Source organism: Anopheles ziemanni, chromosome 3, assembly GCF_943734765.1.
Source record: "Anopheles ziemanni chromosome 3, idAnoZiCoDA_A2_x.2, whole genome shotgun sequence".
Classification (NCBI taxonomy): domain Eukaryota; kingdom Metazoa; phylum Arthropoda; class Insecta; order Diptera; family Culicidae; genus Anopheles; species Anopheles ziemanni.
The window spans coordinates 26,753,425-27,005,487 of NC_080706.1; the positions used below are offsets into that span (position 1 = coordinate 26,753,425).

The window sequence follows — 252,063 nt, forward strand, 5'->3', positions numbered from 1 at the left end:
ACGTGAGAGTTTCGTTTCCGGAGTTTTTTCGGTAGTCATTTTTCATCCCTCGCTCCGTGCTTCGAATGCGATTGAATTGCAGTCACTCAGCGGGAGATGCGTTCGGGGACCGAATACCCCTCTAGGAAAATTACTGCCCAGCTTCTACCCAGCTCCTATGTTCCTTCCAAACGCAAGCATAACTTCTGATTGCACATGGTTATGAAGGCAAACACCATTTTCCGGCGAGCGATGTAAAAACACCCATGCTGATCCTTTTACTCCAGAGTGTCCGAAAGAAATGCAACGCAAACAGTGCATTTTTGTTGGGTATGGCAGGGAAGGGAGGGTAAAAGAGGGTACTGGGATAAATCCTTTCCTTTCACCGATGAGGGTTGAAGTTTTCGGAGGATAAATGTTTGCAAATGGAGATCCCATCGTGCCAAACCAAGAGTGGTTACGAACCGAATGCCAAGCAATGGATAATTTTTCTAACGAAACCCGTTCTAGAAGAACTATCGCTTGAGACCAGGGTTGTAATTAAACGTTTATGTTTGTAAACATTTGTTATTGACCTGGTAAGCATAATGTTAAAATATATATGCTCATGAAGGAATAGTTATTACTTTCTTATGGAAGCTTGATGAATCACAAGCTTTTTAAGGGTTGAAGTAGAAGATGAATTTACTATTCAATGTTCGAATTTAATATTCGCAAAGCATTTGGATCTTGGATTGAAAAAGTTTCAATCGATTCATATTACCATCGAAAGTAGATTGTTGATATTTGTATAACAAATCTTTTATTGCATCTACGATGAAAAAATATATACATTGTAGGTGAAGAACTTTGACAAATGGAATGACGAAATCTGTTAAATTGTACAAAGTGTAAAAAAAGTTATTTAATGCTTCTATTTTACAAATGGTAGGGAGACTCGGAATAATTCCACAATTTTACACTAGTTTTACCAACCTTATTGAAACTATTAAAATCGCAAATATGTTAGGACAATGTTGAAGCTGTTAAAGTAATGTACTTACTACAGTGTAAAACAGTGTAAAAATTGTTCCATTTACTACAGTGTAAAAATTGTGTAAAAATGATCAAACTCATCTATTTCCATTTAAAATGGATGACTTACTCGGTCCATTTGGTCACTCGTTTACTGATCTAAGTATTTTTCTATCCGCAATTAGATGCGCCACAGTGATTGCATTACACACTTGTTTATTAGTTCATGTCAAACGCACGAGAAAACAATGGAACAATCGTGACATCTCATTTTCACACTTCGTTACGATTTTTCTGCTCACAAAAAAAGAAACTCAACCCAAGTCATTCCATGCGGTTCTTGCCATGTTTTCCCTTCAGTTCCATCGAGCGGAAGCGAAAAAAGAGCCAGAGGCAAAAAAGGCAACCCTACTGAAAGATTAGGCAACGCAGCGTTGCGCTCCTTTGGGGAGAATAATTTACGAGCGTTGTTTGTCCCGGGTTCGCTTTCTCATAATACGACGCCGAGCAGCATTCTGCAGCGCGCAGACCAGCAAGCCCGAACAACAATGGACAATGGAAACCTACAAGGATTTAATGAAAACCGAACACCGTACCCACCGTCGGCCCTCGGTGGCCAAGGAAATTCTTGTTCAGTTTTTTTCCCCCACCATTTTTCCACGTTGCTTTTCATCGGTGGGGGGGGGCTTTTGTTTTTCCGCTCTACCCCGGGTGGTATCGGTGGAGATTTGTACCTTCCCGTTGTAAATCTAATTCTTACAAAACAAAACAATCATTCCCCCCACTCCCCACCGCACTCCTTCTCCCTCATCAGCCGGGCACACAAAGGCAATCCTTTTTCATCACCTTTGCCGCGGTGAATCTGGCTTGGCTCGGGTTTTTAGTGCACCCCATCGGCATGGGTCGTTTGTTTGTTGTTGATGCCTTACTGATCCCCACCCAACACTTGGCCGGCCCTAGCAGCCCGTGTGGTAACTTCGCTCGTACACACGTTACGCACGTGCTAGGGGACGTAAAATTAAGCTTCGAGTTGGGCCAGGGACACCGAAGCAGGTGGGAAGTGAGCAAAAAAAAAAGGGATAAAGGACCATGCTGGCGCATTTCCTTCCCCACTCGGTGTGTTTTTTTTTGTGGCGCGCAGGGGTTGGAAATTTTAATTCACAACCGTACTGAATAATTTATCGACTGTGAAAATTTATTAACACGCCTCCAAAAAGGCAGGCACCACGTGCTATGTGGGACGAGGCGGTTAGGCAGGGAACGTGGCACAATGTTTGCACGTTGCTGGGTGTCAGAATTCGGTTTTTCACCCTCTTAACACCCTTTGGAGCGGACCGCCCACGCATTACACCCGTGATAGCTACCTTTTTTCGGGAATGACCAGTGCTTTCGGGTAGTCCCTCGTGGAACCTGCCTTCGAAACGGGATGAGTGAGCGATGGCCAACGGGCGGGGCAGGGGGAAAAAATACGATACGGCACCGGTCGAAGAAGAACCGTGGCCTTAGGTATCACATTCGGTTCCCACGCATGGCCAGTATGGATAGTGATTTGATTTTCACCAACGACCGAAGTGACGGGATTGTGAGAGATTTTCTGAAGGGGCAAAAAAGAAATTAATTTTGACACTGCTCAAAAGGGCGGCCGGTCCAGTTGAAAATACATTTCCCTGGAATGGAAGATTCGGGTGGAAAATTAATTCTGTTGTCAGATGTTTGGATGTAATTGAATTCCCGGAAGGCTCTCGAACGGTATTTGACTGGCAGTAGGCTGTGTTTCAATGTGATTGTTTAACAATTATTTTGGGACTTCCTTCGAAATTGTGTTATGAGGATTCATGTTACACTTTGGAATTAATGTATTTTAAATTAACTCATTTTAGACAATTTACACTAGACGGGTGTGTTTATTCATATGTTCTAATTAATGTATTTTCCCATGTCGGGTGATACCAAGTGCACTGTTTTACAACCGGTTTTTAAGATTCTGTTAAATGGATACGCAAGAAACACTCAATTACAACGGGATAATAGACTGAACAACAAATTCAAAATAGTCAGAGCTGTAAAACGATTCCTTAAACTCGACACTCAGGCCGTTGCAGACAGCTTGGATACGGAAAATTAAACAAAACTCAATTTGCTTGAGAGGGAGATGTACGTAAATAAAATACGTAAGGATGTTCTAATCCACCCGACGATACGTGAGACACTTTTTGTGGTTGCTGTAGAGATCCCTTAGTGAGAATTAAGAGCGATCACAACAAAGTCATAAAGGAGGCTGTAAACAACGTCGCTTGGAAACGTGTTTAGCAAATCTATTAGAAGAAAAACGAACTACCTTTGAGGTGAAGGAAACCCGCAGAAAAGACTGGAGAGCTGGAGATATACTTTGAAATGAAAACCACAAACCCATACTCACGTACATTGAAAACATTCCAAACACACATGTGCCTCAATTCGAGCCTGAATGGCAATGAAAGGCGAGTTTTATTTTGCAGTTCTAAAGGCGAAACGGGAACGATTCCACCCTGGATACCTTTTACAATCTTGCGAAAGGATATTGAGTTTTTTTTTGGGAAGGAAAACCTGGAAAATGAACTGCTGTAAGATAAAAGATTTACAACCGCCCGGTTGGGTACTCGTTTGGCCAGACCCAAGCACAGTTTTAGTGCGGCAGAAACAACAAAGGATTACAAACGTCGGAATGAATCGGAGCCGGACGGAAATCGCCCGACTATCGGGCGGAAAATCATTCGATTTATCGCCAAATTTACGCCAAACGCGTGATAAGCGCGATGGTTTATGCGTGTTCGGTTTGGAATGCGGAAAAATGCGGCCTCAGCTGGCGAATGGTTAATGGCCGCCGAGGGACCTAAAGATGCATGTATGTGGCTTCAGTACATTTGCTTTTCTGTTATTTGTTTGCGGTCGCTGTCCGTGCCGAGACATTAAAAGCCGATGTGGAGCTGTTTCGAACGATGTGTCAATTTGGGTGAAAAGATTCGCGATAAAAATCCCAAAACCGGGGGCTGTTAACGACCTTCCCGAGTCGGATGGTGTGCGGGACAAAAGTGTGACAGTTCCACTGAAGAAAAACCAACATTGCAGGGTAGAAAAGTTAATCGGTAAGGTGTTTGATTTTTTTTAAATTTTTCCCAAAATCCTTGTTCCATATTCAAACTGTGGTGAGGAAACTGTGGTTGAATTGATCATAAAAAGGAGAAAATACAATTGAATGATTTAACCCCGAACATTGGTGTGAGTTTTCCACAATACGGAAATTAATTTAAACCTTACGTCTGCTTTTCCTCTTTCATTCCGAACCTGGCCGCCCACGTGTCCGACCTATCCTAGCTCGAAGAGAAGGTAAAAAACAGGACTTTTAAATCACTTCACTCAATCGACTTCGTTAGCAAATAATGAACGTTCATTATAAATGATCAAACGTCAGTTCACACCACGCGAACGGGCGGCGGGTGAGGCGAGTGATGTTGGAACCATTTAGATGGATTAATCTGATCGATGTAAATGCGTCCATCGGAACTACGGGCCGCTTCCGGGCTCCGACAGGTGTCGCTTTTTCTACCACCCGGGGGTCATCGATCTCGGCCGTCGGTTCTCGATCCCTTCGGGTGGAGATTTGTGGATAGTAAATGATTGCCGCCCGATCCGGTGAATGGAGGGCGAGTGAATGAGGAACCAGGGCAGAAAGAAAAAAAACCCCAAACCTTCTTCCGTATCATTCGACTTGCGAAGTCCTCTAGAAGTGAGGGAGAGCCGCGTTCCGTTGCCCGGAACCTGCTCGTGAATCGAACCCCATCCTGGCGCGAGGTTCGTTTGCGCCAATGAAGCGTCCCATTAATTTTGCATTCAGTCCAATTTGCAATAACTGTCGAAAGGCGTTCCTCGTGCGGACGGGGAAGACTCACCCGGCGAATGGGGAAGTGCATTTTTGCATTTTCGCGTCGGGTCTTTGCGCTTCGGCGGGTTGTCAGTTGTCGAATTCGGGTCCATTTTGTATTACTCTTTTTCCCTTTTCCGGTTCGGTATTTCGTTTCCACCGCATGTAACCACTTTCCGGCGGAGTACGTTTGGCGGCCGTTGAAAGCACTTCCCTTCCATTTTGTGGCATAGTCACGGAATGAAAAATGTGACTTTCATCTCGCAGCTGATGCGCCGAGCGTTCGTTTCAGTTCCGGTTCGTGGGGGAAAGCGATCCGTTCGGTCCTCTTTTTGTGTCTTTCCCAATCCGCAGGAAGCGCACGTCGATAGTGCATCCATCTGTAACGGGTTAGTTTTTGACGAGTACTTCAACATTACAAGGGGAAAATGCGGCGAAAGGAACGGGGGAATAAGCTTTTTTAAGTTTCCGCTCGAATTCGGGAAGCCACAGGAGGAAGCTGATTAAATGGAAAATGTGAAAATTGAGGATAAAAGAGCTTCGACGTTACAACCAACCCCGTTCCGGATTGACAATTAATTGGTTAGTCTGTTTCCGCAAATTGCAGCTCATTAGGCAATTGGAAGGACATGGTGAAAAGCCGCGCATCAAGTCAATTAATGTCCATAAACCATCCGGATTTCGTTTACATTAGGTATTCAAAACCTTTGGAGAGTAGACAAAAGAACATTTTTAATGAAAAGAAATTTGTTAAATGTATCATTTTTAATTTTTTGTAGTGTTCTAACTAAGTTTGGTTGACTTTCTTTCAACAGCCTGTGAAATAGTTGCAATAATTTCGGAAATCACCCGCTTGTCGTGGTTTTCAACGAACCACATTAACGATAGGAACGATTTTAAGTTAAATAATCCCTGCTTTTTTCATTTATTTCAAAACGACTCTTCCACCTTAAACCTAGTTGGCGCTGGGAACGGAGTCTTACGTGGTGGCTGGGCTCCTGGGTACCTATCCCACCTGCCACCTATTTAACAACTAGTTCCAACTTACGTACACAATCCTTCCTCCACTTGCGGGGCTCTCTTTGCTAGCTGTTTCTCTTTCTTCCGTACTCCAATTTGCTATTCATCATTAAATCTATTGTACAAACGAAAACGAATCGAGCCCGAGAACGGGCTCGCCTTGCTGTACATTCTTGCTCCGATCGCATCAAAACAACCCCCAACGCGTACTAGACTAATTCATGCTAGGCAAAACAAACCACTTCCATTCTGTCCATCAACCGTTACACGCCCTTCCGTTTGGAAACTCTACACAAGACTCGAGCGGGAAAACCGTTTCCAATTCGCTAGAAAAAAAAACCTGCCCATTCAGCCGACTTTTGTTCGTTCACTTCCCATCCCCTTTTGGCTCGTTTACTTCGCTACTTTCATTTGATGCACTCGCTGCACCAGTTATTGTATTGTTAGTTGTTGCTGCATCTTTACACTGTTTCAGCTAAAGGTTAAAGTGTTTTCTTTTTTTTCTCGTTTTGTAACATATCTGCAACTAGAAGTAATTACAATATTTTACACCAATCTCACGCCCACTCCCCGTTGTACCGTTTCTTGAGACTTTCTCAACAACAACTCTCTTTCGCTAAAAAACACTCGTCCTAGTTTTTTTTTCTTCTCTCCCTTCATTCGGTGATTGTTACATTCTCTTTGCTTCGTTTCTGCTATTCCTCTCCACCCTAATGTACTTTCACGCCACCTTTCCTACCGTTATCTAATTTGAATTTGCGAATATCTTTAACTACTTACATGCCGTACTCCCTAATGTTTACCTGCGTCTCGGAAATCTCCAACCGGAGAGCAAAAGGGGACGATAGTTTACCCACTCCAACCGGACAACGTTCGGTTTTTGGGACATTTTTAAACTTCCACTCCGAGGAGCGTCCGTCTTACATTAACGTTATCCATGCGTTTAGTCAGTTTTAGAGTAGAAGATGATGATTCATGAGTTTACTTATGTTTGATTTGGTTTGGTTGTTCGTTATATGTTTCTCGGGTTCACTTTAGGAGTCACGTTAAGGGGGATTTGTTTTTTAGTTTCTTTTCATGTTTTTTTAAAGTTCGACGATTACAGACGGAAATAATATTAGCTATGAACATATGCCCATATATAGGTCCCGGAACATTCGGGCGTGAATTCGTTAATGCGTTCGGTGTGACTTTTGTTTTGTTTTGTTTTGTTTTTTTTTATTTTTGGCGGATACATGTTTAAAGTTTTAATGTTTGTCGTTTTCCATTACTTTAGTAGAAGGGGAAAGTTATTACTAGGTTGGTAAAAATTTGTTGCTTCTATTTTACTCGTTCATTGTCTTCTTTCGTCTTACACTTCAGCTTGCATATTTACAACTTTACGGAAGGAGTTCGGGAATAACGATTTATGTGTGAAAGCTGCTGACCGCAGTCACCAACTTGACCAAGTCGTTGGTTTTTTGTTAGTTTTAGGAAACAATTAGGGGAAAACAAGTTTTTCTTAAAAACATTCTAAAAAAACAATTCTGACTCTGCAATTTTTGATTTGATTCTGAATCTGAAATTGTGTAACCATTTTCACTTTTTTATTCTAACATAGATGTTTTGGTTCGATAAATTAAACTTAATTTTAATGACCTTATCTCATTAGTATCGGAACTGTTTAAGTAACGAAAAAGTATCTTTAAAACTGGCAGCCTTACACAATTCAACCGAGACACAACGAAAGATTTTCTACACAAAATGCTTGTCTAGGAAAGTTTGAGAAAATCCAGTGAATATGCAAGTATCGGCGCCGTCGTTGACGGGCTCAGCAAAACGGATTCTGGTGGTGGATTCCTCGCAGCAGCTCCGAACCGGTCCCGTTCCTAGAGGGCAGTCGTTTGGTGAAGCTGGCGGGCTTCCTATCAGAAGCGTGTCGCGTGGTTCAGCAACCGACCCTCGCCGATCGTCGGCAGGCCTCCGCCTCCGCTACCACCACCACCTGAGGACAGATCCTGCGTCGGTACGCCGCCTCCCGGGCCACTTCCGGCTGGATTGTGCACCATTTCCGGAACCGTCTGCAGTAAACTTGGCTGAATGGGGTGCAGGGTGGGGGTTTATTGTTGTAATGTTAGTTCAGTTGTTAGTGGTAAAAACGGTATGGAAATTGGAAACGACGAAATGTTTATGTTTATTGTGGCGGGGCAATGGAAATGTCGTCGAAGGAATGTGGTTGATGCAGCCGCTTGGGAGTTCCAGTAGCCTTTGGCTTTGGTGGCGGTATAGGGGGTGGAGGTGGTGGGGTGGGAGGAGGAGGAGGAGGGATTGTTAAAAACTTTATGAAAGCAAAAGTGCAAAATGATGCCAAAAGAAAGATTGAACGAAAGAAAGTTATAAGAAAGTTATCAACCATAGTGGAAAAGTAATGTAATAAATCATTAAATCTAAAGAGTTTACAGTACAAACTCTGCTTTACAATTCGTATAGAAGCATCCAGCTATGTTAGTATTTAACTTATGCTTAAACTTTTTTGTCTTCTCACACACATACAACCTTCTTGTGAACTATCGTTGAAATAAAAAAAACCGATGAGATAAAACGTTGAGAAACGAAATATCCACTTCAAAGCTGCCCATCAAAGAACAGAACAAAAACGTCCCTAATAGCGTTATTCTTTGGAGCAAATGGTTTTTCCTTCCAGCGGCAAGAAAAAAAAGCCGCAATTAGGAATCGAAGAAAGGAAAGGCAAACGGAAAACGTCGCGCGTGACGAAGCCGATCCGGGGCCACATTGTCGCCGAAGCGATCGATCGAAACAAGGGGGGGGGAGGAAAGATGCATGGAAAATCCCATTAGCCCAAGGACTCTTCCATCATCGACCGACAGCTTAAATAAAAAGCAAACAAAACGCTCCCAGACACATAAATCATTCGCTCGGGGGAATCGGCCCCGGCGGCGCCCATCCGATCCCGCACCCTGATGATGCGTCCGAGATATTCGATTTACTTCTGCTTTGTGGTATCACTTAACTCCCCCGTGCTGTCCGTGTCCCCGGAGAGCGCTTTCCCACATTTTCCCCCCCCCACGCCCATACTCCGACCGGTCCGTGTTACAGCGATCCGCTTGCCGGTCGGTCGGACTCGTGGGGGGAGGGAACGCCTTTCAGCGGGTGAATGTGTGTTGGTGTGTGAATGGATGTGAGGCTTCTCTGTTTTATCGCAGCATCCGGTTCCATTTCGTCCGCTGGCGAGGGCTTTTCTCCCGAGGGATTGCTCTCGACCTACGAAAGGATGCTCGCCAGGCGATGGATGCCGAGTTTTCCGACCAATCGAACCGGAGTCGAAGGTGAAATGGAAAGCCAATGCCGGCCGATCAATCAATTTAAAGCAACAGTCGCCAACAAGGGGTGGCCGGCCTTCCTGTCTCACTCTATCGCATGCAACGGTCGCCCAGCACCCACCCAACTCATCCGGTCCTTGCGGTCGAGGGAAATGGGGATTGAAAATTTCCTACCATTATCATTTTCGGTAAACAATCACGATGGGACCCCGCCCCCCCGCCCCGCCGATGTCGGGCTCCGTCGGATAAATGAGTCGGGAAGCACCCATTAGGGGAATGAGAGATAACAGCACGCCCCAGATTGTCTTTGCTCGACGGGCCGAGCGACCGAATTCCGGCCAGGAATCCACACACACATTCCAGACCGGGGAATGTGTTTCGCATGCCAGGCGGCTGTTATCGATGCACCCGATTCGGTACGGCTTTTTGGTTCATTAATGTTTGACTTCCGTTCCGTTGGATTGGTCGAGTTTTGTGGCGTCGGCAAGGAATGCGACAAATGTCTTTGTTGATCGCTCTAAAATTTGCGTTTGTAACATCAATCGTTTCCAGGCTTGCTTAAAAGAATCTACCAGGAAAACCCAATCAAGAAGATGTAAAATAATGAGGAATGCAATTTTTAGGAGAAATATTTGAAGAGCGCTTAACAAGGTATGCATTTCTTCAGAAAAGTTCAAGGTAGATGAGTCGCAATTTCTCCATGATAAACATTGGTTTAAACACATGAAGATTATCGACACAAAACACAAGTTAAAATCATTTTCAGATTAAAAACAAAATAAGAATCTTCAATGAAAAGATACACATAAAGCTTGACATTCAGATTTTAGTTGAAATTTTCAACATAGTTTTCAAATTTGACAACAATTGATTTGAAAAAAACAATGTTTTATTTGGTTGCGTTCAAAACACTTTCCACTAAAAGAAGGGTTTTTGTTTGAACGAAACTAAGAAAGAGTAGTATTCTATGATCATTTCATTTTAATAGTCATTAGAACTTGTCTTGTCTGACGCTAGACTTTATAAGTTGCAAAATAATTTTAAATCAAACATAGTTTGGTTTTCGTTGTTTTTGAATACGCATATTAACTAATGTTAAATGTTAAGAGGAACATAAACTCAAAGTGAAAGAATGTTACACAAATAGCTACATACAAACATAGATAATAAACAATCAGGTCCGGAGGCTAGGATTAGGGGTGGGTGGCGGTCGACCACAACTGCTTTCCAACGATTTTTACAACCTGATTGGTGAAACATCGAGCCCTAATCCTTGGAAGGTGGAATCCATTTCGGGCTTACGGTGGGGTTGGGTTTGACTTACCGCTTCGTTGGAAAGGTGCGACTGGGTGCTGACCGGGAGCGAACCCCCGAAGAGCGGTGGCGGTGGATACCGTTCGGTGAGGGACGGCTGGCCGGACTCCGATGTCCTTTGAAGTGGCGCCTGCACGGACTGGTGCTGCTGCTGCTGGAGGAGGTGGGCGGTGCTGACCGGGAGGCCCATGCCGGCGTGGGAAATCGGAATCGATTGGCGTGGTGCGTTCGTGTAGACCAGGTTGGTCGAGTGCATCGAGGGATGGTGAGCGAGATCGATCTGGCGCGTTGTTCGGTGGTGGATTCCACGGATTCCCGGCACACACGCATGGAATTGGAAAATGGTTGGAAAAAATAACATCACGGTGAGAGAATGAAAATCGAAAGTCCCCGGGGTTGCGTGCCGTCCGCTGAATCGGTTCATTTCATCTCATGAAAAAATCATACCGGTACCCTTGCTTTGCACATTCAGCTGACGCAACAAATTGCCCGACATGAAATTGTGCCCGTGACCCAAACATTGAAGCACCGGTCATAAATATTCTAACCGATAGCGCTCGGTACGCGCAATACGAGGAAATACGGTGGCAGAAAATGCAGTGGTTGCATTATTTTCCATTAGCACACAACCGGCATCCGTAGTTTGTCGAACTTCGTTTGCATTGAAACCCGATCGGGAGTCGCCTAATCCGTGCCGGCTAGTAACAACGGCTTTGAACATTTCCCCGACATTTTCCCAACAAAGGGTTTTAGCTCCAACGAACGAATCAAATCCACGGGGTGTCGATCGCACCGGGGTTGCAGTCGAGTTTGGGTATTAGATTTATCATTCGGTGCATGTTGTAAATGATTTACAGTCCAGGGATTAGAAGGTATTTGGGGAAAGCGACATGAAACGTTGCTTTGATGTTGATGTTGATCATGTTTCACGAAACGAATTTTCCGTTAGGTAAAGCTGCCATGTGCATAACGGCGTGGGGTTTTTGTGGTTGATAATGGAACGCATATACTTTGTATTTCTTTTCACAAACATTTTCCGGTTCCGCCATTCTGGTTCTAATGCCTGAGTAAGGGTACCTAGCAAACACACCTGATGCGTTATCCTTTTTTCCTCTGGCGTGGGCCATCCATAAGTCCATCAACAACTGACCGTAGGTTTTATCGGACGCTTCATTCGCCATACTCATTACCCATCGTCAACTCAACGACTTTCCTTCATTGTGATAAATATCACAATCGATGGTATAATATTTGCGCACTGCATCGTAGACGGCCGGATGCGCCCTCCGAAGTCCGAAATTTAGACACCGAAGAAACTTTGCCACCATTAATTTGCTTTCATTTGCATCCGGTCCGGGCACAGGATGGTGGAGCTTGGTGGGTTGGGAACATTTTTCGTGTGCCGTGAGTTCGTGCGAATTGTGATGCCACTGGAGACGGAACGTGTATCCACAGCGTAACCAAACCGGGCGAGGGATTGATGATGAAATTTTAAATATTTCATTAAAACTTTTCCGACCCGCGCGCCGAGTGGACGAAATTCTCCGGCACGCACGAGAGGTGGTTCTTTGTGACCCACGTACCCACGGGCGGGGTGGTGGTGGTGGGTTGGATTCTCGTCGGTCCGGTATGTCGGATGTCACCTGGTCCGGAGGTCGGCCAAAGGCTGGCCCTGCGGTCTAAAGTGTGCCGGTCCCAAAGGTCAATCGGTTGTGGCTTGTGTTGACATACCGGAAGTCAGGCGGGGCCAGGGGGCCGGGGGTGGAAGGAAGGGTGTGCCCAAGCTTAGCATAACAAAGTGCCAACCTCTGGGCAACGACGCGCGGTACAAAATTATAGTGTGCTCGGTGCATTGAATTTATGCTCGCTAGCATCCGGGACCACGCAGCGGGACACCGGACGCGCACACACACACACACATACACACACGCGCACACTCGTTGGGATGGTATGCGAAACATGGTGACTATTTTCTGGTCTCGAGCCAGTCCTTTGGGATGGGTATCGCTTCCCCAGACGGGAAGGGAGGGAGAGTATTCCACCCGGGGGGAGGAACCGGATTCACCGGAGAGTTTCGCGTGTCCCTTCCGGGCCCACGGTGGGACGAGCGCGACGCAAGGGACACCAGTTGTTGGCTGAAAGTTATGATTTGAATTCACTCGCCATTCTTCCGGTCATCGTTTTGCGCTCGTACAAAACCGGGGGGAGGGTGGGAGCATCCCTCCGGGGTACACTGGGAGTGGAGCTTCCGGTAGGGGCGCTCATAGGGAAGATGGGTGTACCGTGGGAAGTTTCTTGTACGACGCGATCGACAGAAGCGAACCGATGACGCTGTTTCCGGGCCACTCTTCCAGCATTGTTTATTCGCTAATGAGAAATTTGTCCAATCAGTTGTGAAATGATTCGATACGATGGGTTCGCGGAGCGTTGCCACAGCGATGGTCTGTTCCTTTTCCTTTTACCAATGTCTCTTCCTTACTTTGTCGAGCGTCGAGTGTTTGAAGTAATGAAATGTATTGACGAATGGGAGAACGTCTCATACCTAACATTACATCGATAACATGTCAAGTGTTTTCTGCAATACGGGCAAGCTGCTACGGTTTCTTCCTAGTGACATGGCTTCGAAAGGTTGTAACGGTTCAATTATTTTCAAACTGAATACCCTTGAAACACAATTGTGCAAATGCATCTGGTGACGTTGTATGAATAAATTGCAGTATCGGAATGCTTTTGTGTGTCAGAGAAATGAATTTGAACAGAATAAACATTTATTCACTAGAAACCAGCATTAATTGCCACCGTTTGTGGAAAGATGAAAGGTAAATCAAGGAATTCAATGACAATTCCGTACAGGGGAAATTTAAAAACTTGTTCCCCGCTGATCGTGCCACTATGTCACCTCATTGTTCTTAGCCCGTTGCATCTTGGTTTGATGCTACAAGATTTAGAGCAGTGGTTGGCAAATTCAGCCCGCCAACTGATTTTATCCGGCCCGTAAGAAAATTAGAAAATGTAAAAACTCATCTCAAGTTTCATCGAATTTGTTTGTTGTCACGATGCCAGTTTTGTTTTTTCTCAAAAATGAAAATGTCAATTTTTGAACGAGGTGTTAAATACCAAGTGAATTCCTCCTATACTTTTTGATAGACATTTTCTATCGTAATAGCGTGGTTAAATTTCCTAGTTTCATGAGTCTAGTCCAAAATCCGGAGGCAAAAACTCATTTACTTTGCATCCAAAATAGCTTCTCGCAGCTAAGTTTATCAACATCAACATTTATTTGTTAAAACCGATCATAATTCATCGAAACAAAAGACACTTCTTTTCGTTGAATTTTTATCGTTTTCAACAAATACATTTTGTTTACAAAAGTGTAATGATGTAAATGTTTATATTTTATCTTACACCACTTTTTAATGTAACTGTACTTTTTAAAAAGTTTATACTTTGTTGAAAAAGGTTAACTATTACTCTTGAAACATTAAATCATCATTATAGGTACCCGTGCAATAACGACATGGATTATTATTACTGAAGCAACTTCAAGGGGATGAAATTAAAAATCACGTATACAAAGAATGTTGTTCGATTGCATTGCAATGACGTCTAGGGCATTCCTCTACGTGTTCATGTTCAATACACAGTTTGTTTTTATTATAGAACAATATTGTGATGAGTAGTTAACTTATTATAGTAAGTCAAAGTGGACAATATTCGTTCTGATCAAAAGGGCTTTCCATTTTCCATTTTCCACACAAACGGTCCGCAGTGTGTGTCGCCCATATTTGTGTGCATTTGATCTATTTGCAACCTATTTAATTCGTTCAAGCCAATTAATCCTTGCCCCAAATTGCGAACGAAACGGTTCCCATGAAATTGGTAAGTAATTCCAAAACACTCTCATTTATTTCGTCCACGTTCACTCACCTGCGCGTAAATTGTCGGCTCGGACCGTTTGATATCGGACTGCCGAGGTCGGCCGAGCGTCGCACTGACGTACATCTGTGGCTGGCCCGGATTAAGCTTCGGCATCCCGCCGCCGCCCATCGAAAGGTCGGCGTAGGTGAGATCGTGCTGGAAAAAAGGGGGATGAAACCGCAATCAGCATCAAACAAAAACCAACCGGTAAGCGGACGCTTCGGTGCCGGATTTCGGTGGTCGAGCGATTACCTTGTGCCCATCGGCTCCGTAGCCGCCGATGATGGGCGTCGGTATGATGGTACCGTGCACCGGAATGTAGCTCTGGCCGTCGGACGTCGCGACGGGGTAGACGTTCTGCTGCATGCAGTTCTGCTGCTGTTGCTGCTGCTGCTGGGCATCGCGGGGAAGGGCGTAGAAGGCGCGCGTGTCGTAGGTGGCCGCCGCACTCGGTGGTAGCATGCCACCGCTCTGCTGCTCGGCCATCGCCGCCGTCGCGTACAGCCGCGGATGGGCGGCGTTGTTCAGCCACTCGAACGCCTTCTCGTCTGCTTCCGGCAGGTGCGGGAGTTTCGCTGCGGAATGAGGTAGACTGAAACTTACGACGCGGGTGCGTGGGGCTGGCACTTACCTTGCGGGATGATGTCGGGGTTCTTCTCGATGCTGTCGATGCTGCCGTTGCACTGCTCGCGCGCAAGATCGGCGTCCGGGATGGACTGGCTGATGCCGGACGCGTCGTTCGTCGACATGTTGCTGCCGCAGTCACGATCGCGACCGGCGGAACCACGCAGCCGAGTCACGCACACGATGATCGACGCGATCGAGATGATGGCGGCCACCACGCCCAGGAGCGTACCGATGAAGGGCTTGATCTGTAGGAGGGCTGGCGAGTAGACGAGGGATAGATCTGAAAGAAGTAAGGGATGCATTGCACTCGTGGTCGGTTTGGTTTCATCACACTCGGTCGCGATACTAACCAGTCTGTTTTTCCGGATTCTTCAACGTGAAAGCCTGAAGGTACGTAGGATCGCTGGAGCCCTTGGAGTTCTTGGCAGTGAGTATTATATTGTACCCGACGCCCGGTTCGAGACCTTTCAGTTCAAACGATGGCGATCTGGAAAGGACAATTTTCCCATTATTATTTTTGTTTTCTATTTATCATCGATGTTTGTTTTTGATTATAGAGATTCGTAGATCATCGATGTGACCAACTCGTTTTTGAAGTTTTAGCCAAATCTATATTTTGAGGCATACAATCCGAGAAAGTTCACAAAATGTTATTATTAAAAGTTACTATGCTTTTCATAAGACTTGTTTGTTTTACTCTGAAATTTATTTTGTTTTATCCAGCTAAGACTGTATATGATATGAAAATTTTATTATGAAAGAAGAATATAAAGTTTCATACCTCAAAGTATTATTTTAGCAACGTTAAAGGAAGCAACGGTTGCAGCAATTAAGTCTAACACATACGGTGATTTTGAATACTCGTTTGAATGTTGAATGCCAGTTTAAATAAAATTATTACATTGGAATTGACAAGCTTGTACAAAATCATTGTATTCAATTGAATTATTTCACTTCAACCCTTATTCCTTATGTGTTCAACCAATTTTCCATGTGCAAGGGAATGCAACAAAGAGGAAATAAAATCCCTCCGACACTTCATCGTTTCCAACTTCAGTATATATTTCAAACCACCCCCGATCGATCAAATTGTGCAGCTCAATCGAATTGATTCCATTCAAACGCGGACCCGATTCCAACCGTCACAAAGTCATTCCGCTTCGCGAACCGGGCGTGATGGCGATGAACCCTTGGCCGGGTTGGTGGGTGGGCGGGCGGGAAAATTCACTTAATGAAGCGACGCGCGCAAATGTCGCGCTTCAGCTGCAGTGCCGATAATTACCACCTTTTCGATGCGGACCGGCCGGCACCGGGGGTTGCGTCCATTGTTCCGAGTAATTGCACCGGAAGCGCGATTTTACGGGTCGCGTCAACTTTCCGCACGTAGAGTGAACCGATGGGGAAGGGATGTGTAGTGGCGGGAGAAGAAGGAAGTGGAGGAAAAGGATTGTGGGGGTGAAAATGTAAACTGAAATCAATACGCGGCAGCTTCGGTCCCGTCGGTGTGGGACAACTTTATCGCATTGAGTCGAGCGCGATTTATCTTTCCACCGTTCGGTGATGCCTTTTTTATTCGCCTCTTCATGCGCAGTTTCCCGTGTTCCGTTTTTACGCCGGAGCCTGCCAGAGGTGCTGACCCTAATTAGTCAAGTGAGTGAAAATGCGTGCACTCCGTGCCCGACGCGGTGGAAAAACGAAACACACCGAAGAAAACGCGACCAGTTTGCTAAGAACCCGGAAATGGCCAAGTTCTATGTTAATTAGCTTCCGTGCACTTTCTTGGCTCGACTTTCGCCTCGCTCGGTCACCCTGCTCGGACCCCCGTGCCTGGGAACCCAGCTCGGGGAAGAAATATTTACATCTCTCGCTCACTTTGGCCTTTTGCGTTATTTATTCGCCCACGGAACTCCCACTAAATCAATCGCCGGAAGGTGACGGAAGAAGCCGGCCCAAGAATCGTTTCGTCCGGTTGCCGTCGTTGGTTTTCACTTTACATTCGCTCCGTGGTGGAAAATGTTTAACTTTTTAATTAACTCCTTGTGCCGTAAAGCTCCCTTTGCTAGCCGGAAGCCATTTAAGGGTGGCTAAGTTTTGGGAAATGCTAACGAAATTTAAAGTGAAAAATTCACGCCCCACTGGCCACCGGTGTTACGCACGCTCGGCTAGGCCAGCGGACGGACCGAAAACTCCGGCATACCAACGACACCCGGGTTGGTTGTAGCATTCGAGTGATTAAAAGGAAGGCATTCGGTTCGCTTGGGTGTTGAATGCTTTTGAAACGCAGTTTGTTTGGGTGAAGTGAAGACAATAAAAGGTATTACCGGCGCAACTTTCCAACAACTTGAGAGTGCGTCAAAATAGTTTCCCGTTCCGCCAGCCGTGAGGGGGTGACGCAACGGTTTGGTTGCTTTCAAAAATGCATTAAATAGTTGCAGAAGAAAATACTTCTTCATTATTAGTGCAGAACCTGCTGAAAAGATTGTCTGCATAAAAATTAGCTCAAAAATAAAAACACATAAATACAGCAGTTAAATCAAACGGATGAAATTCGATAGCTGATTCAGCAACGTTTCAGAAAAATTGGCCCCCTGTACCGACTTAATGGTTTATAATTATGATAAATGGATTAAAAAATTGCCCCTTTTGCTTTAATACATCACCAACCCCGGTCACGAGTGGCCGGGCTTATCGCGCTAGCAATGCTAATCCGAAATCGATGCTAATAAATTTTAATTGCCCCAGGCCCTGGGCAACGGCGCACACTGGAAGCTGCCGTCGGGTCTGCTTCATGTTCGCCGAGCGCGAGCCAGCTTCCCAGTGGTTTCAATTAATTTTAATTGGTTCACTCCAAAACGGGCCGACACACAATAGGACTGACGCTCGCGATCTTGCCCCCCTTCGTGGCCGATTCAATGGCGTTCCGTCGCAATCGCTGTGTGGTTTGGCATCTTTCATCATTCCGGGGCTAATGATGGCCCGAACGGGCTGGCTGCAGTTGGCTGCTGTGGCGAGCGAAAAACGAGGAGCGGCACTTGGCGTTCGTGCGCCGTTTAATGGCCACCGCCATGAGGTACTGGGCGCCTCCATTTGCGTTTTCCAACCCCCGAATGAAACGTGCCCGGCTCGAGCGGTGGGGATTTCTCGAGTTACTACCGAACGGTGGTGACTTTGCTACTCACTTTGATTTAATCGAAGCCATTAGCTGCCGGTTTCCGATCACGTACAGCTCGACCAGGAAGTCCTGCGGCAGCCCGCCGTCGAAGCCCTCCAGGCACTCAATCTGCAGCATGTCAAACGTCTGGTTGAGAATCGTGCAGTTCGACAGCGGATCCGGTTTGCCTACATTCCGGGGAAAGAGAGAGAGAGAAAACGAGAGACGGAAATTGGTGGGGGAAGAAAATTGAAATTAATAATGGTGTCCTCGCGATGGTACGCTAACGAGCCAGTGAACGATGAAAGCGAGAGAGCTGCAAATTGGCAGTAGAGAGGAAAAGGCTAATCTTACGGAACCGTCTTGCACTCCTTCGTTGGGAGTATCGTTATTCGAAAGTAATCGCAATATCGTGAGAGTAGAATGTATCATTCCTTGTGACAAAGAAAACACTTAACGATAATTAACATGGAGTGTACGGAAAATCTTCGCAAGTTTCCTTTTGAGTGAATCGGTTTCTAACGCAAGTCATATTTATGTTTGAAACATTTTCACCTTCACCGTGACGCATCGGTGTGGGGACCTTACCTGCCGGTATGAGATTGAACAAACATGGCTCCGTTTGCGCCCCGATCTCGTTCCGTCCCCAGCACAGCAGCGTCCCGTAGTCCTGTAATGGAAAATGGAAAGCAGAAACATCATAATGTGTGTGTGTGTGCGTGTTCTGTGTGAGTGCTGACCCAGATGAAGCATCCCAGATACCCAAATCAACGCCGCATTCGGTTTCGTTTGTTGTTTTCTTCTTATTTGCAAAAATTCTATTACGAAACTAAACGGAACCGACCCGAAACCGGAGCTCCGTGGGTTGGGGAAATCGTTTTCCCTGCAGGATCAAAAAGTTCTACCCCACCACCGTTCGCTTCAATCATCGAGGCCCCGAACGAAATCGAACGCCAACGCCCGGGATGATCCCGGGGCTGCCGAGACGCACGAACGTAATAATGGGGCAGTCGGTGAAAATTGGAAGTCCCCACCCTCTCCCCCCCTACCCCCTCCCCCCTGCTCAAGGGTGATCCGTCCGGCATCGTGCTTTCACAACCGCAGGCGATGGAAATAGGAGATCAACGAAGGATGATGAAAAATGAAGGGCTTTGACGTGATTGACAGAAAGCAGGCCGCCGGTATCTTCGACGGAATCGGAAACCGACCGCCCCACCCGGGCGAGAAAGTGATCGAGGGTGGGAGGGAAATCAGGGCCAGGCATCATTTGCAGTTGCTCGCAGTTGATGAAGACGTATGACCGAAATTGTCATTCGGGCTGATAAATTATCTTCCGGCGTTGTGTTTCACCGAGTGCGTGCCGAAAGTGTTGTGCGAAAATGGGACGGGCGGGGAAAAAAAAATTCAACCCTGACCACTGTTGGAATTTGTTTTATTGACTTTTGTGATTGAAAGTTTCGGTTACGGCTGTTGAAGGCTGGTGTTTTGAAGGGTGCCCGCTTAGGTCTAGGTCAAAGTTGATTGAATACTCAACGTGATGGGATTTTTTCAATTGAAAATTGTTCACCCCACGAAATGTTCGACAACTTTTGAGGGTATATTGAAGAAATAATCTGCTCGTTGAAAATTGGAAAAGTGCATTTTAAGTTCGAAACTGAATGATGAAAATTAAAAAAAAAATAATAATACACAAGACTCGACATGTCGGAAAAAGAAGTGCGACAGCAACTGTACTTAATAAAGCTATTTTTAATAAATAAAAGGGTTTAAACAAAACTCAAAACAAAGAAAAGCGAACTTCTAACAAGTACTGTTAAGAGTTTTGAAGAAAAAAAAAACATATCTCAAGGAAGGGTTAGAAAGAAAGCTAACAACTGTTGAAGGTTGCAAATCGATTAAAAGAAATCAACACGACCACACATTCCTCTAAAATCCGTGGTAGTAAACTTTCCAGGGATAACAAAAATATACCCTCCCTACTGGGAACTCGAAAAGGGACTTTCGCAATCTTTTCGCATCTTTTACGAGTTACTTCTTTACCCGTCCATCCCCGGGCGAGTTGGGTAAATTTTAATGAATAAATTATGAACATTTGTGCGCCGGGTGTTTCCAGCGTTCACTCAACCGTGGCAATTTTACTAGAAAAAAAGTTTAACTGTCGCGTACCCTTGAATAATTTCTAGCCGGAAGAGAAGAGAATGTATTGCGTGTGGTGTGTAGGAATCTTCAAAGGAAAAAGGATTCGTTAGAGCGGCTAGATCATGTCCGGATTTGAAGCGTTCCAAATGTTTCCGTTCTCAGCGCAGGATAGGAAAAAGGGTAAATGATGACATAGGCACAATGCCAGACGATGAAACTCTCATAAATCTTAAATAAAACAAAAAAATAGAATAGAATAGATCTAAGAAAAAGCCGAAACTCGCTCAATGTTTACCAACACCCCGCCATAATTACAGCGGACTTCATCTTTTCGGCTGTCGCTGGCGCACTTTTCCCTCCTCAATCACGGTCCCTTATCTAGTGTCGGACAAAATTACACCCCCGTAAAGCAAGTGATAACGTAGGAGAAGAGTAAAAAATAAACAGCAAAAGGCGCTGTAATCCAGCGAGGAGGTTTCTCCGTTTCCAATGATCCTTCGGTGGCGTAAATCTTACCCCGACGGAAAATTACCAACCGACCGTGACGCTGGGCTGACGAACCTAAAACCGGGCAGCGCTTCCCAGAAGGATCTTTTCTTTCGGATCAAAACAACAAGAAAAAAAAACCGAAGGAATTGGTGATGACACCGTAACACCATCGGCGCCGCCAATCTTCCATTCCTGTGGTAATCACTTCCCCCCAAAGGTTGGAAAACAAAGAAAAAGCCGGAAAAGGGAGAGAACAGAAAAGTATATTGGACCCGGTTTTGTCCATCTTGGGCTCGAGCTCTCGACAACGAGTTCTAATCCTTCGAGCGAACGCGCCGGTTCGGATCAAGAAAAGGGCAAGGAAAATTGTAAATGGACAAAACGGTCTAAACATTCCGCAGGATTTCGGTTATCAGCGATAACCGGACTATCGGCCGAACGACCTCCTTGGGACCGTAGGAGTGGGGACAAAATGAAATGAAGAGAAAAAAAAGCTAGAGAACGTCCATTCTACCTCGTGAATTTTACCAGACACAAAGGCGAAAAACAGTGGAAAATGTTCCTTTCGGTAAAAACCCCATTGTGATCGGGCGGATAAAGGTCGAACGACCAACCAAGCAAAGGGAAAACAGGGGAAGGAAAGTGGCCCGAGGTGTAAACAAGAAATTATGATAATTGAAAGCATAATAGGTGTCGGTGTTGTTTCCTCCCTGTAGTGGCACGCTTTTATGATTATTTCTCGAGTCTGGGTTCCGGTCGGTGCGTTTACGCGGCCCAAAAGGGATGCTACGCTCGGGCCTAGTTTCTTAGAGTTCCCCTTTTCGGCGAAAGGTTGGCAACGTTTTTCCGAAAGGAGCAGGCTTGTTGACTTGTTGGCTTTTGTCGAGCCGTGGGAACTAGTGATGAGAACTTCGCAGTGGATTCGCGAATCCAGTTCGATTTCATCTTTATAAAACCACATGCGAATCTGAATGAATACTGGATTCAACGGGAACGTGCAGGCTAAAGTCGTATTGTTCGACAAGTTCCCTTTTGATTCACTATCCGCCAGCATTTGCTCGATATATCGCTCGTGATTTGTATTCAACAATGTTGGTTGGAAGCATTCATTGGTACCATAATCGATAGGAGCAACCCGGAATCAACCGGAGGCGCTTGGATTCAATCGGATTCAACCCGGATTCTATCGGATTCAAGCGAATTCAATCGGATTCAACCGGATTCAACCTGGACTCAACCGGATTCAACCCGGACTTAACCCGGAGACAACCGGATTCAACCCGGATTCAATCGGATTCAACCCGGATTCAACCGGATTCAACCGTATTCAAACAGATTCAACCCGGATGCAACCGGATTCGAGGGGATTCCACCCGGAACTAGAAATCTCAGACTTGGCAACAAAGGAAATAATGGCCGAAAAATCGGTGGTAAACTATCAAAACTAGGTGTATTAGTTCGATCCGTTCAAATTCAAGATAACAAAAAAATAGATGGTTTAATCGAAGGCGATGCTATAATGGATTTAAGAAGTGAAATAAGATAATGGCAAGAAAACTCGTAGCTCGTTTAAAACGTAGAATCTTACAAAATGAATTGTTATGATGACTAGCATGAATATACCCTTACTCTTAACGTTGCAATCAACTGTGCTATTTGCCTGACCTGGTGCAGAGCCATTTTGCCCATCACTAGTGGGAACCAACGCGTTGGCTCGCATAGCACACTGCCGGAAAAGTGGATTGTCGTGCCTTGAAGTAGTTTTCCGTAGGCTCGAGGTAGAGGAAATGTTGTTTGTTCTTAAGAATACCAACACGAGAGCCTTGTTTGCCTTTTATACCACCACCAGACTTCATTAGGCATAACAAGGGGAACAATATCGTAGAGTAATGGTGGTTCTAGCTTTAGCCACCAATTTTCCACTTCCATTGCACGTCGGAGAGCAAAAAACTCCACCGAAATAAGTTCACGATGATAATGAACGCAATCGAGATATCCTTTAATTATGAAACTTTCAACTTTTTGATTTCCACCGTTTGCTTACAAAAGTAAAGACTTTTAGTTTTGATTGTTCAGTAAAATAAAACCCGGCTGAAAGTAACTCTATGCAAAGTGAAAACTGGCCATCACTTACCTTCTCCGTCACCGGTTTGAAGTGTGCCACACTCTTCGTCCGATCGCTGAGCACCTCCGACGCCGGGATGTCCAGGCTCTCCGACACGGATGTGTTGTACTTCCAGGTGAACGTCACGTTCGTCGGGTTGGCCTCCAGCTCGCACACGATTTTCGCCAGCTCGTTCCGGCCCACGTTGTACGTCGTCACGAGCCCCGGTCGACAAACGGGAGCAACTGCGGGTTGGAGCAACGCAAAAAAGTAGCGAAAATTGTTAAGAAACTGTAAACGGTGGTGAAGGTGCAAAACGGAAAACTTTCATCCGAATTTTCCAGGGCTGGAGGGAGGCCCGAGTCAATAAAAGACGAGGAAATGCTTGTGCATAAATTGCGCATTCGAAAACCTGCGCCCGGCGATGAGGCGAGGAAACGGTGGATTATTATCAGCTCAAGTAAATTTCACCGTCCACGCAAACACTCTCACCCCCGGTTCCCAATCCCTGCGATCGTTCGGTGCGATAGTGTACGAGTGGCAAGCATTCATCCCCATTCCTCCCATTTGCGTGATTGGGTTTATTTAGATTCCGGAGTAAAGGGCGACGGTGGTCACGGCCGACCCTATTTTGCATTGTAAATACGATAATGCGGCGATAATGCGCCTCATCGAGGGCGATTTTCCAGCACTTTCCACACACCCCCCGGCAGAAGCCCGGCGCCAGTTAGATTTCCATTTCATGATTCCGATCAGCAAAAAGTGTTTGGTGCGATCTTAAAGTGAGCCGCCGGTTTTCCTTTTACATTCAAGTATGTTTCACTTTTCCGTCCTGGAAAAAAGCACCTGGTCGAGCCGATAAGCGGAAAGCGATCTAAAAACCTTATCGTGAAACCGTCCCGACACTGGACGAAACCCAGCGGCTCGGCTTCCAGCAGCTTCCGGCGGGAGGAGGAGGAGATTAAATTTAGAAACACGTCGATACCGTCGAGTTGAGCGTCGATATTATTGAATTACCGGAAGCGTGATGGGAAAGCGATACGCGCGTTTCGGGGGCGTGCCCGGCCGCCGGTGGGAAGATTAGTGGGAAGTGTCTGCCGAAGTTAAAGTGGCACGAACGCGGGAGAAGAAAGCGTGGAGATCGGAAATAAAGACGGCTTGGGGAACCGGGTTTTCCGGGCTGGACGAGATTTTCAATTACCGCTTCGGTGCCCCGTAGTGGTGGAGGAGTTTCCATCCTCCCCCTGGGAACGGGAGTGGGTCTTAAAGCGTGGACCATTCGGTTCCGGTAGGAATGTGGCTTTTTAATTGAAAAGTAATATTCTCCACTCCACGCTGGTCGGGCCGGAAAAGGGACGCTTTCGTTTTCCGGTTGGGGCAACAATTAGGCAAGTTTTGCGAGAGCCGAATAAGCTAAACGGATAAACGGTGCGCCAAAACAAGAGTAAAGAAACAAAAAAAAACACGGCACAGCATTGAAAAATATCCGGAAAAGCTCTCTCACCGGGCACGTTGCGCCTGTTAGTGACGTTCTAATCGAAAACGGTTCGGGTTTAATGTAGGAATGATGTCGATCTTAATGATCTTATTAGATGGGTTTATAAACATTTCACCATTTCCGTGGTTCGTTTCTCGCCCCCCTGCCGCGATCTAATGAACATTAAGGAACATTTAATATACTTTTGATTGGGGGTTTTGTACCACCCACCCTCCCCTGGAGGGAATGGGAAAAGTCGACCGGAATAGAAAGCGCCTCCTCGGGCGAACTTTGTTTTCATTAAATTATCTCCTCCCTTATCTCGCTCGACAGTGAGTGTAATGGTTTTCCAAACCCAAAGCCTATCGATTGCATAAATTAGTACTGGTTAAGAATACAAATTTTCCCGTGCACAAACAACTCGTAAGCGTGTCTTTTTCTGGAGCAAGATAAGATATGGTTGATTTTTGCTGGCAACCGGTTTATAATCGATAGCCATCACAAGTTTGTTTTCTTAACGCATTAGCTTTTCTTGTCACTTGTTTTGGTATACTTTTAAACCCGCCAAGGCGTGAACATTTCATCACTTTGGTGAGAAAAATGTCCCTTCGGTCCGCAAGCTGCAGAAACAATTTGCAGATGGTATCCTTTTTCCCGGGGTTCGCCCCGTGATGCCTGAATCTGCTCACGTTTTGCCACTTCTTTTGTTTCCCCTTTTGCACACACAACACAGACGCACACACCGAAACGGACCAGATGGTGAGAGGGTCGCTTGTAGCAGGTGCAACGAGGCTGCCAAGAAATGTATCACAATATTACGCATTTTCACAGCTGCCCATGGAAAGCGTTTCCCGAGTTTTCCTCGTTCCCCGGAAGACGGATGGCATGCGACCGGATCGTCACCTCACGTCCTCACGCACTCGCCACGAGCGCCGGAGTGTGTCAAAAAACAAACGACGAGCACAGCATTCCCATCACTCTTCCCACCCCCCCGGCCGGAGCTCAGGCTCTGGGAGGATGTCAATTCATATCTGTTACTGTAATGGAGCAAAGTTTCGGTTTGTCGTAAAGCGCAAGCGGGAGTGATGTTGGAGAGTTCATGATGGTGGAAGTCAGGGAGCCTGGCACCCTTATTTGTTCGCGCGTGCTCCGCTGGTTTGTGTTAATTCAATCAAACACCGGAAGCCCTGGAACGGCTGCCGCTCTTCCTTCGACCCGATGGAAGCCACGGGGAAGCCGTGTACCGATCACATGCCCCGGTGGAAGGTGGGAATGGGCGTCAGCGTGGCGTTTCGAGCCTCCAGGAGCTAAAGGATATTGGTTCGACTTCCGTGGTAACGCTTCTGGCACCGGAACCGGGAACCTGGCATCGGGTCGCAATCGATCCATCCGCCAACCGTGTCATCACCACGGCTGCTGCCGCCTCGAGCTGGGCGATAAAATTGATTGTTTTCCTCCGCATCCTTAGCAATCATTATACTCCCCGTTTGTGTCATCACGTCGTCGCCAGCTCGTCGTCGTCGTCGTCGTCGTCTTTGCCGTCAGGATCGGGGTTCGGAAAGGCTACACTTTTTCCTCTATCCTTCCCGAGCGTGCGCCTTTCGTGAGATATCGGCGTGAGACACACTCGGCAAGCCAGATAAGCCCGCCAGCCAGCCCGCCGTTCTGCCGGCAACGCCTTTTCGGGTGGAGCGGAACAACGGGCATCATATGGTTTGTCGGTAGACAATGACTATCCCCGGGAGTCAATAGTAGTAATCCGGCAGTCCTTGAACAGTTTTGGCTACGGTGCGGGGAAAAACTATATCGTTTGTCAGGGCGGGTGCAGCATATGGCGGGCATTCGTTCATTTTCTCCTGCCGGGGGTTTGGGGAGTGTTACAAAATTGTTTTCTCTACCATCTACGGTTTTCTTTCCGCTACCCCTTTTGACCTACCCCCCTCTGCGAGGGAAACAAAGAAAACTTTGAATGTGTGAAGAGGAAGGGAAAAACGGTAGGATAAAAGATCCAGCTTTCGACGCTGCCACGACAGATATGCGTATTATTGTAAGTGGAGAGGAAAGAAAACCACTTCCAAATAATGTTTCGTGATTTTTATGTACAAAGGAATAAAGAGAAACTTCCCTTCTTGGAGTGGGGATGAGTGGCGATCCGAAGCCAAGCAAAGCGGAAGAGGCTTCAGTATTCCATAAATAGATTTCAATAAAAATACACTTTTTATGCCGCCCGCCTCTTCGAGCGTCGTGGAGTGTAATGAAAAATAATCAAAATAGAAACGAAACCGGTTGAAGTGAAGATTGCAACCTGATCACAAACCCGAGGGAGGCTTGGATGGGAAAAATCTTTCCCCCTTCCAATTCTCGAAACCGATGTTTGAGGTTTTGAAGCGAAACAAAACAAGCTTCGCCGAGGGGGTTTTCATTTTCCCCGGGGGAAGCAGTGTCATTGATTTGTCCGCACACTTTGCTTTTCAAGTTGCAGATACGATGGGGAGGCCGCAATGCGGTTTGTTTTAGGCTGAGAGTTTGCTTAAGTGTTGCGGAGAAATGTGGAAAAATGTCTTAAAGATTGTAGTAATTTTGGTTGTATGCTACCGTCTTGCGGTTCCGTTTACAGATGAGTGTTGTTGAAAACGCTTCTCAAATGCTTCTTTTGCGTTATCGTATTTGAAATCGAAACTGATTCTTTACAGTCCCAAGAGGAACGACAGTTAACACAATTTGCTGACAATGCTAAGCGTTGCAAAATTAAAAACACACCAACCGCAAACGATTCGAATCACATTTGGTTTTCTTTACGCATCCCGATGCTGAAACCTCGCAAAAAGATCGTGTGCAACGGAAGCCAGAGCTTCAGGATGTCGGCATGGGGGGGGGGCTGCTTTTTGTGGCTTTATTTCACAGGAAATAACTTTTCGCCCCGATTCTCACCATCCATCGTCGGAAAAGGTTCGCAAACGGTGGCTGTTCGGGATGAAGACGAACGTCTCGAGAGTGGCGCCCACCGGAACCAAACGCCGAACGGAAGTTGATGCCGTCAAAATTAAAATTCCACCTCTCACATTCGGCCCTTCGGGGCCGGGCCGGAAGGAGTTCTCGGCACCTTGCCGTAGGCCAATGGCCGTGATGTCGTTCATCCAAGCCGCCAGTTTGAAGGAGAGAAGCAGTTTTCTTGTTCGCAGAAGTCAACCGACAACCGGTGGTAAACGCGCGCACCGATGTGACAACGGCCGAACAGAGACATCGGGCAAAACGACACGCGCAGAACCCGTGCGGGAAAAAGAGAACGTCTAATAGACGATCCTTTTTAACACCACAAATCTAATTAAGAAACTCAGTGAAGCTTTCAGCGCGCTTTTTCGTACCAACGTTCCCTAAGGCGGGCCCCCGCTTAGGCCAGCAACATAAAAGAGAACCCTCGAAGCCGTGGTCCGTGGGTGGGGGCTTGGGGGGGGGGGGGGGGGAAAGGTTTACCGTTCGAAGGACGGGCGTTTTGACCAAAAGGTCGCACCCGATGGGCACCGGCAGGGAGTGTAAATTGTGTCCTTGCGATGGCCGGGACGGGACGGGACGGAACGGGGGCCCGACACGTGTAGCAAATGAAATTTCTCGACAACCGTTGCCCGACGACGCGCTGCCAGTCGGATGGAAAATTGTGAAACGTAATAAACAACGACGAATTGTGGCGACCCGATGCCGCAAGATCAAATCAGAAAGGAAACAGCGATACTTAGCGGGCGGTCAAAGGTAGAGGAGCCGCTCGAAGGATGGAACATCGAGAGAAGAAAATGTTACAGATATAGAGACGACATTTTTCACGTTTATCTTTCATGTACGCTTATACTTGAAGCATTACAGAATATGAAATTAAAAAAACGGGAAGCATTCAGTCGAACAAATTTTTTTTTCTTCAAACATTCGACGATGTAATACTTCACGGACAGCAACTGCGTAATACTTTTTTTTAGATTATTTTAGTTGGAAAATAAACGGACTAACGTTTTTCTTTCTTGTCGACTGAGGTAGAAACCGTTTCATCGAAATTGTTTGAGACTGTGAAGATAAAATTGTTGTAATTGGTGGTTTTCCAATATTCTTTTCAGTTACTTATTTTTAATGCTACCTTTATAGGTATAAAACACCTTAACACGTTGAATGCCAAGGGTTTTTAGCACACTTTCCTAGTACAATCTTTTTTAATAAAATTTGTTTAGATAAACAAATACAAACCGGTGGTTTTTCGAAAGCCCGTTTTAGAAATAATGACAGCTGGCTATCGAAAATTATAGCCATGGAAGTCAACGTGTTAATGCAAAAAGGAAGAAAGTTAATAAAATATTAAACAATATTATTTATTTAAAAAAAAAACACCTCGGCCGTATTGCTATTAAACAATATTAAAACTGCAATGATCTGTGAAATATATGGAAAAGTATGTTGAAACTTTTACGAATTGGCTGATTCTTTTAAAAATCTAAAAAGTCGTTGCAGAGTACACTAACATTGTTTTTTTCCTCCATCTTTTCGATCACAAAACGGGCCACACTACGCTTAACGACAAGGTTTATGTACGGATTTAGTCAGTATAGAGAAAATAAAAATCACATGCCATTCCAGCGAGTTCATTCCTTTTCCCCCCCCCCCCCCCGTAATGCGAGGCAGTCCCCGTAATGCAGGAAGATCGAAACAGTTGCCACAACAGGCAGAAACACGGTGGAAAGCGAGTCAGCCTTTTCTCCCGGCAGCCCTGCGGAATTTTTCATCGCTGCGGCACCGCAAAAACGACATACGCATAATCAGCATAATCGGCATGTGCGAGCGAAGGCGAACCCCATCGCCATCATACTTACACTTTATGTCCAGATGGACGGGATTGCTCTCGCCGTCGCCCTCCCGGTTGCTACCCACGCACGTGTACAGGCCGGCCCGGCTGCGGCTAACGTTCTGCAGCACCAGGCTCTGGTTGGAGACGGTGACGCCTTCGGAAGGATTGTTGACCAGCTCCTTGCCCTGAAAGCAAACCGAAATAAAGAAAAACAAACCCAGTGAGAAAGAATGAGATTGAATGGAGGAAGGGGAAGGAAGAAAGGACATCTCTAGAAGGATGGGAGCCTCGAAATTGTGGACAACTTTCGTCGAATCTTTTGGCAACGGTCAAGTGTACCGGCAAACTCTAACGCGCTCGAAGAAAGGGCACCAAACGATGGCGGTAATGTCTCTTCCGGTCACCGAGCATTCCCGGTCCCGAGGTCATCACACCGGAAGAAAGGCGAGGCGAGGAGAAAGCAAAAAGAAAATAAAATAAGGTACAACGGCAGAAGCCACTAGCGACGCCCCGGGTCCGGTGCTTGGAATAATTATGACGCCCTTTTTCTGCCAAAGCGTTTAATTTGGTACACACTTAATCTACATCTTGGAGGCTTTATTTCTTCCTCGCTCGCCGCGCGGCTTCCGCCTGCCCCACCGGCCGACCCTGGGGTCGGAACTGATCGTTGCTCATCAACGAACCGGAAGCTGGATCCAACAATCGCCATTTCCTTCATTCACTCGCCTGCCAGTAGTGTGTTTGTCGTCCTCGGGCACAATTTGGCCTTTGATCCACCATTGCGGATAACGCAGTGCGCCCATACATTGTTTCCAGCATCAGGCCTAACACACTGGTGGCGGGGAAAAAGTGTGGTTGATTGAGGTAACCGCCGAATAGGGGGGGGGTGCTAGGGCGTAGAACACATCTCGACCTCCAAAGATAGCCTTCTAAATTAATAACATCCAGCGTGGCAATAAAAGAAGATAATTAGTGTTACGCATCACTTTAGGCGGTCATCCGTTTCACTCGACTACTCCCCCCAGAAGTGTCCCGCACCGCTTTCACGCTCCTTTCACCCCGTTTCGTGTTGTTTGTTTTGCATGTCAACCCCGGCGCATCTGAAGGACACTACCGAACCGCCACCCCCGGTCTAGGGCGCCTCCATTTGCCATCGGAGGCATTAGTGCTCCGAACCATTACCGGTGGAGTGTTCCCTCCCTTGCACACACACACATACACACACACAGCGACCCGTTTTGTTCTGCTCGAAAGCTGCAGTCAAATGGTAATCACCACCATCACGGACACCACCGGAAGTTGGCGGTCCCGCAACCTCTCGGCGCTGGGAGGGAAATTCGTAATAAAATAAACGACATCAGATAATGACGTCGAATGTGGTTGGAAAAAGACGGTCAACCCCAAGGGGCGGGGGAGGGAAATGTTCGCTATACAGCGCTGGCCAGCAGCAGCAGCAGCATCAAGTGACGACCGGATGCTGACCCTTTCGTGATGCTGGCATTTCCTATGAGTTTTGGTGTATTTTTTTTTTTAGTTTTTCGTTTCCGTTGTTCCATTTTGCGCGGACGGAGAATATTAAGAAAAAACACGGAGAGATACTTTACGAGGGGGCAAACCCCGGGGCTTGGGGTAGGAAGTAAACGAGCGAGTTGCTTCATCATAAAACATAAGGATTAATTTATTTTTATATGTGCCACGAGCGAGGGACATTTTGTCCGGGTGCATGAGTGTTTGTGTGCCACCATAGCCAGCATTCCAGTACCCTTATGGTGGGAGGTTTTATCCGTTCGGTTTTTTTCCCAGCATAATCCCTGCCTAGAAGGTGGAACTAGGGACGGCTAAGATGGCCAGCAACCATTGTGGATAATCTAACAGCGCTACGACCACGAAGCAGAAAAAAAAAGATGAGTACTCAAAAGGGTCAAACAATAACGTAACAGCATGAATATAAACGGGATCGGTTTACTGTAGGGTGGGCGGATGTGGTTCCATGCCACGGTGGTGGTGGTGGACACTTACGTAATGACGCCAGATCACTTTGTACACCCACGGGTTGGATTTGATGTTGCACTCGAAGTACACGTCCACTCCTTCCGGGATGGAGGACGTGTAGTTGTAGTTCGTGCCGTACTCGAGCGTCACCACGGGAACGTCTGGAACGGAATAGAAACATTTCGAAGCAGAAAAAAAAGAGCCGTAGTTAGTTTCGAATGCCGAACGAGCACACACGGGACGCTGGACGAGGTGGTCGTGGGGGGAAGCTGAGATAGTAAAAAAAATTAATTAGCAAACAAATAATACGCGAACACCATTTTAAAATGGGCAAACGAGGGTTTGCCGACCTGGACCAGACCATCCGGAGGGTCATAGTGTAGGGTGAGGAGCAAAAGGCAAATTGGAGATGGGATTTTTAAGGAGGATGAGTAGCGGTCTCTAATGGACTTGTGTAAGACCGAAGATTAAGGGTTGCTTTGGAGTAAACAAGCGGTTAAGAGGATGTTTATGGTTTATTAAATGCTTAAGTTATTCTTTCTTCCGGTAAATGTGGCCCGAGAGTGGACGGTGGGATCTAAAAGGGTTTACTATTTATGATTTCGGAGTGAAAAAAGGAGGTATAGTATTGTTAATGGTTTGAAAAAAAGGGTAAATTTCGGTTGCTTGTGGATCGCACCACAAATTAAGTAATCTTTATTGTACCAATTACATCTAATAATAGAGTTGTAGTTCATATTCTGATCACCCTTATCTTTCCATTTCTTTGTTAAGACTTGACAGCTGTCAAGTATCATCTGTCACTCGGAAAACATGATCTACTATGAATCTCCACACATAGTATACACTGCAAGCATTTACTTTCCGTACGATATGAAGAAAAGAGAAATATTTGTTGGTATAAAGACTTGAAAAGAGTTTGGATTTGATTAAAAAACTCTAGCCATACTTCGTTTAGAAGACCTGCTGTTTAACTAGAGTTTAAAAATAAAACAACAACGTTAACGTCAACAGCATCATCAAAAACAATCTAAATTTAGTTGCTGAACTTCCGAGCATCTATCAAAGGCTTCCGGGCCGTACATCGGGTCCTGGGAAAAACTTTAAATGTGCAACCCCATACGCAAAAACCCGGCCCCGTACACGGATTCCGGATATCGTAACGATCGGAACCTTCATTACCCAACCCTACAAGGGCCCTGACGCTGTCCACGAAAGTTGCTCGAACGCACGCACCGGCCAGGGTTCGGTGGGCTAATGTCCTGCTTTTGACACACGTGTCTGAAGTTGGGAACAACTTTTCGGTCCAATTTCCACCGACCCTTGCCCGCAACGATCGGTCTTCCGTCGACGGCCTTTAAGTTGTGCGCTGGATCGAAGCGGAAGCTATCGGTCTATTTTGGGTTCGCCAAAGGCGACAAAATTTCATCAACGTGTCCGTCTATCGTGTCCCCCCGTTCCAGGAAGTTTCGAGTATGGTTGGGTTTTCCTAGACCCCAGTCGAGCGGGTGTTTGGCTGCAGCTGTGCAGATCGCAACGATGCAGAAAGATCAAAGAACTTCTAGGTAGTTAATAACTTGCTCCAAATGGCCGAGCGTGGCCAAGTGCGAGTTGCGTTTCGCAAAATCGCCGGAAAGCTGAAGCCATCCCAACCGACGAGCTCATGAACATTCATAACGCGGACTTTGGCAAATACTTTCCCCTTTACACGGACAAAAACCTCTTCTCCCGGGACGCTGCGAAAGGAAAAACGGTAGACTTTTAATTAATATAAAACTCATCCTGTGCCGATCTACGTCGAAACGCACGCAGCAGGAGAGCATGAACTTCCCGCGAAGAAAACCGATGGAGTTGCGCATCCGTCGAAACTAGCAGTTCGATTAAAGGACAGCAGCCTTTTGCGTCATGTCGCTAGCTTTTGAACCCTTGAAACTGGAGCGTCCGACGCTTATGCTGCCAGTCAAAACCGCCCTCGAGAGAGCAGAGCGTCGCCGGGGCAAACATTACTATCTCGCGGAGGGGAGAGGTGTGCGGCGAAAGGAAAAGTCAGCGGCGCAATGAATAAATCATGAGAAAATGCCGCTAATGTGCGTCCTGCTGGTCGTCAAAAACGGAACCACCCGTCGCGGCGTGCTCGAGAACCCGGTTCAAAGGGCGCCCGGGATATTCGATTCGGTTATAAAACCATAAACTTGAATCATAAGCTTCCTCGCCGCTCCCCCACCGACGCACCGCGCGGGGTGGGTATAAGTAATTTGCCGCAGGAAAACCCCCATGCCTAAGAACGTCTCGAGCGTGTAGCATGACGAGAAGTCGAACGGGAACTGGTTGGACAATGGATCGAGTTCGGTCGTAATGAGTTTCGGGAAGGATACCGATGCCGCCGCTTCTGGCGCTGACGTTCTCCGTCTAAACAGCGGACCTTTTATAGCTTTTAAAATTTCCCACGCTCCCTTTTGGGGAAGCCGCTATGGGAGGAAACGTTTTCTCTCCGTGTAATCTTATCAGTTTTGGCTGGTAATTAAGACCATAGGACATGGGCGGCGGGTGAAGCACGAAGAGATCATGAATATTAATTTGTAAACGGTCTTCTATGCTTGCTTCTGTTACGCAACCCAGCTTGTGTAAGATACCAGAACATACTATTCTAGAACATACCATGGTTTTTGTTTTACAAACCGTTTGAACGTTACCCCTATTGAAAAGAAAAGGCCATCCATATTGCAAAAGTAATAGCAGCTGCATTCAAACAAACACCAACATATTTTCCAACCTTTTTTCTCCCTGACATAAGAGAGTTCTCCAGCATTCCCGAGCAAACCCCGCTTCAAGCGACGAACTAAAACGTTGGTGTCACTGCCTGGAACGAATTAGTGCCACCCATCAGCGGCAGCGCCGGATCACCCGAAGCAGGAGCAATTGTCGAGAAAAACCTCAAGCTGATGAAAGCGCCCGGGCTTGGAAAATCCTCACTCAAACATCAAGCATCCGGGTTACATTCACCCACAGCAGGCGTTGGCCAGTTTTCGCTGGAATCGGTTCGCCGTAATGACAGCCAGGCGCTCACAGCGATGACAGACATGACAGTAACACCACAGTCCCCTCGTGTGTTTCCCAAGCCCCCCCCCCCCACCTCCACCGGCTTTTGCACACTGGGAAAATGTCCAATCTGTCTCCGGCGCTTGCCCTTCCCAGCGGCCTCTCTTCTCTGGCATTTACTTCGTACGCTTCCTTTTCTTTCCGGGCAAAAGTGCGGACAGTCCGTCCGTCACTGTGGGACCATTTTGAGTTGGGTTGGGTCGAGAAAAAATAAAAATGAAATAGCAACAACCAGCGGAAACAATCGACCAACAAATGGTTTTAAATTTGATTAAGGTCCCGTTTTTATCCGTACCCTTCGGATGAGTGCGCCGCCGGTTTTGCGAATAAAGAAAAGGTCGGGAGGATTGAGGAAAAAAAAGAACAGATGCACAATGGGCTAGAGGTCACGATAATCCCCTGTGAACCGGGCGCATGGCACTTGGTTGAAGGAATATCCCTGCAAAACCGGGCGTTCCACCACCATTTGACCGAGCTGTTCCAAGGATAACGTCCCCGAGAGTGATCGTCCCGGGGAGAAGATCATTTTGCGCCAGACCAGCCAGACCGCAACAGTGATGCCTCGAGGTAGGAGATATGTGCGTAGACGGGAGAAGGGAAGGGTGACAGCACTCGAGGAGTTCATTTTCCCACCACCGACCGATATGAAGCCGCGGACGGACGTAATGAATTTTTAATTATCTCCCTCCACGCTCACGGAGTGCTCGAGCGCAGAATTAACGCATCAAAATGCCGAATGCTCCACATCGACCGATGATGAAAGGGTGGGATGCTCCCGCTAGGAGGATATCGAGCGCATACTGGCGGGTGTCAAGGATGTGCCGTTTCTTCTGCAGCTTTGGTTTTGGCGACGAGAAGCGAGAAAAACGAGCAACCTCGGTAAAGGATTTGTCGGACGGGGCGCTTCCCAACGGGTTCACCGTAGGATTCACCCTGACGTTGAAGGATGCACCAACACGAAAGGACGGTCCCTGAGTGAGCGCCGTCAGTGGCAGTACTTACGGTAGATGTCAAGCTTCCAGCCGTCCTCCTTGCCCGCATCCGGGATGACGGCCATCTCCGCCCGGCAGGACAAGTATTTGCCCTTATCGTCGATGGTGGGCCGAAAGCTTAGTATCGATACGGTGATGTTCCCGTCCGGGTCGGTCTGGAATGGAGGGAGGGATGGAGGAAAGATTAGAATCACGTATGCATTTTGTAATAAGTGTGTCAAGTGAGTATGCTGACGTTAGATCCTTATGTTGTTAGCAATTTTTACTTATCGCTGAGTATTCAATTTCTTGGATGTTGTATGACTATGGTAATGATAATTCATTGTATAAGATACACGAAATATGCTAGTAAATTTAACATTTTATAGTTTAAAAAATCCCATCTTTATTAGAGAATTTGAATTTGGGAACGGAACAAGACCAAACAGGAAATACATAGTTTTACAGACATTTGTTACCATTCAAGAAGGAGCAGATTTTTCCTGTCAAACAAATATTAAGCATGATGCTTCGAATCACCTAAAACATATTTTTTTCGTGTATTTAATACGCGTATGAAAAATATCGTGCGCTAAAAAATTATATGTCATTATGGTTGAACAAACGGTATATCGTTTGTTAAAAACTTGCAAATCGATTCTAGAGCCGGTCGTCCAATATTTCCACCATAAATGCCACAGCATTACCATTTCAATGATCGGTTGATCAACGGATTTCGTTTCGCTGCTAATTTAGGTGGTCCGGACATAAATTGTCCACCTGCCAGTGCCGTCCTCTGGCCCTGCCCGCTGTCATCGGCAACCGGGCGAGCCAGGATTTTAAACCATTTCCCCCCACTGAAGCACACCTCCACTTCCCTCCACCCTTTACTCCCTTGTGGCGTAGAATGTGGACGCAGGAATGGGCGAAGCAAAAATCGGGACATGCTTTCGTCGGGAATGGTCCATGTTTTGCCATGTTTACGGTGCACCGGATTTTCCAACACCCTTTTTCTTTTCCAGCGTCGCTTCCCGTGCGCGTGAGGCGATTTTCCCGCATCCGGAACGGGTCATGCGGTATGTTGGTGTGGGAGGGGGGATGGGGAGGGAGGACATTTTTCCCCCGGCATTCGCCACAAATTATTGCACATTCCACAGTTGCACGAGCGAAACTCGTTAGAACAAACGATGGCGAACAAAGCGGGTCACCCCTAACGAACGCCCCGGCTTCGGAGGGCGCTGCTGCTGCGAACGAAATTTTCCAACCACCGGCGCGCAACTATCACAATCATTCGCTCGCTTTCCGTCCTCCTTCCTGTCCCTCTCCCTCGCACTGCCCTACCGAAGGCTCCGACGTGCCGTGCGTTCCCGTAGAAGGAGTGTCACAATGTAATAAATTTGGTATTATTATTGTTATTATTGGGACGAAATTTGCATACAAATTGCAATTTTCTATCAACACCAACCGAGTGAAACTCCGGTTGCCTCCGTCGCCGTCGGTCGTTGCCTTTGCGGGCGCGGGATTTTTCCACCACTTTTCGTCCGTCTTTGTTTTTCACTTTCGTGTGCAGTTTCGCAGAAACCACACTGATTTCCATACCCGGCCGTTTTTCCTCGACCACCAACCCTAGAGCGCGTCCCAAACGCCCCGCTGCGAGGAATGCAAAATCAACTCCCGGGCGATCCCGGGATCTGCTGTGCGCCTCGAGGAAGTTACGACGTGAAAATAGGTTGCACGCCCCGGCCACGGAAGTCGGGAATCTCTTACCCTCCGCAGGCGACGCTATCACGGCCATCCGTGTGCATGCTCATTTCTTACGTAAACGTAGCGGTGGGAGGGGTTCTCACATGTCGTTCCCTTCTGTGCACCCGAGTCGAGTGAATCTGTGACATTTGTGCCGTTGACATAGTTCCACCACCACCAATCCGTTGCCCGCTTGGCCGACAAACGTTCCTGGGAAGGATGGCTGATGCCGGGCGGCAATAAGCAAGGACAGGAGAGTATTTCTTTTGCAGAAAGTAAGGAACCTTGGGCGTGGAAAAATGGTTCTTTGTGCAGTCGCTTGAAGGACGTGAAGAAATATTTGGTTTTCATCTGTAATCGTTTGATATATTAAACGACAAAAAAGAACGAATAAAGGATCATAAAATGACTGATTTTGAATAAAAGAAGCAGCTAGAAGACGGATTCAATCTTTCAATAAAATGAAATAAAATATGACACTTCAGCCGAAAGTGACAGTCATTGAAATATTTCTGTGTGTATTTCATTAAAACATTGCAATGATCCAACCCGGGATGGTTAAGCATCGAAATATTGCAATGGCTGTCATTTTTGGTAGAAGTGTCAAATTATATTTCATTGCATTGAAAGATTGCATCCGTCGTCTAGCAGCTTAAGGCATTTGTTTTGCTTTATATTTTACTAAAAAACATTTACTTTAAAATGTGGGTAGAGGTAGCATTTGAAAATCTATGAAATAAGAAATCTCTTAGTTGAAGGATAATAAAAAACTCATATTTGAAAGGAGGCAACTAATAAGTTCAAGGAAAAATTGTAAAGTTTAAGCGTTGTTTCGTTTAATCTTTGCAAATTTACATCTTGTGTTGCATTAGTAAGTTATTTTATATAGTTTAACTTTGACTGGTATTTAAAGTTAAACAGTAATGACAAAAGTGTGTTAATCTTTTCATGATACTTTGTATGCAGATTTGCCACTAACATGTTCAAAACAAACAAGAAGAGATTTTCAAACAGTGAGTTTTATTTTACAATATTTATTACCAACATCAAATCGTCGACACCACGATCAACTCCACGCTCCATCGCTTGGCCGCCAGCTTGATTAAGTTCACCTCCACACAACAAAACAGCAATGAAAAATGAAACCATTCTAACCGCAAACCATCATCCGGTGTTAGTGAAGGTGTTCATGTGCGCACCCAACATCCCACCGAAACGGGTGTTGCACCCAGCTGCGGAAAAACTAAATTGAAAATTGATCATTATTTCAACCGCAGCCGGCACTTGGTGGCACGCGCGCCGGGAGGATTGAGTGCCCGGGGCGTCGTGATCTCCATTGCCTGACAAGGGTCGAGTGGACGTATTGGCGAGAAGAGTATATTTAAAAAAGAAAAACACATCCACCCAGGTGTTAGAAAGGTTGGGAATGGAGCAGACCGGCAGATTGCATGGGAGCTGGAGCGGGCGAAAAAATAACAAACTCAGTCGGAGGGATCCGAAAGACCGAATTTTTCATCTTATTTTCCCGGTGTTGGTTCATACTTCGCTGTGGAAGTTTCGTTCGATCGGTTACTAACTGAAAATTACACTCGAATCATCAAACAACGTGGAGGAGGAGAAGAAATTTCGTGCCATATCTGTCTTCCATAACAGCGTGTTTTTCCGCGAATAATTTGTAAAAGCAATACTCTCCTCCAAATAAATCCAATTTCGTCCCTATCACATTTCATTTTCAAATTATATCTTCATATTTAACGAAACAATCGAAGCGGAATGAATGTTCACGCCCGAGAACCTTTTTCATCGCGTTCAACACCGTTCCTTTTCGATGCCTTTTATACCTGCGTCCAGTGAACCTTCGTCACGCGGTGACCTTACAGAACATTTTTGCGGACAAATTAATACACATCGCTAACGAGGCAAGCTCGATGGTAGAAGTTGATGTTATTAATACATCCAGACAAAGACAATTAAACGACAGTAAGCCCTGATTCTGTTTAAATTGTTTGGGTTGCTTTTTTAATTCAGTTCACAACGAGATGAATCGGAAACATTACGAGTTACTTATAGTTTTCTACTGAAAAAGCCCCTGACAACAGATGAGCATAAATTTCCTACACTCAATAGGTTTGATTTTATTCAACTAGTTAGTCGTAAGCTAAATAACTTTCGTCGGAATTTATGAAGCCGATTGAGGTTGATAATATTTCAAATCCGAACGCCCTACATGTTTCTAGCCTCCTGCGGTTAGCGTAACGTTGGTAGAATCTACACTAAAAAAAAGTACGTAACCCGATCAGACCGTCACGCCAACGGACGTGGTGGGCGACATACCAACACACTAGACAATAACGATTCTGTAGCGAACGTCACGAGCAAATGCACAGTGCGACAATAAACTACCCTTGTATCCTTAATCACAGCGTAGCATGTTTAATGATGTTGTTGGTCGGTTCGCGTATTTTAACCGCAGAAAAGTGAGGCTAGGTGCACTCGGGGAGGTACACGGAGGACAACTAATGGGACAAAATCATGCGACGATGTAATGCAATCGCAATAAACCAATCCGAAGCAGCACGCGACCGGGACGGCAACAACTGTTGACCGGTGGTTTTCCGCAACGCGTTCCGGCATGTCCCGTGCTCAACCTTTCGCCACATCAAAGTCAAAATCGTCTACCAGCCCCCGTTTTTCCCTCCAACGTGGCTTTCGTTCCGGTGAACGTCCGGGAAAAGGCGGCATCCAGATCGCGGATCGATTGACTTTTTGCTACATGGCGTATTGTACAACTGCGAGCTGATTGGAAATTTGTTGTTCGGCTTTCCGGAATTGTGTGCAAGACCGAACCAAAAAACCACAGTATTCGGTGAAGTTGAGTAAGCGGGAGAAATCAATCAGTCGTGTGTTGGCTCGCGGCGATATTTTGAAACATTTAATGACCATCGAATCGTAGACTCGGGTTCAATGTCGACCGGAGAATAAGTGAGCGCACGGGCTGAAAGTTTGTTACAGTTTGTATAAATCTACCAGCCATCCAAAGCACACTTTACAAATCGGATGTTTATGGTTGGAGAACAGTGGTTTTCCGAAAGCGAAGTTAGATATTTCCAATAGCACGTACGCAAACAAATTATTCAACAATTCAACGTGTTGTTTTTTGTGTGTTTTGTTTTGAAAAATGTTTACCTTCAGCTGGCAGTCGGTTTTTCCGCTCAACATACCGGAGCTTGGAGGGGCCCGGAGTTTGCATCCGGTTGCCCCCCGCCCCGGAAGCGGCGTGAGTTATGAAACTTTAGCACATTTCGAACAAATAATTGCTTAGCTCTACAAGCCGGGGAATGGTAGCAACGTTCTTCCGGCACAGAAAACCCCGCTGGCGATCGGTGCGGGCGGAAATGGCGACTGCCGAATGTGCTAAAATAGCGTCACCTCGCTCGAAAACTCAACCGTAGAATTCCGGGAAAGGCCGGGCGTGGGCTAAACTTTCCCCCACCGGAGAGAACCCGCTGGTTCAGGTTCAGTTGCACCATTTTCTGTTAATGAGATGTTTATTCCCGGTACGATAACTACTGCCGGGTCTTCCCCCTCCCTTCCCCGGACAGTTTTCCCTGGACGCCACCCAGCCGGTTTTGGGATTCGGATTTCGATAACGTAACCCATTACGACACTTACCGTCTCGTGATGGCCGCGCATTTGCGTGCTACCCTTCCACCAGGTGATGGTCGGGGCCGGCCGGGAACCGAGCACCTCGCACTGCAGATCGTACGTGTGGTTGGCCGACAGGGGTCGGTTTTTGCCCTGCAACCGCACCGCCAGGGGTCGCACTGTGGAGAAAGAGATGATAGCGATAAAAGATTAAACACGATAATGAAACCAAACTGCTTGTTGGGAAAAGGAGAAAAAACAAAAACAATCATCCCCGTTGAAAGCATGTGTCTGTGTGTTTGTGTGTGGAGTGAAAATTATTTCATTTAAATATTGAAACCCCTACAATGGGCAGCAGCAATTAACGGCGGCCATATTGCATTCCTGCGACCCCCTGCGACCCCCTGCGACATCGTTGGAAATGGGGGGGGGGGGGGGGGGGGGGGCAAGAATAAAGTCAAGTGCAGCCAGCATGCGGTAGGTAACTCCGGTTGCGGTGTTCGTGTTTTCTCGTGAACTCGTGAGCCCGAGCATATTAATCCAATCTGCCCAACAAGGAAGCCCCCGAGATTTGCCCCTAATGAAAATGTTCTGTTCCGCTACCTTTCCGAGTGGCACTTCAAACGGCCGCAAAACGAGCGAAAGCCGAACGCCCGAGTGCCGCACAGCGTGCACAGTTCCCAAAGCAGTTTAGATTAATCCGCCCAGCAAAAGCCCTGGGAGGGAGTCCGGGCTGTGTTTGGCGTTTGGCACCGGAAACTCCAAAGCCGGCCTCTGCAGTGCGCACAAAATTCCGACGCTCGACTTTAAGTCAACCGACCGGTGGGTTAAAAGCATATTGCAGCGCCAAGGGTTGGCGGAAAATTGCACAGCGGGGGAGGCAAGCGCACCGCCACCAGTTCGTGCTGGTTCAGTCCTGTTTTGCGGGCTGGGACTGAGAAGATGAGCCGTCCTGCGTCGTAAGACTCTTGATTTGGGGTTAAGGAATTTTCCCCAAGGGGACGCGGTGCTACGCTGATGGAAAAGATAGAGAGAGAAAGAGACAGAGTGTCGCCACTGTCGGGGGAATTATTGTATCATCAGCATCATCATCATTACCGGCGGCAATGTTCCGTGTCGTGAGCATCGGATCGCTATCGGATATTAAGTGGAATCTCATGTGGATCATTTGCGGATAGACGAGCTCCCACACGCGTGCCGGTTGGGTTGCCGGTTTAACGGTTATCGAAATGCGACACGTCCGATAAGCACCGGCTTTATATAATTCGAATCAATTTCAATAAGTTTGCGAAAAGCCAAATGATAAGACAACGGGTTTCCTTACCGTCGTGCGCAGTACAAATTGATTACCGGCGCTTGCAAAAAAGTCGTTCCAATCAATCGTTTGTGTAATTCACGGAAATGGCACGACGCGGAAATTGTTTGCCACGTTTTCGGTCATTCTTTCCCCGCAGTTGATCTCAAGTGAAAAGTATTACGCGTTGTTTATAATGCATCAAACTTTTTTCCGAATGAAGTAACCCTCAACCAATGGAACTTTATATTTAATTTTTATACCGCGTATTTTTATACCAATCTACAAAAAGAACTACGAAAAATGCATATGAAAACCTAACTGTGTCCAGGTTTTTAATTAATTTTAATCGCCATTCGAGTGCATGGAAGCGTGCAGAAAGTTGCTGACATTTATCGCCGTCACTCCACACACACACGGTTGTATCCATTTGTGTTCCCCCACCTGCCCCTCGCCCGTCGAATACCCGGTGTGTACGAAAAAGCGACACGAACATAATAGAGCCAATTCGACGATGAAATGCGCTTTCAGTAGAAACCGAGGGTGGCTGCAGTTCCACACACACACACACACAGCGCTGTGGGAGGAAAACTGGAGGATCGAAAAATAACATAAAAGAAAGCAGAGTGAGTAAAAAAAACACGCTCGAGATGGAAGTTGGCAATCGAATTATGGGCCCGGTTGGTGGGATGGACGATGGATGGATACAAAAAAAAAAATAAGCTACACGAACAAACCGTTGTAGCGCCATTTGCTTTGAGTGGAAAGTGGTACCCACTTCGGAAGGTTTTAGGAGTTTTTTTTCTCCTTCTTGTTCTTTTTCCCCATTGCACACTAATGCACGAACAACAGGGCCACCACACTGCCATTGACTCCTGGTGTGCTGGCGTGCTGTCACATACACACACACACATTCACAAAAGAAAGACAAATTCCTATAGGAGCGACGAAATGGACGGTTGCAATGGTCCATCAAATACGGTGGGATGTCCTTTTTCTTTGACGAAACAAAACTTTCCCTACGTCATGAATTCATTCCGCTTCCGTTGGGGGAGGGTAAGCATGGGACGGGATCCACCCCTAGGAACGACATTATTTTCCCTCCTCCCGGGCTGAGGACGATGATGACAAACGCGCAAAGGATGGCAAAAAGGCTCTCCCTTAGGTGGGTGGGAGGTGGAGGAAATGGACCGGGCCGGGTGGATGATGATGAAAGAAAACTTTGATGCTCCTGAAAAATTTATTTAATAAAAGCGTAAAATCTCAGCGGGAAGTTCGCTTTCAGAGTCAATTAAATTATCAATTTTCCATCGTACCGCATCGAGTTTGCGGGCCGGAATGATCGCTGGTGGTGGTCGTGGGAGAGGGGGAGGGGGGGAGGTGGTTGGCGCTGGAAATGTGCTGACGCAGAGCGAACAGAGCGACTCGCTGTGTTGACGCTGGAGTGGAGGGAGGGGGTGGTGGTGCTTCGTCATCATTCACCCGCCACCCCGGGATAATGGAAAATCGGCACGGCGGCGGCGGCTAACGTAATCCGTAAGTTTTCCCGGCCGCCCTGCCAATCGTAGACGGCGCCAAATGATGGGACATAAAAAGCACATCGAACGGTTTCGGTGCTTGATCGGGCGGCGACTGCGGTGGTGCCGCCAGGGCGGGCGTGTGTGTGTGTGTGCTTGGGTGTGACGCAACGATGACGAAGGCGGGCATCGTCGGGAAAGCGATATCACTTTTAATGCTATTAGCTGGCGGAGTGCGCGTGGAATGTTTCGATTTTCAAAAGCAAAGTTTTTGCTCGCCATCCCCTCTCCCCACCTCACCAAACCCTTCGCATGGAGGATTTTAGTGGAATTTCGTTGGTTTGCCTCTAGACTCTATTCTCCATTAGCGTCTTGTGGTTTTCGTTGAATGCGCTCGCAACTATAAGGTCCATCACCTCGGATGAATGGACGCATTGCGTTTCGAAATATCGTAGTTTATTTTAATGGATTGCTTTTTGTGTAACGTAACGCGGTCATTCTGCAACTACATGTAAATTGCTTCCGTCTTTTCATTTTACATTTTACTTTTTACATTCATTATTTCAAATTGTCTGCCATTAGGATTAAACAATGCTCATACACTAATAAAAACAAAATAAAACATAAACCTACAGGGCATGAACTGCTTGTTAAAGTTTAAATCCTTATGAATACAAAATATTCGCAGCGTCGCCTTTTGATCGAACCTTTTTTTCGAACATCAAAATAAAAAGTAAACCGATCCAATATCCCCCCACCCCCCAAGAACGACGTGAAAAGTCTTCCAAGCAGCCAATCATTGCCACCATAATAATCATCATCGAGCCGTCCGGTCACAGATTGACTACCTGTGGCGCCGTTTCGACGTCTTATTAATCAACACCTGGCGGTGGAGAAAATCCACTTGCCTCCACTCTGTTTACCTCGTGCCATTTCCAATGAGGTGGAAAAGCTGTTTAATTCGCTTCGGTTGCTGCCAACGTTGGGGGACGAGCCCCTTGAGCACCATAAGGATCGGAAGCGAGCGATCCAAAACAGATGCGAACCGTTTCAGGGTAGTTCTGTACCTGCTCCGATAAGCAGCACTCTAGCGAATACTGTTTTTCTTACGGCCAACGATTGTGGTTGCGGAAGTGGAGGAGGATTTCCACAGCACAGAGGGACTTTGTTCTTTTAATCACGATTATAAAGCCTGTGAATCAGCACTGACGCTGGATTTCTTTTGCAAGACGAAAGAGAATAGAATGATTTGTTATGAACGATGTTTCATTTCAAGTCACTACAACACTATGATTCCATTGATACTTTTAAAGCTAGACTTCTTGCAAATCCGCAAATTAAATTGTTGCGCCTAATGATAATTTAATTGACAAGACACAATAAATAAATAAAATGAATAGAAAAAGAAAAACCAAAACATACGGGACTTAAACTTAAAGTTAATAGTCCTTCGAAATAAATAATAAATTGAACAAAATCAGATTTTTACTACGTAGAAAAACTCGTAGAATAAATTTTCCTATTTTAAACAATGGCATAAAATAAAATTACTATTGGCTTTAGGCAAGCGTCAGAGCTTTACCGCGTCAGGTTTTGACAGACGAAAATGTATGGGATTTGACAGCTGCAAGCTGTTGTTTGATATTTTTGCACGGTAAAATAAAAGCCGTTGGCTTTCATCTACAAAAAATAATAAAACTGATCTTAAAAATTACGCAAACATTGGCGGATCTGACGTCCAATAAAATATCGTACGGCAAAGTACTTACACCAGCCTTAACGATACAGGGATCAAGTTTCACTTTAGGAGTATTCATTAAATATTTCACGACAATTTTTGTTTATCGCATTGTTTGAAATGCATAATGAAAATGTAACAATAATCAATCATTCGCACTGAAACTAATAAAATCAAATCATACCAAAATGTTGTGAACTCTTCTATTACAGCAGCACAATATTTTGCAAGATTCCGGTGGGAAAAACAATTCCCGTCCCTTAGCGACCGCTGATGCAGTAGATCTAAACTGTTGTACAGGTTGTTTTCTGCCCTTCTACATGTTCGCACTTGTTTATTGCGAGGAAAATGGGGAAAAACATTGTCCTCACATGGAAAGGTTGCGGCATTGCACGGCGTTGGTAATCAAATAAAAATAGGTTCCAATTTGACTCCCGGCGAAAATGATGGTTGTATGCAGGAATGTTGATCAAAAAATCACCACAGCCCGGTTCGAGCTAACCACTGCAATTTTTCACAACCTACGGGCGTACGGAATGTGCACCGGTGAACCACGGGATGATTCGATTTGCTTCGGGGGGGAACGCTGTTGCTGGGACAAACGAATCGAGGAGGGAACGGTCAAGAGTGAAGACACGAAGAAGTAAAACATAATGGCGGCATAGCGACAAAATAACAAACCGCCCAACCCGGTGAACAGGCGAGGGTTTGGAGGATGGAAATACATGTTTTGCTCGGTTTTCGCTAACGAAGAAATGACAAATTTTTCCCAGCTGGACGCAAAACAGAGCAACGAGCTGTAATTGAATTCCATCCCCTCACGCGGAACATGCCGCAAGCCACCGGAATGGTAACGTCATCATCAATTTCTGTATTGGTTCATACGAATATGCATATGGATGACTCCAGGTCTTGGGTTTGTATGTGCCGCATGTACAGTAACCAACGGTAGAATGAAATTTAACCTCCATTGCAAACCATCACCTTGTCTGTATGCAATGGGATTGTTAAAAAAGGAAAAAAACAAAAACAAAAACGAACCACAAGCAAAGAGTAAAAAGAGCGAAAAAATCCTACCATAATCTAAGTGGATTTCGTGTTGCAAGTGGTTGAGCGCATGGGGCAAGGAAAACTACTGCATCATCTTTGCAATCAGGGACAACCGGCAGCCCTCAAGCTTACTATCCCTACCAAAGTACAACAGGTTTTGGGGGGAAAAAAAACCCGAGAGACTAGATAGTCCATCACTAGGCAAGCTACATGAGAAAGAGAGTGGAAGAGGTTAAAAAAAAACCCAAACCAACATGGGAAAAACACACACAGAAATCGAACCTAATGCCCTGGCTCTCCCAGTAAGAGCTGGACCGAAATCGAATTGGAGATGAATTTTTAAGCGAAAGTCCATTAGTCGTATTTCGCAAGCCACCGGAAGCAAGTTTCGGGGGGAAGGAAATAAATAAGAAAGGAATCGTTCGTTCTGTTTTTACGTCCTTGCCGACCACTAGAGACTACTTGCCCTTGTTCGCTTAGGAAGGAAAGCAGCTTTAGCTTCGCTTAGGGTTTGCTTTTTGCTCGAAAAAACAACCATTAGAATTCCGTTTTGGGTTGATACGAATGGACCGAACCTTTCTGCAAGCGACCATTCGAAACGATGCTCCGGATTGTGAGCACAAAAAGGATAAATATTCGAAAAGTAAAACTTCAAGCTTACTGAATTCGTAGCTGGCCGCCACGCTAAATGGGGACATCAATTAGTGACGAACGATTTCACGATGATTAAGCTGCTAGTTTTTCGAGCAGCTACTCTGCGCCTTTGTTTCGAGCTGTCAGGTTTTTCTGGGCTACCCTGCTAAAACTAGCTTTTCTCTGCGTTTCCTATTCTTTCAAATACATTTTTTTTCTTGCTCTCGATCCTTTTCATTCGCCCTGTTGATTGAAACGCTGTTCCGTAGTTAATACTCTCTTTTGTATCCAGTGACCTAGAGTAATTTGACAGATTAGATGAGTTTTTGTACTTTAGATTCTTTTGTTCAATGATTATTATGCACGGAACGTTGTGAAAATCCACATGAGAGTGTAAGTAAATAAAAAATAAATTTGTGATTGCACAAGAAAATATGGAATGAACGAAAAATAAAGCAACACATTCTGCAATGGCTCATGTGATTAATTCGACAGCACAAATGTAGATAATCGATTTGAGGTTCCTAAATAAACCCCCAGAGTGTCAGCAAATACACCAGATACAAAACCGGTCATCCAGCGGCAAAGGTTAAATGGAGAAGGAAATTTCGTGTGTTTCGAGTCGAAAACCAATGATAAATTACCTTCCCGAATCCTATGTGATTCATTGAGGAAGCTGCCGACCATAGTTCAATCGTGCGCTGTCGGAAGCGGCAATGATCGGGAACACTCCCTTTTCCTGTTGCTCGCTCGAGACGCGCGCGCCATTGTCCTCGGTGCGGCTCGGCCATCAAGGAGCGTGTTCCGTTCCGGGTTGGCTCTCACAAAGGATTCCATTGCAGCCGGACACTGGCAGACAACGGCGAACAGATTCTCCATCCGCTGCCCGGTTGTACTGGCAACGTATCCTTACACGGGACCTTTGGCCGTCGTACGTCTAGCTGAATCTTTTTCCGATTGTCATCGGATTTCCCCCCTAGCGAGAGCCGACAGAGTACAAAAAGTGGCAGGCAGTGTAAGAACGCGATAGTGCTCTAACTGTCGTCCCAGCGGGCTCGTAGCCAGCCAGTTTTCTCTTCGATTCGAGCTTCGATTGTTGGCAAACGGGTGATAAATCACCTGTGGTTCACCTGCTGCTTCTGAACGGGGTTCGTGTTCGGATGGAAAGCTGGCGGGAAAGTTCGGTACAAGGAGGAACAGCAAGGAGCGGGGGGGATAAACTACAATGCAAAGGCGGATTTCCGGGTGACGAAAAAGTGAACCCGGAGCGGTCCGATACCAATCAATGCTCTTTGGAGTTTTCGGGGTGGTTTGTGTGAAACATTTTTACACAACCACAATGGGTTAGCCATTCATTATTCGCCATACGGCGCCAAGTGATTGATTGAGATGCATCTTCGTACGGGGGATGTTTTGTTTAAAGTTTTAGAACGTGTGTCTGGCGCTACTTACGGTTCATGTCGAGCGTTACTGAAGCCGAAATGGGATTCGTTACGTTGTTGTTCGCGGCCTGGCAGGTGAACACCGACTTGAGATGCTTTCGCTCCAGCCGATGGAGGACGAGCGTGTTTTTGACCCGCTTGTCCGACAACACCACCGACGTGTTGTTGATCACCTTGTTCTCGTACCACCATTGCACCTTCGGCAGAGGGCGACCTGAAATGTTAAAGTAGTTTGTTTGAATATATGTTCAAAAAAATGATTTAGCTTATAGCTTTTAATTTATTTTTAGTAAAAATTTAACTTATTTATCAACAACGCCCTTTTGTTTGGTTAAATTATCAAATTGTTTGTTCTTCTCGTTTGAAAATGAACAACGTTGTTTATTTTGAAACCATCCGACTCTTGGGATATAAGAGACAGAAAACTATTACGACCATGTAGAAAGACAATCAATTAAAATTCATCTGAACCAGTCAATTAATTGGAAGCAGATCTTTTGTTTAACCTGTTCACCGATGCAGAAATCTCATTAAAATTCTCCTTCAGTGCAAATGCAATTACCCAACATAAACCATCGTTCATGCGTACCTCCGGAATAGATAAACCTCCGAAGAAAGTAAATCTCCTCAAATCGAACACAAACATCAAAGGTATTATATTTTTCTTGAGAATTATCACTTACCTCCAGTCGAGATGCATGTTATGTTTATCGTGGCTCCCTCGTTGTACGGTCCCAGGATGTAGTGACGGATGTGCGACCCTTTCTCGTCCACAATCAACAGCTTCTCTGGAGGCACTGCAAGTGGAGAGGGAATGCGCGATGGGGGGGAAACATTAATGAGCATTTATGGCGACAAAACTACATTTCCGACACGTTGACCAAACCCCGCTGGCGCTGTTGATCCTGTCCCTCCTGTCCGAACAACTATCCGAAACCCTGGAAAAGATCCCGGTCTGCCCGGTTTGGTACCGAGAAACGGTTCCCATCCTTTTCAAACGCTGCAGTCCATTAAACGAGCCGGGCCGACATCAATTACCTTCGCACCGTGGGGAAATAGTGCGAAAGGAAAACTAAACTTTTCCCATCCCCCTCCCGACGGTCACGTTCCGGTCCGACTGTTTTCCCTTCCGGGTGGAGAAGCATTCCCGGATTCGGAAGCCAGTTGCACCATGCAACCGATGGCATTCGGTTCACGCTGTTGCACGAACGTTGCCTCACCAAGCTTTTCTTGTTTGTTGTCTCCATTTTTTTTTCTGGACGACCGATCAAGAATTGGGACGCATCTTCCCGCGGGAAGAAGTTCGTTGGCCGGGCACGGCGCCGTTGACATTTGGCTGCAATAAATTTACACCAATGCCGGCATGGGCCGAGCGAGCAAACTTCTACTGTAAGCGAATCCCTTCGAGAAAACTCCTTCCGACGGGGAAAGAAGCTGGCAAATGGACACCGTTACCGGAATGGAAGAGTTATTTAATGTAAAACTGACCGGGAAGAGCTGGAAAACTTTAGTGGTGGTTGTGGTGGTGAGAAATATTCGTTCCTTCCGAAGGAAACTGCAAATGGACTTTGATGTTGGAGAATCTTTTGTGGTTAACGAACTACTGGGGAGGGAAGGAAACAAAGACGTAACGCTAGTGTTTTTTTTGCTACAATTAAGAAAATCTAGAGCTACTCTCTTAGGAAATCTCTTTAATGCTAAAGAGATATTTTTGTGTCATAAGGCTTGAAGCTTCTATTTATTTGTATAATTAATCCAAGTTCCATTAGATATAAGTTACCCAGATTTATTCAAATATCCTAACATTAACTCCACCACCGCAATGCATACGATCTAATGTCGTCACCATGCGATGCTAGACCGACGGATAAACTGCATACTTTCCTCCTAGTTTCGCTCGGTTTCTCCCCCAACGAACCGCAGGACTGGTGCTGTGGTTGGCAGCAGCTAAAAATCTACCGCTACAAAAGGCAAACCCTAAACGGCTGTTTCGGGTTTTCGGGTGCTGTCACTTCGGAATGTTATACTGCAGATATAAATTATGCCCGGACGCTCTAGCCTCCGCTTCCCGACCGCTTGCATTATAGTGGGTGTTTTGTCTTGCTTATCATTTGAATGCCACATACCATGGAGACGCAGCCGTAAAAGCAATTGGGGATGCCAAAAAAAAGTAAAAAATAAATAAACGATCAAGGATGTAGAGCGTTTATGTTTACTTAAGCGTGTTCTATTTTGTTACTATTACGAAACATATTAAGAATACCAAATGCAATAATATAGCTGTTCGAAGATAAACTTTTCATATTAAAAATTGGCTTTGTACATACAAGATTTTGCTAAAATTTACTAGACATCGCCAAAAAGAGTGGAATAAATGAAAGAGCCCAAACGGTATCAACGTACAGACATGATGAGAGTTTTCACGTTCGTCCCTGACGGTGTAGTTTTACCAATTCGTGACGCCACTCTTCAACTGCACGCACACAGTTGTGCATCATATCTGGGCAGCATATTAACGATGCTATTATGGAAACTTCAGTGCGTTTTATATCGAACGAACACACAGCAAAACGGGACTAAAATATCTTATCAATATTCCGATGGGAAACTTTCACCTTAAACCTCGCCTCGCCTTCAACGACCTTTGCTTGCTTAAAACCGCAAAAGAAATCCGGCGCATTTGTGCGTTCCGATGCGATGCACACGGAAGGAGGGGGCCTATCCGACAACGGGTGGAAGAAAATTTGCGTAACGAATTGCGAACATATAATTGAATAGATTGAATATACAATCGGGTTGACGTCGGCATCGGGAGGAAGGCCTAAGGGGGAAACTATTTCACATTCCCGATCACGATTTTTCTCTAAATAGACTGATAAACTAACGAGCTAATGCACTAAGCGCCCGATTTGCAAATGTTTAATGCTTCTGTTGCAGATTGGCAACGGATCGGGGTGCAGCTCGTTTGCGGCACACAGACGTATTGGTTTGGGAGATGCATTTTCTACCGTACTCCGTTGGAGTGCATTTCAATCGGTGGCCGGCGGGGGAGAGGACGTAGTGGAGCCGCTTACCAGAGATTATTCAAACTCCGCATCCGGGTTTTTGGTCTACGAAAATGGCAAGCACTTTCGGGTGGTCTGGAGCCTGGAACATCAACCCGAGCGCACGGCACCCGGATGGGCTTTGCCGCAGAATTGAAACTGTTGCAATTTTAAATAAGCATTCTCATCACTATCGGGCCCCCGCTCGTCGTGCCCAGGTTTAGCAGATGAGAGAGTGTAGCAGTGCAGTGCAAGTGCCAGCAAAACTTCGGCAACCGATCCGGTTCTGTTGACTTAATTGAATGTACCATTCGGTGGCGAAGCTTCCGAAATCGGCACTATTTCAAGAGCGCATCGGGTCGAGATGAGGACGGGCCTCGCAGAGGTACCGAACGACCCCAAAAGAGTGGCAAAGCAGCACTCGGAGTTGCTCCGGAGGACTGCTGAAGCATCTTGGTGATACTTCTAATAGTGCCTTTTTTATTCCTCACCTCACGACACCCTCACCTCAACCAGGATTTTCGTTTCGGTTGCGAAGGCAAAAAGTGATACTCAACTCCGCAAGCGAACATCTTCAACCTTCAACCACGGAAGGGAGCGATTGAAATCGGTGTGTAAGAAACAAGCAAACCCAAATAATAGGAGAGGGAGGATGAAAAAGATCAACGCTGAACGGGGAGCTTGCGGGGAGCTAGGGAAACCCTACTTGGGGAAAAACTTTCCAGCGCACCGCTCAAAATATGGCCCACTTTCGGGTCGGTTCGTCTTTTTGTGCGCCCGCCCGCACAACCAGTGCTTGATTTATGTTCGCATCTCATCGGCGTACGGCATATGTTTTTCGTCCACGCTCCTTTGCTGCGTCGCATTTGCATTGCGTTGCACACTGCTCGGTGTCACTTCTGTCTATGAGTGCGCCTGCAGATGGCAGCACTGCAAAAGGCAGCGTCGGTTTTTCCTACGATCTTGCTGCAGACTTTTTTCTTCGGCTCTTGGTTCGTCCATCTCCAGCCGGGTGGTTTGTGTGGGATTTCCCACACAGCTGCTAGAGAGTTTGTCAGTCGACATAGAGAACCGAGCAGTTCCTTCAACCGATGGAAAGAAGGGCTGAAGTATTCGCATGTTGAAGGATCTGCTGGAGCTTAGTAATATTTCAATGTCCGTAAAACTTATTTTACGCCATGGATCAAGTGACTTGGGAAAGGGATTCAGTGCGCTTGAGCATCCATTATGGAAGTTACAATTTTCTGACAAATCGACGGTTCAAGTTCTTATGACCTGGTAATGTTGAGCGAAGCATGTATGACGCTTTTAAAGGCTATGGAGATCGAAAGTGAAGGTAGGAATTGCGAATTTCTCCCCAATTCGTCATTCGTGCTCGTATATTATGTTATATGGTAAAGCAATCTACATCACTTACCTATGACGGTCAGCTGGACCCGCGTGTTTCGCGTCGGGCTCTTGTGGAAGTCCACCCGACACCGGTAGATCCCGCTGTCGGTCGGTTTTGTCTGCTGAATCTCCAGCATGGCCGGAGTTCGGCTCGGGTAGAAGTTGGCCCGTCCGTCGAAGGACGAGTTTGAGCTACGATGCGATCCTTCCCGTACGTCTCGAGCATCGAACCTGCGAAAGCAAATGAGGAAGTAAGGATTTAAAAAGTATGCAAATAGAGTGTGTCGGCTTAAAGTGTAATCTAAATCCATAACTAATTTGAGAAAAGATAATTTACGGTAGTACATTTATAGTAATGGACATTGGTATTGAAAAGTCAGAAGCTAGTCCTCCCCGACACAGTCATTATAAAGTTCGGTGCTTTTCATTGATGGAAAATGAACAATCATGTTGAAAGTACCGAGCGAACCGACAAATCATGTTTTTGCGGACATAATGTCCTCCGCCCCCGGGGCACCTTGATTGTGGCAACCGCAGCCTCCAGCTGAGACGCCTAAGCGTAGGCGCCCTAGCGCTACACCATGTGTACACATTTCCGAATGCTACTTCAGTGAATTACTTTCTCATTAAAACTTAATCAAAAACACAAATTGAAAATAATGAAAATCAAGCTGATGGCGTCTCGTGTGCGGTCCGGGTCTGGCGTTTCGCCAAAGCCGTTGCTGCCGAATTTTCCGGGAAGCACGCGGGCAGAGTGTCGGTGTTCATTTTCAAAACGACTGTGTTTGACTTCCTGTTAACGCCTCCTTCCAAACGCCAGCCGGTGCCGATTTGTGGTCGCACGATAAACTCCCTCCGAGCGACCCCACAACAAGCCCTAGGTGGCAGGGTGGGCGGGGAAAATAATCTCACGAGAAAACAACTTTGCCCCGACGCACTTGGCTCACTTTCATCTTTTCATCGCACGGATGGCTTCAGGCATTGAGGTAGGAAAATTATGACACTGATTACCTTTCCGACATACGTTCATTTATCAACGGGAGCAGCAGCGGCGAAGCAAGAAAAAAATGTGATCACTCATGAATGTGGCAGCATAATGATGCATGTCTTGTGCAATTTAAAATGTGATGAGAATTGAAATCATTGAAATACATAAATCAACAGCATAAATAATTCTCCACTTGCCTATAAACTCAGCATGCGAACAGAGTTAACCTCCTCCAGGGAATGTTTCTCGCGAATCGTTCAGCCCATCAAATATTCAATCATAAATCACCACGAAGCATGTTGATTTCCTATTCTTTTTAACATAACCTGCTGCGTATTTTTAATTGAGCAGAGTCATTTCAAATCGAGCAGAGCTCGGAGACCAAAGCTCATAGTGTGTATTGTCCTAATAAATACAACTTCTATCATTAATATTTAGTATAATAGAATACTCCATTTTCTAGATGCAGGATTCCTTGGAGTAAACATGGTTCATTTATTCTAATCTTGCTCATGTTATAAAATACACGACAAGCTTAACAACAGCACCACAAATTATTTCTCCAAAGGCAAGCCAACCTGAAGCGAAGGGAGAAACGTTGAATGTAACATAACGCTCCAATTATTCTACTGTGCATATCAAGATTCGGGAAAAAACTCATTCATAATACATCCCGCAGCAAACCTGTCATTGAAAAGTAAAAAAAAAAACAGACAAAAATGAATTCAAACTCATTCCTTTTACGGGGAATTATACGTTAGGCTATCGTCGTTCGCCGCATCCGAATTTAAGTAAACGGGTAAAGCCGCTTTTTCTTTGTCCCTCGGGAGACGTTGTCTCTACTGCGGATCTACTTGCTTTTGGCAAATAAAAAAAACGACATGGTGCGGCTGAAGCAATACCAAATTGTCTCATGGGAGCCAAGGTTCACGGAACAGCTGGACATTCTTATAGAAGATTTAAACCGCTGCAAAAGATAGCAACGCCATGATAAATTCGCTTTTATGACATCGTATCCGTTGGCGTTTTTGTGAATCCTCAAAAACCGATCATGTGAGGTTTTCGCTCGCGAATTGTTTTGAATTCAGAATTTGGAAAAATTTAAGTCGTGTTAAAATAAGTGGATATATTTTACCACTGCTATCCAAAAGTTAAATATAATAAAACTAGTCGTCAAAGGAGATTAAAAGTTCTAAGTTTTTTTGCAATAAAAACTAAATATGAGTATAAAACTATTCAATAGAGTGGGTAGTATATACAGTAAAATGCTATTGCACCAATCATAAAGCTTGTGCAGGTATTAGTATTTGCTCCCAAAGTTCATCCGTGTATGGAAAAGACCCACGGATAAATCAGGGTAAAACAGAATTGGAAAAAAATAATCGCAAATCCCCACTAGAGCACATGGTTGCCCTTATCAGCTCCTTCGCTACGGTAGGAGTGGCACATTCATATTTTTCCCATGGGATTCGGCCTACATTGGCTCATTTTATTTTTCTCCCTTGTTGTTGCTCGTCGAGAACACTCTGCCCCACCCGTACCCTTGTCTAGCGTGTCTTTTGTACCCCATTTTTATCCCTGTGGAGGCACACATACACGATTACTATTATGCGGCAGCTTCCGATGGCATGCATGGACAAACTGATATGATTCTATTTTCCCCACGCGCGTCTCCACTGGCGCCATTCCAAACTTCACCCCATCGTGGTGTTGTTTGTACCTTTTTGCCTGGGAAATCTTTTAAATGCTCCACCAAAGGACAGTAATGTACACCGCTCTCATCCCGGAAGCGACAAGCGACTCCTTTTTGTTCCTGAACCTAACGTACCGGGAAGGAACCGAAGGAAGCAAATAAAAAATTATCGTTATTTATTTATTATTTTTGCTTCATGGCAATGCGGCAGAAGCTTCCTCAGAAGCTCGAGCCTGAAACCCGTTGCTGTCGGTGATGCTTTGGCGATTTCACATGAGGAATGTACCCGGTGTATGCCAGCTTCAGCTCGATCGAACAAAATCGGCAACCAAGTTCCAACGACAATGTAGAACAAGAACAAGGTTTTTTTTTTGGGAAATGCAGCAAAAAAACCTCTTCGATCAGCAGCAACGAAAAAACAAACAGCCTCCACTCACATTGGATTTTTTCCTGGCCCCACACCATACGATTTGTGGGAAAATGCCTGGAAAACAATTCAGATTCCAAGGCTGGTATCCTTCGTCTTCGTGATGGTTAGATAATACTCGACGTGAAAAAAATGATGGAAATTGAACCAAAGTTCTCATGTACATGTCAGATCCAACCGGGTGGACTGCGTTATTGTGTTCAATTCTTCCTACAGAATTAATTAATTTCTTAGTTTGATGAGTTAAACAAGCGGTGGTAGAAATATTTGATACAAAGACAAAAAGACGTCCATGTCCGTGAAACACGATTCTTCCATTCTTACATCAAACACTAAGCCGCCTAAACGGACTAAGTTTAAGAGAGGCAAAAGGCAAGCAAATAAATCTTTTCAAAATGTAGTCAATCGATTTTTCCAGGTTGGCACGTGGACGCTTGAAAGTCTTCACACTGCATCAAATTGGAGAGTGTCTTAACTAAATGCATTTCATCTTGTTATCAGCATACCCAAACCATTCAACCGTATCTTGATAAGTATCCATGATTGCATTTTTTCTTTCTATTTAAGTATTACAATTATTTTCTCACGTGCACGATGGAGACGCCTGGTCGCTCACAATTTTTATTTTTATTGGAAAACATTTTGTTGTTACTGGAAAGCAAGAGGAACCGAACCAACGATTTCGGTTTTCATGGAATCAGTTTACTTTTGCTTTTATACAAACATTACAGTCAATAATTTTTTCACATTATAAATTGATCGAATGATTTTCTTAGATTTTGATTTACTTTATAGGAAAATCTGTTAGCATTAAGGTAAATAAATAAATGTAAGTCAAACTTCTCTTCAATTGTACTGCATGTTTGCAAAATAGAAGGCTAGAAAAGCTTTGCACAACCATTTAAAATAATTTTGGTTGGAACCTAATGTACATAGCGATACCGACAATAAAAACTACTAGCAACGCCTGAACACACACAATAGCAGTCCAAAGCAATCAAACTAATTGTTAGGTTTTTGTTCTGCACGCCCAAAACAATCAGTATGGTTTCGCAAACAGTTCGTGACAAGAACAGGATTTGTCATAGCACCACTCGCTTTGGGGGGATCGAAAAAATTACCAACGACAAAAAAACTCTTCTGCCAGCTTAATTAAGGCACTACCAGGGTTGGTGGTCTACGGGGACGCAGCACCACAGCATCCAGCGTTTCACTGCAACCGATGATTTGAAGTGCCGATCGAAAGAGAAACGATAAGACAGACGGTATCGAGAAACTCTTGGGGAAATAAAAACTGACTGAAACAAGGTGTAAAGTGGTAACACTTTAACTTACGTGTAGAATGGGATGGTCTGGTCGCCCTTGTACCAGATCACCAGGATCGCGCGGTCGCCGCTAATTGGCGATGTGATGTTGCACTCCAGCTGCCCGACCGTACCCTGGACGGCTTCAGAGAGATGCAGTGGTGCTGTAAAGAAGGTTGGAAAGGAAACAACGAGCGTAATTAGAAGAGAAGCTACAATAGGAAGCATGTGAAGGGGTAAGGTGTGAAGATAAAACCGTCGTAAAGGACGACGGGGTACATGGTGAGGCGTTCCGGTTAGAAAATAAAAGAACGCCTGCAAAACAATGACAGGCAAATGGATGAACGAAATGAAATTTAATTTATAGTGCCTTCCTGCACCGGGCATCATTCGTCACCTTCTTTTCCCTTTTTTCATCCAGCCCATTAATGCTAATTGAAGTAGTTCGCAGCTTCGCAATGGTGTAGCAATGTAAACTGGCAGCTAGTTTGCATCTTCAATGTTTACTCTCGTGAATATTACGTGAGCTACAGTGAAAATGGTTCATACAAAAAGCATCCTTAGAGTTACGAAAAATGTAACAGCGTGGACATCGATGCTAGGAAAAAAATATGGAACGTAAGAGAAAGGCCACTTAGATGGATTCTGAATCGATCGATTCGATTGGATCTTGAAATATCGACAACGAGTGAAGCGTCACGTATAGTAGCTGCTATTCTTCAGATGATAATGCATTCTGCATGTATTAGGTGCCATTTTTCTGATGTCACTCTGATTAATGGGAAAAGCACTTACGAATGGAAAAATAATCTTAAATGGCTGTCCGTTACATTGTCGACTCTAAACGAAGGAAGCATTCAGTATTTAAATTTCATAAAGCTTAGAGAAAATAATTCTCAAATACAAATAAAGCCTTTCAACTACTCTTGATTGTGTTACATTTAGCAACAGAACAATTCCATCCGGAGAAAGCAGAAAGCCGTTCCCTTTCTGTGAACGATGGGTAGCCGTTCCCGAACTGTGAGGTACTTTTCATCAAAACACGAGGAAATGGAAATGCATTTGTTATGTGTAAACCGCCCGAACCAATGAGCAGCACCTTGTGTTGTTTTTCTTTTTTCCGCTTCTGCCCTAAGGATGCCAGGCGATACGCTACCCATTAAGGGTACGCCATTAAGTCATTTATTCATTGCTCCATCAACCGTTCCTGGCACCTAAAATGGACCACACTGGTACACATTCACACATACACACACGAACCTACTTTCCACTATAGTTACACCCGAACCATCGGTGGCACGTTCACTCTATTGCGGACTGCAAATGAATAACTAATTGGAAACACTTCGGATCGGCTTTCTTGAACGGCATTGTTTCGAAGTGCTGAATGCCACAGGGGTTCGGGAAAGGGTTTGCCGCTGAAAAGCGATGAATGGGATGGATCTCTGGAACTGTGCATGGGAAATTGTAAAATGGGATCTTTTGTTTTCGGGATTGCGAGCGTGTTCCGTGTGGTCTACAATTGGTTTAGCGCAAGGAAGACGCAAATAATTTATCTTTAAAGCCAAGATTTTCTTGAGGCGTGCAGGATGTTGCTAGTGTTTGTAGAATTTCATGATTGAGTTAGTCAAGGTGCTTTCAGATAAATTGTCGGTTTAAGCGAACCAAGAACCGGACAGAGAGATGTAATTTCGGAATTGATTGCATCATGGCAAAGGCATTTCAAAACAGCACATTCTCTAAAATTAATGCATTGGAGATATTCATTTGAATACGAGTTTAATAATAAAATGGAAAATACTTTAAATTAATTAACATAAACAATATTACAATGGGCGTATTGACTAGTTGTATCCTTCCTCTCCTCCTTTCTACTCAATCTCTGCATTTGGAAAGATTTATCAAATCAAGAACCATTTCCATTTCTCAATTGAACAGTGCATCAAAACCATTTACGCGATTTGTTACCATCCTGGTGTTGATGAAAGGGCACATCACTGAAACGCCAGCGACTGTCAGCGCCAGTTTTCGATGATTAATTATCAAAGGCAGCAAAAATCGGCAGCATTTCACTCGGCTGATCACTATCAATATAATATCCGGTTAGCGAATCGTAAGTAAGGGTGTCAATAGCAGGTCCATTTGTGCCGGGAGACGAACCCTTTGCTACCTCTCTTTGCCAGAGCCAGAGCAGCGCCAAAATCACGGCTGAAATCGTGCTCTCACATGCACACATTTATAAACACAGTCTCACCGAGCGTCCCATGGTGTGACAAATTATAAATCACTTCCGAAACTGGCTGTTGAATTTTCGATAGTGAAATACTGTCGACACTCGATTTATTGCCATCCCTCTCACTCTCTCTCTCTCTCTCTCTACCTATCTCTCGGTTTCACATCACCCAGTGGTACCGATATGCTTGACTCGGAAAACGGCAACGGATGCAAATTTTGCCTAACTCGCGCCCTTGTGAAATTGAATTTGAAATATTCGCGCGAAAATGCTGTTTGACAAGTAAAGTGTTAAACATTTGCCATCCGTGGGCGGTGGGAAAGGTTCTCGGGGTGGGAGTTTGCTAAATTTCCCGTGTGGTGCACCCCCGCCCCATTCCGGCGCCTTTCCGTCAGCAGCAGCATCATTCATCATTTCCACTTATGTTTGATTGAAAATTTATGATACACAACCTCCCGTGCTCGCTCGGGTCGGCTTTCCACCGGCGCAACAAACAAAAGCCAGGTCCGCCCGCACGGATCGACGATGTTCGTGATGGTTGGTGTTAGATGTTGTACACATGCAAACACACAAACACACACACACCCACACGCACTCGCAGCATCCCGTGGGAAACATCTCCATGACAGATGTCACATATATATATTGCGTATCGCGTTGCGATTTCTGCGGACACAAAATCGACCAGCGCAAGTTGTTCGTGAGGGCATGGTTTGCCTTTGATGCTACGCTAGCGGTGTGTTTGATTTTTTCATTCCGTTTGCCTAGCAGCACCTCACGACTTTATGACTTTTTTCGAACCCATCAAATTCACATCGACAAGGCGCCACAATGTGGCCTTCTAATGATGGTTCAGCAAAGATTTTACTTCGTTCAAGACCTCGTTCCTAGATGGTCCGACCCCTCGCCAAGGGTAACCGAACACACCGGTCCACGGTTTGAAGACTCATGACATTTTGTGGACAATTTTTAGATCGATGTACAGTCGAGCGACCTGTTCTCAGATCTCAACACTCATGTAGGACGATTTCCAAGAAGACGGTAGCTATTACTTTCCCGTGCCAAAATATTCACGAACTTTACATCGAAATGTGGTCAACATGAATGTTAAAATCAACTGTCAAAGTTCTCACACTGGCAAACGGAGGCGAGGGAACCCCGCGCCCCGCAGGGTTCACGATTGGAAACTGGAAAGCCATCATAAAAGAGCCCATCGTTTCCTTTTCGGTTATGATGAGAAGAAGCAGTTTGAGTTTTCGAGAGATTTTCTTCTTTTCGTCACCACAGCCGACCCCCGGTTCGCCTCGGTTGTATTATTTATGACCTTCCGAGCGGTCTGACGCAACTCGTAATCGTCTCGTAGGAACATTGTGTTTTCGGATGCTTTTTTGTATATGTTTCTTACTTGTGTATTTCTGTATGCGTGTGTCTTTGATGATTGCGTAACGCTTTCAGCACGGTTTCGGTTCTCCGTACCGGCAATGCGATTATAAGATCCTCCAGTGAACGGTTCCGTTTTTCATGTGTTTTCTTGTTTTCGCTTCCTTTCCACTTTTTGGGCACTCATCACCCATCAAAACCGGGCGCATTTGTGTCGGAACAGCACCAGCAGCAGCCGGAGAACAATGTCCTCCAACCTCACGGACGGGCGGACGGACGGAGCCGGGCCGGACGAACGGCCATTAAGTGTCATTTTGTTGTTTTGATCTTGCCGGAATGCTTTGACCGGCAATAAAATGGCCGACGCGCGGTGATAAAATGAAGCCTCACCGCGCGGTTGGGCGGGATCGGGTGAGGCGGCGGGTGGACATAAAAATCGTACAATTGCTAAGTTTATTGGAAAAATTGAGCCCCTTTAGCAAGAAACACCACGGCGAGCGCGGTGTATTCGGTGTTAAACGGACTGCGAACAAGCTGCCCAATGAGGTTCGAGACCGGCGGCAGAGGAGGGGACTCAGGGGACGGTAGGAGACGGATCGTAAAGAATTTATTTCCCTCCAACGATCGCTGGTGTGCCCGGTGGGCTGGCTCACGGCGCCACACCATTAGCAGCCCACACCGAAGCCACCTCTTTCGGGCGGCGAGAAAAACGGCGGCTGCAGCAAAAAACAACAATCTCCCTCCCGATGGAGGCGCCCGGTGGCCGGTACGGTGGCCGAACCAGATGGCACCGCAAAGCATCAGGTAGAGAGCTGGTGCTAGGTGTGAATTGGTGAAACCTGTTTCGCACGACATTCAAACGGTGCCGCTTCGTCGCGGTGCTTCAGCTCGCAGTTTAGTGGACAATTTAAAGACCATTTTTACGTACATTCCGAGCGAATCCAGAAGCTTTTGACTTTTCGAACGACCTTATTTATTTTCCTCTTTTTTTTTATAAGAGCACAATCAACCACGGGAGTGATCCAAACTGACCGGAAGGCAGCGTTTTCTGGCATCGGTCAAGATTTATTTTCGAATGCTTTGAAATTCGACCTCGATTCTGGACTTGCTTGGCGTTGCTTTTTAAGTCTCGTGGGATATGATTGATTTTCGCATTAAAGGATACATTTTATTTCCTTCCACATCGGTTCCCGCGATCCCGCTCGGACCGGCACGGTTCGCAGCTAAGCTGTGCTTAATAGACATCGTAAAAAAGAATCCAATTTTTATGGCGATTCAGATAATGTATATCTTTCCTGCTCCAGCCTCCCAACGGCAGTTGAAAGTTATGATCAATTAATCACTGGATAGCCGATATTAATTGGACATAAATAATAATTTAGAGCATTTGAAACATCATTCAATCACATCACGCTGAGAAAAACTTATCAAGAATGAAAAAAAACGATTTTCTAGTAATTTGAATCGAGTATGACACATTCTAATTTTGCCGAAGAACTTGAAATTTGTAAGTTTAAACCTCTGCACAATACACTGTCAGTTAAAAAAATATATTCCTTCTCATAGTCGACTTTAATGAGGTTCTTAAGTTAACAAAATTGTTCAGCCCGATCATTACAGAAAAAATCCTAAAGAAGAGAAGTGGATATCTCACCATGGCTTCGACAGGAAAAAAACAACATTCAACAAGCATCAATAGTAGCACTTGCACACGAATGAGTTGCTTCCTCAAAAGCACGCACGTAGGTACCGGGACCTCAATCCTTGTACCGGGTGGACCAAGTAAATTGAACGTTGAGTCGATTTGACAACGCAAAATAATGGGTTCATCTCCGGCAGGGAACAAGATAGCTTCGATTCGCGTTAGCGAAAACCACAAGAGTTCTGCTGTGTTTCTTCCGAGCCAACAATCCGTTGCCCACGAGTTGACAAAGCGGGAAGCGGGTTTGGTCGGGAAGAACACTGAATAGCGCTTACGAAAACCGCAAACCGGAAGCTGGTGGAAGCTGGGGAAGTGGGTAGCAAATGTTTCAACCGTTTCTTGGGAGGAGCATACGGGCACCCCTTCTTCTTTGTGTCAGTATTCCTATCGTTCGGTTGGAAAACCCTTTGGATCCCAATGTTCGATGGCAATCCTGCCGGGGCGATGTATTATGCGGGTGCGACGTTAGATCGTGACCACGACGATCAGAATTCACCCGCGGGAGGATACAAACATTCCGAAAGAATCTGCCTCGTAAGGGTGATCGAGGAGCAGGGACGGAGGCACGCTTGTGGGAGGCGAACAAACACGGTGTTCTTGTATGGCCCGATAAGAGGCGAGCATGTTTTCGAGCAACATTGTCAAGCTGTGTGAGCAGCGAACGCTCCCAACCACGTCCCGGGAACCAGGTGCATTATCACACGGACACACACAAAGACACACACTCACAATCGCACTGGGGTTCAAAGCGGTGCTTTGGGTAACATTTCCAAGGATGCACAGAGACTCGCACACCAGCACCAGGGCTAAGTAGTGAGCAAACAATGGCTCAACTGCTTCGTATCCTCCTTTATCCTGCCGAGCGATTGCCCGATGATTCGCTGCTTATCGTTCAACCGGTTGCGGCGTCAAGAAGAACGATTGAACGAACAAGCTAGAAGCCGGCAAGGAAGCTGCAACAAGGTTCCTTTGTCCTTGCCAAGGACACACCTTCCACGCGACTTACACTCCATTGCCAAACGATAATGCTCGCAGCCTAAATGTAACATGAGTGGACCTCGTCGGCAGGAAACCGAGCTGGAAGCACATATGAAGGTGCTCCGAGGTCGACCGAGACTCCTGCACCATCGGCAGCGATCGGTTTCGGATCAATAACAATGTCAAACAGATTACGTCAGCGTGCTCCAAATTGATCCACTTCCTTCGATCCATCATAGCTCAGCGTGGCCTTTCGGCGACGACGACAGGCTCGACCCCACTTCAATCGTACATGGTTCCCAGAACGGAGTTTACATCACACCCAACGGCACACGATTGGCCGGGGACAGCATTTGAATTCGTGAGGGTATGCGGCTGCCTTTGAAGTGCTACACATTTACATTGAGGCCCTTTAGGCTTCGAGGTTCTCGACGTGGACAGAGGGTGGATCATGTTTTGCAGTAAAATATTCATTTCACTAAACGCGCTGACATCCTATCCCCTCAACTTTGCTTAAACATTATCTTCAGCCAGCGTGTAAAAGCGCTGATGAATAATGCAAAGGCATGTTGGAAGACGGTGCCAGGGTAAATTCTTTGTTTCAATCGACATATTACTTCTATCAGTCAAGGAGGTCAATATTGGGAAAGGATTCTTCACTTCACTTAACCAAGAGTTTTTTTAAATCATTCAAATGCCTATACCTTACACATAGTTAAGGAAATTGGAGAAATCTTCCTACTCTAAGACTCCCCAGATGTGTCAAGGTTGTTCCACGTGATTGCACCCGTAAACGATGGTTCATAATTAAAGTCTATGGCCCGGTTTAATAGTTCCCCACTAGGTAAGCCCCACGCCCCCAATCCGGCGCGCATCCGGAGAATAAACGTAAAACCCCCCGTATGCCGATAAAACAAAATGTCACACAAAACACACAAAAATCCCTTGTAATGTTCGGGCGCCGCTAAAATTGGATTAAATTGTTGTTCGATTTTCCCGAACCGAGGCTTTTCCACCCAAATCCACCGGCGGCAGGCAGAAAAAGCCCATGTTATTACCATGCGAGCCCAATTCCGACCCGTCGACTTAACCTCAATAATGAAAAGGGAACCGCCGTGGTTGGGCTCGGTCTGGCTTCGCCCCCTTAGCAGTCGCCATCGGGAGACTTTCGAGCCACTTTGGACCACGCTTTGGGTGCTTGTTGGGTGGGTGGCTAAGCCGCTCAGGTCGTATGTTTCTGGGCCGAGTAAAGTGGCAGGAAATGTTAAATGTCATGTAAAGCAATAAAATTCAATTTGACACCCATAAAAAGGGAGAGCGAGAGCGAGGGGCGCTGTGGACTAGAATCGCACCCTAGAGCGTGAACGTCGGTTTCGGGGTGAAGAAGTTTTGCTTTTTTGGGGTGCCTCGTGACTAGAACGTATGCGTTCACGTCCGAAAGACTCCATTTTATTGTGCCAACGGAATGGGGACAGGATTTTGAACGGCTTCGAATCGGCTTCAGTAGCTAGAAGGGTTTTGTGGCCAATAAAGGTTGTTTTTTTTTTTATGCTGCTGGTAAGCTGCAGCGATGGTAGAAGATTTATTCCAATAGCATCCTCTTTTACTATCCTCTGAGCCGTGCTCGATTCTAGATAACGGGAACAACATACTTACCAGGGAAGATCACAACTTATAATAAAAATTAAAATAATCCTGCTCATGTAATAAACACTTTCCAACACTGCAGCTATTCTGATCCGACCTTCCGTTAAAGTGTACATTACAATAAAACACGGAATCTTGAAATGATTCTTCTCTTCTACTAATCATCACTATACATAAAATTCAGGTTATTTCATTCAAAGAATTGAATAAAGAAAAAAAAAGAAAAAGAATTGATATAAAAAAAACTTTATACTGATTTGACGGTTTTACATATTTTACTCAAATGGTACATCGTGTAATTGATAAAAGTATTTACCGTCTCTCGCGCAGCAAGAGCAAAAATCATCACCACTAATGGCTTCATGCAGGTACAGAAAAGTGCACCATAAAACCTTTCGTCTTTCAGCAATCCATAAAAATTAGTGCAACCGTTCAGATATAAAGTGCCGCATTCATGTGAGCGTGCGAAATTTTTGCGTTATAAAAAATACCACATTCTAAAATGGGAACAAGCGAAACGGAGAGACAAAACCACTGAACAAGCTGGCCATTTGTTCGAGTTATCCAGATTGCTTCCGATTCGCAGATACCATCACTAAAAATGCTGCAAATATTTTTCGAATAGCCCCAAATAGAGGATTCCTGCGCGGGCTGCAATTTTGTTTTCGATGGAAAAATCCGAAAAGGGTAACCCAACCCGCATCATAAAAACAACTCAGCACTTACAACACTGCAAACTGCGTTGTACCCGCATTTTTTTTCCAATGGCCATAGAATCATACATCAACATCCTTCCGTTTTTGTCCCTTCCGCGAATATCAGATTGGTCGAACAAAGTGACATCCGTGACCTATTTGATTGCTCTAACTGGGAAAAAAATATTGCCACTTAACTGCGAAAGATTCTTTATTTTCTGAAATTTGCGAATTGATTTCGCTTTAATTTAAAAACATATTATGTTTGTGTTTTATGTAAATTTTGATGAATACTGGCAATCGTCAGAAAGACTGCAAGGAATTACCGAAAAAATCATAATGCAAGAGCTGCATCATACTGTACATGTGCGACTCAAGAAGTTAAATTTGATATGAAAATTTTAATGAGAAAATAAATTGCTCAAAAAAAATTAATAAAATAAAATTTTATAGAAAATAAATTTTTATTAAAATGAACTGATGAGAAAAGTCATATATCATTTTTATATTTGGTTTTTAAAACCTATTCCAAACAAAAATTTATAATAGGGTTAAGTAACGATAACCAAGTGAGATATTAGTACATTATCTAATTTTAAAAACTTATTTAATAAGTATTGGCAATGATTTTAGAACCAAAAAACATTATTCTCTATCATCTGGTATATGTTAATGACCAATTGTGTACTAGTGGAAGAATATTATTTTTTTCTACATTAACTGTTATGTACTTGCGAAACCAAAACAGACGTTTTTGAACAGGAAGCATACAGGCAATAATCATCCAGCGGCAGTTCAAGTCTCACTTAATGCCCTCACACACCTTTAGAGTAAAACAGTCAGGAACAAAAAATTCATTCAACACCTTTCATGCCAAAACGACGTGCTGGTGTGAATGGAGTAAATGTCTCCATTTGATTGTTTTTAACAGCTTCCGGGCTAGCGTTCCTCTCGGTGTAACGTGGGAAACGACGGAAGTTTGCCACCCAACTAACACCAGTAGCTCCAACAACGTGCGTAGTTATGTACAGTGTATGTGTGTGTATGTGTTCTAATCATGCCGGTTTCGGCCATATCGTTGCATATGATGCTGTTACAATAAGCGTTTTTCGTTCCTAACACACACGGCGAGGGAAACAAACCCACTCACAAAAGAAGAACCATTTTCACGCATCGTGTATCGTTTGATGTGGAACAGCACCTTCGCAATATGCCATTTTACAATGCCGAACGTTTCATGAACCTCCGTAAAAAACGATTGCATAACACATATGAACTCGTTGGACTGGGTAAAGAACGCCATCATGAATCCAACAACGGTTCTCAAGCAAGCACACTTATTTTGGCTTGAAAACACAACAACCCCGTGCGGGGAAAAGGAATTCGATCGTTCCTTTTTTTAACCTACACGGTTATATTGCAGCCCCATAAGCTATGGTTGTAAGAATGTATAGGCTACCGAGCCATACTCTCCCTTGAGAGTCATTGTAAATTATGAGCTCACGAGTAATGTTTATTCAATTTTCCCACGAGAATATGTCCGCAGAGACGACGTGTCTGTGAATAAGCTTGAAAGGTTTACTTTTTAAGTCCACCGTCCACTTGGTTGCCTTGTGTAGTCTTGCAAATGTTTTTACAACTTTCTTTTCATTTTTTTGAATAGTTGTCTGCTCGATTTTAACACGAACTTAGATTGTTCCAATAGTTATTTTTCTTTTCATTCTTTCAATTAAAATCAAATAATTTTAAAATTCGTCAGTCCATTGCTAAACTGAGTTTTTAAATTCAAGCTGCTAGTTATAAATTAAGGCACCAACATTAACCACCGCGATGGCCATTTCGTCGAAAGCCTCCCTTTTCACCCACGTTTTCTCGATTGCGAAAATGTTTCAGCTTCCTGTCAACGGATCCTCTTTTTCTGCCAGATTAACAAGCGAGGAAAAAATCATTCGAAAGGATTTTATTCAAATCAAAGAAACCCCAACGAAAGCCAACCTTCTCGAAAGGACATCGTCGTCATCAGGCTCGTCAACGTCGTGAGCTGAACAGAGAGAGAAACCACGTGAACCGTTGTATCCAGCGGAAGCTGTATCTGTTTTATTTTTCACTTCCTGCTGTTCCTATACACAGCAGCTTTCACTAACGAAGGAAGCTCCTCCCTACGCCCACGTGGCCGGAGGCTTGAAGCCCAATTCTAGTGAAACGTGGCTTTCCTCCTGCTTTTCACTTTTTTGTTCTGTTTAGTTTTCAACGCACAAAGCACTACTTTTTCCCCTGCCCGGTGGTGTCCAAATGGCTGACAGTCGGTCATTTTCACTTCCCTTCCAGTTTTCCCCACCACGACCCTCGGATGGGTTGTGATGTGTTGGAAAGCTAACACGCGGCTTCTGGAGAAGGAACCCGGGTTTTTTTGCCTCGCTCTATTTTCCCACTGAATGAAATAATAAACCATTGTGAAGATATGGTTTGGTTGGTGGCTTGAAAAAATATTCCGCACACAAGGGCTCGAGAGAAGGGAGAAAAAAAGCGTAACTCGCGCTAACTTTTCCTTCATTCGAGGACGACACTGGGCAGCAGAAAAGAACCCATGCGCAGCGGTGGAAATTCAAGCGTCAACGGTTGAAGTGCGCCATTTTTCATTCCCCTCGGCGAATGCTCATTCAGCCGCGGAGTCTCTTTTGGCTTTGCCAAAGTCCCTTACGGTTCTTCCTTACTTTTTTTAAATCTCCCCGGTGCTGTGTGTCTGTTTAATTTCCCCCGCCCCCCGTTACGCTCCTTAAAGCTCGGGCCAGGCGTTGTCGACACTGCAAGCGACCCACAAACCCGCAACGGTTCGTGGTCAGCATTGTAGCTGTTGTCTTGGCAGTCGCTGAACTATTACTCATTTCGGTGGTTTCTGTGAATAGCACTATTCTGCTTTGTTTCACTCGCAGACATCAGAATTTTCAGTCTGTTGAAGTGCGGCTGAAGCTTTCTTGCTCCATTTTCCATTCACTTTTTTATGGAAACTGCTTCTAGTTTGGCAGTTTCGTTTTCCTCCGTTCATTAGCAATCACGTAGCAAGTCTAAAGCTTTGCCACGATATCGCATCGGACCAAATCTGATATTTTATAAAGAGGAGGGTATTTTTTGTCCAAGCTTCGTTGTCAAGGAAACGTCGGCAAGGCAAATCAGACACTTTTGTATGCAGTTCCAATCCTACTTAAACCACATTTTTAAGCTCGAAATATACGCTCCATGACAACGAAAAGAAACATTTCTCTATCTGTTTCATTGAAAAACTAATACAGAGTATCAGAGCTGCCACTTTTCAAGGAACATAACTCCGAGACGCAAATGTAGTTTAACTTATAAGTTCTTTCTTCCAAGTAAGGTACGTTAACATTGTTCGCGAATCTGCAAAAGTCAAACGATCTTTGTCATAACAGCTCTAGGCAAAGGCATTTTTAAAAATTCAGTAAGGCCGACAAAGTTCTCTTCAAATGTCAGCGGGAAGTCATCAAATGCAAAGAAGAGAAAAATGACCGAAAGAAAATCACTAAAATTCCAAAATCACTCAACTAAACTAGGCCATTAGTGGCGGTATGCGGCGAAACCGTCGGATGTGGCTAGGCTCTCCAGTTTGCTCGCTAGTTTTCCTGCACGCGTCGAGATTTCCATCTCGCAAAACGGAAGGCTCCGGATGTTGTACGGACGCGACAAGAGGTCTGTTATTGGCTGATGCCCTTCGACAAACGGTTCAAGTAACGCCGTCAAATTTTGCAAATGTTCCTTTCGCTATAGTGTCGAGCGGTAGCAGCGAGGCAAACCGGATGGGTCCCTAGGGGGAGGATGGGAGAGTGAGGTGGATGGAGGGGAAAAGTTTCTATGAATTTCTTACCCACGGAGTGGTGGCCCGTACAGGCCGCCGATGGCGACGGATATCGGATGTTTGGACTGCTCGGAAGCGCATGGCGGGAAAACTCCGAGCTGAGCTTGGGCTCGCAAGTCAAAGTTCGACGTACAAGCGTGAAGATGATAAATTGATAACCTTCCGACGCTTGCCAGCCTGCCACCAAGTGTTTTTCGTCTTTTTCTCTTCTCCAGCGCTCGACGAATGGGCTAACTTTCCGATGGCGTTCAGGCACTCCAAGCGCGGGATAAATGCAAACGTCATCAGATGTATTAAAAAGAAAAAAATATCAACATCCTCAAGAAAACATAGTTATGAAGAGTAAGATAAGGACTCTTCGAAGGGTAAACGCCTCATTTTTCGGCGCCGAGCTCACTTTAAGATAAACATATCCAAACGTTTTTCTTTGGACCACTGAGAGCCTGAGACGGACCATTCTCCAGAGTAAACATTTTTACAAAACTGGTAAAAAAGTTAAACTTTTATAATTTCCGCACAACTTTTTCAGGCGTTAAAACCTTTGAATGAAACACAAACTCGAAAAAAAAGAAAGAGATAAACCTACGGCGATGTTATGAAATAACTGTTTCCATATTCCAGCAACTGTCCTCCGGGCTTGTATCAAATTGGATATGCGTTCGCTCGATCGATTGATCGAACGAGCAAAACATGCTCAACTGTAGGAGTGCGAACAGGCTGCGCCCTTCCTGAAAGGGTAAAGAAATAACAACATGGCAGTCCGTGTGTTCCTGTTTTCTTCCATCCGGACTTCCGTCGCCAGTTCTGGCATCATTATGAGCGTTGCTCTGATTCTGTGTCACTTCAGCCGGGCTTCGTATCAGGTTTTTGGGGTTTCGCATCAAGCACTTATTGAAAAATGCCATTCAACTTGGCTCAAGCCGTAGCATTCCTCTGTGTCGCATTACTGCCTGGTGGATGCTGTTCAGCCGTATCCGGTCTGGGAATGTGCATTTTATGTTTCGCAGCAGGAGATTTTCTGCCTGGTTTTTTCTACATTTCTACCATGCTTTAAACTGGTCCCCACTTTGCTGAAAACCTGTGAGAGATATCAGAGATCTAGACATATGAGGATCCTTTCGGATTCATTTCGGTTTTCACTTATAAAACGAAACAAAACGAAAACCTATATTCTTAGTAAATACCGATTGCGCAAAGAAGCGTTGAGGATACGATTATTGGCCTGAGTTGGCCAGCTAAGAGATAAAATTGTCTAACTTATTGTGTGTTACATTTCATTCAATATAATCCACAAAGACAAAATTACTTCCATGGCAACGGAAAAATGCAGTTGAAAGTTTTCTTCCGTCCCGTTCCCAACCCCACCGATCCTCATCCAACATTTTTTAATCACTTTCGCACACCCTTCGCCTAACGCAACGCAGCAAATCTATCGACGAACGATGAATAGACAAAAGACTTTTCTACGGTTTCCGTCTCCGGAAGCGATTCCGGGCTTTCATTGGGACAAATGCAATTAAACTCGACCATTGGTCGATTTGAAGCCATTCTTCTTGCTCTCTACGCTATCTTCCCTTGCCATCACACTCTCGAGATGGCTGCATGCATTTCGTCACAGAGCTCCCTTCAGTTTTTACTCGTCCGTGCGTTTTCCACAATCGTGCAGAGGGGAGGAATTTTTCCGACAAATGCAGCATTTTTCCGAACCCTTGGCACAGTACAGAAAGTGCTCCGTTGGTTAGTGGTCTACTACCTTCCACTTGTATCCCTACCAATCGAAACCGTTGTTCGCCCAGAAACTTTTCCAAATTCGCATGAATGATTTATTGGTTTTCCATCACGCTGTGCGCACTTGTGAAGGGGCGATATTTTCGATGAGTTTTTTAGATTGCCTTCCATCTATAAAGTTGTTACCAACAGTGTAGACGAGGAGAATTTGGGACAATTTTTTTGGGACAGAGTTGAAAGTTCAAAAATAGTTTTATGTTTAAACTTATTCTTCAGTTTTGTAATCCACTGAGAAATAGACAATTCCACATTCCACCAATACCACTCTTAAACTAAGCTTTTATCAGAATTCATTTCTCAAACGCAACCACAACGGGAATGCAGGGAGTGTGCACCGGTCAGGAGAATGTCATTAGAATATTACTTCCAGCCCATGGGCAGACATCGCTTTCCGAGAAAAGGGAAAGATACTCCAGCGGTCAACGGTCGTTTTCCTTTCGCACGGAGATGAGACATGAAAATCAAGTAGCACCTCGAATGTCGACGGTGTTTCCGTTGGACACTGGAAAGTGCGGTGATGGTGAGCGATAAAGCCTGCCAGACCGGCGGCTCTAGAGCTCCCGTGCGGGGGATGTGTCGTTCGTGTCAACATTGCAATCGACAACGCGCATAATCCTGCATGTGTAGAACCGCAAAGTGCACCTGATGCCGGCGAGTGTGTGTCCATCAACCCGGGAAAACGTTCACCTATGCAATGGAAAGCTTGCTACTGGAAACAGGTAGTAGCAAAAGAGTAGCATAATTGCTACCAGCAAGGCATTTGCATAAGGATATTTATAAGGATTTCAAAGTACACGACAATAAATGACTCAATTAGACGGTAACAAACATCACTCGTAAATAAAAATTAAAAATGCTCCCTAAATTGCTCCAATTGTGTACACGAGTGTAGAATATCGGAAGAATTGGCAAAGTCGAGTCGGAAGTAAAGTTCACCCCCTTCAAACTAGTCATATCGGAACGGCAACTCCCAGACTCCCATCGCTGGGACCGTTTGGTCGGTGATCAATTTATCAATTATTGAAATTTGTCATATAATTGTGCTTGTCGATTGGCACCGGCTCGGGACTGGCGTCATTGGGTTCAACGGCTCGAACGGGGATCTGCCTCTTCGCCGAACCATCGGCTCGGCAGCACAATGACCGTAAGCACAGACCGGGTCCGGAGCTGGTGGGTTAAAAATGTGTTCAACACACATAAACCCGAGTCTTACCGGTCCCCGGGGCGACCCCCAACGCCCGACGAGGCTCTAGCTTCCAATTAGGGCAAGACAGACGGGAGGCACACGGCCATGGATGGAATCGGTTTGGCTGTGGTTTGTTTTCGAACAAGCCAGGATTAACAGTCTCAGGGCGTGTGTTTTACCGGATCCGGATCCGAACGATTACGCCTGCTTTGCAGCGTGAGCAGACGTCACCCTCCCCCACCCTGTATATCGCTCTCACAATTGAGCGACATTCCCTGCGGAGTTCGATGGAAAAGGTCGACATGGGCCGACACGGTGACGATTACTCGAACGGATCGGCAGCCGCTTTCGCCAGGGGCAGGGGCGGTGGCGGCGGCGGTTCGGTACCGGCGGGAAATTCGAGGAAACTCAGCTCAACTGTCACCAACATCGACGGCCAGGGCCGGGGCAGATTAACTCCATCGGCAAACCATTCGCCCGGCCGCTTACGGAGGAGAAGACTTTTGATCGACGGTCCGCAAAGTGCCCAGCCGGTTTTCTCAGAAGCGCCAGGAAAAACGCCGGCCTGGTAGAAGATACCGCCGCCCCATCCTTTCATAATGCCACTTCAAAACGCCATCCCATCGGCCGCTCGGAATGCTAACGGGATATTATGGTTTGTGGAACTTGTGGGATTACCGGTCTTGCATGGAATGGAGTATCTTTTGCTTCTCTTGATGCTGCATTGAGTTTGCAGGACGGCCTGGGAGACGCTCTTGAAATCACACAAGCTATCGCTCTCGGTTAGTGCCCGGTGAAGATTAGTTCGAGATTATACAGTTAATTTGCAGGATAGATTGAATTAAAGAGTGGCACACACACGTCTGCTCCATTCCGAACCCGGAGCGCTGATACACGGTTAGGTTTCAATAATTGATGTTTTAATTATACCAACGTCCAACATTAGCCCGTGTCATGCATTAAATAAAGCATATCTGTAGAAACTAAGCATGAAACATAATCAGGCTTTGAATTCTGTCAGACCTTTTCCTGCCCTCTAAATATGTTTAAGCTACCTATTGCAGTTTATAAACTAATGAACCATTTTATGGCTGGCTGTGAAAATGGATGCTTTTTTTACTAAAGTCAGGTAAACATGAGAACATTTTCTTTCACAACAGAAGAAAACATTGTGTACCTTTTAAATGGTCATCGAATAACAAAACTAAATAGACCAGGTTATTTTTATTTGTAGAGAGTAAATTGGATACTTACAATACGACTGTTTCTTTTCAAAGTGAAGTCTTTACAATGCAAACAAATGTGTGGAAAAAAAGATTAACTCTTAGTATCGGTTCGTTACGGTCTCCTTCTCTCTCTAAGTCCTAGAAACCATTGGTTTTTAAATAGTATTTTGTTTTTTGAAACTCCTTTGAACACCCTTTCGTGGAAATGGGTTTTCTTTGAAAACTCGAGCAAACACTTAAGTCCACCCAAAATGAACGTCGTCTTCGCCGTAAATCGGTTCCCCCCCCGTTCAGTCATTACCTCGGAGCACTTTCGCAGTTCGTTCCGGTGCCGGTGCCAAAGTGTGACACCAAACTCGACTCCGTCCTTTGGAAATTACCATCCTTTATTGGAGCTGTGCTTTCGCTAGCGAAGGCTACAAATCCGATTTACCCACACCACGACGAGCGTTAAACGTCGTACAATTTCAATGAAGTGCCACTTCAAACGCACGTTCACTCCCGAATCCATCGAGAGGTTGTAAAAAGAAAACATTAGTCGGGAAGCGTGCACCAGTTGTGTTCTGTTTGCCACTTCTTAACCTATTTAGGGATCTCGCCGAACGGTAGGAAACGTAGAAAAATAGCCCACCTATTTCGTTGAAAACAAGCTTCCTATTTTCTTTCCCAGTGACGGTATAATTTTTGCTAAATAAACCCGCCTGTCAACAACGCTTCAATAAAGCTTTTCCTTTTCCTCTTCGGAGTCGCTGTTTTCAAAAATATCGTTCCATATTGAAAATACCCATGCTCTAGAAAACACGACGAACGGTTTGAAAAGGGTACAGGACTCCCGAAGCGATACGAAAATTTCTTCCCAGAAATCAACCTTAATCGGCAAATGCTGCTTTCGAAAGCCAACAACGCCCGAGGGGTCCGGGGGGCGGGGAGGTTTGGCAGGCTGCGGCGATTAAATGCTGCAGAAAGGATTTAAAATTTACCACTTTTCATCGGCAGTCAGCTCCAGGCCCGGCGAGCCTTAAACTGTGCAACTTAAACCGGCCATCCCATCTTCTCGGGGCTGTTTATGTTGTTGATTTTCAGGTGCCGTTTTTTTTTCTCCGGCCGTGAATGTTTTTCCCCAAACCCAAATCCGTCGCACGTACGCTTTCTACTTTCAGTGGGTGTGTATGTTTGTGTGTGCTTTGGCGCCGTCTCCAGCAGATGGTTACGTGGTTGCTTTCATTTCCTTCCAATTTGCCGGCAGTTATTTTCATTGGCATGCATCATCTTTCCCTTTTCGAGTCTTTCCGCAGCCTTCCCCGGCCTCGGTGTCCTTTCGGTTTTGAAAATCTAACTAAACGTGACCCACGCCGACGGCATCCCTGCTCCGGCAAAGGGCTGCCTGCAGAGACAACAAAAATACCCGAGCGCTTAAGTCGGCCAGATAAAACAGTGGCAGGAAAAGTCAAAGCCCAAGTCACTCCCGTCCCGTCCGAATGTCTTCACACGCGCCTCCTTCGCTCACCTGGACCGTCGTCGAAATGGATCCGAGGGGTTTGCTAGCGGAAAACTCCCGGCCGTCCCGGGTCGATGCCGGGTCCGAATGTGGCACCGGACTGGTTATGCCTTTCGGTGTCCTACTTCTCGAAACCCTTTGGCTCGGCTCCCGCGTGCTGACCTTTCCTCCTTTCCTGCCCACGAGAATGGCCGAGTGAAACGCAAAAATAACACCAGAAATGCAAATAAACAAAGTTTATGTTTGTTTTACGCGACGGCGCACCCGACACCCAAATGCCGGATCTCACTCGACGGATGGCTGACGTCTGTTTGGTTCACCGTGTTACGGATTTTTGAGTCTGCCTCTTGTGCAAAAACCGGTCGGACAGGATCGTCGTGGCAGCAGCTGGAGCTCCGTATGCAACACGTTCGGTGTAGGACAAACCGCCGACCCAGTCGGCTGAGCCCTTTCCTGCCCGCTGCAGGTGGAAAGTCGGGCACACAAAGGGACGACGAAAAACTAGAAACTGTTTCCGAAATTTTCCCCGACGGCGCGCATTGTTTTTGTTGGACGCCGGCAGCCGCCGGCGAACGCGATGGGAAAATCGCCCGGCTCTCGGTGAATGAAATTAAAAGCGCCAGCATGGGAACACTCTAATGCAGCAGCGAAAGGATGCGACACGGAGAAAACGGTGGCGTTCGGGGTGCAAATATCTGAATTATTTCTCATCTGTTTTTCCCCTTGTTTGTGTTGCACACCGAGTGTACCCGAGCAGTTGTGGAAAGACCGTCGGTGAAATAAATTAATGCAAAGTTTTCCACTAGCACATTCTAGCAGAATGGTTTCCGTTTTCTGCGATGGTTCTACTACTTGTCTTACTGTATAGTAAAATGTGAATTTTATATGTGTTTGTTTCATCTTAAATGAGTTAGTAATGTATGCGTTTTTAGCTGTGATTATTGAAAATAAATTATGATCTAACACCAAAATAAACAATCTATACAACATTAAGACACGAAAAAATGGGTGACAAGTGTATCTGTCAAGAGCTTGAACCCAGTATCTATTTGCGTACATAGCGGTTGAAGCTGGAACTAGTGGGTGTACGTTGCCAAACTATGCGTCGATGTCCAATTGTTCAAACAAACGAGGTCGACTAGTTGCACCTAGGACGAACGTGAATGTAGATCCACTACCTCGCAACGTGGACGAGCTCGGGCAAACAGATTGCTGTGCAAATAAACGTGGCCGAGCTAAACAAACTAATCACCAGATCAGCTCCACCGATTGGCTTTATGGGGAAGTATACGATGTGGAAATAGTACCCGAATTGATTCAACGTCAGTGAAAAAACCCCATTGGAGAAGGAGTTCGCATCCTATGTTTAAAAATACCAATATAAAATTGTAGCAAAGCAATAAGTCAACACAAGATGAAAATAATTCCGTAATCACCTTTTTCACCAACATGTATATACGTTCATATGTATATACGTTGCATATACAAATTAACTTTTTGCGAATTCCTAGCATTTCACGCAGCGGTTAGGCCGCAAACTACTTTTCAAAAACCTTGTGTCTACTAAACTGTTTACTTTCAAGTGACTATCCTCGCACGTTCCATTGTTAAGTTTGGCGAAGTTTTGCTTTTTTTAAAGCATGCTTGCAGTAACATGCCTTTTTTGCATTTCTTTCCACAGTTAACATTCACATATTCAAAGTACGTGTATAAATGAATTGATAAGCTAATAGTCGTATTTTGCTGTCAATGCATAAAAACGCAGAACAGTTAGCCATAATAAGTGACTTTGAAGATCTGGTACTTTTCTTGGTAAACTCACGCAATTTGCCACATCCTGTTGTCACAACGCTAGTGGAATGTTGAGCTTCACAGGTCAAAAAAACACAACCGATAGGATGGCACCAGTAATGGCAATCATAGTGAATTTCAATGTGGTTAAAATAATAGCATACTACTTCCAAAGAAAATAAGATAATAAATAGGATTATAGTTCTAAATAAAAAAAAACTTATTTCGGGACATTTACTTCAAACAATATTCACTTTTATTAATACAAACATAAATTCTTGTAACCGATCGAAAATTAGCACAACGTAATAAAATTAAGGCTTAAGCTACATTCTAGCCTTTAGTGCAGTTTTGCTTCGGTACACACGGTCCATTCGGAGCCATCTGGACGTATCCTAACATGCAATAACAACCCTTAATGCAGTTCTTTCCACAGTTACGGTTGATGTAGAAACAGTAGACGGAGTAGCATGGCTCACAGCAGGCAGCCACTTGAAACTTGAGCGGATCACATTTGGCTATCGATGTATTAGGAAGTAGAAGAGCAAACCATTAGTTTGCGCAATTTGCTTACGAAACTAAACCACTTACGCAAAACACCACACCCCTGCGTGATAACGCCAGATTGGGCCTCGCAGTATGGCAACACCACCAACATCAGAGCCGAAATCACCAACAGTGGAAGCTGCATCTTCAAGGATGTGTTTCAGAAACTAGATGGTTCTTTGCTGCAACTGAACTGTACCAAGTGTAGCGAAAAACAACGAGTTTTATAACCGGCATTGCGTTACCTGCGTTTGGTTCGGCAACTGCTTCGCACCAGTACAATTTTCAAAAATATTTACCTTTTACAAACAAAGTCTAGACGGTTTTAGTTTGTGCTTTATCAACGACACAACAACGTAAGGTGGAACATGTGATCCACTTGAACAAATTACAATACATGTTTGGCCTCGATGAGGTTCCTTATTCCACCGACTTGACTGCCTAAACAATGTTCGTACAACGCACATTCGCGGGATGTGGTATCAAAAAAAGAACAGATAGAAAAACAGTCGCTTGGAGGAGGTTTTGTGCTTCAACTGAAGCAGGAGTTTGGATATGATCGGAATGTGTGATTACAATCACATACTTTGTTTTAAATAAATGTTTAATTCAAGGTCAAGTTATTTGCGGTGATTGTACATCGTCATAAGAATGTTGGAGAATTATTGCGTAACGATTGAAGAACATTATCGACCGTTTTTTACACAAAGCCCGAAATACGTCTGCTGACAATACTTTGAACAAATGAAGTGATTTTGATTCTTCATGGTTGGCATACTCATCTAGCCATATTGGCCACATCCATTTGTAACAACGCCTGTGACGGGTTAACCTTTAAAGGTCAAAAATACACTTCCATTAGTAATGACCATAATGAGTTTCAATATGGTTAAAATAATATCCTACTCTAGGATTGCAATTTATCTGCAACAAGACAGTAGCTTTGTGCTTCTGAGCAATGTCCATGTTAACCTTTTCTTCTTATTATTCTTCTTTTCGGTTTTCTTCTTCTTGATACGTGTCTTTGGTCATGCCTGTCCGATTAAGGGATTACTAGACTTTTTCCCATTGTGTGCGTGGATAGTCAGTCCTCTTCATACAGGCGAAGGTTTGGAAGCCGGTTAAATTATCATGCAAAACACTGTAGTTGGCAAAGTAGTAGCAAGGTTTAGTTTAGAACACAAAAAAGAGAGATATAGTTCTAAAAAGGAACAACAGGAACCCGTGTTTGGGCAGCTGAGCCTAGGAGATCGACGCTGTTGATAAGCGAGTTAAAAGCTTATCAATCAGTTAAGAGCAGACATTGGAGAATAAAAGACTGGTTTTTTAACTCCTTGCCAGTTAGATATGTTAAAATTCGGTTATTTTATTTCACTCCTGGCTCCCTCTTGACTAGCTTCAACAACTTCGGTTCAGTAAAAAGCAGTCAAGGAAAATGACAAATATGGATACATGTTTTGAATCATAACATTATACCTACTTTCCCAAGGTAACAAGATAGTAAAAACGATTATGGTTCTAAATAAAAAATTTATTAGTTTTGAATACTTCAAACAATATTCACTTTTATTAATAGAAATATGAATTCCTATAACCAATTGAAAATTAGCATTACTAATTAAAATTTACACTTAAGCTACATTCTATCCTTTACGACAGTTTAACTTCGGTACACACGGTGCATTCGGAGCCATCTGGACGTATCCTAACTTGCAATAACAACCCTTAATGCAGTTCTTTCCACAGTTACGGTTGATATAGTAACAGTAGACGGAGTAGCATGGCTCACAGCAGGCAGCCACTTGGTTCCTGAGCGGATCACAATAGGCTATGAACGTATTAAGCAGTAGAAGAGCAAACAATTATTTAGAGCGATTTGCTAACTAAATTAAACCAAACCAAACCACTTACGCAAAACACCACAACCCTGCGTGACAATGTCGAATTGTGCCTCGCTGCATGGCAACACCACCAACATCAGAGCCGAAATCACCAACAGTGGAAGCTGCATCTTGAAGGATGTGTTTCAGAAACTAGATGGTTCTTTGCTGCAACTGAACTGTACCAAGTGTAGCGAAAATAACGAGTTTTATAACCGGCATTGCGTTACCTGCGTTTGGTTCGGCAACTGCTTCGCACCAGTACAATTTTCAAAAATATTTAACTTTTACAAACAAAGTCTAGACAGTATCAGTTTGTGCTTGATAAGCAAGGTGGAACATGTGATCCACTTGAACAAATTGCAATACATGTTTGGCATCGGTGAGGTTCCTCATTCCACCGACTTGACTGCCTAAACAATTGTGTAGGAAATTCCACTGTTCGTACGACGCACATTCGCTGGATGTGCTATCAGAAAAAAAAAACAGATCCAAAATCTGTCGCTTGGAGGAGGTTTTGTGCTTCAACCAGTTTGGATGTGATCAGAATGTGTGATGATTTTTTTTAAATAAATGTTAGTATCAAGTTCAAGTTATTTGCATATGTTTGAATATCAAAGAAACAGTATAATCAGTGATTGTTCATCGTCATAAGATGGTTGGAAAATTATTGCGCATCGATTGAAAAACGTCACCGACCGTTTTTGGCTCAAAGCTCGACTTACGTCTGCCGGCAATACTTTGATCGAATGAAGTGATTTTGATTTTTCATCACGTATCAACGCCGGTTCTCGGGTGTCACATCATTACTCTTCCGGTTGGTATAAGCTTTTGGTGGTACAAAAAAAAAAACCTGAAGGAAGGGGAGCGGCAAAGCCGACGAGTCAGGCATAAATATGTTGCTGCGAGCGTACGAACGGCAAGTGGGTTCATTTTATTGAAAGCTCTCCGATTGCCATCCCCATCATCGGTGAAGCTGTTGGCCGCCTTCGAGGAAACAAATGATCCGATGTGACACAAGAACACCGTACCGAGGCACACAATTTTCACGACAAAATGTGGAAATCCTGGTACAGGCACACACATACGCTTGTGGGCGCATGAGTGAGTGAGCGTCGGAGCAATGAGATTTTCGGGAAAATGAAAAAATAACCTCGATGGTGGCGACACTCGACTAAGCCATGCTGATAAATTGTGCGACCGTAATCCGCTTTCCATTTTGATTATCTACACGGCTGTTCTGATTGTTGAGCTACGAAGACGCGCACCATTGCCTCTCGGTGGTGGTGAATTTATTTGCTCGAAAATCAAAAAACCCATAGTTGTTGGGAAACAAACGTTATGAACTGCGTCACGTATCAAGGAAGTAGATTGATTTTCAAGCTAATTTTCACAACTTCTTTCACTTTCATCAGCTTTCAGCATAATCCTTCTCGAAGAGAGTGGTTTGCTATTCACACTTATCAATTTTCACGTAAAAGACACGAAAGTCTCGGAAAGAAGAAAGTGCTGACGTTAACAGAGTGGCCTGGAAAATGATACACAAAGCCCCTTTTCGACTACATAAACTTGTGAATGCAAAACCCGTTCCGAACGGAAAAAAGAGGTAAAAAACGAGGAGTGATAAACTGCGGAGACTAGAAAAGATCACTTTCATAGCGCGCGAAAGCATATAAAGAGGGAAAACAATCATATCAATGCCAAAGGCGACACAAAAAAAGGTTTCTTCTCAAATGCTTCTTCAAGCGGCCCAAGAAGCCAGCCTATTCCAGTCAAGGACGCGTGGTGGAAATCGTACACAAACCATGCACCCTCCATCTCCCTCCCATTCCTTGCCGCACCACCTCTGTCACATCTACAAAAGGAAGATCACTTATGCATCATCTTGAGCGCTGTCAGTCCGGGGAACGGGTTGGTGGCACGAGTATGTTCCTTTACTCCGCCGTTCAACGGAAAAAAGGTATCCCCATGAGTGAGCATGGCGACTAAACGGCACAACAAAAGAGACAATAGTAAAAGCAGCAGCAGCAACAATAACGGCGATGGCAATTCAGCCCAGACGTCCGTATGAATAGGAAAAGCCGCCACTGCAGATAATGGTTCCAGGGAGATGGCGCAATGGGCCCGGCCACGGAAATGCCACGGGTTTTCCTCGGGCCGGAACCCACCACGAACGCCGGGTGACATTTGCTTGCCCACTCCGGCACGCACTTTGGTGAAAAAATAATTCCCGTAATGAATAACAAATACCCGAATGGAATGAGTTCCATCGCCATGCAGATGGTGGAGGCATTCCGCTGAAAGGATCCGTCTTTCTTCTTTTGATCAGTATCTTCACACTTGTGTGATGAAATGTGGGCTGGAGCTCACCACGACAACCCACTTATGTTTCCCCTCCCGCAAACCGGAAAGACATAATCTGCCAGCAATTAAAAGCAATTGCTAGAAGGACACATCGTACCGTCGCTATTCAAAGTTCCATCACGTTGCAGATGAACACAAAAGAAAAAATATATAATAAGAACTATACTCTATATGTGTGGGTCGAATGTTGCAAGTGGCTTGTGGGTTGGATATGTTTGACGCACACGGTATCCAATGTTCGTCTAGCAAGGAGACAGACAGGAGCGGGACTGAAAGACGCCAGTCGGGAAAGGTTTTGCCGAGGATAAAAGGATACTTATGGCCTAGGACGATCTCTGTTTTGTTTTTTCTTTCACGAAACACACGAAGGACGTACTCAGCGAGTAAAAACGCAACCCCAAGAAGAAAAGCCGCTTAACACCGCGTCGCAGGATGTGAGGTTATTTTACCGACCTCCGAAGGACAGAAAGAAACGTTTAAACCTTCTTTTTATTGCTTCCCCTTTTTGACACTAAACACATGGTAGCACTAGGTACCACTGCAAATGTCTGTAATGATGATAAGGAAAATAATAACGCTTATGCTTTAGTAACCTACATTATGTTACAACGCGTATAATGTTAAACACAGTATGCAACAGAAAATTTTCCAACTAGATTTAGTGAATCAGAAAACATGTTTAGAAACCAAACACCATTGGGAAAAGATTGAAATAAGCCCATCAAATTAAATTGCAAAAAATATGTGACCTTCAAATTTGTATGCGCTTGCATGGAACACCACTGTTCCGTTCCGGGAAAACGACTGCCACGTACCGAAACTGCCACGGTGTCGCCCAACCGAAAACGGCACCCAAAAGGAATTAGGCAACCCATGCACCCGAACACACGCACCCATCTTCGGTGGTATGTTTTCTCAGCTTGCGTGACAGTCCGATTACGTTCCGTGCCGCCCACGCGGAGGGAAACCCTTAGACCCGGCACGGTCCAGGCAAAGCAAGCAGCAAGAAAGGATTCACGTCTCCATCGCACGGTCAAATGACATCGTCTTAGCGACGAGACGGTAGTCGAAATATGGCATTCGCCTGCCATACACGCCCGGTCGGATGCGATTAGGAAAGAAAAGCCAAAACCGACGTTCCGGTGCGTCCGAAATTACGCTCGACACATATGGACTCCGACCGGTCCCATTTTTCGGTCAACAGATGGTACGAACAGTGGGGAACCGGTTTGCGTGGGATGTTGTATTTAGCACTACTTGGGTGCGTTTACATTGGCAACAAGATTCCACAAGAAAGAATGAACTAGTTTCCACGGTACAGAAAAAGAAATAGTTTGCAGCAACAACGAAGGTCAACGTCGACAATTACAACTTGAGTAAGAAATCTTATAGATAACAAACATTTTTTTAGGAATTCCTTCAGGGGAAAATCTAACAGCTTATTCCTTTTGTTGTTCTCTAATTTTACAAACAACTTTTGTAACAACGTCACTCTACAATTATAAATATAAAACATTATAAATTATATATTTTTATGACGATGCGAATCGAAGAAAAATAATTAACGGATTTCGTAGATTAATCCTTTTTTGACAACTTTACAAAGTTGCCAACTCAAAGAAGACAACTTTGCTTAATTATAAACATTTAACAGCAAAATGATTAAAAGTCCTTATCCTTAAAACTGATTCATTCATTACATTCATTAAAACTCTTAATTTCAAAGACCCGAACCATTTATGTTACGGTGACATGCTGGATAAAAATGATCAGTTCCCTGTAGTCGTTCTATCACTTTGCGTCATGTTTATCTTATTCCCATTCCAATAACATATTTCAGTTTGTGTTTCACTAATTGTTACCTGGATAAAGTTTAAATGCGTCCTTTTTCTGCGCTTGCCACATTTTGTAACTGTTTGTTGATCGACTGACAACGTTCGTGCCATTAAAGGCCCCGCTTATGCAAAGCAGCACGGAACCGTCGTGCCATAAGCATCCATAATACATTCAATCAATCCACATTATCAGGCGCACATTATGACAATAACGTGCGATAAGCTATCGTAAAGCATCCCTCGATGGCCGATATAAAATGGCACCTGAGGTGAGCCTTTAAAGCTGACCCTCAACAGATGGGTGCGGGACAGCATGCCACAACCCATTATTAGCTGTTCCTGCGGGAACTGCCTGTTCCCCTGGTTTACCGGGGCCAGCCAGGAATGATAAAAATAATAATAATGCAACGTCAGCCACATTGCCACCCGGCACCAAATCTCGGCACCTCTCGATATTAATATTCCCGTGGGTCTGCGGTGTGACGCTGCTTTACGACACGCGCCGGGATGTCCGCTGTCACGGTTGGTTTTGCTGCTTTTTCACCGTTTTATCCAACGGTTGTGCGAGCATATCGATCGGGCGCCGTATAACATAATCCCGCCAACGGGCGTCAAACAATCTGCTAACGATCGGCGGCAACCTGCCCGGCTCGGTGTCCATAAAATCTTATCACCTTTTCGGCCTCTTCCCTCTCCCTTCCCCCACGAGACCGCCTTCTGGGCCGCGTGAATGCAGAAATCAAATCGTACCCGGACCGATAACATGTTACGAGCACATCAGAACACACACACACATACTCATGTAGAGCGGGGGGAATAAAAGTATCCTTTGGCAAATGGTCGATCCAGTCGGGCTTTGGATCAGCACTCCGGCCGCAAAGCTTTCACACGTTATCAAACCACCAAGCTGGTACGTGTGAGTGGAAGTCCGTGTGATCCTTGAGCGCGTTTCGACCGGATGTGTTCGGATTCGCATAAAAATCCTAATAAACCTTCACCCGACCCCGCGCACATTGTGTGCGATGAAATGCGCTCGTCAAATTTAACATTCATCCCTCGTGGAAATCCCGGGAAGGTAGCTTCAATTTTCCTTGCTGGGCAAAAAAAAAAGGCTCTGGAAGGGCCGTCCTCGGAAGGGTTACATCATTTACCGCCACTTACCCCGATACCCTCCCCCGTATCTAGTCAGATCACTCCTCAACAGAAGAGTAACCATCAAAATCGAATGGACACCAGCAGCGTTTGATGGGTTTTTTTTGGGGGTGGCCATCCTGCTTGGCGTTGGCTGGTGGAGTCGGGATGAGAAGGACATGTCGCGCAAGTGTCACTTCATGATTGTGACAAATACACATACACGCGCCCGGGTTGTCCGGAAAAAGCAGGCGTCGATTGGTGAACATGTGTTTTATTGTGAAAACTGCTACGCTTGCTCGATGCCGGGTGTCGAACTGGACTGGGAGGGTTTATCGATTTGTCCGGCAGGCACCCCTCACACGCTCCCCTTGCCTTGCGCCAAAGGGAAAATCCTAGGGAACTCGCAACTGGAGAGCTGCCGTGGGGTTTTCTGTAGCGGCGAAACGCGGGCGAGAACGTTTTCACACAGATTTCCCCGATGAACCATTCCGTTCCGTTTTGTTCCCGGTGTCGCTTCCCGCTCATCGATGGGTTTTGCTCCCCAATCAACGGATGCTGGCAGGCAGTTCCGGCCTGGCCCGTGTATAAGCATCTGCTGCCCGAGGCGGCTGCGTAGTAATCTAATGATTTATTCACTCCACTCGCAAAACATTCCACCTAAGGGCTCGGTTTCCTACTCGAAATCCAACCCAACGGTGCCGCCAGCCATTTCTCCCTCACCTCCGCGGCTAGATTGTTTCACGTATTTTCCTCTTCCGTTCCGTAAATTCTACATTATTATTTGCCCGCATACTTTTTCTCCCTTTTTTATTTTTAGCAGAGGCCTTCTACGGATTTCGCTGCGGCTTTCAATATTTTAGTTGCGTTCCTAAGCCAATCGTCGATGCCGTATCACTGAGGCACCGGTTCTTCGGTACACCTCACCCCTCTCTTTCGATAACACTTTCCACCGGCGAAGTGTCGCCGTACGAAACAGCCAGCCAGTGTGTACGCAGCTGTGCGCGAAAACATTCACGTACGCCAGCAAAATCCGCGTGTCATGTTCCAAGCCATCCGCCATCGAACATCGACAACACCCCACGCCTCGAAGAAGCGGTGGAAGATGAGCGTTGGCGGTTGGGTGAGCGGGTTGAGGGGAAGATACAACCTTCCCAGCTCGGTAGCTCGGTCATCATTTTCACGTCGCACTGATTCGTGTGTAGAATATTAAAATTTATGTTTATAGCATACGTATGAACTAGTGGCGGCGCTAAAACGAACCCCCGCACGTACGCGGCGAGGAAACGAGCGTGTTAGTGTGTGTGTGTAGGATGGTGAAGGGTGGAGGCAGTGTGTCCCGAGAGTTCCCCCACAACACCATGTGCAAGCCACCGACGGGGAGAAAGTACGTGAAACCGGAACAACGACAGCTGGAAACGTACTAACTATTCGATTGACTGCAAACCGATTGCCGCCGAGGGAAACATTTTCTAAACCTTTCCCAGGCAACTCGGAGGGGGGGAGAGGTCGATGGGGGAAACTGGTGCAAAATTTGTCGCAATTTTGTCGGAAATAAAGATGATACACAGAGGGACCGTTGTTTCCCGCCGTACCAGCCAGCGAACCGGCGCCAGGTCGGTTGTGGAAACAGTTGATGGAAACGAGAAAATAACAGTCCTGAATCAAACACATACCAGCGAACGTTGCAGTTTGCAGTCGTTTCAACGGAAAACAACGATCTGCCTATTTCACGAAAAAGCCTCCGTTCGTGTGCATTGTTGTACGAAGTGTCAAGCGTTGGTCGTTGGTTTAAATTTCCATTGATTTGTCATTCCGCGCTGGCCGTATGCGTTTGTCAACTGTACGCGTCATAACGAGGAAACCAATTTTACTTACCCCCACAGGTTATTACGCAGAGTTATTATTTTGTACTTTAACAGTCAATAGTTTGCAAATCACATTTACGAAAAGCTAACGAATTGTGTTAGTGTTCATTACCTCACATAGCTTAAGTTTAAACCCTATTCCGTGAAAACAAGATCTCGTTTAACATGAAATGTAGACATAAAGAACACCCCTATGGGTTTATTTCAAATTATTACGCTTCTTTCTGAAGGTAAATTTGATACCGATGGACATAATTTTCAATCCTAATCTTCAAGGGTCATTTAATCGTTGGGCAAGTTTTACTTAGTCAATCTTTAGTTTTACATAAAACTATATTACACCCATTCAATGATAACATTAAACAGTACGCTAGATTTTTATACACGCAACCCCATTGCATTAAGTTCGGAACTTACTGTTAATGAATGTAATATTTTTCGAAGATAACTCCTTGATCACATTTAATTGAGATTTTCACTAGCATTGGTCCAGTGACCATTTGTTAATGAACAGATTATTATATTATAGAAATAAATTACCATTTTTGCAAGAGTTTACACTATAGTCAAGAGTATCTTGCGCCATTCTTGTCTGATATAAGCACCTGAACCGTTTAAAACTGCGTCTTTGAAATAAAATCGTCCGGCTAGGATTATCTGAACATATTCTAAAGATTTTCATAGGTGAATATCACAATTTAATAGAAATAAACCAATTTCCTTCAATAAAAACAGTAATCTTTTCATTATAAAATGGTCACTGCATCAAACATGAAAACTAATACAGAACTTCTTTGGCCAACAGTAAGTTAAGAATTTAAAGAAATTGGGGTGCGCTTATAAGAATTTCGCGCACTGTATGAAAGAAAATAAAACTCATTTACTCAAAGCTTTTAGCTTTAAAGCTTTTGCCAGCAGATTCAAAAACATTTGGACTTAAAATAAACACGTGCAGAAAGTGGTCAACAGAATTAAACCAACAAGATGGCAAATGTTGACTCCAGAGGAATATTAAATAGAAATGATGTCTGGACTCTGTTTCCCTTAAAAGAAAAAACAAGTTCAGTTCTTCTGCAAAAACATGCAACTTTTGCATTTATGATAACACTCTATGACAGCGTTGCAAATACACCCTTGTGATGATTCATATTTCATCCACACGAGAAAAATCCACTTAACTACAATCAGCAGTTCGATCAATCAATTTTATTAAACCTCGCTGCCCGGTGCCATGTGGCTAGCTAACCCCACCGAAGGTTGATTGATTTAATCAGCAATCAACAGGGATATATAAAACCCTTTCCCGAACCCCCCCCCCCCCCCCCCCCGCCCCCTCCACGAGCCGGTCGTGCAGCGCAACAGCTCGTCTGACCTATCCACTCAGCAAAAATAATCACACACAACGAAGTAGCTAAATTGTATACATGTTCGGCGAGCGGCAAAACAAAAAAGCATAATTCCCTTCCCCCCGGCCCTCCGATGGTGCGGGGCAGGCTTCGACTTCATATCGGCGCCAACAAAGGTACGCACCGCAGCATGCGACGGCCCGTGACGAGCAGGACCACGTAAATGATAACCATATGGCGTAAATTGAAAATGATAATCATGACCATCATAACCATCATCATCGCCGGGCCCATCAGGTTCGGGCTCTTACGGAACAAAATGAATGCCATCCGACCGTTTTGGCTAGCGGTTGCGGCCCCAGCGGGCCAGTATGTTGCCAGCATCTAGCTAGTTTCTTTTCTCTTCAGCCGCCGATAATGCCTCGCCCGACAGGTAGGCGCAGGCGAAACCTTATGCACCGCGGACCACACACCGAACAACGTACGCAACCGTCACATACACGTCCATTATGGGCGGTACGTGCCGGCGTAAAAGTGAACAGACACGCAAAGATACTCCAGCGCCGAGGACAAGTAAGTGCCGCGGAAGAAAGCGGCAAGAAACCGAAGAGGTCCTCGATCGCACGAAATTGTTTTCTCAACCGTGACCACGGAGATAGGAGGCAGCCTTTGTAGGTACCGAAGCTTCGGTGGTCCGGTGGTCCATTTTCTTTGTGTACCCTGGCGGGTTCTATCCCTTTGGTTTTGCGTTTATGTCGCCGTACCGGAGTTGCAGTTGTCATCGTCGTCGCCCACGAACTTGGCCCGCTTGGCATGCGGCTCACGTGCCACCGATCTAATGTGGTCAAATTTTTGAATATATTTCGCCGGAAGTGCTCCCTTTCTTTCGCCCTCTTTCTTTCTCGTTTTCATGTGTCCCTCACGTGTGCTCGTGCCTGGAAAAACGCTGGCGGTCACCGATGTATCATTATTGTGCACTCAGCAGAATCCCAGGGCCCAACCAGTGAATGGAATGGGACGAACGAGACGGAAGTCTTAGCGTACAAGTCGTGTAGGCAAGCAAGGAATAAATATATCCTTGCGACACTCTCTACCGAAGTCAGCAGCATTTTTCCTCCAAGCCCCCGAAAGGGCTTGGGCTCGTAAAAAAGAATTGTACGTTGTGCCATATTTTCGTGTATCGTTCTTTCCTCGAGCACTCCGACAGCCCTTTGATAGTGTTTTTATACGTGCCCTCAGCCATTGGGTGTCGTCCAGGGCCGATGGGCGGGATATTGTCGATGGCAATTGGATGCTCATGAAGACGGCCCCCATCTGGTCGGACTAAAGAATAACTGTCACACACACATAGAACCCATAGAGGGAGAAAAAGACGATACGGGAACCCAAACGATTTGTGCGATGAGAATCCAATCTTTCGAACACGAACGAACACAGGAGCGGAGGGCGGGGGGAAACACTCCTTCAGGAACGGATTACAACGGCCAAGTGGTACGTATAAAAATAAGTACAGACAAAATTTCGATTGGTTTTCGGTGCATAAAATAAGATTTCGGGGCCGCGTCCTCCCCGCGCCCGGGGTGCGACAACATTATTCCCCTTTTACGACCGCCCATTCAGTTGAGCGAGCTATCGGGAAAAAAAAGGTGTCTGCACTTGTGGTCACTTTTACGACCCGCTGCGGGTTTGGTTGCGCTTATCTCGCGTTTATCCCTGAGACAAGCAGTACTGGCCACTACGACACACCTCTCGGGGCATGATGGTGACGGTGAATTTTTATTCGCTCCAATCATAAAAACCGTGTCTTGCGTCGACGGTTAATGTTTTTTATATTTTTGTTTTCTTTTTGCAGCCACCGAGCGACTTACTGCCGAATGAAGTGTCCTAATTGCCATTTCAAAGACTTGAAAATTCTTACAAGGGGCCTCACTTGCACGGAAAACAGCGAAAAAGAAACCCAAAATATCCGAGCACAGACGAACACCCAAGCTGAAGGAAAACGCGAACGAGAAAACAAACATGCTGCCAAAGGGAGCATAAAAGTGCACCATCATTTTACTGCAGTTTAATGATGAAATGATAAAAAAAGGGAAGGGAGAACAAAATCACAAGCCAAAACGGACCTCACTTCGGACGAACGAAGCACCCATACCAGATGGTTGTGTCAAGCTTTGGAGCATTTAATAAAACAATGAACTCGGGCACTTTTTTAACGATCCGGTCCGGTGACGGTGAACTCCGGGCCGAAATCCGACAGGGTGGCATGGCCGACTTCATTATGAGTTTTTAAGTAAGTTTTTATGGGCGTCCGCTGTCTGAGAGTCTAAATCGTTTGCCTATTTCACCGGTTTCAATAAATTGGTAGGAAGTTTCATCGTTCACTTACGGAAGTTCACCACTTTAAAATATGTTCCATCTCTACGTTGGTTCCAAGTGGAAAATTAAAAGCAACATATCAACGGCAGACGATCCTGCTCGAAATTGATTTAAAAATCATCAGCAGGCAATCGTATTTATAATGAAACATCCAGTCTCCCCCTTTCGGCCTCCGTTACGTACCTGAAACGAAAGCAAGAAAGAAGCAATAAAATATGCATTAGTCGTCTGCCTCGACGGTCGGTCGCTTGCATCTAACAATATTGAGATTTAAAATTTATTAAATTAAAGTTCGATTGGAATCGATCCGCGCAGTAGCTCTTGCCATCTTCTTTCGGTCGGACCTTACCGAGCCGGGAACATGCAATGAAACCACGCCAGCATCGGAAGAGACAACCGTTATTATCATCGTCTCTTCGGGCGCCCCGGGTCCACCCAGGGGTCTGCAATCGATAGGGCAAACACGGCCGGGCCTTGGCTCGGGCTCGGGGAGTCATACGATATGGCTGTTTTACCGGTGAAGCGTGAATCGAAATTGATTGTTTCCGGCGAATGTCCTAGTTCTTTTTCCCAGTTGCTCGCCGTATCCTTCTCGTTCGAGGATTGTCTGACAGATTCTCGTGTTTTTTTCTCTCTTTTTTCCCTTTTGCTTTGGTTTGGATGCTACACCGCCATTCACCGCAGGCCACAGCTCTCCCCCCGTCTCCATTTTCGGGCGCTTGATTTGAATGTCGCCCGAGAACGAGCTCCAGGCCCGTTACCATCGGAAACCGGGATATTGTAGAACGTCTGGATTGAGCCAAAATCAACTATCCTCTTCTTGCTCCTCGGACGTCCTGTTCATGTTCAACCCCCTCCCCTCCCCTCCCCTTCAAACACCTGCTGGAACAGGATTCATTCTTCCTTTGATCGTGTTCTCGGTCGACCTCTCGAACCCAATCGAAACCGTATCTATGAGATGCGAACGAAGAAACACGAGCACCGACACGTTCTGCGGTTTCCCGTCATCCACCTCGCGTCACCCACCCACCAACGGTCTTTGCTTTCGGTCTCGGTTCTACCGGTCGTGGAACCTTAAATCCTTCCGAAACAGAAACCAAACGAACGGTACCTGGAAAAGGCCAGCCGGCGACTCTCGTTATCTGACAATCGAAATCGCAACCGGAACTCGGAAAGAAGTCCTGCTTTGCGACAATGCAAAGGAACAGCTGCGCCTGTACCCGTGCGCCGGTGCATGCTCCCTTACCGGGGGGGGGTACTTCTTGGGAGGAATAATAAATTAAACTACCTTGAACTTGCCGTGGCCCGGGGTTCGGGGATGGATACCGTGGAAGGGGGCGGGCGTTCGGAATACGGCACAGACATTTCGAAAACCGGTTTTCCCCCATCCGACCCAAGGTGCAAATCTGCACCGGACCAAAACTACACGGGCACACCTTTCCGTACCGGAAACGTGTCCCCGGCCCATTGCCCTGCACGGCCGGTACGGTCTCCGTAAGCAGAGCAAAAGACGATGTAGGGCAACTGCCGGGCAGCCGAACCAGCTGGTAAGGAAACAGCCCGGTCCCACCGGGAGCGGAGGGGACATCAAGGCCGGAAAGCGGTAGGGATCGCACTAAGATCGATTCCAAAACCCAGCGAAGCGACAATCGTTACGGCCAGAAATTGATGGCCGATAGTGGCAGCCAAGGCTCCGGGTACGATTCCGGGTCGAAAAACTAACCCGTGCCGGAACGAGAGAACCATTCCAAAACCTCCCGTTCCGGCCACGGCAGTGAAATCGTTCCAAAAAGTCCGATAAACCACACCGATGGGCGGAGGGAAGGAAACCCGGTGCTAGTTTTCCCAGCGGAAATTTACGAACGATTTATTGTGCCCGTTATATTTTCCCCAGTTGACTGTGTCCGTGCCATCTTTCGGTCGCCATCTCTGCTTTGAAGGGGCGGAGGGCGGATGGAATGGGGAGTTATGCACGGGAAACGGTACCGGCGGGCTGTGTTATGTTTTTCCTGCGGTTCCCTCCGGCAGTCCGCTCGGCCGCTGGAGAGCAAATATATGTTTCGCTATTTTCCCGGCCACGCGGTTCGACGAGGGAACCCGGGAAATCAATGGTGAGATTTTTTTTTTTATGCCACTCCTTGTTTCCTTTTTTTCCGTTGCCTTCTTTTATTTTATTCCTCTCGAATGCGGAGCAAGCATAATGTGATACGAGGCCAGCGCCAAACGACCGCCGGGCCGGCCATGGGCCCGGGAGTTGAAAGTAAGGCCGGCAATGCCGTGTATAAATACATTTACGTATCCTATTTCACTATGACGTCATTATGTTAAATGGCTCATAGAAATTGCTCCGATTTCGGAAGCCCGGATGAAATGTGGCCTTTCGAGGAGCGGAAAAACGGGAAAAATAAATTTTGGAAAAAAAGAAATAGATACTAAAAGAGCATGCTTCAGAATTCATCCCACTTGGCACAGTTTAAGGAGAAATGATGCTCTAAAGAAAACATAAAAAAGAGTAAAAACTATTTTAAATAAACGAGTCCAATTGCAAAGCGGGTTCGTTATAATTCATGCTACAAAACAAATATATACAATTCAACCAAAAACCGGTTTGTTCCGTTTCCACAGAGAACATCTTGCATTGCGTAACACCAGCGAATTTCTTTTAAAAGATAACTTGTTCAATGACGGAACAGCACACAAATTCTGCGCTTGTTAAAAATACAGGGAGTCGAAAAAAACTTGATCTAAAAGAGTGAAACATCAATGAAATGATCTCTGAAAGGCTTCGACTTAGCTTTTTGATCGACAAGCAAATAAAAAATATGACAACATTAACCTTTTCATGACAATTGACTTGACAGCGGGAAAACATGTCGGCACAACATCGCTCCCGGGCCGTCGATGAAAAATCGTGGGCGTGAAATCGATTTTCCCTTCCACCCTTCGTATGATGACGAATTGCACGGAAGCACAAGTAACATGGCGTATGTGTGTGTTTTTTGTTGTTTTCTTCGTTCTTTTACCCCTCAAATCTCTACCAAACGGGCAGCCGGAATTCTCGTTCATTCCACGATAATAGAAAGGGGAGAGAGAAAAAAAAAACACTGCATCCATTCACTTTCGCTAAATGGGTTCGGTTTCCGTGTCGAATGCTGCACAGTTCATTCCATCGCGTTCAAGGCGTGCCACGGATTTCTTTTCAGAGCCTTCGGTTTGTTATTCCACGGTCTCCCTTCATCTGATGGGTCACTTAATTTGAGCCTATCAGCGGGGGAAAGACCGAGTTGCGAGACAAGGGAAACGCACCGGAGACACACCACGCAACAAGAAAAACGACAAACGCTCGAACGTTACATCGATGGCATAGGATAGGATCCCCCTGCGAAAAAGGAAACCAAACATGAACAACAAAAATCGGAACGGGGGAAAAAACACTCGCCCGAGCCTGTGCGGAGTGATGGACGTTTCCGCATGCTTCAACCAATCACTCACTCACTCGCCGGGATCGCAAACACAACGAACCGGTTAGCAAAGACAAAGGGCGAGCGAGCGAGCGAGGGGACGGCGGTTGTTCTGTACAGCAAAGGGGGAGGAAAAAATAAGGCCAAGATGATTCTGACAGTGATTGAGGAGCGTTGCTGCATGGGCCGATGTCGACGATGGACATATTTTCGTGTTCGGGCGTACATCGTTGGAAAGAAAAAACATTGCGTTATGTACGTTGTCAGAAAAGTCCTGATTCGTTGGCCAAATTGTTTCAAAACATTATTTTACGAAACAAAATTCTTCCATGACGCCATGTTTTTTAATGGTGGTGTGTTTCTAAAATCCATCCATGTACAAATGAATCGAGCATTAAATGTATTTGGTTTGAGCTGTGTTTCCCATTTTAATTGAGAGTAGTAAAATGCGAATAAATTATGTAAATCCACTACTCAGTTCGTGTTTACAAATCCTTCCTCGTTGACAAATTATTCTACACACGTGTGTGCATCCAATAAATAAAGGATTTTTCTAACTCGCCCCTTTTTTGTCCAGCGACGCGTTTCGAATTTTCCCGCATTTCAAGCACGCCACTTCGATGGCACCCAACGTCAAGTGCTGACCGGTGCAGCCTGGAGGACGAATTTCGTTGCTACGTTCGCTTTGTGCATCATCAGCCCGACGATCACTCGTTCGACGATGTTCAAACGGACGATGGTCCTGCATTCTGATGCTCAAACCCTCCACTGTTATCCGGTCACCCGGAAAGCGAGGTCTCGGCGTAACACTTGACCGACGGCGGTGTCGATTGCCGGCAGCGGCAGAATTTTCCTGCCAGATCAGCAACCGCTCCCCCTCTTTACCCGGCGGCCCATTTGGAGGATCCTAAGAACGTGTCGAAGTGCCGTCTGGAGTGAGCTCGAGCGCTCCGAACGGCCCGGAGTGAGAAGCGGGAAGACAAACAAGCGGCACCGAAGATGGCTTCTGCCGTGTCAGCGGAAGCTACTGATGGTGTAGGAAATTATGTAATGATTCATTGCTCCGATGACAGAGCCACAGCTCAAGCACGCACACACACACACGGACGGGTGGACGTTTCGGGGCGGCTTTCGACGAATCTCGACGCTCGATGGACCGCATGCGAATCATCGAATTACATTTATGAACCTACATGCACATCGCGTCGTTACGATTCATGTAGTCGCATATGTTACGCAATATCACTCCGGGCAAGAACAAAGTTTTATTTCGCCTAACGACGCACTCGGTAAAGTTTATTAAACATCGTAGGAGAGGCTTTGTGATGTAAATGGAATTTCGCCGCGCGCATTTCTAAAGTGGAGGCAATTTAACCTCACTACACTTTAACTTTTCCACTACTTAGCCTACGTTAATCAAAGTAGGTATTATTGTATCGATCGCTTCTGCTTATTCAATATCGCATATTGCAGGCAAACGGATTTCATCGGGCAGAAAAGAAGTCGAACCTTCACATGCAACAATCAATTTGTGCTTTGCGAACTGCAACAAAGTGTACCGATTAGTGGTAAACATGCACGGTGTCTTAAGCAAACACCAACTCGGGCTGATGGCCACACTATCGATTCGTGTCCCTCCCACCCGCTCCCCCTACACACCCGCTCCCCCTACTCACCCGCTAAAGCGATTGAATTGTTTTGTGATTTGCCCGGTTGTTCGATTGCCCCAATTTAATTCCGCTCGAGTTCCACAAATTGCAACGAGCCGGCTCCCTTCGCTTAAAATCGCACTTGAGTGCCTTCATTCGGTTCGCTTCATTAGCCACTCAAGCCGCGTAATCGGCAGTAAGCCCCAGGAAGCAAGAAGCCAAATATTGACCCACGGCCTTCACAGCCGCCCACCCTCCTAAATAGTATTCTTCCTCCCCATGCCGCGCGGTTGAAGCTGCACTTGAGCGGCACTAAGGGAGCCGAACCGGATTCCTTGTTTCACAGGGGCAAACAAAAACATACACATTCACACGCAACATACGAGCGCGCATTAGCTATCGCATCGCATCGTTCCACACCGTGGGAAGGGGGGCATATGTTGTGGCCACTTGTTTTCGATACCCGTCAGAGCTAATTTCACCCGTGTTTCGCCTGGAAGCTCACTCTACCTAGAACTCGAAATTAATTAACGTATCAATATCACCACCGGATGCCGTAGCATATTGGTGGTTGGCGGCATTTGAGTGAAATATTTAACTGTAACTGTGTTCGCGTTGTCAAGCACATTACTACTTAGATTTATTTATGTGAACATATTTTATTCATTATTTGAAAAATATTGGTTTCCAATACTTAATTATTCAATACTGATTTTGGTTACATCAGAAAACGAGCCCTTATTTACGAGGCACCATGCGCCTCCATCCATGTAGTAACTTGAATAATCGCCATTCAATCACGACCCCAGAAACACACTTAAAGCTTTAATTAACTACATTTTGTTAAATTGAAATTAAATTGAACATTCCCTATTAGATGCACATTCAAATGTCAACCGTGTCATCTTCAATCACTGGAAAAATCGACTCCGTCCGGTCGCTTCTCGAACCTCGTGGCATGAGATGCGAGAGTCGCACATCGAAACAGCACACGTTAAACATGGCAACATTGTAGCGCAACGCATAACACTCCAATGAAGCGCTCTTCGGTCGGAAAACGTTCGCTTGCGGAGTTTCACAACCGATCGGATCGCTTTTGCAGCTTGCAGTCGGTTAATCCGCAACACAAATACAATGTCCAAACGACACAGCTGGGTGCCAATGCGAGCTCCGGTGGCACACGTTCATGTAAGCGAATGGTGATTGATGCGAATGGTGCAGTGAGGTGGTTTATGTGTGTTCTGGCGGAACTAAACATTGTTCGTGACCTTTCAATAGCGTCGAATGTTCGACTTGAATTGATGCAAAGCGGAAGGTTGCAACTTTAATTTAATTCTTCGTGATGTCAATCACAAAAACCTAAAAAATGGTTTATGGTAAGGTATAAGGAAAATTAGAGAATTATTCAAATAAGTTTGAATCATTTACTCAATCTCCTTTTGTAAGAAATATACTTTGAGAATAGTAAATAAATTCAATTAATACCTATGTGAAAGAAAACGAGCACTCAACACATTTTATTTGGAAAAGTAATTCATGGAGTCAAAGTTTTTATAAATATTATATTTAGTTCCATCTGGTAAACTCTAAATAACAAGCATTTTTCGAGCATTATTGAGGCAAGTTTGAAGCAAATAAGTGTGTGGATTTATAGAACCTAAGAATGAAAAAGAATAAAACAGATAACGGGTTTATAAAACCTTGGGCGTTTACAACCTCTGAATAACTTTTCAAGTTCTAAAAATCCGTCATTTTGTTTCACTCCCTTTTACCAAGCTTCGGACTCAATGATTGGCGTTTGCATAATTGAAATGTTTCGGTACATAAAATACAAACTTACATATTTCAAAGGAACTGAAACAATTTCTACTCTGCAACCTGATTTGAATTCTTTTTAAATCAATGTTCAACACATCACGAAACCTTGATTTACTCCGAAAAATGTTTTCGTAGAACCTTGTTTTAGTACTTTTATTTCACCTAACTGATATTGACAGCGTAGGTTAAGCTTTTTCTTTGGAATCGCAATATCCAATCACTTATGACAGGCTTTTAACTCCGCATCACGCATACGAAAAATCAATACCCTCAGCAAACTGTGTGCTTGCATTATCTTTGCGCGTAAACAAATGAAAACTGAAATCACATACAGAAGCCTCTCTCGGGTAGGATTTGTTTGACTGCCTTTTGTTTGTTGCTTTCTTCCCTTTTAGCCATTTTTTCTCCACGTATAGAGAAGGGGTTTTTTTTGTATCCACTACATGTGTATCCCATCGAGTGTTTTTGTGCGTAGTGGCGGCCGTCTTGTGATTCCGGTGCTGCGACAGCGTGCCGCCAGTTTTCCGCCTGAATGCAAAAATGTCTCGACAGCGGCGAGATGGCGTCGCTGCCGGTGGAATATTCCTTAACCCGGCCACCCTTTAGTCTACTTATTTTCTTTCTTTCGTTCTCTCTACCTCCATCGGTCCCGTGAGGACAAGGCTTTGGCTGTCGTCAGCGTGACTTAGTACATGCACGCCGAAATATTATATTCGACAGCCGGCAGACTCCGTCATATTCCTGCAGCATCTTCTCGCGACTGTTTTGCTCCTCTTCAACGGCTTTTGGTCGCAAGGATTTCTTTTTACTTTTACACCCAAGCTTCAAGCATCACATGTGATGCTCCAATTTATCCAGCTTTCCTCGCACGGTTGGGAAATCTCGCATCCCCCCGATATGTGCTATTGGATGTCCCGTTTTTGTGTTGTAGAGCTTCCCGGGGACAACAACAAGAAGCACCAGCAGCTCACGGTGGAATTTCATCGACTTGCCGTTCGAGAATTGTTTCGAAGCATCGGTAGAGTAAGTCCTGACATACCTTCTCCTTCCATTTCCCTTCTTCACCCCAACCCCTGTTCGATCCGTCAGAACCTGGGAAGGAGCCGAAACTCACACGCTTGCTCAACCCCGGGCTGCCAACACCTCGTTCCACCGAACGACCTTTCTTGCTCGTGCTGCTTCCATGCTGTCATAAAGCGACATTGTTATTGAACGATACCATCATGATCATGGTTCCATACTCTTTAGAATGGCTGCTCATCGTCCCATTCACCCCGTCTGGTGTTTCCTCCCCTTGCTATCATTCTTTTCTCCCATCCTCCTAGCCAACGTCGGTCGAGGGATGGAGCACTCCGACGGTTGCTCTGAAAACGCTCCCAGCACCGACAGTTTCGACAGTGTATTTATTCGACCGGATCTATGCTTTACGGTATTTGGATTTGAATTTCCAATATTTCCCCTCCTCCTTAGTAAGTGGTTTCCCATCCGATGACGACGCCGGGCACACGCGTCGGTTCGGTGGTGGGAATTTGTCCGTCGAGGCTGAAGCTTTTCGGAACCCGGCGAAATCAATGGCAATCGCACTCCACACTCGAGTACCAGGCACTCCACCGCTCAAGGCCATCCTGTCTAAATGCTGGCTGCTGTCAAGAGGGATACATAAAGAATCACTCTGCTCGCAGGACCTGGCTCGCAATGGATGCTATTTAAAGAATGCCTCCTCCGTACGCCATCCCCAAAGCGCTTCGGTGGAAGCGTTTTCACCAGCGTTGGTAATAATGCTGGTGAATTTTCCCATCCACGTCATGCTGGTGCCTGGATGTGTACAAATGTTGAGAGTCTCTACATTTTATCGTTACCGGAGTTCTTTTTCAGAACATGAAATATGAATCTGTGAGAATCTTATTTTTCGTATTCTCGAGCGGACTCAAAGAACTTGAGTTCTAAAAAAAAAAGTTTTTAGAACAACTGGTTTGGATAACAAGAAACCGATTTATTGCTCGTTATTACTACCAATTAGGTTCAAATAATACATTTCTAAAGTCGTATGAAATGATTTTTATTGATTTGTAGCTTTTAACTACCACAAAATGAACAATGCTTAACGCTGTTTTTTTAAATCATTCATTTAATGATACAAGCATAACATGCGATCAATTAAGAGTTTCATTCCATAACTAAACCTTCCATTCAGTGGCGTATATTATGCCGTACTCACAACGCACCGCGGAGCGTTCGAAAAGCCAGCTCAAGTGTGCGAATCAATTTCATTACACTTTCCACCGAAACCAACCTTCACAAGGTCGACCGCCCAAAGTTTTTTCGCGCTTCAACCAATTGAGCAAAATTTTATTTTTATTTTGCCCAGCAGCTTCAACGAAGTGCGCTTGGCAGCAAAATCCACGAGATCGGGTTCGCCAGCAGCGCATTGTTGGAAACAGTTTACGCTCCACTCGGTTTCCACGTTAATTAATTCCACTTGTTTCTGGTTGCCATCACCACAGAAACCAACCGGCTTCCCCCCTCATCATCAGTCGAATCCGACCGGGTGGTGTGTACCTGAGTGGAATATTTTCACCAAATGGGTTTATGGAAGGAATGCAAATTGAATAACCGAAACGAAACCGGGGGAAAAAACAACACGGCGCAACTCCGAAATACACATCCAAACTTACACGTGATCGTTTTCAGCATCGAGTCGGGAAAAAATATGAAATCGATAAAGGTCCTATCTAGCGATTTTCCACCCGGGGATGAAGATGGATTCAATTTACTTCTCACTACTGTTTTAATTACTGTCTATAGTAAATATTCTCTTAACTTGTAGGAACCAAAAATATATCCTCTAAATTATTTTCCAATTCATCATTTAATGGTAACAGATGTACAGAATTTTCTATCACAAAACGGAACAGTCAAAAGTTTGCCAGCTTACACAACTTCCCAACAGCTTCCCGTCACTTGAGTCCATCACGACGTGCCGGCAACAGCTGCACCAATCATGTGCAAGAAGCAAGCAGCAAGAAAATAAGCATAAATACGTTATGAGCACATCGAGATTAAAGTGCATCGAAGCCGTTCAGCGGGCTCAGAGTCAAGAAGCGAACGATGAAAAGTCCTACTCCCGCGGGCTTAGCTCCGCCGTTTCGAAGGCTCTACCCGGCACGAGCTGCAAACGGAACGTAGCCCCGGCACGTCTCCGCCGGCAAAACTTCACTGCTGCCACAGGCCCAATGGTAAATAAAAGCGAACGCAAGCCATCGATGTCGTAAATCCGGATATCACAACCACTCCGCCGCCGATGTCTTCCGATGGCGGCTGGCACGGCGGAAATCGATTCTCGGTCCATCGTCGCACGTCCTACGGGGTATTGGGCGCCAGCACCTTGCCCATCCGCCCAGTCACAACAAAGTGGCCGATGCTCGACGTTAAGCTGATCAGCGAGTGGAGCATGTTGGAAATTTTATTTCCGACTTTACCAGCGCACGGACAGGATTTACGGAGGTCCTTTGCCAGGTTTCCCGCTGCGAGCGCCCGGAACGCTGGACGAATTTCACCGAACGAAGCCGGTGTGTTGAATTATCGAATCGCAAAGCACGCCGGCGAATGTAAGAAAGGCGGTAAGCAAAGGACAGCAACAAAAAAGAACTGCTCCTTCAACAAATGGCATGATCGTATAAGACCGTATGACATTCGCCGTAAGTTCTTAAGTTTGCCGAAGGTAATGGTTGTCATAAGAAACGGTATGCAAGAGCAAGTTTCTTTTTTCCCCTTTGCTTCCTGCTTTCTACATGCACCCTGACGCGTGCACTTCTTGCTTCTCCATCTCTTTCCACCTACAGCAGATTATCGAACGACGGGATCCGAACCTCGGAACGTTGAAAGCTTATCGTATACGATGCGGAAAAAAAACTTATACATTGCAGCTTCCGCCCACCCGAGCCACCCGCTACCCGAACGCTAGTAACCGATGGCTAATATGGTTCCGATGCCGTTTTTAGAATTGAATTTAATTTCAATTTATTGCCTAACTTTGTTGGAAAATGAGGACGAATGCAGTGCGCACTGGAAAACTTATAGTAATGCCTTTCGTTGCATCAGCGTGCAGTATTGCACGTGCTTTGTAGTTTAATCTTTCAACATTTGCTTCAACTTTCACGATTAGTTTTATTTTTAGTTTGGTACATTAAAAGCATATCGAGATTAGCCACCATATTATTTAATCTAGTAAATATTTCCAATCGTGCTAAACCTCAAGCTTCATTAACCTAGTAATAAACGTAACTTGACGAAATTAAATCGAATTAATTTATTATTTTTTTAGTGATAACACTAACCCTACATGTTTTTCGAATAATCATCTATTCTTCTCGCGAGAAATATCAAAAGACGAATGTATATTTTAATATTTATTGAAATGGATTTAACGTTTCCTGGATTAGTGAATAAAACATCGTCATAAAAAAAGGACTGTTTGTCGTTTTGCTCTGCTACGCGTTTCGTTTACGATATAGAAAGTCGTGAAAATTAAATGGGGTCAAATGATACAATCGAACCATAAAAAACAAACCAAATTATTCCCTTTTGTTTCCTGCTTCTAGTGAGAGTGCGATCGATTCAAAATCATAAACATTGTTTGCCTCCCTTTGTTTACGATGGTTGACTTTTCCGGTTTCCTTCACTACGCTTTTTATCGCACGTCGCCGACGGTTTCGACGAACGTTTTGGTTCGTCCCTTTACCAACCCACCGAACATTAAAACGCCTCAATGATTTGTGGCGATGCGTTTCCAACGCTGCGACGCTAAGCTGTACGCAACTGCAATCATTAAATTGGGACGCGGTTTATGAATTCTTTGTCCTCCTTTTTTTGTTTTGATTCCTCGGTTTTCCGTTGCCCTTATGAATATACATTTCAAATCAGCAGCCACCGTTCTTCTTTTTGCAACAAAAACGCTCATGAAGCATCCCATGCTAAACAGTACCGAAAGCACGGGAAGTCTGACAAGCTTTACCAAATGTATTACGTACTGCTTGGTTCAAGTAAAAATATAATAAAACGCACTGGAAAAAAACCGACTAATACGACATCATTACGCTGTGGTTGCAATTAATTTTTTATGAGCTACGTTTATTTGACTTTCCATGACCCTGGCCCGAGCCGTTCGACTCCCGGGGCGCTTGTACTCCCCGGGGGACGCCCAAGATGGGCGGGAACGGGTGGGATATTATTCTTCCCGCGTAATGTTGAATTGATTGCAGCGCAATGAAATGAAAATTTAGGACGAATCTGAACGGAAACGAGACGCCCAAACCCCTGGCCAGAGGCTGGCAGTGAATAGAAAGAGACATTTATTTCGGCACATGAGTGTGCGCTGGTAAATGGAATGGAAAATTGAGCTCAGCAAAAGCAAAAATTGCTTCGGAAATGTTTGTATTCAAAACGCAAGCAGCAAAGCAGTCGATTGGAGATAGAAGAGTCACTTAATACGCAGAAAGAGTACAAATATGACAAAGAAATGGTAAGCACGATGAATTTCTTTCTTGCGCTCGGTGTTCCCTTGCGATACAGCGTTCTAACGATCATGAACATTACCATGGAAGCAAGCGGCATTAGAGGAAAAAAGAAACACCTTGAATGGTATTAGGCTATGATATGATGTATAATAATGAGGGATGATTTAAGTAAGGTAGAGTTAGTTTGTGTTAGTGATTTTACACCTTTAAGAAGAATCGACAAATGCAAATAAAGCCAAAATTCGATTCACAATCTAGATGGAGAAAACCATATTGATAAACCTCCTTCATAGTGAAATAAATTTTTTACATTTTCAACCATTTTTAAAGGGATTTTAAACTATTGCATCTTTCACTTAACAGCAACTATCAAACACTCATTTTACTCATGTGAAGCCCAACTTAACTAAACGCGAAATAAACAAACAATTTTAGTTGCGCAAGTAAAATTTCACTTAATATGACATTTGTTTGAAAACTTGCTCAACTGACAGCTTTAACAGAAGTCAACAGTATAAAACCATTTAAAATGATTGTTAAACGAAATAAACAGCGTTGTTTTATGTCATTTAAAATCACTGGCATGAAATAATATATCTCATTTACAATTCTGCATAGTTTGTTCATCGGCTCATCATTGTCAGTGGACAGTTAGCGTTAATTTGTTGTGAGTCGTGTAAACGTGTGATGAGTTCGGAAATTTTCGGTCAATTAAAATGAAAACGAATGAAAGTTTCCAACGAATGAACACGAAGATCAAGTTTTAGAATAATGTGACTATTCTTTTCAGTTGATAATATTATTATTTTTGCAATGTTAACCTAGTATCATTTAGCAATGCCACATAAAATTTCCGGCAGACCAGCAACTTCTTTATGTAATGGATTTCCCTTCAATGATGAGTTCGGCTAATAATTCAGTTCAAGATCACTCAATCGCACCTGAAGTGGTAACAAACGCTACCTTCCCGACTCTCAGATCTACACCAGCAAGAAAAATGTTAACTTGGTACGAAACAATTGCCTGGGGCAATTCTGTTCTCAGTCCCTTTCTTTTTCTTTACTTTGCAATGGTCTTTGTCTACGGCGGTGGCCGACTTTGCAATGTGTATTTACAAAGCCGAAGAACATGTTGAAAGAAGTGACGTAGAAAGCCCATCCCCATCGAGCAGCTTCACTTCTACAAGAAGGAAGCAAACGAAACCAAACTCGGCTTGGGCTCGGAAACGAAAACAACCCGTAGCTGATCGACTGCGGAAGCGCTTCGTCAGGCACTTCAACCTCTTGTCAGGCGTGTACACGGCTCAACCTGCCTTAAGCTGAAGAGTCCGATATCCTTCCCGAAAGCTATTCAAACACCACCAGGCATGGGAGCCGTCTCCGGCGACGGCAGAACGTGATGTTTATGGTGATGAGTCACTTAGTGGCGGTTTCGTCATCTCCCCCCCCCCCTCCCTCCTTCCACCACACTGTCATTGTGTTTACCTTGGCAGAGGAATCGCATCGTCTTCGCAGGTCAAGGTAAGACAGTACACCCTTGCGTGACGGCAAAAAGTTGAAAGGAAGCTAAAGCGAAAGAATCTTCATCCAAAAGCCTTCTTCATCTTCCGAGCGCCCGAAGTCGTGGGGACGTGAAAGATACTGTAAACAAGGGCGAACATCGTTGGCACCCTTCGGCACGAGTGCCGTAGCAGCGAAACGGTTCAACACTCGGTAACGCTCGGTGTCTTTCTCGGTGTGCCGCGTCATGACAGGCTGTCCTCTGGCGAAGGGCAACTGGTTCGCCCTGATTCTGATCACATGTTGACACCTGCCTGTCACGTGACGGAGCAATTTGCACGCCGGTACTACCGGTAACGATTGTCTTCTCCGGGTCTCCACTCAGGAGGGCCGAACCAGCGACGGCTTCTCGGCACGAAGCATCCCCCGGGAAGGTGGAGACGTTTAATTACCGCAACACTCCTCACGCGGCACCGGGCGCCTCCATTATGAACCACCAGGCGTCTCCATTAGACACCATTACTGGCGCCCAACGTTCCGTCCCTCATTTTTGCAGGGGCGCATTGCCGATCCGTAGCAAAACACATTTCCTAATGAGCATTGGTGGTGAAAATTAGGGGCCCCCAACACCGAGGGACGTTTTATGGCCTCACATTTTTTTTCCCGTTCCTTTTTATTTCATTCATTTCTCCTTGACCCCAATCGGTTGCGGCCATCCGTTGCTTGCAACCGCCAAAGAAGAAATCAAGATTCCCGTTCACTCTGGCTCTGGCTATTTCTTACCATAAATGAACACTTTATCACACCACAATGCCTTCCCACGCCCCACGCAATCGATTGCCCCCCGAAGGCAGATCCAGCGCAGAATTTCGCCACAAAGTCCGGAGGACAAGTTGACTGACTGCCTTTTGTGTTTTGCCTTTCTGACCCGCCACGCATCTGGCGCCATGGGGATGAGTGAAAAATAGAAGCAGAGAAAATCCTGCCGGGCAGCAAAGTTCTAATTTGCGAACGCCCGAAGTAAACGTCAGACGAAACGGCGGTCAGATGAACGACCCCGTTGGGTTAATTACAGTCCGAACCCAGTGCGTCCCAGGAGGAAGGGCGGGGGGAGAAGCAAGTAACAAGAGGAGCTACCACCACCATTGCCACCTTCACAACGGATGGTGCCAACAATGTTGCCCATTAGCCGAGCATTGCCGTCCTTCGGTTGGGGTCGACGGTTTATTTCATTTTATTTCATTTTTTCCCCGTTATGCCGCTTTGGCGAACGTCAATCAGCATCCATTTGACACACACACAAACACATACAGACGCAAACGTATATTAACAAAGAGTTAGTTCAACTTTTTCCACCACCAAAACAAGACACTACAGGAATGATGCTTGCCCTTGGTAGCACAAGTTTTTCACTCCCAACCAAACCCATCCTAAAGGGTGTGTGCCAGTGTGTATGTGTCAAAAATCAATGTAATCAACGGATGCTGGAACTTTTTACTGCCTCGTCACAAAACTCAATAATCAAAAGTTTCATCATAAACCGACCGGACGGGTGGTTTATTTTTCGGTAGTTTGTGTGTCGAAAAAAAACCAAAACGCTTTGACAACCGTCCAATTTTCCGACCTTAACACGAGTGATTAAACTATTCGAAATCAACTTGAATAAAGAATGCTAACATTCATCTCCCTTTGGACCTTTCCTTTTTTTCCGACCCAAACACAACAAGACCGGGCATGCGAAGTTTTTCTCGTTAAAGGCATTCCTTCACGCACCCGAATGCACTCGAGCGCTTGATTGTGTGCGATGTAACTCGTCGCCGCCCCCCCAAATGCTTGCCAGTTGTTCAGCATGATGGTACGAAGGAATTTGTTCCGGTGTCCTTCGGTTCGGCTCGTGCGGTCAGCGGTTGTTGTGCCTGTGTGCGATCTCCCATCGGGAAAGGATGTCTACAAACGGCATGTACTTAGAGGTTTCACTTGCCGTCCAACCGACGGCGAAACCCAACTCCCGACTGAGTGAAATGTTGTTCGAAACCGTACACATGCAACCGGTTGCACTCTGTGTGTGCAGTCGAGCTCGGGGTAAGTTTCTCTTCACCACCAATGTCCAGCAAGCTGCAGAACTCAACCGTGCCGGCCTCCGTTTGTTGGTCGGAAAAATCGCCCCAAGTTGTTTCCGAATCATAATACACACACACACAACCGCCGTGCACCGCAAACAGAACCGCAACCTTCCCCGAGCGACAGTGGTGGGTTTCATACGGGCCCGAGTTACTCGGAGCTGGTTTAGAGTTTCGAATTTCTCTCGACACTTCCTCACGGTTCCAGCAGTGCTAAACAGCACAAACCCGATAGTCCGAGCCGCAAGTGCTTCTCATTATCACGAGTAAATATACAAGCGGCAGCCCTAGCGGTTGAGGGTATTCCGGGGAAAAGCATAGATTTCTTTTTTACTCTTCCCACTTTCACAACGGTAATGAGCCGTTGTGGCCGCAACTGCACTTACGCCGAAACCTTCACCTTACATCCCAACCCATCACACCGAGCGTGTCCGCTCGGAAGGAAAGTATGTTTTCCTTCCAGGATGCAGACGATGTGGTGCATCACATGCAGTCGTTGCGCAAGAAAAGTTTACAAATGATTGCGGGCTGGAACAGGACGTATGAAACATCGTAAAAGTTTTATTTACCGAACGGAATTATTCCCCCCAGGGGCTATGTTTACTGGTTCTCTTTCAATGTTGATAGATTGCTCCATGGAGGAAGAACTTACCTAAAAAGAAAGAAAAAACGACAATTTGTTTAATATTTCCCTTTGAGTGGTTTCCTATGAGTGCAGGTAAGAATAGTGTTTTCTCTTTGATCACTTTTCCAAGAAGTAAATAACATTCAAAATTTGAAGAAAACGTTTTCCTTTCAAACAATAATCATAATAATTGTTTAACGATAAACATATTTCCCTTGGCACAAGACTAGGTCAATTGCTTACAATACAGTAGATTTTTTAAGGCAATAATCTAGCGTTCAAAAGAAATGTACTCATAAGAAATATAACAATAATTGTGTGAATAGTTAAATATGCAATCCAACGATAATGAATATTAAAGACTTTTCTCCAATAGCTTAGGTTCTGCAGAATTTGTTAAAAATTGAAGCCAATCCTTACAATTATTTAATACTAAAATTACACACAAAAAGTATCAATTCTATGATTTCACGTTTCTAGATGTTGTTAGCTCTTTTACGTGTATGTGCATCTCTACAATAAAACTATTGCATCAACAGTACAGGTTCAAGGTTGTATAAGATCGAAACCAATCAGTAAAAACTTTTCTAATGTTTTAAAGCTCAATCAAACTTTCTATATAATTTAGAAAACCCCATTTTACGTATCATGTATACTTTTATAATTTCTATCATCAAGGTGTTGTTTGGAAAACAATACAATAGAAGATAAAAAAAATATTTTCTAACCTTACACTAAAAATTAAAAGTGTAACAAAAACTTGGGACTGTTTTTCAAACCACTGAAAACACTTTCAAATCAAACTCTGCACCGCTCAATCTTCTGCTCGTGCAACGATTGAAACTTATGATCTGGAAGCAAGTGGATTGAAAATTATTATCAATAATTTATTTGCTAACAGAAAACCATCCCGATCCGACTAGCTTTTAAGCTGCCCGTCGTGCATCCTCTCAAAACAACTGCTAACCGGAGATGCAAGCCAGCCAACGTTAGAATTATCCGATGATAAATGTGCTTCAACCCCACCATTCGCCAGTCGCCATATGCTGCCATAAATCTGGATACTTTACAGCGCGTTTGACAGATACAACGGGGGGGTTTGCGAGAAGGCAACAAAAACCATGAAGCGAAGGAAAAATCACAGATCATCGTCATCAACCCACTTTAGCGTGGAAAAATTGGAACCGGTCCAACGGCGGAAAAGCATCGACAAAAACCCCGAGAGTGAGCGAAGACTTCGCCACCGGCATACCCAACCCATTTTCACCTTAATAAACCAGATGAAAAATCTTGCTCCCGATATGGAGAGGTCTGGCGGACGCCACTTCAGGGGTTTGATGATTTTTTTTATTTTCAAACTATGTGCGAGTGTGTATGCCACTCACTGTTTCCGTTCTTTGTTAAGGCAAAGTATCAACTTAAGTTCGCGTTTTCCGCTGTAACCGGGTAGTTTTCCCCCGCTACACTCGCTGAAAGCTCTTAGTGCAAATGACTTCTTCGGTTACGCGGAGCGCGTCATTTTTTTCTCTTATAACCCGTTTTTCCACCCGTGGCAAAAGAAAGGAAGGCGCGGGGCAGAGGGAGGGGAAAAATTGAAAATCTCATCCCCACGGAAATGGTCACCATTTAGCCCGTACGATCACCAGCGTGCGAAGGGTTTTCGGAATCCGGTTTCTTCCGGTTTTTCATTCCATTAGCGCAACCACGCGCCAAACCACATCCATTTCACTTTACGCGAAAATTGGTTGCGGAGAACAGGAAAAGTCCTTTTTCCCCTCGTAGTTGTTTTTCTTCTTTACCCTCGCAAGACCTCCCGTACACTTTCCATGCTACCGCTCGGTCCAACAGTGTCGCCTTTACCGGGGACCGGATGGATATTATCCTTCACTCGCTCGCACCCTTCTTCCCCCTCGCTCCTACCAGCTTTTGTCGTCTAAAAATTTCCATACCTATTTTTATCCATCTTCTCTGCCAGACTCATCAACCACGGACGCGACCGGATACAAATGCGCCAAACGGAAGACGCTTTTCTCGGGCGAGATATGAATGGATAGAATGAAGCAAAAGATGGCACAAAAACGCAAACTTCTCCAAAGAAAATGGGTAAATTCTCCCCCCCCCCCCCCCCCCCCCCTCCCCTTTCGGGCGGGTGGTGGCGATTGGTCGGCGGCACCATCATCATCTCATCTTGGCCGTCCGTTTCATAAACTTTGAAATCCCCCGCCCAGAGACGTTACCGTTCGGAATGCGCTCTCTCCAGCGGGACATCATAAAATTTACTTCTGGATTACAACCCTGTTTGCCCCATCCCGCGGAACGGACGAGGGTGAGTTTTTCCTCAATGAGCTACCACATCGGCGCCACTTTTCACCATCATCATAATGCTTTCCGTACTTCAGCCGGCCGCGCGAAGGGGCAAAGCAAAAGCTTTTGGAGGTTAAGATTTATCATAAAATATTTATAACTCCCGCTCGCGTCTTGCTCCCTTGCAAGAAGTCCTGCAGGATGGTTTCGCACCGAAAGCTAGCCCACGGGCACTTTCGCTGATGCATTGGCGGATCGCTGTTACGGTTTGCGAGCGCCAGAGTGGATCTTACAGAACGTAACAGAAATTCACTTAGCCCGATGTTTTCCCCCGTCGTGTTCACTGTTTTCTTCAAACAAACAGAAATAAAGGGTTCGCTCGCAAGGAATGATAGAAGCTCTCTCCGAAACTTTTCTCATCCTCCGCAGCGAGAACTCCCCATCTCGATGAAACAAAAATCCCATCAAAATGGTGGACATTCCCAACTCATTTATACAAAGGAAAAACAGGCCGATCCGGAAAAAAGGTGAAGCGTACACTTTGGACGCCATTGGTCCTGAAAGACGCGATGGCTGAAAACAAACGAGTAAACACACCAGCACCCACCATCTGCAGTAACTTAAGCCATCAATAATTAAAGAATGCTGAAAGTGAGCGCCCCCCCATCTCGATGGGGCCACTCCTACGCCGCACGCAGCTAGTAAATTTTAAAGTTCATGGACATTTTCCCTCCTCCTTCCACTGTTTGTTTTTTTCTTTTCTTTTCAGTTTGCCCTTCGTACGGTAAAAGGCAAATGGCCGTGTTGCAATTTGTGCGAGTGATCATAATTTAACACCAGCCCGATTCGGCGACCGGGGAAAAATCCACGTCCACACCGAAAGCCTTTCCGCGACTGTCTACCCGCATCCGTTCGCAACGCAAACGGGAGGGAAATGTGAACCGTATGGAACAAAAAAAACATTCCACCCGCGAAACCCCTTAAGAGAGGCAACAACAACAGCAACAAGCAAGCACACATAAAGAGTTTTAAATTCAACCATAATTCCGGAACGTAGCGAGGCAGAGTGAAAGCAAAAAAAGGAATGTGGCCGCTTTTTTTTTGTTTTTTGCCCAAACCTTGTCATGTAGGAAATGAAAAATTTTCCCCCGCGTCTGGGCGTGCAAATGTTTCGGCATAAAACGGGGAAAATTATGAAACCTGCCGCTACCGGCCCCCCCAATGGCAGAGGCCATTCATTGCCGGTTTTAATTCAAAGAGGGCTCGATCGAACGAACCTGAGCGCAAAAAAGGTTGGTGGAAATTTGAGCAAGGATTGCGGGGAAAAAACAAAAAAAAGTCAACCAAGGACATTCCAACTGGCCAGCAATTTTCAGCTACATTTTGGAAAAGGATATTTATATTTTTTATTCCACTCCAACAAATAATGCCTTCTCTACGAAGAGCGAAAAACAGGTTCAAGTATGAGTTGCCCAAGAAAAAGAACGACATTTGAGGGTAATTATTTTCAAACTATTTAGGACTATAATTGCATTTAAGGCACGACCAAAATCACAATGTGAATGAAGTGATGAGATTCATTTCCACAAAATATATACTTTTTTCCTATTTCCAACAATTTAATCATCATCCGTTTAAATGTGCTTACAAAGTGCTGCGAAATAGCAATTATCCAGTGCGACATCCTTTGATAAAAGTAACAGTTAAGTACGTTACTTTACAGCGTCATAATCTGTTTAAAGTTTCTATCATCCGTCTTCCAAGCGGATCCCTTCTCGCAAATGAAAGCCATCGTAGTAACGAATTGGCGGTACGGAACATCGTCAAACGGAAAATGGTGACACAAATCCACCGTCCTCGGTGCTCGAGACCGAGCGAGACACCCACGCCGTTAGCTATATTCACGGCCAGGCGAGCCACCGTACTTCGCCACCGATCTTTCGCTCCCCGGGATCGTGTGTCAAAATATGGCACAAACGTGTGACAGTTTTATAGTTCCACCAGGAGCACCCATTTACGGCGGTGTTGAGATCTTCTCCGCCACGATGATGGACACCGTTATCTGCTCCAGGGTATCGTCCTAGTTCTCAGTCACAGCGTGTCTGTGTGTGTGTGTTTTTTTCTTCCCACATCCACGTACCATCCATGTCCGATTTATCGTCGAGTCAAAACGATGATGCTCTTGGCAGTTAGTTGCTTTTTTTAACGCTTCTTCCTCGTTTCCCCCACGGGACATCAAGCAGACACTCGCACATGGAATCGAAATGTTCTGCTAGCTGCACAAATTGCCATCTACGTGAGATATAAATCAAAACACCATGTTTTTTTTTATTCCAAAACTGCCACACCGTGTTCATTATTATGAACCTGAAGAGTAAAGTTTCGAGCCAACCAACGCGTGCTGAAAAGGACACTCCCGTTTCAAGTAAATTCTGTTAAGTTGAGAAAAGAAAGAAAAGAGCCAACAGCCAGAACGCTGCATCGTTTATACCACATTCTGGGCCGAAAAATACCAGCGCAACAGCGTCTGTCAACTTGAATGCATTCAATTCCAGTGCATTCAGCAGATGAACGTTCGATGGGAGGGGGGGGGGGGGGGGAGGTGTAGGAATTGTAAGAAATCACCAACCATGCGATTCGACCGGATCTACCATACAGCTCGCAAGGCAGGAAGATGATAAAATCGAGCAAATACCGAAAAGAACTGGTAGCAAAAAAAAATACACGGTACAAAGAATAATATGGAACCTGCCACGAAAGATCCTTAACGAGCGTCACGAGCGCTGCATCTTGGCGTAATTCCTTCGAGTATTTTCCCTCCGACCCTCGGGGGATCGTAGCAGCTGAGCAATGCATTGTCTCCGGGAGTGGGGAATTTTCCGCCAATGAAACGGTCCCGAGAGGAACGTCGGTCCTCTCGAAGAAACTTTCACCCTGCCCGGGAGGAGGAAGTATTTTCTGGCTTTAAGCTCGTCCTGTGCTCGAGTGTGGAATTTACTGTTTTATTTTCGCCTCCACACTCGGTTGAAGGTTTCTCCTTATTGACCTTACCGTTACGCACGGAGGCACGTGACGAAGCGTGCAGGGTGGTTTAAAGAGAAAATAATTATTACAGCAAGCACGGAAGGCTTGGGTACTGAGGGGAAGTCACGAAAGTCGATAGAAAATGGAAAAATTATTTGTCACCGTCGGCGTCCTTGTGCGAAGCGATGGTTTATTTTTGCTTTCGCAAGTTCCACGTTACGTTCGCCGTACGAAAATCGTTTTACTTTTCTTAAAAGAAGCACCCAAAGGCACCCGCCAAGGGGACTTTTTCGAAATACCGGAAACTTTGACTTTTTTCTTCGCTCGCTACTCATGGTATGAAGATGTTGGGAGATGAGTTATTTTCTTTGCAGTTTCACCGTAAAGTGAAAAGAAGAGAGAAAACTTTTCTCTTCCCTGCTTGCCACGGTGGACCTGCTTCTTTCGTTTTTTTTGTCCTCCCTTGCACCCTTCATCGCTCGCGGTGGATATGTAATTTACATCAACTTTCGAACTAACGTCACATATTTTCACCGTCATCGGTAACGATAAAACATAATTGAATGCCCTATACCGGTGCTCCCAAACGAAGCAACGCGCTACTTCTTTCGCTATTTTTCATCCCACGGTTCATTTTTTTCCTGGTCTTTCTCACGATCCCTGTTTTGATAACTCGATTACCCGTTCCAGCTACTACAGCTCTCTATCGGGGAAAACTTCTCTATAACTTGTTCCCAACAGTGTTCCTTCACGCCAAGTCATAATTCGACGAAACGAGCACTTGCGGCGCTAACGAACAGCACCTTTCACACGAAAGACAGTGAATCGCTACGTCATGCAAAATAGCATACATGGGAGCATACTTCCTTTTTTTTTTGGTAACCCGTCCCGTAATGGAACAAAAATTAAACTTTTCTCATAAAAACCGAATTCGATGGGGCAAGCTTACCAAAGCGAAAGCGGAGTAATGCAATTTCGGTGCAGGTCTTAACTCTTTCAGCAATTTGTTTCAATCGTAACGCCGTAAATTAAGCAGTTAGTAGAGTGTGTGGAAGAAATGGAAAATTACCGAGCGATAACTGAGACTATCCAATTAGGTTTCGAATGTAACACGTTTCTATTCCATTTGTGTAAAATCAAAAGTCCTCAACAGCAGCGTTTTTTTCTATCTAGGAGGGATAAGAAATGAGACCATGTATAATATTTCTAGGTACATGCTTCTCAACCTACATCAAACGTTACCTATGCTGGTGAATCATAAAATAAAATGACCGTATGCCTGATGCCATTGTTTCCAAGAAATGAGACTAGCACGAAACAAAACTCCGCCGAAACAGTTCTGTGAACTCATTAGAACTTGGCTTTATTAAATTGAACTTCCTTCCAAAGAGCAGCGCCCGGCCAGGGGAGGACTTGCAAAGTAAACCTCCTTGTGGCGCCTTCCGCCTAAACCCAGATGAGCGTGTCGCCATGGCCCATGACCGAAGTTTTCTGATTTTTAGCTTCGGGCCCGATGCGGAGTGGACTTACGCCGTTTTGACTTTTCTTTTCCACTCCACAGCGGAAGCTTTAAAAACATTGGAAACAGTTAGGGACGCGGGGACGGGGAAATCGGGGGCGCCAACGGGGCCAACGAGACCAACGTTAAAATGGAGGACAAGCAAGTATCAAGCTCGTGCAAGAAATACATCGCCCGAGATGCAAACGCGCTTCACCGTTGGGCTGGAAAATGTTTGCTGAAGCAAAATATTTGCTGTAAACAAAGCCGGCAGAAAGTAACGAAGCTGAAATCAAGGCGAACCACACGGGCGGTAGGGGGCCGAGTGGGGGGGGGAGGGGGAAGAATGCCATTGCAAGGCACCATTTTGTTGCGTTTGCGATCTACCGAACCACATCGTCCTACTCAGTAGCTGCGAGCACGTTGGACGAGGGCGGAGGCTTGTGGGAGACACAGGACGACGGTGGATTCCGAAAAATCCCTTCCGGCACAAATCTGAAGCTCCACGCCGATATCCCCTCTCCACCACCTCCCCGGTGAACTTCCGCGGGCGTAAACAAGATTTGCAAAATCCACCATCGGGCCAATCTGTGGTCTCCAAAGTCTCGGGAGGGCACCACTGGCAGCAGTTCACCTCCCCACGGGCCAACCGCGAGCTCCCCGGTGTAAGCGGATCTCCGTGCCGCACACTCATATTAATTTCCACGAATTATGAAACCGTGTAAACACGACGCACTTGTGCACCACATCGACCGGGCGCTTCGTTTCCCCGGAGCCAGCACAGCGGAGCCCAATTTAAAGTTGAAACATGAGCAGACCCTTCGAGACATCTTCCTGCGCGGCGCCTCGTATAAAGCGCGTAAGCGCATGGGGCTAAACACTGAACAAAACATACCCAATACACCGGACATCCACCTATTTAACGCACATTCCGTTTTCACCGCAGTTTCCGACGCGATCATTGATATGGTGAAAAGTTCACCGGATGGCTTTTCCGCTGCCGAAAGAAAGCAGCTGACATTTTGCGTCGCTTCGCCTTTTCGGGCGCGCCTTACTACACTCATCCAGCGGGAAATCCATGCTGGAAGATGAAACATAAACCAAACGAATAAGAAAGCACGACAACGACGACGACGACGACGACGCCGACAACCGCGAACACGGACGGTCCACTGGCTGCGTGCCACAAAGATAACGTACTCGCTGACAAAGTTTGTTTATTTTTATTGAACTACTTAGCGGCAACTTCTTGCGACGGTTATGGGAGATTCGGAAAAAGTTTGTCCCTGTCGTTTGTGCTGAGTGCGCGGCGTAGGAAAGCGTTTGCAGCGTGGGCGGACCATGCGGTGCATGTAACGGAATGACGTACCTCGGGATGAAGAAACCGATGGATCTCGCGAGGTGAATAAAAATGATCGTTTTTTTGCGAGACAACTTTTTCTGATTTAGCTGCTTCGTAGCAGTTTTATTTAAATGTGTTTAAACTTTGAAAATAAAACATGTAAGCAGTTAGAAATGAATGGTAATCGATGTAATGTATTAACTAGTTCATGTACAAGACTAGTTTGAATGGTTTTTGTTTCTCAACAATAACCAGCAATTTATCAAAACCCAAATTGGAACATATCAAAAGTTACTCATACGCAAAAACAACTGCTTTTGAGTATTTTACGACGTTTTAAAGCGATAAGCTACTGCAACAAACCAATCATTATCAAGGGCTTAAGCCGTTAGGAAAAACATAAAACAACTTTCGCTTCAGTTCTTCTGCTGCGTTGGTAAAAGGCAGATAGGAAAAAAAAGCCTGCTCTGAAAAAGTGGTCTTGCAACACACCAAAGTAGTTTGCGAAACTTTTAAGGCCACACTTTTTCTCCTACACTTTCAACTGTTACACTTTTACGCAACCCTTCCCAGCTCGTAGAGCACAATCAAAGTGTTGCCCCTTTTTCGGCTGCCTTTCCCTTAGCAACTCCTTAATCATGTGCTGTACAGAAGTTTACAGAAAAACCAACACTTCAAGGTCATAAAAAATCCATCATTGGAGAGTATCGCTGTGTTCTGTGTCATGAAAATAAATTTCAGGAACAGGCAACAAAGAAAAAACCAAACCCTCCAGCACACTGTATAACGACCACAGGGCGTCCTTTCGGTAGGGATAAAACAGCTTCTGCCCACCCTCAACAACTCCCAGAAGGATGCGGAAGGATTTCGGTCAGTGGCGTGGAAAAACTGGATAGACCGGAAAACTTGAAAAGGTTACCATTTGGCTACAAGTAAAGGTTGCTTTTATTATTATTTTTTTCTTGCCCCAACTTTCTTTCCTATTTGCTTCACGTTTCCAGATGCTTGCAATCCAAAAACATTTCTCCATTTTTTTTATATTTCAAATTAAAATGAACAGAATGGAAAAGATGCGTACTTCGGAAAAAAATAAAAGACAAGTACATCATTATAAACGAGCGAACACATTTAAGCAATGATTTAATAATCTTACAACAATTACAAAGAAGAAAATTTGAGTTATTTAAGATTGACTTAGTTTTCAAACATTTGTAGAATGGTTGCAATTATTGAAGGAAATATTGCACAAACTTAAGTTCACTTAATCCGTGCCAAATTGTATGTCAAACTTTAAATCAACCGCGCCAACCAAACCATCTGCGGTCTCCAATAACAACGCGTTGCAAAATATTTTCTTTTCAAGCTGGAATGATGTCGAAAAAGTTTGTAACACTTGTTTGTATTGCACTATGCGATCCAATTCAAACGGTCCTACCCACAACTATAATGGTTGCCTCATAAGGAACCCCAAGTCAAGGGGAACAAGAGAAAAAGGAAGTGCTGGAAACTTCGCTTCAATACCAACGCCCAGTCGATCGGCCCGTTATAATCATCCGGGCAGGAGTAAAAGGTGAATAAAGTTGTCCCATCTAAAGTACACCCGATCTGTATTGAGTTGCCGGTGAGTAACGAACTTCGCTGTCGGCAACGTGAATCGAGAAACGGCAAGGAGCGCAATATTCCTTTTGGGATTTGCCACTTTTCGTTTAAACCCGTGCGATCCGCAGCCTGTCGGCAGCTTTTCCATCCACCAGCACACCGGGCAGGGTCTTATCGAACACTCGAGGCAAGGACACTTTGGAACCGTTGTTCTTAATCTTGTATCGCATCTTTATCCTCGTCACGGCGGCAGTAGAGACACAACTTTGGACGGTGGTTATCCTCCGCCCATTCGGTATTCCTTGTTTTTATCTACTTCGGCCCTTCCGGAACTGCTGACCACCGGCAAATCCAACCACGTCCATTGCTCCGGTACTGCCACCACACACAACGGTGCCCAAATTGAGCTGCCCGCAATGAGAACAATAAATGTGAGCAAGAAACTTTCAGCCTGGGGAGGAGCTCGTCCCCGAAAAGAAAAGGTACAATAAAAATAAAAATAAACTTTCCCCGACTTCCTGTAGCATTCAGTGCTGCTTTCCACCTGGCATAATGAAGGACGAAAGAAAGTCAGACCGAGGTCCGAGGGCTCAACGCTGTCAACTTCCTTTCACCAACAACAAAGCATAAAACGTCGTAACATTTTTTGTTTTTCAAATGTGTTTGCTTGGGAAAAGTCCAGGATACTTCTTTTGTATCATCAGAGTTTTATTTTGAGGCCTTATCAATCGCGCTCATTATTCTTTTTTCCTTTGGTTAACTAGCTATTAATGCATACCAAAATAAATGAGTCAGGGTTTTACGTTACTACCCATGTCAACTATATTCCACAAAAAAAAAAACAGTCCACGACCCTTCCACGAACCAGCGGTAACTCATCTGTTATGCAAAGTTTAAATTGTTTTCAAACAACACCACCCACAAATCTGTTTCGTGTCACAACCTTCCCCAACACACACATTTGTTTGTTCCATCCACAGAGCGATACCCCAATGCCTGCAGCGAACCGTACCATGTTTTTCGTCCCGAAAAACTCAACACCATACGGTGACCCACGCGAAACGCAGTCAATTTGCGGTGAACAACGAACTGATCGCTACACGAACCTCACAGCGTGTCCATATGGCGTGTCCGGCACCGAACTTCCCGAGGCCGAGGCGGACCGACTCCCCCAAAAACCGCCATCATGTCCGAGTGGTCAGCTGCCCGCACGTGGTGTGCTGGGGGAAAGGTTTGCATTTTCCGCCAGGCAATGGTCGGTGGTCGACCGATTACGAGTGTTTGCGAGGAGGATAATTTAATTTTCTAATTAACTAACGGAGTGTTTGATCTGCGTGGCGCAGTCCATTTGCTGGGACGCTTTGGCTTAATTAAATAGTTTTATTTATCTGTCAAAAGTTGTGTTGCACACAAACACACACGTGCACGACCCGGCCAACCATTCACTTGTTTTGACCACCGCAGTTGTGTTTCGTGAGGAAGAGTGGTTGAAAATGGCCATCCTTAAAGCACCAGCTGCTGTGGCAAAGGTCACCGAAAGGAAAACTGCCACTACATATTTCCACGGGCCAATCCTCGCTCCAGAATAAACCGATTGAATGGACGCGCGTCGTGATCAACTATCGGAAACTTTCCTTTGGAAATCCTACGCCAGTGTGTGAGCCCTTGCTCGGGCTGCCTTGTGGTTACTTTTCCCGTCGTACGCAAACGCAAACGAACTTAATTACGTGTCATTCCGGAAAGCTCAGCTTCACCACCGAGCGGATGGCGGACAACAGCAGGTTCAACCGTTGCCCACGCCGGTCCTGGACTGCCCGGAACTGACTTGTACTGACCACGAAAAAGCCCCACATGTTCCAGCGTACACCCAACCGCGAGCCGAAACGGACCTTGATATATTTTGGCAGGTTGAAAAACTAACCGAACTCGACTGGATGACGGATGCGTTGAGGAATTTTGTTAGCTCGACCGACGTCACCAGCAGCGTACGGCACGTCGCTCGGTGTAGCCGTTGTCGAAAGGGAAAACGTGCTTTTCCTGGGCGCAAAGGTCCCGCTACAACAGGTGCTCGGTATCGGCTTACGGACGTAGCACCACAACTGGTGACTTTCGGACATTGTGTCACGCATCGGAAAACAAGCCTGTTGGAAATACCGAATCAAACTATAACACCCAAACATATTTCCCTCAAAGAACCTACCTCACGTTGCAGGCACGTGACGTCGGGTTTTGAACCCCTTTTTACTACTGAATTTTCAGACACCTTTTGATGTTTGTATACAATGTTACAAGCTGTTTGAAAATAGTTGCTCACGACCGGGATTGATTGACGATCGACCTTTTAGGAACAATTAAATGATGTTGAAAGCCAAAAGAAAAGTTAAGCTACATCAAACAACCTTACGGACCTGTACCGGGTATTAAATATCAAAACATACCGTAAAAGAACCACCTCGCTCAAATTTTCTTCTTAGAAAAGATACGTTAAAATAAATTGCAACGTCTGTTTGCTTTGAAATGAAAACAGCTCATTGGGAGGATGGTTCCGGGAATTTCATCGGAACACAAAAACGCGCTTGTTACGAAAAACGATACTCTGTCGATTCGCAACCTCAGCGCTTTGAGCGTTTCTAATGATCGGGGGTTTTCAAAAACCCGATTCGCATGAAACGAAAATAATGCTTTTGGATCCGAAGTTCTTCTTTTAGCATTACAAATAGTAATGATATAAAATATTTTCTGTAGGAGCTTCACAACCATTTTACTGAACCAGTGTTTGTTAATCCATTTCGTGAAATAAGGAAATCAACAGAACAGTGACCTTTACAGATCGTATGTTGTAATAAGAGAGCATTAATAAATTTAGAATCGGTTTTATTCTACAGTAAAACATTGATTGTTTACGGTGAAATATACTCAAAAGCTATTGCTACGGAGTTTTCCTGGTAAAAAGGGTACGATCGTATCGACTTATCGCTTTCCTTTCGGCGAAAATGATGGGCTTGTGATGTCCAACCTTCATTGCAAATTATTTTTGATTAGTTTGCTCGATTCGGGAGCAATGGACATTTCTTCCCACTGCCCTAAGCCTCCAGCATGATTCGGTTCTGTTTATTTCGAATTGTTTTGTTTCTTTTTCTTTCGAGATTTTAACGAAGAAAAATTGCAATCAAGGCATCGATTGGTAATGAGTTTTTTTAGCTTTGCTTTCCGACTGGAAAAAGGTCCAGAGAGGAGTATGAGGAAAACTATCCAGCTGGCTTCACGCACAACACTTTCCTTGCACGTGCGCCTGCAGGAATCGGTATCGTGGCGAAACCACTGCACGTACATCTCAGCTCATTTATTTTGCGTCCCTGTGGTGGCAGCAGAAACACACACACATACACATGCAATATATGGAAACTGAAGGATCCAGCCTTTCTCCCTTTGCATCCTCCGTAAAAGGACTTCCTCCCTCCCAAGCGATATGCGATTCGCCAAGCTTAGCCTCAATAATACGCCAATCTGTGGAAAAATGTGCCAATGCAGATGAATATTAGCATAAAGCGCTTCTACTTCTGCTGCTGGCGCGTTCGGTGGTGGTGGTTCTGCGAATGGCGGAGTGTGTGCATGTTAAAATGTACCAGCTCCTTCCTTCCTTTCCCGTCTGCCAGCGAGAATGATTCCGACCAGAAGGAGGAACCAAAAAAAAGAAGTCGAAACACGTTTGGTATAACTCGACATGCACGAGCAGCATGTCTAGAGTTTGCTATCGGCAAGCAAGAAACTGATCAAACAGTTTCAACACAACTTGGAGCACTCGATTTCCATCCTTCCTTCGTCTGCTTTGTTGATTTGCCCGGATTGCAGCCGAAGGGCATGAGATTCGAAGCGTTTGGTTTGCAGCTTTCAAACAAAGTTATTTTAAATCAAAGGCTAATAGTTGGTTTGTTTAAATATTCAATTTGCTTTTAATTTCAAATCAATAACCGAGCTTACAGTTTTAATTTACGAACAAATAAACCTAACACAATGAAGAAAAATCGAAGAAAATAAGGCGTAAGAAACTGGTTTTTAACCTATTTTCTCTGTTTAAATATTGAAACTTAAACCAACTCAATAAAATTTATGGTGAATATCGAAATATTTCAGACCAAATAAACGAGCTTTACTAAATAAACGCCCGGCGCAATCGACATTTTCCACATTTCCAGTCGACGTTTCCCAAGTCAACTGTAAGCGTGGCTCGTCCAACCAAGCGATGCAGAACTCGATAAAGGCACCGCCAAAGCCAAAAGTTCAACTCGCCCTCGTTCTCTCCTTCCAGCCGGTCTTGAAGGCAAAAAGGTGGATGCCGTCCGCCGTGATACAAATCCGCTTGGATTAACAATCATCCCCGATGGAAACAACAACAGCACCGTAGCACCAAGAAAAGAGCAGCCCGATTGCAAGCCAATGAAAATTCCTAATCCCCGTGACCTCGTGACACTTCCCACCTTCCCACCAACGTTAGCACGCCGTCGATGGAAAATCCCCACCCAACACCTCGCCGGGCGTCGTCGTCGTCGTCGTCGCGGCAGACGGCAAACCGTGACGCGTAAAACGTGTCAATGGTTCAGCGTTCACCACCTAACACCTCGTCCCCAGCCCGCGGGTGTACGATTTCCACCGAAGCGCCGGATTTCCCTCCCATCCCACGGATGGAAAGTTTAACAATCGTCATAATCATTTCACTTGTCGGATAACCTCCGGCTCGGTGCGGCACGATCTCGCCTGACGCTCCTTACGGGATCGATCCCGAGGAGGCTGGGCTTTTCCGACGTGGAAAAGGGCAATCCGGGAGAGCACACAATTTACCATAATCCTTCGTGCACGAGGCGCCCGTTGGTGGGGCGGTCATTATTGGCAACCTATGAAAAGCGAACTCCACACATTGTATGCACGTAGGTTGCCCTTGCCGAAAATTATCCGATCCCTTTTTCCACCTGCCCCCTGCCCCGCGGTGGTCTCATTTGTTCCGCTGTCAAAATGTTCCCAACTCGACACACACACACACACAACCTCAAGCACATACTCATCTCCATCATAATGAAATCAGCTTGGAAAAGTCAACGGAAAACTTCTCGCTGGTAATACGGCGCAACCCTTCCCTTCCCCGTGGCGCGCCTCTTTTTATGACCTTTGCCCCGATTTGGTTTGTCCTTTCCCCGCAGCACACATGTTAAATAGCTCAACGTCACACACATACACACTCACACTCGTCACGATCCACAAGGACGATCGGGTTCTGCGGCAGACAACGGTACAAAAAGTTTAAAGGTTAGTTAAGCCGCTCTCAAACACTGTTTGATGAGTCTGCGAACCAGTTGGGGTTGAGTCGATTTTCCACCGAACCCTTGCGACCGGCTCTTTGTGCAAAAAACGTAAACCCCATAGGTTGCGGTTGGCGGGATGAGCATAAAAAAAACACACACACAAACACACCCCGTTAAAATTCTCAACCGGTACACTTTTTCCATTCTCGTTGGGTTCATTATTGGCTGTGGAAACACGGGACGGCATCGAAACGGCGCGTATCGGTGGTGTGTGTGTGTGTGTGTGTCGGAGGACATTTCACGGGCAGATTTTTCCTTGCGCTTCCTTATACCTTAATCCCCTTTACGTAAGGTGCTTTTTTATGGTTATATTTTATTTCGACATGCTCGCCCGGTGAAAAGTTTACCGCAGGGAGAAACATCCCCGAACGCAGCGGGCAGGAAGGGGGAACATGTGTGGCAACGATAAGAAAATGCCACAGCGTCGAGTGGGGCTTTGTTCGATTAAGCCTAATGGTTGGGGAGCAAATTTCTACAATCACGGTTGACAGACAATTATTCCAATGGTTGCGTACATCTTTCTGGGGGTAAGAGTATTCGGAAAAATGTAGTGAAAAAATATACCATGAAATGCAATCCCAAATTTTCCGTAGTTATTATGATACATGCAACATAAACCAGGTAACTAGTACCGCAATAAATGAATAATTAAAACGACTCTTCAAGTTAACTTTTCAACTTGATGATAAAACTACCTTATGTTAAACACGAATTTGCTTTACGGGATAACTTTTAATTCCTAGTACGCGTTTCATTTGCTAAAACTGATAAAAACCGTGAAAAAAGCAAAGGTTAATCGCAGGACTTTAATCGAAAAACCCTTTACTACCGTCCATAAATGTAACCGACAAATGCTTTGTTAATTGTTCTACGAATAGACACTACCTAATAATTACTGGTTTATGAATATTATCCATCGTTCAAAGGTGTAAATAAATTATAAACGCCGTTCAAACGAGATAATAGGGTCCACTTACCAGTTTAAAAAAATACAAACTTTTCCACTACAATATCAATTCTACTAAAAATTACATCATCGAACAAGATTCCCTTTTATCTATGATGCAAGTGTTTAAGAATGAGAAAACCGTGTGAATCCAGTACACTGTTTTGCTCCTAACTAAATATTCTATAAGGGACAACATAAATATTACCACGAATATGCTTTATGAGGTAAATTTTAGTCCCTAGTTAGAGTTCCATTTGTAAAAACCGACAAAGTAATATCATAAAGTACAGAACAGTTAAAACGATTAAGCCAACCAGTATGCACAAAGAATTCCGACATTATACTGAACCAGCTTGTTAGCGGTAAAACTGGAAAATTTAACAAGCACTTAACCCATTCCGTAAACGTTAAGATTAACGTAGAGCTACTGTAAGCGTGTCCTTCCTAGCTCAAAATATATTCGTTAACGAACCTAAATCAACCGAAAAAAAAAACAATCCGTCCATTTTTTCTTTTCACACTGCGTACCATGGTACAAAACATACACAGCCGAGACCTTGGAGCGAAACTCAAAGTTCACCGAACAGTCGTCGACCTTCATCCGACGTGCTGGCGAAAAGTAAGCAAAACGAGAGTTCAGTCCTTCAACTGGAACAGGAAAAAAGGCAAACGCAACCAAACTAAGTAAAAAGTACACCCATGCAAACCCCGAAGAGTTTGGGAAAATATTCAAATTTGTTCGTGCCATTTGTCAGACGGCTTGCTTCGGAACGCCCTCACTATTGGAGTTGCTCGTTCGGCACGGCGTCCGAGGAGGCGAAGAACTCATCAAAAAGTAGCACATCCCTATCCAACCCTGGCTAGGCTTGGGCCGGAACAAGATGAAAAAAGAACAAACGGAAACCATCAAGGACGCTGGGGCAAAGTTTTCCCGCTTCACTGTACCGCACAAGGTCCGGGCGCAGGGAGAAGAATGGCAACCGAAAAAATAGGCCCGTAACTAATCCAGTACAGCAAGCAATCATTATTATTTTATACAAAATTTCATTGTTTTTGAAAAACGGCCGGGGCGGGTCGAAACTTTTCTCGTTTAGCGCCCTCACGCCCTACAACTAGCAAATTTCATTCGTCTAACACCTCCCCGAAATTAGGTCCGACACTCCTGGCTACCGTGCTCTCCGCAGGGGTCGAGGAAGAAGCGGAGAAAAGCGTTGGATAAACCACTCATTTTAACATTTTTCATCGAGCACCCGACCCGGGGCGTTGATGATGGTCCGAAAGCAAGAATTTACGGTTTGATTGATGCCCAGACATCCTTCCGGGATGTTTGTGTGTCCCGGAAGAAAACCCCACGCTAGGCAGCCCGCCCGAACCGGGTCTCTCACAAGGACGCCTTCAGAACGGGAGCCCACCATCAGCCAAGCTGAATCTTTTTCCCTCTTCCCAGCTGAGCACGCAAGCCGGGTTCTTCTCGCTGGAAAATCCATCAATCAACACGGTCCGGTGCGCAAAGCATTATGAAATTTTAAAGGTGTATTTATCGACCGCAACATAGTGCACACTCCTGTGGCACCGGTCTATGCTATGCGAAACCGAATTAGGCTTGTTTTGGTGCTCGCCTACCGAGGAAAATTAGACCGGGAGAAGTAGGTCGTCGGACGGCCCGGGTACGTCTTATCGAATTATTTATTCAGACGGACGCTTCTGCAGGCAGGCGAGAAATAAACTCGATGCGAGCACGTTCGGACGGGCAGATTTGGAAAGCAAGCAAGCAGACTATTTGATGAAACATTCAAGCTTCGATTGGACGGTATCGTGAATTCAGCTTAATTTTTGAAAAGGATATCTATCACAAGAAATATAAGCTCAAAAGTTAATTTTTTCGAACTACCGCTTCATAGTTGAAATATGAATTTAATTATGAAATTAAATCATAAATTACCGATTATATTTTATCAAAACGGAAAGGTAATCTAAACAAACTGGACATATTTCTATGTCCGACTTTTACTTAAATAAATTTAACGTCGTACCATCCCATAGTACATGAAAAGTTTTATCTCCAACTGCACGCTAGAAGTAAAATTTGGAAAGTTGGTCTAATCTCAAATGGTACACATTTAATCTGACCAAGTTACCAAACGATTCAGCAGTCTCTCGAACAAAGTCACGCTGGGAAACGCAGCTGGATGACATAAGCCGACGTTTCACGCACACACTCCGCTTTAGTCGGACCATATCTTTCCGGACGGATAGAGATTTTACCAATTCCGGAGCATGCGGTTGCAACAAAGATTCCAGATATTACCTCACACCTTCATAAGCCATACAGTGATGCAGCTGGCGGGGGGTGGGCAAACTCTCAGCTGCTCGTTACCATCGTTATTACAACTCATTATAGGATGTAGTAGAGGCACAGTAGAAAGAGAAAGTTTCACTCATGAAAAGGCCAGAAAGAAGTGGAAGAAGTGCATCCATTGGAAATGCCGTAGAACCAGCCGAGGAACAGCCTCATGAAACGTATAATTTCTACTTCAACAAGAATCCCAGACCAATCTCTCAATTCCCGGACGCCACCGTATCCTGAGTGGACCATAGGAAACCCGTTTTCCAATTCTCCCACGCCTATCGTGCCGGTTCTGTCCATAAGCCTTGGCACACGCCTTCCACATCGAAGTTGGAGGTTCTGCTAGCCAAAAAGTCCCTCCAGGATGTTTCCCCCCGGGGACTACAGGATGTTTAAGTAGAGGAATAAAAATATTCCAGCGCTTCCAGGCGCCTTCATAACTTCCTAACCCTCGGGAAGCCCGGGGAAGGCCAGAACCAGAATGAACTGCGCAAAATGGGACGCTCCGACATGGTGGCCATTCACCTCCACTTCCCGATCCCATAAAGTGTAGCCCAAAATCCAATTGTTTTAATCAGCAGCATACAATCATCGAGTGCTCCATCGTCGCTCCTTCCTCCCTTCAGATCCTGCTGGGAAAGCTTCCAAGGGACCCTCGGGCAACTAGAGACCAACTTTCCATTGTTAACCGGGCTTCCGGGGCTCGTTTATTGTGTGCCCGGCAGGGCACTGGAACGGACCGACGTGATTCCGGGAATCTGCCCTCCATAGAAACTCGTCCTGGCATCCGAAAGAAGAAGAAAAACAACTGGGAAACTTTGTTCGTGTGAATGTAATGCGTGCATAACCGGTCCTGGGATAAGGGATGCGCTTTTTCCCGCTCCAGAAACCTTCGGTACGAAGCCTGGCCTTGTCCGTGTCGAGGTTCCACAAGAGCTCAGCAGCGAGTGTTCAAGAATTAGGCCGAACGAATACTTTTAATCCCGTAGGCCGATTCTCTGCGTGCTGCCAGAGCTCACCAGCGTAATCTAAGGTGATGCGTACGGTCGAGAACGGTTTTTTGCTGGTTTTTACCGTGACGTGATTGCATGTAGGCTTTTGCTGGTCGGTAGAGAAACGTAGTTCCAGTACCAAGTTTTTGAGGCAGCAAAAAAAAATCTAAAATCGCTTCCCAAACCGGGAATCAAGTCCTCCACATACCCTCAAAAGGGCGTAGGACGTGTGCGGAGGTACAAAACTTGTCCAAAACAAACCCGATATGCCGTGAGCGGAAAACGATTGCTCCATTACACTGCGCTGGCTGCCAAAAGCCATCGAGAATCACACATCGCAGGCAAATCGTTTCAATTGCACAACGCAATCCCGCCCACTGGGGGGCTGGGAAAACACCGGCCCGCCGTTGGTTCAGCATCACAATATTTTATGGCTTTCGTACATCCATGTTTTGTGGCTCCGACTCCGGCCGGCCGACCAAAGTACGCGCCAGTTCCGGTCGATTGCGAATCAGGCCCGGAAGTTACCCGGGCGAAGCATCACGGGGGTAATGTTTTGAACTAGGCCAAACTCGGATCGCAGCCCGGCGTCGGTTTCGTTCGGAGCGGAAATTTACATTCCCAGTTTGCCCCCAGTCCACGGCGACACACTGCCGCTCGTTGGCAGGCCGACCGTAACCGTACGCACACCACAGGCCGCGTGCCAGCGTGTGTCCTGGGAGTGTTCCGAAATGAGTTGACCTTTCATTTCGGTGGGCGCTTGTTACGAGCCAGTACTCCAAAAATTGAAATAACTCTCCGGTCCCTCCCCGACCGCACCGATGCTTGCGGGTGCAAAGCACATCCCAACGATGTCGCCAGAATCGTTTGTTCCCACAGTTTGTTTACGTGCCCGACTTCCCATCGTTGGCGCAACTTCCTGACCACGGTGGCACGTACGGGCGGGAGTACGCCGATGCCCGAGGGTGCGGGGCTGTCGGGTCTTATGAACCCAAAATTCCTCACCCAAAAAAACCCATGCGGGGACCATGTTCGCCGGGCGCATGTCGTAGGGTTTTTTGGGGCACTTTGCATTATTACATTACGTACGCAAACGACCCGTGCGGGTCAGTTATGCCGGTCTGCCGGTTTGCGTGTATGAGATTCCCTCTCCCACCCCCCAGGTCTGCGGGAATTCCGCAGTATAAGTGTGCGTGTGTGTGTATGCGTGTGTGTGTATGCGTGTGTGGATGATGAATAAAACAAGCTTATAAATTTTCTACACACACATACACACCCCACTGGTGGAGAGCATCCTTTCGGTTCGTTTTCTTCCCCCGTTCCGCCGCGCTGCGTACGTCCTGATTCATTGTAATATAAGTCACATAAATCAGACGGATCACAGGCATCACTGCGCCACATTATACAACAAATTTAATGCTCTCAACGCGTGCTTGGGGCAAAGGGTCTGAGTGAGAGCTTTCCTAAGGGGGTGAATAAGATTATCTGCGGCATTCACGCCGCAAGATGAGGAACCACGTTACCAGCGAGTGAATTCGACAAAACCATACGGCCATCAAACTAATCCAATAATCCTAACGAATTGGCATCATTTTTAGCAAACGAAAGTCCCACCAAAAGATTACTGGAAATGAGCTTACTGTTTTCGTATTCGCTGTCCTTGGCGGTCGCTGCCTTATCAGCTGTCGACGAGGTGAATCCGATCAAAGCGAACAGCGCCACCAGGAGCACCGGATGCCGTTTTCCAGCGCCCCATCCGGAACGACCGGTGCCCGCCCGCCGGCCACATTGTTTGACGCACATAATTACTATCTTTGGGATACACTTTTTTTTCTCGGTAAGCGATTTTCTTCTTCTTTTTTTTCGGTACACTTTTTCAGCCTTCTATTCACCGTCGCTGCACACTACGACACGCACCTTTGCGGCCACGCCATGGCGGGGTTTGAGAGAAACCTTTCGCTTTCGAGATTTAATCCAGCCGTGGATAGGAAAAAACCATCTGAGCACACTATTCACCACCATCGGGCACACACGCACAATCACTTCCACACTCGCCCAAAGCCACCGTACCCCGATGTTCCGGTTTCACTTCGAACGCGCATTTACACATCGCACACTGGTAGGCTGAGGGAAAACCTGGCGAAAATTTTCGACACGCCGACACTTGACTGCGACCTCGGCTGTGTATGGCGGAAGACAAACGAACGAGACTGGTGTGAAGTTGGTCACCGGTTGCTTTGCAGAATCATTTCAGCAAATTTGTGACGACAGCCGACGCGCGCCTGCTGCGTTCCTGCGACTCACAAATCTAACCCAAAGTTACGTGACGTGTAAATAACACCACCTGGCCTGGTGGTATTATTTACGATTTCGGTTGGAAGAAACTTCCTCTCCGCTTTGCCGGAGTTTTCTTGGGGGCTTATTCGGCCCAAAAGGGAAGATTTGTCGACGGGGGCGAGGCTACCGGAGTAACCTGCCGCTGCCGCTAATCAGTGTGGTGTGCGAAGGGAAAACTTTTCCAACCACCGTACCACGTGACCCGATCGATTGTTCAATGTTTGATGCGATTGCGGGTTTCGTTCGATTCGATTTGGTACGCAAAATTCCTCATCCTGATTTCGGCTTTCGTTCGATTTGATTTAGTACGAAAATTCTTCATGCTGAAAAAACAATGTTTCGGACAAATTCGGACCTAGCACCATCCCCTAAGGAAAGGTGGCAAGGTGGCGCAAAAGCTTCCCTGGCCAGTGACGGCGGGTGAGGGGCGAGCGTGGAAATTAATTAATTTATCAACCACTTCACCCACGCACGATTCAGCGACCGATAACGCTTGTCGAGACGTCACGTTTCGGTTCGCCTGTTTCCAATCGATCCGAGAAACAGCTACGCGCCAGACCTTCGCAGTTCATAATGGTCGTGTAGCTACCCGATGGGAAGGGAAAAAGCGTCCGACAAAGTTCGGAGCGAATCAGAAAATCGAAAACCATTGAAGCACATGTCGAGGAAGCGGCGACGCTGTGTCCGGTCCGGAACTGGTTGGAGATTGCTATCGAAAACCTCAGCCCCCGTCGTCGGGAAGATCATCGAGACAAGGGAAAACATTGGAAAGACACAGACATCGAAGAAACGATCCATAGTTTGGCGGTAGTGACAATTTCCACACAACTGGTTCCTCATCTGCCACAGTGTTCGCTGCTGGCCACGTGACGTGAGATCGATTGGTGTGTTGTTCGGAAGTCCTTTCTTCGACCGGTGATCTATCCACTGTCGAGGGGGAGGGTATTTCCGGCCGACCACTCGGAACCGGTTTGGGGCAATTTCACGCACAATCAATAAATCCAACTCAACTGTCACGTATGTGCGGAGATCTACGTGCGCTCGATTCACATCGATGTTTTTCTTTCCCAATTCATCTTCTCACATGAAGCGAGAACCAGGGAGAGATACACCGGGGGGTTTGTGGGGCACACCGAAATCACACTCTTACTAGTCGGAATATGTCTTGGCACACGGATGTGTCAAATCCCCTGAATAGAACTGCTAGTAACACGAAGTAACAGAAATCCATCGGTCGAGTAAGGCGAGGAAGGAGAAGACAGCTGGCAGCAACTGGCAGGACACACAAAGTAGCTCAACACGGCCTTCGATGTGATTGGATTGGTGGTAGAGGATAAGGCAATGGTCCATAACCACGACACTGAGGGGAAGTGAAGGCAAATAACTGTCGTACAGGCGGCACTACAAACCAATCGGATTGTGTCCGTGCGTGAGCTGCGCTTGATTGTTTGCGAACCTTGGCTTGTTTGGCTTTGGCGTTCTCGTCGTAACGCTACTTTACACCTTACTTCCTGCCACCATATCTCACCAGTAACCATCTGGTTGAGTTTTTTGGCAGGAAAATGAAGGCAGGAATCTATCTGCTCACCGGAACAATGCCCGCAACACGCACCGTAACACCTTGCGCGAAGGGACGCGCCCACGAAACCCGAAACCCGCAGTAAACGCTATACACACGTACGGGCCACACGCACGCACGCACGCACGTACGCACGCAAGTTAACACTTTCCGTTGGCGTCGTCGAACCGTTCGGTTTTGCAGCCAAACTCTCACTGCACGGCTTGGCGAAACGGATCAACGGCGAACCGCGAGCGAACGTGCCATCATTGTCATAATCATCTGCACGAACCAGCCAAACTAGCCGAAGCGCGTGAAGATGGACCACACCACACCAGCGCAGCATCAGCAGCAGCCGAAACCTGTGTCCTCGTGAAAACACGACGATGACAAACGCAGCGCCTCTCAGCTCACGGCTGCGTAGGGATATTCGGTGAGCCTTGAGACGATTCTCTCGCCAAGATGAGAAAGGGAAATCACACGGCGTACCACAACGTCGCACGTGGTGAAAGGGGGAAAGTAATGGGTTTCCTTCAAGTGGGCCAGTTTAGGTATTCAGAGAATCAACTCTGCGCTCCCTTCCATTCGGTGTTGCTCGACGCACCACCCTCCTTTCTCGGATTACTGGCAACATACACAATTGTAAAAGGATTTTCTCATCCTCTGGACTCTGGTGGGAAAAATCCTTATTTCTCACCAATCATTTCCGCTGCTTCTCTCTTTGTTTTTCTCTTCGGCATAATCCTCTCCACGAAGAGAAACATCCCAAGTTAGTAAACAGATGATAACAACGATTGGCAATGCCAGCGGGAAAGCACTTTCTCGCAGCATCCTGCGAGATGAGAAATGAGAAAAACGATTGGTGATTCGTACTCACGCCTGTTAGCTTCCAGTGAGCCTACCGATAGGGGAAAGTGGCGTTTTTCCTCACCTTAAAGAGATCCAGATGAGAACCAATCATGTTTGTAGCATGTTCTGTGCAACAGTAGTATTTGGAACGGTGCTACAACATTTTAACGATACACTGTAGGTGTGTTTTTTTCTTCGTTAAATCAAATTAACAGGTAAAGCCACGTGGTTTGTACGGCGACAGCCAACGGTCAATTTTACATTGTAAAGGTATATTTTCCGCATCCCAAATGTATAGTGCATTGTATCAATTGTACACTATGAGGTTTAAGCCACACAGATAGGAGACAACCAAACACCGTCGATACCACATCGTCTTCAGATAGCCCACGGTTTTCGTTATACCTAGAAGAACCCAATTCTGCATGAGTTGGTGTAAAAAAAATTAAAACATCTTCATCCTAACTCTTCATATCGTCAATGCCATCGCCATCGGAATTCTTATAAGAGTGTGGGTAGATCTGATAAAAATGTCCACGCTTCACACCAATCGAACTTTTGACCTTTTCAGAAATCATGCGAAGAGCCTGGAAACCAAAGGCTATCAGCAAAACTGCACTCAACGTTATCACTTACATCTTGCTGTGAAAAATGTTAAGCACCGTTTCGAAGAAGCTGCTCTTTTATAGTGTTCCCAGGCTTCCCAACAAACGTGCTTTCAACTTTGCTATATGAAATGTATTAATTTATACAAATCAAACAGCTAGTATAGCGCGGCAGGTTTCTAACTTAGTAATAATAACATACGACGGCATCCCACAGATTCTTTATCGTTGGAAAAACAACTCGCTACAGACCAAAATTCCTGCTCCCTCGTAATCTTCAAAGAAAGTACAGTTAACTGTTTCAACAATTTAAACTTTATTAGGAAACCAATCAATTGCAATTTGACCACATACCATTGTATCGGTTGAGGTTCACACGAGGGACAAACAATCATTTGCATACCAAATGTAGCAAAACATTTGGTTGGCCTGGAGTTGATTTTCGAAACTCCCTATCATCGAACGCTTGCTAACGATGCTCGGGGTACGATGAGCCACCTGCATTCCAATTGTTGGATCGAAAATACACCCACCTGATCAAACATCCCCCAGTTGATCGATTGTTTGTCGGGGCTTTCGTGTTAAACTCCATCCATTTTGGCCCTTGGCGGTCCACTCTCCGCCAAAATGGTGGACGCTTGGAGAGTTGTACGAAAACAAACCAATTTTGATTGCGGTGGAGTACAGTTGCTTCCAACGAAATTAGGAGTAGATGGCAAAGATTAATCGCATCAGATGAGATTATTCAATTGAACCGTTTACACTTCGCTTTCAAGTTCCGATTGTTGTACTATGTGACCATCTCGGTATATTTACGTTACTCAAATGAACATAACATATTTTCTACTGATATGGAGTAATCTTTAATCAATGAGAAAGTAATTGCTCTAATTCAATTACCAATCTTCAAATTTCGGACCTGTATCTAATATACGCAATCCGTAGATTGAATTACAGGAAACATGCGTGGCTAAGAGAGAAACTTGTTCAATTCTGATAAATAGAAGTAATTATTTCTAAGAATTGTCATTAGAAAAGACATTCTGAATATGGATACCTAAAAAATGTAGACCAAAAAGAAAAGAAAGAAGAAAAGAAAGTATATAATTATAATTTATTAAAAAAGATTCTATATTTAATTTCGTCAAGGTGGATTTGTTTAACAAATATATCAGGTTCTATTTTGTCAATTGAAAATGTTAAACCATTTTAGTGTAAATCTTACCGCACTTGTCTATTTATTTTGTTATTAATACAAATGCTTCCTCCTGATTTTACTAGCGGTTTTTAACGCTCATAAGTAAATAACCCGAACAATAAATCGGTAAACTTTTTGCAACCAAACGATGCCATGGCCACACGACCCAATATGCATTTAATACCAGCCGCCAGCCAAAGTGGAAGTAACACGAAGCGGAAGGTGAAATTTAACACCCGTAAATAAACGTCCCTGGCCAAACGAGCCGGATGCGTGGGGCATATTTATTGTATCTGCACCTCAACCCGTCTGAAGCAACCATTCGGGATCGGGTCAATGGTGCGGTCTTCCGGTGGCCCTTTCGACTGTCCCATTGACCGCGTGTCAGTCGAGTATTACGTACGGAGTTTTGCCCACTCAGCGGTTGATTAATTAGGCTAGTAAATGAAATTTGTTCGCATCATTTCGCACTCCCGTCGTCATCGTTTAACTTGCTTCGTGCAAGGTCTGCAAAATGAGCAACAGAGTTGTGTTGATAGAATGTTTCGTTTATGCTCGGGGGGCAGTATTGGTTCAGGTCTTTTTTTAAATTTCCGTGTATGTTAAAGCTTAAAACATTGTTTAAAGAAATAAACCCATCCCATGCCCATGTCAACTGAATCCCGTCGCGGGGACCTATCATTTTATTTAACACATCCGTTCCAATCAACGAATGTAATGCGAGCTCAATCGGAAATGAACTACGACGATGAAGCAACCGTTTGTGGAACGAGAAAAAAACACCACCAGCACATTATTACACTCCTGTTGGCGAAGAGACCAATCATGGCAGGGTACGGTATCGGGCAAAATACTCAATGGTGCCCTGTTGGAAACCTGATCGTTATCTGGAAACGCTTGAAGAAGCGCATTCTCCGCCAGTAAACTCGCCATAAACTGTTGTCGTTGTAGCTCGAATAAATCGATGCATGTTGCCATGATGCCATGGACGTATCGCTAGTGACACATAATTAATGAGTGTGGTCCGTGTTATGCCAACGGATGCTTTACGATATGAACAAATAAGTTTTCCCACGGAACGTAATGTGCCAGCCGTTCGTTAGGCTCATCCATTCGGGGTATTTTATTTCCTCTTACAACGTACAAAAAGCAATGGGACAGCCATATGCATTTCATATCATGTGCGTTCACAGGTGAGATCTTAATCCCTCACTCAATTATTTGTTTACACAAAAGCACAGAAACTCTACCAGTGCATAAAGTCGGTTTCATGCTGAACAATTATTAACGGTAGTTAATGCAGCTCTTCGTTAATTACACACAGTTTATAAATCCATGATGATCGTTTCTGCAACTTCAAAATTAACCACTATCAGACGTGTTGGTTACGTGCACAGTCGATTGCATACCTGTCAGGCGTATGTCGTGAAATTCTTCCTAGCAATGCATCCTGCAAACTAATGCTTCGTTACGGAGGTCTAGTTCGTCTCACGTTAACAAGCCGGCCTCCCTTCCAATGTTTTCACTAATGACACGGTGATTGATTCGCATTAGCCGTGGGCGGTGATTAGTCTAATAGACTAAGCGTTATCGTTATCACACGGTGCTGACATAATCGAAACATCGGCCTAATCCCGCTAGACCCAGGAGGTCATAGAGGTGGCACATTAACATCGATTTAAATTGCATGTTTCATTTTTCTCGTTATCAACATCAACATCGAAGACGCTATGGCTAGTTAATACGTGAAGCCTAAATAACGCACACACAAAATTCTCTTTGAGAAAGAAAGTACAGCTTTATTAAATTAGTTCAAAATTAAATCCATGATTTTTTTGCTTCGCATGCGGCGGGGGAATAAAACGTAAATTCCAAATACGTTAAGCCTATGATTAGTCGCAAACAAATCGTATCGTTATCCAAGGTCGTAGAATATGTATTGCGGTGCTCACTGTGCCAGGACCGTCCGTTTCACTCCAACCGGATTCTCTTCGAAGACGGTAGTTTTACGACCGTCCGCACCGTTGACGTTCCGAAACGCGGCAAACGGCATGTTCGGCGGGGTCCAGCCCGACGCCGGTAGGCTTTCACCCTGCGTCACGTAAAGTGTTTGTCGGTTGAGCTGAGCCACGTCGAGCTTTGCGCCGTCGGTCAGCAGCTTACCGTTGGCACCGGCGAGCACGTTGAATCGTACATCCTTCAGTCCGAAAAGGGATTCCACTTCCTGACGAAGCTGGGCGTACGTGAGCGCCTGCCCAGTTCGGCTTCCGGCGAGCAGAAGAGACGCCTTGTGCGACGAAACACCTTGCCCTTGGTAGCGCGGTACTAGGCGCTCGTCGAGATGGAGATTCACCCACGGTGCAGCCGGAACCTCGCGATCCTGTGGTGAGCAGATGGTGATCGTCAGCGTCGATCCCTTAAGCTCTTGCGATTCTTCGATCAGCACCGGTTTGGTGGCCGCTTCCGGTCCGTAGGTGGCAAACGGTGACTTCACCGTGCTCACGATGTACGATTGATGACTTTCGGCCACACTGCGCACCTCTCCATCACCACCGGCGACGGTGTAGTAGATCAGCACCGGATCAGTCGGGATGAGCTTGGCCTTCTTCTTCAGCTTCTGAATGCGGTTGATGATTTCACGGGCCGTTCCCTCACGCATCAGCTCTTCGTTCGGGGTCATATCGAGCAGCACCAGCACGTCGTTATCGCTATGCGCCTCGAACGATGCATTCTCACCGCTAAACTGATAGATCAAACGTATCTCCTCCAGCTCCACCCGATGGCCGGCGATAGTAAAATGGCCTTGGGCGAGCTGGCGCGAAATCTCTTCATCCGACAGCTGCTTGATGGCCGTCAGGACTTGCTTGAAGTCGTTCTTTAGCCGTACGCCGAGCGTCTTGTGGTCGGCTTCGGCACGCATCTTTACCCCATACCGTTGCCTCTCGGAGCTCAGCGTAATACGGCGCACGTTAAGCTCACCCAAAATGAAGCCCTCTAGCGAGCGAATGTCGGCCAGGTACTCCTCACTCTGGTGCACGACGATAACCTCCGTCAGTGGGTACTTGATCGGCATGGTACGTCGATCGCGCATCACACGACCGAGCTCAACGACGGCCTGCATACGCGCGACAGCCCTCTCAATGGAAATGTTTATATACTTCCCATTGGACGATGGCATCATCTGGTAGTGGACGCTTCCGTCCATCGGTTCCTTTGATAGTAATCGCAAACGCTGATACATAAACTCAGTCAAGTAGGGCGTGAATGGCGCCATCATCTTGACCATAGCCAGCAACACATCGTAGAGCGTGTCAAGTGCATGATAACAATCTTCCACGCCATATTCGCCCTTGATACGCTTCCGGTTCATGCGCACGTACCAGTTGGTAAGCTGGTCGATGAATTTCGTCAACCTCGGCACCACCGTATACAGCCGATACGCCTTCATCTCCTCCGTGACGAACTTCAGCAGCGACTCCTTGAACGAAATGATCCACACGTCCATCACGTTGGTAGAACGCCTTTCCGCATGGCGCACCGGATCGTACCGATAAACGATACCTTCTTCCTTCGCAAAACGATCGACGTTTTGGAACAGGAACCGGAACGCGTTGAACCACGGTAGAAAGACGTCCTTGATGATGTCACGCACACCTTCCTCCTTGAAGCGAAGATTTTCCGCCCGCACAACCGGGGAATTGATCAGGTACAGGCGGAGCGCATCCGCACCGTACTTATTAACCACCTCCATCGGGTCGGGGTAATTCTTCTTGCGTTTGGACATCTTTTGCCCGTCGGCGGCCAGCACCAGCCCAGTCACGTTGAGGTTCTTGAAGGGAGCCTTGTTGAAGAGTGCCGTCGAGATAACGAGCAGTGTGTAGAACCAGCCACGCGTTTGATCAATGCCCTCCGCAATGAAGTCGGCCGGGAAATTGTTCATAAACTCGGCAGGATTCTCGAACGGATAGTGACTCTGGGCGAAAGGCATCGAGCCGGACTCGAACCAGCAGTCAAACACTTCGGTGACACGGCGAAGCGGGGGATTTCCTGGCACGGCCGACGGGATTTCGATGTGATCGATGCTCTCCCGATGGAGATCGGTTACTCGAACTCCCGAGTAACGCTCCAGCTCATCGATGCTACCGATGCAGACGATTTCCTTACCGTCCGGTGAGATCCACAGCGGAATCGGCGTACCCCAGTAGCGATTACGACTGATCGCCCAATCACGCGCATCCCGCAGCCAATTACCGAAGCGCTTTTCCTTCACATACTCCGGCACCCAATACGTTTGTGAGCTGCAGTTCAACAGCTGCTGGTTCATGTGTTCCACGCGCACAAACCACGACGGTACGGCCTTGTAGATCAGCGGCGTGTCCGATCGCCAGCAGAACGGATAGTTGTGCTTAACTTGCGAGGCTAGCACCAACCGACCGCGCTCCTTCAGCAGCTTAATGATGGCCTTATCGGCGTCCTTAACGTACTGGCCGCAGAAGTCCGTGACCGGATCGACAAACTTTCCACTCGCATCAACCGGACAGACGATCTCCTGATCGCGCTTGATTACACCGTTCGCCAGGCAGACGCGGTAATCGTCCTCACCGAAGTACGGTGCCTGGTGGACCACTCCCGTACCGGATTCCTCCGTTACGTACGTATCAGTGAGCACGCGGAACGCCACACTATCGTATTTACGGAAATAATCAAACAGTGGCTCATAGCGAGCCCCCGCCAACTTGGCACCCGGGAAACGATCAAGGATTTCGTAGTTTTCCGGTCCCTTCAGCAGCGCCTCAACACGGCACTCCATTAGGATGTAAACTTTGCTCGTTTTCGTTTCACGCACACGCACGTACACCAGTTCCGGGTGTACACAGCAGGCCAGATTCGACGGCAACGTCCACGGAGTTGTCGTCCAGCCAACCAAAGCCGCCCCATCCTTATCGCCCACCAGTGGGAATGATACGAACACGGCCGGGTCGGTCACTTCCTTGTAGTTCTGGCCCGACTCAAAGTTGGACAATGCGGTCGTACAGGCGGTCGAGTATGGCATCACCTTAACGCCCTGATAAACGAAACCCTTCGAGTACAGCTGCTTAAACACCCACCAGATGGACTCCATGTACCACGGGTAGAGCGTTTTGTAGTCGTTCTTGAAGTCGATCCAGCGGCCCATCCGACCCACAATCTGCTCCCACTCGTTCGCGTACCGCATCACGATCTTGCGACACTCGTTGTTGTACGCCTTGATGCCCATCTTGGCCACGTCGTCCGGTCCGCGGATGTTCAGCGTTTTGTCGATCTCGTACTCCACCGGCAACCCGTGACAATCCCACCCGAAGCGACGTTCCACGTGGTAACCCTGCTGGTGCGCGTACCGCGTCACAATATCCTTCACCGTACCGGCCAAGATGTGTCCGTAGTGTGGCAAACCGGTCGCAAACGGTGGTCCATCATAAAAGGTGTATCTGTTGTGGTTAGAAACACGGTTACCAACAATGGCCTCCACTGTACTCTGACATCACACCTGTTCGTGATTGCGTAAAATACCTTACCTCGGTTTTCCCTTCGATTGCTTCAGGCATGTTTCGAACACCTTTTCCGTCTGCCAGTAGGCGAGCACTTTTTCCTCTTCCGCCGGAAAATTGATGGCCTCCGGCAGCCTCGTCATCTCGTCAGTGGTTATGTTGTTCATACCGCCGGCCATGCGTTACCCGCAACTGCACAAATAACAATAATCGGCAGTTCGCTTCGCTGGCGTGGAAATGCAATGAACCTTAGCTGCACAAAAATGCACCTTCAGCGTTTTCTGCCAACACACCGCGCTCCGATTTCGTCAGATTTTTACGTCGTGTGGTGCAGTTGCACGCGCGGAAGAACCTGGTGAGGTTTTGACGTCGGCAAATGTGTACTGACATTCCGGTACGAGTCTGCTTTTGACAGTTCACTTCTTTTCGTTTTGCTTTTGCGCAGAGAGAGGTACTGCTTGAAACAAAGAGAGATCATTTAATTTCCAAATGTTCCATATCAAAACCGTTCATTCATTCATCATTTTCTTCTGTTTCTGCTGTTTATCGCAAAATTTATTCATACAGTATTCGCGATATGATGTTGAAAAACATGAGCTGTCAAAATAATCTTTGTGCGAGCAACCTGATTGCTATAGGCACTTTGGCACCGTCTGTCAATGCCCGGTGAACCCCTGGTCACAGCTTTGCGCAACCGCATGCGGTTGCGTTTTTTCCCATGGGAGAGATAGGAGCTGTCATGGGCTGTCACCGCAGACGCAAGACCTTGCGGTTGCTGTACTAAAAAATCAAACGAGTTTGATTCTTGCCGCAGACTCTTGCGTTTTTATATGTCAACAGTAAATTTTGTTCCTAGTAGACTTTAATGAGATTGTATGCTCATATAAGTGGTATATTCAAACATTAAAGTATTATTTTTGGCAAAAAGCTGTGCTCGTTTGACAGATCAAAAACGCAACCGCATGCGGTTGCGGAAAGCTGTGACCACAGGTTGAGCATTTCTATCCGCTCGTGTGTTTGCAAACACGTTTTTTTAAAACGCTTGCTGCAATATGCGTCAGCGCTCAGGAATGTTTTTGCTTGTTGCCAAGTGTTCGTCGTAAACTGTGAAATTGCATCACTTGCATTATGCATTGTTGCGCTTCCAGTTTCATTGATGGGTAAGCGTTATCTACATTCAACGCGCAATTTACTACAATCGTGGTCAAATGTAGGACAAAGCCGCTTCATTCAATTGCGATGAAAAAAGTTGGAGGGTTGTTATTTGACCGCCATGGTACAAAATAAAATAAAAACGTGAATATGATTAGATAATGCTTCAAAAATTGTAATTTTAAATTTAAAAACGCTATTTTACTATCCGACAAATTCGGATGAAATTATTTGTATCTTGTTAAACTTTTGAGACAAATTCCAATTCACCATCCATACATCTGATCAGCTGTATGGTCTTTAAAGGCACTTAATAAGTGTAAACGATTTTTCAACGGCAAAGAGACCCTCGGGAAAAGAATATGAAACAAAAATCTTCACCATCCGTCGTAAGACATTTGGTAAAGTTTCCTTTGCGGCGCCAAATCAACGAACCACGTGCGCTGCTAGCTGCAACCCTACGCGACTGTATCGAGTTCCGCGAAAAAGTGAAACAATAAACCCTCATCGCTATCATGACACGCTACAAAAACGAAAACACAAGTTACATATCATCCACATTGCTCACCCCCTGTGCGACCGCCCTTCCCCGTCAGCCTTTCTTGGTACGGCGTGATTAATACTGATTACAGCCGACAAACTTCTCCCCATGAGCTCCCTCCCTTGCGAACTATTAAAACTAATTTGCTCCAATGTGGAAACATGAATATTGCCCTAGTGCCCCAAACATAATCCTCCTCGGCTTCTGGGTGCTGAAATCGGAAGTACCAACATTTCTTCGCCCGTAGGCTAATGATGGAATCCTGATCAAATTTCAACTCTGGCGGGATAATATGTACTCACGAATCCTCACACCAGCGACACGGCTGACTGGTGAGGGGAGAAACACTTTTCATCTGCCGAAGAATGGTAAGTTTTGCAACCCACCAACCCTGGCCGCCTTTATCCGCTCGATGATTAATTCGCGCAAGCAAAACCGAAACCATTAAAGAAAATGTGTTCCCGAGACCGCTAAAGAAACCACCGAAACACCGCACGCGAGAGGAAATTACTTCCCGGGCCCCCATCCTGTGACGCGTTGGGCCGGATATCCTTCCACTGGAAGCATCTGTATCCGGCGCTCTTGCGAGGCATCGGAAGCTGGAGTACGTCGGTGACGATGGTGTCACGTGGAAAGAAATAATTCCTTGCTCCAATCATCACCAAACGGCTCCTCAAACAAGCGCGCTAATAGGTCCGACATTCAATGAGCTAACGTCGGTGGGCTTTTATGGCGAGAAATTATTATGCCACCACCCACGAGGAGTTGGCGCGGGGAAAAACGTAACCGTAGGAACGAACCGAATTCCGTAGCAAATTCCGTTCCCTCTGAAATCAAAGTAAGCTTAAAGGACACCGGATGGGTAACAAAGCTTTTAATTTATTCCACTAGTTTTCCCCACAATCGTTCCGGGACCACTTTCCCGTTTCGATTAACTTGCGCCACACGGAGCGTAAATGTTTTCAATAGGATTTGCGTGTCGTTAAACAAACCCAGAACCGACGGCCCCACCTCCTCGGTGGCTTCTCCCTTTATCGGGTTTCGCCGCGAAACCGGGCGTACACAATCGCACGTTCCCGGCTTAACAACAATTTTCGTAAAATGATTAATTAGCTCCCGGGCGAGCTCCTTCCCTTTGGTTGGCCTTTTTGCAGGCAACGACCTCAAACTTCGGGTGGTGCCGCCACAGTGACATTGGTTCGCGGCAAAACTATCGCCGGGTGAGGGGAAAATTTATGAGCCATACAGATTACCGGCCACCATATGGAAGCGGGTACGTAGGGTGGTACCATGCAGATGTCTTAACTTTCACCTCTTTCCCAAAAGTCAGATTGACACACAAACACGTGCGCCCAGGTATACGAGTTGCGAAGGAGTAAATCGGCTTGAAAATGGAAAATGGCTTCCATGGTATTCGGGACGTTTGCAATCGGCCGCTTCGGAGCTCCGATGCCATTATTGTTTGTATACTAGGAATTACGCAATAAAATCATCAAAAGTCACCGCATTCATCGGGCTTAGCGTTCATAACTTATTCCGATTAGTAATCCAATTTAATTATACAAATTTGTTCTGCATTCAGCCGGCTCCATTGTTGGCGACCTATGTATGTAAATGAAGAAAGATGCTTTGAATGCCGCATAAATCATATTGGTGCTGTCGTTTGAAGAAACCTATCTATTATCAAATACCAAATGCTATCTTAAACAGACCACCATACCGTGGAACTGTTATTTAAAGAATAAAAATTATGAAACTGATAAAAATATTCCATTTTATGCTTCCTGCCAAATCATTCCATAAAAAATTCCCTAATTTGGGATAGAAGCAACTGCGGTGCTATAAAAGCAAACGCCAAACCTTCATTGATTGCCCACTTAACGATCGTAGTTTACTGCACCGCAGGGCTAACAAATGCGCAAAAGTACATCCAATCAAAAGCTTTTGAAACTCTGTCGTACGTAAAAATGAAACGGGGATCGCTCTATCTCTCTCTTGGCCAATGAATATCCACGCGCTGAAAAACTCCAGCACACAGTCTCCAAACGGGTAATTTCGATCCATTTACAGCGACTGGGTATGAGCCTGGTTCCAATTAAACTCTCAAAAACGTTGCCCACTTGTCTGAGCAGGCCCTGTTTTTTTTACATTACGACCCTTTTTCGATGCAGTATTGTTCATTTGCATAGCAGGCACCAAACATGACAGGCTCAGACAGAGCATAACGCGAGCAGCGCGCACTCCAAAACGCATCTTCAACGCGATGGCTCCGAAGCCCTTCATCAATCAAGTACCGTCAACGATTAGCGTTCGCGAAAATCCATGCCGCAATGGAAATGGCGAGAGAAGTAAAACATAAAACAGAAACGCACATCATCCGCCATCGAATGGCGGTGCATCGGAACTGGAAATGGCGTTCTTTTTTTTTGCGCCATTAAAGGTTGCTGTGGTTTCCCCGAAGTGAATTGGGTGGATTTGGGAAAATCGCTCACATACAATCATTTGGAGTTGCGGATTGGAAAATTACGATTAAAATAAATATGAATGACACTTCGAGTTTAAAGGAGAAAAACGTATAACACGAGGACATAAAAGAATCCTGATTACAGTTTGTGCTGATAGGCGCAATTAACTGTTCGGATGGATTTTTCTGTGCGTTTTTCTCCACCATACTTACCCACATCACAAACCATTTAATGATCAATGCATTCTAATGAAGGACTTGACGTGAGGTACATTCGGTATACAGTTGGTTGCCACGCAAGAATTACCAACGAATACCATTTTCGACCGTACGGTAACCCTTGAAATGGGAGGAGGGCAGCGCTGGAAAATCCGTGATAGCAAAATCGAAATTCATTTTGCTCGTACGTTAAAAGCTCGTTTGTTCATTGACTATTTTTTGGTCCCGAACAGGAACCAAACGCAATAATCTTGTCGAGCATTAAATTGAATTCGAACAAATGAAACCTTCTGTAGAAACATTCGAAGATGCATCAGGAATGCATAATGCGCACGCAAAAAGGGTATGTTGAGAGGAAAACAAAGGGGGTGGCGTGCAATGCAAGTCCTGTGTACTTGTAAGTAGCAAGCTGATAGAACCATGGATTTGAAAGCATCACGAATCATATAATTGCTGATGATCCAGCTACTTTTATGCTACGTAACTGATATAAAATCAAATGAAAACGCTCTTTTAAATTTAAAAAGACAAGTCAAACTTACCCAAAGAGAATATTTTGAAATGTGAATGATCGGTTATCGATTATACCGAACTATTTATCACAGATTAAATTTATTTTTATATCAGTAAATCATCCCATTTCGTCAATGTGTTATATATTCTACAGCATACAGCAAATAAATAATTTCAACTAAAATAGACTGAAACGAACCCAAAAGAGATGTTTTCAGTACACGGAAAGCGTTTTGCGGGATACCAATTCCAAAGCCACTTTACCAGGCAGGTGCAATGTCATTGAGCCAATGCTTCCGCAGAAGATGCAAACTACACATCCCAGAAGAGCTTCACAAAAACACCCATACACACTTGCTAAACGTCCCGGGCACGGAAGGATACACACGCGATCGTGTTGTGAAATGATTTCCGGCGGGACGAGCCATACGATCCTGTACGCTCGGCACTTCCGGATTCGCTCGGAAACACCCAAGCAGCCGACCGTGCCATGGTATTGTTTTTCTTCCCCGAGCGTCCTTCGTACCGGGCGCGTGTGTAAGGTGTTTGTAACGTGTTTCCATTTCCACACCGCAGCCACTCCGTCACCGGAGCGAAATGTGTCGTGTGGGCGAAGGGTTTTGGGGTCGAAACACCAGACGTGGGGGGAAGGTTCCCGCGTGGCAAAAAGTGGGAACCGAAGTTTATGCATTTCCTTGCAAAAGTTTCCCGACTGACTGTCATCGTGGAGGCACGTCGTTGTAAACAAACGCAAAAGCTGCACCGTGCACCGACCGCAAAAAGCGAATCGAAACCCGGTGCCCGCCAGAGCGGGATGCAAGACGACCCCAGTACGGCCCGGGCACACCTTCAGCATCTTCGCCCGGAAAACAACTAAACGCACATATTTGCATATCCGGTCGCAAAACAATGCGCGAGGCCAAGCGCTCTCACCAGCCCCTTTCGGAGTTTCGGTGCAAGCCGGAGGCACGGCTGGCGGAGCGGCCAAAGATTGCCACTATTTATCTGAAGGATCTGCGGAAAGTGGCTAAAAACCAGTGGCGCGTTCTCATAAACACACACACACAAACACTTTTACATACGAGGACTTGAAACTTTTGAACCGCACTTTCCTTCCGCACGGGGCAAACGAACGCTCGACGAAGCCCGATGCATAATGCAACACCGAACACGATGCACCGAAATGCAGCAGAATGTGTCGGCAGGAAGTGCAAAGTTTACAGAACTGCTACAGATAACGTTTAATTTGACAGTGAAGCGGTGCTGCGAAGGAGCGACTGGCTTCCATTTCTGCACCGCGAATTGTGGCGTTATCTCTTCTTTTGGCCCCAGCAAACCATCAGTTGGGAAAGCTTCTTTTCGTGGTCTAGTTTTGAACTTAGGTATCCGACGGTATGCACAGTAATAATCATTTGAAAAAATATCAGTCCATTATCATATTTTTATGGGATTTGGTTTTTGAAAGAAAAGCCATCTTTTTTATGCATTGCGTTCTACTTTACTTTTTGTGAAATGTTGTATTTGCTTATCAAAAATGTAGAAAATATCAAAATTACGAAAGGTAAGGTTATCTTGATACATTTATGTATGTCAAGGATAAACATTTCATTAAGAGAAAGCTATCATATAAAAATATATTGTTAAATCGTCGATGCCTCGTTCCTCTAGCTTTACATTGCACTTGCCAACACAAACAAACCAGAAACACACCCTTATCAATAATGTATCTAATCTGCCTCACATGGGCGGACAAGCTCCCACAATAAAGGCAACAGAAAAAAAAACCTCCACCATCGTCTGGCATTCAATTACTTCGCTCGAAAAACCGAAGTCTCCAAAACAATTTCCAGACTCAACCGCTAATTTGGCAACTATTTTTAACAGCAATCATACTTCGTCCGGCAGGACGACAGCGCTCAGCCAGCAGCGATAACAATTTCCTTCCTAATCATGCCGGTTACCGCTTTCTAGCCGGTCTACCGCAAACATAAAAAACACATTCACACACACACACACACTGCTAAATCCAAGCCCATGGCAGGACATTTGCCAGCCCGACGACCCGGGACATGAATAATTCAGACACGGCGCAAGCAGCAGCGTAAACAGGCCGAACTGAGGCAGCCAAAAACATAGTTTGTCTAAGTTTCTTCCGTGCCGGGACGCAGTCAAGATAACAAGGCTGCCATCTCAATTTTGAAGCTTTCGCCGGGGTTTTTTTTTTGATAGTTTTTGTTTGTCTGTTTGTTACTCTAGATTTCCTCTGTTTTTTTCCGACCAAGCCTGTCCCAAGCTCGACGCCACGCGGTCCCAATTCCATGCGCATTGGTATGCATTGTAAATGTCACCAATTTATTCCACAACGAAGGAGTTTAATTTTAAATGGCCACCCGATTCGTCCTTGGCGTATCCAATTTTCCCACTGTGAGGCAATTCATATTTCATATCGCTGATAAATCGCATCGCTCGCGAAGAGGGTTTCGGAAAAGAAGCTTTACCCAATCGTTCTTCGCGAGCATACAATGCCACGGTCACGAAGTCACGGGATCGGAAATCGATACAGAGGATGATGATGATCATTTATCCTTCGTACATTCTTTTCCGTTAGGCAAAGCCGAACGAGCTGCTGGGGTAAATTCGGTGGAAAATTGGCTACGGCACACGCCCAATGTAAAGGGGTATAAAAGCGCGATTGCATCAACCGACGAACACGAAAGGACACGGACTGGCTAACTCCGGCGTAGCAGCTCGGGAAAAACAACCCACGAGAAGCCTTCATTTTGTTCGTGCTGCACAAGCTGCATACATTCATCGGATGGGGACGGGAGGGAAAAAGAATGGCAATGACTAGAAGCGCAATATTTTTCGTTCCGGAGGATCGGCTCGGTTTGGGGCATCATCCTTCAAACGACATGGATACGTGCGGATATGCACTCCTCGTATCTCACTTTGGTCTATTATATGCTTCAAAGGACGAGACCCTTTCAGATGGGCTTGTAGACCTGCTTCAGTTTGGATTACTTAGTTCTTCTCTTACAGTGCTTTTTGTACACAGAACAGAAAAGGGCGAAACCATTTTACAGCTTCCGAATGCATTGGAATGGTATGCGATGGAATAGTTTCATTTCTGGTGGCCGAGTAACGATGGAGCACCGTGTTGGTAAATACTATCACATACTTCAGTTCAGTTCAGTTCTCGCGTGCGCTGCACTACACTTTCAAGCGTGTAATCATAAATTATGAATGATAAACGATAAAAACGGATGCCAGAGAGTAAATAAAACAACCAAGATAAGGTGCGCCGGGGAAAGGGTTATGCTTGATGATCTATGAAGAGTTTTTCGCCTAGGTTGTGCTATTTCGAAATGTATATAAATAGAAGCAGTAATTTTTATTTTGTGTTGCCTAAAGAACACAGCGTTATATGAGGTCCACAGTTCATGGAAAGTCTCTGGATAATGCTATCATGTGAAATAAATTTCAACACAACTTCATCGAGGCGTTTCCAAACACACAGACAGCCTCTCATCTCATTAAACAATTGTATTTCAGACAGATACTTATAAAAGGCCCCCTTCAAGCAGCTCTGTACTATTTAGCTGCTTAATTTTTCCGCTTATTGATTAGGACAATATTGACAACGTTTCGCCGGTGAACGTTTTGAACTGCTGCCTGCCGTCGCACAAAGGCGCATCAAGAAATTCAAGCACCGTGCAAACATTTTCATTCGTCAACATTTACCGACCCTTGCTCGGGCCTCCAACGGGCTGGAGTGCTGGGAAAACCAAATAAAATGGAAAACAGTGCGAACAGTCTGGTCGGTACGCTGGCGGATACGTATGTGGAAATTTAATTTTAGAAACCAGTCGAGCCGAACGTTGTAGTAATAGAGGAAACGGAGGGAAATAATGTTAAGGACGACTTTTTCACGACGACATGGCACTTAAACATTTGATGAAAACAAATCCAACAAATGCGTTGCCACGCACTGGAAAGGCCTCTTCGGGTTCTAACGAGCGTTCCATTCCACCGCTCGAAGGAGCGTGTCTATGTTGTTGGATGGTCCACAATGATAAAATAAAAAGCGTACGTCAAGAGTTCATACGTCTGTGTGTGTATGCTCACACAAGGATACTTGACGCTTCGGAAAAGTCACACGAAAAAGCAGCAAGCTAAAAAGTAATTTAGAAACTCGACCGAAAATTTGTTTGACTTTGCTAGTGTACGGGTACGGGCATGTGTATCTCTCATGCTTCAATTTGTTTGTTAACTACTACGCTGCTATAGCTTTATTCCCACTCCATCACCAGCGAACTCCCCAGCCCTTTCGCCGCGGAGATAAATTCCCGGGAACTTCATCATCCATCGTTCACGATAAAAGTGAAATAAAACCGACCACTCCACTACGGCTCCGGACCGTCAACAATAGGTATGGCATCTTCTGTACATTTTTGAACTTTTATTTTCTTTCCAATGCTGTTTCCGGTGTCGGTTTACAATCCAACCTTCCTCTTTGATGCCGTTCGAGAGCGAACGTCGTGTACTTTTCCAGATCAGGCCCTACCTTGCGATGGGTTTCCTGGTACCCACTCCCCAAAATGTCTCTGCAGTGTATTCGTGAACAAGCATGTTTGTGTGTGCAGCTAAGAAACTGTTGGAATGCCACTGCCCTGCCCGATTGTCAACAACATTGTACCAGGACAACGGGCCCCGGATAACTTGCTCCGCACCGTCCATGGCACCGGGTACGAATATGAGGAGGGCATAACTTTTGCCCGTACAAAACAATTTCGAGCAAAACATATTTGATTATTTGCACAATAATGAATAAACAATGAGAATACAATACTGTCGACATTGGTCCTCCTGTTGTTCCGACGGGGGAAGAACTGGGAGGGTGGGGTCGGTTTCCTGCCACGACGATTCGGGAAACCGTTTCGTTGTCGTTTAATGGCGTTCCTGGGACCCAACCACGGAACCGCTATCGTCTACCTTGATCCTAGAAATGGCAAAGAATCAAGGAACGAGAAATGAGCACACAATACGCCTCAGAACTAAAAAACCCAAAACCGCGAACCGGGTGAAGCGATTTCGGAACCGGTTCAGGGTGGAGAGTTGGCATTGGATTTTTCTCCGAGACGGAGAAGACTCTCCGGAAAACCGTTTTCACCCGAGGCAGGAAAGGGGTTAAGAAAGGGATGAAAGTTTATTCTTGATGGTGGTTTACTATTTTCTTATTTACGAGATAAATAAACAGCCTCTGATGACATGATTGCTCAAGCGTACAAAGATTAAGAGTTTCTTTTTATTAAGAATTATAAAACAAAAATACCACTATTCTAATAAAAGATTAATACAGTTCCTAAATTACTCCTGATAAAATAATACATATGTTACCTTCATTTCTTCATATAACTTCATTTTGAAATAAAAATAATTTGCGAGCGATTCACGTCAAATTCTGTGTTGTCTAAACGTTTGCAAAAACATATCGTAACACTTTTTTTAAAGATTTGTTAACATGTTCCTTGGAATCTCCCAATTAATCCACACGGCCAAAGTTCTTCTCGGAATTTGTAAGCTTTGCACCACAAACCAACTTTACCGTTAACCTCGTGCCAAAGAAGTTTAATCCTTACCGGGATAAAATTTCACGAATCCTTACCAGCCTTAAAAAGACGTTTTCTTCGAGTCACGCTAACAAGCGAAGCTTGTACGTGAACTCTTCAGTCTTCGGGGTGTACAATTTCGACATCAATCAGTTGTCAACATGTTCTCCGGAATTCTTCGTTCCCGTTCGGCTGGATTCATGTTCCAGCATGGTTGTCGCGACACAAAATCACATTTGTGATAAACCGCTGATACCATCATTATACCCGAGAAAACAGAAGCAGGTACGAGTAATTTAAAAGGTGAAGGTTCGAGATGGGACACCCCTCATGCAATTCATCTAGCATTAAAATTCTAGGGCTCTCGCAGGACACAAAAACCTGTTCCGAGAATCTTGTACACATCAATCATCGTTACTTTTGGAAGGTGTTGATGCGTTTGATTCGTTATCATTCACACTCTAGGTCTCAACTAGTAAACATTAGTTGAAAAAACTCCCAATTAACATCCATGGTTTAAAGTTCCCAGGCAGAAATAATAAACAAAAACGTAACCACATTTTTTAAGCGATTCACCACGTGCGATACGAAAGTGAGAGCACTTTTGCAACAGCATGTAATAAATAATTTGCAACCAAAACAAGAACCTGTATGCAAAACAAAGAACATGTTATGCTCTCGATTGCTTTCCCTCCCCTGCAATGCATCCGAGGGGTTTGAAAAGCCAACTTTTCATCCCCACATTCGTTTCCAGCACCATGGCAGCAGGCTCGAGTTAATGAGCTTTCGCTGCTTCATCCGAACAAATGGGGTAAGCAACTTTACTTCGCGTCGGCCACAAATTCCCCCTTTTAGAGGTAGGAAAATGTTTGATGGATTTCCACCTACACCAGCAGGCACAGCGCAGCAAATGAAGCAGTGTAAACAACTCCCGCTTTACACATTCACACCCGTTGGGGGTTGTGGGGCGTTCTGGATTAACGGGGAATTTGTGGCTTCCGAATGCCTTTCCCACCAGGCGGAAGTTTCCACATGTTCGTGAAAGCGCCCGTCGCCCGTCCGGAAGCCATGCACCGGGAAGGATAACGACGATGCCGGCGAAGATGCAACGAGCTCATTAGGGCTAACTGATAAAGCGCCTAATGGTTGGCTTGGGAGTGAGTTGTTGATGCTAAAAGCCTTCTCTGGAGGTGGAAATCGGTTTGCAAAGTTCTAAAAAAATTATAAGCTCCATTTGTTAGAAGAACCGATAAGAGAATTTGATATTGAAAGCGGTGAAATTCCATAATCGATCGTTGCTGCACAACAGTGATGGATCGGAAAGATGATAATGCAAGCATTTTTAGCACACGAACCACTCATTTGAGCAAATATTTTTGCCAATGGAATGTACCGCATTGCATAAAACCATATCTTTACAGAAGCACCTAACGATAATTTCATCTCCAAACCAAATCCCGAGTTTTCTTTAAACAACGCCCTCTCGCCAGTTCTAGGCTGATAACGCGGGGAAGACACATTTTAACGAATCGTGAAAAGTGTTCTGCATGAAGAAACGGTACACGCGAGCGTGCTCAAATTCGCAACCGACGTCATCGGAAAATTTACCATTTCAATTAGTAATATTCCACTGCCACGAAAGCCAACATACAGACCCGGGGTACCGAACCGTCGGAATCAGTTCTTTGCACCGATGAACGATGTTCGCCGGAGGTGCCGTATCCAGACGCGAGGCATACCCATACCCAAACGTCGAAATGCTCGTCTCAGGATGGAGCAACTTATTTCCATTCATTGTTAAAATCAACAATGGCGAATTACCGAAAATTGGCGGAACGCGCTGGATTCGCTATGCTCGAAAAACGGTTTGCATATGCGCCCGGATGGTACATCCGCGGCGTTACGTCTCGAAGGATCAGGCCGAAGGAAGCACTCGGAGTGCGCGGATTGTAGCACAAACTTTGCTAAAAGACAAGGTAATTTCCCGGCTACGTACGGGAAGATTCACTCGGCGTGGGAACGAGTGTGAGCTCGATCTATATTGGGAGATATTTTTATTCCCCAACCCATCCGCACGTCGAACGAAAATTGGCGCTTGTCTTGATGACTGTATGTGTCGGGGTTCTGTATCCACCCACCACTATCCCACCGTCCCACTGTCTGCCAGCTTACCCTCGAGGGGAAGGAATGCATGTAACGTTGCTTCGGTATTGTTGAAATCGCTCCCGCCTCTATCGGGGCGTGAGATCGCGAAACACTTGCGAAACTTTTCCCTTAAAACGTGCTACCGAGTACGCGATGTTTCAATCGCAACAAACACAATCGTTGTGGGAACATTTCAAGCTGGGTGTTTTTTTGCTCCACCCATCCCGCATCCAGGTCCTGGGGGGAGTGTTACCACGGTTTTCCCGGTGGAAATGTTGCACCGATTACAGCTCTCAAATGGCAACATATCGCCATTAGCAGACAGCACTCTGATTATCGCTGCCTGGAAGCGCGATCGGGAATGGCACCAGCCACCGTGTCAGGGTGTTTGGCGATTTCGTATTTGCGATAGTCGGGCAGGATCATCGAGATGCCCGGGATTGGCCCCAGTCCCTTTGTTTGAACGGAGTCAAGCAACCGACCTAAGGTTGCCATTCCAAAAAAGGACTCAGGGAAGTAGCTCGCGGCGAGGGCAACACTCAACTCACACGATATTACACGATGCCAGTCGTTATCTAGCACATCCCAAGCACAGCTCAGAATCACACACACATACACGGGCCGACAAGGGCACTTTATCGGCCTCGCTAGCGGGAAACTTTTCCAATTGAATCCGGGAATAGCTGGAAACTTTTGCAACGGGCGCATAAACTTTGGTACGGCGCTCGAAAGGATTCACTTCCACTGGCTGGATTCTCCCGCGCGCTAGTTTTCATCCGTTCGAGATCCTGCCGCACCGTGAGGGGTCGATGAGAAGCAAGGCTTCGTGGCTCCGGTCGAGCACTTAATCATCCCTCGTCGAACCGCAGACCGTTTGGGGTGTTGGGATTGACGGTTTCGAGAGCTTCGTGGACCAGAACTAACGATTATCAATCTGCAAAAGCCTAATCTGTGTAGTTTTTACTTAACGTGAATGAGAAAACCACCACGAAACAGTTTTTGGAAACCTACTGCATCAAACGCACGCACCCATATGCTTCACAAGAGCATATTAAGGCGGTTTTATGATTCCAACAGACCCCTCAGGTATTTAAAAGCCTGTGGTGAACACTTTTAATTTTAATATTTTCCTTTAAGAATGATGTAAGTCAATTTCTAATCATGTGGTTTGTTTTTTTTTTAAGAACACTCTTATGTACAAAACAAAATCCACATGACATGTGCTTTAAATTTGAATAATAAAGTAAAATAATAAATTTCACCAATCAACCTACAATACTCAATATATTACAAGTATTTCTATAAAGATTGTATTCTTACATTTTAGTCACACAAAAGACAAGCATGAATGATTCGATTAATAGAAAGAAGAAGTGAAACGAAATGATAACTTAAAGATACAACAGTGGTTTTAAAAAATTTAAAACTTTGGGTGAAACTCTACATGAGACAAATTAAAGTAATTTTAGAATTTAAACACATTTTATATAATTAATACCATCTATCTAATGACACAAAGCAGTTTTAATTAAAACACATAGCAAAGTCAACAGAATATCGAAAAAAAAATAAAAAAAATGTTATAGTTTTGGAACTTTTTAACATATGTAATGTAAATATTTGAAATTAACTGCAGCAAATTTGTTGATTACAAATCAATAAATATTCAAATCCAAAGTGATCAATATTTTTACTTCGAATGTTTATGGGGTTAAAAAGTTTTAAGGGCGCGGTAAACGAAGCGTAATCGCTGGTCGCTCGTGTATCGTCGATATTCGGGCCAAGCGTCGTCTGTGCTTTGTTTATGTTTTGCAATTTGGTAAAAGTTGCAACATTCCTTGAAGCCACAGCTATTATTTTGTTGGGTATTTTTGGAAATACAAAAACTACGCTAAATAATCACAGAATTTCGATAAAAAATCGCAATCGATTGAACTTTCGATTCGTTTGTTTGCGTTCTAACAAGATTACGCATGCGATTATAGCGTAGGTAAGCCAAAATTCTTTTTGACAGATGGAGCAGTGGAATGACACGATTACGCTAGCGATTACGCTTCGTTTCCCGTACCCTTTATAGAATAAAAATTATGCCAACAGATTATTATCAGCCTCATTGCTGCCATAAATCATGCCATACAAAAAGAGAACAGTTTCTTTTGCAAGAAAATCTTGAAGCACTCCGGTAAGATGAAGTACGCAAAGAGAAGAAATAACAACAAGCTAAGAAACCGGGGTCACACACTAGGGAAATCAATTATCGATTCCAGAACCGCAAGCGAGCTGGACCATCGACACCCTTCTTGCCGGGTGTCCAACTCACGCCCTCCCAGGCTGAACTTCACTTCGGGTACATTCGACTGGCATTTACTTAATGTCATCCTTCACCGGACATGGCCGGGGTTTAATCGCCGTCGTGCTGCAAGGGCCGGCGCCGACCATAGACCAAGAGTTGAATTGCCATACGCTGGTTGCAGCCACTTCCGGGCAGAGGCACACGGAATGTGCTTGGGTTCCGTGCGTACGTGCGCTCATATTGGAATTCTTCGACAAGCTTCATCCACCGTCCGTCCAATTTGACCATTCGATGCACGCCGTCTTCTCGGTTGGCCCGCGAGCAGAATGAGGCTAAGCGTATGTGTGTGTATGTGGCATTTCACTCATGCAAGATTGGCACCACCGCCGCCAAGAATGCTAACTTGACTTAACCTCTCCCCGTGCGAAAAGGCTTGAAGCGGCCAACCACTTCTCAAAGAGTTTCCCATCGCTCTCAACCGCGCCCTGGTTAGGCCACTTGAACATGGGCGAGCAAGTATTGTTCACCCATCGGCTGCCGTTTTGCTTTCGAGCAGCGCTGGTAGTTGAGGTTCCTGCACTCCGACCGGATTGAAACATGACAGGCTACGGCTAAAGAGGGAAAAATCCGAGAGAAGGCAAGAAAAGATACCACCGTTTGCGGGAAACCCACGGTGAGACTACATCAACGTAGGGCCAGTCCAATTGCTTGCATTTCACTCAGCAGCACTCAGGCCATGTATAAAGTTGGCAACAATATATCCACTTTACGTGCGGCGAATAAATATTTACCAATCTCATCCTGCTCGGAGCCCGATTTTCAGCTCGTGCCTTTGCCACCCCGGGGCCGTTAATAGACCGAAACCCTCAATCGTCAAGCTGGCGAAATTTTTCCAGCCACGCGGGGAGTTTTTTTTTTGCATCCCCTGCTGGGGGTTTTCTTCGGCTCTGCCTTACCCCCCAAGAAAGGGAGCTCGAAGCGAATACGGTTCCATGTAGCCAGGAACTACAGTGTCGGTTTACTACCGAAGCCCCGAAAGCTCTGAAGCGTGCTTGGAAATTCCTGCGAAAAGCGCACACGACTCCGGATTTCGTGTTGATCTGGCCGGGACCGGTGCGCCCGGAGCCCATGCACGTACCGAGCGTGGGCCACGTGCGCGCTCCATGTCCTGGCGAGAACGATTCAGCGCACGATCCGAGCGGGCTCCTCGTTATCGCCCGATAGCCGATACCTTCCGAGGCTTCCCCGCCGGAATCGGAAAGTGTCCCCAGCAGGCGACGACGTAAGGGAGGGCAAGGGGCTCACTTTTATCACTCCCTCGTGGAAAGCTCGCATCGAAGATGCTGCCAGCCGGAGGATAGGACAATCTTGGCGTGGATTTAACCGCATGGGTCAAGCGGAACCGACGGATGGCGGAGCGCGGAGGGGTCGGGGATGATCCGATAGGGTTACTATTGAATTGAGTAAAAGAACCGATGATGGTAGAAAATAAAAAAACAACTCACTTCAGGTATACGCTGTGAAACTAACTCGATTTCTGTCCGCTACTCAATTTCAACCAACCCCGTATCCGTTTTCGATTTCTATCGATGCTTCCTGGAACCGGAGAAAAGGGCACCGACAACGTCTCGGGATGTTTGAAAAGCGGAGAATGAACACCTCGAGTGGCCACTTTCACTCGTAGGCGAGTGGAATTGGCAAGGAAGCCGATGGACAGTGGGAAGCTCCTGGACCCAAACTTAGTTTTCCAGGTTCGTTTTTGTTCGTCCGACAGCCACTTTTTAAAAACCCCTCTCTCCCAAGCCTCGGATCACGTGGAAGCGGTATGTGTGAGATAAGGCAAGTTTCACCTAATTTTGCTTTCCTTACGACGTACCACGATCTTATTTCTGGGGCGTGCCGATGCACTGGGCACAAATTAAATCTTCCGCTGCAAATCGGGTTTTCCGTGGCGGCACCAAACGAGCGGCCATTGTGTTACGACTGGGCGCGAGTATTGATACGAATCAGAACGCAGTCAGCAGCAATAGCATTCGACGTGAAGTTTCACCGGTCAAATGTTGCCCATTATTCCACAACAAGTGAAACATTTACGCCGGTACAAACGAAACATTATTTTCTCGAAAAACATCAGCAAAGTACACGAAGGACCGAATGAAATTTATAAAACTTCCCCCGTCTGCTCCAGTCACGGTGGAACATGGGTTCGAACAGTTGGAGTATGGAAAGAAAAGTTGAAACATACAGCTTTGTTCGGGCGAATTGTGTCGACCGTCCCAATAAGACCCCAAACAACGATATTTCAATCAAATCCAACGTAAACGACAGAATGGTTCAGCATCGATTTGTTACGTTTTTTTTTTTGTATTTTCTGATTTGAACGTACCATGTTGAAAACGGATCGCTCCAAGGCAGCGTGACTTTAATTTTTCATCATCAACAAATTTCCCCACACGAACGGAAATTACATTTCCATGGTTCCGGGAACTTGGGCCCGTGGTCAGGCGTAAACATTATCCACCGATCACCCATCGATACAAGCTTACAGCCTTTCCGAATCACACTTTCATCTGGTTTCACCCGCGGTTCGACCGGCGTTGCCACAGCTACTAATCCGAACGTAAAATTACACAACGAACGGTTGCCCCGGGCATGCCCGAGTGTTGAATAAACTCACCATTAACAGCGAATTCCGAGAAAGGCTCAACAAAGCTGCGCAGCTTCCAAACGAATGCCGAACTGCTGGAATGTGACCAGTCCATTGAGTGAAAAGTTACGGACTGAATGAAATCGAAATTAGTTTGCCTTTCTGTGCGGGACACGTCGGGGCAAACGGGAAAATGTTGCTGACCTATTGTACAATAAACTTCTCGACGGGGTGGGATGGGGACGGAGGGGGGAGATGTTTAGCTCTTTGGGAGGGAGGACGCATAGCTTTCAGTTGCAAAAACATATCTACCCCGTTTTGCGAACCTTCATCATTTCAGCTCGCCAACAAACACAGAAAAATATGAAACAATTGCTTGACCGCCCGGCGATATTCGGTAAAGAAGGGATTGAAATAAAAAAAAAATGGTTTTAATTCACTACTTAATTTAATAGTTACAAAAACGGTATATTTAAAATTGTTAATAGTTCATCAATTTCCCCGTGTTGTATAAATCTTGTTGTATAACTTTGGTGGATATACCTTGACTTATGTGTAAATACTTGTTTTGTTTGTGTTACTGAGTTTCAATTGTAAAATGTTGATGATTTTATCTAAAACTAGTGAGCAAACAAATCTTCAACAACATCAGCAGAGCTTAAACTTAATTTGCAGAAAGTTTCAGAAGCTAGGGTTCAGTATTGTTCGAGTACATAAAAAGCTAAAATATGTAAAAGAACAGCTTTTTAAACATTTTTATGTGAATGTTGTTTAGGCAAAAAAAATCAATCAGAAGAAAACCATCAAATCAAAAGGCAATCGTATAACTGGCTTTTAATTGTGATGTCTGAAACTAAACACAACTGGTTCTTATTAAAGAAATAAAATTCTTGCATAAATTAGTCGTAAATAATTAATCTTCCTTCGTTGGTCTACTTTAAACTTGTTTCTATTTCATCAACAGACTTATTTTTTTAAATCTATAAACCGATGAGCAAAACACTGCACAACGAATATGTAGCTTTTGCATAATTTCCATTTAAAACGATCACGAACTGTATAAACTAGTGTAATGAAACACAAAAAAAAAACATTTTAACTTTCATGAGTCTTACTTCCAGAACACAATTTGCAGCTTATGCTTTTATAAGTTTTAGCTTTAAAACTTTGCCAAGTACTACGAGAGGCGCTAAAGTTCATTTTTCACGAAACTATATTTTCAAGGAATTAAATTTCGAAAACCTCCTTTTGTTGGCACAGTAATACAAGGTGGCATTCTCTACGTGTCCCATCTAGCAGATATCATAAATTGAAATACTAAAAATATATTCCAAGCTTACTTATTTCATGTCATCCAACAGCCATCATAAAAACAACGTCTATTGAATAATTTCCCCACCAATTTAGAATCCGTTGTCGATGAACGTCACATCAGCTCGTCCCGCGCCATCCGTCTGTGAGGAATAAAATTAGATCTCTTGTGTTTGATTTTATGACCACTTGTTCCCAACCAACCGCCCGTGGCTCGTGACCATAGCCATCGACGACCGCGGCTTTCGACAAGCTCGCATTATGGTTTAACACCCGATTGAGTCGTCATCGGTGCAAGACACCAACCGCGTGGTCGGAGAAGCGAAAAGAGACAAGATGCAAACGATGACAAGAAATTAAACAGGGAGCTACAACACAAAAAAAAACACGCACACAACTACCACACATAAACCCCCCCCCCCCCCCCCCCGTTCGGCGAAACCGACTCCTCGACAACAGGCGAACGAGCATTCGAGTGGCACATTTTTCCGGATCATTTTCGCACGGAACGCTGTAGTTTACACAACGGCGATCAAAAGAATTCCCACGCGCCACACAGCGGATACTTGGTTGGTTTCTGTCCACCTCCACCTCTCCCCCCTAACCGGTTGGCATGATGGCAAGAGACCGTGGCCAGGCTGGTAGGGCGCGGGGAAGGGGCGAGGGAACGGAACCAGCCAACCGATACGCGAAGCCAGCGCGCAACGATGTGATCGTGATTCGCTCCTTGTTCTTTGGCACACCATCGCCACCGACCGTCGTTAATGGCGTCGGAAAAACGCTTTCCCAACAAAAATCGTGCTGTTTTCCGCACACAAATACGTACACACACACACGCGTGCGCGCAAGCACACACAAAGGGAAACCCTGGGCTCGCTCGCCAACTCGAACCATCGTTAAGCGTGTACACCTTTTTCAACACCTCGGTACACAATTTCCCTACGGATTTTTCCCTAGCTTTTCTCCGCTTCATCGTGCGGTTTTGGCCGGTCTGTGGGCAGCGGGATTGACGGCGTCCTCGGAACGATGTCAAATAACGGGAAAAAAGGGAAGAAAAGAAACCGACGAAACCGTCATCATCTCGTCGCTCCTGTTGCTTCCGTGGTCCTCCCTTGCTGCTTAGGAATAGTGAGGAGGGTACGGGGAGTAGGATAGCCATCGGCCATCAAGCGCGTTGTGCACCGCGGGAAGTCCGGACGGGTGCGGGGGGAAGTGTCAAGCACCAGGCACCGCTCCATTGGTGGCCAATTGTTCGGAAGTTGTTACCGGAACGGAACGTTCAAATGCATGCCGTTTACATACCCTCCCCCAATGCCGTACTGATTCCCCGCACGTCGCCGTCACAAAAAAGCGATGACCAGCTCCCGTTTTCCCCTACTACGAACACACCCCCCACTATTCACCTTCCATCGGGACCTGTTGGTTTCGCCGTGTGGATTCGCCGTTTCCGTTTCCGCAGCGTTGGACAGTGTTTTGTTCGTTGTTCAGCCGGGGGAATTTTCCTCAGCCTGCCCCTTCTATATCCCGTGCACACGCTATTGTACTGTTGTTCACGCGAAATCCACTCCCGGTGCTGCCTCGCAAAAGCATCGCGCGTAGCCACAGCACACTCGGGCCCAAAAGGCCTGTGGAAAATGAAAGCACATTTTCGTTGGCACAACGTAGGGCCTACGACAGCGCACCGGCTATCGAGTTTAGCTGCCGTGAATAATAAATTCAATTTCGATCTCAACGGATTTCGGCCGCATCCGGGACGAAACCGGTTTGGAGAAAGGGAAATACATTTGTGTGCCAAATGAAATCGTTTCGATTCATACTGGTTTTCCAAGAACGATGTTGATATTGTTTGTTCTAAAAAGGCAAGTTTCGTAAAGTTTAGCATTGCTCCAAGCACAAGTTAATCAATTTTCGTCTTCAACTTTTGAAAATTTTATAAGTACCAACTTGGTATTTCACATTAAATCCTCGAGGTTCCATAGAACATTTCAGGAGTCAAATGTAGCATCTCTCCTCCTCCCCTTTCCCATTGCCATTCCTTAATGGCAAACCCCAGGAAAATCGTATATCGCCAATATCCCTATTCAAACACACCACACTATGCAGATTTCGATTCATAACGCTAGTCCCTAGCTTTATGGCCGCATCCACTGCGAACCCCCAATGCCATCCCGGGGTTTTGCGCCAGTTTCAAAGTGCGTTACGGGAGTACGTACTCTTTTTCGCTTTGTTCTGTTTTGCGTACAAACACTCGACTCGAGGCACACATTCGTATTCTGTCGTGTGCTGTCCAACGCAGTCGACTCCGATCCCGGAGTTTCACATTCCGCACTGGACAATCGTAATCGAACGCAACCACAATCGCAACAACGGTCGATGATATTTTCCCCATAACGTCAGCAGATTTTCCGCTACACTTCATTTAACGGCCACTGGGCCATCGGGGCCGAGTTTTCCGCCATTCGCCGTGCGCGGAATGGTTTTTTGGATTCGATTATGCGATGTTTTGTGTACCGGTCGACGTAATTTTCCTGCCCGGCGGTGGATTGCGAAAATTACGGGGAAGAGCCAAAAATATGTGCGGATTGGTAGTATTTTCGTTGGTGCCAGCGAAAACGTGGCCGCGCCGAAAAAGCACCCGAAGTAAATGTACTTTCAATAATCGAAAATATTGCCATGGAAAACAAGAACAGCAAACGGTGGACGGACGGAGTGTGTGAGCGAAGGAAAGACATTTCATCGTCCAATTTGTGTCATCAGACACTAAAATGATTAGTCAACTTTGCCCTTAGCCCGGTCCTGGCCGTTGTGTTTGGGTAAGGGTTTTTTAACCGATCTTCGGCAATTGCCGTTGAATAAACAACGTCCGCGACGAAGAACCATAGCAAACAAGCCCCCAAAGGGAAGAAATGACTTTGCAAAACAATCGCCCAAAGTTGGCTGTCGTCGAAATGCTGCCCGGTTTTTCCCCGAGGCGTATGCATAAATAGGTTTATTTTTGCAGACAAATTATCGGCCACTTTCTAATTGGCCCTTCTCGGAACCGGGAAGGCTATCCACCCGTAGGGCAGCGAGTTTAAAGCGTCCCACAACGACATCGGTAATAGCATTTTTCTCCGACAAACCAGTCCGATATCACCAGCGGGTCGGAAGCGTCGGTTCGTTTCGCACCCAGCCGTGTGCACGGTACGGCTGTTTTCCCGTAATGTACCAGCTGCTTCCGGAAAATGCCTCCCAGGTCAATCGTCATCCAAGGAATTCGGCTTCGGACGGGCGGAGAAAAAAGGGTTTACTGTGGGAGACGAAATTAATTTGGTTCTCCCCAAATAATCTCATCTCATTCCCGTTCCCTTCGCCCCGGGGCGGCGACCCTTGGGCCGTTCGTACTGCTGGCACAGGGAAACATCCCCAAAGAACGGGATCGGGTATCGAAAGGAAATCCTCATCCGCACGAATAAAGTCACAAATGTAAAACGAGCGCCAGAGAGTAGCGAGTCCGCAGGGAGCAGCCACTGGTGGCATTTGCCACCGGAACCATATTGTCCAAGACTCTGGCAGACCCGGGCAAGGTTAGAAGGCTTTGTAGCCTTTTACTACCAGCCCCAATCCGAGCTGCTGCGTCCGTTCGGACAGCCTCTGCTACGTGAAGCTCGATGCAAATGGAATGGAATCCGACCGACTGTGGGCGAGTTATTGGACTTGTGCGAGAACGAGGGTAAGTGTCACAATTTTCCAGAGAATTTCACTTTATTAACTAGCTTTGCCGGCAAAGGAACCCTCAAGCCAGCCGTCTTGTAAGATTTTCTACGCTTTCGTGAGGCTTTTGTGAACTGGTGCTGGCGTGGAAAACCGACCGAACCGCTACGTGAAGCGCTTTCCCTTCGCGCAACGCTGTGTCTGTTTCGGTGTGAGGATTTTCCCCGGGCACAATCTCGAAACACCTACAGACGGGTCACGAAAAACACCTGCCAGCCCGAAGCGCCCCTGAAACGCTTCCGTTGTAGCGGTAATTTAATAAATAAATGTCCTCATCGTAAGGCCCTACTTTGAGCGCGGGCCTTTGGCCTTCCGCCGGGTGCAAATAATAATTCCGCATGTTCGCCCCATTACGCCACAAGAGGAAACTCGGCCCCAGTCGCCACCACACCGGGACGCCAACTAGCGTGGGTGCCTGCTGACTTTTCAACCCCGGAAAAGTTGATTACCGGCTTAAGATAAGACACCGGGAGACCGCGCGCGCGCTCCATCCGGTTACAAACACAGCTGCTTCCACACAGTGCTACGGCAATTCCACCCCGGACCCCGGTTGGCCGCTAATGAGTCGCAACCATCGCCTTGTTTATTATCCATGTCGGGAGCACCGACAGGAAGGGCGTTGGGTGGAATAGTTGCTCATCGTCCGGTACGTTACATCGGACGGTGGACGCAACAGAGACAACGGGTTGTGGTTGCGAAGGGGACGGACCGGGGCAGGTTGCCTTAATTTACCACCTGATAAGGTGTTGAAGCTGCTCCAATTGCGAAAAATATGTAGCTCTTCTGGGGCTCATTTTTCAATTTTACACCCCCCCGAACGGCCGCATTTTCCACCCCGAATCGGCCCGAACATAAGTTCTTTGCACGATAATCTTCAGTACGCTGTACTGTTTTCGGTGGTTGCTGGAAGAAGCTCATCTAGACGGGACTAATCTTAAGCCGGTTTGCGAGAAAAGCGTTAGGCATTAATTTTACATTAGTTGCTAACAAACAAAGGGTAAAAATAACAAATAGACGTAGCTTCAAGGCTATCTTATAATAATGCAAATAACCTATTTAAAACGGCATTCCTTTTGCCGACATATTTGATCCAAAATTAATTGCCATGCCAGGTAAAATAATGTTTATAGCTGAGGGTAATGTTTCCTGTATTTTCGTACTATATTCGGTTTTTAATAAAATGCGAAATGTGGATAAATTTTTTCGAAATTTGCTTTGGTAATTTGTTTTGGAAAACAGATTAAGTTTTTCAAACATAGAAAAATTATTTTAATCATCGCACGTTTTACTCGTTTCCGGCCTAAGATTTCAGAATTGGTTACATTCTTTTAGAGTTTACCAAATAACGCGCATTGCATAGATCAAGTTAAATTCATATTCAATCATATCCGTTCATATGTTACTTAGACATTAAAAATAGTTAGTAGAGAGTAGCGCGTCTTTTGAAGTATCTAACAATAGAGTCGTGATAACAACTTTAAATTTTAAATAAAAACCCCGCTTATACGAGCTAAACATTTCTTGTAAACTTCCGATATCATAATAAACCTAAACAATGTAAATATTTGTAATCTTTGTTATCCAACCTAACGCGATACTTTTACTTCCTTCGAATGTCAAATGCATGTTTATTAGGAGCCACCAAATGAACATAATTTTCCTCCTTTCTCAAATCTGCGAATGTTCATTTTCACACTCACTTTCGTGCACATCATCGCAGTTATCGAAAATTATTCTCCATATTTAACGCCAGTTCTTTCATCCAAAAAATAACTATCTACTGCTTTCAAGCACAACTATCCACTTACCTCGCCCTTGCAACCCCCCGTTTTCCGTTTTCTAGCTCATTTACTGTTCCCATCTCTGCGCGGTTGTTCGAGTAGTTTCGTAAGGAGCAGGGTAAGGAGTAGTGTACTTCGCCCGTGCTAAAGCTAAATCGTCCAGCAAACTCCGAACGCTCTCCCCAGGCTTTTGCTGCCCGACGGTGCACTAACGCCCAGCCCCCGGGCCAGATAGCGCCATTCCGGTCCGATCTTAATGTGCCGCAAATGTTGTTCATTTCGGGTGTTTGAATTTTAAATGGCTGCAACGGAATGGGCAAGGACGCGAAGGACTGCCCAGCGGAGAGTCATCTTCGCAGCCTCGGCCCCGTGCAAAAGCCGCCCCACTTCTTACGCCAAACGACACCGAAACAACCGAGGTGGAGAAAAATAAAGGCAAAACCATTAGAATAATGTACCACAGCGTTGTACGTACGATGGGCGAGCAAACAAAAACCCAAACGAAATAGAGCCATTTTGGCTATTTTCCATGTTCTCGCCTTTGCAGTCCCCCATTGCTCTTCCCCTGGCTGGGTGGCTGCTTTCCCTCCGGTTCCAACAGTTCGACAAGGCACTCGCCCCATTCCTGTGGATGGCATTCATTCTCTGGAACCGCAGGGACCAAGACAGCAGCCCAGTCCATCGGTATCTTCATCAGCAGTGGCGGACGTGTAAGCACTTTCTCTTCCCACTCGGTGTTTGGCGCCGCATTCTCCCTCCTGGTGGACACCCGGGTAATGGTTACATATTCCTCATTTGGCACCAGGACATTAACATAAGACGTTATAAAGAAAACATGACACAGTGTTCCACCACCGAAGCGTCGGCCGAGGAAATCTTCCCTCCAACCCCAAGACCTCGCCAACCGAAACCTTTAAACAGTCACCGACCGACCGACCGTCCGTTGTGGCGCACGAAAACCCCGAAACGACTCCCACACCTTTCCTCCATCAACGGAACAAGCATCTCCTTCCCAGTCCTCCTACGAGTGCTCGGTATGAATAAATTATCGCATGAAATGTTACTGCCCTTTGCTGTCTCATGAATGTTTGCCAAAAACAACACCTTTCCGTCACCCACCGCGCCCCGGTTCGGCCGTCGGGAAGCCCGAAAACTCACGACACTTTTCTTCGAGCTGCACACAGAGAAAAAACTAGCCCATGGAAAGATTTTCCACCCTCGATTCCTTAAAAAAAAACACCAATTCGCATCAGCAGTATGACATCCTGCAAATGAAACGTTAATGCACAAACGGGAGGATCATGCAAGGGCAGCAGCATGCTTGGTGGAAAATATGGGGAAACATATTTTTTTCCATAATAAACATTCACTCCAATTTATCATTACCGTCCGCGTTAAACTGTAGCGAGGGGGATTAGCGAAAATGTTGTTCGACATCTTCGTGATTACTTCTCAGCGCCATTTTTGTCTCGCTACCGAAGGCAATCGATAGCATTTTCTAGATTGTGATGAAGTTAATTATCGATGGTTTAGAGGTACAGTGTCGTACGACACTTTGTTGATGATGGTAGATATTATTTATTACTTTTGTGGCCGTTTAGAAAATGTCTTTTGATATAAATCTGGAGCGTATTTTATACCACATTTGTTGACCTCAAAAACTCATTCTTCAGTAGCGTTCGAAGCAAGTTTACATGATGCATACCACCTACAACTTCCGCTCCGAATCGAACCGTTACCGAAGATCAACCCTGGATGCTGCCTGAATCCGGCCATCTGTGACATCGATTTTCATTCGGCCCGTTATCGATAGGAGATGGAGCGTTTGCCAAACTTATTAAACTAATTAATTCGATCCCGACCCCGATCCTCGGGCAAAACCCCGCCAGCACCACCGGGACGTTGTTTCGAGTGACACGAGCAACGGTCGGGTGCCTATGATGGTTGGGGATGGGGTAAAGCAAACATCCCTTTTCCGCCTCCGCCTCGGAGCGCCAGCACCAACCTCCGATAAGCTGGCCGACGCTATCGCAGCTTCACCATCGACATCCGGAGCAACAGCAAGGCCCGGGAAAGGTTGCTCGAAGCTCCGAGGGTGACAGCTCGCACTCGCCGCAATTGTCACCGCCTGTCGATACTACCCGCCCCCGGTGGTGCACTTGCCTCACACCACCCTCACATCCTCGGAGCTTCTTGGAATAGCATTAAGCATTAGTGCGAAACGTATCATTTTAATTAAAATTTCAACCCTTCCCTCCCGAACCGTCGTCCGTTCGGACGCCCTTTCGCCCAGCCAGCGCGAACCCGAGGCAAGTTTTGTGCCGAAAAACCTCAAATATGCCACCCGAACCACCCATCCCAGGCTACCCGTTCATTATCACCCACCTTTCATTCGGCTTTCCGCACTGCCCTTGAATACATCCCTTTCTGGGGGGTACTGTCGGGAAAATTAGATACACTGTACTGTCAGCTCCAACTTGACTCGAGCCTTTTCCGGGCGGCTCCGGTGAAACGAAGGGTACGAGTTACGTTTCCTCTAGCTATATTCGGAAGCTGTTGGTGCATTGTTGTCTTCATTTCGAAGGAAAAGTGTGTTGTTTCCTTTTAATCTGTTTATTTGGCTATTTGGTTGACCTTACTGGCCGGACGCAATTAACTTCAACGTTAATTACAATAACATAATAATCCATGAATAACATTCCATTTGATATTTACCGTAATATAAACTTTAAATGGTGCCAGTGGTGTTTCCCGTAACGATAACTCTATTCAAAACGCATGTCGATACAAGATACGTATATGAAGCAATTAAATTACGCTGTGCATGTCAATATGCGTGAAATAAATATAGCTCAGAATGGAAATCACAAAAAGCTTTAAAAACGAAACGAATGAAATTTCACAACATAACACAATTATTCTAGCCTCTTCTGAACCGTCTAGACAACATCAAATTATTGAAAAACACATCGACAATATCACTTGTAAACTTGACTAATAATATTAATATAGTACAACATCCTAATTTTTATCAGAATTCAGTTTGATCCTTAGAGAGCAGAATTCCGTTTGATCCTTACAGGGTTCAATTGTTAACTTCCTCTGGGGAAAACTTACTCATCCATTAATCTAGACCAAACACAGTCTAGCCTACCGTTACAGCTTATTTGTGCCCTGAGGTAGCTATATAAGTATTCGCGTGTTGTAACAATCATCGGCACGACCGTTTATGCAGCTCATCATGATTCCAGTGCCTCGATTACGTTGATAGTATTGACACCAACCACATCTGTACCCTAGGCCGTACCTGCGCATACTGTGGTTCGAGTTGTCGATCCGCTTTACTTGGAAGTCCCCTGGAGGGTTTATCTCGTTATTATCTAACCCGTGCCTCTGTGCAGGTCTGCCGGTCCTGCCATCAAACGGCGGTCATTGAGCATCCGAGGTTGTGCGTCATTGGGTCACACAGTGCGTGTTGAACGAGGAGGAGGAAATTGATTTCAAAGTAGAGAGCGAAATTCTTGATTGACCATGTTACATTGGCTTGCCAAACATTACACTAGACGAACATTGTTTACATTAAAAGTTGATAGCATAACACCGAATGAAACTACTAAAGGGGTTACTCTAAAACGGAAATGAATACAACCCTTGAAAAAAATACAATCATTAAAAGCATGTATATAATTATTTTCGATTAGACGCGAACAATGAAACAACCACACATTATAATTTACACTTTACGGAGGACTATTTTCCAGCAACTTATCAACCTTCCACCGGCTGCATTTACGTGCCATTGTATGGCAGCCGGTTTCGATGGGTTTTGCCGCCGGTACCGTTTATTAATATCCTCTTATCGGTTTGAACCGTTTGTTTTCGTCCGGCGCACGGGAGGTGGGGAGGTGACCCATGTCGCTTGGAGACAGCTTCATGATGCCGAACCGCATCATGCGACCCCGCACCTGAACTCCACCAGGCGGATGGCGCGACGAAACAGGTGTCCACCCGACCGCAACGATCCGGCTTGACCCCTCTGGCTAGGACGGATAGAGTACCGTGGTTCGTGGTTAGAAAACAGAAAGGCCGATTGTTGATTTCCACCCCGATCGCATATTGTTGTGACGAGCGTCGAGGGAACTAACACTCGTGTACTGGTTTTGCTACTCAGAGAGAGACAGAAAGCTACATGTAATCAGTTGCACCGAAGGCAATTTTGTATGGAAGGCATTCAAATTTACATCGTGTTGATTTACAATGTGCTATTTAAAATGTATTCCCGATGGGATGAGTCGTAATAAATCTGAAGAGGAACTACAACTGTTCATAAAACATCTACAGTGCGATAAAGAAATGTAGAATTAGAGTAAAATTCCGTCATTCAAGATGGAAAGAAAAAGGATCAAAACAGGGCAATTAAAAATATTATACGAACCAGCGAACAGCAACAATGTAAACCGCAACGTTTGAGGAAGCGCCCTCAAAGCACAGCATTAATCCTTTTCAATCCTTATTTCCGCCTTAAAACAAAACAACAACAGCAAATTAAGTGGAAAAAGTAAGTGGGACTAATAGAAAATGGTTGCGTCCGTAAGGCAGCTACAAATCCTGTCACAAACACAACTTTTTAAGTTGGCTGAGTGGTAGATGGAAATAAGCAAGCTTTCTGAGAATAACTGGAACTTAATTTGATTTGGATGGAAGCAATTCACTTCAACATTTCCCTCACAGGTTTTATAGTTGCTTTCTGTTAGAATAAGTTAAGTAAAATACCTCAAATCCAACTAGAAAATGACAACAAAAAAGAGCTTAAACTTCAAAACAGAGCTTACAACTACCACGAATGATATGAATCATTTTACAATCGATCAATTCCCATACGATGGATGTCTAGCCGAACCTTCAGCCAGCGCATCCTCGAAACGAATTTTAATGCGCAAGTTTAATGCCCATCGGAAACATTTACCTAATCTGCCCCTTGGTACCGTTCGATGATTGTTTCATTTTATTCGGTCATAAAAATAGCACCGCTCGGGCCTAATGATACCCCCCGGCCAAGCCGAGGAATCCCAACGGCTTGCCGGTGCAGATTTACGACCCCACGGGTTGCTTAATCATCATCAGTTCAGTATCACGTCGAGCCGGAACCGGCGGGGAAAAGTTCCGGCAGCTCGACATCTAATCGACGCGGCCCTATGGAGTGCTTTTGGTCGCTTCCTCATGGTTGGAATGTCATTACCGGCACCAAATCTATTAGACTCGGTTGCACGAAATGAACTAGCAGCGAGAAGGGGAGCCTGTCTGAGCGAAGATATCCATCGGCAGGAAAGGCTTAAATTACGCCTCGTAATACATAACACATCATTTGTCCCAGTTACCCGACCCAGTGTTCACCGTTCCGCCTGTCCCCGAGTGCCCCCGGTATGACGAACGCATTAATGGGCAAATAAAATTAATTTCGAAGAAGCGTAACTTTTTCAGCCAATCATCCGCTTCCGCCCTAATTTCGGATAACAGTGTTCGGGGCGCATCATTTTGCGACGGTGATCTTCGGTACAGTTAACGCTGTTCGGAAAATTTCTCACTCCTTGTGACACGGAAAAGTTGCACAAAATCTTCCAACCGCTCGTTACTTTTTCTCTTGCCCCAGCCAACCGTACGAAGTACGAGCTTTTTTCCCCGTCACTCGTAATGGTACCGTTTGTCATAATAATAAGTGCTCGTAAAAAGAGAGCGAACAAAAAAAACAAGAACCATTCGAGCTGACGCCAATCAATATAAAATCCATATAACGTGATCCCAGCCTTCAGCCCTGCCTTCGCTCTGTTTGCCATCGTCTGTCGAGTCAGCAAGGGATGAAGAAAAAGGGGTTTATGTTTTCACCTCCCCCCAACCCACACACACACACACACACACACACACCCAACAATTGCTTCATTGCAAACAACCACAGCGCGTGCCTGCAATTAAGTGTGGCGCGCGGAGTGGGTCGAGCGAAAAAATCCCTTCGCCATGCAAACAATGTCGGAAAAGGACTGGGCGCCCCCATCGGGGTCGAGGAAAATTGAAACCCATCGCAGCCGATTGTTGCAACAGCGTTCACCGCCCCAACAAAGGCGTCAAATCAATCGATTGGCCACGGTCATGGTCGAAATTTGTAACAGCGACGAGGAAAAGTGTTGCTCTTTTCCTCAACATCGCGTTCACCGGAATGAGGGAAAATGGGAAAGCGATGGCGGATCGCATGCACAAACAAACACTAAAATAATAAAGACGAGAAAAAAAATGTAAATCCTCATCCAAGGGCTAGTTTGATGTGGCTAGAGCACATACACGCAAAAAAGTATACAAACTAACGCCATGACAAACATTCGACAAATATTGTCATAAATTCAACAATTTCATTACAGCGACCGTACGACATGCGACGCGACATGACATTAAACATAACCACCACCACCACCACCATCATCATCATGGCCATCGCAACGATCGGTGGGTAGAGCTTGAGAAAAAAATGTGTCAGCGCATAAAAAGAAAACAAGAGGACCAGAGCGTAACGATACGGGATGGAAAACGTTCAAAACAACATCAGCATCCCTCGGTCGCTTGCCTTGCCAACCGGCGTCGAACGATCCGCAAAGCCCGATGTAATCGAGCACGCCCGGCACGGATGGTGGATGGTGTTACCAACCCGCTCCCCAACGACCTCACCCCCTCCCCTCGATCTTTGTTTTTAAATGACGCTGTCAATCAATGCTCAACGGGCAGCTGTGTGGCAGCTTTCAGGTTCGATTTTGTCGTCCTTCACCTTTACTTTAAATCATTCACGAGAAGTGTCTTACACCAGGAAGGGAGGGGAGGGGAGCAGATGGGGTTGTTCTCTTACACTCCTCCGCCTCAGTCACACTCTGGTTTAATTTCATTCCACCCACTACCCCTCCGTGTGATCATAAAGCTTTCCCAATGCATATACACCAGCCCTTAGCCGGATGCTGTGAAATATGGAACTCGTTCTTGACTGCTTCGGCTTTCCACGCACATGCTCGGGGAAAAAAAACGCACCGCCTGACGTACCCCATCGGTATTCAACTTCGGTATGTGACCAGCGCCGTTAAAAAAAACCGCACCCGAGCTTTTCCCGCTCTACCGCGTGCGCCGCTTCTGCTGATGATTGATGTTCCGGCCTGAAGTAATTGCCCGCACCCTCCCTGTGCCCAAATCGATCCTAGGCCGGGGAACGTAAACACCATTCGGCCGCTTTTTTTTTGCCCTTTCGGTCGGTTTTAATTCTCGCGTGCTTTCTTTTTTCTCCGCCTCCTTTCGCAGGACACCTCTCTGCAATATGTTTTCCACCGAGTGGCACACCGATGGGAGCTGGACGTAAACAAAAACCATTGCTTTGCTCAGTGTTTGTGTGTGGAGAGAAAACTTTCACTGCAAGCTCACAGCAAGCGCTGCCTCGTGAAGCGTTCGTTATTGAGCAGAGGAATAACCGGTCACCAACACCGGTGGTAAAGCAATTTTGCCAATGCACTTCCACGTTCGGTTCACTTCGGCAACTCACTCTGTCGTGCATTCCACCGTTCATCTTAATTTTCTCACTATTGTTGTAGACGGCCTCTCACAACTCACCAGATTTTCTTTTCTCACCAAAGCTGAAGAGTAGCAAACATCGCCGCGCATGTCCTGAACGAGAGGGGACAGTTTTCCAGTGAGTTCCTAGCAGCTGTGCATGGTAGATAGGGTTTTCACGAAAGCATCGTCATAATACAGACGTTGTATGACAGCACGTTTGAGTTATGTTGCATGAAAACATGGGACGAGAAGGCGGACAACTTTTATTCAATCCACGTGAAAAGAAAATAATCCTTAAAGACATTATCATAATTTTGTTGTTCTCAAAAACAGAAGAAAATCTGCAAATTAGCTGTTTAACAATTTTTCAACTTATTGGCAATTTCTTGTAATCTATTGTAATTTTAATCACTTAAATACACGGTATATATATTTATTTATTTATTTATAAATAAATAAATACCCGACGCATCTAAGGATAAAATAAACTTACCTTCAATCAACTTATTGTAGTTAGTATATATTTGTGCTAAATGTCTATTTATCACAATCTTGCCCCAGCACGTAATATTAAAAACCAAACTTAAACATTTTTGAAGTCTAATCTAGCTCAACAGTTTCGCATTAAAAAAGATCAACAGTGGAACACAATATCGTTCCATTCATAAGTAAAACCTGTTACAAAAAATTAAGCCCGTCGCCGTTCTAGCGCTTCCACTCGGATTGATAGTATTCGGTTGCATTGCATTGTCTGGGGCAACAATTTCGGTGCGATAACTAAACGTACCATGCACCGGCGTGTAAAATCCAATAACAGTTTAGCACGTGCGTTAAGCGCCGCGAAAGCTTCACCGAGGTGTTCCGCAACAAACGGTCCAAAATGAAGCACCACATTCTATACACCGCCGTCCTGATGATGGTTTAAATTGAAACGATAAATCGGATTACAGGGTTGATTCCAACCAGCACCTCGGGGCAGTATTGGATGAAAATTGTTGCACCCGTGGGTATTGTGGGTGGGTTTTCAGGAGAACAGAGAGAAAAAAACTAGATCCTCTGGAGCCCTTTCTAACTAAACCAAATCGTTCGGATATTCGTCAACCCATGCAGCACGTAACGCAAAACGCAAAGCAAAAGAATGTAGGGAATCAAATGACGGGCTAGTGTAATAGAGTGGGATTTTACTACACTGTACGCATTATTTTTTTTCACACATACTCTATTAAATAAAACTCAATGGTTGCACTTGGAAAGCAAATCCAGCTACACTGTTCCATCGGAAGCAGTTCGCGAAAATGTTTCACCAAACGCAATTGGATAGAATTTTGTCGATTAAATCTATTCCGCGCCTGATCTACCTGCCTCCGTTGCTTAAAACTTTCCCAGCCAAATGCTTGCTGTCCACTAGCGTGAATAAACGATCCCGATAGCATCAATCCGGGTTTCCTCTCGTGCAGCAACGGAAAGTGAAACACATTTGGAGTTTACGTTTTGGCGGGTTTCATTCGGATTGTGGTGTTGGAATTGATTGTTCCGCGCCGGACGAGAAGAATCGAAATTCGCATTGAAACGCGAGATTTACTAACGATTACATTTTTATTCATTCTTGTCGGATCCATATATATTGTTTCGTATCGCCGAAGTTTTTCTTAATAATATTTATAATGCCAAATGAAAAGGTAGGCTATTTAATATTGTTAACACTCTAATCCAAATATTGGTCAAACAAAATTTTCAAATTTACACCGTTTTCGAGCCCAGGTAAGCATCGTTCAACTGCTTCTGTATCACCGTTCAACCGCAAGTAAACATTTGACGTCCAAGTAAAATACTGTTGCCTATCTGGGCATGGTCCAAACGTAAATGAATAAAGTTCAAACGCAACGAAACATTTGATGCCTCCGGTGTCAATGCACGTTTATATTGCCCGGATTCGTTTTTTGTCCTATTATCGCTGTTTACAATCGTTGGAAAACAATCATTGAGTAGGAAATCTTATGGTAAATAATTAGCCGCGGAGCACAAAGAGCTTTTTTAATCATTCAAGTGAGTTATTGACGAACATGGCAGACGAAAATAATGAAAAAATGTCATCCCGAAATTCACGAAAACTTACAACAACTGTAAAACGACTTCTTACGAAGATCAAGATTTTTTTACGCCGAATGCAGATTATCATAAAATTTTAATGTAACTGAATTATACAAATATAAATTAGTTATAAATTATATTTATTTTTATTCTAATGGTCTTTGCAAATGAAATCAACAAAACGAAGTTAAACCTTTAACATGTAAATGTATCCGCTTGGATGCATCAAATGTTTCGTTGCGTTTGAACTTTATTCATTTACGTTTGGACCATGCACAGAAAGGCAGCAGTATTTTACTTGGACGTCAAATGTTTACTTACGGTTGAACAGTGATACAGAAGCAGTTGAACGATGCTTACCTGGGCTCGAAAACGGTGTAATATCTCAAAAACGGCTGAAAAATTAAAAAACAAAACTTAGGCAGCGCTCTGTGAACAGTCCAACAAACCAGACAAACACGACACTGTCGGAAAGGTGCTCTGCGAATTGTCGTGAAGAACTGTCACTCATCCAAGCAGCAAGGTAGCAGAATACACAAGGTATAACAGTTTCACCGTGGGATACAGCCCTGCACGACAAAATCAAACTGTTTTGTTCTGTGTCGTGTTTGGCAGCGCTCTGTGAACAGTCCAACAAACCAGACAAACACGACACTGTCGGAAAGGTGCTCTGCGAATTGTCGTGAAGAACTGTCACTCATCCAAGCAGCAAGGTAGCAGAATACACAAGGTATAACAGTTTCACCGTGGGATACAGCCCTGCACGACAAAATCAAACTGTTTTGTTCTGTGTCGTGTTTGTCTGACATGTTCGATGCAGGTTGACAGAGCACCTCCATATGATTGCATGGATTTGATCGTTTTTTTTTTGTCGTGTTTGTCGTGTTTGTCTTGTTCGATAGCTCACAGAGCGCTGCCTTTGTCTGACATGTTCGATGCAGGTTGACAGAGCACCTCCATATGATTGCATGGATTTGATCGTTTTTTTTTTGTCGTGTTTGTCGTGTTTGTCTTGTTCGATAGCTCACAGAGCGCTGCCTTACTTCAAATCCAATGCTATAACTGAAACAAAAATTTCAAACTTTTCTGTTTTATCATTTCTAAGAACCTATTTATCCACCCGTATATTGCTTTTTATTGGTCTATTACTTTTGAAGATTTTTCAAATTTGTAAATAGTTTAACAAACTATCATTTGACGTTTTTGGTTTTGGATGCACCTTTTCATTATGCCACGTTATATAGCGTCTTAAAAAGAGCGGACAAAATGACCACTAAAAAGCTATATCACTACACTAGATGTTAAGATAAATTTAAATTTAAAAGCGTTTATTTTAAAAGCTTGTTTTCTAGCCGTGTAATAACATACTTCGAGTGACAGCCAAACTATAAATCTTTCTCTTATACTACATGCTAACCCTTTTGTACAACGGTTTTGGAACGAATAAGCAAAATTGCAATAAGTACCATTGTAATTAATTTCAATCACTCAATACACCTGGAGCGAGTTTTATTATTTACCGTTTCACATCAATTGACGCAATCTAACCACGAAGGGAACGTATGCCAGCAAAATTCATTAAGTCCCTCCCACTCTAACTGTTTAAATGATCCGCTCTATCCAAACAAAACTGGACTACTTTCGTCAAGTGACTACCAACTGCGAGCCATAAGTTTAGCGTCAATAAAAAAAATGAAAACCATGTCCTCCTCCAACAAACGTGGAGTTTGTCGGTCTGCAAATGTCAGCCGTTACGATGGTGTCCGTTTTGCGGGCAGCCAAGTGTGGCTGTGGTAATGAAGAAAAGTGTAACGTGCTGTTTTCTTAATCAGAAATTTATGACCACGGTCATTTATCTGCGCGTCGTCGGTGAGAGCTGGCCGTCGACAGCAGCACGCGGTCATCCGCACTACGACAGCACCGACGACGTCGATGACGGGCCGGGCAGATGCACAAAACCCATCCGACCCGATGCTCGCCATCGTCCGTCGTCATCCCGGAGCAGATTTTCCTGGGTCCAACCCATCGTCCGGCAGATTTCACCGAAAACAAAGCTCAGCGAAAAAGAAAGACAAAACAGCAAGATATACCGAGCAAACGGGCCACAATAGAGCTGTCAATCGCGCCACCGAAAGATTGTGATTTATGTAAATTGCACTCATTTGCATGTTTCGAGGATCATTCAATTTATTGTACGCGCGCGTTCGGCCCTGCGGTCCACGGCGTTGGTGGCCGAAGCTACGGCAGGTGGAACCCGCAGTGGAACGGGGAGTAGCAGAAGAACACGATCCCGATATTTGCCTGCAGAGGCAACGCTCCGTTTACCAATCGCAACCGAAAGCCCGCTGGAATAAAATAAAATTCGTATACAATTGGAAAATGGTTCACCCCGGCGGAATGGCAGTTAGGAGAGGGTGAGGGTGAACCGGGTGGGAACGAAAACAACAACAGCAGAAAAAAAAAGTTGTAAACGAATCACGCTCGTTCCCGGTGTCGTTGGCGCATATTCCACACGCCACCGATAATGCCACCCCGGGTGGTCGCAATGCACCGCATAAATCACAACCATCGCTTTTCAATGCACCACCGAAAAAGGGTCCCACCGGATGACCCCTTCGCTTTTTATTCGGCCACCACTTGGTCCTCCACCGGCCCTCCCCCTTCCGTTGCCGTTGTGCTTCTTCGTTTTATTTATTTTCTTACTTTGTCCCGCACCATCGACAGGCCGCATCAGTTGCACCGTGCACCCAGGACACCCATTAGAGTGAACCCCTCGCTTGGCATTCGGTACTTTATCCTTTTTTTTGCCATTCTTTCTTTTTCCTGCACGTCCTATTTTATCAAAACCCGCCTAGCGCCATGCGGTTGTGAACAAGGGACAGGGTTCCTTTTTGTTTGTTTGCTAACAAAAAAAAACCTAACCCACGGCCGATATGTTTTGTTCTACCGTGTGTTCTAACCTGGTGTTTTGTTTTAATTTGTGCGCGTTCGGCCGCGTAACAACTTCTTCTTCCGTTAGGGCCCTCGAACCTGCGGAAACATGCGGAGAAAGATAGGGTTGAACAATGTGAGCGCGTTAAATGGCCGAAAAAAGAAGCGCCACCAGTTTCCGGAAACCGGCAGTTGGGAATTAAAATAAATAAACGTTTCGGCATGTCAGCTACAGTGTGTCTGTGGCAGCCATTGTGTGGAGCCGGAAAATTTTGCACCAATTGTGCTTTGTGTTTTGGTGCGCCTGGGTAAGAATGAACACCATTTCAAGTGAATTTGTTGCATCTGATTGCAAAGAGCATTCGTTTTAGGTTGTTTGGTTTTACGGCAATCGAATCATTGTTAAAAGAATGTCTAATAAATCGTTAAAAACTATATTCAACATTCGAAGTTTTATATTTTATGGCTAACAAAAACTGTCCTTTTGCAATGAATCGTTTGTTTCGCGAGAAAGACCTCTTTCATTTGTTTTTGCTGATGTTTTTTATTGCAAGCAGAACTATTTGTTCATTTGAATCTGTTTCTTTGGAACCATCATATATGGCAAACCAATTTTACCATAAAGTAACATTCAACATGAAACATTCATCCACATTTTTCCTCCCAACACCATTGTTTGTGGTGACAAATTCAACTGACCGTACGGCCATCAAAGTATACAAGTTCCTCCGCACAACAAAAAGGGCGAGTACCAACTAATCAACCAGGGAAAACTGAAATGCATCCTCCAGGCAGCTTTCCACCCACTTGCTCTCCATTAGCGTAGGGACAAAATTTCATTAAACATCGTGAAATTGGCGACTAGTTTGTTGATTTAAAAAAAAACTTCACTCATTCTCCTTGCAATAACGAGCAGTGAGGCGAATTTCCGAGTTTTTGAACTGAAAATAAATATAGCGCACCGGAAATCGCGCGTGTTGTTTTCCGCTCTTCTATATACTGTAAAACATTGTGAAACGATATTTTTTCTCACCACCCGGCATCCACACACACAAAGTGTGGCTAGCGGGTGTGGAAATTGTAGAAAATCGGCAAACAGTGAAAGTAGGAAACGAAAGTTTCCGCCAACGTGCACCTGAGGGATTTCCATACCAACTCATATTGTGACATCTCCTTGTTCTTTTTAATTTTGGTTTTTTAAATAACGTGTAATATCATTTGACACAAAAGGCTGACAAAGGAGTGAGCCCTTTTCTTCGGGGTATGGAAAACAAAAACCGGCAAGCAAAACCTCCGGTCCCAAACTAATTGAAATTCTCCCTTTTGCCAGGCGGGAAAACAAAGGGGATGCGACGTGTTGAAATCGAAACAACACCCGCAAAGCGTGCATATATAGAATGCTGAATGCATTGAAAATTAAAAACAAAGCATTTAAAAACAGCAAAACCTCATGCGAGACGAGAGAAATAACTCGGGCATAAAACAATTTTCCCTCTGATTTTTCCCGGTGCACTGTGAAGGTTTTTAATGGACTGCTCGAAAAGCGTGTCTCGCTTTCCAGCCCTACCTCATCCGCCCCCCGCTCTGTTCTGTCCACGTACGTGTGTGTACACATGCATGCGTCCCTTTGGTGCTTCGGAATTTGGGTATGAAAAAATTAAAACCTCATAAAATGTGAAGAAAAAAATTCCCCCCCGTTCATTGGACTCTTTTGTTGATGCTATATCGTCTCCCTTATCGCGATATCTCTCTCTATGCCTCTTCCAAAAGCTCCCATCTGGTGGAAATTTTCCACACACACACATACATACACACACACACGTAAATTCCTGCAAATAACTCAACAGACGGCAAGTAACACATCACTCATTGGAAAATTAATAAAATATAAATTAGCCAGCGTGGCGCAAATGAACGTGACACCTCTTTTTGATTCCGCGCCCTAGAGTTTTCATTGAGTACAGGGGCGGGAGGAGAAGGGACCATTCCCGATGGAAAGCGATTCGATGAAATGGACTGCATAAAAATGGCATCCAGACGAGCCGGGGATGGACAAAGGTTGTGGCACTTTTGAGCGGCAAAAAAAGTATATCCTTCCTTTCCTGGTCCCAAATTGAAAACCCAATCGATTTGCAGAACCTTCACGCAAAACACCCGCGGGTCGAGAGGGATGGCAGGTCGGTTAAATTATTATGACTGCTATCAACCTTTTACCACGGACCACGGTGGAAGACGGTGGCGGGGGTTCAAAGGTCGAGGCAGAAGGAGAGCAAATAAATATCACTGGAAACGCATGAAACGCCAATCAATTTCGGGCAGAACTGTTCGCTTTTCATTGCATTCGTGTTTTTGATGTATTGAGTGGCCATACAAATAGCCGATGTGTGTTTTCAGGTGGTCTCGTTTGTGGGAGAAGACTAATAAACACCTCGGTTTTTCATAAAATAAGTAATAATGGTTTTAAGGCCAACATTTTAAAATATGATGTAACAACTTTTTCTATCGGAACTTAATGATTTAATGGTTTTTTATTGTGAACGGTAATAAGCATCTCGTCCGCCATCAACATGCACAGTTCATTAAATACATCATTACTATTATTATTATTACCATTATGAAAGAATAAATGCAGTATCGCAACACCCTCCTGACATCCCCGATCGGACAGATTTTCCGGTAAACGCTCCCGCCCATTGTGCAGCGAAGCGCCATGGGGAGAGCAATAACCGAAAAACCCATTGCCGATCTGGCTTTGGCTGACCGTATAGCGGCCCCTCCCTAAGGCGAGGCCCACGCCGAACGGTGCATTTGATCCACCAACCAATTTCCTCCCAAAGGCCATTCGGTGCATATTGGAATAATTATTCGCTTCATTCGTTTAATTGTTCTTTTGTTCATAAAATTAATTCGACATTTTCCACCGACAACGGGCCCGACAATAAAAGCCTCGTGTGGTTGGAAAAACAAAAGATCCCCTTCCCTCGGGGGGAATGGCGTGGCCGCGGTGCGAGCGTTACCTTGAGGTGGGACGTTTAATATCGTAAATTGCAAACAGGTGCAGGAGGTGTCGCGTAAGTACGGCTTCAAACATTTGGTGGCGTCATTAAATGTCATCGAAACACAACGGCAATTTGTCCGGCAAAACGGGCCATCCCGAATCGAGAGTTGTGCACACAATAATCCGATGTGAGGCCGGTTCCTTTCCGCTGCATCGTCCGGTTTGCCGACCCCAGGTTCCCGGGGACTATTAATGCACTATTAATAGTCGATTAAATTATCAGTAGCTATAATTAAAAAGAAAAGGCGACTGAGGCGAGTACGCAACACAAACCATACAACAAACACATCATGCCACGGAGCCCATACTCATCAGTCGATTGATGAGATTTTCCATTATTGTTTTTCACCCACAACCCCGGTCGGACGGCGTGCGGAGTTTGCACGAGTGCCCGGGGTACCGGTGTTTTTGATGGATTAATTTTCTTTGTCCACGTGCATCAAGCCCACACTCATCGCCCGTTCGCGCTTATTTCATTTGCGATTTTTCCCCCATTATACACAAGCCATCTAGTCCATTAGATGGGCGCCTAGGAATTTTCCTGCGTGTCATTGTAGTAACAACTTGCTGTCATTTAGTCTGCTTCTCCGCTCGAGTGTTCCACTCGCCTCCCAACGCACGAGCGTATGCATTATGCCTTTCGGTTTGCCTCCTTCATTCCTACCCCGGAAGTGGATGTGGGGTGGTGCAAAACTTTCCCCACCCGAGCGTGGTGGCGTCCGGCTGATGGGCACACCCGGTTGGACACGCCCGCACACGAAGGGCGCCGGAAAATTTCGGCAAAATCAATCAAATCACATCGTTACCGCATTACTCCGTGGTTCGCCATCCTCCACGCTTAACTTGCTAATATTCTTATCTATTTTCGATTCCGACTTCAGCATCATCATCATCACCGTCACTACCACCACCATGGCGGTTCGAAATTGTCGGACAAACTTGTTTCGCCATCCCGACATCATCCATCAAATTCGAACGAGCTTTCATCTCAAGGAGCTTCCCGCAAAAGGGCTCTCCCGTTGTGTTCCGGGACATAATTCAAGAAGTTTTCCCAAGAAGCATTCGGTAATCAGAGCGCAATCGGCATTGGAATCACACATACTGCTCATTGGTTGGGTTCGCTGGATGCTCTACTGGCGGGTAGGTATCGTGAAAATGGAATGTATTGGCACGGAAACACCTCCGTTCCGGCAAACGGACAAGTTGCCAAAATCATTATGATTATCTTTAACTTTGCCGGCCCCGTGTAGGCCAATTCACTTCACTCGGGACAAAGTTTCGGAGCCTATTTTCCAACCCGCCGCCAGGCCTACTGGTATTGTTTGGGTGTGGTAAACACAAGCGAGAAAGAAATTGCGGAAAAGCGCAACAACTTTTGATCAACTAAATTTCGTTTGTAGGAAACCGTCATTCGTTATGTACTTCGCCCGCTCGTAGTGGGTTTCACTGTGGTTCGAAAATTTTCCTCCAGTTTTGCTTGGCACAGCAAGATAGGTCAATCGCGAAGGCGTTGCTGATGCCATCGATACTTACACGAACGGTCAGAGATAACGAGAGGTAACGGAGAAGGGAAGGGCGATGAGGGTTGGTCAGCAGGTCCTTGTAAGCATCTTCCCACTGTTCGTGTTCGTAATCTGCGTACCAACCCGTCAGAATGTCGCCCGGGATGGTAAAAATGAAGCAATACATAAAGCCACCATCAAAATCCAACTTTCCGCCCGGAAGGAAGGCCAAGGAAAACAAAATCCAAACTCCACCATTAGCCGGCGGGAGGCTAACTTTTCGCCGGCGGTTTACCCGGGTCGGGAACCCGATGATGACGGCGGGCGTCGAATGGGAAAAGTTTTGCGCTCATTTGCTCAATCAACGTCGCGGAGTGCATTAGTGCTGGCCGCCGTCGACGTCAAGTGGATTAATTAGAATCAGATCGAGCGCTATGGCGGATGGTTGGTTAGGTTATAAATTCTTGCAGCGTGCGAAGAAAAAAAAAAGATCGGGAAGATTGCCTCGACACTTTTGATCAAACAATTTGACAAAAAGCAAGCCTTCTCTGGCGCATGGCTGGCAGAAAAAGTGTCAGACTCATTTATGTGAGTGTAAATTGAAATGTATTTAAACCATAATTTAATTATCACATTCTGTTCACTTTCCGAATAAAATAGAAAACGAAAGAGGTTTTTTTTAACGAAGTTGCTAAGACAACCTTATGATAATTATATTTTACCCCTCGTAAACTTTTCTTTATCTAAATCTGCTTAACTCTTTGAAAAGGATTTTTAATCAAATAAAACATCATTTTCATGGATGAGTTGAAACATAACTTTGCGATACTTTTGTATTGTAATTAAAATGTAAAAAATTGAATAAAACAGTTTTGGAAAAACATCAATCCACCGGAAGTTTATAATTTTATTTTACATTTGTGAGCATTGCGAAAATTGATACATACATACGACAAACCAAAACGAATAGTTGCCAAGTCTGTTGTCCATACTAATTCAACTACTGCCAACCAATAAATCGTTTGGGTTCCGGATCGATGATAGTGTAACCTGATTATCCCTGGTACCTAGGAAAACCGAAAAACTACAATACTTTATTAAATAAAAAATGGATCCCAAGTCTTCCGCATTGGCAAGACATTACTTCTTTTTTATTTTTTCCTAAAACAATTAACAATTTTCCTCGATGGTCAGTTCATACGGCGCTTGTGCGGTACCGTGCAAGTAATAGTGATTCCTACCGTCTTCCCAATTCATTGCATTTCTTCGAGCTGCACTCCGCATGGAACGAACGACGACGACCGGAAATAGGATTACCTATCGTACCGTTACATCCGGCATTGATGGAGTTTTCCGGGTGGCACGCAAGACTCAGCACTGACCCCGCCCTCGCTGGGGGGTGTAGAAATCTTCCTGGAATGCTCCAAGGAATCGCTACCGGAAGTGAACCGTTCCTTATGTTTCGCTCTGCGAGTTGATATCTTTTCCCCCCCTCCGAGGTAAGAAGGAGTAGGTGCGGAGGGGAAAAATGCTTCCAAGGAGAAAAGTGGGAACAAAATGGAGAGCCGAAAGCCGAAGCGAGAAGTAAGTAATCGAATGCAGCCAGCCCGTGTCGTCCGCGCGAACGAAAGATGATACCATGCTCGTAGACTATTTATTACGCTCCTTGTCGAACAGCGACGTTGACGATGGCTGCAGGCTGCTCACGCCGCACGTTGGGTAGAGCTTTTCCGAAGAAGCAAACTTTCTCCACCACACCCCCACCCCACCGGTGCACTTGCATCGACGAGCTGTCCGGGAAAATCGACATGTGCCACGTGCTATGAGCAATGAAACCCTGTACCGGAAGAGGGGAAGGGATTCAGCAGCTGGAAGGGTAAGAATATAAAACTACTTGTGCCGTATGTGAGTATGTGTGCACGGTTCCATGCACAGGTTCCCTGTCGATGCTCATCATCCATCATTGATAGACAAACCGAAACGAAACGCAATAGAACGAAATGATTACCGTTACCTCCCAAAACCATCCAGAGCCGGCCCCAACGGGACGGCGGGGGGGAAATCGAAGGTGAAGAAAATATTGTTTAAAGTTTTCCCATTCTCTGTGGAAGCATCTTACCCCGTTGTCTTGCTGAATACACCGATACACGCACTAACACGATCCACATCGTACAACTAACTGTGTAGAAGGTAACGAAGAGTGAGGATAGCCAGGTCGGACGGCAAAAGGCAGAACTGGTGGACAAACCCAGCGAACCGGCCCTGGACGTACGGCGATTCCCACCGGTACGATTTATAATACATCATACATGATTCATTTTCAATTTCAATTTCCATCCACAATCTGTCGGGAGCGCTTTTCCTCACCGAGACGCTCCTGGATCGGACCGACCATGCCTGAGTGTTCCTCGTTTACAGACCGTCGACGGGTTTCCTGCCCGCATTTCTTCCCTTTCACTATGTTTACCGGGCATATGAGAAAGCAACTATCGTATCAATTACATCAAATCAGTTTTCATTGTAATTGAAACATATTCACATTTGCTTTGTATCAAGCTGGGATATTGTTGAGATATTCAGCAAAACCTTTAATTTTCCTAGGATGCCACGTTATATAGCATAGAATCAATTAATAGTTCGTTCACTTATGAGAAACACATTTAAAATATAGAACACGGTCAAAGGTAGCCTTAGCACGGACTTTGATAGAACTAATCCGATCGAATCGAGCTGTCAATTATCACACATATACGACAAACCTAATCGAACCTTTGGCATAATATGTATGAAAATTAACAGTTCGATACAATCGAAGTCCGTGCTGAGGCTGAGTATCTGCTACAATTCTATTTAACATATATTTTTTAGCTCTTCAAAGCAAAATAAAGATTAAGTTTCAAATTATTCTACATTATTTAAAGGTTTTTATTTAAAACTCACAGCAATAAACAGTTCAATAGCCAACAAGCTCGATCTAATAATCATTGTAAAAAACAACAGGTGGTCGACCAGCGACATCAGATACCTCGAAACATAATCTAATCCTCAATATTACCTTCAAATGTTTCATACTATACCCCATCATTTTATGGTACTGAATCAATCGAATTTGGAAAAATAACTTCAATGACTTTGGTTATATTTGGTATAATTTAGGTTAAACCGTGTTTTTTATATGTTTCAAATCAAAGTCAAAAGCTCCATAACGAAAGAAGCTAGGAAACCCCCACGAAGAACTAAGCATATACAACACGTTTTTATGTTCACCGTGGAGTATTATGTTGCAAACTCGGGACCTTGTAATCCGAGATCGATCAAAGATAAAGTTGTATAAAACAAAACAAAAAAATTACACCCAAACCAAAGCTAACAGCATGCAGTTGTTCGGCGTAAAAGCAAAGGGAGAGTGGTTTCGTTGTAAACAAAAAGCAGCAGGTTATTTAGCTACACGCCCCTGCCTGCTGCATTATGCAGCCGCGCGAAAGTGCATTACGTCGTTCATCCAAAATTGACACTTAACAGAATTGAATTTCGAACACGAGCGCGAAAAACGCTTTTCCGCGTCGCACCGCGGTGGCTTTCTTTTCGTTTTGCCGCTTTGTCTTTGTCGCTGCATCCGAGTGTTTCGGTGAGAGTGTGTGTGTGTGTGTGATTGTATATGTGTGTGTTTTTTCCCACTTTTCTAGCTTATGCACCACGCTGTGTCGTTGATTTTCCGACCATGCTCGCTGTTCATGATGCGCGTCTCCCAGCTGAAGCAATGAGCGACGTGTTTGGAGCAACAACAACAAAAAAGCACGAAAAACAAAAAAACAGTCACGAACGAAACAAAAATGAGCAACGCACAAATGATGCTTACCATTCCCGCGCGAGGAGTGTAGCGCGTGGGAAAGCGACGGGAAAACGGCCAGCGTGACAAAACCGGGCGTGCCGGAAGTAAACGAGGCAAATGAAATTTTTCCCTCGCAAAGTGACAAGCTTACAAGCAGCCAGTTGCACACTTTGCTTGCCACGTCGTCCCCGGCAAAATGTCCTGCGCACATACACACGGACGTGCGCTTCCACGAATCCGCATCCATTGTAGCACTTTCTATTCATTATGCAATTTGTACCGTGCATTTCGCGCCCGCTGCAGCGAGCCAGTTTGGAAAAGTTTACACCAATCCAGCGCCTCATCCTTGCAGTGTGTAATCTAATATATGTAAGCTGTGTGGCATTCTTTTGTTTATTTTCACAGGTACAATTATCTACCTTTTTTCCCATAGCTGCTTGAAATTAGGAAGCAAACACAATTTTCCACCGAAACGGTTCCACGTCACATCGATTGTAGGTTGCTCGCATTCGCCCAAGCATCATACAAAGTACCCACGCAAGGTTGGCCGAAAAATGTTGCCCCAAACACCCAGTGTATGGGTGGGGGGCAAAAATGTAGGAAATGAATATAAAAACGAAAACACATTTGTTTCCTCCAAGCGCTAGCACCTTGTGTGAGTGCTGCATCCGGCACGGAAGATAACCGGATAGCCGGCCGCCTGTGGAAAAATCATTTCCGTTTTCCCGGACGGAACCACCGCCGGGGGTTGGGGTACACACAGTTTACGACCGAAGACTTTTCACCTCCAGCAGCTATGCTCTCATGGAGGGCAGATTGCGGTCGCGATGATTGCATGACGCTGCAAGCGCATCGCGTTGACATTTTCCACCTTGTATGATTTTTTTTTTTTTTTCGTTTTGCTACCGTTGGCACAAACTTTGGTAGCCGCCCTGCCCTCCACCTGCCGTTCCGTTGACCCGAAGGCGTTTTTATTTGCGGCCCGTGCCACATAAAAATAGTTGATTAATAAGTGTTCCGCCTGTCGTCGTCAGGTTAATGCGGCGAATTTACGATAATAGAAACATAAACAAACTGACTGCCGGGACGGAAAAACCGGGGCCAGAGTTTTGTCGGGGTTCCGTACCGTTTGCGTGCCGATGCACTTGCTGCCTTCCGACCGACCGGAGGCCATTTTGTGACACGATCGCTTACCGTGACCCCCTGGGCGGGCGCGCGAAAATGACAAGTGCTGATGCTGCCGTTGCGGTAAGCGGTGAAATGCCGCAAGTAAGTGTCACTCCAGCAGTGGATGTGGGCAGTGGAAAGGGACGCACATGCAGTGGGGCACCTGACACCACGCCTCGGCTGATGGGCCATAATTTCCGATGAAAACCTAATTAGTCGAGTGCTTAGCGACGCCCGTGCCGACGCACATGAAACGGTATTTGCGCTCCTGATTGCGCCATTTCTGGGCTGGGTTGTGTTCAGAGAGAGAGGGTCCGTTTCCGGCAGGGCTTCTTTTTTATGACATCTGTGTCCTGCGCGTTCACCGATGGCTCATGTGATGCGGCTCACCTCGTGTAGTTGAGAAAGCGGAGAATGTGATAAAATAAAGTCGAAACCAACCACCACCTTTGTCCGGTATTTTTTGAGGTCCACCCTTATCGCCGTCGGTGGTCCAATGCTGATCAGGTTCACCGGGGGAGGACCGATAATTTACATCAAACGTGCCCGCACGCCCGAAGGGGGCGTTCGTTGTAGATCGACATAAAACGCTGACGAACGTTACGGGGGTTGGAAAAAGAAAAGATATACCTCACGAGGAAAGAAAACGTGCACTAAAACTCATTTTCTCGCTCACCTATCACAACACGATGCTGTCAAATGTGGCTCTCGGAAGGATCCTTCCGGCTCACCGGGGCGCTACGGAAAAAGGACAACGATCTGTTCCCCGAAGTACTCCAGGACCATTTCCGCTTTCTTCACGGAGTCACGGCTTGAAATTGGGTCATAACAACAACGGCAAACGAAAAAAAATGCCTCTGAGAAGCAATTTTAGTCATTCAACTAATGGCTAATTGGTTCGCAATTGAGCTAACCACGAAATGGGGCACCGGGTTTTGTGGTCGTCATCAGTTTTTCTTCATCTGCTGTGGGAAGAGTCCTTTCGAAAATTTGTGAGGCTGTAATTCTTTTCAAATGTGACTATACACTATTGAAACTAAACCAGTTCTATACTCTATTCGACCAAGTTGAAAAAATGTAAAAGTTAAATAGTTGCCCATTTTCAACAAAAAAGAAAATAAATTAATTTCTGTTCATAACCTAGAAACTCAGAATATTCAGAGATTTTACCATATTTGAAAAAAAAATATCAGACGGTAAGGTTCACTTTCACATCGGTGTACGACTGGTTGACATTTTTTGGTATTCCTTAAAAATCTTAACCTATTTACAACTTTTTAATTTAATTTTTCCAATAATCTGCTCCCAAACTTATTTCGAGAGACCCTTGGCAGGCATTTCGAACACTTCTTTTCGTTCGCTCAAAGCTGCAACAAAGTTTTCAGAAAATTAGTTTGTTAACGGGGAAATGGAAACTTTTCCCTTTAACCCTCTTCACGTTGTCCGTTTGAGCAGAAACGCTTCAACGAAAACAACAACTACCTCCAGCCCATCAGCGTTCCCTCAGCCTCAGGCGCCTAACTTGAGCGGTCGGTGGGCTTGAACTGCCCGCTCTTTTGTTGAATTTATTTTTATCTTCGGTTTGCTTGGTTCATTTTGGTTCTGCTTTCCACGCCTTCGTTTCATCGGTTCCTTTTTTCCCAAGAAATTTATGGCAAATTGAATGTGGGGACTTAGTCGGTTGATTTAGCGACTGTGGTTAATTCCGGGCCCGTCTTTGGCCGGCAGTTCCGGTGCAAACTTTAGTCAATGAATTTAATTCGTTCGCCTCGCGTCCACCTGACGCACTGACCACATACCGCCGGGGGCCTTTCCATCCAGACACAGCAGCTCTTCACAATCGTTGCGGGGTACAGGCATTCGTTAAACATTTTTGAAATCTTCAAAACCGAACCGAAGGGTTTCGTGAGTCGTGAATCACTCGCCCGGGAGGATGGGCAATGAAAATGAATGGCCCTGCAAAAGTAGTTCGATGTATCGAGAGTTATAGGGTGTTGATGCTTGATTTACACGCATCCCGTCCTTTATCTTGAGGATGCACGCTTTATACCTAAGAACCCCTTTACCGGCTTGAAGTTTAAATTTACGAGCGAACATCAAGCAGAATAAATGCACCTTCCAACGTTCTTTTCTAAACAGAAAGTCGGTAAAACTAACTTACACATTCACTACATCGTTTCAATCTCTTAAATCCCTGTCCTCGATGATCATTACTAGCTCTAGAAATATAACGACAGTCCATGTCTCTATGAACAACCCAAAACAAAACAGATAACAAATAATTTGTTAAACTCTGCCTCCTGTATAACTCTGCCTTCTGGGTCTAAGGAAGAGACGAGTAAACAACTACGAATCCTATACCGAGCAGACATAATAGTTTTCTGTTTGAAACTACTCTTTAAATACTTTTTTTTTATTTTGATCTTTTCTTCTTTTTTTAACGCATTCAAAGCTATTTTTTGTGAATAGAGGATATTTTATGTAAAGTGCAAATAACTACCATTATTCTTTGGATTTTTCACGGTCACACAATACAGTTGAAATCATATTCCAAATATTACATCCTTTGATCAATTTACACTACGATGAGGAAATTAATTTGCAGTAATACACACTTTTGCAAATACACAGGCACTTCAAACGATAACATTAGACCGCAAAAAAGCAAAAAAACACATTCCACCAAGCTTTTAAAGGTGAAAATTAACAATAATAAAGCAATAATAAAAACCAAAAGTGAAAAATATAAATGACAAATTATATCGGTAGTTTCTTGGGTTTCCTCTTACTCCCACGGCTGCTCAGTCTGCTCATGGGCAGATCCGCCTTCGACAGTAAGTAGAGTTATGTTGGCATATGCACCTTTTCAGCTTATGGCAGGGTATGGAGAATTCAGTTCGTCATGGACGGATCATTTTTGCAAATCCGGAATCCGTAGGGTTTTGGTCCACTCCAAACAAGAAATTATAATAATTTCCGCTCGATCTGGCGTATTCTTAACAATAAAACACTAACATTCTCTTCCCATCTAACCACCCTGTTTATTCGATGCCACCTAATTCGAGGCCACCGAAGCCTAACTTACACTTCGGTTGTTTCCCCAGCTGGAGCATGGTAGCCGGAACCCAAAAACACCAGCTATCACCATGCATAACCCAACGCACGCCATCAATTACGCGAGCATTACCCACGCTGCAAAGCACCAGCAAACCGTTGATGGCGAGCTCGCTAGTCATGCGAGTCATGCTGCTTGCGCAATGGATAGGACGTTACCTGGCTTACTCGTAATTTGCTGAAACGACGCCTTGCAAAGCGATCGAAATTCGGGAAAAGTTCACCGAAGCCCACACCGTACAGTCCCGGTATATAAGCTCGACATCATTTCATTAGCCTCCGGGTAATGGTACACGTGTAAAGCGTAATCTACCCAAACGAGATTTCAAAGTTTCCACGCGAAAAATTGAAGTCCCGCAACCAGCATGCGAAGAGGGTTGCGTTAAAATACTCAATCACTTGTTCATCTCACCTGCACTCGCCATCACTTCATTTCCCACACCCACCGGGAACCAGTTCGTTTGGCTCTGGACAGAATGTATGAATGGGTGTGTGTGCGAGGGCACGTGAACACAAAAGTTTCATCGCAAAGATGCGAGGTGTGCGCGAGTAAATTTCCATTTTGCAACCAATTTTTCCACGACCATGTGCGTGGATTCCGCGGAAGCCATCATCCATGCATCACATCGGCAACGAGCTCAAAACAAACCTGTTGTTTTCCTTCGTTGTTTTATGGTTTTTTTCCTCTTTCCTTGTCAAAGATACGCACATGTTCCAGTACCCGATAGTCGGTGGCCCGGACGGGTGAGGGAAGCATGTTTCGTAATTAGATTAAATTATCATAATGATGATCGTGGCGACAACCGGTTCACGTGGCGTAGCGCTTCACGCAACGTTTGACGAGTGCCGTTGACTTGGGTCCCGCGGGAGGATCAAACAAAGCAAAAACAAAAGTGGCAAACAACCTTCTCATAACGGAACCGATGACGGGTGTACGGAAAATATGACCCGTCGCACAAACACGCTTCCGTTTTTCGATCGAGCGGGAGTAACTTTGCGGGTTGCGTACGGTGGTTGGTTTCCCTTGATTTCCATCCTGGATTTTGCTACTCGCTTTTCGGTCGGCACACAAAACACGACGCCACAGGATGTTGGATGTTTTTACCTAATTAAAATAAATCAATTAGGTTCAATTTCTGATGCCTGTGTACCGGTGGCGTAATTACCATTTATGCTGAGGACATGGTTGGAGTGAACCCTTCACGCGCGGAAGTTCATGATGAAGAAGATAATCATGCTGATTGAAGGCAATACCTCGTCGTTCGATGGAGGTGTTGATAAATGAGCCATCGTTATCTAGAGAGGTGGAATTCTGTGTGGAAGTTTCAAAATTCGAGCCAACATTATAACCTACCCCCAAAACCATCGGACACAGGACTTTTGTGCCGTTTGTTCGATGCACACATAAAGTGTACGAAATTTCCCATCGTTCTCTCATCGTGGTACTTTCCCACGAATGTTCTTTTGAACTGCGCTCACTACCCGGGGAACGGTACTAAAAGGGACAATGTTCGGCAGAACACACCTTGTCAACGGGTTGATCGCGTTGAGGTTCGAGGAGAAAAAGGACGCCAAACTAAACACGTTCCCTGGCAGGAAGTTGTGAGTTGAAATTTGATGAGACTCAATTTAATTCGGGTTGCACTTTTCGGTCCGAGCACCACTTGCCCCGTTCGGGTCATCGTCGCACTGGACAAACGTTAGACCATCAGTCCTTCTCCTAGCACGTTTCCAGCAACCGTTTCCGTTCCCGCGGCTGCATTCGAAAGCTCGCTTTTTAACGCTTCAACTGGGCCACACTTTCACCGAACGTTGCAGTATGTTTTGTCAATGGGTTGAGCCCACGGCACAGGCAACAACGGTGGACAAAAAACCCCAGGCCCACCCGAACGACGACAAGCTGAATCAACACCAATGGAAGCTGGGGTCCCGGGAAAAATGGGGAGAGATAATTTTATTAGCTCTAATTAGAATTTCATCGCTTTTTCGTTGATGACATCGGGTTTGCAGGCGCGGAAAGGGGGTTGAACTAAAGTGCAGAAATTGAAACCGATGCAAGTAGTGTGGCCCTCGAAGCCCGAGATGAGGATAATTTAATGAACTGCCTTTTATCCATCGATCCGGCTTCCGGTCACAGATCCGCACGGTCGCGGTCCGGGGTGTGTGTTCGATTGTTTGTTTAATATTCATTTGTACAGCTTGTGGATTTTGCTTTTCACTAAAACCTATTCGAGTGGGTATGAATCGTGCGCGTCGGTTATATCCCACGAGGATGGCGTATGTTTCAGGGAGCGAATGGGGGAGTTTGATTTGAATATGTTGGGGCAATTAAATATATTGCTAAAACTGTGCCGAGGCTCAATAATCTTCGTTTGATTTGGAGAATGATTCGATGATATTGAAGGTGGGCAAGAGTGTCTAACAAATATTCATTCGCATTAACCGAGCACCATGTTCATAACTAGATAAATATTATATAAACTTGAATATTGAAGTTTCAATAAATACAAGGAAAAATCCAGGAAGCGAGATATATTTCTCTTGGAATTTTATTGTATTGGTTAACAGTAAATATGTAAGTCAATAAAATCGTAAAGATCACAGATTAGATCGTCCAGTATCCCCTGATTACCGTTTCTGCTGTTGCGTTCATTCCACCGTGGTTAAATCGTCGAACGGATGCAATCCACTACACTTTCGATAGGAAATGGGCCACTTGTGATGTTATCGAATTTTCGCGCACCAAATTTCCCTCCCACTTGCCACGCAACACGAAATCCTGCCGGTTGCACCGTTTGTTGCGAGCTTGAATAATTTATTGACTAACCCCAGAAAGTGGAGGGGGAATAGATTCAGGGATGATAAAGGCTTCACGGGAAGGGCAACTTCCTGGAAAGATTTTCTCACACCCTCCGGGCCAGTATCCATTCCGATGCTTATTTGAACCCCGGAATTCTAACCTCGCACCCTTCGTAACGTTTTATTCCACCGTACACCGCGTGTCGGAATTCGAAAAACCTCGCCTTAAGATTCCACTGCGCTTGTTGGAAGACACTTCACATTGGCCATTTTGGAAAAGAAGGAAAGCGCGGCGTAGAGAGCAACGATTCACTCACACACACATACACCATCCAGTTTGTGGGTAAAATTATATAGTAAAAATATTTGGAATAAAATCAATTTCACTAATTTTCTCAGTTGATTTAAATAATGGAAAATTCATGTTGAATGCGCGCAGGATAGCTAAAAGCGACATCCTTACGCGACCGGTCTTTCCAGCCAGTTGAAACTTGAAACCCACTTGGACGTGCTTCGGACCGTTTTCGATGCCATTATCCACTTTGCTTCCTCTTTCTCGCTCCACGTTGGCTAAAATGTGCGAACTCAAGCTAGTTAGCAGCGGGACAGGTTTCTATCACGTTCTTTTTTGCCATTTCCTATCCCTTTCCTATCTCTCTCTCTCTCCCTTTTCTGTTCCAACATTGATCACAAACTAGCTGAAAACTTAAATAGATTCTGAGGAACACGAATTCATATCTTCTGCAAAAGTGAAGGAGGAGGAACATTGGAGCGAAGATCGTTGAACGATTTTGCTGATGGAAATCAAAATTCGCGCCATTCGGTTGTGGTTCCCAAAGGATCGTAAAGTCAATAGATCTTACGAATTACGTAAATTCCAAAGGTGCCCTTCGTAATGTACAAAGCATAACGAAGCCCATTAAGATTCGTTTGTGTTTTGGGTTATAGATGGCCTTGAAGGATTGACGCTTTTGAAAGGACCCAATTTATGTTCATCATTACACAATTCCTTGGCAACATTACGCGCTTCATATTTCGTATGAAAAAAAAAAAGTTTTGGGGCCCATAGTATTGAAAAAATTTTTTTTTTTTCAAATGTTAACATAATTTTTAGTAATGTTATCGAAATCTGCGATGCAATTAAAATACTGAAATGGAAAATCCACAAAACATAGAACATCTCAAATGTAAGTCAGTAGCTTTTGAAACATAAGAAAATACATCCTATCCGTACATTTATTGCACAAATTGCAAGACAACTTTTACTTACACACTCCGTTTCAAAGGTCGCAGCAACCGGAGAAAAGCGTGGTGCTATTAGAAATTGAAAACTCACCACCGTTTGCTTCGACGTTGAAATTCCTTGCACAAAAGACCGGGCGCCTCCATCCACCATGCGTCTCCACCAAGTCGTTCGCAAACCAGCAATAAGACAATGTCCCAAGATTCCCACTTACCAACACCGGCTTCCCACCCAGTTGGCGACGGTCTTAGAGGGGAGGTAGTTGGGGAAGGAATTGAAATAGGGGAAAAAAATATAATAACAGCACACAACCAATCCAAGCGAGCGATAAAGAGAATACCAATTTTCTTCCGATCCGAATGGTGAATCCCTGGCAGCTCGTGGTAAAGATGGCGGTTGGTGGTTTTCCATTTTTTATTGAAAAATTTCTCCTGTCGCTAGTTTTCAATATTCTACCGATTTGTTTTCTTTTTCGGTACATTGTACGAGCGGGAATTTTTATTCTGTTTGGCTACCGAATGCCGCGGGCCGAATACTGCTGGTGCATAAAAATACGAGATGATCGCACCACCACATCGGACACCATCGTAACGAGTGGAAGGAGAACGAAATGTGATTTTTGCCATCCAAATTTAACTACCCATCGAAAGGACGCTCGCGAGAGCAAAGTTGACGATTAAAGGTAAAAATGTTCGCCATAATATTGCACAGCTACATTGGTCCATTCTTAAAGGTTTGAGCTCTAAGTTTTCCGATGAATCTCGTTACGGTGCCGGAGGTTATATATAGATTTTATTTCTTGTGAAGAATCTGATCAAATTGCGTAATAAAGGACAATTTCGAGGAAGTTAAAAAAACATCATTTCCAACGAATTTCTCCAAGCAAATGGTGAAAAAGTTCAAATTCTATTCTAATGATCTTTCCAACAAACTTTAAAACAATATTTACTTATTTAGTAATAGAAAACAAACAAACCATGTCCATATTCCTGGGACAAACCCGTAAACATTCGTGCTCATAAACTAATCATGTTTGTGCAACGTCATAAACACTTGTAGCGGGATGCAATGAATGAAAATTCGAAAATGGAAGCAAACATTTGTTCAATTAATTAAATGCAACAGGGTTCATTAGCTTTGATCACCATCATCCTGCCATCAAATGCGGAAGGTTGAATGTGTGCAATAAGTCAACAAAATGCTAATACCCCATCGGTGAGCAAACGTGCCAACAGTCAAATCTCCTGGGACGCCAACAACGATCCCATCGAAAAGCCATCATAAAACAATAAATCACGTCCGGTGAGGTGGTTGTAAAAAGGTGGAACAAACTCACCGTAAGAACCGTACTGTGGAAGGGCATGATGTGTCCCCGTTCGGGTTGCACAAAGAGCTTGGTGAAAAGAAGAAAATCGAAACCGGCTGAGCTTCCGGTGTGAATTTTTGACTCTTCTCCTCCGAGGTGAATCTGCCCACCCGCTCACTTGGGACGGGTGCGCGCGCTCGTTCCGACATGAGTTATTATTCCATTATCAATAGTCAAACAGAAGCACACGTTCGCGTGCCTGAAACGTGCCCACTGTGGATGCCAAACCGGAGCGGAACAGTCGGAAGGATGTGCTCTTGCAACCAGATCGACCAGGTAGCAGGTCGATTACTATTACAGATAGGCAAATCAGACGGCAAACAAGTGTCGGGTAAAGGATGCCAGATAAGGGGGTGCTTCTGGTCGCCAACGTGCAGCATGGGCCAACTCTGGACGGCAAAAGGGTCGTTGTCTTAAGTGCCGTTTTCTGACAAAAATGGTCACCGTTATCTGCATCCTGGTCGGCGGCTTGACTCCCCGGGGGGAATTAAAGTCTAGGGAAATTCAATTACACTCTCGCCAATCTACTGGCTGTAATACAAGTGGATTTTTGTACCTAAGAAAAATCAGACAGTTGATGGTCAGATGGATTTTTTTTTTCATTTTAATAGATTCTTAATAAATTCTTAGATAAAGAATTTAAAAATTAGGATTAAAGATACTAACTGCCTTCTTTTTCGTAATAAAAGGATCAGCAGAACCTACCAGTTTTACAATATCTCCGAAGTGCTGTTCGACTTCCAACGCCCCTGGTTCCAACACAAAATTAAACTGTTACAAAATCTACAAAAAAAAATCACACAAACACACACTTCATCAACTTTTCGGCAAGCACTGGTCATCCAAGCAGACATGCACTTCCACTCGGTGCAAGCATTCAAAGCACTTGTTTCGAGATTTATCCACTCATGCTAGATTTCGCAAGTTCTATGCATAAATTGATTGCCACCTCAACCAAACGGTGCCTGAGGCGAAACCCGGGGGCCCAACGCAACGCAGCTCGGTTCCATCCGTTGCGAACGCGGTGGAACACTTCTTTCCCGGGGGCAAAATCTCAAGAGGTCGATTCCCGTAACCCTGTTCGCCCGAAACTAGGCAATGCTCGGTACTGGCATTATCGCAGCGGGGTCGTAGCTGGCTTCTGGATCAATCCTGGCGTGCCAAAAATCACCTTCCTCCACTCTCCTGGTAGAGTTCCTCCGCTCCAAACGGTGGATTAATGCCGTTGGGAACATTTTAAGCGCACGCCAGAGTAGCTTCCACCCGTGCCGGCGTGCCCAAAGCCAATGGTTGAACACGGCACGTTCCGATGCCGATTGCTTGGAGGAAGGGTTCTAGTTCCGGTTCCGCCACCCAAAGTACCTCCTGAGGTGAGTAGGTTCATTTCTCGTTGGAGGTTCTTTGGAGAGGCGCACAGTTATTTACTCGGTACCAACAACGCAATCGGCACCCGGGAGTCAGGTTGGTTTGCCCATCAGCAGAAGGATACGGCGTACGCTGGAGCCACTGTTAGATAACACGCCTAAGATAACTTGCTACGGGCGCATGGATAGAATTTATGGATTCCCATTCCAACACACACACACATACTCATGGACTATCCGTCTCAATCCAGACCATTGGTAACGCCGGCAGTACTGCCTCGTCACGTAAGGAAGGAGCAATTAAAATCTCTTTTGAGGGGAACGTGCACTTCCCCATTCGCACCGATGCACTCTCGACCCTTGGACTGTGGCTTTACTGAGTGTGTGTGCATGTGTGCTGATGGCTTCCGCAAGAAATAGAAGAATATCCTTTACCCCGGAGAGCCTTTGCAAAGGTGCCAGTGAATAGGCCCCCAACGGAAAACGCTCCGCAGCATCTTCAGCATTCCCAGGCATGGATGGATATGGATAACGAATGGGATATTCGCCGGCGGATCTAAATGGAGCACGCGAGGACCGGACGAGAATCCGAAAACGAGCCATTCTGCCACCGGGAATGTAATGTTTGAACACGCACATACAAACACACACACACATGCGAACAGAAGGGTCCGTTTGTCCGAGTGGTTCCCCGTCCGCCGGAAGGAATTAATTGGTGGATACGGTCGAAGCAAATTATTGCCCCGGTTCCTTTGAGGCTAAATCAGTCCGTAACCGTTGGTGCATTCAATTTAAAAGGCATTATTTTGACTTATGTCTTCATTAAACAATTATCCACGTGAGAGGGTGGGGGATCTTATCCTTAACACACCTACAACACGCGTGGAAAAAAGCATCCCAAACAATCAGCTCCATTCGAATCATGTCATTGGTCAGCATGCAGGCCATTAAACACAATGCAAGTAACAGATAAAAATGTTTATCCGATTAAAATTCTTATCAGTTGTGAATGAGAGATCTTCATTTGCAATCCATTAATGTCCACGTGACCGTATTCAGCAGATTAAAATGTGCATTTGATTGGAAACCGGAAACCGAACATAATGGTTGAGTATAGCATAGTTTCTTTTGAGAAAGCAGATGTTTAATTACCTTTCTGCTTAGCCTACAGGTTTTCAGAATGATTTGTCGAACTAGTTTTCCTTTGAGTTATCTAATTCTATTGCATTCCCTACAATTCAATACAATATGTTTAAAATGAGTCGCCAGCATTTTCACTAGGGTAAGAATTAAACTTTTAGTTTTACGATAACAGAATATCATATCCCGTATTCAAAGCCGGGTGCAGTAATCCGTTAAATACGGTAATTTGTATATTTAGTTAGCACCAGATTAACCCTTGATCAAATAATTGGAATCAATTTTGCCGGTCGAATGAACTACTCATGAATTGAATAATTCAAATTGTAATTTATTAGCGGAATACGAGCAAACTGTGCCGTAAGCGAACAAAAACGGGAAATACTCCGCTTCGAATTCGCTTTAGTTACAGCTTATCTCCAGCATGTCGGCCCCTTCATGCAGAGCCAAGGTCGCACCACAAACTCCCTCCCTGTCCTTTCCGGTTAACCCCAACTCTCCACGGGTCCCGCCATTATGATATATTATCCTAATCCGCAGCCCATTGCTAATGCCGTATATCCGGTTTTTCGGTAGATTAAAGCCATCTACGGTCAATTTTTCTAACCACCCCTTCCCCAAGGCACGATAGCGCCTTCCGCTACCTACCCGGTTTAATCTGGGCAGCCTTCCCGGCGGCGCCCGGAAGCGAATCGTATGAAAAATTACTCCATTCGCTTCCGGAACATCGCATCTCCGACCGCTAACGTTTCCGTCTTTCGTTATGTGTGTGTGTGTGCGTGTGTGTATGTCCTACGAACAGCCTCCTACGATCCTAAGCCGACAGCCGACAGCGGCAACTGTCATTATTTATTGATGTGTCGCTAACCTCATGAAGCGCGTTACAACCGACGCCACCACCGAAACCGGATGTTGGGGCTTCAAGATTTGACTTCCGTTTCTTCCTCCAACCGCTCGGTGTTTGATGGAAAACGCTGGCGGGCAGGAATTATGACCCGGGGCAAACAGGCGCACGACCCTCCCACGACTGAAAATGGCGGAAAGCTGTTATTTATTATTTTTTATTACCTTCACTCCACACTTGGGTGGTGGGTGTAGAAAAACTACCCCTGCCCACTACCCGTGAGCGAGGAACGCGAGCCGAAAACGGAAACCACGGGTTAATCCTACCACCGCCCCAAGCAACCCCATCTCCTCCTACTTCATACTTTTCCCCTTGCGGGTGAGCTTCAGTGAACCATAGATTTCGTAACGATGAGCAATAAAAACGCCACCACGGTGCTCGAACTCAAACAATTCGCAATCCGCAAATCGGGCCAGTTGTTTGTCGGTATTGGTGGTTGTTTGTGCGCGCACTGCGGTTGCCCCAATGGCGGACGTAGCAAATAGATATTAGTTTCCTAAGCCTTATATATGACCCGGCCCATGAAGAAATTAAGCTCATCCCGGACTTGTAATCAATTCGAAGTCTATTTGAGGGAAAAATATAAAGTTGTATTCATCCGACCACAAAGTGTTTTCTTTTTCCAAGAAATGAACATAAAAACTTATTTTTTTTAAATTGGTTGATAATTAAACAATAATTAATTGATGCTTTTAGTGTGACCGATGTTTTGTTGGAAAATGTATAAACGAACAAGAAATTATTTCGATGCGAATGTGGTGTTGCAGTTTTGACAGAAAATATAAAATCTAAAATGAACTTACCAGAACGGTCAGTTAAGATAGTAACAAACAAATGAAAATAAAACTAAAAATATAGAAAATGTACAACACCGGATCAATTCTGTATCAAGACTCAAATTGTGCTTTCAACAACGTTGCCCAACGCTGTCCAAAAGCAACGCACACTGTGTTCGCTTGCGAGTGTGTATATGTATTTGAGTATTTGTCGACCACCTCCAGCTCGGCCTGCAAAAACCCCTCCGAAATGCGTCCGGTGACCGTGGATGGAGTTTGGAAATAAAAATATTAATCATATTTGTTCATTTATCATCCCGGTGTGATTTGTGGTGAAACGATAAGAGCTGCTGCGGTGTGCGCGGGCGCTCGTTAGGTTAGGTTCGATTGACCCCATCCGATGGCGCTTTATCGTAATGGTTCCCGGTAGGCCACCGGTACTGGCCTTCTTGCGCCCTCACCCCCCTTGCATAACGACTCGCGTACACAGCAGTGCTACGCATCAACTTTCTGGTCGTGTCAATACACGGCCGTGTGCTGGCTCGCTTTCCGGGCTCGATCGAACCGGTGGTGGAACCACTTCCGGACCGGGATGATCCGGATGAGCAACAGCAGCAGCACGTGGGCCACTCGGTGCGGACAGCGCACTGGAATGGGCCTTGGGTTTTGTGGTCTGCTCGTGACAGCCACTCGTGGTTGACCCTCATGGTGGACGCAGCGCGAACGATCGGGAAAACCGGGACTATAAAAGGGCGTTAAAATCACGGTCGCGCGGGTATGTGTGTTTGATTTATTTGTTGGGACATTTATTTACTTGCCGGAATTGTTTGCGATTGGTCCGTGGGTAATACTCCTTTTGCTCTGTTTTTTTTTTTTTTGCGACACACAGTTTGGTCCTGGGATTTTCGTTTTTTTTATGTGTTTGTGTTTTGCTGTCGGTTTTTGCCTGCAAAATTCATTTTCAACAACATCATTGAAAAACGATGCATGGTCGGGGCTGCGGTTTGGCGTGTCTATGGTGGATAAATGATAATGTTCCTCATTTCCATAAGCCAACCGGGGCTTAACCGCGCAGACGGTGTAACGACAAAATGAGATTTTAATAAACTTCGCCTAATGTTTGATGTGCAACTAATTACAAACAACAAACAAATCGAAGGGTGGACACATTTTACCTCCAACCTACCGGGGTGTCCCTACGGTATGGTAAATTTATTTTATAGATTAAAATGTTGCACTTTTTTGTTGTTGATAAAAACGCTGACACATGGTGGAATTTTCTGACGCTGACTAATGGAAAGCTCCATTGAGGTTCCATCGAACATTCAGATCATCGGTTGCACTTTTGTAAACTCCAGCATCCAGTCGGAATTCAGCTAAAATACTTCACCTCTCAAACCCAACTAGCAACGTTCGATCGTACACGTACCGAATCGTCTGTCTGAAGTTGTACGGTCAATCCTTCGGGCGTATAACAAATAACCTAGCAACAACTTCCGTGCGATGGTGACCAACAACCTCATTCGTACGGGAATCGGACGTATCGGAGGAAGTTAGGCTTGAAACAGTCGCTTATTGACTTCCCGCAGTCGATGAAGCCACCTCGCCTCACACGAGAGGTACAACCGTGGGTCCGTAAAAACCGGTTGCCATTAACGTTGGCCATCCAACCAGCCTACCGTCCGTTTTGCGTGAACGGACAGGGAGATTTGACCGAGGTAAACCACAGCAGATTAGGATACAGTGCCAGACGGAATAGAACAATTGAAGTTTTAAACGAGAATCGTGCGCTTTTTATTTAATTTACAGATTATATTGTGGTTCGGAAAAACTTTTCTTTTACAATATTATCTAAAAATATATATATATAACCATCGTTTTTTAACACACCCATTACAATGCAAATGAGTTTTTGTATGTTGTTACTTACAACAACCAGTAACAAATTGCTTAGTAAAATAAATTGTGCTTTGTAAGCTACAAAATTACAAAGTCATATCAGGTCGCAAAATATATCGTATAACCAATTTCTACGATTGGAAAGTGTAGGTTCTAAAGTCATTTATCTGTTTAAGATAATGGTTTATTAGGCTTCGGAGAATAATACCACTTGCCCAACACCCCAAACAGTAGGCCGTAGGCTTATTATCATTTAGTTAAGGTAAAAACTTTGCCAAATTAAGTCAACAGTTGCTATTCATCCAATGAATTTAAAATTCCATTAATCTCAACAATAATACATATTATGAGTTTCCTTTCTGTTAGCACTGATAACGCACCGCATCTCAACAATAGGGTCGTTCAAACCAAATGTGTGACTATGAAAATATTTTCATTACTTCCGAAATGGGTCATAAAATTGTTTGCCTAAAGCATTCACCAACAAACGTGTCTGCTGGCAAACATAGCCCAACGCCGAACCTCTCGGTAATCGGTTACCCACCCCCGGGAAAATCGAGGTGGAAAATCAAATTCGATCACAATTTAACTCTTTTTCAAGCGGCACAATATTTGCGTGCGGAAACGAAATTACTAGCTGCTGCATTGCGGTTCTGGTGACCGAATGAGTGTCAACCCCCTTTTGTGACTCTGCCAAGCCAATGATTTGAAACCGCAGTTTTGTTACCGGGCAACAATTTATTGGCGGCCAGGTTGTATCCGGTTGGAAACCTCAATCACCACCGCCATCACTCCACCCACTCACCCTAGGCCACAGGCGGCCACCGTTTTGGGTGCGCCTATTGATTTGGTGTCGATTTATTTCCAACCTAATTGATTCAATTAAAATCAGTTCATTAGGTGGTAACATATTTTACGTGCATTAATTCGTGCACCCATTTAGTGAACGGCACTGTGGCGGAGCAACCGTTCACCGGACACGGTGCTTTCCGTCCGCTCGCTTTTCCGACGACGCTGGGTTGGTGTGTTTGTTCGCGCGATTCATTCATTCCTGAAAAGCGTACAGCGTGACTTGGCGAATGCTCGACCGTGGCGGGAACGCGAAATCGGGACGAACCGTTAAATGATGTTCTAATTAAAATTGAACGTTGAGTGTTTTAGTGTACGCAGTATCTTGTCCGAACGTGCCTATCGTTTTCCGACATTCCCAGTACGGCAGGCTACACACCGCTGTGTCTCTCGAATGAACCGTCTGGAGTGTCGCATGTCGCTAGAAACAGGATGAAAGTCACCGGAACGATAATTTAATGGACAAGAGTAGGGTGCGATTTCGTTTTTCATTCGACGCCTTGTGTTTCTACAATCAACAGACGCACTTTCGTCCTACGTTTATCGTTTTTATTCTGTTTTGGAACTTTTACATCGTCCTTTCGCGCAAACGAAACCAATCGAAGGCAAGGCCAACCGGTCGGTAGGACACCTCGGAACGTAGCGCGTTGTTTGAGCGCATCGCCCAAGTTCATTCCCAAAGCAATTAAAACTTCCCATTCGTCATGCCAACGCTGGTTGGCTGAGCAGAGCAAGTTGGAAAAAAAATGACCAGACACCTGCACCTAGATGCGACCCAGGCCAATTGGTAACGTTTACCGGGAGGTGGCACAAGTCCGGACTAGCGACGTTCACACGCAACGTACGAACGTCATCCGGAATGGAATGTCCGGAGTTGCCTTTTCGATTGGCCACTGGAAGAAACGAAGCTACTTGGCATCGATGGTGGCAACTTTGACGAATGTAATTAGTGGGAATGTAAAGGATCTGTCCGTTAGCAGATATTTAGTTTTATTTCTTCGCCAAACAGTAAAAGGTGAGACGGTACACGAGAAGAAATATTGGCACGTGGCTGGAACATCTGGTTTGCATTTGATGGATAAAGTTTAATTACGTTACATCCCCCAGGCAACTCTTAAATTGGAGTGCTTTCGAGCGGACAATACGTGCACCGGGTGTCCTTTGAATTCGGTGGTCATTTAAACACATTTTTGCACAAACATTCTTTTGTGAAAATGACAAAGCTACATACATTTTGAAAATCGTTTTCTATCACTGTCAATCACTGTGTGCTTATGAGTACAATAATTTACTAACCTACTAACACTTTACTCGAATCTAACTATATTTGAACCCTACTAAGGTTTGCTAGCAAAATCTTTATTTCTTCTTGTGACTTTAGTTCCTCAGGTATATGGCTGGAGTAAATTTGGGATAAATTATTGAAAAAATACGTTATAAATACGTTATACGTTTACGTTATAAATTCCATGATAAATCCGGAAGGGGAACGTTCATAAAAAATAAGAGTGAAAACAGGTGTTTCCATGCATGAAGCAGATGGAAAAAAATGGAGAAGTAACAACGTGAAACCTTTTAACAACGAACACTGTCAATTATGGTTAGCTCGCATGAAAAGAAAAACGTTACAGGAAAAATATTACAAAATTTTCAAATAGTGGTAGAAAATAAAACAAAACGATCAATGGATCGATTCCTTTTATGCTCTTCACTTCTCCCCCTGCACTGCCGCAAACCGGATGAAACAAAATGTGTCCCTTTTAACATATAGACTACGGTGTTTGGGTGATAATAAAATATCAACCTTGAGCAAAAACAAACGTCTGTTGGAACGGATGTCGAAAGCAGCTTCCCGCGCTTGCGTTTTAAGTGTCGGTAATGGCTTCTAGGCCCATTAAACCCCATCACGTCACATCCCGGACGCATCCCACTGATTGCTAGCGAACATTTTACCTCATCACCCGTTCATAGCTCCGTCCACATACTAAACGTGTACTCTCGCGTAACCCAATTATATGCTCCGTCGAAACGAAGAGGGCAGGAAGAACAAGCCACCGAAGGGATGGCAAACGTGGCATAAAAGTGCATACTTCACGCAGAGCATAGCGATGCATCAAAGCCGCATCATCAACACCGTTGGAATTTGGGACTACCATGTTACGGCGGGCATTACTTTGGCTGCACGCTTCAGCAGTAAATTAACCACCGAAAAAACGGCATTATAAGGTTCGCGCGCAAAAAGCATCGCCGATGTTCAAGGTATTAAGTGCGCACAAAGGGTTTTATCAATTGTGCAACTTTACAGGCTTCGTGTAAAAAAAAAAAAAGAAAACATAAAAAATAATTACCCATGAAATGAAATGGCATTCGAACATTCCATGGTTAAAAATCGGCAGTATTCTTTTGATTGGTTAAAAATATACGCCAGCATCCTTATCGCGGATGCTTTGAAATGAGTAGTATTTCCAAATAAATATTAATTTGAAATTTGAAAAATTAAGTTTATTATAAAACGACAGTAATGTGCGTAGACTATTCAAAGGTTTTTCTTTTTGTTCCATAAAAAATCTTCTACGATGATTTTTCATTATTGAAATATCTTATTGCATGCTACCGATAAAGTTATCCTCCGTTACATTTGACACTTTAGCCAAGCTTGTCATGAGCTCCCGGTTATCTAAATAAAGTCGCTGAAGGGAAGCTAATAGAAAAGAACGAAGAAAAAACATCAAAATCAAAAGAGAACCCTTTGTGTTACAACTATCACTTACCGGTAATAGCTTTGCGTAGTTTAATCTCGGGATTTTCCAAATGCAGAAACATAACGGGCAGGATTTGTTTGAGTATGTCCTCCCAGCGCTGGGAAGCGGAGTCGACCGATTCGGTGGCATCGACAGACCCAGTGCAGGCTTTGCTCAGTTTCAAACGCCCTAGGCAGATGGCTGCCAACTCACGCACTTCGCTACTGGGATCGTCCAGCCGGGAAAGGATGGGGAATGCAATCAATTTCAGGAGTTCCAAATCCAGCCCTTGGTCCAAACGCACCAACGCTTTGAGCGTGTACGCTCGCGTAGCAATGTTGTTATCGTCAATCAGCCCCGCAAGTACATTCAAATATCCGGTAAGCAGTGGCATATACTAGACCATATTACGAATTCGAATGAAGAATCAAATTAATTGAATAATGCTTAAATAATTTACTAAAACACAAAATCATACCACTTCAGCCGTTACACCCTGTGCCATTGAGGCGAAGCAGGCAGTTGCCATCGCACGGATCGACTCAGCGCTTCTGCCCACAGACCATACCAAAGACGGCGCAATGAGTTCTGAAACAAAAAAGGGATTTTGATATTAATTTGGCTGAGTACAACTGCGACCGGATTAAAACTTACCATCCACGAATGGTTTAAGTAAGGCCATTTGTACTTCTTTGGATTGTTTGTTTTTCTCTTCCCATGTAAGCATCGCCTAGTTGTAAGGAGCACAAATACAATGGTATTAGCTTTTTTTGCCCAAAAACAATAAAAACTAGAAGCTGGATACTTACCACCGATATTGCACTGAAAAGCTTAACCTTTCCTTCGGGTGACGCATTTGTTAAAGCTTTGACAAGAGTTACCCGAAGTGTATCAAAGTAGGATTGCTGGGTAGAAAAAGTTTACATATTTCTCATTATCGCTTTTATCAAATTTCAAAAACTTCATCGTTATTAAACACCGTAGTATAACCTACCTGGAAACCACAAACCGACACAATACCACACAGCAGTAAAATGTTGGTGCTAGCATCCGAATTTTCGCTCTCCAAATGCTCAATATTTCCCAACACGTTCGCTAAATGATGTGCGTGCAGCTTATCAATATCATTATCCAGCAGCCGAAGGACTTCTAGGCCTTTTTCACGGATTTGTTCCTTTTCCTCGTAGCAAAATGCAATCACCTTAAGGATCACTGTGTAAAGTGTACGTTCAAGGGATTGGTTCTCGACGGTTTCCTGTTCGTTAACCGTAATTTCTTCCAAGGCCGCCGATAGTTCTCTTCTTTGTCCGTCCAACGCTAGGATGCTGCAAAACTCTAGCAGCTCTAGCTGGTACGTTTCCTTCAAATTGTGGCATACGTCCGGATCGAGCAGAAGTGCAGCAAACTTTTTGATGTCCTTCCGTTTTTCTTCGCATTGCACGGAATGGGTGTATAGCGTTCGCATACATCGGAGTTGACCGATTGAGGGAAACTTTCGAAACTCAGCTACCACATGTTTGCTCCACGTTTCATAGTCCAGCAGCTTTCCCATCAGTTCACAAACATTCAAAGCCTGCGGAAAAAGAATGGAAGTAATTGAAGAGAAAATGCGAAAACAATTGATCACATCCATCGCTACCTACCTCGGTTACGATCGACTTTTCAGAATCCATGCAGGCCTTCGCCAAGACTGGGTTCACCTCAAGAAACTGGGAGGAAAATGCCCGCTCGGAGTGAAGAACGATTTGCTTCAACAGTTTTGTTGCATGTAGACGGATGTCCTCCTTCCATTCTTCCATTTCGTGCAGCACCAGATTGACCACCCGCAGGCTGCGCTGAACGATGGCGCGGCAGGCAAGCGTGGGTCGAGTGTACCGATCCACCGGATAACCGACGGGCAGCTTTTCGATCAAAGCAGCCTTAGCCAATTCCGATTCATTTTCTTTATAATACAGTTCACCTGCTTCCTTCCAGCGGAACTCGATGTCTTCACGAACTTCGGCCGTGCCGTCAGTAAGGCTGTGAGGAAAGTAACATCAAATAAATGTTTGTTCAAAATCTACCAGGAATTTAATTCTTACCAATTTAAAACCAATGGAAGAATACGATGAAAGAAAGAATAGCGATCTCGCAATTTAAGCAGCATCAAACACCCGGCTCGTCCACAGGCACGCCTCACAAACGGCACATCGTCCATCAAGAGGGGCGATATTGCCATTATAATTTCCGAAATCCGGTCCCCGTTGGTGAGTATGTGCAGTGAAAGCTCACCGAGCGCTTCGACGGCAACAATACGATTCGCCGCATGACGGTGCCCAAGTACGGACTTGGCCGGGGCAACGAGTGCTTCCGCTCGATAATGCAAGCTGGGCGTAGCGCCTGCGATGGCCAGCACAATTTCACAACTCTTTTTCTGTGCCGCCGGGAACGGGTCGCGTAAGGTTTTGATCAGTATGTCCACGATATCGTCGAATACCTTCAGCAGCGGGTCACCACGCTGTCCATCGCGGTCGCTGTACTTCTCCACCAATCTGCCCAACTGTTCCAGCAGTTGTAAACGGAGCTCTTCGCTCTCTTCGACGATTTCCGCCCGTCCGATTCGCTTTGCCAGAACTGGCACGATATACCCGAGATAGTACTCGTTTGCCGGTAGTTTTTCCAGCAGCGTGTCGATTGTGGTTACCGCAAGAATTCGCACTGACTCGAAGCGGTCACTGTAGCACCGGAGGATATCGAGGTATGTTTCATCGAATATATTCGCACATTCGGTGCTAGACACCGTGGCCAGAAAATTCGCTTCGAAATCCTTTAGCGCCCGTTGTCGAACCATGCGGTCCGGGTTGCGTGTCTTCAGGCAAAACGATTCGATGAACGTCCCGCTTTCTGCTTCAGTAGCCATTCTCTCCAAATATCTTAAATCGTCTTCGATTCGATGGTGTTTCACCGGAAAGAATGCTTGGTTCTAAAATCAACACACATCAACCAAAAACTTCTAGATCGGTTGCCGGGTGATCCCGCTTTCGGCTAAAAACTACCAGTTGCTATGGTGATGTACCGAAATGACGTTTCTCGAAGTAAATAAACAACTGCAAGTGTGCTTCGTTATAATAATCTTGGTGACGTTCACAGTAGTGATGTGCAATGTGAGTCAGAGTGAGTGAGTGAGCCAATTTATAGCAATGAATTAAACGATTCAATTCACCAAGACGATTTATTTTGGCTCATGAATGATTCGGCTCAGTGAGAATGGATTGATTCAGTGAGAATGTATCAACTCAGTGAAACGAATTGGCTCAGGAAGAGTGAATTGGCTCAGGAAGAGTGAATTTGCTCAGGAAGAGTGAATTGGCTCCCTCAGAATAATTTGACTATTTCGCGAGCTGAAAAATTACGACAGTTCCAGTTCGGCGTCGCATCAGAGCGGATTTTAGCAGTGCACAAGTTTCCTGAAAGGGTTAGCGGAAAAGTAAGGTTACGGCACGACCGCGTGGTCACCCCGAGCTGGAGCTCAGGTCAGAAAAATCCTAGCTGCCGCACATCTCGTTCTGTTTGAGTCAATCAAGCGGACCACGAGTTCTTGTGTCCTGACAACGGAAGGAATTATCCCTCCCGTGGCCGGCGGGTGGACATATGGCTATTATTAGCCGGTCCTAAAGGACGAGCCCCTTCATAGGAGTTCGGACAGAGTCGGTACGCCTCTGATTACGAGTAAGGGAACAAACGTTCGACTTAGGCAGCGCTCTGTGAGCTATCGAACAAGACAAACACGACAAACACGACAAAAAAAAAACGATCAAATCCATGCAATCATATGGAGGTGCTCTGTCAACCTGCATCGAACATGTCAGACAAACACGACACAGAACAAAACAGTTTGATTTTGTCGTGCAGGGCTGTATCCCACGGAGAAACAGTATATACCTTGTTTATTCTGCTACCTTGCTGCTGGGAGAGTGACAGTTCTTCACGACAAGTCGCAAAGCACCCTTCGAACAATGTCGTGTTTGTCGTGTTTGTTGGACTGTTCACAGAGCGCTGCCTTAGCGTAGGAGGATATACCCCGACTCGCATAGCGAAAGAAGAAGAAGAAGAAGAAAAATTACGATTTTTTTCGATGGCCGAATCAATCGAATCAATCATCACTGCGTTTCAAAGTTTTTGGTAATCGATTGCATTTGATACTATTTAACACGTTAACACGTTAACCGCTATGTCAGCCCCTGGAGACTGACAGTGAAGTTTCCGTTCACGCCACGTCGGTCTCTAGGGACTGTCGAATTCATGAGTCGCGTCGGTCGGCCAGTGTCACTCTTCCTGAGCCAATTCACTCTCCCTGAGCCAATTTATTTCACTGAGTCGAAACATTCTCACTGAGCCAATCCATTCTCACTGAGCCAATCCATTCTCATTGAGCCAAACCATTCTCACTGTGTCAATTCTTACTGAGTGAATTAAAGAATTGAATCACTATGCCAACTCACTAACTCTGAATTGAATCACTTTACTGAGTCGTTATTCTCACCACTAGTTCACAACCTCTTGAAGCTTCGTTCCAGCAACCTTGCTTCCGCCCACATACGTTGCTTTGTTTTGTTTGTCATATCAGCAACAAACAACAAAAAGGTAGTCTGAAACACCCATAACGATAAAGTGCAGAATTTGCAACGTCGACTTTATGCAGGTCCGTGAAAAAAGTGACTAATACATTTCATTATTGCATAGCCGCTTTACCGTGTGATACGATCAATGTGTAGGGTGAAGTGGTAACCTACTTGCCAGTCCCGAACAGATGAAATGCCTCCAAGAACCGCACAAGAAGAATATCCGACATGGGTAAGCATTGATAAGCGAATAACCTTCTAGCTATATTTACTGATACGTTGTTCTCATGCCTGAACTGCTCCTCTATACCAAGGTCGGGTTCGTGTTCATCTTCAACTTGATTGTTGGAACGGGAGCTCTTGCTCTCCCGTCCGCCTTCAGCCATGCTGGATGGGTTCTCGGTTCATTGGCCATCGTGGTGCTTGCCTTCATGAGCTATGTTACCGTTACGTTCGTGATCGAAACGATGGCCTGTGCAAACGCCGTCCAAAACTGGAACCGGCTGCAGTTTATCAAGCGTGATCGTGTGATTAAGTACGATGAGGATAGCAATGTTGAAACGATCGTGGAACCACCGGTGGATAGTGGATCAGATAGGGACAGCGGAGCTGAAGAGCAAGAGCAACTTCTAACTGACGCAAGTACCGAGCAAACCCCGCTCAATACCGTTTACTGCCGTAAAACCTACTACAGCCTCTCGAACAAGATCGAGCTAGGTGAGATGGCGAATCTCTTCTTCGGGCGAACCGGCCGCTTCCTGTTCTACTTCTGCCTGGCCGTGTACCTGTACGGCGACTTGAGCATCTACTCGGCAGCGGTGGCGAAAAGTTTGCGCGATGTTGCCTGCGCCCACAATCACCGACAAAATGCGACCGACGACGACGACGGAACCGAACGTTGCTGGCAGGATGGGCTCCTGTCGCGATTAGACGTCTACCGGCTGTGTTTGGTTGGGTTCGTGGCTGTCCTCGGTCCGTTCACCTTCTTTAACGTGCAGAAAACCAAATACTTGCAACTGCTCACGGTTCTGTTCCGCTGGCTGGCGTTCTCCGTGATGATCAGCATCGCGATCCACCGTCTGCTCGCACCGTCAAGCGTTCCGATCGTACCGAAGCGGGCCGACATTAACGGCATACCGTACCTCATCGGTACGTGCATCTATTCCTTCATGTGCCACCACTCGCTGCCAAGCCTGCTCACGCCCATCGCCAACAAAGGTCGACTAAAAGCGCTCATTTCGCTCGACTATGCCCTGATCGGTGGGTTCTACCTCGCACTCGCTCTGACCGGAATTTTTGCGTTCGCCGACATTAAGGACCTGTACACGCTCAACTTTGTGCCGAGTCCCGATCAGGCCAACGGGCTGCTGAAAGCGATCGAGTACTTCCTCGCACTGTTCCCCGTGTTCACGCTGTCCGCGAGCTTCCCCATCGTGGCCATTACGCTGCGCAACAACCTCCAGACGCTCTTTCTCGGCGAAACGCAGCTAGAGGCGTACGATGACTCACAGCAGGGGGCAGTCAACTTTTGCCTACGTCGTGCATTCTTTCCGCTGCTCGCCATCATACCGCCGCTCGTCGTGTGCTACTTCACCGAGAACGTCAGCAATTTGGTTGGATTCACCGGATGTTACGCCGGAACGGGCATTCAATACATCATCCCCATGGCGCTCGTCCTATCGGCCAGACGAGAATGTGAACAAAAGATTGGGCGAGGCATTGTGAATGAATATCGCAGTCCGTTCAATGGCTTCTTTTGGTCGATGGCCGTTCCTGGTTGGACCATCGCTTGCCTGGTGATCGTCACGATTGATCTGGCCATTTAAGGCATCCCTTTGCACATTAAACCAAAACCGAGGAGACTGAGCGTTAAAAGAGGATAAGTCCTTTCCTCAAATATTTGTCCTATCCGCGTTCCAGCGGTGGAGTGTGATGGCCATTAAGTCGGGAAGGAAAGGGAAACTGGGCACTTTAAATAGCGCACACAATAATGGGACGCTTTTACGTGAGATATAGGAAACGTTAAAGATTTTATTATATTTACAAAACCTTTTAGGATCTTCCCAACGAAAGCTGGTCGTATTTTCCAGAATGTTAATGAATATTAGAATGATTTCTCTTTTAGCTCTCAGGAAGCCCGTAGACAAGTATCGTAATTCTTTAATCCACTTCCGTAGGTGCGGTGCTGGCATATTTCAACCAATTTTAAACTAAAATTTAGTTCCGGGGTTTGTTACCCATCCTTCCGATATCCTTTTCAAAGGCAACCTGATCGTACAGTGTAGGGAAAATTTTAATTCCAAAAAGCAAAAGAAAAGTATTGCAACAGTAATAAAAAAGGACATGTTTAATGGTGTATCGTTAGAAAAAGAAGAGATGGTAACCTATTTAGTTGTGATTAATGAAACTACGGAATAAATATATATGTATACAAATATTCGTTGACGGAAACAGATGATGTACTTCATTTCTGTAATTATTTACATTTTTAAAATGGCGAACGAAAAGAAATTGAAACCAGAAAAACTACGATTTATTTGCCTTGGGCCTGTTTTTCCAGCTTTTCCCGTTCCATGCCCTGCAACTGCTCCAGAGTGAGTAAGGACACACCGAGTTGATCTTCCCGCGTGAATGGTTGTGCCATTTGCCTTAACCAGCGTTTAGCAAGCTACAAACAAAATGCAAAGCAAATTGGTTACATTAGGGGACGGTACAAAATCGGTTACAAAGGTTTCTAACCTGCATCGATTCCTCCGTGCTGAGATTGCTCAGGTTATCGGTCAGATGCTCCTGAATCCATTTGGGCAGTTTGCCACGCTTATCCTGGCGCGAAAAGCGTTTATCGGCGAATATCATAATACCATAATCGGTTTTACCACTAAAAGGAAAGACAATTTAATATTTTTGCAAACGGTTTTTCCTTTCCAAAGGTCTGTTTCAATCTTACCGAATAGCACGGCCAACGCACTGTGCCGCATGTCGCAGTGCGTCAAAGGTAAGGAAATCGTTCTCGCGTATCTGGAACTGATCGCGCAAGTAGTCCAACCGAGCCTTCAAAATGCGCGACTGCGTGTAGACGTACGGGATGCCGAACATAAGCACCGCACGTCCGAGATGATGATCGAAATCGACACCCTCGGAAACTTTACCACGGGCAACGGCCAGCAAAACAGCGCCGCGTCCACACTCACATGCCTTGACGTAGTTCATCAGCGCGTACGATGTTTCCGCATTGTCCTGCGTTTCGATGAAAAGCAGCTTGTAGCGTAGGAGTGTATCGATAATTCCCTGATCGTACCAGGACGCAACGACCGATTCGAGGTACAGGTAGGACGTGAAAAAGCACACCACACCATCCGGTACGGTTTTGGCCGTCTCCACCAGCAATTGACCGTAGTTGCGCGTCACCGCCGTATCTTCTCGAGTTTCAAAACGTGACGAGATGGCAACTTGATCGTTACCACGAGCAACAATCTAAGGAGACAAACAGGAGTGTATGTCAAAAAGTAATCCTTACAAAACCTAAACGCATGTTTCACACTTACCATCGGCAGCAAGCAGGGTCTGGCAAGCGTCATTGTGAACGAACTCATCACCACGGGCTCAAAGTCGAGTATCTTCGGATACATATCCATGGGCGAAAGTGTACCGGAAGTGATCACTACACTTTGAAACCGTTGAAAGATCGGTTTCATTGCGATCGACGAATCGAGGCAGCTAAAGTGCATGATCGGATTCGAAACGGTTGGTGTTTTGTCGTCGAACGGTTCAATAATGATTGTGAAACCCTTCGTGTAGGTTGAAACGAGCGTGGCGAAGGACGTTATCACGGAAAGTGGACCATACTCGCTGAGGTCGGTGATTTCGAGTGTACGCAGCAGTGACTGCAACCGATCGGCACAGAAGCGGAGCGGTTTCCTTTCGATGCACACTTTCTGCTGAACATCACGCAAGAAACCGGCTGGACTTTCCTGTACGACGTGTTGAACCCGAAGCCTGGATTTGATGTACTCAATGAAACGTTTAAGGAAGCTTAGGAAATGGTCCGCATTACGGATGTTCCCTGGGACGACTTCTTTGAGGATTTCGTTCGGCAAGACTGGGTTCGCGAGCACCATGTCTGTTTCACGCGAGTACGAAGCATCCTTCAAGCCTTGCACTAGGCGCACGTATTCATCGTTCAATCGACGCTTGTCGTCTTCTTTTAGTCTAGAAAACAACGAGGAAAATTAGAGGAAATTTTTTCGCTACAAAAAAGTTTCACGGTAAACTTACTCTGCCACCTGCTTCTCGAGGTTGTGAATGCCGGTCGTACTGCGTTCAATCAATCGTCGATTGATTTTGACGCTCATTGAATCGACGCATACGTTGTCGATATTATGTGCCTCGTCGCAAACGACTACCGATTCACGGGCCAGCTCTTTGGACACCACTTCCGCCACCTTTGGATCCAGCAGGTAGTAGTAGCTGTAAACAACCACGTGCGCCTGATTGATGGCAAAACGGGACAAAAAGTACGGACACCAGTTGCGCTCCCGGCCAAACTCTTTCAAATCATCGATCGAGTATACACCGGGCGGTAGGAGACTTTCTTTGCCCTCCGCCTGGAAACCTTCGTAGTACTGGCATACCGGGGCCGTCTCATCGTGCGCTGCCCTGTCCCGCACGTAGCTTGCCGTCATTCCATAGCACCGGGCATCCACAATTTTTCCCTCCCGCTCCCTGCTCACCTCCGGATGGACGCACATGTTTTTACGCGAGCTCAACACCAAACCGGTGATGTTCGGCATGACGCCGGTTTGCTTTTCGTAGTAGTTCATCAGGTGCTTTAACTCGGCGATTACTTTCTCGATCTCCGGTACGGTACGTGAGCAGTAGATTAGCTTGCGGACGATGTGCGGATTCTCCATGATGTAGGCAACGATGAGGGAGAGCAGAGTCGTGGTTTTACCAGTTCCCGAGGGCATTTCCAGCAGGCAGTGCCCCTTCGCATCGAAGGTGCGCTTCAGTTCGAGCATGTACGCGTACTGCTCTGGGTAGATGTACTCGTACGGAAAATACACCAACAAACCATCGACACTTATCCTAAAACCGAAGACGTTTATTGTTTAGGGTAATATTTTAAGAAATAAACATATCCTACCTCATTTTCAGGCTCTATTTCATCCGTTTTGCAAGAAGAAATGTGCAAAGCAGTCGGCACAAACTGTTTATGTTTTCTTATACGATGGCAGCTGTCAAATCACAGGACATGCCGGTTGCGGCTAATTTAGAACAACATTGGATTTTGTACTAAAAGAAAAAAAGGTTGAACTTGCACGATATACAATAAAGAATCATTTATACAGTGCATTTTTGGATTAACGAACATTTATAACATTTTATGAAAATCTAAACGATTGCAAGAAATACTCCCAATGAATAAAAACATCATTTCAGCGCGTTTCATGTGCGTGAAAGCAGCTCGCAAAATGAACCGTTAACTTTGTTTATAATTTGTGCGTTTGTTTACCTTCAAATTCCAATGCTGGTTGCTTTGGCACCGAGAAAAGGACGCGATTTTACTAGTGCAAGTGCGTTAATCATAAACCAGTTCCAGAAAATGTCCGATACTGCCGCTCGTTTGCAAAACCACAACCAAGAAATGGTAAAATGTCTCAGTTCACTTCGCAACACACGCATGGCCCTGGAGAAACGCCTCGCAGTACAGGAACAACAGAGGGAAGGCATTCGTAAGGAGATCGAAAACCTACAACGATCATTGGCAAAACTGGAGGCCGCCATAGCGGACGATACGAAAAAACTCAACGACTGTGTGAAATGCATCTCGGAAACGGAAAGTGGCTACAACAAAGTGGTTGACACATTACAACTGTTGCTTATGTCTGCCAAAGAAAAGAGTGGCGTACCCAACGAATGAGGTCCAAATTTATGCTTAATGTACTGTACAGAAAATGAAACATAATTTTATATCAGTGAAAGTTATGAGTTCAGTTTTATTTACCCAGTTGATGCTATCACAATTCGGTATAGGAAAGATAAATACGAGCAAAAACACTGCCTCGAATAAAAACGCAATCAACTCGCTACTCACTAACGTTCTGCTTCGTTGCCTACCGTCGCTATTTATTCGTTTATACCGGGATCGCGTCGACCCGTTGGCCTCGAGTTTTGTCCTTTTGTAAATTCCTTCCGCGTTTTCCAGCTCCTGTGGCCACCTCGCTACGTCGAGACTAGTATCGTAATATTTGTGGGAGGAAAAAAGGGTGGCCCTCTAGTCTACCGTTATGTTACTACCTTGGACCCTTTTCTCGTAAGGTGGGGACGTTTAAAATGTGAAAAACCACTAGCCTAATCGTCGAACGTACCTGATAACGATTTCCCTACAATGAACGTATGAGTCGGAAAACTTTCTAAACTACTCTCGTTAGCATTTAATTAAGAGTTCAGCAAAAGAGAGCGAATCTACGATTTCATTCGTTGGTAATCTTACGCGTACCCGGAAGCTCGTATTTCGGTCCATACTTTATTCAGTTCGGCCGGTTCGTCGTACCCGTGCGTGGCCAACACGTACTTGTAGCTTTGCGGGCCAAGATAGGGAGCCTTGTGGAAGTAAAATTCCTCCGAATGCAGTGGCTCAATTCCAGCTTTCATGGCAACAATTCCCAAGAAAATATCGTCAAACCTGCAAAGGAGAGAAGGTAAAATGTGCCATATAAAAGAACTGATAAGTGTTTTTCGTATGCAAAGATGCTTACCGAAAATGTTTCGTGTACATGCTGACGTAGTACATTTCAAACAGAGCCTCGTGGGAAAGCAGAAATGCCCCAGCCGTCACGTACGTTGGCCACATATCCCACGGGTACTCCTCGAGCGAAACATACCACTTGCTGCTCCGATGACGATGTGGCGCGGAGCGGAACACAAACCCAGAAAACAATTTCACATTTGGCGGAAGTTCCATGTCGGTCATTAACTGTCTTTTACCACGATGCAACACTCGAAGCGACGAGTCAGCAGTATCCGAATGGTTGCTGCTACTACTATTATTATTGTCCGTCGTATGGGCCAACCGGCGTGCCAGTTTTCTCAGCGCTTCGTCCGTTTCCTCCAAGTACTCGGGATAGTTGACCGGATTGCGCACGTACCGGAGAAGGTTTTTGGCCGACACGTAAAAGTCGTCATCGACGAACATGTAGAACTTTGCACGCGGACAGTACGTCACGGCCCACCGGAAGCCCATCATCGTTTTGATCGTGTTGTTAAAGTAATCGTCAACGAAGTCGGCCTGAATGATGTCCCGATAGGTGCTGTACTCGAGATCCACCAGCGACTGCAACCGCCGGTTTGGAACGGTCCGCGAGCGGCCCAGCATAAATACGGTCCTTATTTTCACATCCGAAAAGCGTCGCTCGTAGCCCCAGGTTTTGCGAATCGCAGACCGCCGATCGAAGTTATCCATGGCAGATTTCACGATAAACACCAACCGTGGGGCGATAAGACGCTCATCTTCTTTACACTTGTGATCGCAGTCGGTGATGTAGGAGTAATTGTAGCGGTTGATCGGTTGTCGCGCTGGTTGCTGGCCATGCCGCAGCTGATACACATCGGAAAGAATGTCTCCGTTTAACGGGTAGTCGAATGTTGATTCGAAATCTTTCTCAAAGAAATGTGTAAAGGCACCGAAGAACTGCAGCAAATAGAGACTGCAGACTGCAGCAAAGATGTACTTGAGCTTAAATTTTACACAAATTCTTGGTAACATGGTGTCACAGACGCTGTTGTTTACTCTTTTCTTTTTTTTAACTGTGCTCTAGTCTTATCATATCGTTTGGCCCGTATCGATGCTGCTGGATCGTAATTACATAATAAAGACGCGTAAAGAGGAACACTGCCTAATTTAATTAAGGCGACCCGTTGTCTACCATGTGAAACCTTTAATTAGATTGATTGTTTCACGGTTAGCCTTTTTTCTTTACGAACCAACTGGATCTTTTCAGCCGGGATTAATTTACGAAAACTGCGGCTAAATTATGCTTAGACTCGTTGAACAAGTCTCCCATGGAATGAGGTAGAAACATAAAAAAGCGTTTGTTTAATTGATGGAATCACAAACACTACACTGCAGACTGTTAATCCCACAAAACCCGGGTGTTGCTAGCAGTTTGCACGTTTCTTGTATTTCGACTGCTAACCAGCCACACTCCCCCTATGTTTCGACAAACTGAAAGTAAACAAAAAGGAAAGGTGTTTTAGTACGAAAATGGACGTCAAATGCTGACAGCATTGCAGTTGACGTTTCGGACCAACATTCGATTCGATCAATCACATTCGCTCTACATCGACTCATTACGTAACTTATTCGACTCACCTCGTGCCTGAAGCGAGTCACATCAAATTCGAATGAATCAAGACTGATGATTTGAATCAAGACTGAATCAAATCCAGTCCGAGTCGAATCAAAACTTGCCTCTATCAAATAAAAATCTGATTTAAATCATAAACGAATCCTTTAGAATCCGCCAAGAGAACGAATCTTCGGCTATTCCGGATCCCAATCACCGAACAATTTTCATTTTCAGAATCAAATGAAAAAGATGTTGAGAGTAAATTTGTCTAAACGCTCGACATAACCTCGTTCAGTCATTCGAAATAATGTAATGCAGCTAAATAAAAAAATAATGTAATGCAGCTAAATAAAACGCGTTAACTAAAATGAACCCGGATTTGGGATCGAGACGATCCCAGTGTGAGAGTGATTCCACCTGGGATCCAATCCCAGAATCCGATCCAGATCCCATAACCCAACACTAATTTGATATGGAAACTGTCAGTACTGTTTGGCACGGGAACCTACTGTGTTTGTTAGCTTCATCTCGACAAATATCGTTTCATCCTCGCGTTCGCGTTTCGAGGCAAACAGAAAACGCAGTAAAAGTGCGCTGTGTTATTGCTGATCAATGATAATATGTGGTAAAAAGGTGACCACAGCCGTTGTTGTTGCTACGTCTGCCAAAACGCATCGCAGCGTGCATCGCCTCCCTTTGGCCCCGCCGATTAGCATCGCGATCGTGTTTTCTTCCTTCGATCGAGCCGTGTTGTCCGCAGCAAAGCTGAAACAGTGCGATCCATCGCGGCCGTGAAGCGTTCCGCGAGTGGTTTTATGCTGGGAATACGTCCCGCGGTGCTTGACTAGATGGTGTAAGGTTTATTGAAATATGTTGTAGCTCCCGAAAAGTACTTCACAACGTAAGTGTACTATACTACGGCTGCCACAGCATCAACACCTCTTCAGCATCCACAAACCTCCTCTAGCGTCCGTCAGCTCCTGTCGGGAGTGGGGGGGGCGCAGGTCGATGACCCAAGAGTCGTACGGCGCGGGGAGGTGTGATGTGGACTGTTGCAGCTCATTTGCGATCGTGCTGTGCGCCGTGATTCACGTGCATCCTGTACAAGTGTACGAATGCTATGATGTCCCAGTAACCAATCGAGCGTACAGGCCTCTGAAGCCTAAACACTGCCAACAACTCTTGTCGGAAACAAGTGCCTAGAACCGCCACATCATTGCTTCCTTTTATTTCTATATTCCGATTGTTCTCATCCCGACCAGGGTGCAGTAGTGGTAGTGATAGCATGCACGGGGCCTTGTTCGATTGTTGTCATCTCATAATCTTTGTTGTTGAGGAATTTAGAACAATCAGTTCATTTCAAAGGCATTGCGCAGAATAGGCAGTTCTTGGGTTTCCTTCCACACGCCAAGCTTTTCAGTGTCATCTTCCGGAACCATTTGCGTACGGAAAAGAAAAAAAAAACTGAAGAATCTTTCGTCGGGAAAACGACGTGGGCATTAGGAAGAAAATCTCTCCCCCTCCCACCACGCGACGTTCCGCGTGTACAGAATCGCGAGTGTGGAAAAATGCTGCGCTCAGTGGCGTCTCGTTTTGTGCTACCTTTGTCCAGGGAAGGAAGAGTGTAGTAAAGCGAAAAGAAATTATTCCACGTAAATTTCGTGTTGTGCGTTAACGTGTGCGCATGTGTGTGTGTGTGTGCGTGTGTTTACCGCGGTTAAAACAAAACAACAAAATCAAGCAAGAAAAAAAAGAGCCCGCGACCAGGTTTAGTGCGGTGGTGTCTGTGCTATTTATTTAGTTTTTTTTCTGCTTACTTCGTTCATCCTTTCTCTTTCGCACTCGCCGTGACCTCGTTCGCAAGTGGCAAAAGAAGAAAAACGGGCAGCGAAGCACGAAAACAGGTAGGCAACCGTCGGTGGAAACGGTGGGAAGAAGTGCGGTGTGTGGTGGAAACCGGAGTAGGCGAAGACGGGCAGCGCAAGCAAAGCAAGAACTAAGACGGAGCGCGCTTTCTTGGGCGAGAAAGAGCAAGGAAAAGTACTGCACGTTTCTTTCCCATTCCCCTTTCTCCTGTGTTTCGTCTGCCAACAACAACAACACAACAACGACTGTGTGTACACGTCTATTGCGTGTATCGGGGACGATTTTATGCTAATAACGAAACACAATATTTTTTCGCCTACTACACACAGCCCCCATTACCACCGATGGTCGCAGCAACCCGGATATCCCGTTAGCCGGAACATCTTTTTACTACTTCTCCGGTTAACACAGCAGTGAGGTGAAAAGTTCTTCTACACGAAGGCCACATTCTTTAAACAGCAAAGAACAACATCGTCCTCCTAACAGTCCGACTGCTTGTTCGAACACATCTTCGTCCTGATTCCTCAGAACCATATCGAGGCCATCAGACGGGCAAGGACGCGCATCAACTCCATGTTCGATAGGTGCTGAGCGAAGCAGCTCCAGCTCCAATTCCAACGCGTCGAAGAAAAGCGGAAGACGGAAGTGAATCCTTGTCGTTTCGCCGGTGCGTCGCCGTAGTAGCAGCGTCAGAATAAGTTCTCCACTTTACGCCACCATCATGGACCCGGGAGATAGAGGTGAGTTGAAGGCATTAGACGGAGGGGTGTAACTGGGTGGGTGGGAGGAAAATCTGCGATTCTCGAAGGGTATTTGAAGGATTTTATGCTCGTCCTTGACCGTGAGAATTGCTACTAGCATCGGTTTTCAAGGTCTCGGTCCATTTTGCAGTATCTATTTGTGAGTACGAATATTAATGGATGCTTACTACAGACATTTTTCTCAACGGAGTTTTCTTTGTTTACAAGCTGATGCCAAAATAATAGTATGATACTTTCTCTTCGGTTCACCCTTGTTAATTGTTCAGATGGATTTTAATGAAATCATATCAATTATCCGTACCACAATCAGTGTTACTGATGTGTGTGACTATAGTGCATTATACACACATTTGCAATCAGTTAGACCAGCTTTTACTTTCCGCTTTTTTAAAACCAGTTTTGCTTGCTCGATCTTCTCCAGTTCTCCTTCTAAGTCAGCACAATGGTAGCCGGTTTTGCACGCATTCGCATTCCCCGTTTGGACTAATTGGTTTCTCAGTCTAATTCTCGTCCGATCCCGGAAAAAACGCCGTCCTTTGCTGGTGATTTCGCGCATCCGGTTTCATCCCTGCAGGCACAAAACCGGTGTTCCCGGTAGCGATACACTGGAAAATTCCGGTCCATCATAGACCGACTCGGAGTCTCGTCTCACTATCAGCAGACATCCAACAACGTGGTGGCGAAACAAAAAAAAAATCTAACCTTCGCCACACGCGTTTGGGGAAGGAAAACTTTACGGGGACAGAATACGATAAGCCCATGTATGGGATGTTCCTTGGCCTAATTTCCCCCTGCCGAGCCCTGCACAGCTCCGGAGCGGGTACGGCGCTCGGTTTCGCTCAAGGTTCGCCAGTAATTAACACGTCTCCTAATTGTGCTCTTCCCGCCTTTCCAGTGACGGTTTTCCCCCCACTATGTTACGAGTGAAATGGAACATCGCACATGACCATGGCCTCGGGACTCGGTTGAAGATGCTCGTTGCGTACCATTGAACGGAAACTCCGCGGACCCTAGAAATCGCTCAGTTTTTCCGAGCCACCGACGACGCTTTTCTTTATCTCCACACTGACCCCATTTCGTTTTTGCCATCGGTCGGTGGGAAAACATATCCTTGGCACAGTTTTTGTCCGTCCTTGGCCGTTACGGGGCAGGCTAGTAGATATGGGGCTGTCCATTTTCCATGGAAAACCTTCACCGAGCATTCCTTCAATCGACCACTTTTTACCCGATGCATCCCTTTTTATGTTGTGAAGTCTTAATCAATTTCAAATTTCTATTTAAATGAAACATGTTTTACGCTCCTTTTGAGACAGTTATGGTATAACTCTATTACTCCTTACGGAATTTCCATAAAGCTTCAACGGAAGCCAAGAAAGATTTTACATAAACGGTCTGATTAGTTCTTATCGTTACGTATTACTGTTCTGTAAGTAGATGTTAGAAATAGTGTGTGAAAACCACTAATTGAATAAGTTTGGAAAACAACGTTGACCAAACTTAAATGTTTTTAAATTTGTCTTCGATCATATCACCTTTGCAAACATTTTCAATGCCAATGGCTCAATGTTGCTAAACAAAAAGATGCATTCAAACCAACCTTTCGTCGATGGTTTCCGCGTGCCCCCTTGGTTGGGGGCTAACGTGCGTGGGTTTGGTCTTTTTTCCTACTTTTCAGGCGCGACTCGATTATGCAAAAGAAAATTTATGGCTCCCCGCTCAAAGAGGAAAAAGAGGGCGCATGCGGGGAAGGTAGTTTATTTGGCCAACTTTTCAAGGATCCGCAAAGCCCGCCCCGGTTTACCGGCTGCGGGTCGGATGTGGGCTTTTATTTGTTTATACATCGAATGCATTTTAATTTTTCATCCCGCCCCCCAAACCCCATCCCTGTACCGACCGAACCCCGGGAGACGAAGAAGCAGAATTTCTTATCAATTTACTACCGCCAGGTTGATGCGGCTTTTGGGTGTCCGATGATCTTCCTCCGATCGGCGCCAAACGCACGGTCTTTTATTTTTCTCGCCTAAACCTTCTCGGGGTGCAAATGTTACGGACGAACGGACCGACGTGCGATTTATTAACCGAGACCGGTGTGTGTCTGCCTGTGGGCAAATGTCAAGCTGCTAGATGATGAAATTGGTAGAACTGCGTCAGAACGACCCCCAAGAATTACATCATATTTGTTTAAATTGATTTGTATGTTTGGAGTTTTGGATAAGCAAATTTATTTTTATTTCATTATTATTTTATTTTCATTACTTTCCTTTCATGCTGTTCGTTTTTTTCTCGAAAAGAAACATATTACCAACATTTTCGAAATGGAACTACTCAGTTTCAGAGGAGTATAAAGAGTTGCCAAATCTAACGAGCAAACATTCTATTCTCTACCAATAGAACTAACGAACTTAGCAGATCGTAAAGGCGCATCGTAAATTCCACCGATTACTATTGTCACTCCTAACCTGGCCGGCACCGGATGGAAGGCACCCCGAAGCTTTTGGATGCTAAAAAATGGACAAAAAACCGGTAGAGGCTGACCTTGGGAGAGTGAAACGGCGTGGAATGAAGAATCCAACATTTGATATGCAAGAAAATTGGCCTTTTTCTTTCGTTTTGCATAAATTTGCCCTCCTCCCGGGTTCCGTGCCTTTGTTCGCGGTGTGTTTGTATATATGCGTGTTTGGTTTGCATATGATAAAAAATACATTATGCAGGTTGTAAATGGTCGGTCTTTGGTTATGCGGTTTTGGAATATGTCAAACACGAACTTTATAGGTTAACGTTTGTCTCTAGAAAGCTTGTTCTCTGCTTTGAGGTGGGTGTGTTGTCTTCGTTATTGTAAAAACATTAACTTCATCTTCGCAATGTTTCACCTTAAGACAAATGCCGTGGACGATGCGTTGTGACAGTTCCAGTATAGATCCTCGTTACATAAGTCATCCTCAATCGTTGGAAGAAACGCTTTTCAAAGGGAGCTCGTTAACAAAGTTGCGAGCGATCATTTTGGCAATTTTTGCCTGACAGATGACCGAAGTCTTGGTCCCCCCGTAGGGGCGAACCTACCGCAACATAAACGTCACTTTTTTGGCGTACTGGGTGAGTGGGTAAGTGTTGGAGTGAGGGAAGCAAAAAGGACGTCCACTCGTATTCCACTAACCTCCATCCGCGCTCGGTATGTGTACCGTTGACGTACTCTGCTCCATATTTGTATGCGAACAAACAAGTCATCGGTCGTGGCGCATCATTATTAATATTCGGTTTCCACGAACGTCAAGCAAAAGTACATAAGCATCGTCGCCGTGCATCTGCAGCACATTTCGGTAAGCTCACATTTACCCATTCCGCTGGTGGAAAACATCGGCGAACGGTGGAAAACGGATCGCTCGAAAGGAGCGCTCGCGTCGGGGATATGTTCGTCGTTTTTCCTATGTCTATATAACAATTTCACATAATGTGCTCACACCGTAATGTGGTCGTGTGTACGGCCGGTGGCCTCACGCCGAACGACGGGATCCTGTTTCACCGTTAATGTCCTTTTCTCACCTGTGCCCGTCCGTCCCTCCCCACTGCGCCCCGTGAATACTCTACATGAAACTAATGTTTGCTCGGGACTACCTCACACCGAGTCGATGTCCTCACAGATCCCAAAAAATCCCAAAACAAAACAAAATACAAAAAAGGGACAGGCCAAAGGCCCCACTGCGTTGCGCTAGGCGAAGAGCATAACTAAATTTCCCAACAATTTCCAGTTTCGATTTTTCGCGGCCCGCTTTTTTGGAAGCCCTTTTCACCACCTTCCACTGTCTTGCTCTCTGCCCTGTCGCTCCTGCATCGAGGGGGGGTGCTTTCGAAAGTATGGTGTTGCCTTCTTACTCGCACAACTCCCCGCCTTGCTCCCATCTACCCTGCGAAGCCCTGTTCTATGTCCCAACGGCCTTTGAAGCACGGCACCATGCCATGTGCCAGGCGCAACGCCCAAGTTCAAGGAACCGATCGGAAAGGTCGTTTCCATCAGGAGAGCGGCCAAGTCGCCTCGACGCTCCCATCGGGAAAGGCAAACAACAAGCGATACTTTAACTTGGGTTTTTTTTCGTTCGTTCGTTCGTTCGTTCGTTCGTTCGTTGAACGAAGACCCTTTTTGAGGAGGTTTTCTTCTTAGTTGGATTTGCCTTTTCTCCTTTGCTACTTCGGCAGATGCTATTTCTTCATAGATTGGTCCAAAGTTGGTTCTCATTATGTACCGAATACATCAACCTAAAAAAATTTTATTTCACCCAATGTTGTACAAGTAGTTCCAGTTGTGAAACATTAGAATGCTGGTGCAGAGGTTTTGAATGGAACGGCTGGAAATGTTTTCAGCTTTCGGCTTCATTTGTTCATGTCTATAGCTGCTTTATTTGATTGTGTGCATGAGAATTGTTTTATTTTGGGATTTGACTTTTAAATTATTGTTACTTATGGTTGGGCTTATGGTTGAATAATATTTTCTATCCACTGTGTTTATGTTTGTAAAATTCTAAAAGTATTACTTTTAATTGACCAAAACGTAAATTCCGCACGTGGAAAACGTATTAAAAACTAATTGCTTAATAAATTAGTTCCTCTTTCATGTGCAAATCTGATTGAATTAATTATAAAAGAAATTGAAGAAAAACGGATGCCGCTGGAAAGGTCGTCCTTGCGCGCCGGCAGCGCGTAATTGGGTACAACTCGGCCTGGGAAATCTCACATTGAGCTAGGTCATGGCACTCTGCTGCTCACCACATTAAACTCACCAAACACCTCGCTCACTTCCCGCGGTTTTTCCCGGCTGTCATTTCCATGCCGCTGTGGATGGATGGACGGACGCGGGTTGCTGTGATGCGATGTTTGCTTTTTGTGCAGTTTTGTGGTTATGAAAGTTCGGTCGGTTTGTTCTGTACGAAAAGTGGGTGGTTGTGAAGGAATTTATGTTGCTGAGTGAAAGCTTTTAGCTAGGACATCCTTATTCCCGATGTAGGTGAAATGGACGGACCGACCTGCACGTCTTTTAAGTGCGCCCCGAAGGGATGCTTGGTTTGCCATTAGCAGGCGAAGCGTTCGAGTTGATTGAGTTCGGGTTTTCCCTTTTTTTTTGCTTTCGTAATAAAATTCCAACCCAACGGCAGCATCCCGGACCCTCCGCAAGGACTTTGAACTTGGTCCAGTCTCCAGTTTCGAATGTTTCGCTACGCACCTACCGTTCTTTTGCCACCATTCCTCCATCTCTTCACCGAGGGAGGGGTTTTCACTATCGTCAACAATTTCTTCATGCCATTCGGTCGCCTCATTCGGGCCGTGGGTTTTATTTATGTTTATTCCGTTGTGCTAATACCGTTTATTGTTTCCTTCTATTTGCAGGTGAGTGTACGCGATATGAATGGCTTTAAGCGCAGTAAGTGAAAACTTGGTAATCAACATCGAGATGATCTCTATTTTGCGACACTTTTATGTACGATGACCTGATGGAATGGAATGCTTTCCAAACAGTTTAAAACCAATTGACTACTCTAAGGATAACCAACAAGAGCGGTATAAATGTGTTTCATAAAATGAGTTTTTATCATATAAATTATATTATTTCAAATATATGAGAAACGACACCGTTAGTAAAACGAATAATATGTTTGTCTGCAGACAATTTAAAAAAGCAGATAGAATTGGCTCAATAATTGAAAAAAACTAATAATATTCAACTGTCATAAGTGCAATTCACTTCTGTGAGATGCCCTTAAAAACTTATTAGTAAACCTTCTGTTTTGGGCTCCCACTTTTTTGCTGTTTACAAGTAGTAAACGATAGTTATTAGATATTGTAAAGAGAACTGTGGAACAAGAAATGATGAGATTCTTAAGCTGCTTTGTATAATTCTAGCAGATACGAATGTCCAAATCAAGCATTCTCCTACTTTCTTCTTTGTATTGTATTACATTGGTGGAAATGGGAATGCTTAAATTTCTCAGGGCTATTTTGAAAAAACTAAACCAGCCATACTGACCAATCGCACAAGGATACCAAAAATTCCTATATTGAAAATATAGGTTGAATCGGCCATTTTCCTAGATTAGGCGTCAGCTGAAAATTATCCTCGGTGAGTAATGATCGTTTGTACTGATTATAACGACCATTTATTTCGACCAAAACGATTGAAAAATGCATCCGTTTCATCAAAAATTAACGCTTGATGGCAAATTAAACGATGGTTGAATAAACAAATCCGTATTCCATACCACCTTATGTGTAATAAGAGTCGAACTGGCACGCGTGGTAAAGTGTGGTTATCTAATTTTGTTTAACAATTAGTGCACGTGTACATTAATCTTCGTTGCTGCATCTTGATGCTGTCATACATGTATAACAAGGATCATGTCCTACTGAGAAATCGTTTCTCACTCCGTGCGCCCACTCACTGTGGGCTCGTTCACTCTCACTCCACGAATGGCAGGCAAATATGTGTTTGGCACGCTCTGGAAAACCCTGCGCAAGCTCTCCAGTTCTCCGCGGGTTCTGTTGCTGTTGCTGTTGTTATTGTTGCTGCCCCCCATGCCGTTGCATTTCGCGAATCACGCGTTCACGCCGAGCGTCATCTCCATGGGCTGGCGTTTCTTGGGTTCTCTCCGCTTGTTCGCTCTGCTCTCCGGATTCGCGGCAAATTGTGCAGCTCCACGACGATGTTATACGGCTGGCCCCGCGCATTTGCTTCGAATCGCCCGTCGGGTTGGGGCCGTAGTCAGTTGTCCGTGGCGCCGCGGAACGTTCGCTCAAGTTTTGCACTTGCACAAGGGGGTTTCGGAGTGCAGTCTTCGCAAAAGGCGGCAGAAGTTGCACTGAATCGCGAGATCGTCGTCGGTGCATCGGGTCCGTGATCCATTCGTATGCCGGACCGACCGGCAGTTTGGCCGACAGTTTTAAGAGGGTTTTCATTGGATTGATCGTAGTCAATACAAGGTGGTACTGACAAACTGTTTTACTAAAGGTAGCGATGAAAATAGACGAGTGGAAAAACCTATACTGTGTTTTATGATGTGCGAGAAAATGGTGTGTTAGTGTTGCATTTCGGTTGTGAAAAGTGTCCGACAGTTTAACATAGAAAATATCAACAAGAAGAGTACAATGATATGGATTATTTGTAGTGTGATTTAATAACGTTTTTTGTTTTGCTTATAAAATTGCCACCGCTTCCCGTCCGTCTTCACTTTCCACGTTCAACTGCAATTGTTTCAAAAACATATGTCTCATTCGATGGGTTAACAAATATGCTATGGTTTATTTAATCTCAGCTCAAAGCTAACCGCAGAAAGTTTCCACGATGCCGTGACCTCCGTTTACGCCTTTAGCCCTTTTTTGGGGAATCCTTTTTCTCGTCCCTCCATCTCTCGCAACCCGTGGATTGTGGTGGGTAGGGGGCAGATTCGTGTTTAATGTGACAGAACCGGTGAAACATATCCACAGACGACACAACCAGTTTGCCAGACCCGCCGTCCGTCAGACATGTTGTTTTAAATGATGGTCAACGAGATTATAAGGTTTTATCGTCCGGTTCGCGAACTTTACTCAGTGTGGTGCATAAGCATAAGGCATGATGTTTTTACGTGGGAAAGATGCTCGTCCCATCTTTTCGCACGGATGTCATTTTTCTGTTCGTGCTGTTCTCTTTATCTTCATATTTTACCCGTTTCAAACTAAAGCAAATGGAAAGCGCCACCACGTTCGTTTTCGCTTTCAAGTTATACGTAACGCCTTGTTCGCCTTGTTTATATTGGGTTTAGTTTAATATTTGAACAAGTTAACAGAAAAACAAAACCGATCAAAGTGAATCCGGTGTGCTTTTCTCTACTCGGTTCTGCGTGTTAGTTTTTTGCACCGGTTTTCCCCGGCCAACGGCTCAAATGTCCCAACGTGAGCGGATCCGCCCCGGCCCGCCTCAATTTTCAGCTCTCCCTTATGACTTCAATGAATTATGGCATTCTTGTGTTCGCACCAGAGCAGACCCCCGAGGAAAACGAACACCTAAGCCGAGTTGTCACATTTTCTGGTGCCTCCATTCGGAAGCCATCATAAATCCTGCCTCCTACCCCTGCATGTAGGAAGGGAAGCAAACGCCATATTGAGTGACATTCACCGGAATGTGGTCGAAATTTGATCGTCACCCAGACGCGACGACGATCATCGGCGAGACCGGACCGAGTTCTCCCCGCGGGCGGGAAATGTGTTGCAAAAGTTTTCCACCTTCTTACGTGTGATCAGCGTACCAGGATGGGGGTTGCAAATTTCACCGTTTTCGAAGTTGCTTCACTTCGTTCTACACATTGAATGAAAGGTCGTAATGGTTTTCATATTTCCCTTGTTTGTTTGTGAACCATTGGGGCATCGCATTTGAGGGATCAAATTTTCTCCCCCCAACCACTGGCGAATGCATCGCCTCGGTAGCCTACATTTAGTTACGAGTAACTTACACACGCTGAAGGTTTAAACGGTTTAAAATGCGTCGCCCGACATGAAAAAAATGCGCATCGCAACATGTGATTGTCATTCCGCACCATAAACCTTATTCGTGTATCGTCATTTGCACACCCGTACACCCGTTTCAAGGTTATGTGCAGCTCAATCGACCCCCCCTTACACCTCTGCCCTTGGAAAAACAGTGGGTTTCACTCTGACACTGTTCCGTAATCGACAACAAAAAAATGCCGGCTTTAGGGAGACAACACCGGACAGAGATCCCAAACCCCCCCATTTCCACGCGGGAGGAAGGTGACGGGTCGTTCCCCACATTTGCATTCGGATTAGAAAGTCAAATGGCTGACGTCGGGGTTTGTCGGCAGTAGTTACTCCCCCTTTTTTTTTGGTTCCTTGCCCTCCTCCTTCAAACCGGCCGATCGATCGTCGGTGGTTTAAAACAAACAACGCGTATTGTTCCGCCATCCGGAAGGGAAGCTTAGTCAATGACAGTTCAGTCTCTTCCACCGAGAGAAGATTCCATCCGTCACTTTCGCCTTGGCCGGTCAAAGTGGCGCTGTGCAAGTGTGGCGTACACGGTTGGGCAAAGCGCGTGCCTTCGGTAGCGGCAAATCGTTGACAGCTTAATTCGAACGCGACTCGGAGACGTCATTTGGCGTCTAATAGCCAACCAAGTGGAAGGCGTCACAAGTCGCCGCCACCCAACCGAATAACCATCCGAAGCAACCGGTTCGTAATTGTGCTCCACACCATCCAGATCCAATAACTGTGTATGTGTGATGTGTGTGTGTAAGAAGGCGCCACATTTTTGAACGGTGGGGGATCGCTTTCTTCCCGCGATTTGCGCGAGTTTGCAGCAATTAGTCGCGGACCGGTAACGATCGTCTTGGTTGTCAGTGAAATGGAGTCACCCACACACGATCGACCAACGATCAACGAGGGCTCCGTTGGGTGTGCGTTTTAGTAGAGTTAGAGCAAAGGTGTCGCCAGGGAAGCCGGCTTCGTCGACCGGCGCCGGTTCAGAAGGCCTGGTCGTGAAATAAATGAATTGATTGTTTGCACCGCAGGGTCGCGGAATATCCTCCGTGCCAAAATGAAGAAGGGAGCGAGAGGGACCGAGAAAAAAACTACAGCAAGAAAGAACGCACGGCAATGTTCGCAACATCGCAACATCCATTCTCACCGTCTCGCGGGGCGTCTTATGGCCATATAAAGCATTCCAGCCAGCGTTCGAGCGCGCGCGCGCGCCCGCGACTTTACCCCAAACGGCGGGTTGGGTGGCGGTGATCGAGGTGAGGTGGTGGTGTGAGAGGTGAAGATGGCCTTGAAAGATGGTATTTTTGTTGTCGATCGTATCGGTCCGGCGGAGAGAGGAACCGCAGGCCTCGTGAGGATGAAGCGCTTCGGAGTTTGGAGGAGCTCAGCCCGTCGTGTTGTTGTTGTTCATTTCTTTTCTGCTGCGCGGTTCGTTCATCCTTTCTGTTGCCTTTTTTTTATGTTGGTACATTTTGGAATGTTTCTGCCCCGAACCGGGGCGAATCCCCCAAAGAATCGCAAAATGTGGATGCGAACGAATTTGCAGTGATTTGTTCTGGCTAAAAAAACAAAAGTCATCCGACAGCCGCCAGCTGCTTGCCTCTGGCCAGCTGTGATTCTTGTGAACTGCCTGTTACGTTTTGCCTCAGGAAAACTGCTCTTTTCAGAATGCATTTTTCTCTCCTGTTAAAAAAGATGCATCAAATATTTCATTTGTCATAAAGAAATTTAATCTCGTAGTAACTCTTCACGGAGTTAAATTTACTACTAATTAATAGCAGACACTATGGCTTATAACATTTAGAAACTATTCCTCTTTCTTTCACACTTTGTTATCGACAATTGTTCGATGATTCAGTCACGAGAAACAAGTGAAAAACTTAATTAAATCATTAATTCAAATGGTAATCGGTCTGTTACTATTCTTCTCTGCAAAAGGGAAAGGAGTTTTGGTCTTTTATTTAATCCCAACAAACTCCTCGAAATCAATATTTTCTTTCAAAAATCAAAACGTAATCAAACGTTAATTGAATGCGATAGAATGCAATACTATTTTAAGGTATATTATGCTATCTTATTTTTGTATTAAACTGTTGTAAATACATCGTTTCGTGGCCGTAGCGCGTAGTATGACGTACACGCAAACAAAAACACAACACTCGCAGCTTTCAAGGTCCCCAGTGGTCCATGTCGGTCCACGATGAGTGTGTCCAACCGAGCGGCCATTACTCCGCGAACCGATGGTAACGCTGCTGCGCACCCCAAAACGTCATCTTTCCTCTTTTTGGGCTCACGAACCGGCGGGGTTTCGCTCCAGACTTTTACACATTTCGCATCGATTGGCTACAGTTTTATTGTTTTATCACTACGCGGGTCGGGCCGAATTTGGTGCAAGAAATACCGCGGAAACCTTCCCAGGAGCATAGGTTTACGATTCGTATCGAAGATGGACGGTTGTATGGATCTGGAGTGAATAGGAGAGATTTGTTTCGTATGGAAGCCCTTGCATTTTGCGTGGGTAGTGCAATAATGAATTTATTTGCTTGAATAATCCAAATCCAAATGATTTCATTAGCTTAGGATTTCGATATGATGGTTAGTGCAGGCTTTTAGAGTCTATGTATGCTGTAGAGCATAAGATCTGCATCATAATTGCACTTTTGCTGCATATGAAAACAATACTGGACAAGCGAACATGGAGAGAGGCTCAAATGGTTAACGTTCTGGGAATTTCATCTTTTTTCCATTTTACTTGAAGAATTCCCTCTTTTACGAGCGCCATCAAATTCAAACTGCACGCTCGGCTTACCGTAATCGGATGCTTCTTCAAGCTCAAAGTCCTGAAGTTTATTTGATACCTTAGATGTGCTCGTATGAGACCGATTGACCTCCGTCGCATTCCTAGTTTCATGGTCGTTCTTCATCCTTCAGCAGAAGTTTTTTGCATGCAAATGGTTCTCACTTAAATGCGCTTCCTTCTGCCGTTCACGATAGCGGTTTCATGTCGTTTAGTATGCCTCATTTCTTGTCTCACACGTTCATAAAATACTATCCTACACTCCAGCAACTGCACGTGTTTGCTGGTGTGTAGCTTAAAGCATTAAACTTCAACAAATGTCTCTGACGAAGCAGCATGATTTATATCTCCCACTAGCGTCTTCCTAAGTTGGCTCACGTTTTAAGCCATCGTAATGCTTTACAGAAACGATGGTGCACCTATTTATTTAATTGAGACCGTTTTCTCACGACCCTCCCCTTCCCCTCCGGGTACTGAAGTGTGATCCCGTATGACCATTAATTTCAATTCTTTTGCCCTACTCGACGACGCACGGAAAAGGCAAGTGTTTGCTATCCGTTGCGGTTAGTTAATGGTTTTACTTCTTGCTCGTGTTATCCAGGGGGAAAGAATGCTACCCCGATGAATTGCATGGAAAGGATTGCGGTCCTCGTGGGGTACAAATGGGTATGGGGGATCGTTGAAACGTGCTTTCATGTTTTAATCCAAAAGCCCTTCTATTTTTTTATGAAATCACGTACGGGAAGCGTACCTTTAGATAATCAAAAGAAGCATCAAAACACCAAAAGTAAATTGAAATTGAAAAACGAAACTTGATTCTTCACACAACTTACCTAAATTTCTTAAACCTTTAACATCTACTGCACGCTTGAGGTGTTTGGATGACTATTTTTACCTTTTCCCTATGCAAATGGACACATTCCACAACGATTACACAACACTCTAATGTCCGTCTGTGTCCTTCTTCATCATCGTTCCTATCTTCTCGCAATGTGTGACGTGTCACGGGGCAATTTGGTGGGATTCCCAGCTGTTGCCGTCATACTTGTCTTTTCTTCACGATTTTTACGACTTCTTGTTTCCAATTCCGATTGCGATGCAACTGCAGCAGACCGCAGTCTGGCTCCATGTCCATTCCATGCCATTGCAGCACGTCTTGGTCTTGCGAGGTCCATCCGTGTCGATAGTTTGCTTTGCGTCCAGCTGGCTTATCATTCACTCCAGGGTCATGCTGTTGACACGCCCTATGATGGGTCGGTTCTCGCTCCGTGTTTCTTCACGGAATCTTATTTCATTTAAATAAGAAAAAACATTCCCCTGCCCTATGGAACGTTTCGTGTGCAGATCTATCAATTCAGATTGCTTTAAAAACATTTATATTGAAGGTAAAAACAAAAATCATTGAGGTGCAATGGAGGACCAAATTTTAACGTTTCCTTATCCCATCAAAATACATCGAACCTTCGGTATGGTTTTGTTCAATTTTGATGGGTTTTTCCTTCGAATGGAAAAGTAGCTCTATTTTGTTTGATAAAATTTGCAACCAACCCTCTTTCCTTTGTCATTCATTTGCTTTATTGCTATGAGAAAACACCTCCCCCGAGCATCAATTCACACATTCGATTACACGCACACAACAGTAGAAGAGCAATGAGAGTCCCCAACCCCCCCAGTGCAAACAAGGCAGGTCGGGAAAAGTAATGAAAAAAAAACCCCAAACACACAGATTCAACAGGCCATCACAGCTCGGTGCGTCACGGTGTACTGCATACGCCGAGTGCAGTTGCAAGTGCACTCTCTCCTTTGTCGTCGCCATTTCCCGCCGCTCCCGGCCACCGTCAGCACATTCACCGCCCCGCTCCGTGTCCAGACGTGCCGACGTGCCTCCAAACTGGGTCAAGGACTCCCGTCGTCGTCGGTACCCGATCTCATATTAAAACCCATCAACTCTCCCTCCTCGCTGTTTTTGCTTCGTCAAACACAACCCCCCAGTCTCGTCCGCTAAATTCCGCCAACATTACCGGTATGTCCGTGTGTGTGTCTGTTTCTATCCACCAGACAGGGGTGTTCTTTTTCTCGCTTCCTTGTTGCGTCCGTCCTCGACTTGCGGGGGGGTTGAAGAAAGCTTTGGGGGGAGGACCTCTTATCTCACGTTGGCGCTGACGTCGCTGTACACCACTCCAGGTACATGTTCCTCCGTGTGTTTGTGTATATGTGCCATATCAGACGTGGTTCTTCACTGCACTTTTGCATACTGATAACGCTTATCTTGTTGCGTCTGGCTTGCTCAGGGAATGCTATTTCTTCCGCACGGGTTGTTGGTGCTATAGTTAGCTCCTGTTTCTTTTTGGCTTCACCTTGACATGGGATGGGATGATGGCTCTTTCTTTCTTGTTTCTATTTCTGCCCGAGTCAATGTCAGACATCCTGCTGGTTCTGGTTGGGAATGAAGGCCGGTTGGCGCGTTCCTCCAGCGGCGTCATCCGTGTCCCAGTTCCGGGTTCGGGTGAGACGAATCTGTGCCGTACCTTTGTGGGGCAGTACGACATCAAACGTCGATCGGGAACCATCAGAAACGCTTGGAGCTGCTTCACTTGGGCATTTGATTTACATAAATGATTGTTTTCTAGAGTAGGTTTTAATTTAATCAGTTGGTAATTCTTCCACTATTTTCTGACAAGCCAAACGTTTTTTCCCACCACCGCTCATTTGTGATTCCCACTGGGATGCATAAAACAATGTTTTAATCGTACAAGGCAGTTTCTAACAGATGGACGGCGAATGCATAATTGGCAACAATGTAGCAAAGGCAAAATAGAAGAAAAACAAAACACCAACGATACGTGTGAGTGTTTGTGGTAATTGCCGTTAGAAATAGAGAGAGAAAAAAAAACAACATCGTGGAGAAAATAATTGCAGTGCAATCGGCTGTGTGGAATAAAAGTTAAATCTACCAACCCGTGACCGAACGAGACGAGTGAGGCCGAAAGGAGGGTGGCTGAAACGTGTTTCGCGCGATTTGTTTTAAGGCAATCAATGAAACTTATACGGCGAAGCGTGATCGATGTTCCACCATCCTTCGCCAGTCTCGGAACTGCATTCGGTGTGCAGTTGTAGGTTGTTTTTTTTCTCTCTTACTCCTTTCGCCATCGATTTGCGAAGAAAAGTCCACGGGATAGATCGGACCCGGAGCAAAACAAAAACGTCTCACTCTCATCCATCAGCTGTGCACATCGATCCACGCCGATTGCATCAATTTCGCGGTTTAGCGGCGTTTTAAAACACAAACAATAGGCAAGGCCGAGCTCGAGTCCCCGGCACGCCCCCGAACCCGCGAACGAAAGTGAATCCGTTGTTTGCTCGGTTTGTTTGATTTTTATGTTTATGTTTGGTTTTGGTAGCCGTGATTCCAACCGCTGTTGCATATCTCGTTACTTTGGCGGACCGAAGAGAGTGTTAGCCTAAGCGCACCCGCTCACAAACAAATACACATCAAACATAACAGTGATTAAACGCCTAGTGCATGTTTTTGCTCAATTGACCGAACCGAATCGGAAACACACATTACACGTCACGTCAATGTTTGCAGTCGAATTGGCGACCTAAGCTTCAGCAGGAGGGGTTCAGTGTCGTGTTTAGCTGTGTGCAGTCACATGCCGTAGCAGAGTTCCATGCGGTGTGCAGTGCAACCTCGAATCGTGACGTAAACATGTTGAAGAAGGAAAAACCGATGCTGTCGGTGGCTGCCATCATTCAAGCGCAAGGCCGGTGGGATCGGTCACTGGCCGGATTAGCAGGTATTTTAATGATTATGTTGTAAATGGGGACACAGCGAGCCCAGTTGTGGGTGTAGCAAAATTGAATAGAAAAACGGTTATAAAATAGGCTTTTAAATCTACTTATTAAGAAAAGTTAAATCTGCACGAAATAAAATCAAGACGTCAGCAAAAAGAAGGAGCAGAAATGTTTAGGCCTAATTTTTAAACTATGTACACTTCTCCCTCACCTTATGGCCCTTTTTAGTCTATTTTTGAAATAGTACACTACTCATTTTATTCAATCTGACTAATCGTTTTGCAAACATCATCTTTTGCTAATTCCCTTCATAGTCCTGCCACGTCGAAAAACTAATTCAAAACATGTCACACTGGTTTTTTACTTTTTTGTATAGTTTTTGGTCTAAAAACGAAGAAAACATATGTTTTGTACATATGTTATTTGTGATTGTGTTTAGTATAAATTTTGCAATAATTATTGAAAAAAATGGTTCAATTGCATCGAATAGTGTAACGCATAAGAACGCGTTTTCGAAGAAGGTACACTCAAAATAAGAAGTAGAAGTAAAACCAAAAGTCCGACAAAGTAGAAACAAAACGGACAAAGTCAGGCTCGGGCAAAACTGTGAAGGGGGTAATTTGACATGTTAAGTGCTTTGAAAACTGTGCGCACCTTTGCGGTGCTATGAAAAAAGCTGAAAAAAGTAGAAAATTGGCCTTATCTTAGTCAAAAGTAATATCGTTTGCAATATGAAAAATATTACGTAACTTTAGATTTACTTGTATTTGTTTTGTAAATTGTCAGAATTGTGATCAATTAGTAAAATTATGTTTTCTTGATAATTCAACTCACAAAGAACTTTGTAGTTTATTCTGTATTTATTATTTTTTGCAAAAAAGAGCACAGCTTTTTAATGCTTAATGCTTTAATGCTTTTAAACCATCTTTTAAAAACTATCCCATTTCTAAATCTGTTTTCAACGTGATAAATACAGATTTGGTCAAACCAACAAACTTTAATTTATGAATAAATAAGTTCAGAGTGAACATTTTTCTTTCAAAATTGAAAATACTTCCTCCGGACGATATATCGTTAAAGTTTTGTCAAGACATAACCAGCTCCAACTATTTGATACGGTAATTATCTAAACGAGTACCAGCATTTATCCAACAAGTTTCAGCTTCATCGCGAAGAATCAGTGTCCGGAAAAGTAGAAATGAAATAAGATACCTTAGATGTATTTATTTCGTGTTCAATATTTGCCTTCGCGAAACTGACAGCCACGTATGTATCGGCCCTAACTGCTCCGGGCTCCGCTATATACTGCTCGGCACGTTCGAGGATTAGCTTGATTGTCCTCCCCCGCCAACCCTTTGCGTCCGTGTGTCCGCGCTGACGTAAGACGCACGTCAAACATGGCGGCGTGCGAACTTTACCGAGGTCATTCGACATCCTTGAAGTAACACTTTTAGTGCACATCCCATTCCCATCCCATCGGCATCAAGTCCCAGTGGCTTCCGTTGCACCAAACAAATGGTCCTCCGTTACGCCGCGACACCGCCCAACTGTTGCTGGTTGGTGCACCAGCACACCGCAAATGGCATCGATGCCCCCCCCAAGGGGCCACACTCCGAGTCCGTTCTGACCACACCGCCGGAGTCCTAGCGAGCAAAAATAGACGACAACCCAAGGAAGAAGGAAAGGATTACGGTGGGAAAAGGGCTTGAGTTGTGTGTTGTAGCTGTGCATTATTGTGTCCGGCCCGAGGTCAATGGAGAAAACATTGACTAAGGTCATGAAGGTTGTTCGTAATCGATAAATGACGCCACTCCATTCCAGGCGCTTATGTATTCTCTGTGTGTGTGTATGTTTTGGAAGTCGGCATGAATGACGGGAGTGAAAGACGAGCGAAGGTAGACCCCGGTGCCGGTGCCGTCCTTTTTTCTCCCCATCCTGCTACATAATCCTCCGAATCGCTGGCAGGCACGAAAAATCACGAAATGTGTTTCCGTTTGGGGACGCTGGCAAGCAAGCAAGGATTCTCGACAAGAAGCGAAGGATGGATCGTGTCTGGATTACATAAACTCGCGATTCACTTTTCTCCTGCATTTACCGCGCGTGGAGAGGGTATTAAATTTTCCTTTAACCCGCTCCACCCGCAGGCAGGGCTAGCGTTTTCCTCTCGTCCTTTTTCCAGCGTTTTCGTGCGCTATTTCTATTTATTTTACCCGTTGCGGAGCAAGTATCCATGCCGCCGCCTCACTTTTCTTCTTTCACCCCTTGTGAACGATGGAGTTGTCTCGACTCGAAGTTTTTCCGCCGCGCGCATGCTCGCCGTCGTTCCGATTCGGCACATAATAAAAGCGTTGCAGCGCGAGAAAAGATTTTCCCGTGCAAGTGTTTGAAGGAGAAGCAAACTGCAAGCCAAAACAAAAAAGGAAAAAAAGGAGCCGAACTAAAATGAAGAATCAAACTGCAAGCGCGGGTTTTGCCGTGGAATATCTTGCAAAGGTGAAGGACACACGGATGGCGATCGACTCTGACCAGAGGAGGGAGGAGGGGGACGAAAGCGTGTTGCTAGCATTCCAGCAACCCGGCACACCGAGCGCATACGACGTTATATGCTTTCAATTATTCAAAGCAGCTCCACTCTGCTGATTGCATGTGCGATGGTCGTTTCGACGTGCGACAAAAACAAGATGGAACAAAAGTCAACAATTTAGTGTAGTGGCAAAACAAAAAACAATAAAAAACTACATACACGAAAGCGAAAAAAACAAAACGAACGGAAAATACCATGACCAAGCCCAACCCGCTCTGCGTTATCAATTTTCACCGATGCGCAACCGATGCATGATGAAGGTGCTTCCATATCCAATTCCATCTCCAAGCGGGCCCATGTTTTACCTTTCGAGCATGCATTGTAGGGTTTTTTTTATTCCTCTTCCTCGTACTGAAAGGATGGTGTAAGAAGAAGGTACCATTTGTGGTTGCCGTTTTTTGCTCGCGCACCATTGGCTACCGTGTGTGGGTATGTGTTTCACTTTCCCTCATCAGTCAAGATTTTCATCTTGTTTTCCTTTCACTTGTTTGCTTAGTACATACATGGGTACGTTTTTTTTAAAGGCACTTCCTCTCTACCGATGCAATTGCGATAAGGTCGTTTATTTTCACTTCATTTGCAAATATTCACAATGCTTAGGTGTAATTTTTGCACAAATATCAATGTTTTTCTTTATTTATTGTTTGTTTCGACTGAATTTCATTAATGATACTTTTTCCAATTTCAATGTATGATGTGAGATCTTCTTAAATTATTTTTGTACTTCAAGGAATTTCCTCGTTGTCGCTGCAATTTCAAAAAGTTAGTTTTTTTTTAAATTAATTTCGATACATGATATTTATGATATAAAAACGTCGATTTTCCGGGGTGTTCGGGACCAGCTTATGTTCCAGCTAATGAACATGTCACAGTATGAAACATTCATCTAAGAAGACGGAATGATAAAAAACTATTTGAAAAAACAACATCATCATTAGACACAATGTGGTAATGTTGCACATGTTCCGGAAAACAACAACAAAAAAACACAGTTTGTTAAAATGAACAAGGTGTAACTGAGAAAGGTCTTGCCGGATATGTTGGCTTGCCCTTGCCTTGGGAGCGGACACTGTACGTAACGAACTCGAAAAACAGTCGACAAGTGCACTTTTATCATACCCGATGTCCACACCCGCCAGCACCCCCTTGTCCGCGAAACACGGAGGAATCGGGTGCAAACGCCAAAATTGAAGCGACGAACCTCGACGTTAAGGCAGCTGGTGTCTAATGGTGTTTCTCTAATGCAATTTGCTGCACTTCGTAAGAAACAAGTGCAAAGAGGAAGGTGGTTCGTCTTAGCACTGGGCCACATTTAATGGGGATGCAATGTGATAATAAATAAATGCACTTTGTTTTTACCTCTCCCTGTTCCATTTTCTTAGTTTGCGTTTGCTTTACCTACCATCGGCATGATTTGCTTTTGTCTTCCTCTAATTATTTTTCGACATTCAGCAGCTGTGTGTATGCAGTTGCTCAAGTGCAGCTGCAGCACTGGACATGTCTTGCAGCATAACATACGTTTTTTTTGTTGTCCATTACATCCATTTTCTTCATCGTTCGACAATGCATTTGATTTGATTTCGTCCCCTTTGCTTGTGTTAATTGTATTATTATTTCAATTTGTTATCTTAGATGTGTACGGGCGTTGCAACACTCATGGTACGTTGCGTCCTTGTAGATGCATCATTGCATTGTAATGGTTTTTGGTGGCTCTAGCAAGTGAGTTCATCCTTTTTACGGCAGCTTCAGGGCAAAAGGGATCCGATAAATAATTTCAAACTAATGTGCAGGATGGACAAGTGTGCCAACTGCATCCGCAGCAGGTCAGATGGTAAGAACAGATTGCTCTAATGTTAGATTCATTCGGCAGTTTCATGCCACAACGTTGGATTGAGACTGCAATTGCACCTTTCGAACTTTGCCTTGCGTTTTATCGAATGTATTCATCTCGTACTAGGGGTCTTGAGCCAGCTGGCTAGCCTCGCAGATGTATGGTTCACCAACAATAATTTACGACACTTATAAGTGAAATTATTGTGGATGTTGCACCATCTGATTCGATTGGTTGCAGTTTGAAACCGCACGAGATGCGATTAAGATGTAATATTTATTTACATTTGCAATGTTTTTTTTTGTTGTTGTTTCGGAATGAATCATGGATGGGCAGCATTATCAATTGCATACAGTACAATAGCAATCAGGTAACTTTTCCCGTTGCTTAAAGTTTTGGGTTTGCAAAGGAATTGTACTGCATTTCACCTCCATGAACTCGTTAAAGACCGATTTGATTGGTGGTTTTTCAATTAATTTGCAATGCATCTAATTGTTTCGATCACAATCCAATCGTTGCAGGTAATAGTTGTACATCATTTTACAACAATAACATCTTGTTCACATTAATATCTTGTTCAATATTACACCAACTAGTCTATAGTGACTTTCTGGTTTGGTTCGTGGCTCGAGAAAATTTTCACAATACGCTGTTCGACATGATTAGTTTGATGTGAAACATAAGTAGGAAATTGTAATATTTGTTTAACATTTACACCCTACAAGTATTACCCATACCCAGTGTTGAACCATAGTTTAAATTGTTTGTGCCTGAAAACGAGCTACCGCTCCCGAGTCGTATTTAGAAAAGTAACGCTTGCGAATGAAACGAAGGGGAAGGCTAAAACTGCATGCGGCTCAACAAGCTCGAAATACACTTTCACCGTGCACCTTTAATTGTTACTCCACTGCGTTCGCGAACCGAACACAGGCCCCGTGGCTCATTATGAGTGTGTTGGTTATGGAATTATGGCGCCAATGTTCATGTTTCACTTGAAGGTCTTGACGTTGACGACGATGTTTTAAAAGTAAACCGTTTGAAAATACGAAGGAACTTCAAACCGACTGCGGAAGTACATGCACACAAAATAAAGAACCCAAGTTCCTGCAGAATCACAGAACCAATGAGAAAGGAAGAGAGAGAGAGAGATCTAATGCATATTCAAATCGCCGGCAGCAACTGTCCCGTTGTGGTTGCGAACGATGTACACCAGGGTTTGGCCAGGGCAGTGGGTGGTAGTGGGTAAGAAAAACAGACCTTGTCTATAGAGAAGCAGTGGCCACTAACCACCTCCATCGTCTTCCAATGTTCCAGCTTCGCCCAAGTGACGCTTTGCATAAAAACGCAACTGCATTTGCGTTTCGCTAGCATACCTCCACTCTTTTCGTCTCATACTGCATCTCTCTTTTGCATCCTCACACTCTTTCGCTCTATGTTTTTCTCCCCTTTATCCTCTCCCCGCTCCCCCTTCCACCCCATTCCCGATGCAGCAGAGCGCGGTGCAGCGAGAATGCATCGGAATTCCCTTCACCTTGAAAGTGGCCGTTTGTGGTCGCGTTTGACGACGCGCCGGTGTGCTGTGCGCCATCTGGGTGCACTATCATCGGGGTACACTTACTTAACTTAACCGGCACGCAAACAACCGTACCGACAGCCGTTCGCTCGGCAACGGTAACCACGAACCACTGCCGTGTTTTTTTCTTTTAACAGTAACACTCTTGTGCGCCCTTCACGGTTTGTCATGCCCGGCACGAACGAACGTTTAAAATTTATTCATTCAATTTTGTTGCATCCTTTTTGTTTTGTGCGGTGGGTGTCGTAACTTTGTGTCGCTCTAGGGTGCTGGATGGTATATTTCCTATGCTTAACTCACTGCAAATGTTTCAAACTCGGACACGATAAAATGTTTTTTACTGTTTAGCAATTACTACAACTGTCAAGGTACATGAGAAAGGACACATTTATTGTCTTTGTTTTCTTCGACGTGTATAATTGTATTACTTTCTGCATTCATCATCAATCACTCCCGAGGCCCAGCACTGTATGTCAACAACTCACGCGGCAGACATGCTTTCCCGTGCTCCAGTCCTAGTTTAATTATATTCATCCAACAGGCAAGCACTCTGCACGAGCGAAGGGAATGCTATAAACGATGATCCGTTTGGTGGAATTTTCCACCCCCGATACTTGGCCGACGCTGGACGCGGCCAAAGAGCATTCCAATTAGTGCAAGACGGAGCCGGCGACGTCGACCGACGACCGTCGGAGCATAAATCATCATCTCAACCTTCTCCCAGCGAAAATGATGTCACTGCGATCGTACTGAAACTTACCCGTTTTTCGTTTGCCTTCTCTTCTCGCGATGCAGGTTTCGATGCCACGCTGGTCGGGCATATGGGCCCGCTGTCACCGCCGGACCTGAAACCCGACCTGAAACCGGACATTTCACTGCTGAACGGAAGCGGTGGCGGCCCGTTCTCGCCCGGTAACAACTGCGGCAACCCGGGCAGTCCGGGCAGTGGCAGTGGCGTCTTCAATCCGGTGGCGGTCGCCGTCTTGCAGCAGCAGCAACAGAATGCGCTCGTCGTCGGGGCCGCCCTCGGCAATGGGACGCCCGGTGGGCAACAGAATCTCCTGATCGGTGGCGGTGGAGGGGGCGGCGGAGGTCAGCAGCAACAGCAGGGCAGCAACGGTGGTGGTGGGGGAGGAGGAGGAGGTGGAAGTGGATCCAATACGCCCACCAACATCACGCAGCAGTACCCGCCCAACCATCCGCTCAGCGGCTCGAAGCACCTCTGCTCGATCTGTGGCGATCGGGCTAGTGGAAAGCATTACGGTGTCTACAGGTAAGACCTGGTTCCAGCGGTCAAGTCAGGTGGGCAAGTGTTAGAACTTCCGAAAACGTTAAGCCATAACCATGACTTGTGGAAGATTTGTGGATTGCATAAATTTCATTCAATACGAATGAAAATTAAAACAGTACCAGTAACATATCTACCAGCTAGAATATTGCTTCCCAGAAAACGTTGGGCAGAATGTGCCGACTGTTGAAGAATCTCCTAGAAAACTATATGAGTCACAACACGTGGTATTTCAGTTCCCTCTGCCTGAATGAATTCATTTTGTACCTTCAGTTTTCAAATCAGCCTCTTGAAACGAAAAAAAGGGAATAGTGTTTCTATTACCAATTTAATGGTCGAGCGATTCACGTTCGATGCCGGCAGATATCGCTGATTTTATTAGAATGTTTCAATATGTTGAGAGTATACTTCCAAATCATAAGGGATAAATTCAATCGGTAGAGAAAACATTGCAATCATACTAGGGAATGTGTCAGACAGATAATGGGAAACGGGTAGCTATGCAAACGGTTTGTGGAACATAAGACGCCAACCCGCAAAAGTCCTCGTTTGTGGTAATTTGTTTGTTTGCTTTGAGCCGCGCCGGTATCAACTACGTTCGCGCAAGAAAAGTGAATACAGGGATTTTCAGATGATATCAGAACGGCGGCAGTATTATTTTTAACTGCAGCACATGATATTCCAACGGCATCAGTTGATTTTATAACGCGATCTTGCTTATTATAATGTTGTCAGTTGGAATCAGAATCTTAGCAGTTGATATTATTATCCTGGTTTAGTGGCTTGAGCAAAGTACGTAACTAGTATAGGTCTCCATTGCAGTATAAGAAGGACGCGAGTGTTCCTCAGAAGCATTCTTCTTCTTCTTGGCGTAACGACCTTGTTGGTCATGCCTACCCGTTAACAGCTTACGAGACTTTTTACCCTGGATAGTGAGTCCTCTCGTACAAGGGAGGGTCCGGTCTTGGTTGGGATTCGAACCCACCCCAATTTTCTGATCGGCGCTATCGCTGACCCTAGTACCATAATCGATAGTAGCACCCCGAATTCATCCATATTCATTCTAGTTCATTCGAGTTCATCCCTACTACCAATTTTGAATGAACTCAGGCCTATCCTCGTGGATCGGAGCGAGACGCAGCGACTGACTTATGCCCCGTCGCATTCGCGCTGCAGCGCCGAAATTTTTCAACCCGCTCTTGAGTGAAACTTTGCATGAAGAATGAAACAAAGCGACGGATGGAAAGCATAAACCGTTACAGTTTGAACGGAAAGTGTATTTTTGAACTTTGGATGGCCCCGGCGCTGCCACCAACGGTAGAGCATTTTCCAATGTAAACAACATTGACGCTTTCAAATCTATCATCGATGCACTATAAAGAGAAGAAATAAAACAAAAATAGCTCCTTAATGGTTATTCCTAGCCAAGTGCATCATTCAGACAAAAGATAGTCGCACTAAATACCTATGCAATAATATTTATATCATCTCAATTGCCTCAGAAATGATTGTGTTTTATATGATCAAAGATGTATGATTTCAAAAGCATTCGAAGCATTCTCGAGCGGTCTCTTCAAGGCAACACTTGATAGAATAAAGAATCCTTCGACAGAATTTCTATATGTGGGAAAGTTTTCATTTACTTTATTACAAAATCGTATAAGTGTTACATACTTATAATGACAACGAGAAAATAGACAAATATTATTCAATTAATTGATGATATTTATCTGTTAGCTCGGAACGATCTGTTTGCGCATGCACATGCACATGCATATCAGTAATTATAGCGCTGGAAAAACAAATTACAAGTTTGCTAGTTGCTGGCTCAAGTTATGTTCTAAGAAGGGTGGATGCGATATTTTTTTCTCCCGCATTCAATTTTTACTCTTCTCCCGCAGTTGCTACCATTGCTACCGCTGCACGTTTTGCACCTGTGAATAAACGAATGCATATCAAACTAACATATGATCGGCTATTCACAAAGTGTGTCCATTATATTCAAAACATCAAAAATATATCCCTGTGATACATTGATCATTTGAATCAATGATCTCGAACGCCAACTATTGCGAGGTGTTTGATGTTAAGGATTCATGTTCGCCATTTGATATTTGAAATATAGAATTCTTTTTCGAGTTTCATCTTCGGGCGTGAAAGAGGTCCAACATAATCGACATAGACTGTCCTTATACCGATTAAATCTTGATTAGTGACGAACGTTTGCATTTCGGGAATATTACAATAACGTTGGCATTTAAAATATGAGACAAATTTTAACGACTTTTCATGAAAAAACGGAACACGTTAGCAACTTTCTGTTAAAAGCAAATTAAATATGTAATCTTCAATAAAATTTACTTGATTCAATGTACTTGGTTGACTTTTTTCTTATCGTCAACGAAAATTTGTCTATTTTTTAATGCAAACGTCGTGGCCGTGTTTCTCAGTTCAAATGTTAATTACAAAGTAACGGTAATCTTTGTCCGGCAGTGATTAATTTTCTATCCCCTTGAGCAGTTGCTACACGAGTTTATGTATTTATATTAGGGTAACCAGCATTTAAAAAAACGAAAGCGTTTTGACTAAGGAGTGTCATTAACCTGCTCTCTTTTAAACTGTTGTTAGCGCTGCCAGAAAAATATAATAAACGCCAATCAAAGAAGGCTTAGTAAAATAAGATAGAAGAGGTTAGCCAAGAAATAGTTAGTTGCAATGAAGACTTTGAGAGAGGAGGTTGTAATAGTATTTTTTTTTGTGAACGCTTGGTGAAGGCTTGATGGAGGATTGAAATTGTGTGAAATATAGCTGCCATTCGAACATCTTCTAAAAACAACTATTCCGTTATTTTCGAGATAACAACTGTCAACACATGATTTCACCTTATGCTGGGAAACGATTATGTTTCCGGCGGAAGAAGATGTTGGAACGTATTTTGCACACAAAAGTAGCTTTTGATAAGAGCTAGATTTTTATCCGTTACTTCCGAATGTTGTCTCCAATCGGTGTATAGATCTGTGTGTAGATCTTTACTAGTTTCCAAAAGACGTAATCTCATGAAACAATCAAATGTTAAGCAATGAAAAATGCGATGCGACATCGACATCTGAAAAAAAATCATTGCAACTTGCAGTTACTTGGATATAGTGGATGTGGGTAAGCTGTGCAATTATTTTTAACCAGATTTTGGCATGGCCTATCTTTGTAAAAGTGATTACTTATCTGTAATATATTTCAAGCTAGGTATGAAGCAAAGTTCCTCGTAGAGGAAAAAGTACATCTTTCATCATTCGTACTGTTCTTTGCTCCGCATCCACTTTTGTTGTGCATGTTCTTAACGTATAAAGCACATGTTACATAAAAAACATGCAACTTAGTCGCTAGGTCACTTTTAATGACGCCGGCAGTACACTGGGCCTAGCGCCAGTTTGGATTGAAATTTAAATCAAACATTTTGCGGTCATATTTTAGTACCTTTTATTACATGTTAAAAATGTGACGAACAACTGTAATGATAACACAAAGAAATTCCATGCGCATATGTATATTTAATGCTGCGCGAAAATATAACAAAGATAATCATACGGTGCGATCGGTTGTCGCCACACCAGGGTGGCAAAACAAGAATCAGCTGGTTCTTGTTAGCGGTTCTATTTACAAGGTCAACGCGCGTGCGTTATACACATGTGTGTATCAAGCGACGCGTCCGTGTACTGTCACGCAAACACCAAAGCGGTCAAAGAAAACCCTAGTTAAGCCCGAGGGTGTACAAGAATCTCGGTGGACTACTGGAACAATTCGAGATTAACACCCCACACGCTTCGGACTGGCAGAATCAAATGGTAAGTAAAAACTTTAATAACAAAGATAAATATATACATCTTTCACCCTCAGGCAACATATCAACTCCCAAAGCCGAAGGAACGGCGGAACACCGGCTACCAGGCGAGCAGAACACATCAGGAGGAGCAGAACACAACAAGAGGACCGCAGAGGGGAGCGAGGCAGCAGAACGAGAAAGGCAGAACAGAACAGAAGAAAGAGAAACAAACGGAACAAGAGTTGTGAAATGTTTTTTGGAATTTTTTCACATTTTTTTGCAAAGGTTCAAAACAAAGCTTAAATTTGTTGAATTATTTCATTAATTATTTCATACGCTTCAATTATTTCATGAACTCCGGTGCTGCATCAGAAATGAACGGAGCTGCTTTAATAGGAAAAGTAGCCGAACACTTCACAGAAAAGCAGCAGTCATTTTCCATAGCGAAATGTTGGTGGGGATGCGAGTTCATTCGAGTTCATGCGAGTTCATGCGAGTTCATTTGAGTTCATTCAGATTCATCCAATTCATCCGGGTTCATCTGAATTCATCCATATTCATTCAAGTTCATCCGAGTTCATTCGGGTTAGTTTGAGTTCATTCGGGTTAATTTGAGTTTATTCAGGTTCATTCGAGTTCATTCGATTCATCCGGTTCATCTGGGTTCATTCGAGTTCATCCGGGTTCATTCGAGTTCATCTTTTGGGTTCATTTGAGTTCATTCAGGTTCATTTGGGTTCATCCAGGATCATCCGAGTTCATTCGAGTTCATTTCGGTTTATCTAGGTTCATCCGATTCATCCGAGTTCATCCGGTTCATCCGGGTTCATCCGGGTTCATTCGAGTCCATCCGGTTCATCTGTATTACACCAGATGCATCTTTCATCCGAGGTTTGAAATCGTTAAATCGGGTTACCTTTTTTATAAAATCGGTATTTATTTACGCTTGTACAACAATTTTTCCTTACGTACTATTTAACAATATTACATGTTGGACGAGAAAACAAAAGGATGGTTTTCCATACTGAACGTTTCGAGGAAACGAAACGAAATGTAAAATAGGAAAAAGTTTTCGTATTTTCTTCCTCTTCTTCTATTTTACGAGTCGGGGTATATCCTCCTACGCTAAATCGAACACTTTGTTCCCTTACTCGTAATCAGAGGCGTACCGACTCTGTCCGAACTCCTATGAAGGAGCTCGTCCTTTAGGACCGGCTTCAATAGCCATATGTCCACCCGCCGTCCACGGGAGGGATAATTCCTTCCGTTTGTCAGATCACAAGAACTCGTGGTCCGCTTGATTGACTCAAACAGCACGAGATGAGCGGCAGCTGGGATTTGTCCGACTTGAGTCCCAGCTCGGCTGCACCATGCGGTCGGCATAACCTTACTTTTCGCTAACCTATTTCAGGAACCCCGTGCACTGCTAATGTTCGCGATGATGCGTTGCCGAACTGAGACTCTTTTCGTATTTCGTATTTTAGTTAATGAAAACAATACTTTCTTGGATGAAAACAATGCTTTCGAAAAGAAAATCATTTATTAACAAGAAATGAAGAGTTTTACGAAGTTGTAAGTTTGCTCCCCTGAAGTTCTCCGGTGGGTTTGCACGAATCCCTTTGCTATTGGTCATATTTCCCTGTATGGCTGTAAAGTTCCCCGATGCGTCTGTAAACATCCCCTGCGTCGATGAAACTTTCCCTCTACTAAACTACATTCCATAATATAGGTCGAAAACCTTGTATTCTCTACCCATTTTCATTATGCGGAATGTTTTTTTCACCCCTAAAAAGATACCCTGGACTGGCTGCCAAAGTATGAAACTTATTCAGTGTTTCAATCAACTTCTTCGCCATGTTGGTCTTCGAACTTTTTGTGGGGCATTCGCGGCTACCTTTTGCCGCATATAAACGGTAGTCGACTGTAGCTTAAATTACACAAGGCATTTGTGCATTCTTTTTTCAAGACGCAAACCAACGGAAATATAATTTAGTAGATTATTTTGTTTTGTTTTTTTGAATATTAATAGATCTCTTTAAAAACTAAGCTTTACTAACTTTAAGCTAAGTTACGTAAATATGATCATTTTAGGTTTTTTAAACGCAAGTATTGTTTTTCAGTTATAACAAAATCCAATTTGTTTGGCATTCTACTTAATTGATGTCGTTTTAACTAAGACAAACTGTTCCTTGGATTACGAAGAACGGTAAATTGACCCATGGTAAAGATAGGGAAAATATAGATTTTTCTTGCCACAACGATGAATCGAATAGTTCTACCAACTGTTTTGCCGGCACACCAGAAGAAACTCCAACTCGACACACAAAAACCGGCCGGGTGGAATATTTATGAGAACGAACAGTTCGACGCGTTCGAACGGCGGGTGGGAGAGAGATGGCACGGCAGTTAGGTGTTAGATGCGATGCCAAAAGGTGCAAAGCAATCGCCTGGCCGCGGGGAGAACCGTGGCGGAGACATCTTAACGCGAAAATTATTCACCTGACCTCGACATTTGCTTCCTCCCGCGAAGCGCGAGATGCAATGCGAATGACGGAGGCGTTGGGAACGGCGCGGGTTGCGGGATACTTTCCTCCCCGCGGCATGAATGCAGTTTTCCATTAGATAATTAATATGCCACCCGCGGGACCGAAACCGATGACGACGACGACGCCGCTCTGCCTTCGTTTGACATTTAAGCTAACGAGCGGCATCGCAAACGAAGAAGATGACGACGACGACGATGGACGGTGCACCACCGGGCAACGATGCCGTTCTTGCTTGCTCTTGGTTCGGTTGAACTTTTCTCTCCCCCCAGGAGGGGCCGGTTTACGATTTGCATACACAAATTGCACATGCAACGACTGCAACGACTGGGTTTTGCCTCCGTGTGTCCATCGCTTCCGAGCGGCGGTCGGTCAGTTTGTGCATCATCGGAAACGCTTGGCTGGCGTGTCGAATGGTTCTCGTGACACCGGTGCCATCTCACCGATCGGTTGCGACCCACACGCGGTTCGTTCCCCGGGCCGAGTTCCGAGGTGTTTCGAGGCATTCCGATGAAAGCGAGCGGTAATTAATAATCAAGTAAATACGGCAAACCTCTTTGGCCTGTCGTTTGCCTCGCGGGTATTGCCATTTATTTGAAATGTAATCCTGTACAGCAACAAAAAAATACTCTCCCTACTAGTGGATCGGAAAGACCCACTTGTGTTTCTTGTTCCGTTCCGTCAAGAAGTTTTCCCAATGGTTCGACACTTTGAGCATGCAATAAATCTTTACATTATTCTAGGAAATTTCTCGGAACTCTTCTCAAAGTTCTTCGTCACATTTGCAACTGCTTCGTTATGCAGGATGGTGCTTCCAATGATTATAAATATTTAAATTTCTCCCAACCACACGTACGAGCTTGCTAATGCCCGAACGGCGCTCGAAGTTGAGTGGATTGTGAGGCGAAAATAATCGCCGACGAATTTCAAACATAACTTAATACTTAACATTCCTTTGGCGTATGCGTTCCATTGCACGCGTTCTCATGCCCAATCGGTGGCGCACATTTTGCTTTCACTTCACAGCTGTGAGGGCTGCAAGGGATTCTTCAAGCGCACGGTACGCAAAGACCTGTCGTACGCGTGCCGGGAGGACAAAAACTGTACGATAGACAAACGCCAAAGAAACCGCTGCCAGTACTGCCGGTACCAGAAATGTCTGGCCTGCGGCATGAAGCGGGAAGCGGTCCAGGAGGAACGGCAGCGGAGTTCCAAATTTTCCATGAAGGTATGCGCCGCCGGCACGGCACCCCAATCAAGCCGGGATGTGTTTAATGTCCCACGTTTTTCTCCTTTCTCCACACCTTTTAGACCGAAGAGATAAACTCGACCAGCTCGGTGCGGGACGTCGTGGTCGATCGTTTCCTAGAGGCTGAACAGTTGGGCGAGCAGAAGAGTGGTGATAATGCCATACCCTACCTGCGGGTTGGCCAGAACTCGATGATTCCACCGGAATATAAGGTAAGTTAGACGTTCGAATGATACTTTAAGGCAAACATACATAAGCGTGGTTAAGAAAAATATACTTTTCAATGTAATCCTTTCGTGGGCGTACTTTTCAGAGCTCGTGTAGTAGCATATTCTTTGGAGTTCAAATAAACGCCATTTTCCAGGAACCAAAGAAAGGAATTGTTTCCAATTTGTTGCTATAAAAACTGACACTCCCGCAATAAATAGCCTGGACTACATAATTTTGACACTGTTTCATTTATTTTTTAAAATAATTTCGTATGTTTGTAGCTGCTGTTTTGCATCTATTTTTGGTTTCCTAATCTGATCGGAACCCAAAGTTAAAAATATGACGTTTTGGCTTGCTACAAGAACTTGAACAAATTAAAACTCGAATTTTTCCTTTTTATGAGTCACACCGTAACTGTTTTTAATAAACAACTATACCATAACTATTCATACATATTTTGATGCCTTTTCAAGTGGATTTTTGTATGTCAATTTGTGTACAAAATCATTCATTTTTCATTTAAACGCTTCGAATTGTCTATTGTTTGCCTTTCTTTGAAATTACACACGCATATGACTAGATTTGTAGGCTATTAAATGTAAATGAATATCAAATACACAATGATTCATTAGGTTGTTAACATTTATCACACTTCTTTCAGGGCGCCGTATCGCATTTATGTCAGATGGTGAACAAACAGATCTACCAGCTGATCGAGTTCGCCCGGAGACTGCCGAATTTCACGAACCTTCCGCGCGAGGACCAGGTTACGTTGCTTCGCAGCGGCTGGAACGAAATGCTGATCGCATCCGTAGCCTGGCGAAGTATGGAGGTAAATGCAGTGGAATCGCATCGGCGTGTTGAAATTCATCAATTAATTAATGAAATTCATAATGTAAACTGTGTTCTTTTTTGTTTTATTTCTGATACTTTGCGTAGTACATCGAAACGGAACGGGCGCCGGATGGACGGAACGATGGACGGGTCACAATTCGGCAGCCACAGCTGATGTGCTTGGGACCCAACTTCACCCTACACCGGAACAGTGCCCAGCAGGCGGGGGTTGACTCGCTGTTCGATCGCATCCTGTGCGAGCTGGCGATCAAAATGAAAAGACTGGACGTGAACCGGGCCGAGCTGGGCATCCTCAAGGCGATCATACTATTCAACTCCGGTAAGTATCAAACTCGGGGGTGCAAGAACAGCTATTCGTGAAAACGAACAAAGACACGGGAAATATATAACGGTTTTTTTCTATTCTCTGCTTTCCAGACATCCGAGGGCTCAAGTGTCGGAAGGAGATCGATCAGATGAGGGAGAAAATCTACGCCTGTCTGGACGAGTACTGTAAAACGCAGCATCCCTCGGAGGATGGGCGATTCGCGCAGCTGCTGCTCCGGTTGCCTGCCCTGCGCTCGATCAGCCTCAAGTGTATCGATCACCTCAACTTCCTGCGGCTGCTCGGTGACAAACAGCTGGATAACTTTATCATCGAAATGCTAGACACGCCGTTGTAGGCGGAACTCCTCGACCCACCATCGAGGTACCACTGTCGGGCGGCACATGCCCGAGCGGCGGCACCGGAGCGTCTAAGCAGCACCCTCTTCTTGGTGGTGCTGTTCGCGCTGGTCCTTCCGAAGGACACGGGAGCGTTCGTTCTACTATTCACGGTGGCATTTCTGAAGGCGTTTCTTTCTCGTTCCTGAAGCAAAACAAAACGGCAAACGATGATCAAGCGGGCTACAGTAAAATAAGAAAACATGAGAATGACATGTTCGTTGAAAGTTTAAATTTTCTCCGCGGCATCGCGTAGAAACGGGCGGCCCGAGGACACTTGAATTTCTTCCGTATTCGAATGTTTGTTACAAACATAAATGTGAATATATCTTTACTTATCCGCCTTTGCATATTAGGAAACCACGATGGAGGTTTCCAAAGAAGGCGAGTCCGTGGATTCCGTGGAAACCTCCCAACCTTCTGAAGGGGTGTGGACCAGAAATCAAAATTAAAAAATAATTTGAATGAGTAGCAAACACTGAGATACAAATTTTTCTGATCAAATTAAGAAAAAAGTTGACTACTAACTAGCAAAGCAAACATGCTGAATTTCTTTGGCGATAGGAAACATGTTATTAATGGTGACGTGTCGTTTGATTGTAAAAATAAATGATGCTAAGGTATGAAATAAATCTAAAGTATAAACAAAAAATGAATCAACCTACACATTAGCAAAAACGCAAGGAAGGAAACAAAAAAAATGGTGCAAATAGATTTTATTCAACTCAAACTTAATCCCGTTTACACGTTAAGTCTTTACGTAGCTGATAAAGTGATACTGGGATAGGGATGGCAATGGGCTTCGGAGGGTGATTCGGGACGGTCGATGAGGTGGGGAGGGGCATTGAAATATTTTCCGATTGGTTTTTCTCTAGAGAGCAGATTTGGATGCGATATCGGCCCAATTGCTAGTGTAACATATTTCAATAAACATGCAGAAAATAGCACAAGAATTCAGTTGACGCTTTCACGAATACCTGTTGTTCTCTTTCATAATTCAAAGCGGTAAACTAATCGTATCCTATCACCTTCGGTCATTCACCTCGACAAGATCTCTCTCTCTCTTCTTTCCAGGCAGTTCACTACTATGTTCGTTACCTTTAGTAAGTGCCCACCCTCTCAACGCGAGTGTGGCTCTCTGTTGAAGTAAGTTATAGGTGGCAGAAAGAAGGATGAAAGAGCTA

General features: G+C 45.1%; 8 protein-coding genes across 8 annotated transcripts; 3 read left to right on the forward strand and 5 right to left on the reverse strand.

Moving 5' to 3' along the window:
- Nucleotides 1-7,821: 7,821 nt before the first annotated feature.
- Nucleotides 7,822-128,491, reverse strand: LOC131284434 (nephrin). Its single transcript, XM_058313291.1, has 19 exons — nt 128,329-128,491; nt 57,279-57,411; nt 52,864-53,066; nt 49,086-49,199; nt 48,413-48,616; nt 40,756-40,907; nt 35,372-35,516; nt 31,298-31,431; nt 29,304-29,463; nt 23,007-23,221; nt 18,833-18,914; nt 18,273-18,432; nt 15,444-15,580; nt 15,098-15,373; nt 14,719-15,041; nt 14,476-14,622; nt 10,559-10,828; nt 8,103-8,231; nt 7,822-7,989 (listed from the first exon to the last, which is right to left on the reverse strand). The coding sequence occupies exons 1-19, from the start codon at nt 128,489-128,491 to the stop codon at nt 7,822-7,824; spliced, it is 3,315 nt and encodes a 1,104-aa protein (XP_058169274.1).
- Nucleotides 128,492-135,030: 6,539 nt separating this feature from the next.
- Nucleotides 135,031-139,110, reverse strand: LOC131287181 (isoleucine--tRNA ligase, cytoplasmic). The gene is made up of 2 exons (XM_058316208.1): nt 138,791-139,110; nt 135,031-138,703 (listed from the first exon to the last, which is right to left on the reverse strand). Exons 1-2 carry the CDS (start codon nt 138,940-138,942, stop codon nt 135,184-135,186), a joined length of 3,672 nt encoding a protein of 1,223 aa, XP_058172191.1. The 5' UTR covers nt 138,943-139,110; the 3' UTR covers nt 135,031-135,183.
- Nucleotides 139,111-203,404: 64,294 nt separating this feature from the next.
- On the reverse strand, nt 203,405-206,444 carry LOC131284435 (dynein axonemal assembly factor 5). Its single transcript, XM_058313292.1, has 8 exons — nt 205,627-206,444; nt 205,189-205,564; nt 204,540-205,118; nt 204,355-204,450; nt 204,200-204,275; nt 204,024-204,133; nt 203,576-203,942; nt 203,405-203,505 (listed from the first exon to the last, which is right to left on the reverse strand). Exons 1-8 carry the CDS (start codon nt 206,442-206,444, stop codon nt 203,405-203,407), a joined length of 2,523 nt encoding a protein of 840 aa, XP_058169275.1.
- A 1,824-nt stretch (nt 206,445-208,268) lies between these two features.
- Nucleotides 208,269-210,428, forward strand: LOC131287013 (transmembrane protein 104 homolog). The gene is made up of 2 exons (XM_058316026.1): nt 208,269-208,378; nt 208,461-210,428. The coding sequence occupies exons 1-2, from the start codon at nt 208,340-208,342 to the stop codon at nt 209,970-209,972; spliced, it is 1,551 nt and encodes a 516-aa protein (XP_058172009.1). The 5' UTR covers nt 208,269-208,339; the 3' UTR covers nt 209,973-210,428.
- A 209-nt stretch (nt 210,429-210,637) lies between these two features.
- On the reverse strand, nt 210,638-213,227 carry LOC131286280 (general transcription and DNA repair factor IIH helicase subunit XPD). Its single transcript, XM_058315212.1, has 5 exons — nt 212,422-213,227; nt 211,692-212,355; nt 211,094-211,620; nt 210,886-211,024; nt 210,638-210,814 (listed from the first exon to the last, which is right to left on the reverse strand). The coding sequence occupies exons 1-5, from the start codon at nt 213,162-213,164 to the stop codon at nt 210,680-210,682; spliced, it is 2,208 nt and encodes a 735-aa protein (XP_058171195.1). The 5' UTR covers nt 213,165-213,227; the 3' UTR covers nt 210,638-210,679.
- A 450-nt stretch (nt 213,228-213,677) lies between these two features.
- Nucleotides 213,678-214,225, forward strand: LOC131286269 (uncharacterized). Its single transcript, XM_058315201.1, has one exon. The coding sequence runs from the start codon at nt 213,749-213,751 to the stop codon at nt 214,064-214,066; it is 318 nt and encodes a 105-aa protein (XP_058171184.1). The 5' UTR covers nt 213,678-213,748; the 3' UTR covers nt 214,067-214,225.
- On the reverse strand, nt 214,118-216,113 carry LOC131286268 (beta-1,3-galactosyltransferase brn). Its single transcript, XM_058315200.1, has 2 exons — nt 214,905-216,113; nt 214,118-214,831 (listed from the first exon to the last, which is right to left on the reverse strand). Exons 1-2 carry the CDS (start codon nt 215,909-215,911, stop codon nt 214,636-214,638), a joined length of 1,203 nt encoding a protein of 400 aa, XP_058171183.1. The 5' UTR covers nt 215,912-216,113; the 3' UTR covers nt 214,118-214,635.
- Nucleotides 216,114-218,973: 2,860 nt separating this feature from the next.
- Nucleotides 218,974-250,913, forward strand: LOC131290035 (protein ultraspiracle homolog). The gene is made up of 7 exons (XM_058319415.1): nt 218,974-219,100; nt 241,008-241,485; nt 248,890-249,091; nt 249,175-249,324; nt 249,984-250,154; nt 250,262-250,496; nt 250,595-250,913. Exons 1-7 carry the CDS (start codon nt 219,082-219,084, stop codon nt 250,837-250,839), a joined length of 1,500 nt encoding a protein of 499 aa, XP_058175398.1. The 5' UTR covers nt 218,974-219,081; the 3' UTR covers nt 250,840-250,913.
- The last annotated feature ends 1,150 nt before the right edge of the window (nt 250,914-252,063 follow it).

What these genes read in the sequence shown, in the direction of transcription:
- LOC131284434 (XM_058313291.1), bottom strand. Translation starts at nt 128,491, where the DNA reads ATGTGCGTCAAACAATGTGGCCGGCGGGCGGGCACCGGTCGTTCCGGA. An exon ending in CTGGAAGCTTGACATCTACC is followed by an intron (nt 31,432 to 35,371) that starts GTAAGTACTGCC and finishes ATTCCGTTCCAG; the next exon opens with ACGTTCCCGTGGTGACGCTC. An exon ending in AAGTGATCTGGCGTCATTAC is followed by an intron (nt 29,464 to 31,297) that starts GTAAGTGTCCAC and finishes GTTTGCTTTCAG; the next exon opens with GGCAAGGAGCTGGTCAACAA.
- LOC131287181 (XM_058316208.1), bottom strand. Translation starts at nt 138,942, where the DNA reads ATGGCCGGCGGTATGAACAACATAACCACTGACGAGATGACGAGGCTG. An exon ending in CAATCGAAGGGAAAACCGAG is followed by an intron (nt 138,704 to 138,790) that starts GTAAGGTATTTT and finishes TAACCACAACAG; the next exon opens with ATACACCTTTTATGATGGAC.
- LOC131284435 (XM_058313292.1), bottom strand. Translation starts at nt 206,444, where the DNA reads ATGGCTACTGAAGCAGAAAGCGGGACGTTCATCGAATCGTTTTGCCTG. An exon ending in CTTCCATTGGTTTTAAATTG is followed by an intron (nt 205,565 to 205,626) that starts GTAAGAATTAAA and finishes CTTTCCTCACAG; the next exon opens with CCTTACTGACGGCACGGCCG. An exon ending in TGTCGGTTTGTGGTTTCCAG is followed by an intron (nt 204,451 to 204,539) that starts GTAGGTTATACT and finishes TTTTCTACCCAG; the next exon opens with CAATCCTACTTTGATACACT.
- LOC131287013 (XM_058316026.1), top strand. Translation starts at nt 208,340, where the DNA reads ATGCCTCCAAGAACCGCACAAGAAGAATATCCGACATGG. An exon ending in AAGAAGAATATCCGACATGG is followed by an intron (nt 208,379 to 208,460) that starts GTAAGCATTGAT and finishes CTCTATACCAAG; the next exon opens with GTCGGGTTCGTGTTCATCTT.
- LOC131286280 (XM_058315212.1), bottom strand. Translation starts at nt 213,164, where the DNA reads ATGCTCGAACTGAAGCGCACCTTCGATGCGAAGGGGCACTGCCTGCTG. An exon ending in GACCCTGCTTGCTGCCGATG is followed by an intron (nt 211,621 to 211,691) that starts GTAAGTGTGAAA and finishes TTGTCTCCTTAG; the next exon opens with ATTGTTGCTCGTGGTAACGA. An exon ending in GCACGGAGGAATCGATGCAG is followed by an intron (nt 210,815 to 210,885) that starts GTTAGAAACCTT and finishes TTTTGTTTGTAG; the next exon opens with CTTGCTAAACGCTGGTTAAG.
- LOC131286269 (XM_058315201.1), top strand. Translation starts at nt 213,749, where the DNA reads ATGTCCGATACTGCCGCTCGTTTGCAAAACCACAACCAAGAAATGGTA.
- LOC131286268 (XM_058315200.1), bottom strand. Translation starts at nt 215,911, where the DNA reads ATGTTACCAAGAATTTGTGTAAAATTTAAGCTCAAGTACATCTTTGCT. An exon ending in ATGTACACGAAACATTTTCG is followed by an intron (nt 214,832 to 214,904) that starts GTAAGCATCTTT and finishes TCTCCTTTGCAG; the next exon opens with GTTTGACGATATTTTCTTGG.
- LOC131290035 (XM_058319415.1), top strand. An exon ending in TAGCCTGGCGAAGTATGGAG is followed by an intron (nt 250,155 to 250,261) that starts GTAAATGCAGTG and finishes TACTTTGCGTAG; the next exon opens with TACATCGAAACGGAACGGGC. An exon ending in GATCATACTATTCAACTCCG is followed by an intron (nt 250,497 to 250,594) that starts GTAAGTATCAAA and finishes TCTGCTTTCCAG; the next exon opens with ACATCCGAGGGCTCAAGTGT.